Source organism: Phascolarctos cinereus, unplaced genomic scaffold (genome assembly GCF_003287225.1).
Source record: "Phascolarctos cinereus isolate Bilbo 61053 unplaced genomic scaffold, phaCin_HiC Scaffold_4;HRSCAF=312, whole genome shotgun sequence".
NCBI lineage: Eukaryota > Metazoa > Chordata > Mammalia > Diprotodontia > Phascolarctidae > Phascolarctos > Phascolarctos cinereus.
This window is the reverse complement of record NW_027555847.1, coordinates 447901793-448190150: the sequence shown is the minus strand read 5'-3', so window position 1 is coordinate 448190150 and position 288358 is coordinate 447901793. Positions and strand designations below refer to the sequence as shown.

The 288358-nt window shown below is 38.3% G+C and overlaps 4 protein-coding genes, 2 long non-coding RNA genes and 2 pseudogenes across 8 annotated transcripts; 2 read left to right on the top strand and 6 right to left on the bottom strand.

Annotated features, from left to right (window-relative positions):
- The first annotated feature begins 11031 nt into the window (after positions 1-11031).
- LOC110214761 (small ribosomal subunit protein uS8 pseudogene) lies at positions 11032-11473 on the top strand (annotated as a pseudogene).
- Positions 11474-35245: 23772 nt separating this feature from the next.
- LOC110214674 (methyltransferase-like protein 22) lies at positions 35246-36775 on the bottom strand (annotated as a pseudogene).
- Positions 36776-107279: 70504 nt separating this feature from the next.
- On the bottom strand, positions 107280-115457 carry LOC110214690 (uncharacterized). Its single transcript, XR_013486205.1, has 3 exons — positions 114838-115457; positions 111402-111483; positions 107280-111288 (listed from the first exon to the last, which is right to left on the bottom strand). It is a non-coding gene; the product is annotated as an uncharacterized LOC110214690 (long non-coding RNA).
- LOC110214689 (uncharacterized) lies at positions 109265-239065 on the top strand. Of its 3 annotated transcripts, none has more exons than XR_013486202.1 (6): positions 109265-109395; positions 159564-159762; positions 166502-166670; positions 181541-181681; positions 235079-235174; positions 237895-239065. It is a non-coding gene; the product is annotated as an uncharacterized LOC110214689 (long non-coding RNA). The 3 variants fall into 3 exon arrangements; XR_013486203.1 differs by lacking the exon at positions 109265-109395 and adding an exon at positions 152791-153064; XR_013486204.1 differs by lacking the exons at positions 235079-235174; positions 237895-239065 and adding an exon at positions 192294-193839.
- Positions 126939-133296, bottom strand: LOC110214686 (myelin P2 protein). The gene is made up of 4 exons (XM_020995718.2): positions 133079-133296; positions 129690-129862; positions 129346-129447; positions 126939-127155 (listed from the first exon to the last, which is right to left on the bottom strand). The coding sequence occupies exons 1-4, from the start codon at positions 133149-133151 to the stop codon at positions 127105-127107; spliced, it is 399 nt and encodes a 132-aa protein (XP_020851377.2). The 5' UTR covers positions 133152-133296; the 3' UTR covers positions 126939-127104.
- Positions 156881-165184, bottom strand: LOC110214688 (fatty acid-binding protein 9-like). The gene is made up of 4 exons (XM_020995720.2): positions 164902-165184; positions 158887-159059; positions 157623-157724; positions 156881-157049 (listed from the first exon to the last, which is right to left on the bottom strand). Exons 1-4 carry the CDS (start codon positions 164972-164974, stop codon positions 156999-157001), a joined length of 399 nt encoding a protein of 132 aa, XP_020851379.1. The 5' UTR covers positions 164975-165184; the 3' UTR covers positions 156881-156998.
- On the bottom strand, positions 170056-177416 carry LOC110214687 (fatty acid-binding protein, adipocyte). Its single transcript, XM_020995719.2, has 4 exons — positions 177263-177416; positions 172276-172448; positions 170833-170934; positions 170056-170348 (listed from the first exon to the last, which is right to left on the bottom strand). The coding sequence occupies exons 1-4, from the start codon at positions 177333-177335 to the stop codon at positions 170298-170300; spliced, it is 399 nt and encodes a 132-aa protein (XP_020851378.1). The 5' UTR covers positions 177336-177416; the 3' UTR covers positions 170056-170297.
- A 1457-nt stretch (positions 239066-240522) lies between the features above and the next one.
- LOC110214750 (fatty acid-binding protein 12-like) lies at positions 240523-252652 on the bottom strand. Its single transcript, XM_020995792.2, has 4 exons — positions 252580-252652; positions 242232-242404; positions 241145-241246; positions 240523-240717 (listed from the first exon to the last, which is right to left on the bottom strand). The coding sequence occupies exons 1-4, from the start codon at positions 252650-252652 to the stop codon at positions 240667-240669; spliced, it is 399 nt and encodes a 132-aa protein (XP_020851451.1). The 3' UTR covers positions 240523-240666.
- Between the last annotated feature and the right edge of the window lie 35706 nt (positions 252653-288358).

Genomic DNA, 288358 nt, shown 5'->3' with positions numbered 1-288358 from the left:
TAGGTGGCACAGTGGATAGGGCACTGGCCCTGGAATCAGGAGGACCTGAGTTCAAATCTGGCCTCAGACATTTGATACTGAACTAGCTGTGTGACCCTAGGCAAGTCCCATAACACCATTGCCTAGCCAAAAAAAAAAAAAGATTTGAACAGAATTTCTTGACTCTTAGTCCCATAGCCTTTCCTTAATTACACTAAACTATCTGGGCATTTCAGCCACTAAAAAAGCATGCTCGGTAGTCATTTTGCCATCCTCTCATTTTTTTTTTTCCCTTCTTGGGAGTTCGGACCTCACTTTCCAAAGTGCAACTATATCTACCCTTTCTTAACACATCTTTCTGCTTTCAAGCCCTTTGGGACTTCTATGTAGAAATACCTTTTTCAGTGCCACAAGTTTGCATCAGGCCCAGCATCCTGGATCTTGTGCTGTGGTCATTAAGGCACAGGTAGGTAATGCAAGAAAGCTTGCAGTTTATTACAATCTTCTTGTCATTTCGTCGTGCTCTCTGTACTTTCTTTTTCCTTTTAAATACAAGCCGGAGGCATTCTCTTGGTTCGTCAGTGAGAGTATGCAGTGAAAACCAATGCTCAGCACAATAGCCGGGAACATCTTCTACAATGGGGCTTAAGGAAATGTCTCATTTTGAGGGACTCATTTTTTTCCCTACATTTATTTATTTTATTTTTAATTTATGGAATAAAACAAGCATTTCCATAACATAGCATAATAAAAAAAGATTGATTGCACACAAAACCGCAAATCTTGCTGTTCCTTCTATTTGTCAGGTACTTCTCTGGATGCAGATAGTATCTTTCTTCATATGTCCTTTACAATTAATTTAGATATTTATAAGGGTCAAAATGACTTATTCACTCAAAGTTGACTTAGTGATTTATTTGTTATCTAATACCATCTTCAGGAAAGATAATATAGGGTAACCAAATGTTTTAGTGCAGTTTAAAGCCTTAGTAGCCTTAAGCTATTTAAGTTTACTTAAGCTGTTAAAGCTTAAAACTGGACTGAGACTTTTGGAACACCTTGTATATGCCAGCGCTTTAAAATATGAAAACGCTAGTCAAAAATAAAAGTACCATTATTAATATCACAATCATCAAGAACAAATGTGTATTGATTCTGTGTTGTGGGCTGGGCACTCAGATAGCTGGGTACAAGATACAGTCTTGCCTTAATGATTTATGGTGAATAGGGTACGTGGAGATGGTCTAATTCAGCCTTGTAGTTTTACAGAAGAAGAAAATTGAAGTGTAGAGAAGGGAAGTGACTTTTCCATACATGTGGTAAATAATAAACTCAGCATTCAAAACCCAATCAATCACCAAGGATTTCTTCCTACACACAAAATTTAAAAACCACAACAAAAAACATTTATTAACTGCCTACTACATATCAGGGACTTGGTTATAGCAGTAGGCAAGAGGTGACAAGGATATGAAGACAAAAAAAATAAAACAATCTTGCTCGGAAGAGCTTATATTCTATTGGAGGAGATGGCCTATCTTTATATACATGGACCAAAGCATAGTGGTGGGAGGAATCATCTGTGAGGAAGAGAGAAGGCCAGTTTGACTGTACCACAAAGTGAATGAAAGGGAGTAATAGTAGGGCGGAGAGGTAGATTGGAGCGAGGTTGTGAGGGACTTTAAATAGCAAAACATTTTATTTTATTTTTGGTCCTACTGATAATAGTGAACCAGTAGAGTTTTTGAGAAGGAAAGTGATCTGGTCAGAATTATGCCTTAGGAAAATCCCTTTGGCAGCTGTATGGAGAATGAACTAGAGAGGAGAAAGAGTTAAGGCAGAGGGAAATCCATCAGAAGGCTGCTAATATAATCCAGGTGAAAAGTGATGAGGTCCTGACCTAGGTTGGTGGCTATGTAAGTAAAGGAAATGGAATAGTCCCCTGACTCCAAGCCCATATGCCATGCTGCCTTATAGACTAGTTGTGAACATGGTCCAGTCATCTAACCTGTCTGAGACTCAGTTTCCTCATCTGTAAAAGTAATACTTGTCGTAAATGCCTAATATTGCTGTGAGGCTTCAGTAAGATAAATAAGAAATGAAAACCAATGCTCAGCACAATAGCAGGGTATATCTTCTACAGTGGGGCTTGAGGAAATGTGTAATTTGAAGGGACTTCTTTGTTAATTAAGACCATCTTCCAAAAAATAATATAAGGTATCACCAAAGTTTAATTTTACATAAAGATAATTTATGTAAATATACATTTACATGAATAAGTGCATTTATTTGTATTACATTAGATATACAATTTTGCAAACCTTCAAGTGCTAGGTAAAAATTATTCTTGAACTGACATGGCTGTGGTTTTACTTGATTTAAACCTAATTTTAGCATCAGTTTTTTAAATTATCAAGTAGACTTTTCAAATAGTTGGAAGTAACTTGCTGCCTTAGTTGGGCTGTCCATGGATAACGTTAACATCACATTTTCTGCATCAGTAAAAATTGAGCTTTAATGAACACAGTGATTCTATGGAATTATTATGAAGCGATATTCAATTGTGTTTTTGCATTAGAAGCATAGCTTTCATATTGTATATAAGTTTATCATTTATAAAGCTTTCTGGGCATCAGAAATGGTTTTCCTTGAAATTAATTTAACTTTTATGTTCTCTCAATTTCCTCAAGCATTCTTAACAAATCCTTGTTTTTTTTTTTTTTTTAACTAAAGGCTTTAGAGTCATAATTATGATTGCTGTTTACTTAGGACTTGAAGTTTGCAAAGTACTTTGCATACGTTAGTTCACTCTAGCCTCACAGCAACCCTATCTTTCTAAGTATTACAGGCATCATTATACCCATTTTTCTCAGATGAGGAATATGAGTCTCAGAGAGTTTTAGCCACTTGTTCACGGTCACAGAATGTCAGAGGCAGGATTTGAACCCCAATATGTCTTTTTTTTTTTTTGATGAGGCAATTGGGATTAAGTGACTTTACCAGGGTCCCACAGCTAGTGAGTGTTATGTGTCGGAGGCCAGATTTGAACTCAGGTCCTCCTGACTCCAGGGCCAGTACTCTATCCACTGTACCACCTAGCTGCCCCCCCCCAATATTTCTTATTCCATATATAGCACTCATTCCATTCTTCCAGGCTACCTCTGAATACATCATCTTTCTAAAGGAAATTTTATGAAATGTGCTTGAAAAAGGCAATTAATTAATGCTGCCAAAGATGTGAACCACCATTTCAAAAGAATGTATATACACGCAAGCTTATTGAATTCAAACTGATTTTTTTATCTCTATGATGCCAGCTAGTCAATCTGATAAATTTTCAACCAACTACTTTAATATACATTTATATAAAAATCTTTTAAAAATCTACACTATAGACTCAAATAGTGTCAAATAAAAATAAGTCTATAACGGATCTTAAGGTCACCCATTCCAAACCGTGGCAACAATACTAGAGGACCAAAATGATATAAATAAGCCAAGTTCATGGCGGACACCTACTTGATAAGCATTGTCCATTGTATCAGTCTAGTCACTATGTGCCTCGCATATTTATCTGCATCTTTTTTTCTCACTTGTCAACTATTTTATCTGCATCCCCTTAAAATTCTATTCAGGTCATGGGGAAAGGTCCACAATATCAATAATAATGGCTCTAGCCCTGTTAATATCAGCTCCAGATGGTCAAGGTCCTCTTCTCTCTAGCCACAATACCTGTCAGTAGTTCATGCATTTTTTAATATTACTCATGGGTAGGCTGTACAGCAATCTCCCCAGATAATTGTCTTTAGTACGCTCAGGTTCATTTTCTTAGAAAAAAAGTTTTTTTCTCCAAATATAACCTTTGCTATTTTCTTCCTTATGACTTTGGACATATAACTTTAACTCTCTGGTTATATAATTTCACTTTTATAAAATGAGGAAGTTGGACTAGAATTCTACATAGGTAGGTTGGTAAAGCAGAAAAACAAAACGACAACAGCAAAAAAAGCACTGGGTTTGGAGTCAGAAGACCTAAGTTAAAATCCAGCCTCTTTCACTACCTGTGTGACCCTGGGCAACTTAACCTCTGTAAGCCTCAGTTTCCTTAATTTTAAAATTAAAGTATTGAACTAAACAGCTGAAAAAAGTCTCTTCTAGCTTTAAATCTGGTATCTCAACAAATCTGGTGATAATAATGCTTGTATTGCATGGTGGGATTGTAAAATGATTGAAAAGGATAGAATAATATAAGGCTACCTCAATGCATTGCTTTAAAGAAAGCATTTTGGAAACTTTAAGGTGATAATAAACAGAAATATTTTTAAGTAAAATTATATCCAAATTAAATGCTTCTGGAGGTAAATTCTGCACTGTTTCTTTTATGAAGTAATAATTGGCAGTCATCCTAGAGAAGCACGAAAAGTCTCCATAGGGAAAGACCTAGTTGCAGGTTTAAGGAAACTTGACCATATGCCTTGGAGAGTACTGGGTCTTCATCCATCACTTTAATTCCTTGCTGGGGCTTTCTTTTCAGGTGCTGGGGGTCAGAATCGTGACCCAGCACCAACTCTAACTGGAGATGGGAACCAGCTTTCTCTCCAGTTTGCCTTAGGCATTCTGTCTCCCACACAGGGAAGAATTATGACAAGGAATTCTTTCAAGCTAATGAAGTGCTAGCTGCCAAAATCTTTTGATCCCAGAGGGGAACGTCTGCCCTGAGAGAATGTAAAAGTTTAAACAGATGGATTCTAAAAATGAATGAAGAAATTGTTTCATTATTTAACTTAAACTGCCAACAATTTCCCTCCAATCTTCCTTTACTTGGGTTTTTTAACCCTAGTCTATACTCACTGGTCTAGGAGAGCTGTCAGGGTATCTGACATTAAGGACGTTAAGCAAATTGTGATTTGGTCTATTTGTTGTACAGTCATTTCAGTCATATCTGACTCTTTGTGACATCATTTTGGTTTTTTTTTTTGGTTTTTTTTTTTTCTGCAAAGATACTGAAGTGGTTTGCCACTTCCTTCTCTAGCTCATTTTACAGGTGAGGAAACTGGGGCAAACAGGATTAAGTGATTTGCCCAGTGTTACATAGCTGGTGCATGTGCAAAGCCAGATTTGAACTCAGGTTTTCCTGACTCCAGGTGCCCTATCCACTGTGCCACCTAGCTTACCAATTTGATTCAACAAACTTTTTAAAGGCACCCATTTTCTTCATCTTTAGGAAATAGTGAAAAAAGTTCTATTATGAAAGAGACAAGAATGAATATAAGCATACATGTAGATGTAGATGAGTTCCATAAAATTTTGAGAGAGATGGAAAAGTGAGCACATGGGTTAGTAGTTGTGAATATTCTCTCATTCCACTTCTCTAAGTATTAACAAGATTCAAGATTCTTTCCATACTTTTGTTAGCATCTTCTCTTTCATATATTTGTGAACTGATCCCTCAATACCATTAAATTTCAAACTGAGAAAAAAAGAATTTAAAAAAAAATCTGAATATTTAGGGTAAAAGTTATTTTAGAATATAAATTATCCACTTAAATATTTCAATTCTTCATTTTCTCTGACCTATAAAGAGATAGACTTGAGGAATTAATGTTGACAGTAGATGTTAAACAAGTAGTTGAGACTGGGAAATAAACAGCGGAGGGCTTTCTGTGGGAAATTGCTATGAAAGAATTTTCTTACTGAAAATGAACAGCAGCTGAGTAAAATAGCAAAAAATAGCAGCTGAGTAAAGTGAAATTTCTTTAAAAATAACTCTTGGAGGGGACTGAGTTTCTCAGAGGTTGGGTAATCACTCCTGAATACCTTGTTTGAACCTGTTCTATTTTAGCTAAGGGTATAGAACATGTTTTTGTTTTTCCTTATCGATGTAATAATCAGTCTCCACTGATTTCTAGTGGGAGTGGGAACTATTCGGCTCTCCTTTAAGTCTTGCCTGCTCAATGACAGAGACAAAAACATTTCCTCACTTGCACACTATTTTTACAGATGAGCCAAGATGAAAGAAAAACTGCTGCTAGCACTACTTCTGCTTTTTCTCCTCAAAGAATGACACATTATCGTATTTCTAAATCATAAAGGAAGGATAATTGAGTGTCCAGTGGAACCACTAAGCTTTTACTTTGGACAAGAGGCAGACTTTGTCTGATTCTCCTTTGTCTGATTTTTAAAAAAAAATTTAAATAAATATTTTGTGACCACAAAAAAAGCTGCTATAAATATTATTGTACATATGAGTCTTTTTTCCTTTTTTATTTTCTTTTTGGGATATAGACCTAGTGGTGGTATTGCTGGGTCAAAAGGTATGCAAATTTTTATAGCCCTTTGGGCAGAGTTCCAAACTGCTCTCCAGAATGGCTGGATCAGTTCACAACTCCATCAACAATGCATTAGTGTTCCCATTTTCCCACATCTTCTCCGACATTTGTCACTTTCCTTTTGAAAATTTTTTCCTATTAAGTTTATTTATTTTTGGTTTTCAACATGAACCTAGGTCATCCTGACTCAATGCCCAGTATCCTAGCCACTTTGTCATGTTGCTCTATAATTTCAAGCAACCGTAAATTTCACTGTGACTTTTAAAAAATATTTCTATTGGCATTTAAGATGTTGCAAATAGAATGAAATCATTTCACGCCTCTCTCCTTCATGAAAGAAAAAATGAGAAAAGTATTTATTAATCAGTATGTGCAAAGCATTGTGCTAAGCACTGAGGTTATAAATAGAAAAGACAGTCCCTGCTCTCAAGGAGCTCACTCTGGTGAGCATGGAAGACTACAAATCTAAGTTAGATGGAAAGGTCCCACTGTTTTTAGAGAGCAGAAGCAAAATAGATGGTAATACTTTTTTCTTTAATGTCATTTCCACTAACAAAGTCTTATCTGTTTCTGATGTTGAACTATTTGATGATGCCAAAGAACTTGTGAACAAGAACTTTCTCTTCTGAATTTTCAGTATCTGCAGGCAAAATTAGTAGGCTTCATCTCCACTGGTTTGGCTTCCCATGTTGGTGGCTGTGGGCACTAAGCAGGAAGCATTGCTTTTCCAAATACTTTTGACTTCAAGGTTCTGAGCAGTCTCCGTCAGTATCTGAGGAGAGATGGTGTGGGTGGTTTGAACTGCTTGGCATATGCTGCCTCCTCCCTACCTCCCTCAGAAGACTTGATGCTTCAGGGAAGATGGCTTATCTGTCTTGTGGGTGGTTGTTGGTGGGAATGACTGGGCTCTTCCACACAAAAGATGCCTCTCCAGAGGAGGGCTGTGAGGGCTGGTTTGGAAGCAGGAATGCTTCCTGGGAGTGCCGCCACTAACAGGGCTTTTATGCTTATCTGCCAGTTAGACAGCAGCTGTTGCTGGTGGTAAGGAGGAGGAAGGTATGTCTCTTTTCCACAATGATTTCTCCTTTCAAAGCAACTCTGTTGATTATGGATTCTTTATCACGTCATTCTTTTTACTGAGTGATGGTATTGACATTGGAAATTGAGCCATTTTTTTTAAAAGAGAGAGATATAATGTTGATAATTTTTCTGCCAAAAATATTTGGGGTGGGGGAGGAGAATTCAGATAACTTACTTTGAAAACTTTAGTATGAATTCTCTCCATTGGTTTCTAGTCCCCTCTAAAGAGTGTTAACTTTTTTAATCATTATATGCACACTTAAATCCTTCATTGTGCTTAGGATCGGCATTGCTGTGTGAGCTTCTTCCCACAATTCAGGTCACCATCTAGTCATGTCTCATTTGTAGGTCTTATTCAATGTACCATCATGGTGTGGAGATGAATCTGAGTTCTCAAAGGTTATCCCAACAGAGCCCAAGCTCTGCCAGGTCCTACCAAGCTGGAAAGACTTTTAAATATGGCCACAGTAATAGGAAAAGCTTTAAGCATGGTCTCAGAATAGCTATGTTTTCTAGATGGAAGACGTAAATATAGAGAAGCTCATTACCAGTGGGCTAGACACTGGGTTAAGCTACTGGCAATTCATTTGTTGGCCATGGCAACCTGAGAAACAAAGAAAGATATAATGTGGCTTTCAGTCATGTGTGACCCCTTTCTGTCTCATCATTATCCCAGATATGCAATGCAAGATAGTTTCCCTCTAATTTTATTCATTAATTTAACTTCATATTCATCTCAAAAGATTCTGAGTATCAGAAAATGGACAGACATAATATCATAGAATCATGGATTTAGAGCCTGAAGGGCACTTAGAAGTGTTCTAATCTAACCCCAAGTGTGGGAGCCCACAGCCACAGCTACCTATGTTGCTTTGATCTGAGTTTGAAAGTAGGGTTAGCATTCAACCTGAAGTGAAGCAAATTGCCAGCTGTCACTGGTTATCTCATATGATGTTTCCTGTTCCTGTTCTAGATGGAATTCTTGCTGCCTCTCATTCCTCTCTCCCCACCCCCACCCGTACCAGCTTGTGAACCTTTGACTATACTTTTCCTGTTCAGTCCCTGGATTTGGTGCCTTGATGCATTTGGACTTTCTGACCTTGGCTTTATTCATTCTTTGACTCTATTGACTCTTTTATCTCTTCTAGCTTTGAATTTGGCCATCATGATCCTTTATGATTTGTTTAGATATGGATGAGACATAAGCCTATTAATTTCCAACACAGGCCAGCTCTTCCAGCCATGGCCCCATCAGCCAGGGAAGGACTCAACCAGTTAATTCCCTCTACAATGTCTCTGAAAAATGAACAGCCAGCTTTTACTTGAAGACTTCCAATGACAGGAAATCAATGATCTCCCAAGGCATCCCTTGCCTTTCAGGGATGTTGTAATTATTAGGACATTCATATTGAATAAAAACCTATTCCCCTGTAATATCCATCATTGTCCATAGTTCTTCCACTGAGGCTAACTAGATCAAATCTAATCTGTCTTCTGTATGACCATCATTCAAATACTTGAAGATAGTTATCATGTCTTCCTTTAATCTTCGCTTCTTGAGACTAAACATCCTCAAGTTCCAGCAACAGATAATCACACAATATTTCTTTTCCTGTTGGATAATGAGAATTTTCTAATAAAACATCAAATTGAAATATGAGTCTACAAAGAAATACAGTAGTAGCTTAATTCTTTCTGTTGTATTTGAAAGGATAGTAGCAATGTATCCTATGGGTACTCAAGAGTAGGTAGAGTAAGCAATTGCTACATGATTTAAGATTGAGAGGCTTTGGGTAGGACCCTTTTGCTGAAAAAAATCTCTCCTAATGCCTGCCCTAGTAGCTGAAATTCAACCAAGATTCATGCATTTGAATATTCTAGTTTTGGGGTTTTAAATGACTTCAGAAAACATTTATTAAATACCTACTTTCTGCTAGCCAGGAGTGGGGAATCTGTGGCCTTGAGGCCACATGTAGCCCTCCAGGTCCTCCAGTATTGCCCTTTGACTGAATCCAAACTTCACAGAACAAATTTGGTACGCTCACGTGTATGTGTGTGTGCGTGTGCGAGTGTGTGTGTGTGTGTGTGTGTGTGTGTGTGTGTGTGTAAAGATACAATACTGAAAAAGTATTAAAAAAAAAGATAGAAACTGGAAGGAGTTCTGAATTTGAATTAATGGAGTCCCAGTTTTAATTCTACTTTTGACAATTACTGCATGTTCATGGGCAAGTCACTTCTTGAGTCTTATCTCACTTATCTGTAATTTGTTTTTGTTCAATCATTTTTCAGTTGAGTCTCGCTCTTCATGACCCCATTTGGGATTTTCTTGGCAAAGATACTGCAGTGATTTTCTATTTCCTTCTCCAGATCATTTTACAGATGAGGAAACTGAGGCAAATAGGGTTAAGTGACTTGCCCAGGGTCACACAGCTAGGAAGTGTCTAAGGTAAGATTTGAACTCAGGAAGATGAGTCTTCCTGACTCTGGGCCTGATACTCTGTCCACCTAGCCACCTAGCCACCCTCACACCTCTCTCCCTCCTTCTATAAAATAGGAATTAAAAAAAAAAAAGAAAATCAATACTGTGTTATTTACTTCATGGGATTATTGTATGAATCAAATAAAATAATAAGATCAGAGCTGGAAGGAATTTTAGAGACCAATAAGCCACATATTTCATTTTACAGAAAAAGAAAGGAAGGAAAGAGGAAACAGCATTTTTTTTACAAGTAAGAAAAGATTTTATTTTGGGGTGGTAGGAAAAGAGGAAGATATAAAAGATGGATGGGCCAGAAGAGCTTGTTTGCTGGATGAAACAACATTTATTAAGTACCTGCAAAGTGCCAGGTACGTGCTAAACACTTTACAAATATCTCATTTTCTCTTCACAATAACCTTGGGAGGTATATGTCATTATCCCTATTCCATATTTGAAGAAATTGAGGCAGATAGAGGTTAAGTGACTTGCCAGGGTCATACAGTTAGCAAGTATCTGAGGCTAGATTTAAACTCAGGTCTCTCTAACTCCAGTCCCAGCACTCCACTATGCACTTTTTTTCCCCTAGCAATTTCTAGATGAAGAAACTGAGTCTCAGGGAGGCTAGGAGGTGACCTCTGAATCCAGTTCTTCCTGACTCCAGGGCCACTATTCCCGCCACTACCCCACAATTCTTCTCTTATATGTAAAGTGTTTTGCAAACCTTACAGAACTATATCACTTTTCTTTTCAAATAGCTAAAAATATATAAATGTGGCACATGAAAAATAGAGGTCTAATACTGTGTGAAAAAATTTGATATGGGAGATATCACTTGTAACTTGGGGCAAGGGAGGAGGACCAAGGATGCATTTGTGGAATAAGTCACATCCAGGTTGGACCTTGAAGGAATGTCAGGATTTCAACAGCTGGAGTGTAGACATGGAGAAAGAGCCTAGTCAACAAAGACCCAGAGATGGCAGATGCAGATACCCTTGAATGGGATTATACCTTAATGTGTTACCATTCAATGTCCAATCCAATAAACATTGATTAAGCACCTACTATGTGCCAGGCACTGCGCTAAGTGCTGGAGTTCAGCCATAAGCTTTCATAGGAGTTAAAAGTTATAAAGGGCTGTTTCTGCCATCTTGCAGAGCTGCCACCATGGTGCACATGAAGGTCCTGGCGGATGCTCTCAAAAGCATCAGCAATGGAGATTAGCGAGGAAAACTCCAGGTTCTCATTAGGCCATGCACTAAAGTAATTGTCCGGTTCTTAACTGTGATGATGAAGCATGGTTACATTGGCGAATTTGAGATCACTGATGATCACAGAGCAGGAAAAATTGTTGTGAACCTCATGGGCAGATTAAACAAGTGTAGTGTAATCAGCCCCAGATTTGATGTTTAATTGAAAGATCTGGGAAAGTGGCAGAATAATCTGCTACCATCCCGTCAGTTTGGGTTCATTGTGCTTACAACCTCACCTGGCATCATGGACCATGAGGAAGCAAGAGGAAAACACACAGGAGGAAAAATCTTGGGATTCTTTTTCTAAGGGTGTAAAACATACATACAAATAAAAATGCTCCAATGGAAAAAAAAAAGTTATAAAGGACCTTCAAGATCATGTCGTATAACCCCCTCAATTTATAGACAGAGCAGCTCATTCTTCAGCGAATTAATGTTTTATACAGGCAGTAAGTGGAAGAAGTAAGATTCAAACCCAGGTCTCCTAATTCCAAACTGTTTCTATTATGCCTTGCTGTCTGCTGGCACCTTAGCATGAATTAGTTGAAAACTAGCTAAGAACAAGAAATAGATGATCCCGAGCCAGCTTACAATGTTGCCAATGTACTCTCTATTAATCAGCCCATGTCTGGCACACTTGATCTCAATTCTAGGAACCACATCTGAAGAGGTACTTTGATAAACTGAATCTCTTCCAGACCAGGGTGGCCCAGATGGCAAGGAGACTAGAAATTATGTCATCTGAGAATTCATTGAAGACATTGGGGATATTTATCCTGGAAAACAGAAGATTTAGGAGTAAGGGTAGACATGATCACTGTCTTCAAGTAATAGAAAGGCTGCCACATGGAAGGGGGAGTGGTTTCATTAGGTGGAATGAAGATAAGGAGTTTGAAGTCACAGGAAGACAGATTTGGGCTCAATAAAAATATTTTTAAAAAATCCCACTAGTGGGGGCAGCTAGGTGGCACAGTGGATAGGGTAACGGCCTTGGATTCAGGAGGACCTGAGTTCAAATCCAACCTCAGACACATAACACGTATTAGCTGTGTGACCTTGGGCAAGTCATTTGACCGCATTGCCTAGCCCCTCAGCCCCCCCCCCAAATCCCACTAGTTAACATTTAGAACAGTCCAAAATGGAACATGAGTAGCAGGGTTTCTCATTACTAAAGGTGCTTAAGAGAGGCTGGAAAATCACATGGAGCCAGGTGTGGGGAGAGGCACAAAAGGGGCAGTTTGGAAGACATGAAACACAACTTTCACCCAGTTGGTGATTCCGGATAAGAGAGAAAGATCTCTATGTACTGTCCTTGGTAAATTCTCCAAGATTCTCAGGATTGTCTTTAATGATCACAGGAAATGTATATGACCATATGGTATATGGGATGACTTGTTTGTGTCCTTCAGTTAGTATACTCTTCTTTACATCCCTGTATCTCAACAGCATAAGATAAAATACCAGCTCCCTTGTTTGGCATTTCAAACATTTCATAATCTATTTCCTGCTATTTTTCCAGCTGATTTTGTATGACTCCTCTTCATGCATTCTATACTATAGCCAAATTGCCCTACTTGCCACTTACCATTCACAACATCCCATTTCCTGCCTCCATTACTTTCCACAGGCTGTCTTCATGTCTGGAATGTCCTCTTCCCGCATTTCTTCCTCTTGGAAACCCAAGCTCCTTTTGAGGCTCACCTACAATATCAGCTCCTCCTATAGACTTTTCGTGACTCTTCCCCCACTGCCATTAGTGCTCCCTAACCCTCCAAAAGTACTTTGCATTATTTTATGCACACTATGTATTTTCTTATATGTGTGTGTGTATATGTGTGTGTGCATTGTTTCCCCCAAGAAGAATGTAAGCTCCTTGACAGCAGGCAGTATTTCATCATTTTCTTTATCTGCAGTACCTGTAAGTGCCTGTCAAATAATAGACACTTAATAAATACTTATTGAAATGAATTATTTCTATAATCTAATCTTTAGATTTCTTCATTGGCCATATATGCTAATTATTGAAGTCAGGAATCTCAACTATATAAGTATTTATCAGCTCTTATCCTACTGTGCCATGTACCAGAGGAAGGAATCCATTCCCTGTCCACATCCCTAGGCTATATACTTTTCACTATGTTTGCAAGACACACACAAAAAAAGAGGAAAGTATGCTTTGAATGCTTTGTCAAGTGAATTTCTTAATTCCTAAGTGAAATTCTTAATGCAATCAGATATATACAGTTGAATTCATGCATCTTGCTACATAGGACAACTCACTTGGAAGTAAAGGTTTGATAGCTATTCCTCTAAATCTCTATCTTAAATAACACTCTAATGAAAGAATATTTTATAAAATATCATCTCTGAAATCAAATCAACATATATAAATATATACACATATATTAATGCAATATACACAGTAAATACAGGGCTATTGTTGTTGTTTGTCCTTCATTCTGGAAGACAACCATGACATCAGGAAGGTGATGCTATGACTTGCAAGTGAATCTTATTTAATTGAGGGAGGGCTGTGCAAAGTTACCAGCCTCAGTTTCTCCCCCAATAATTTGAGGAGGGGAGCAGAACATGAGCAGCTGTGGGAGAGGAAAACAGGAACCTGCAGAATGAATGACAATTATTTTAGAAGGTGTTTAAATACCTCAAAAAGACAAATGTTCTTACAGGCATACGTGGTCTAGAATGAGTTTTAGGAAGTGACAGGGAAGCCTGAGGACTCGAGATGATATTAGAATAATTGTTTGTGAGAGGCAGCACATGGCAAAGATATGAACTCTTGTGAATTAATGGATATATTCCAAGGGAAAAATCTGGATAGTAGATTTCTTGGCAAGATATTCTTAAGGCCAGCTGTTTGCTTACATTCACTGTTAAATGTTCAGCATTAGTGAATATACTATCCAACTTTCCATTGTCTTCACTGAGTTTTTTGGCAGGCTATGATTGATGGGGGAAAGAATAGCAAGTTCAATAAGAATAAGGAAAGGAGAATTTGGGGTAGAGGAGGTTGTACTAAGGAAGGAGAATTGTACAGTCTGAGATCTTGGAATGAGAGTAGTTCTGAGTGATGGTAAAGATCTAAGAGGTGGCTATCAGTGGTTAAGTGGAACTGTAGAGATCCAGGAATTTTGATGCTACTGTTTAAAAGAGTCATTCACAGGAACTCTAGACCCCGAGTCACAGCTGAGTGTTTGCTAAAGCACGATTCATTTCATAAAATGGTTGTGGTAAGCAAAGGCAACAGATCTAGGGGTTTAAGGAATTGCAAGCAGAATATGAATCAATAGGCCTCCACAGAGTCTCCCTTGGGGAAAGATCCAATGAAAATGCTCTTTCAGGGTTGGCTGGCATACTTGCATACACTCTATGCATGTCTGTAATGATATGGAATCCAGAAAAGCTAACATGCTCTTGGGTTGCACTGATAGAGAGAAGTTGCTTCCAGGAGTAAGGAGATGATAGCACCATATTATTTTGCCCTGCTTGGACCACATATGGAGTATTAGATTTGGTTTTGGGTGCCACTCTTTAAAGATGTAGATAAACTAGAGAGTGTTCACAGGAGAGTAAACAGGAACATAGAAGGTCTTGAGATGCCATATGAAGAGGTTGAAGGAAATGAATATTCTTAGCTTGCAGAAGGCATGACTTGGTGGGGTGATTGTAAACTATCTTCAAGTATTTGAAGGGTTGTCATGTTGAAGACTTGTTCTGTTTGACCTCAGAGAACAAACCCGGGAGCAATAGGTAGAATCTGATAAAAGCAAATTTAGTCTAGAGTTCAGAAAAAAAAAATTCCTAATAATTACCCTTATCTAAATATGAAATTGCTGCCCCCCCCATGCTGGCAGCTCTCTCCTCATCTCAAGCTTCTAACTTCCCTGGCTTCCTTCAAGTCTCCACTAAAGTCTGATCTTCTGCAAGAAACCTTTCCCAATCCCTCCAAATGTTGGTGCCTTTCCTCTGCTGATCATCTCCAATTTATCTTGTTTATGTCTTGTTTGTACATAGTTGTATGCTGTTTCCCCATTAGGCTATAACCTCTTTGAGAGCAGTGCCTGGCACACAGTAGGAGCTTAATAAATACTTTTTGACTGCCTCAAGAGGTAGCAGAGTTTCTCCCCTTGAAGGACTTCAAAGACAGTCTGGATGATTGCTTATCAGATATGTTGTATTGAGAATTCCTTTAATAGCTTTTCAGGGCTGTTCATCCACCTTTGGTGTCCACCTTCATCCCACTCTCATCTTTGGCTCCAAGAAGCTGTGACATGCTCAGTGGCCACACCCGAGTGAATGGGTTTGGCAGATGGGCTAACCCAGGATGAGGGTAACTGATAGAGCTCAAATCTGTCAGTGAATTAGAAGAATGCTTGCCCCAAGCATGTGAAGACTTTCCCTAACAGAATAAATGGATGAAAATAATGTGTTCCTACAGCCAGGCACTGTGCAATGTGTAGAGCTCCGTCAGTCATAGATGTCAAGGCCATCCGCTGCATCCTAGGCCATTGCTGGTCGTCTTGACTTTAGTTCTGTCACTGGACTTTGATGACTCTGGAAGAGAGAGTGAGGCTGATGATTTTGAAACACTCTGCCTGACTTAAATCCAATACATGCTCAAGTCATCATCTGTGATATCATTGGTCCTCTTTGAAAATGAAGTAAACAACATTTTCTAGCATAGATGTCTATTCTAGAAGATGACTGTGATCCTTTCCAACTCAAAAATTCTGTGCTTCTGAGGTATGGCATCACATCAGGGCCCAATGTGCCACATAATTACTTCCTATTTCACCAACATGCCTCAGAATTTGCTCACTTGTGCTCCCTACTAGTGTGTGTGTGTGTGTGTGTGCGTGTTTGTGTTTGTGTTTGTGTGTGTGTGTATGTGTGTTTAACTTCCCTTGCTGGACTGTGTTCTCCATTCACTGCAGTTTAGATGAGAAAGAAGATGCAACCAATTTCCTTCTTCCCTTACCCTACTTCCTGCAAATATCAGACAATTTTTCTTTAGTGCTGTTGGTTTTCAGAGGATTTACAAGGAAATATATACAGGAGAAGTTTTCAAGTTACTGAGTGTTGTGTTTTAATCTTGGTGTTACATGCCAAATACAGGAAATAAAGTTGGGTTTTTTTTCCTAGTTCCCTCTTTCCTTACTTACTGATTCCTTCCAGGCTGGTCCCATCCGTCATGTTAGTTCAGTTCTAGTTCTCTAAGTTAGATCTGGATGGCAGGACAATTGAGTATCCATCCTTACTAAATCTGCTGCCCCAAGCCTTAACTCTATGGGTGGGAGCCCAAGGTCCCCAGCATGTGCTTTTCCTTCTTCTGTACCTCAAGTACCCTTTCAAACTTGACAATGCCTATGTTACTCTGGACAGGGGGTAGGAAACCTATGGCCTCAAGGCCACATGTGGCCTTCTAGGTCCTTGGGTGCAGCCTTTTGACCGTGTCCAACTTTTACAGAACAAAGCCCTTTATTAAGAGTATTTGTCCTGTAAAATCTGGGCCACACTTGAGGACCGAGAGGGCTGCATGTGGCCTTGAGGCTGCAAGTTCCCCATACCTGCCTGGACTTATTGGTCACTGACCTAGGAAAAACTGTTTCTGCACTCTATCTCCTTGGATAAAAAAGTCTCTTCTCCATATTCGCATTATTTTTCCTCTCAAGCCACCCCTCCTCCTAACTTCCCTGTTACTGTCAAGAAGCACCATCGACCTTCTAGTCTCCTGGACTTACAACCTCAATGTTACCTTGGACTCCTTACTCTCTCTCACCCTCCATATCCAATTAGTTGCCAAGTCTCATAATACCCCTGTGACAGCTCTTACACATGCCTCTCTCTCCTCTGACATTGCCACCATCATGGTGCAGGCCCTCGTCACCTCATACCTGGACTATTTCTAACAGTCTGCTAGTTGGTCTTCCTACCTCTGTCAGCTGTCAAATTGACCTTCCTAAAATACAAGTCTGACCATGTTACCCCCCTATTCAGTCAGCTCTAGAGGCTCCCTCCTGACTCCAGAATCACACATTCTGGCCTCTTCCTATGCCTTATACTGCCTTCCTTGTTACCATGTGATTCAGTGGCACTGGTCCACCTACTGTCCCTCAGACATGTCACTCTACCTCCTGACCCTGAGCATTGTCGATGGGTGTCCTCCATGCCTGGAACTCTCTTCTTCCACCTCCTGGTTTACCTGACTTCCTTCAAGTGTCTCTCCTTAAGTCCCCCCTTCTATAAGAAGACTTTCCCAGTCCTCTTTAAAGCCCCTTAGTGCCCCCCCCCATTGATCTATCTTGTCTATAACTTGCTTGCACATATTTGTTTGCATTTTGTCTCCCTGGTTAGACTGTAAGCTCCTCGAGAACAGGGACTGTTTTTTGCTTTTCTATATGTCCCCAGTACATAGTACTGTGCTTGGCACACAGTAGGTGCTTAATAAATATGCTGGTTAATGGACTTCCCCGGGACTCCATGCATGCCTTTTACTTCATAGGATCAGAGATCTAAAGCTGGAAAGGACCTCACAGGCCATCCAGTCCAATGATGCAATTTTACAAATGAGGAAACTGACACCCAAGGAGGTTAAATGACTTGCCCAAGGTCACACAGGTGGCAGAGGCAGAATTAGAATTCAGATTCTCTGATTCTGAATCTAGCACACTTTCCATTGTATCATGATGCCTCTCTATTTTCAGTACACAACTTCTACTCCCAACTATTTCTCAACTCAAGGGGTTCTAACATTTCTGGGGCAATGGGGAGGGGGGCTATTCCTGGAATCCAGGCATGCAATAGTTAAAAAAAATCCCACAAAACCTGGACAGATAGTGTATATTAATAAAACATCAGAACATCTCCTTTCTTTCCCTCTTTTCCCCCATAATGGCAGAGTATGTCATAGCATGGCATGCCAGAACAATTGCTTTCTCCTAAGTTAAGTAATAGCTTCCAAAGCACACACCACCAAGAAAAGTTGCTGAGATAAGCTAATTCTTCTAGCCACTCCTGATCTAGTCCTCATAAAACCCAAGCAATAATGCTGTAAGTGGAAGTGACTTCAGGAAAATGAGTGGTAATTGCAACATAGAGGAGTCTGGTCATCAGCTATTTTCTATAGCCTCTGAGGAAGACATAAGAGGAAATATTATTAAGTTCTTTTAGTGGCGGCTTAGTCTAGACACAAGGAAGAACCCATGATATGAATGGAACCATGGAATCATGTCTTTCTTTCTGGAAATCTTTGAGACTGGAATATCAGTCTTTACTAGTTGATCTGCTATTTAATCAAGAAGCAGAGAGCTGGACTAACTAATTTCAAGTGGTTTCTTCCAAAATCATCAAACGTGAGACAAAAAGCAACTTTAGAAATCAAGTCCAACATCCTTATTTTACAGATGAGGGTACTGAGGCTCTGTAAGGTTATGTGACTTGTCTGATGTCAAACATCTAGTGACAGATCCCAGAATGAACACTAACTCCCTGTCCAGGACTCTTCCTCCTATGCCAGCATTTACTGAGTGTGTGAATGCCGTGGGTATATAACAGCACTTGCTTACCCTTCAGGTAATGCAAGGGTTAAATAGGAACTATCCTTTGTATTTCTAGAAAGTTAAATATAATTTTTGTATGTTTGGTTTCTAAAAATACATTTGAAATAGATCTCTTTATCCATTTGCATCTCAATTGTTCTCCTAAGACAACATTTTTATACATTGACAACTTCTGGAAATCATAACTTCTTGAAAGGGTGGCTCTCTTTATATGTCCCTTCCCCTTCTTTTGACACTGGGGTGGATCTGATTATTTTAGCTTCTGGAGAAAGGAAGGAAACAAGCATTTATTAAGCACCAGCTATGTGCCAAGTACTTCACAAACGTCCCATTTGAGAGATAGTTGCTATTAGTATTCTTATTTTACAGTTGATGTAACTGAGGAAGGCAAAGGTTAAATCACTTGCCCAGGGTCACATAGCTAGTGTCTGAAGTAGGATTTGAACTTCCGTCTTCTGCCCAGTAGTACTTTGTCCACGGAGACACTTAACACTGAGACACTGAGGATTTTGTAATTGTCCCGTAGAGCTGATCTTCCCAGTTTTCTTTCACGGTACTTCCCTTCACGTACTTTATGTACATGGGAGAGTAACATTTGTCAAACTGGACTTCAGCTGTTCCCCGAACTCAACATCTCTTCTCTGTTGTGTGGTTACACAAGTTGCCCATCATACCTCTGGTACTTGTCTTCCTCAGTTTAACTTCCCTGTATTCCAACTCTTGGTCTTCCCTCTCTACTCAAAACACCTTGTATCTGCTTAGCTGTGAATACCATATCCCTCCAGGAGAATATAAGCTCCCTGAGGGCAGGGACTTTTTTTTTTTTTTGGAGGGGAAAAGGATTTTTGAATCTCTAGCACAGTGCCTTGCGCATTGTAGGCACTTAATGGTTACATAAGCCGAGTAGGTCAGGGGAGCTCTGATCTAGTTTGCGTACATATTTGTTAAAAAAAAAAAACACTTGCAATTAGTCATCTAAGAAGTATTTACTGGGATTCAAAGACAAAAAAGAAACAGCCTATACTCTTAAGGAGCTTATTCATTTATATTTGAGAGAAGTCTATTTGCCACCCTTTTTTTCACACTGCTAAAAGCACTCAGGATAGTAATTATTTGATTGTGTTCTTTTTTTCTTTCTTTAAAAATCATAAACTTTCAAGCATTCACAACTCTAAAATTAATACATAGATTTTGAGAGGGGGAGAGGAAGAATGAATTCCTTTTATTTCATCAAAACAAGGACTCAAAGGGAAAGGGGGGAAAGCCCGCTCTAGAAGCTGCTGCTAATGACCCCAGAAGGTACATAACACTTCACTGGTTTCTCGGACAGATGTGGTCTACTCAAGTTTGAGAGACTTGGACAAAATGATGCTTGAGTAATAATTTCTCTTATCATAAGGAAATGCCTCACCCATGAAGCAGTTCAAAGAATTGCTAAAGGTTTTGAGGAATGGAGATGGGTCTATATTCTAGGTATCTGGAAACTGCCCATAGTAGGTACAACATAGAGCCAATAATGACAATGCCAGCCTTCATTTTATATCCCTATAAGATCCTTTTGCAAAATCAAGCTGACACTCAAAACCGCAGGTGATGTGCTATGGCCTTCCCATCAGTTCTCCCCAGCCCTCACAAGATGAAAACAAAATACCCACCAATTCACTTTTGCTATAAGAAAAAAACAAAGCAAAACAACCCAATAGTTATTTTCTACCTGTGAGAATCAAGGTGAATTGAAAGTTTAACTATTAATCAGTTTGATGTGTTGTTGCAATTTTTACTTTCATTTGAGCCAGCCTTCATGAGGAATGTGTGGAATTTCCCTTCTCTTAGTGGAAAGGCCATACTAGGAATCTCAGCCATGCTGCTTGGAGAGATAGGTGTGAATATGAGATACGAAAAAAGACAAGCAGAGATAAAGTCTAGAGAGAGTAGGCATTTGCCTTTTACCACCTTGAGGCATCTATAGAATGCTTCTGGGATCTGTAAGATCCCTGAGGACTGGGAAGAGCAGCTGCACAGTGATAACAATGTAGAAGGCACATTTTATGGAGAGTACACCATGGGATGCCCTCCCATTGACAGAGGTGATAAGAACAGATCTGGGTTAGCAGGTAAAGAATGTTTCAGATCACTGCATTTTTAGCGGTAGTGAGCTAGCCTCATTTCCAGGAAGCCTTGGCCCCAGTTCAAGACTTGACCCTGACACATATTGTTTGGGTGACCTGGGGAAGTCATTTAACCCCTCAGTGTTAAGGCAGCTTTTTAAAACTATAAACTAGAGAGCAGTGGACAATCTGCATAAGGTTTACCTCATGGAGAGTTCCCTATATAATCATACAAGAGAAAACAAACAAACAAACCTCAAAACATTGTTTAAAAGGCAGTGGAACATAACAATGACTAACATTCCTAGTTGCAAACTAGAAATTTTGAAAAGTTTGCAAAGCACAATACAATTCTCTCCTCCACATTGCGACTTTCCCCATTGCAGTTTCAACATATTGAAATTCATTTAAATATTGATTGGCGTGAGAAATTAAATGGGGGTTAGCTAGGTGGCGCAGTGGATAGAGCACCAGCCCTGAAGTCAGGAGGACCTGAATTCAGATCCGGCCTCAGACCAAACACTTAACACGTACTAGCTGTGTGACCCTGGGCAAGTCACTTAACCCCAATTGACTAAAAAAAAAAAAATGGGAATTTTTGGGGAGTTTTGTGGAAGCTGCAGATGACACCAAAAAAGTTTAGAAACTCCAAAATGCATAAAATATATATATAATATCAACATATTTCATCTTTTAATACCATGATAATTCAGACCTCTCTGGTACAAGGGAAGGCCAAAAAATTTTACATAGATTTTCCAGATTATGAGGGCACTGAACCCCTCCCAAATCCTTGTGATGTAGAAGCGACAACTACGTATACATTGTTTTATTTGAGCCTTATAACAACTCTATGAGTTTTGTAGCTCCATTTTGTAGATGAGGAAACAGATTCAGAGAGGTCCCATGATCACACACACGATTAGCTTCTTCCAGAGGTGGAATTTGAACCCATTTTCACCTGATTCCATGTCTGCCCTGCTGACCAGTTTATCACTGTCTTAGTGACAGAATATAGTGGAAGATTGCTGGGTCTCAGATAGGGCTGAGCTGGTAAATATTTAACACTTTTCTCTCCCCCACTCCCCACCCCCCCAAAACAGGACCATGACATATTTTGAAGTTTGATCTGCATTATCAACACCTTCTTAAGCTTAGCAAGACGATCAACAAAACAGCAAACCAAGGGCTTATTGAGAGCACTCGCCAATTTCTGAGGTGTAAATGCTCACGTTGGACATTGAACAATCAGCTGTTTGGTCTGGCTCCAGAACACCCATGGCCTTGGAGTAAGGGCAGACCTAGGCTCAAATCTCAACTTCAACTTCTGCTAGCCAAGTGACCCCAGACGACTCATTTAACCTTACTAAGTTTTAGTTTCCTCATCTCTAAAATAGGAATAATGATACTTTTACTACCTACCTCAGGTTGCTGTGGAGAAAATATTCTGCAAACTTCAAACTGTGATACAAATGTAGGTTATAAATCAGTTGGTCAATAAACATTTACTCAATGCCTACTATGTGCCAGGCACTGTGTTAAGCACTGGGAATATAAAAAGAGGCAAAAAAAGTCTTTGCCCTCAAATAGTTCACTCTAATCTAATAAGGGAAATCACAAGTAAACAAATATGTACCGACAAGCTATATACAAGCTAAATAGGAAGCTACTAAGAAAGGGAAGGCACTAGAATTAAGAGGGGTTGGGAAAAGCTTCCAGTAAAAATGCGATTTTAGTTGGGACTTAAAGGAAGCCTGAGAAGTCAATAGTCGGAGCTGAGGAGAAAGGCATGGAGACAGCTAGAGGAGTATCTTGCTTGTGGAATAGCAAGGAGAGGACTGTGTCACAGAATTGAAGAGAATATGCCAGAGAGTAAGGTATAAGCAGACTGGAAAAATTATAATTAATAATCATAATGAGACAGTTAATAATAGTGATAGAGTTCCTGGTCTCAGAATCAGAAAGGCCTGGATTCAAGGCCTTACTCTGTCACACACTGGCTATGTAACCCTGGGCATGTCACTCAATATTTCAGTGCTCTGGGAAACTCTCCCAAACTACACATTTCAGAGTTTTCTACTTGCATCAGAAGAGGGAGTTCTTAAACTGGGAGTCCCCTCTATCAATGAAATCACAGGGCCAGTCCTTAGTCCTATGTAGGTGTACAGATGAGAGATGGAATGTTGGGTACAGAAAATAGAAAGTGGCCCAGTTTGACTGGAACATGGAATGTGTGATGAAGAACAATGAGAAACAAGCCTGGAAAGGTAGGCTGCACACAAACTATGAAGAGCTTTAAAAGTGAAACACAGTAATTTATATTTTATCTAAGATCTGAGATAGGCTCATAGAGCTTCTGAACCAGGCAAATGATGGAGGCATCTCTTGCTAATTCCCTTCCCCCACCCCATTTTTCAGTGAATATATTTTCCAACACCCAATTGTAAAAGGTAGGACAATTACTTCTCTACTGCTGTGGTTCTTGCTGTTCTGTAAGGCACAACATATGTGTATATATGTACGTGTATATACACAGATATATACATATATATGTATATATGTATGTGTGTGTGTGTATACATACACACACACACACACATACACACACACACACACTATGCACACACTATGGTTTATCAAAAAGGGTATAGTCCAAGAAAAGGCTGAGGAGTTTCAAGAAGAAATCTGTGAGTGCTTCACAACAGGTGGGGCTGTCAGCATCTGCTTTCTTTCTTTCTTTTTTGATTTTTTAAAAACTATATTTTTGGTGACCCTGGGCAAGTCACTTAACCCCAATTGCCTAAAAAAAAATTTGCCCAATTACATGTAAAGACAATTTTAACACTCATTTTTATATAAAATTTTGAGTTCCAAATTTTCTTCTTCTCCTACTTTCCCCTCTCTAAGATGGTAAGAAATTTGATATAGGTTTTATATATACATATATGCAATTATGTTAAACATATTTCCATATTAATCATTTTGTGAAAGAAGAAACAGAGAAAAGGAAACCCCCCCACACACACACACACAAAAAGTGAAAATAGTATGGTTCAATCTGTATTCAGACTCCATCAGTTCTTTCTCTGGGATGTGAATAGCATTTTCTATCATAAGTCTTTCGGACTTGTCTTGGATGAATGTATTGCTGAGAAGAGCTAAGTCAATCGTAGTTGATCGTCACACAATATTGCTGATCCTGTATACAGAGAGTTTTCCAGGGTCTTCTTACTTCACTTTCTATCAGCAACATCTGCTTTCAGAGGAAGACACTTATGTTCTATAAGTCTATGTCTATACATTTGATGTGGTGAAGTAGAAAGGAGCTGGAGTCATAGGAGCTGGGTGTTGTGAAGAAATCCGTTGTAAGCCTTAAAACACCATAGAAATGTCACAGGTATGTCAGATAGCAGAAGGACCACACATCCTACGATGCCTGGGCCCAGAGCACAAATGTTTATTGGAGGATAAGGATTACATTAATTATGAGGCTGTGTGCTGACACACTTGGCTATTCCATATTCTTTTCAGAATATAGAGAAGGAATGATGATATCTTCCAGGTTCATGACCACATGGAACAATGGAAGCTTCATAGAAGACTAGCAGTGATATAAGATTGTAAATTTAAATTTTATTTTTTTTTATATTGGATTCCACACAAATAATAGTCTTGACCAGAGAAGAATAAGCAGACAAAACATCTTGGTTATGGAAAAAGATTGACAACTCTTTTCCTTTTCTAGTGGATTAAGGTAAATAGAAGTTAAGTGACGGATCAGAGAGGCGGAGCCAATATGGTGGAGTGAAAGCAGTGACTTGCTTGAGCTGTCCCCCAAACCCTCCAAATGCCTATAAAAAAATGGCTCTAAACAAATTCTAAAGCAGCAGAATCCACAAAAAGACATAGTGAAGCAAATTTCCAGCCCAAGACAACCTGAATGATTGATCAGAAAGGTATATCACTCCAGGTGGTGAGAGGAGTGCAGTGTGGCATGGGCATGCAGGCCGCAGTGAACCTGGAACAGGCCTCAGAGGACTGAGTCTCCGGCAGCTGTGGCGGCTTCCAGACCTTTCAACCCACAAACATCAAAGACAACTTAGAAAGTCAGTGGGAAAAGTCTGTTTCTGTGGTGAGAGAGGCGCTAGGTCTCAGAGCCAGTTCCAGAATGCAAAGCGCCGGGGCAGTGGCTGTGTCCTGAGCTTCCGGCCCACAGACTGAGGGGGAATCGAGTGCCTGATCAGAGGGGGATTGCAAGGATCTCTTTGCCAGTGCTGAGGCAAGAATCTCTTGCTTTGCACATGCTTGGATCTGGGTCACAGTTCTGGGCGGCAGTCCTGGGTCAAGGAGGAGCGCTGGCGAGGTGGAGCTTGTAGTGGCAGTGAAGAGAAACTCTCCTCACAGTTCCAGGACAGAAAGGAATGCTTGTGGTCATTAATAGACCAGAGCACAGGCCAAGAAAGGAGTAAACACCTCGCCCCTTATCATACCACCTTGGAAGAACTGAAAATTTACAAATCCCTACAAGTATCTCTGAAAACAGCTATATAAACCCCGAAGCTTGAGACAATACATTCTCCACATTGGAAGCAGACTCTTACCTTAACAAAGAGTTTAAAACTCAAGTAATTGGCTAGGATCATGAGCAAGCAGCGCAAAAAGAGTCAGACTATATTATCTTACTTTGGTGACAAAGAAGATCAAAACATACAACCAGAAGAAGACAACAAAGTCAAAGCTCCTACATCCAAAGCCTCCAAGAAAAATATGAATCAGTCCCAGGCCTTGGAAGAGTTCAAGAGCGATGTTGAGAAGCAAGTAAGAGAAGTAGAGGAAAAACTGGGAAGAGAAATGAGAGTGATGCAAGAAAATCATGAAAAAAGTCAATAGCTTGCTAAAGGAGACCCAAAAAAATACTGAAGAAAATAACACCTTAAAAAATAGCCTAACCCAAATGGCAAAAGAGGTCCAAAAAGCCAATGAGGAGAAGAATGCCCTAAAAAGAAAAATTGGCCAAATGGAAAAGGAAGTCCAAAAGCTTACTGAAGAAAATACTTCCTTAAAAATTAGAATAGAGCATTTGGAAGCTAGTGAAATCAAGACATTGTAAAACAAATCCAAAAGAATGAAAAAATATAAGACAATGTGAAATATCTCATTGGAAAAACAACTGACCTGGAAAATAGATCCAGGAGAGAGAATTTAAAAATTATTGGACTATCTGAAAGCCATGATCAAAAAAAGAGCCTAGACATCATCTTTCAAGAAATTATCAAGGAAAACTGTCCTGATATTTTAGAACCAGAGGGCAAAATAGAAATTGAAAGAATCCACCCATCTCCTCCTGAAAGAAATCCCCAAAGAAAAACTCTTAGGAATATTGTAGCCAAATTCCAGAGTTCCCAGGTCAAGGAGAAAATATTACAAGCTGCCAGAAAGAAACAATTCAAGTATTGTGGAAACACAATCAGGATAACACAAGATTTAGCAGCTTCTACATTAAAGGACCGCAGGGCATGGAATATAATATTCCAGAGGGCAAAGGAGATAGGATTACAACCAAGAATCACCTACCCAGAAAAACTGAGTATAATCCTTCAGGGGAAAAAAATGGTAATTCAGTGAAATAGAGGACTTTCAAACATTCTTTTTATTTTGTTTTTGTTTTTGTTTTTTTGTTTGTTTTTAGGCAATTGGGGTTAGGTGACTTGCCCAGGGTCACACAGCTAGAAAGTGTCAAGTGTTTGGTCTGAGGCCAGCTTTGAACTCACGTCCTCCTGACTTTAGGGGCCAGTGCTCTATCCACTACGCCACTTAGCTGCCCCCCAAGCATTCTTGATGAAAAGACCAGAGCTGAATAGAAAATTTGACTTTCAAACACAAGACTCAAGTGGAACATGAAGAAGTAAACAGAAAAGAGAAATCATAAGAGACTTATTAAGGTTAAACTGTTTACATTCCTGCATGGAAAGATGATATTTATAACTCATGAGACCTTTGTCAGTATTAGGCTAGTCGGAGGAAAAAAAGCATATGTACGTATATATAGATAGAGAGATAGATAGAGGGCACAGGGTGAGTTGAAGATTAAGGGGTCATATCTGGAGAATAAAATTAAGGGATGAGAGAGGATTATACTCAGAGAAGAAGAAAAGGAGAGGTAGAATGGGGTAAATTATCTCACAAAAAAACAGAAAAGAAAAGGCCCTTACAGTGGAGGGGAAACGGGAAGGTAAGAGGGAATGAGTGAATCTTATTCTCATAGGATTTGGCTTAAGGAGGGAGTAACATACACATTCAATTGGGTATGGAAATCTGCCTTACCCTACAGGAAAATGGGGGGGGGACAAGAGAGCAGGGGGATGATAGAGAGGAGGGCAGATTGGGAAAGGGGGTGATCAGAAGCAAATACTTCTGAGGAGGAACAGGGTCAAAAGAAAGAATAGAATAAATGGGGGGGCAGGATTAGATTAAGGGAAATAGAGTTAGTTTTTCACAACATGTCTACTATGGAAGTGTTTTGCATAACTGTACATGTATAACCTATATTGAGTTGCTTGCCTTTTCAGTGAGGGTGGGTGGGGAGGGAGGAAGGGAGAAAATTTGGAGCCCAAAGTTTTAAAAACACATGTTTAAAATAAAATGTTTTCACATGCAACTGGGAAATAAGAAATACAGGAAATGGGGTACAGAAGTCTATCCTGCCCTGCAGGAAAATAGAAGGGGAAGGGGATAAGAGAAGGGGTGGGGAGAGATAGAAAAGAGGACAGACTAGGGGAAGGGGTGTTCAGAATGTATGCCACCTTGGGGTGCGTGGAGGGGTGAGATGGGGTGAAAATTTGGAAGTCAAAATCTTGTGGAAGTGAATGTTGAAAACTAAAAATAAATAAATTTTTATATATATATATATATATATGTATGTATGTATGTATATATATATATATGTGTATATATATATATATATATGTATATATATATATATATATATGTATATATATATATATATATATATATATATATATGTATGTATAAAAGAAGTTAAGTGACTTGCCTAGGGTCAAATAGCCAGTAACTAACTGTCTGAGGCTGAATTTGAACTCAGATCTTTTTTTTCCCTTCCCTTTTTAGGCAATTGGGGTTAAGTGACTTGCCCAAGGTCACACAGCTAGTAAGTGTCAAGTATTTGGTCTGAGGCCAGATTTGAAATCAGGTCCTCCTGACTTCAGGGCCAGTGCCCTATCCACTGCACTACCTAGCTGCTGGAGAACTCAGATCTTCTTGACTCCAGGTCCAGCACTTTAACCTCTGAGCTATCTAGTTGCTTCCTGACAATGTCTAGGAGTGGTTAATAGTGACTGAGGCAAGCTAAACCAGAAGCTTTATGGAGATAGCAGTGATTGGGAAGTAGACAATTGAATCAAGCCTAAACCTATCCAGGAGTATCAAGCTGATAAAATTTTGCACATCCTTTCCCTGTTGGAGCCATTCATCTTGGAGGAACTAATTTCTCTAACAACTTTAGGGAAATGAAATTGTACTCCTTTGTACACGTGGTTGGTATTATTTTTCTTCCTTTATTCATTGTTCTGACTAAATGTACTACAGTTCAGTGCTTACTTTCCTGGATCTTTGGCATTAGAACAAATGAATCTCTAGAACTGAGCTCATTTAAATTTATAGGGAAGAAATTTAGCTAGAAGAATAAGATCTCCTTGAATTTCCCCACAATTGGAATGTCAGGCCATAAGGGTCCAGAAATGGTTGAATATGAGCCATAAATATCTGTAAGGATGGATGGAAGGGAGGAAAGACTGAAGGTGGAAAGATCTGTAAGGAGGCTATTGTGATAGCCTAGTCAGGTGTTAATGACTAAGCTGGTAGCAGTGGGAATAGAGAAGATGGATATATGAGATATTTTGAAAATCAAATGAATAAGACTTGCTTAAAAGAGTGAACTGAAGGAGAAAGAAGATTCATCAACAATAAGTTTTTATTAAGTATCTATTATGTGCCAGGTACAATGCTAGGTGCTGTGGATATAAGTACAAAGAATTAAAGAATTCCTACTTACAATGGGTTTACATTCAAATAGAGGAGACAAAAATACATATAAAATATATACAGCATAAATATAAAGTCGACAAGTGCAAATATACAAAAGAGTTAAATTTGCTGTAGTTTGGGAGGGAGGACACTAGCAATTGGGAATTAGGAAAGACTTCATAAGGGTTAATGCCTCTCCTTCCCTCCCACCCCTTCCATCCCGCCTCCCATGCTCTATCACTGTGTATATTTATTTTGCATATGTCCCAGATTTACTTATATAATGTGTTTACTCTAGCCCTCTCTTTAGGCAAGACCTGTTCTCAGGTACCATCAGATACCTCAGGACCTTGAAGACTCTCTATTTTTTTTGGGGGGGTCCCATGACTAGCATTCTGTTCCCCTTAATCATTTAACCACTGTTGGCTTTTACAAAGAGATATTTACTTCGAAGATATAGCAAAAATAAGCACATAAACCCCAATAGTTCAGGGGTATAATCCCCTATATTACCTTGGGAGATGAGGCACTAGGCTCAACTTAGCTCATTTTATGCATAGCATTGGGCCCAATAATCCCAAGGTGGTGGCATCTTTGCCAGTTATGTCCTCTTCTCAGTTTGTGCTGGGCAGGGAAATCTAAGATCCTTCCAAGGCATTGATGTTGCACTGGCTGAGAATCATGGCCTGAGCTCTGAATCCCAGATTCTTGTGACTCCTCCTGACCCTTCAAAACTCCCCAAATCAAATATTCTGTGGGCAAAGGAAACATTGAGATCCCCCAGAAGTGATTGAGGCAAAGAGACAGAAACTGAAACTCACAGGCCTTTTTGAATCCCTCTCCAGTCAAAGATCTTCTTCAAAGTGTGGTCAGTCAGCTAGAACCAGTTACAGAATGTGAATACATGTTCCATAGCCTTTCTCTCCAAGGCACCTCCCTTACTCAACCTGATGATTCTCCCATCTCCCTCGTGGTCCTCCACATGGAGAGATGCCATGTCCTCACTAGTGTCTTCTATGTTGAGATGGCAGCTGATATCTTCTCTTCCTATCTTCCCTATATCTGTGAATATATTGTACCCCCTTAGTAGAATGTAAGCTGCCAGAGGGCAGAGACTGTCTCACTTTTCCATTTATATCCACATTCTCTAGTACAGTGTTTGGCATATATTAGGCACCAAATAAATGTCAGTTGACTAAGTGATGCAAAGGTCTGTCCTTGGCTGTTCTGTTCAACATTTTTCTTAGCATTAGCTAGAACTCCAGACATATTTATGCCTTGCTTCCTTGTTTTACATTCTGCCTCAGGATCAGACACTCCAGGCCTAGCCCTGGGCACTGCAGTCCTGATTGGTGAGAATTCAACATATCTAGGCACTCCCTAGCCCACCCTAATTCTCCCGGTTTGTATTTATGCTAGAAATTTCCCCCTCCCTCCCTCCCTCCCTCCCTCCCTTTTCCACTTCTTTCTCTGGGAATAGTAATAAAATCAAGACTACAATTTTTGGAAAGGACATGCCAATGAATTGTCCTATGATTTCATTCATCATTTCTATGACTTCCCTGCTTAAAACACCACTCCCTCTTTATTGTATGTGTTATTTTTCCTTATGAGAACCTAAAACTCCTTCAGGACAGGGACTGACTTGTTTTTTATACTTAGCACTTGGCACAGGGCCTGGCACGCAGTAAATACTTAATAAATGTGTTTTCATTCATTCATTCATCTTGGATAAAATTTATAGATGACACAAAGCTAGGGTATGGAGATCGCTTATGTATTGGGTGAGAGAATTGAGATCCCTAATAATTACTTTTACTATTTTTCTTGTTCAGTTGGTTCAGTAGTGCCTGACTCTTGGTAACATGATTTTGGGGTTTTCTTGGCAAAAATACTGGAGTGCTCTTTCCTCTTATAGCTCATTTTACAGATGAGAAAACTGAGGCAAAGAGAGTTAAGTGAGTTGCCCAGGGTCACACAGCTAGTAAGTATATTAGGCCAGATTTGAACTTACAAAGATCTGTCTTTCTGGTACCACGCTTGGTACTCTATCCACTGGGTCACCTTGAGACAACTCTTTTGTGCTCCTTTTCTATTTTCTTTTTCTTTTTTCCCCCCATTAAAAATCTTTCTACAGACCTCAACCAGGGATGCCCACTGGTCTCTGCCATTCTCACCAGTGCCATTCTTGCCATGACTTCTCTAGCCCTTCTCCACCCTCCATTTTTTTCTTTTCTTTCTGAAGACCTCGACTGGTGTGTTACAGGACACTGAAAGATGTTGGTACTGTTCCCTTCAGAGTGCCCACTGCTCTCACTGACAACAACTCAGATGATCTCATAAGAAAAAGAAGGGATGCACTGGGAGGGAGTTGGAGAAGACTGAGGGAAATTATCTCACAATAAAGAGGTTCAAAAGGAAGTGATTTTTGCAATGGGGGAGGGGAGCAGGAAATGCTTGAACCTCACTGTCATATGAACTGGTTCAAAGATAGAATATACATACATTCATGCACACATGCCTACATATGTATGTCAGACTGGACAGATGGGCTAGAGCTAAGAACATTCGATTTGAGAAGGATGATTGTGACTGCCGACATTCAGATTCAAAACATCAGTTACGCAAGTGGAGAATGATGATAAGGTTTGATAAGTACTTCCTCTGAAAAAGACCCGCATGTTCTAGTTGACTGCAAGGCCATTTTAAGCCAATAATGGCAATTGGCAGCCAACAAAATACTTATACAAAAAAAATGCTTATACAAACTTGGACTGAATTAATAAAAGTATAATGTCTAGCCCAGGGGATGCAATAGTCCCTATTGACCTCTGCCCTAGTGAGACTTGTGTGGGACACTGATAACCTATAGTTCATTCGGAAGAAGGAAACAGTATGGTTAAGGGCCTGGGAACTATGAGGAAGAGTTAAAGGAACAGGGTCTATTTAGCTTTATCAAATGAAGGTTCATTGGTGGGATGGGGATAAGGAGTTTGGAGAGGGGGGTTTATAAAATGGAAGGCTTTTTATGTGGCCGTGGGACTGAAGTTCAGTCTGAGTGGCCTCAGAGGATACAACTAGGACCAATGGGTAGCAGCTAAAGGGAGAGAGATTTCAGCAGAAAGAAGACAATTTTAAAAATGTTTATTCTTTTTTCTTCTCTCTCTCTCTCTCTCTCTCTCTTCTCTCTCATTTTTTCTTCAGAAAGAGCTATCAAAATGTAATAGTTGGTGCTGTTAGATAATAAGTCCCTCATTACTATAAATGTTCATGTGGAAAGTGGGTATCTATCTGTCAGGGACACTGTGAAGAGATCTCTGTGCTAGTTAGATGAGAGGTTAAACTACATGACCTTTCCAACTTAAAAAAAACTACAGTCAGCTGTTGCAGGCTACGTTTCCACACTATCTTATCTTTACTGCCTTCTCTGTAGATAATAGAGTTTGGAGGCCGAACACGTGAGGTGAAACTCCTTCTGCCAATGCACTTGGACACCAAAGCACAGTGAGGCTAAGCGGCTTTCCCAGAATTACACAGACACTAGGTGTCAAAAGTGGGACTCAAGCCTGCATCTTCCTGATTTTGAGCTGATTTTTCTATCTGCACTATACTGCGTGTCAGAGATAATGAAGGGAAAGAAAAACTCAGGGTCAAGCACGTTCTTCTATTGTCATTAAAATAAACAAACCAATGTGTCTCCCCCCCCCCCCCCCGCCCCATTTGCTTATTTATTGCGTGGTGATTTCAGCTTGCCTCTCTCAAGGCCGTCCAAACTAGAAGGATGCACTCAGTCAGCAGGTTGCCTTACTGACGCTCAAGCACCATCTAGTGGCAGAAACAGTAATTGTTAAGACTTCCACAAAGCTGGAATCTGGGAGAGGAAAGGAATACACCGGAGCACATTGTGCCACTAGGCTTATCGTTTTGAGCACTCCACTACGCTGAAAAGTGGGATACATCTGTGCTGTACTTCGGAAATACTTGCTACATGAGTATGCAGGTTTCCTTATACATGTAGGCCGTAGGATGCTAATCCCAGAAGGCACAGCCTGTGCGTCACCCCGGTTTGATGTGGTGAAGTAACTTTCCAATCTGTCCAGGACAAGCCAGACTAGATGGAGAGAGTGAGAGGAGGGTGGAGAGTGAGCTTCTGGGTGTCAGCATTGGGGCATAGCCAGGAAAGTCATTGGTGGCATCTAGGACACACTGGTAAATACAGTTATCCCTTCCACATCTCAACTTTCCTTCTTGTGGTTTTGCATAAGAAATTAAATGGAAATTTGGGGGGAGTTTTGTGGAAGCTGAAGATGATATATGAAGGCCAGCTTACAACACAGAGCCTCTGACCAAATATTTAACCCAAATTTCGCAATACGATACTGTAAACACCCCAGAAAAGAAAAAGAAAAAAAATTCAGACTTCTTCTCTGGTATGAAGGGAGAGCCAAAAATTTTTATATGGACTTTCCAGATCATGGCGGGGTGGGGGGGGGAAGGGAATAGGACACCGTGCCCCTAACCCCCACGATGTGGAAAGGATAACTGTATTAGGGGAGTCTGACATATGTCAAGGATAGTTGATTTGTTAGTAGGACAAGTGTGGCTATCATACTATTGGAATAGAATAGGATTATAATGAAACAGTATTGTATATCTAAAGCTGGAGGGGACCTTGGAAGTCATCTAGTTCAATCCCCTCATTTTACAGATGAGAAACTGAGGCAAGAGAGGTTAAATGACTTGCCCTAGGTCACACAGCTAGAAAGTAGTAGAATCGAGTCATCACAACTGTATCAGCATACAACAGAGTAAACAGTAAGGTCTCAGAGATCCAAGAAGGTCTCAAGATGGTCTCAAATTCAAGAGCAATCCAAAGCCAAAGAAAGTCATCCGAGGTCAGAGAGTCTGTCCGAGTATAAGAGCATAAGTGTATAAGAGTCTCAAGGAGATGTGGTAAGCCATTTCTTGTCACAGCTTTTCTATAGTTCTCATTTGGTTTCTTGGAGGTGGTCTAGAACATGGAGGTGGGAAAAAGCAATTTTGGCCACTGGGCTAAGGTATAGAGGGATGGAGCTGAAGCTCAAATATATATGTATACATTATTCACTAAGGCTCTTTTTCACTTGGGGAGACCTAAGGCCATCCAAGAAGAAGACTTCAGTGGATCAGTGACCTCACAGATGTGGGCCATCCCTCTAATAGAGCAACTTATTTACATCACTGCATCCTTTGAGATTCAAGTCCATGTTCTCCTCTAAATCATCTACTGTAGGTCCATACAATGTAATAGTGCATTATCCTAACGATTTCTGCCCAATTTTCTCTCCTTCCAGCTCAGAGGTAAATAACAGTACCCTTAAATCTTTCTGCAACTTCTACATCTTAATATTAATTCTGCTTTCTGGAGTAAGCAGAATAAGCTTCTTTTATGTGATAACCCTTTGGATATTTTTTTGGCGGGGGAGGCAGTTGGGGTTAAGTGACTTGCCCAGGGTCACACAGCTAGTAAGTGCCTTTGGAGCCCAAACAGAAGAAGGTTAAGCTGTTCCCCTTATGACAGCCTTTCCAATCTTTGAAGAAAACTATTATGGCTCCCCTGAGTCTTCTCTTCTCCAGGCTAAATGTTCTCACTTCCTCAACTGATCCTCATTTGGCATGATTTTGTGGCCCTTCAGCACCCTGGTTTTTCAGGAGGTACTTCTTCTGTGGTCTTGAGCAAATCCCTTAGCTTCTTTAGACCTCATTTTCCTCACCTGTAAAGTTGAAGGGTTTAGATTATATGACCAATATAAGGTCCTTTCCAATTCCAAAGCTATGATCCCATAAATCCCAATTCAGTCAGTCAGTAAACATTTATTAAGCATCTCCTATGTGCCAAGTGTCAGCACTGTAACAAGTGTTGGAATTAACCTACTTCTTTATCTTCTCTCCTGCCAGCTGTAAGGCCTAGCAAAGTGTGTAGAACAATGCAATGCTGCTCCAAGACCAGAATAATACAATGTTATTATTATTGGAGTGTGTACACCCTATGTCTAAGGAAGACATTGGACAATAAATCAGTGTTTCTTAACTGGCTTTCTCTTCACAACTCAGTAAGCTACTAGATGCAACCTCTCATTTTCCTCAACATTTTTAGCATCTGTACCTGATTGTACACCCACCGTGGCTTCTTTGAATTATCTATTCTTTATAAACTACCTATTCTTTGAATTATCTATCTTTAATTCTTCTCAGAGCACAAATGCATCCTCATGGGATAGGAACAAAATGCCCATCACCGTTCTGGTTGCCCTCTTTTCTGAGCTCTCTAGCCTATTGACATTCTTTCTCCTTTTGGTAGCTTTCGATTTTATTGAAAATGCAGTTTAGAAAGAATTGCAGTAAACCGACTTAGGGGACTATTTTTAGCCTTGTTCACATGAGAGATCAACTTATTGGAGCAGCAACAATCTTCCAGAGTTCCAACTGCTCTATATGTTCATAAACAAGGAACTGGGGGAAAGTAGCTTCAATTGGCTCTACAATAAACTCATTTTGCCATCTTTCAGTTTCTCTAGATCATTTAGGGAAAATTGAAAATGATTGTAAGCTTCACGTGTAATGTCCAAATGTCTAAGTGTGAAGTTTAGTCTTTTCTCTATTGATAAGCAGATTGTACAAGCATTTTTCAAATTGTGAGTAATTCTGTAGAGTGTTTTAAATAAAGCATCTGTGAGGTTGTCATCATAAAAAAATCAGCTGCCATTATGATAGTAGTATGAGCATATAAGTCAGAAATTTCTTTTTCAGACCAGCTGAAAGGAACTTGAGGATCAGTGCATAAGTCATCTTTCAGCCAATCCAGTTTTTTAACCTTAATCACACCTCCTCCTGTTGCAGTTAGGTTCCTGTTTAGGGCAACATTCCCTTTGCACATAGCCAGGAGATCTTCACCTACATCTGTGCAGTAAACAGCCTTAGCAACCGTTGCTGTGATGATGCTGGCAATCCCAGTGCTGGCCCCAACCTCAAGCACAGTGCAACATTTGAACAGGTCACATTGGAACAAGATGTAGTCAGCTAGAAGGAAAGCTCCTCGCCACACCTGTTTGCCAACATCTTCCAGAGGGGTGGCCGTGGTATACTCTATTTTAACCATATTGTGGTGGATATTTTCTTGCTCTTCTTCACTCAAATTTTCTGCTCCTTGGGTTAGAATTTTAGGATCTTTCTTTCTTTCTTTCTTTCTTTCTTTCTTTCTTTCTTTCTTTCTTTCTTTCTTTCTTTCTTTCTTTCTCTTTCTCTCTCTCTCTCTCTCTCTCTCTCTCTCTCTCTCTCTCTCTCTCTCTCTTTCTCTCTTTCTCTCTTTCTCTCTTTCTTTCTTTCGCTAGGCGATGGGGTTAAGCAACTTGCCCAGGATCACACAGCTAGTAAGTGTTATATGTCTGAGGTGGGATTTGAACTCAGGTCCTCCTTACTTCAGGGCCAGTGCTCTATCCACTGCGCCACCTAGCTGCCCCATTATCTTATTTCTTGGTGGCTCTTTTTGCTTTGTCTCGGAGAAAACCTGTGGTCTTCTTACCACTTCCAAGTGACCGTCATTATCTAACAGAGCTTCTATTCTCATACAAGGGTGAGTCTGAGTTTCATTCCTGTTCAGAAAATCTGTACCATTGTTATTCTTGCCTCAGGATTCCTGAATACTTCTGGCATCATGTAGAGTATTTTCTATTTGAATGTCTTTTTGTTTTTTATGCTTAACTTCAGTATCTTTCCAAGAATCTTTTTTCCACAGAAGTTTAAATTGAGACAGAAAAACAGGTTGGCCAACAGCATTCAGATGCACCACGAGGTTCCTTTTGTTTGGGATATTTAGATGCACGTCAGACAGCACAGTGTCACTTTTAAATGTAATTTCTTCCATAGCTTCCTCCTTTTGTGGGTCCACCATTGTGCAGTGTTGCTATTAATTTGTACAAGAGCATCTGGCTGCCAGGGCAATGCTGAGTCTGAGGGGACCCACCTACCCTCAAGACCATTAGTTGGGGGAAGTCTGAGCCCCCTCCTCCCCTGCCGCTGTGTTTGGTGCACAGCCATGGCCTCCTATTGATATTCTTAAACTGTATTGAACCCTGTCTTCCAGATGGAGTCTGGCCTTGGCAGAGCTCAGAGGAGCTATCACCTCCTCATTCCTGAAATCTGTCTCTTTTGCTTTTCTCTCAGGCTTTGGTGGGGTGCTGGAATTTAACCATCATCTGCCAATCAATCTAGCATTCAAAAAGTATTTATTCATTATTTACTATGTGCCAAGCCCTGTATTGAGCCCAGGGGATACATACAGTGAGAAAGCAAAAATGGACTCTGCCTTCATTCTAAAGGGAGTGATCACATGGCCCAAATAGAAAGCACTAAAACCTGAGGGAACCAGAAAGGGCTCCTGCAGAGCTTGGTACTTGAGCCACATCTTGAGGAAAGCCAAGGATTTTAAGAGATGGAGGGGAGGAAGGAGAGAATTCCAGGCCTAGGGACAGTCAGTGCAAAGGCCCAGAGATAGGAGATGGAGTGTTTTGTGTTGGAACATCAGTTAGAATGGTACAGAGGTGAGAAGAACCATACAGTATGTGGAAGGGAGATATGTCTAAGAAGACTGTTTGATCCTATAGGAATAGGGAGCCATTGGAGTTGATTTTGTAAGAGGTGATGCAGTCAGACCTATGCTTTAGGAAAATCTTTGGCAGCTATGTCCAGGACAGATTGGAGTGGAGAGAGACTTGAGGTAGGGAGTCCAATTAGAAGATGATTGATTACACTTTGGAGGAAATATGAGACATAAAAACATCATGAAACTGATAAATTAGGTATGATTATTCACATTCCAAAAGCAATTTACCAGTGTTTACATTAAGTAATGCTTTTCCTAATGGTTTTCAAATGTGATACCATTTTCTAAAACTTGATATAGCCCCCTCCCCAATTTTCAGAAATAGACCTGTTTTGCAAAGTAAGACACATCCACACAAATCTGATACTCTAGTCCTATAAACTAGAAAGAGAATTTCAGTCACAGAGGACAGTCAGTGCAAAAACCCATAAATGAGAGATAGAATGTTTTGTGTGAGCATTAGATGAGGCAGAGACTGTCTTCTGTCTTTTTTTGTATCTCTAGCACTTAACACAGTGCCTGGCATAAAGTAGATATATAATAAATATTGATTGATTGATTGATTGATAAACATCACATCTGTATCATTCTCACTTCCACTTATTGCCATAGAAGGCAATGAGGAACTATTTATCTGTAGTGAATTCAGTGGAAGCTGGAGAGGAATGTTCTCTTCTTCATAATCCCATCCTTGGGAGGGCCTGAGGTTGAGACTGTGTACAGAATGAAGTTGCTGCAGGTTCTACAGTGCTGACTGAAGCCTTCTAGAGATTTCACTTGGAATGTTCCCCACAGGTAGTGGGGGTGTGTATGGCACAGAATCAAAAGGCAAGCAGGGAGAAGTCAGGGGGCAGACATCCAGGTCTTGAATTCAAAGAGCCAAAGGCGATAGAGGTATTTGAAGCTGGTGCCAATGTTGGTAACATGGGAGTTTAAAGGGCCAGAGGTAGCAGCAGTATCTAAAATAGAAACTAGGCCCTAAATATAAGGAAGTTCCAGGCCTAGGGAGGCAAGGTCCAGGGTCTCAGAATCAAGGATTTGGCATAGAGTAAGCAAGAAGGAGAAGTGTCATGGTACAGTGGCTACAGAGCTGTCCTCAGAGTAAAGAAGACCTGGGTTCATTCAAGTCCTGCCTTAGACATGTTCTAGTTGTGGACAATATAAGTCACTTAATTTCTCATTGCCCCAGGGGATTCTCTAAGGCTTTCAGAATAGATACCAGTATGTATTGGCAGAGGGAGTTCCTCTCCTGGAATTCTTTACACTAATGCAAGCACAGATTAGAAAGGAAGGAAGAGAGGAAGGAAGGAAGGAAGGAAGGAAGGAAGGAAGGAAGGAAGGAAGGAAGGAAGGAAGGAAGGAGAAGAAAGGAAGGATGGAAGGAAGGAGAGAGAGAGAAAGGGAGTGAAGGAGAAAAGAGAGAGAGAGAGAGAAAGAGAGAGAGAGAGAGAGAGAGAGAGAGAGAGAGAAGAGAGAGAGAGAGAGAGAGAGAGAGAAACAATGTTTTGGTCACAACACTGCTTCCTGTCTCTGGCCCATTAATTCCACAACTCGTGTTCTGATATGTTATCTCGGCTTTTCTGCAGGACATTTCCGACCTCTATGTGTACTGGAAATACCTGGCTGCAGCCTTCCCTGCTCTCTCCAAATGAGGTTTCAAACAATGCCATGGTCTGTGTTTACTCACAGCCTCATGGCTGCCAAATAGATATTCCCAAAGCACAGGTGGCCAGGGCACTGAGAGGTTAAAGGCCTTCCTCAGGATCACCCAGCCAGGATGTGTCTGAGAAAGGACTCGAATCCACTTCTTCCTAACTCCAAGGATAGCTCTCTACCCACCATACCATGCCTCCTCTCCTGTTGCTTACCTCATATCAATTCCTTGATTCTGGGACCCCAGGCCTTAATTTCCTGACTTCCACCTTATAGCAAGCCTCTGGGACTTCCTCATGTTCCTGTTTAGGGCCTGGCTTCCAAAGACACTGCTTGTGCCTCCCTCTGTACCCTTTATTTTCTAAACAAACTGACCTACTTGTCATTCCTCATCCCACCTCTGTGCCCTTACATGAACTGGCCTCCATGCCTGGAAGGCATTCCCTCCTCACCTTTGCCTTTTAGAATCCTTAGTTTCATTCACTGATTAGCCCATGAGCTTCCTCCTACTTGAGACCATCCTCCTAGTTACTAGTGCCCTCCCTCCACCCATCATATTACTTTGCATATATTTCAAAATTTTTTTTGTGTGTATAGGTAGTTCTCCATTCAATGTCTAGAACAGCGGATGTCAGTATCTCTGTCCCTCAGGACATCTAGCTCCCTTCAAAGTCCAGCTCAAACCTTACCACTTATATGAGACCTTTCTTGATGGCCCTGGCCTATAGTAGGCCCTTAATTAATGCTTTCTGAATGGGTTCTGAGCCCAGAGATGCCATGGGAAAAAGTTCATAGCACATACTAGAGAAATAGCTTAATTGTGATTCGTGCTAGAAGATAGAACTATATTTAAGAGAAAGTGGGGTTTACTTCAATGGATGTTGGGAAAAGGATCCTATGGCAAGTAGGCCTAAATGAAAGTGGGGGATGGTGGGGATGCATGGGACACAGTCTCATATAATAACCCCAAAGCTTTTTTACTACTGAGCCATTCAGAAAGGTGGCTGAATCTTCCTCCCCTTGTGGTTCCAGTTCTTAATCAGGAACACACTGGGATACCTGGAGCTGACTCCAGCACTTAGTTCACTTTTCATTTGCAAGCTAGGGGAATGCAAAAATCATTCATTTTAATGACCCAATGGCGTAAAAAAAATATAACTGCTGGGTGCCTTCAGGGTTCGTGAGCCAAGAAGAAAGGGTAATGGTTCAGAGGCTGCAGCCAGAGCAATTTATGAATTGCAATGGAATTATAAAGCTGGGTGATAATTACTTGTAAACAGGGGTTCTTTTTGCTTGTATAGCAGCTTTCATCCAGGGGTGTGAAAGCATGCTCATCTTTGTTTTATATGGAGGAGCAATGCAGCCCTTAGGAAATGAGTGACAGAATCAGAGAAGTATCAATGAAGAGTTGGAAGTGCCTCACAATTCATGTTTATGAGGATTAGAAGGTCGACTTGGGGAAGAGAAGAAACAGGGAGAGAAGAGAGTTGCCTTCAAATACTCAAAGGATTGTTGTGAGGAAGAGGTTAGACTCATTCTGCTTGGCCTGTCAAAGGACAGAATTAGGAGCAATGGGTGGAAATTTTAAAAAGAAAAATGTAAACATGACAACCATTTTGGAAGGCAATGGGTAATTATGCAAAATGACTAAAATGTTCATATCCTTTGACTCAGAGAATTCATATACAGCTTATACCCAAGGGAGGCCATTGATAAAAAGAATGTACTCATATGCAACAAAAGGAGCAGCCAGATGATGCAGTGGACAGAGTGCAGGGCCTCAGGAAGACCTGAGTTCAAATACAACCTCAGACACTTATTAGCTGTATTACCTTGGGCAAGTCACTTAACCCTGTTAGTCTCAATTTCCTCACCTGTAAAATGAGCTGGAGAAGGAAATGGCAAACCACTCCAGTATCTTTGCCAAGAACACCCCAGATGGAGACACAAAGGGTTGGAAATGACTGAACAACAAAATAAATACCAAAATATTTACAGCCTCTTGTGATAGCAATGAATTTGAGACCAAAATAGGTGCGCATTAATCAGGGAATAGGTAAATGAATTGTGGTACATGAATGTAATGTAATATTACTATGCTATACAAAATGACAAATGTAATGAATACAGAAACATGATTTTTTCTCTTTTTTGTTGTTACAATTTATTATATAGGATGGCTCTGTGAGAGGGAATGAGAGGGAAATTACGGTGCTGTAAAAAAGAGACAGCAAAACTTCTTTTTAAAAAGTTAATGCTTTTCAAAGATCCTCCAATTATACAAATCATAGAATCATACATTTAGAGCTGGTAGAGACCTCAGAGCCTATTGAGTCCAACCTCCTTATTTTGTAGATGAAGAAATATAGGCCCAATGAGGAAAAGTGACTTTACAAAGTCATACAAGTAGAATTAGCAGAGTCAAGATTTCAATCCAAGCCCTCTGATTGAAAGCCTAGTTCTCTTCCCATAAAAAATAAGACATTTGAGACATGTTATACTGATTAATTCCTCAGGACTTGGTGATTAATTTTAAGTGAAAACCAAACAGAAGGGAAGAGTCAAAGGTGGTATCAAAATTTTGAAGCTGGAAAACTATTTGAATGGCGTACCAATGGCAGAAATGGTAGAGTCAGAAGGAGGAGGGTCTGCATATGTTTGTCAGCTGTTTATAAGAATACACTCATGTTATTTACCACATCATACCACATAGATGCTTATCTTATTTTTAAAAAACAACTTAATAGGGAAGGGAGTAAGCATTTATGTAGTGCCTACTGTGTTCCGAGTGTTGTACTAAACACTTTACAAATATTCTCTCTTTGATTCTCATAACAACCTTGTGAAGTAGATGCTGTAATTGCCCCCATTTTACTATTGAGGAAATGAAGACAAACAGAGGTAGAATGACTTGCCCAGAGTCACATAGTTAGCATGTATCTGAGGCTGAATTTGAACTCAGGGCTTCCTGACTCCAGACTCTCTATCTATTGTGCCATCTACTCAATCCCAAAATGGAAGCTCACAACAAAATGAAATCCATCGTGCTGAGTTGATAAACTATATTACGATGGTAATAGAACTTATTGCATGCACCACATTATCTGTTATGCTAAATTGACAATCTTTGACCCTGGGCAAGTCACTTAACCCCAATTGTCTAGCCAAAAAAAAAAATTGACAAACTTCTTAGTATTTTATTAAGGTACTTAAACCTACTCTCACTACAGTTGGGTTTTTTAAAAACCACTTAACATTTACAAAATTGTGGTACTATTTTTATTAGGTTCCTATCTTCTTTTATGTCACTGATGAAGTATTTGTCTCTTATTTTTCTCATAAGCTCTGTGTTTTTTTTGTGGTTTGACTGTGATTTTTAGGAACACACTTTCATGTTGTAGAAGAACTAACTGTAGTAGATGTTTAATTGAACCAATATGTATACATAGACATACATTCTCCTACGTCAGTATTTCCATTCCCTTCCCACACTCCCACTTCCCCAAAGCCTTTGCCTTTCCAGCAACATTCTATGTATCAATTGGCCCAGCTAAATCTCACTTTTGATGCTCAAATCTAAAAATGCCACTGGCTCTTGGGCTAGTGAATTTTCCTGGGGGTCAACAAACCTGAGCAATTACTATTATTCTACATGTCTAGGTAATCTGGCCTTTCTGTGTTACACATTTTTTTCCTATCTTCAAAATGAAATTCCTCTCCATCCCCTTTTAAGAGTCAAAGAATGACAGGTTTGAGTACTTTGTGCATTCAAAATGTTGTCAAATTGCTAAATATTATGCTGGGAAAGCAACGCTTTGAGAGTAGTCAAAGGTAGTAAAAGGAATTAATTTGTACATCTAGGTAGACCTGGAGTCAGGAAGACCTGACTTCAAATTCCACTTCTGACACATTAACTGTGAGGTCCTGGGCTTTGTAAGCCTTAAAGCCCTATAAATTATTATTAATAATTCTTAGATGCTATACAAACTCCTCCGTTTGGCATTTCAAGCCCTTTCCAGTCTAGTTTTATCCTTCCTTTCTAGCTTTATTATACATTTCCTCCCCTTTACACACTCTCTGTTGCAGGTAAACTGGACTTCCTGCTGTTTTTCACATGTACCATTCTGTCTCTGGGTCTTCCCTTGTGCCTGGAACACCTTTCCTCCTCACCTTTAACTCTCAGAATCCTTAGCTCCCTTTAGCTCATCTCAGATATCTCCTACTACATGAGACCTTCCTTGGTCTACCCCACTGCTAGTACCTCTTCCAAAAAAAAAATTACCTATTTTCTGTGCATTTTGTGGGGGTCTCATATGTGGACCTATGATCTGTGTTGTTTCCCTGATAGCGCAGAAGTTCTCTGCGTGCAGAGCCTGCTTCTTTTTTGCCTAACACAGCATGTAGGACACTGTGGGTTCTGAATAAAAATTTGTTGTTTGTTTTCTGGATTTGGAAGATCTTCCTTGTCTTTAGCGGCCAAGCTGCCTGGTTCTGTCCACCGGCGCCAAAAACAAGTCAAATCCTTCTTGATTTAACAGCCCTTTAAACATTGAAAACAGTAATCTTGTCCCCTCAGCCGTTTCTTCTTCTTTGCATTCACACTGTATAGTAGTAAAGTTACAGTAAGTGTGTATGCTTACTGTTTTCTTCTGTCCAACGCACTAACTTTGTGGTGGAAAAATAAATCAACTTCTGCTACAAAGAGCCACAATTTCATTCCATAAATCTATTAGAAGGTGGGCTGCCAGGAAACATGCCAGATCCTGTATGTACATGGATATAAAGGGAATTTAATCTTGCCATCAAGAAGCATTCCATTGGGAATTTCTAGGTTTCAAAAGACCTCAGCTCTGGAGAGCTGGGACTGTTTTCTTAATTACCTTTGCAAATGAGCAAATATTTTCCATTCCTATTCTAAAAGGAAAGTAATGTACTAGCAAATATTTATTCTTGCCCCTGTTCCCCGTCCCATCCCTACCCCCCAAGCCAGGATATGAAAATGCAACAGCTATCAGCAATTTCAGCCATCAATGTGGTTTTCTGGTTATAGAAACGAATGGCTGTCTGATTTTTTTTCCCTCAAATTTTTGATCCAGGCTAGCTTGGCTGAATGTGCTGAGGCATCTCAGGCGCTGTGCCATGTCAGATAGGAAAATGGTGTGATGATGACAGTGCTTCCTGGGTGGTGAATGGAGGATTCTAGGCACGGGGTGATGATCATTCAACAGAGCCCGGGCTTGCTCTGCAGTAGCAGAGAATTGCTTTGTTAGCCAATGGGAAGGCTGGGAAATGACCTGATCCAAACAAAAGCTGGCTCTGACCGAACAGCACTCCTGCCTACCCGGTAAGAAGCGATTAGGCAAAGCAGGACTCGGCCAGCTGACTCTTCACCCTCACAAAGCCCATGCTGTGCTCTCTTGGCATAGTTCTCCCACATGGATGAATAACCGAGAGGGACAGATGCCAATCTGAAGCTCAGCAAATAGCTTTTAGAAGAGGACATTCACAAGTGCGTGTAACCAGAGCCAGATCTTTTGTACAATAGTGTGACATAAAAAAGAGCTGTGGGACACATGTTTAGGGCAGTGGGTTTCATAACTCATGCTCTGTCCATTTTAAATCTGAAGCCTCTGCTCATTGTGGTTTCACATAGCAGGGAATGTACTGGCTCTCCGACATGTGCTGTCCTTTGGGAAGCCCACAAATCAGTCTGTGGAGGGCCTGTCCCCATGCTCTGGTGATGTGCTTTAGAGAGCAGCATGATGGATGGAGAAGCAGAAGTCCCCCTGCTATCTAAGTCCATGGTCTTTGGAAGTCTCCTGAATTCATTTGGAGTATAGAGGCTATCCATTGGTGATCCCTCACTATCCCCATGTGACCAGCATACTTCACAATAGATATCAAATACAGCTTGTCTATCCATACTAGGAAATGGAGGCCCTTAATGCAAAAGGAAATTAATCTTCTACACCTGGGCTTATTTTCAGATTGAGGAAATACTTCCTCTGCTGTCGTTGCTGAAACTGAAACAGCGCAAAGATGTGTTGGGGCAGTAGGACAGAGGTTCCCATGTAGGATATTAAAAATGCTGATTGCTAGCTTGCCTATTCTGCCTATGCTCCATCCTAGAATATTCCCCCAATAGCTGCACTTTCTCTTGGCTCCATGTAAATCTATTGAGGGGTTCTCTCTAAATGTTTATGCAAGGCAGCTTTAAGTGATCCTTTCCAGGGACTCAGTGTACTCTGGAATTCTGGGGTGGGAAGTAAGCAATTTGATGCCTTCATTCTGTAAGGACAAGGCTCCATAATTATGGTAGTTTTTGCCTTAATGCTTAAGTTTATATACATATATATACATATATTATATATATATATATAACATATATAATATCTTTATGTGTGTATGTATATCTACATGTATAGCATACATATATACAGCTACATCTCTGGGTATATATATATTTAATATAGCTATTATATATGTTTTCTTCTTATGGAGAAAGTCACATGACTATTGCCTTAGGTACACATTACTCAATGGACTTTGATTATAAAGGAAAAGGGGAGGGATATTAATGTAAGGCTATGAAATGCAGCAGAAATGCGATAATGGATTGTTTGCTTCCCTAAGAACTCCTCTGTTATTAGGATAGAGATCATAATTAGGTGACTAATTAAAAGCTTGAGAATGTATATGAGAAGCAAACTTGTGGTTCAGAGAAATAATTAAATGGGGGTGCTTTACCACCCTGGAGAAAGCATTCTTAGTATAGGGACTAAATTCATAGATCCATTAAAAGATCATATTTCTCTCCAAGTCTATTGTATAAGTACATTATGGTTTAGATATTCTTATTAATGTGAAAAAAAGCTAGCTATCTAGCTAGTCAGGAAACCTGGGTTCAAATCTTACCTCTGATGATTACTACCAAGGTTGCCTTGATCAATTCCCTTGATTTCCTCTCCCTGAGTCTCATCTATAAAATGAAAGATTTGTGTAAGGTGGCTTTTGAGGTCCCTAACCTATTTTAAAAGGTGCAAAAAATGCTTATTATCCTTTGGTTCATTTGAATACTAAGAAACAATTTGGCATGAAGCAATAAATGAAAAATGAGTCCAGATAATATGTCTAGAGGTTTTTTTTTTAAAAAAAAACCATTTAAATATTCTAGAGTCTCTTACTTCTTAGATACCAATGGAATAATTAGACAGGACATGGTATAAGATGAATAGCTTAGGGCAAAATATTGACTTGAAACAAGGTAGGTAAAGGACAGATATTTTGAAATCGTATTTAGAGCCCACTGAAAGCCCCTAGATTTGTGACAGTGATTATAAAGGAAATAATAGGAAATGAATCAGCCCTAACAGATGGAGTTTGATAACTACAGCAAAATGCTGATCACCTTGTTCCTCATCTGGAGCAAGAGGGCAAGTTTCTTTCAATTGCAAAAGAATGCCTTGGGCATTCCCCAGTGGTTTAGCAAGAGGGATGAACAATAGATTCCCAAGCTTCTTCCCTCCCATGCCCTGTCCCTCTCTCTGTGCTTCAGAGTTCATCAGTGGTTGGTGAGTACTTCAAGGTGGTAAGGAGGGAGTGTTACCTTAAACCAGCTACTGAAAGTAAAAGGTAGTTTTTCCCCACAAGCCCAATAACCACAAATATGTCCTCAAACAGGAACTGTATAGACAATTGGATCATAGGTTTGGAATTAGAAGACATCTTAGAGGTTATTGCTTTTATTTTCCTCATGAGGAAACGGGGGCCCAGAGATGTTACAAATTTTCTTGATAAAAACCTTTTGACCAAGTTCAAGTTTTATAGAACAAATCCTTTCATTGAGGGGATTTGTTCTGTGAAGTTTGGATTCAGTCAAAGGGCCACATTTGAGGACCTAGAGGGCCATATGTGGCTTCAAGACTGTAGGTTCCCCACCCCTGTGCTAGAGAACTTGCCTAAGGTAATACAAGTAGTCAGAAGCAGAGCTAAGTCTTCTGACTCAAAATCCAGTGTTCCTTTGCTGGCAGCCAAGTAGTCCTCTTTAGGACAGGGATCTCATTCTCTTTTGGATGGGTGTGAGCTCACAATAAGCCTGGACAAAAGGGTGAATGTGAGGGGGCTCATGAGAATTTTCTGGGGAAAACTGGAAACATATGTTGCTAGTGAAGAAGAGATTCAAGCATGGTATATGTGTGCATATATAAGTCTGTTAACTTACATATCATAAATTATAATATAGGCACACTGTCTCATACATATTTATGGCATATATACAAAGTAGATAGCATACAAGGTAGCAAGGGTAGAGATAGGAAAGACCTCGCTCACAAGGTGGATGCTTTCGTAGAATCTTGAAGAAAGTGCAGGATTCCAAGAGGTGGGAAGTGAGGAAGGAGAGAGCATTCCTTGTAGGGGAGGGGAGGAAAACAGCCAGTGCAAAGGCATGGAGATGAGATATGAAGCATGAGGTGTGAAGTAGGCCTGGACCTGAGACTACCAGGAGATGAGTGACATGTAAGCAAACTAAAATGATAGGAAGAGGACCCATTGTGAAGAGTTTTATATGCCAAACAAAGAGAGAACTTAATATTTCATCCTGGAGGTAATAGGGAGACCCTGGAGATTTTAGGCAGTAGGCTGCCTTTAGTGTTCTTTCTTCTCATGTTATGTTCTCTTTATCTGTGTGACTACAAACTCTAAGGATAGACCCTGGGATATTTACTTCTAAACTCATGTAGCTTCAATATTTGTCAATGTTTGTTTAATTGGATGGAGCAAAAAGTGAGTGATCCTCTCCTGCTCCCTTGTCTGCCTCTTTTTTCCCTTTAAGAAATAAAACAAGCATTTCCATAACATGGTAGAATAATGAAACAAAAAGAAGCAAACAAATTTTCTTGCAATAGATACAAAGACAGACATTACAAGAAAATTTGTCTACCTCTTTTTGAAGACCAGTCCCTTCCCCCCTTAGCCGTCTGTAGCCATTGGGATTTAAAAATCTGATAAGCAGAAGAGACTAAGATTGAGTGGTATTTAAAATAGCTTTCAGAACAGTACCAGCTCAGTGGAAAGAGTGCTGAATGTGGAGTCAGAGGCCTTGTGTCCAAATGTTGGTACCTGTGTGATTTTGGACAAATCGCTTCTCCTTTCTGGGCCTCAATTTTCTCATCTATAAAATTAGGGAGGATGGACTAAACTGCTTCTGAGGTCCCTTCCACCTCTAAATCTATGATCTCTATATGCTTTGCTGCTTAGAATGATTACTTCTTTTTCCTTTACAAACTGTGGACTTAGCCTGCTAAGACAGATAATTAAGATATTACAATCTTAAATCAAAACAATTTCAGATAAAGATTGAAATGGTGCCATATTTCAACTATGGATTTACATGCCACTGGCTATTTCTCTGTGTTAGCTGCTTGGCTGATCTTAGGCCTTTATCCAAGACAGATAATCTCTAAGGCTCTAGCTTGAAATCCATGGTTTAATAATGACTTGGGGAAAGAGCAGACTTTTGGTTTGGATTAGCTGGCATGCCATTAAATTTTCTTTTCTTTTTTTTTTTATAAATTTTATTAATATCTATTATCATTACATAAATTAAAATTTCCCATGTATTCCTTTCTCCATCCTCTCTCAGGGAACTGTCCTATGAGAGAGAGAGAGAGAGAGAGAGAGAGAGAGAGAGAGAGAGAGAGAGGAAAAAATATAAGCAAAGCTGATCATTACATCCCCCAAAATCTGACTACATAAGTAATGTTCCGCAATCATAGACCTATCACCTCTGAAAAAGAATAGGAGGAGCTTTTTTATCATGTATGTTCTTCATAATTTTCCAACATTATTTTTAAAATTATTTTGTGGATTTCATCCTTTCCGTTTATACTGTAGTCATCATTGTGGATATTGGTTCCTTAGCTCTGCTTACTTTGTTCCTCATCAATTCACGTCCATCTTTCCATGCTTATTTATGAGCCTATTTATGAACTCTCTGGATCAAAGGGTATGGACATTTTAATTACTTTATTTGTGAGATTCCAAATTGCTTTCCAAAATAGTTGTATTAATTCTTCACAGCTCCGCCAACCATGCATTTAGTTCTCCCACCTTTCCACAACCATCATTTGTCATCTTTGCTGATTTGCTAAGGTAAAACCTATACAAAGAAAGGTAAAAGACTCGCTGTCCTGAAGGAGTTCATCATTTAAAGCAACAATTTTGTAACAAGTTGCAATTTTGCAACAAGCAAACAAATGCATACAAACCATCTATATACAGGATAAACAGGAAATAACTAACAGAGGGAAGGCATTAGAATTAAAGTAACTTTATGGCTTCTCATTTATTCTCTGCCACTTCTTTCTCCCTCAATTCTGGCAGGCTAATTAGTGAATAGGAACATAGTAAAGGTTCTGATGTTGGAGTAGATAAGAGCACAGTGTGAATGAGTTACTTAAGTACTGATTTCCAATGTGTTAAATTTATCAAGCATGTGAATGCAATGTGTTTCCAAAAGCATAATCAGTGATTTAGTGTGACTCACAAATCGGCAGGGCAAAGCAGAGACAAATCTGATGCAAGATTAAATCTCAATGACCGTGAATGATGTAGATCTATGAGTAAGCAATGAGACAAATAATTAATCTTAACTATAGTATTTGTGTGCATGTATAGATCTGTTAACTTACATATCGTAAGTTATATACCTTTTAGGTCGCCAGTTTTTTTTTTCTAGACACCATGGGGGGAAAGTCACAAATAGCATGCTTCTCAAATTTACTGATGGCATGAAGCTTGGAGGGACGACTGACACAATAAATCGAAGAATTAGTATCTAAAATATCTTGAAAAGCTAAAATAATGATCTGAATCTAATTATATGAAATTTAATGGGATAAATATAACTAGTAGGGAGCAGCTAGGGGGTGAAGTGGTTAGAGTACTGGACTTACAGTCAGAAAGACTCATGTTCCTGAGTTCAAATGTGGCCTCAGATACTTACTAGCTGTGTGACCCTGAGCAAGTCACTTAGCCTTGTTTCCCTTTGTTTCCTCATCTGTAAAATGAGCTGGAGAAGGAAATGGCAAACCACTCCAGTATCTTTGCCAAGAAAACCCCAAACACAGTCATGAAGAGTAGGGCACTACTGAAAAATTACTGAACTGATAACTATTAGAGCAAAGAATGATTAGGAGAGTCTTTGATCAATTTGAAGGATTTTCAACTCCTCAACCTGATGAGTTTACAGGATATGCACCATTTGGAGAAATCACTTTGTGAAATGTGAGTGTGTCCACTGTTGATATAATAATTGGGTTGTGGAGACTGGAGCTGCCTGCTGATAATGGCTGATTAAGAATCAATCACTTATCCCTTTGGGCAAACTGTGAAACCAAGTCTAGCCCATCCTGTCTTTATCTTCGAGACTACCCCTTCTCCTTTTCCCTGGCACCTTCTTCCAGAGTGCATCAAGTGGTGAAAAGGCAGAGAGGAGTTCTCCTTTTCCCTCTGACCAAGAGCAGTACAACCCTGAATTACAGTAGAAGCATAAACTGTGTTCCCCTTTCACTTTCTAATTTATCATGAATACATTTATCTATCTCTATATGGTATTCCTCCAGTAGAATACAAACTCCATGAGGGCAGGGACTATTTTAATTTTTGTCTTTGTATCCCCAAGGCAAAGTAGAATACCTTACATTTAGTAGGTATGTCACAAAAGCATTTTAGATTAGAATTAATTTTATTAATGAACCTTAATTATTATGAAAAAAGAAGCGTAAGTCACTTGTCCTGCAAAAAAATTTATGAATACCTTTCATGACCCCTAGCTCCTCTGTGGATTTCCTGATACAGGGCAGTCCTTGGAGTAAGAAGAGAAATAACCCACAGAGTTCCTGTGTAGGGGCCCACTTGGAATAAAAAGCCAGTGAGTTACTGAGAAAGTGATGGTCTGAAGGTCTAGTGAAAATGGGTTTGTGTGTTCAGCATCCTCAGCATATCTTTACCTTAAGGGGAAGGGGGAGGGAGGGAGTGGGAAGAAATCTAAATACAGATCATGCTACAAGTCTTGGGGAGACTTGTAGGGTTCTATGAGAAAGAACCCATTAGAATGAGTATAATTGTCTTAGTAGCAACCACTAATTGTCATTGATTCTTTTCCAGGGGAGCAGATGGGCTGTTTCAGGGCTTTATGTTTCTGTAGCTGTCTGTGTACTCCAGGAAGGCCTTGGCATCTTTTGATATTTTCTATGGGATGAAATAAAGCTGTTCCACGCCTGATGTGCAGTTGGCATCTAAAAAGTGCCTATATGGGATCTGGGCCCCCTTTTGCCTATATTTGAGAAAACCTAGTCATAAGTTATACCATGGTATTTTTAGAGATTAGTTCAGGTGGGACAATCAAGCTAAAAAGAGGAAAATGATCCTCTTGGGGTCAGACCCCCATGACTGAATCTAATTCATGTGAATCCAAAGCCTTTATAAGGCCCTGAGCTATGAGTTCTATTACATCCTAAACTTGAATTAAAATTTTTTTTTTCTTCAGAAGTAATGGATGGATAGACAAGTGAAAAATGCTTAGGAATTTTAGTTGACTTCAAGATCAATTATGAGTCAATAGTATAATGCAACAGACAAAAAACTACCAACATTTTCTGTTGAATTAATAAAAGCATAGTGCCCAGAAAAAGGGAAATGAAGGCCCCACTGGATTTTCTTCTAGTCAGACCTTATCTGGCATACTATTTTCATTTCCTGGGACCACATATTATATTAGAAAGGACATTGATAAGCTGGTGCATATTCAGAAAAGGCCAATAAATACTTTGATAGAGCTAGAGACCATACCATACAAGGAGCTAGTGAAAGAACTGAGGATGAATAGAAAATATTGTTAACACAATTGCAGTCTTCAAGTATTTTAAGGGCTATTATATGGACTGTGGGTATATTCTAGATGGCCCCAGATGCCGAAACTTCAAGAAATGTGTACAGATTGAAAGAAGACAGACTTTGATTTGATTAAAGGACAAATTGCATAGTTATAAAAAATTGAAATGGACTGCTTTGATGTGAGTTACCTGTCACTGGCAGTCTTCCTTTGGAAGCTAGATGGCCATTGCAGAGAGTGTTGCATATGGGATTCCTTTTGAATTACTGGTTGGACTGGAAGACCTCTGAGGTTCCATCCAATTCTGAGGTATTTTTATAAGATTCTAGGAGTCAAGAGACCAGGGTTGGAATCTCAGCTCTGAAACTTATTGTGTGACCACAGGCAAATCATTGACCCACTCAGCCTCTGTTAAAGGTGGATAGTAATACATGCATTAGGTTCATAATAACTTCACAAAGCTGTTGTGAAGATTCATATGCCTTAGAGTTCTACAGAAATGGGATTACTATATTTTATAAATCTATGCCTTCTTATTTTTGAATCTCCAGCTTTTGGAAATCAGCTAACCATTCCCATCCCCCATCTTGTCAACCTGAAATATTCCTTCCCAGCCAGGGCACCTCAACCCCAGAAACACTGGACACTGAAACCCCACTGCTAGTTCAGACAGAGCCATTCCAATCTCACCAAGCTTCTGCATCTGCCACTAAATTGAAGCCAGAGGCTAGAGAGTGACCGCCAGAAGGGAGTCAAAACCACACAGATGAGTCCTGGCTTCACTCACTATAATGAAGAAGAACTGACCATCATGATGCAGTTCCTTATACAAATCATTACTGCCTAGTATGAACATGGTTTAACCATTTAACAATGGCTAAATTCACAGCAATTATGAAATTGCACATACAGAACTGGTAGGAGGTATTTGCCAAAGTCTCTTATTCTACTACTATAAAAAAGTTGTAGTTACAGCAAATTTCTCAGGTAAAGGTTTGATAACCAAGATATACAGAATATCCCCAAAGTCTTAGTACCTATTATTCTTTGTTACCCTTCCCTATTTCTTACCTTCTTACTTCTTACAAGAATACTTTCAAGGTCACCCTGAAGAACTTTAGTATCAGTTGTGAGACACAGTAGATGCGGTACAGGATGATCTAGTATGGCATGCCCACTTTTGCTCTATGAGCAAAGCAGGATCATGGAAGCACAAAGTAAACATGAGGTGTACACATATAGAGACATCTCCACCCCAAATGTTCAAACAGACTGTGCCTGACCTGGGGTAGAGCCTTCCACACTTGGATTGGATTGATCAACTGCAGCTGGACACACTGTACTTTGACCCCAACATCATGATGTTCAGTCCCCTTCAGGTATGAAAGGTGAACAACAACCCTTCTCCACTTGGTCTGAAAAAGAAAAACAGAAATAGCAAAATAGGTTTTGAGGCTATTAAATACAAGATGCTAAAATGTAATGGAAAAACACAGCATTCTGGTGAGTAAAGAACTTGCTAGGCTCGTTTACCATGCTCACAGAGTCCGCTTGAACTGTTTTCCTATGAGCTCTGCTCTGTTGGGTCGACACAACATCTTGATGATTAAACAGATGGCTGAACTGATCCACAGTGCTCAAAGATAGCCAACCAGCTGAAGTCTGGAGTTCTTAGGCTCAGCTGAATTAATTACTTTCCAAATTATACTCTGTATATACCTTGTGTATACCTAATTACTTACATGTTGTCTCCCCCACAAGAATGTAAGCTTTCTGCAGGTGGGGAATGTTTTTGCTATTCCTTGTATCCCCAGCACTCAACACAGTGTCCAACAATAGTAAGTTCTTGAGGGCTTGCTGACTGCCTGCCTTAAGAGTAACTGTTGCCTGGGGCCGCTAGGTGGCACAGTGAATAGCGCACCGTCCCTGAAGTCAGGAGGACCTGAGTTCAAATCCAACCTCAAACCAAACACTTGACACTTGCTACTGTGTGACCCTGGGCAAGTCACTTAACCCCAATTCCCTAAAACAAACAAACAAAAAAGTAATTGTTGGCTAAATTAAGAGGGTTAACACTTCTCCAATAAGGGTGATTTTGAGTTGAAAAATATTGCAAATACTACATTAGTTCAAATTGAAAAGAGAAGAAGATTTTCCCAGGTAGAGAACAATGGGAACCAGCAGACAAGTAAAATAAAGTACTCAGTGCAAAGGAAATTAAAAACGATAGAAGAAACATAATAAATGCCTACCAACAAGACCAGAATTCAATATAACTGAAGAATTTTTTAAACGATTATTTAAACTGTATACATAAGCAAGATAGACAATGGGAAATGGCAGATTCATCAGAGACATAAGAAGGATGTAGCACATTACCAAAGATGACTTGTGTAGAAGTGGTATAAAAGAAAAGGAGGTGAGCAAGGGATAACAGAAACAGTCTGCCTACTGTACTGGACCCCCTAAATTTTACGAACTAAAGGAAGGCCTTCAGTACATTAGATAAATCCTCTGGTGGAGGATTTGTGGAAGGTTTCGATCTGTACTATTGGAGGGAGTACCCGCATTGAGACCATTTATCCATTTGAAGTAGTGAATATTTAGAATAATATTTAGAATATTTAGAGTTAGAAGAGAACATCTAGCCCAGAGGTTCTTAATCTTTTGAGGGTCATAGATTCCTTTGGCATTCTGGTGAAGCCTAGAGGCTCCTCCAAATAATGTTTTTAAATATAAGAAATAAAATACATACAATTATAAAAGAAACTAACTATATTGAAATGAAGTTATCAAAATATATTTTAAAAGTTTATATTAATAATCTGAGCCTAGCGTTGGCCTAGCAAGGGTGGGCACATGTGTCCTCAAGGCCATAGGTGACCTTTTAAGTCCTTGGGTGTGGCCTTTTGACTGAGTCCAAGTTTCACAGAAGAAATCCTTTTGTTAAGGGGTGTTTGTTCTGTGAAGTCTGGATTCAGTCCAAGGGCCATGTGTGGCCTCGAGGCCACAGTTTCCCCACCCTTGGCTAGACTATTTAGTCTAATCCCCTTCTTTCATGAAACTTTTCTTAACATCACAAAGCTGGATAGTAGCAAAGTCAAGGCTAGAACTCAGGCCTTCTGACTTAGTCACGTTTTATTCCATCACACGACATTCATAGACCTATAATATTGTGTTCTATTAATCTCCAACTTGACAATTACAGTTCAAGTTACCTCAAGATAAAAAGGAGATTGTCAAAAAGTGACTGTTCATAATTGAAAAAAAACAAACTCTAAGTATTGATTAATGAGGAAAAGGATTAATCATATGACATGATTTGATTAAATAAAAAATTTAAACTACCTATACATATTAATTAGGAGAGAATTTTGCTTTGGGAATAACACAGTCTCAGTAGTATGGTAGATATGTAAACATTGGAGTGGGTATGTCCAAGGAACATAAATGCCATGATCTCATTAGGAACTAAGTTCCTCAGAAACTGATTCATGAAATCATCAGGTGACAGTGTTATTCCACTACAGACTTTAGTTAGATAAATATGTTTTTCACACATTTAATTTTAAAGCTGCAATGAAGGTCTCAGGAAGGGCTGACACAGACTGGAGCCCAACATAGTAATTCAAGTTAAGAATTCAAGTTAAAAAGTGCTAATTAAATACTTATCAATTGTCAAGTACTGGTCTAAGTGCTGGGGATAAAAATGAAAAGACAGACAATTCTTGCCATCAAAGATTTTACATTCTAACAGGGGAAGACAACACAAAAAAGAAAGATGAAAAACAGGAGAGAGAAGGTATGATAAAGAATTCCGGAGAGGTAGGAGCAGGTCAGGGAGAGGAGTAAAAAGGAAGCATGGCAGCTAGGTGGCACAGTGGGTACAGGGCTGGGGTTGGAGTCTGGAAGCCTCATCTTCCTGACATTTATTAGCTCTGTGACCCTGTGCAAGTCACCCAACCCTGTTTGTCTCAGCTTCTTCATCTGTAAAATAAACTGGAGAAGTAAATGGCAAATCACTCCAGTATCTTTGCTGAGAAAACCCCAAATGGGATCACAAAGAGTCAGACACAGCTGAAAATGACTCAAAAATAACAACAACCACGAAATGGTGAGCCTGGGCACTTCCTCAAAATGGAGGTTCAGGAAGGAACTCATCAGGGGGAGGAGGGAGCAGAAAGAGTACAGGGATCTTCCAGGGTGAGAAGGCAGCTGGAGAACGAATGGTAGAGAAGTCCAGAGCATCAGGAGAGGAGCAAAGGAAAGATGGAGTCAGAAAAATAGAGGAAAAGAAAACATGAGCCATATCTACATCATCAGGTCCCCTAAGAAAAGAGATTCCTTATTGCCTCAGATGTTCTTCTCCAGAAATGATTTTGTATTTATTTTCTACATGTTTATATTAAACATATCTTAGGGGTGTGTGTGTGGGGGGGGGGTTGCTTCCTAAGCCATTTCACATAGTGACAGAATATCATCACAGATGATGAGGCTTTAATGCATAAGTAATACGTCCTGATCTCTTTATCTCTCCCTCCCAGTACGATGAAAGCTCCTGGAGAGCTTTGACTGTTTTGATTTTGTTTTTCTATCCCTAGCTCTTAGCATAGCATCTGACCCATGGTGGGTGCTTTCAAGGCCATGCCCCATCTGCAGGCTCCTCCTGGAACATCCATTTTTCCTGCAGCCTTCTCACCCTAAAACATCCTATGCTATGCTGGTCCCCTTCTCTCATGACTGCATTCCTACTGGAACCTCCATTTTGTGGAAGGGCCCAAGTCAGCCAACTCTCCATCACACCTTTGCTGTGTTTCTGAGTTTCTAGACTTTAAAAACCTCTCACCCTTATGGGTAACTTCGCCATCACCCCTCTTTCTAGTTCTTTTGTCCTTTTGTCCTTTTGCGTGCTTCCCTCATTAGATTGTAAGCTCTTTGAAGGCAGAAGGGTGTCTTTCTTTTTGCTTGTAGTCTTATCCCCAGCACTCAGCATGGTGCCTAGCATACAGTATGCACTTAATAAACACTTGTCAAATTTAACCTAAATAGATGTAGGAGACTTTCCCTTTCGGTTTTGGGAGGAAGGCTTGCTACAAGAAAGACTTACTATAGGAGGAAAGCCTCCTAGGAGACTTTCTACAATATTTGTTAGTTCCTCTGCTGAGACACTTGAGCCTTCCTTGCTTCTTCAGTTGGCAAGTTTTTAACATCCTTTCCATTGGCTAGTTTGCAATGCTGTGTGGAAAAGCCAGCATATGGAGCTTAGAGAGTATTTGAGATTTACAAGGTAGGTGATGATTTGATCTCATGTTAGTAAACTAATAATATTTAAACTTTTGAGTATGTGAATCTATACACTGACAATTTTCTAAGAAACAATGACCACGCAAAACATGGAAACTGCTATTGAAACTGTCTCCAAGTTAGGGAAATTACATTTAGGGGATTGTGAGACCTGTAAAACATAATCCAACCCATGCCTTTTCATTTCCTACTGGATTTTCAGTTTTGCTCAGTTGAGTGTGCCAAAATTAAAATGCCCCCAATGAGATCTGACAGGGAAATTCTGCCAGTTTGGCCGTTGGAGCTGATGACAAGGCATTGATTTGCTACAGATTTTAATGTTAGAGCAACTGCTGTTTATTTCATCTGTTTCTCGAAGGCACTTTCTGTGAAAACATCCTGTCTGCAACCCTGGGGACATTTGGTTCAACTTGCATTTGTTAAAGAACTGTCAGCTACCCCTTATTTGAGCTGACAAAAAAATTAGGATTCTGACCATGAAACTTTCTTAATTACCTCCTTTTTGCTTTTCCATGCCTTCCATGGAATGACCTTCAGCCTGAAAAGTTCAACCAGAAAGTCATTGTTAATTACTGCCATTGCTTTTCCTCACTGATCTGTAATACACAGAAAGGACCAGATGTAACCCAGTCAAATGCATTACAGATTTGCTACCTGCTTCTTTTAAAGGGCACCTCTGTCAATTTCACTGCCATTACCATCCCTTCATGCTCATTAAAACCCCAACTTTTATAGCTTTCTGGAGGCTTTTTTTTTCTTGTTATACAATGTGAGTAAGGAATAATAACCTTTAAACTCTATTACCACATTCTTAACAAGTATTACAAAGAAGGGAAAATAAGGTAAGAAGCAAAGGCTGACACAAGGTTATTTTAATACTTAGCTAATTCTTTGACCCAATATAAGCTGGCTCCTAAAAACCTCTTTCTTAATGTCTTAGCAATGTCAAGCATGTGCTGGCATGATCTAAAATGCTTAAGTGGATGAACTTGAAGAGTGTGTTGGCAGTTTGCAGAGTGTATTTAAAAGAAAGGAAGAAAAAGAAATAAAGGAAAAAAGAAAGGAGGGAAGAAAGGAAAGAAGGAAAAATGAAGAAAGGAAGGAAAGAATGAAAGAAAAAAGGAAGAAAAGGAAGGAAAAAAGAAAGGAAAAAGGTAGGAAGAAAGGAAAGAAGGAAGGAAAGAATGAAAGAAAGGAAAGAAAGAAGGAAAACTCTCTTTTTTAACTGTTACAATCTCTGGCTTAACTCAGGGTCATGGTCAAACTAAGCCTTCAGAGCGTAAGGGAAATTTTTCTTGTTGCAAGCTAATGGTGGAGAAAAATAATATATTATATTGAATATCGAAATAATCTCTTCTACCCTATCAAATTGAAATCCTCTACTATTCTAAGATTCTTTTTTTTGCAAGAGCTTTTTCCAAACATTTTCCAAACACACTCCAGTTCCAATATCCGCTTATTACACAGAGACTGAAATTATAATGAAGGCACCAATACTTAGAAAATGGAGGTAGATTACCAATTCTCTCACCCTTTTGAATTTCTAGCCACTTTGGAGAAGAGATTTACTGCTACTGTTGAGTCCCTCAGGCAGAACTTGCAATAATACTTAGGTAAGTCAGACTAAGCCACATCAGATATAAACCCAAGAGAGTATATGTACCTACATGTTTTTCTGCAGGTACAATTCAAGGGATGTTTTATCACATTACTGTTTATGAATATGCATGTCTTAACACCAACAATTCTGCTTTCCATATCATGTAGATATTTATTTTGTGGTAAGTTTTTGTGAGTATTTTGGCGAATGTTCAAACCCTTGGTTGAATGGCATAGACCAGAGGTGGGCAACCTGCAGCCTTAAGGCCACACATGGCCTTCTAGATCCTTAAGTGTGGCCTTTTGACTGAATCCAAATTTTACAGCATGGGATTCAGTCAAAAGGCTGCACTTAAGGATCTACAAGGCCAAGTGTGGCCTTAAGGCCATAGGTTCCCCACTCCTGGCATAGACAGAGGATGCAACTTACAAATGAGGGGATGGGAAGTCTTCTAAACTTTGGCACTAAACTAGTGCACACAGATACCTTGTCCTGCCTTTGCCCTCAACTGCTAACCTGATGATTAATGCGCATTTTGTAGGTTTTAGGTTGCTAATTTCTTAATGAGGTCAATTTCTTATTTCTTGACTAGTACAGAGGGAAGAGCACATCAAAAATGCTAGGTGGATTCTCTCCTGTTTACTTTCTTTCTCATTGTTCTTTCCACTTAGAACTTGTTTGAATAGACCTGTATCTCCTTCATTCTGCATCATGATTGAAGTTATTTAGCGTTTGCTGAGAATGAATCTGTTTATTCTTCTTGCTCAAATTAACTCCATAATTAGAAATTAGGAATCTTTGAATTTTAGATGTAGGAAGGGACTATAGAAATCATTTGATGATAGGATAATAGACTCATCCATGAGAGACAAAGTGACTTGCTAAGGATCATAACCTTAGCAGTGGTGCTCAGGTAGGTCACTATAATTCCAATCCAACTTTGCTTTCACTCTGCCTCATTAATTTGTAGAACCAATTTAAGAAAAAAACACTAACTACATCTAAATGTAAATAATACATTTATATCATGTTTTGCTGTTTATAAAGAGCTTTCCTTCCAACAACCTTGTAAGATCAGTAGTAACAAGTATTATTCCTATTTTACTGAGGAGGAAACTGAACCTCAGAGATATTCAGTTATCTGATTATATGGTAACATGGCTAGTTAGTGACCCATTATTAGCAAGTGTTATGGAAATGAGAGCAAGACCACTTGGAAGCTGGCTTACTGGTCTTGGCAGTTTAGAGATATTCAGGGAATAAGATTATCATGCTTTGCAATGGAGCAATTCTGTACTCTCTAAGTTTGTTTTCTTTTGTTCTTTTCTCCGTGGATGATATGAAAGTCCTCTAGAAAAACAAACAAACAAATAGTCTCCTCAGTTGCACTAAGGGAAGAGAAAGGAGCTATTCACAGACTGGTGGTTATAGTAAAGAGAGCCACAGAAAGGTTACTTGGTAGTTCAATAGGGTTGACAAAGAGTAGTGAGTGAGTGGGTAAAACAGAAAACACAGAGAATCTTGAGGGTATGGACACAAGGACTTAGTCCCTTTTTCAGGAATTCTGTTTTTCCAAAGGGGCTACTTGAGAGAGATCTCTAGATGAGGATTAAAAAAAATGATGCCTTTCTTGCCTCTTTGGAGGATGAAAGTGAGTTCATGTACCTGTGGGCTGGCATTGCTTCACAGCTGGCACTGGCCTAGTGATGAGAGACAATTCTAACAGAAGCAATGGGGTATAGGAGATAGAATGCTAAATTGAGAGTCAAAGGATTTGAGTTTGAATCTCAACTCACTGCTCTGTGATCTAGAGGCAAATCACTGAAACTCTTCAAGCCTCAATTTCCTCATCCAGTTTCAGTCTCTACGCAATGAGAGATATTGGAACTGGAGTGTGATTGGACAATGTGAAGCTCTTGCAAAAAAGAATCTCAGAAGAGGATTTCAATTTGATAAGGTGGAAGAGACCATTTCCAATATTTCCTTCCTTTGGAATATAATGTGTTATTTTTCTCCACCATTAGCTTGTAAAATTTCCCTCACACTCGGAAAATTTAGTTTGACCATGACCTGAGTTAAGCAAGTGATTGTAACAATTGGAAAAGAGAGCTTTCTTTCCTTCCTTCTTTCCTTCCTTCCTTTTCCCTTTCCTCCTTTCCTTCTTTCCTTCCTTCCTTCCTTCCTTCCTTCCTTCCTTCCTTCCTTCCTTCCTTCCTTCCTTCCTTCTCTCCTGCCTTTTTCCTTTCTTCATCTACCCATTATCTAGTTCTGCCTTCTTAAACCAAGCAGAACACACCTAATCCCTCTTCCAAAGATTTAGTAGTACAGTGGAAATAGAACTGGATTTGAAGTCAGAAGATCTGGGTTTGAATCCTACCTCTGCCAGGTTGTAACCTATGTGACTCAAGGCAAGTCACTTAACCTCACCGAGCCTTAGTTTCCTTACCTATAAAATGGAAAGGTGGGCTATGTAGTCTCTAAAGTCCCTTTTAGCTCTAAGCCTATGATCTCATGAGTTAGACAACAACCCTTCAAATCTCTGAAAACAGATATTATGTCTTATCTAAGTCTTCTCTTCTCCTATCCCTTCAATACCTCTTCATATAGTACTGTGTATGTGAAACTTAGGCTCTGTCCTCACAGTTGAAAAGTACTGTGCCAATACAAGGTCATATTGGTTCTTTTGGCTGTCTTTAGTTTACTTATAGTCCCACTTGTTTGATCATATCAATTATGTAGAAATCGGCTGTTGAGACAGGTTTGTATCCCATAACCAATTGTTCCACTGATCCAGTTCTGCCAAACACATGTTGTTTTAATCAGTAAACACAGCTAAAGAAACAAAAGTGCAAGTCAGCTTTTGATTTTAAGGTAAGATGTTTGAAGGTGATTTAAGGTTGCCATATTTTTGGTGATGTAATAAAAATAATAACAGCTCCCATTTATATATCACTTCAAAGTTGACAAAGCATTTTCCTTATTTACAATAACTATTTGAAGGAGGTAGTAATTAGAATAGAATCTGTGGGACTCATTAATAGGTAAAGTGCCCACACAGGGAAAAACTGGCAGAAACCTTTTTAGTGAAAAATGCATTTTCTTGCAATACTTCAACTTTGTTACTTTTTCAGGGGCGATTATTTCATTGCTATAGGCATCCTTTCCTCTGCCTCCCCAGTCCTCTCCTCTCCCCCCAACACTAACGAAGAACTCAAGCCCTCCACAACTCTGTAGATTGTCCTTGAGAGTTATTGTGTCTGAAAAATTCATCATTCTGGGACTAATGTGGTAGTGAGCATCTTCAAACTTCCCTTAGCTGGTCCTTAGGCCACAGAAATACAATCTATCATTGGGCCTGCATTCAAAGCCTTTCAGGTTGGTGTGATCAGCCTAGCAGAGCTTATACTCTGCTGACAGTGTTACTTCCGAGCCACAATGAGGCATCAGAGCAGGGTTAGGAGATTATCTTTTAAGTACCTAAATAACACCTACAACATTTCCTTAGACATTAGTTGTTTCATCTTGCTTCAGGTCATTACAAAGCACAGTAATCAGATTTTAATAACTATATTTGAGAATAAAATAACCAACTTACTATTTATATATATGTGTGTGAGCTATTGTAATTTTTATTATATCACCATAATTTAAAAGAAATTTCGTTGAGATGTCCTATATCTCCCTGTCATTACGTTATGATAGTCAATCAACTGGCATTTATTAAGTGACTACTATCTATCTGCCAGGCATCATACTAGGTGCTGAGGATACAAAAAAAGACCAAAAAAGCCCTCTTAAAATAAAAAAAACTCAACCAGGCTCTCAGAGAGCTTATCTACTAATGGGGAGATAATATGTAAAGAGCAAAGTGCACACAAGACATGCACAGCATGAACTAGAGATAAAAACAGAGAGGAAAGCATTAGTTTAGGCTTAGTATTATTGATGGATATCCCATAACAATGCTTGCATACTTCATTATTTTCTGTAAGTAGCCAAATAAAGTCAGATGGACACCAGATTTAATTTGGATAAATATATACTTATTTAGAATATAGCAAGCAGTGAATTATATACTCTAGAGGTAAGCAAACTATGACTCCCTCCCCCCCCCCCCGCCAGATCTAGCCTGCCACCTGATTTTGTATGGCCAATGAGCTAAGAATAATTAATAAATTTAATTAATTTAAAGTAAATGTTTTAAATAATTTTAAATGTAAATTTAAATGTAAAAATGTAAAAACCATTCTAGGAGAAAGATGGGTATAGGTTGTGAACCAAATTGTGGGCTAGAGTTTGCCAACCCTTGCAAAAAACTAGGGTAATTTTAGACAGTTGAATCTAATCTTTGATTGATATATTGGAAAACGTGGTTTAAAGAAAACTCTGCTTTGCTCCAAGTCAGAAAGGCTGACCCCACACATAATTTGAAAAACAAACTTATTTTTGTTTAATTAGGAACACTGATTAACATAGGTGTCAGTTAATTTAACTATCAACCTTAAAGTTTTAAATACAACCTAAAGGATTGAAAAGGCATAGGAAACTGAAAAAAAAAATGAGACAAGCACATTTCTATTGTGTGACAGTCACTCTTTTTTAGAACTTGGAAGAGCTGTTTGGTACAAGTCATGATAGATTGCATTTACAGCAGACTTAAGAGTTTTATGAAGTATTTAATTACACAATTTTATTTTAATTTCACAATAACCCTGGGCAGGGGTATTGCATTTATTATTATCCCCATCTTAAAGATGAGGAAACTGAGGCTCAGAGTGCTTAGTTGCTTGCCCATGGTCACATAGCTAGGAAATGTCAGCCCCTCTAAGCCTGACGTTCTTTTCACTGTTCCGTGTAACCTCTCAGAGGAATCCACGTTCACCTATATGAACTCTTGTCTTTCATCCACATTCTTGCTTTCAGCCTTTAGGAGAGTCATTGCAACAGCCAGCCCATTCTTTGTGCAGCTTGAGCAAGAAGGATATACCTGTTCTTTCTTGTCTCAGTTATACCACACCTTCCTTTTAGACAAGAATGGTTGGTTCACCCACAGCCTTGTGTGTGTGTGTGTTTGGAGGGGTTGAGGGAGAGTGCTCCTACCCCACCCCAACTCAACTCCGGGAATCTTTTGGGTAGTATAAGGTAAAGGAGATCTTAACTTTAGGGGATACTTTAAAGTTGGTGGTTAGAATTAACTGACATCCATGTTAATCAGTATCATTAATAATTAAATTATTTGAAACTTAAATTGTGTATAGCGGCACTGTTTCTGACCTGTAGAGAGATGGGATTTACTGAGTATACAATTTCATCCAAAGCATCTTTTTGGAGCCCTTGCCCCAGGCCTTTGCTCCCTGACAGGAGTGGGAGGGGTGCTCAATGACTCTCTTCTTTGTGCTGTTCATCTAGAAAGACATAAGGGAGCAAGAGAAGATTGTACCAGGCAAAAATACAAATAAATGGTAATGAAGAAGCTACTGTATGTGGTAGCAATAGAACAATGATGAATTATATGGTTGAAGGCAATATGACCTTGTGTCTGAGCACAAGTCTAGAAGCCAGACTCTGAATTCCAACTACAGATTCATGGGTGACCTGTGGAAACCATTTGATCTTTTGATGTCAGTTTCCTAGCCTACAAAAGAGGCAATGAAATGGACAGAAATATTATGTGGAATACACTATTAATGACTTAAAGGACCTTGAAAATATATAGATCTATAAAATTTTACATTCTGTATGCTGGTTATATATGCCATTTGGATTTTTGTTCTTGGGTGAGAGTTGGAGAAGAACCTAATTTCTTCAGGAAACCATGAAGCCACATGCCAGAGGAACCTGTGGGGGAAAATAGATCATTTTTCAAAGTTTCTATCCTATACCACTTAAAAATTTGTTATTAGCCCTCTCAACTTCTAGAAATTATTTTGTATTGTTTTCATTTATTTATTTAGTTGTATACATGTTAGATCTCTCCCCAACCCACCCCCAGCAGAATTTAAATTCCTTGAGGACAAGAACTGTGTGTGTATGTATGTATATATATGTGTGTATATATCTGCATATATATATATACACACACACATATACATACATACACACACAGCATGCCTTATATAGTAGGTTGCTTAATAAATGGTATATAGAATTGAATTGAACTGAATTAAGATATCAGGCACTCCAGTAAGACAACCTAATAGATAGTTCCATCCAGAACAGAAAGATAGTGATAGCTCCAACAGAAATAGGAAAATTTCAAAGAGGGGAGGGTTGGGAGGAAAGATAACACCCATTAAAGGTATGATTGTAAAAGGAGGCAGGTAGGTAGAATGTTTAAGTACTGTAATGGTACCCGGGGAATAATAAAAGATAGAGTAAGTAAATCTTTCAGCGCATTGGCTAGGTCCTCTATTGAAGATTTGCAGAAGGACTCAAACAAAGTCTTACAAGGTAATTTGAATAGGTTGCAATCTGTACCAATGGAGGGGGTCCTGACAATGTTGAGATCATGCATCCATTGAAATATTAAAGTCCAAAACCATAATCAACTTTTCACTGGCTTTTTAGAACACTGAATTAGAGTTTTTAAACTGAGAGTGACCTTAAATAATATGCATTCTAATTTTCCTCCACAGCTTTAAGCATCTGACTGCAAAGAACCTTTAGCACATGTCCAAAATGGAACTATGTTTTTTTTTACTGCAAGTCCTTCCTTTCTCCAAACTTTTCTGTTTCCCCTGAGGGTACCACCATCCTTCTAGCTAGGCTCCTGACCTCAGCATCATTCTTCACTCTTCCCTTTCTCTTCAATCCCATACAGAATCAGTTGCCAAGTCTTGTTGATTCTACCTCCGCAATATCTCTCCCATATGTCTCCTCTCCACTCATACAACTACAACTTTAGTGCAAGGCTTCATCATCTCTCTTTTACTATTGAAAAGGCCTCCTAATTATCTTCTCTGCTTCTCCTCTCTCCCCTCTTCACCCATTCTTCACAAAGTTGCCAAAATCATAACCCTATTCTCATACCACACATCAGCAATGACTCTTTAGGGCCACTAGATTAAATGCAAAATCCTCAGCTTAGCATTTAAAGTCCTCCATAGTCTATGCCTCAGCTACCTTTTCAGTCTTATGCCATATTATTCTGTTCTGTGCATTCTGTGCTTTAATCAAGCTAGCCTACTATTTCCCATTCACAATAAGTTCACTTACTGTACCCTCATTCTCATACTTCTGAATTCTTCTGCCTTTATGCAGAACATGGGGGTTTTGTCTTCTCTAGCTGTCTTCAAAGATCAGCTCAGGTGCCACCTCCTCTACAAGACTTTCTCTGATCTCCTCAAATATTATTGTTTTCTCCTTCATATAATTACTGTGTATTTACATATTCACATGCATGGTCTATTCACACATACCAACACCCCACTGAATATAAGACTCTCGAAGGCAAGAACTATTTTATATTTCTCTTTGTCTCCCAAGTGTCTACAGTAGTGCCTTGTAGATGGTAGAGTATTACAGTTTAGAGCCAATGGCCTTCACATGTATCTGTATGGGTTTGGGGTGTGTACCCTAATCAACAACCACACCAAAGTCCCACCCCTTAGCCTGCTCCTTGGACTGATTATCTTATTTATTCCCATTCTAGTTTTAAGGCAAAAGGCATATTCTTATATTTCCTCATTAATTACTAAAATTACAGCTTACATTAATTAATCAATTCTCTCCAAGCCCCCATGCCAGTTTATTAAATAATATTTATTAAGCAGGAGAAATTTCTTTTCACATAAGCTTTTGCTCACCTTTTTTTTTTGTCTTTTAACCCTCCCACCAATAACCTAGGCTTAAATAAATATCAAGGTTATTGGCATATAACTTATTAACAGTGTACTCACACATTCAAATAAATCTATGATCTCAGCAATTTATGTGTTCCTTTCAGCAATGCAAATTGAATCCATTCATTCCTGCCCATCCTGTGTAGCTCTTATCCAAGTCCTCTCATTATTTTTGTTATTTGTTTTTCATAGTATAACAAACAATAAAACAATGAACTAAATATTTATGATAAATCAACTATAAGAAAAGTCACAGCCAGAGTCACTTTTAAACACCACCACTATTGCTGCCTTCTCTTTGGTTCTGGAAATGCAGTCTTACCATTCATCTCTCTTATGATGGCAACTAGTTTCTTCAGAATTCTCTTTACTGATTGTTCATAAGAGTTAAATTCAGTATCTAATAAAAAGAAATTATCTAAGTCCTTTATCTTTTTGCTTCACCCCATCTCTCCCTCCAGAAAATTAAGTTACTTAACCTTTAAGTGCTTTGGTAGCTCTTTAAGACTATAAGTTGCCAAGAAGATGTCTGTCTGCATCTGTGCAGGGAATTTCCTTATCCAGGAGTTCCTACTAATGAAATCATAGTCTCAGTTTACCTCCTATGCCTAACTATACAGCAGGTTCTATAAAAAAACAACAACTACAACAACAATAATAAAACAAAACTAGGGCAATAAGTGGACTACAAATTTAATATGATTAGAGAATGTGATATGGCATCCAAAAATTAGGCTAGATATTTTTTAAAGTATAGTGTTTCTAAGGAAGGAGGTAATGTCTTCAATTGTTTCAGTTGTGTCCTACTCTTTGTGACCCCATTTGGGATTTTCCTGGGAAAGATGTGGAAGTGTTTTACAATGTCCTTCTCCAGATCATTTTAAAGATAAGGAAACTGAGATATACAGGATTAAGTGACTTGCCCAGGGTCACACAGCTAGTAAGTATCTGAGGCTGGATTTGAACTCAGGAAGATGAGTCTTCCTGACTCCAGGTTCAGCATATTATCTATTGAGCTACCTGGCTACACACACACACACACACACACACACACACACACACACACACACACATCTATGTGTATTTATTAATTGTATTTCAGTGTAATTGCTTTTCTTTGTAATCCTACATATTTTATTTTGTGGCACATTATTCTGAGGCTTCACCAGACTGCTAAAAGCCCACAAGGCAAAAGAAACGGAGGATGCTTGACCTAGATGGTGTCTGAAAAGGAAAAGTTTAAGAATTAAGTCACTGCCCATGTCACCCTCACCTTCCAACCCCACTCCCCTGGGACAACATAGTTATTTTCATCCCTCACTAGTTGGAATCATACAGAACCCAGCCACCATAACATGGCTCTTGAAGTTAGTGTATTTGAACTCTCATTATGTCTATGACAGGTAGCTTCCTATTTAAGAATAACAGGCTACAGTTTGCATTTTATTTCTTCTTCTTACATCTGAATGAGAAGCTATTTATTAACCACATTTTACCTTACATCATTTGAGAAAATAAGAAGGACATCATGTTTCCATTAAAGCCTAAGATGCTCAACCATAAGTAGATTGCTACTCCTTACATGGCATTGTAGTTCTTTGAGGACAAAAGGTGAGTTAATGTGTTCTTCCTTTCCTCTGCCGGTCTAAAAGCAACCATATTAAAATATAGTTCACCAGCATTACTCATGCAGACATAGGCAGGTTTCATTACGTTTCCTGAATTTCACTAAAAGCCTGATATAATTACATCAGCCTAGTGGCTTGTTAAGAATATCCAGCAAACTGATCATGGAATCAGAAATGAGATTTTCTGGTTCACTGTTCTTTTCTCTAGACTATACTGGTTTAAGAAGATTGGAAGGTGTGGAGAACATAGTCTGGACTTTGAAAATGGCTGAATTTAAAATCGAGGAATTGAATGAATGAAAGAAAAAAGTGTTTATTAAGTATTTACTATGTGTAATTATTAAGCATTTTTGCTAATTGCCAGGGAAATAAATACAAAAGAGAAAACAGTTCCTGTCCTCAAGGAGCTTACATTTCTGTTCCTGTCAGTCACCTATCACCATCAGGTCTCCCAGGTTCTTTATCAGTATTATCCTGACTCCTCACTCCCCTTCACCTCATATTTCTAATTAGCTGCCGAAACTTGACATTTCTGCCTATACAAGAACTCTTTCATCTGACCTCTCATCTCCCCTTAAACATTTACTACCTTAGTTCAGACTCTCATTATCTTTTTCCTACATTATTGCCACAGACTCTTAATTTGGTCTCCCTGCTTTGAGTATCTCACCACTACAATCCATCCTAATGTTGCTACCAAAGTAATTTTCCTAAAGTGAAGAGCTAATCTTACAACTTCCCTATTTCCCCAATTTCCCCTTGCCTCTAAGATTAATAAAACAAACAAAACCCTCTTGTTTAGCTTTTAAAGCCCCACACAAACCAGCCTCAACCTGTCTTCCCTTCCCTCATTCTGATCTAGCCCAATTGGCCTTCCATCTGTTTCTCATTCACAGCATCCCATCTCTTCTCTGTGAGCCTTCGAGTTGGCTGTCTTCCATGTTTTACCTGTGACCTGGAGAGTCACTGTCATCCTCTAAGAGGCAGCTGAAGGATCATTTTTTGCATGAAGCCTCTCCTGATCCCTCCTATTGATTGTGCCCTTCCTTCTAACCTATCTTGATTTTCATGTACTTATTTGTATTTATGCTGTATAATTTAAAAGTGCTACTTGCAAGTAGCAATTTTTTCACTCTTTATACTGGTCTCCTCATTGCACATTACTGTTGTCATTCAATCATGTCATACTCTTCACGACCCAGTGACCCATTCTGTCCATGGGATTTTCTTGGCAAAGATATTGGACTGGTCTGCCATTTACTTCTCCAGTGGAGTAAGGCAAACAGAGGTTAAGTACTTGCCCAGGGCCACACAGCTGGTAAGTGTCTGAGGGCAGATTTGAATTCAGGAAGAGTCTTCCTGACTCTAGCCCTGACACATCCACTGTGCCACCTAGCTGCCTCCTTCCTGGCACATGGTAGATGTGTAATAAATGTTTTTTGACTGATGGATACATTCGAATGGGTATTTATAAGCAGTGGCCAAAGAGGGATATTTTGGTTCAGAAAGTTACAAGAATGGTGAGTGGAGCCATAGAAGAGTAGATTGAAACGCCCCTGCCAGTATCAGTGTCAGTGTTGATTTGATGATGGTTCTTAAGTTGGAAAGCTCATCTTTGTGGCAAGGAAACTGGTGAGAAGATAGCCAGGTGGTAAAGTGAAGGACTGCTAGGATCACTGCATGAGGTGCTCAACTCTCAGAAGACCAAGGCCTGCAGAGAGGGAGACCTGGAGCTGAGCAGAAAGAATGAATTCATCCAGGGCATGCTCACTGGGCCAGGTATCAAGGAAGATAGTAAGAATTTAGCTAGGGAGTGGCAATTGTAATGAGTGCCATTTATAGCTCACACTGCTCCCCAAGGATAGCAACAGGAGTTCTGGGAATTGGAATAATGAGACCTGAGCTCTAATTCTATCTCACACATTTACTATCTACAGGATTTTGAGCAAGTCACTTAACCTCTTTGAGCCTCAGTTTTTCCATCTGTACAATGGAACCAATAATAACTGCAATATCTGAGGCTTTTGTAAGGATTAAATGAAACTGTATATAAAGGACTTTGCAAACCTGAAAGTGTTATATAAATACCAGCATTTTTATAATTGTTGATACTATTACTTCCTGCTTCTAAGCTCCCCAACAGACAGCTGAAATTGGGAATTCAGAGTTGCCTAATTGGACATGTACAGAGGCAGAAAGCCTTTCTTCTAAGCAAAGTAATGTAAAAGAGTGGGGGTATCTTACATTAAAACAGAAAACTCAATTTCAGATAAGCAATCTTTATTTTTTAAAAAAGTGTGTGTGTGTGTGTGTGTGTGTGTGTGTGTGTGTGTGTGTGTGTGTGTTTGATGGATGGAAGTGGGTGGGTAGGTGGGGAAAGAATTTTGGCACTCACCAATAGTTAATGTCTATTAAAGCGTCTAAAAAGAAAATCCTCTTTTTCTAGTACACCAACTAGCAGTGCCTGACTCATCATTGACTAGCTCCCATAATCACTGATTTTAAAATATTTACAGTTTTGGTTTTTTGTTTTGTTTTGTTTCGTTTTCACAAAGTAGAGGTGTAGCACAAAATGTTTATACATTTTTCATTCAAGAACACTTTCTGGGACTCTTGTTGCTTTTGATTTGTTTATCTTTTTGTTTGGAAACCCTAATTGATTCCCACTTTGCCCCACTTCCCACTTTCTGCTATTCTCTATTTATTTCTTTTTAAATTAAAGGACAAATGGGAGCAAACTTTCTGAGTCCTTTTTGTTTGAACATTTGATTTCATTGGCCAAGAAAGCTCAATGTTAGGGTGAAATGGAGCTGAACTTATGACAGGAGATTCAGTGTCTGGGTTTCTTGAAGAGGAACTAAGTGGGCATACTGGCCAGGATGTTTTGCCAATTTCATTAGATGTGCTGGGAGGAGGCCTGGCTGAACAGAGTAAGAGAGAAGAACCCAAGCATCTGTGGGCAGCTCTTCTCTCAGTGTCCTCATTAACAGTCACCAGGAGAAGACACAGGGGTTGGCCATAGGTCCAGCCACTTCTAAACATGCAAATAAAGAAGGCTTGCAGAAAGGCCTACTTTTCTATTGTGGTCACACCTGGAAGCCCTGGGTAGCTTTGGTGTGAATCCTCACATGGATTCCCCACTGGATAAATCTTCTATGCTTATTTATCTGAAATGTTCTTCAACTCGAACTTGGTAGCAATGTGTTTTCATTTTTAAGTATGAATTTTTCTTTTAAGTGAGAAAAATGATGAGAAGAAATAGAAAGGGAAGGACCAATGTTTAGTGGAAAGAGTACTTACTAAATTCAGAGGAGATGGGTTCAATTTCCATGTCTGATTCCAGCCAGTGTGAAATTGGGCAAACCAATTAACCTGCTTTGGATGAAAGGATCTCCACTCCCTGGGTACAGCTGAAAAGACAGAACAAGACCAAGTCATATAGTTTTAAAGATATAGCCTGGTCTGGCCATGAAGCCAGTGTAAAAGGGCTGCTCCCTCTCACGTAGTAGGCGAATACAGGATGTTTTCTCCCATAAGCAGGTCCCTGACATTTCTCACATGGGTGCCTTCATCTTAGGTGATCTGGGCATAAACAAAGCTGGGTTATGTTATTATTACTAGTCATGTAATCTTAGGCAGAAATCACTTCTCTGTGTGTTTTTTTTCTTTCACTTATAAAATAAAGAAGTTGGGCTGTGAATCCTTTTGGCCCTTCCTGAAAAAAAAAAAGTAGGAGTGGGCAAGGCAGGCTTGCCTTGTAAATCCAGCTTACTTTCTTTACTCGTTTATCCATGATCTTGGGGCCGAAGTAATTAGTAAAGTATTATTGCAGTACCTTATTCCAGTATGGCATAGAAGATGTAATAGGTCCTCAGAATCAGAACACTTGTATTCAAATCTCACCACCCATATTGGCTAGGTGCTCCAGGTAAGTCACTTAGCCTCTCACTTCCCTAAGCACCTCTCTAGTAGTATGCTACAGAAAAGGCATTTGCTTGTATTGGTAGATGAAATTTCTTCATCTGGAAATTTGCTTCGTCATTGCAGATCACAGCCCATCTAAAATGTAATGTGTCAGAGAGTTGCCTGAGGCTTATCAATCTGTCTTCTTATACAACAATAATAATAAAAATAATAATAACTGACAAAAATCTATTCAGAAAAGTTCTTTGTATATATTATCTCAATAGATTCTTGTCACAACCCTGTGAATTAGGTTCTATCAGTATTCCTCATTTTACAGATAAGAAAACTGAGGCTGAAAAAACTTTATGGGAGTAGACATTAATGGAAGGAGGGATACAAGGGCCTCTGTGCTTTAGCACAGTGGAAACCATAGTACTTTCATTAGATCTAATAAATGTTATAATCTAGGCCTGCACAAACTGCAGCCTGCCAAAGGATTTTGGATGGCCCATGAAAAATGTAGAGGAAAATATTCTTTGTATGTAGAGGAAATCCTTTGGCATGCCACAAGCAGCCCATGGGCCACAGGTCGTGCAGGCCTGTTATAATCTATCTATCCATAAAAATTGTCAGGTCTCTGCAGTCCAGAAGCTTCAAAGATGGTTAATACTTCCAAAGAGTTATCTTTCAATTATGCTTATAGGAGATTCATAAATAGTCATGTGTAGTTTTTTTTTTAAGGGACAAAGTTAAAAGGGCATACATGGAGATGAATGAATGATACATGCAGTGCATTATCACAGAGGCAAGACAGCTCACCCACCATTAGCTTCCTTTTACTTAGCAACCTCCATAGATGCTGGATTGCATCATGGCTCTCTAGGCTATTGTTGTTCCTAGGTAAAGGCTAGGTAAAAAATGAGGCAAAAATGGCCTCTTTTACCTAGTCAAAAAAAAAAATCAACCTGGGAGAGGAAGACCCTCAGGGTTTCTGACCAAAACTTCATTCTCAAAGAGGACTGTGACATTGGGAAGGTGATATCATGACTTGCAAGTGAATTGGATTTAAGTGAGTGCAAAGTCACCAGCCTTACTCTCTCCTTCAGAGCCATCCCAGTCTTGTGGCAAGATATAGATCAGGATGGCTAGAGATGGCCCAGAATGCAATGGGAGACCTTGGCTTTTGTAAGCTAAAGTCTTTCCCATGTCTCAGTTTGTCTGAGGCAACACCCATTCAGTGATTAAGGCTAGGTAAGAAGTGAGGCAAAAAATGGCCTCTTTTGCTTAATCAAAAAAAAAAATGTAGAAGAAGTAGACCCTGAAGGTTCCTGACCAAAACAGAATCAACTGCTATTTACATTTACTCTGAACCATCAGAACCAAAACAATAACCAAGTGAAGCTTGAGCTAGGACTTATTATTGACCAATCAGTGAGAGTCAGAGAGATCCATGTTTAAGGCATGATCCTCAAAAAAAGAAATCTAGCCCATAAACCCTAAGATACCTTTCAAGGTTTCAGCAATCAAAATTTATATTCCTTTGGGCAGATTACCCACAGGTAAGGGTATGATTCCCTATGTGGACAGAGGGAGATTAGGGAGGAAAAGGAGGGAAGGAGAGAGGGAAGGAAGGAAGAAGGGAGGGAAGGAAGGGAGGAAGGAAAGAAAGAAGAAAAGAAGGAAAGGAGGAAGGAAAGAAGGAAGGGAGGAAAGAAGAAAGGAAGGAAGGAAAGAAGGAACTGCATTGCCCCACTGGAAATGGCTAGGTTAAAAATGAGGCAAAAAATGGCCTCTTTTACCTAGTCAAAAAAAAAAAATCAACCTAGGAGGGGAAGACCCTCAGGGTTTCTGACCAAAACAGAAACAATTGCTATTTACATTCACTCTGAGCACTTAATGACAACTCAACCCATTGAGCTCTAAGCTGATTCCCAAGCAAGATGTGTTACATGTCAAGAACATTGCTGATAAATAATGGGGAGGCTTTGGGCAGAGAGCCTATAATAAACATGAAGGCATTGTCTTTGATTGGTTACATTAAATGTGGCCATGTTAACACCTGCTCATGAATGAAAACCATGACTGAACAATTAACCACTGAACTGATGCATGGTGTAATAAAGAGTTAATGGCCACAGAATATAGAAGTTTATGATGTGATTATTTCAAAATATTCTTCTTGGGAAAAGGAAGCAATGAGAAGTAGAGTTTTTAAAAAATTATTGTTTTGTTCCTAATTACATGTGATTATATTGCAGGGTTATGAAAGTGTAACTTAGGGTCCAGAGCTCCATCTCTAGGCTTATGAAAATGAGATTCGATCTTAAGGGGTCATCCCCCATACTATAATCCTTTAGTATGGATTACTCCCACTCAATGGTTTTTTCTTTTTTCTGGGAAGTTAAGAATATTGCTTCTGTCTAGTTTTCCACAAATGTAGGTAAGAGGGACTTGAGTGCAAGCATTCAAGGTAACAACACATATTAGGTACAAGACAATCCTTATTTCATCCAGATGAAATCAAGTAAACATTAAGGACTCACAGTAGTTACAGGCAATCTAAATCATTGTCTTTCCTGTTCATGAATCATACCTTTCCTACAAGAAATCACGCAGTGGCTGGTTCTAAGTGCTCTCTGCCCTACTACCCACCTGAACTGCTGCAATTATTGCTATTTCAATTGAAATGGCAATGTTTCCTTCTCGTAGTTAAATAGACCAGTAAATTTTAATTGCCTCAAAGAAAAAAAAATATAGATGAACTGGACCACAAGTGAACATTAGCCTGAGACTGAAGATGACAGAATAATCCTCCTTTTAAATTTAGTCCCCGCTCCCTGCTCCAAATTTTGGTGACTGTGGGTGGCATGAGTATTTTTCCTAAGTTGGAAATCCACTGCAAAGACCATTTGCAAGATAAGTGCTCCTTGCAAAACCTAGAACACAACACACACTGGCCAGTCTTCAGTGTTCCTCTCACCTTCCTGGGGGCAAACAGGGATAGTTTAATTTGACATAGCTTAAAGATTTGTTTTTAACAAAGCTGTATGTTCTGGTGGAGAAAGCACTGGATTTTAATTTAGAAGACCTCAGTTCAAATCTAGTCTCAGCCACTTACTACTTGGCTGGCAATGGTTAAATTATTTCACCTCTCTGGGACTCAGTTTGCCATGAATACCTTAAGTGGGTTGGAGCTGATTATATATGAGGTCCTTCTAAAATGCTATGCTCTTATGAATTACCAATTGCTATATGTTAAACCATAGATTGAAAGATGAGAAGAAAGAACTGGAGGTCTTTGCAAAAATTACCCAGGTAGGGACTGGTAGGCTAGGTTTAATTTTCATAGCCAGGAGTCACTAAACATGCTCAATTTTTCAGAATTTATGCATAAGGAGTAGGCTTTAAGATGTCTATGTAGCATAACTTGAAGGACATTGGGAGGAGTGCTCCTTTATAGCCCCTTCCCCTAAAAAACCTCAATTTTATGTGTGAAAGTCAACCATTAGAATTCATTCCTTTGGGTAAATGATCCTCTTACAAGAGCCATCTTTGAAAAAGCCAAAGGAAGGGAAGAAGAAAATGTATTTATTACAACTAGTAAGTATCTAAGGCTGAATTTGAACTCACATCTTCCTGATACCAAGCCCAGTGCTCTAACCACTGCACCACCAAAATATGTGCAAAAAAAAAAAGGATAATACATTGTCCCAAACAAATTAATGAATGAAAGCAAAAAGACTGAGGCAACAAGAGAGCAGTGAGCAATTGGTGTGAAGAAAGAGGTGCTGAAATAAGGAAAAAGGAAAGACTTAAAAAGCAGAAGGCAAACTTGTCCTACCTCTTCTTTTTGCTTAGTATCAAATTTATTTGGGGATGTGTAGGGAGGACTAGGTAGATGGCGTAGTGGATGGATCCCTGGTCCTCAAATCAGAAAGGTAAGATTTCAAATTTGGCCTCAGACACTTACTGTGTGACCTTAGGCAAGTCACTTAATCTCTGTTTGCCCCATCTGTTAAATGGGGAGAAGACTAGCACCTACCTCTCAGGGTTGTTGTAAGGATCAAATGATATAATATTTACAAAATTCCTAGCACGCAGTAGGCTCTATATAAATGTACTGTTATTAAATACAGGTACTGTTCAATTAGTCAATATGCATCATGAATAAAAGGCCCAGAATACCCTCAATAAGCATTAATAGTGACACACTGGCATCTGTAGTCTTCATCAGGTAGGAACATTGTACAAAAAGGTCCAAAGGGGGAAATAGAGATAAGCTTAAGGAATGGAATTATCAGTGAGTCAACTGTTTGAGAGTTTACTATAGGCAAGTGATCATGCTGCAGGCTGTGTGCCCTAATGAAGCTTATAACACAATTCATCAGATAAGGCATGTAATAATGATAATATTTACATAGTGCTTTAAAGATCACGAAGAGCTTTATATACGTAATTTCATTTGAGCTTCAAAGCAATACTGTGATGTAGGTAGTGCAGGTATTATTATCCTTGTTTTATAGATTAGGAAACTTAAGTTCAGATGGATTGTTTGAGGGTGGGAGGAAATGGATTTTTCCTATCACCTTCATTTTATTTGCAATTAATTTTTTTCCCTATTAACAAAGATTTAGGTGTAATTAATTTAATTAAGAATTAGGTTTAATTTTTGTAGCCAGGAGTCACTAAACATGCTCAATTTTGCAGAATTTATGCATAAGGAGTGGGCTTTAAAATGTCTGTGTAGCATAAATTGAAGGACATTGGGAGGAGTGCTCCTTTTTAGCCCCTACCCCTAAAAAAACTTCTCAATTCTGTGTGTGAAAGTCAGCCATTAGAATTCATTCCTTCGGGTAAATGATCCTTTTACAAGAGCCATCCTTTGCTTCTGGGGTTCTACCATTCTGACAGCCAGCTGAGTGATGTGGTGGATAATTACTGGTCCTCAAATCAGGAAGACCTGAGTTCAAATTTCGCCTTATGTAATTACTAGCTTTGTGAGCTTACACAAATCCTTTAATCTCTGTTTGCCTCAGTTTCCTCATTTATAAAATGATGATAATAGCACCTGCTTCCCAGGGTTGTTATAAAGATGAAATGAGATGGTGTTTGTAATGTTCTTCACAAACTTTAAAGCACTAAATAAATGCTAGCTACTTTTATTTTTTCTCTCTTCTACTTCTGCCCCACCATTGAAAAAGAAGAAAAGCCCTTGGCAAAGATACTGTAGTTTGTCATTTCCTTCTCCAGCTCATTTTACAAATGAGGAAACTGAGGCAAAAGGGGTTAAGGTAGTCACCCAGGGTCACACAACTACTAAGTGTCTGAGGGCAGATTTGAACTCATGAAGATGAGTCTTCCTGACCCCAGGCCCATGTCTACTCTATCCACCGCACCACAATAGGTAAGTGTCAAATGAATGATATATTGTTATTAACACATAGTCAGGAAAGGTCATTCTAGGCTGGGAGGGGGTGGGCAGCAGAGTGATCTAGAAAGCAAGTGATGTCTGATTTCGTATTGATTATGAGCCAAACCAAGCCCCAAATGGATGAGAATTCGATTGGTATGCCACTGCCTACCCTAGCTAACTTGTGAAGTAGCCTATTGTGGACTTGAAATTGAAACAAAAAGCTTTTTAATGTGGGCAGCTCTCATGAGATAGCATTGAATTGATTGTGATTTTCTTTTACACAGCAAAGACGTAGATTAGTATCTAATAATGCATCAGCACATTCACAAATGCTGACTCGAGAGCTGTAGGCAACACGTGATATGGCATGGGAGTTATATTATGCACTGCTCAGGGAACATTAATGAAAGCTGAAAAACTGTTGGCTTTAGTTGCCTGTTTTGATGTCAGAAGACTGTTGTAATGCTAAGAAGAAAGTGAATTGGAATTGGGGGTGGAGACAAGAGCAAGGAAACTTTGCTATTTAATCTCTGAGGTCTATTTTGCTGAAGACTCCATGTCCCAGCCCCTGAGTGTACCCTAAAGTTCCATCCTAGGCCTTCTATCTCTACATTCTCTCCTTTTGTGACCTCAAAAATTCTCATGGGTTCAGTTACATCTTTATGTATATGACACTCAGGTCTATATATCCAGCACTTTTGTCTTTCCGGAATTTTCATCATGAATTGCCAACTGACTGCTGATATGTTCAATTGGATGTCTCGTGGATATCACAAACTCAGTAGGCCCCAAATGGACTCCTAACCTGTCTCCCTAACCCTCTCCCCCTTCTAATCTTCTCTGTTTCTGTTGAGGTCAACACAATTGCTGTAATTTCTCAGGTTTGTGACCTTTCCATCACCCTTGACTCCTCCCTTTCATTAACTCCCACATCCAGTTAGTTTTCATCTGTTCCCATCTCTTTGCCTCATATGGCCACCACCTCAGTTGAGACTTTCATCATCACCCTTCTGGAGAATCTCAACAGCTTCCCAACTGGACTTCAGGTGTCTAGTCACTCCCCTCTCCAACATACTTTCTACTCTGCTGCCAAAAAGGTCTTCCTAAAGTGTAAGTCTGACCACTTTCTTGCTTGAGAACCTTCAGTGGTTACCTATTGTTTCTAGAATAAAATACAAACCCCTTTGCATTTACCTTGTGTTCAAATACCTGAGAGGGAAGTGATGTTGGGCAGCTTCCTTCTATTTAAAATAATCTCTTTCATTGCTTCCTGACTTTGGGGGCCAGGACCAGGACATTACTCACAATGAGATCATTTTTCTACCTATTTTTTTTAAAAGAAAAACAGAACACTTTTGCAGTCCCTAAATTTGAAAATTGATAATAAAAATCAAAATAAGAGAATGGTTTCCAGGAAGAAATCAAGAATTACATTAGTGGGCAGAATGTGGATTCAGAGAGAAAATTTCAACCATTGCCAATCAGAAAATGTACACTTGAAAAACATTTATTATGAGCATGGCAAAATTGGTAAGCACAATTTTATTCTAAAGATTGGGACATTTGCCACACTAATTCACATAAACAAATCTTACACTTTTTGAACTGCATATCTTAAAGGAACTAGGATAAGTATCTATTGTTAAAAAATAAATAAGCAAGCAAACCTGAAAATACCTCCCTACTTCGTGGGAAAATTATGTAACATTTCCTCTCTTGACTCTTTGCAATCCCTTTCCCCTAGGGTATTAGGACCATGTTTGTGGTGGCCCTAAGCCACATTAACTTTATCCCTAACAGAGATACAATCTTAACTGGGAAATTATCTAAACTATTCTCCATGTCCTTTTAATAGTCACAGTATACGTGCAGTTTATTTATTCCACAACAGATGTGCAGTTAATTTACAAGCATTTTAAGTTCAAAAAATGGCTAAGGACCTACTGTGTGCTTACAGAGGATGCTTTAGGAAGGAATGACTATGTTTTGTATGGGCTGTCCCTATGATTGGCATGTACTCCACCTTCACTTCTTTGAATTTCCAGTTTCTTTCAACATTACTTAAAGGTTACCTTCTAAAGAAATCATTTCCTGATCCTCTCAACCACAGGTGCTTTCCTCCTCAAACAACCTTGCATGTATTTTGTATATACTTATATATGTACATGTTATCTCTCCCAATAAAAAATAAAGTTCCCAAAGGTAGGGATTACTTTGATTTTGCTTTCATTGCTTTAGTGCCTAGGACAGTGTCTGATACATAATAATTGCTTATTAAATTTTCATTGGTGGGTTGATTTAATTGAGGACTATAATTTGAGTCTACATCTCCTCTTGTGACTATCAATGTCCCTTTCTGCAGAAATCTTCATGGCTTTATAATTTTATGTCTCTCATTTGTAGGTGGCACTTGTAAGGGTTGAAGGATAGTGAAGGATAAGATAGAAAATCAGCTAGTGTTTCTCCCTGAAACAAGGATCATCTTTTTAAAAACCAAATTCTTTCAGCCTCTGAAAAATTGATGTTGCAGGGCCCTCAAAGGGCAACAAAGAGGTATATGGTCATCATGAGTAGGCTGCAACATAACAATGAAGAACTGCACCAGAGAAACAGGGTAGTTAGGTGGCATAGTGGATAGTTCAAATCTGGCCTCAGCCACTCTCTAGCTGTGTGACTCTAGGAAAGTCACTTAACTGTTTGCCTCAGTTTCCTCATATGTAGAATAATCTGGAGAAGGAAATAGCAAGCCATTCCGGTATCTTTGCCAAGAAAACACCAAATGAGGTAATGAAGAGTTGGATTTAACTGAAACAACTGAACAACAAAACCAGAGAAATGGTATAAAGAATATCACCAATATGGGGGACACCAGCGTGTATGCTCTATTGCAATGGTTCTCAGACTTTTTGGTCTCAAAAAGTTTACACTTTACACTCTTAAAAATCATTGAGGACCCTGAAGAGCTTTTATTTAGATAGGTTATATCTATCAATATTTACCATATTAGAAATTAAAATGCCTTAATATTATTATGAAAAGTTTTGAACTTGTGGATCCTGAAACTGGTCTTAGGGACCTCTAGGGGTTTACATTCTGAGCACTGCTGCTCTATTGATATTCATGCAATGCCAAAAAATCTAGAGGAAGCCTTTAGGAGGTTGGGTGGATCTCCTATGCAGGAGGACACATACAAGATTATGAACATGTGAATTTGATGTAATTTTCACATTCCTGTCTCAGGACCTTTCTAATTAGAGGGTGGAGCAGAGAGCTCCTCCCCAAATCTCCATTTAAGGAAGGTATCCAGGCCAATCTTCTCTTCATTGCCCACCTGGCTGCACTCCTTTGGACTTCTCCATTCCATCCCCCTGCTTGGTACCTTTCCTTCCCCTCTCTTTCCAGATTCTTTTTGGGTATTGTCTTCCCTCATTAGATTGTAAGCTCCTTGAGGGCAAGGATTGTGTTCCCCCTTTTTTATTTGTATCCTCGATGCTTAACACAGTGGCTGGCACATAATAGATGCTTAATAAATGTTTATTGACTGATCCACTGACTAGCAAATGTAACCCACACTTGAACTGGTGAGAGAATAAGTCACTGAGCTATCAAAGCATCCATTAATTGTATCTGTTTATGTTGTAAAGATCACACATTTTAAATAGAAGCTCCTTCAGGATTTACACATTAAGAATTTTTCTATCTTAAATATAAAACTATAGATCAGAAATGTTTTTGTATTGGCTCAAATAGCTTTGGAAACAAGAGCTATAAATCATGAATAAAAAAATTTTCATTTGTCTAATGCTTTATATTATAGAATCCGATCATAATTAGAACTTTAAGGGATCTCAGAGGTCACTGAGTCCAGTCTTCTCATTTCATAGATGAGGAAATTGAGGCCCAAAGAGATATCTTGGACCTATATATTAAAACAATTAGAAAAAGAAGAGAATCCTCAAAGATTTACTAAGAAGATTACAAACTACCTTTCAAATGATGATCTCAGCTTCTGTTGAATTATTCATGTTGTTATAATCTTCCATTATCAACTAACAAGGGACATATTTTAGAGATGGAAAAGTGTCTGGCTGACAGATTGATATCTCATAGCTAAAATTCCTTTCCTTAAGGGATATAGTCCTCGGAGGGTGTATGGAATATTCAAGGAAGACTAGCACCTCTGGTACGAGGGATTGCTGAGATCTTTTCAGGGCTGCTCATCCACCTTTGGTATCCACCTACCACCCAACTCTCACTTGTAGCTCTAAAAAGCTGTAGCATGCATAGTAGCCACATTCTGGTAACCGACAGGCCTCAAATCCATTGGTGAGTTAGGGGGATATCTACCCCAAGCATGCAAAGACTTCTCCCAGTGGAATGGGCTGATGAGAACAATTTGCTCCAATGGCCATGAAGGCTGCTAAAGCAGGCTCTATGGAGTGCTTAAGGCTTGGTCAGACATTGGAGACTCCAATGTCATCCTGGGCCATCTCCGGTCATCTTGACTTTTGACCTGCCACTGGATTTCAATGACTATGGAAGAGAGTGAGGTTGATGACTTTGAGCATTCCTGTCTCACTTAAATCCAATTTGAGTGCAAGTGAACACAACACTCCTGTGATGTCATTGGTCTCTTGAAAATGAAGGGTGGTCCTTAACTCTGCAGGTTTAGAATCTTATTTTTGTTGATTCACACTAGGAATGACCATGCCCTGATGAATGACCAAACTCATTAGAAACTGGCAAATAGTGATACAACAAAAACAAACCTGAAATAATTTGTCAATTTGCAATGAGAAATATAACTGTCAAGTATTCTGGAATACTTGTGGTCATCTTTGTAGTCTCATCTTAATAGAGTGTCTCCTTGGAAAAAATAAATTCAGTTAGAAGTTGAATAAGGAGTAAGAGTTTTTCATCTTCAGCATGTGATCATGAAGTTAAGATAGCTGGAGGTACCCTTTTCCACTGCCTTGATATTCCTAGGAGACAAACCAGAATATGTAACATTGGCCAGTCCTCCAGAAAACATAGATGAGACACTCATGAATACTTATTCTCCTTTTTTTGAGACTACTTAAAGACCGACACTCCATTTATAAAGTTGGGGATTGTAACATGTGAGACAAGCAGCTTGAGGTAGTTCTGAGGATCTAAGAGAAAACTGCCTCGCAAAGAAATACACAGAGAACTTATTTGAAAGCAGATCAAAAGCATGATTACTGACTGAAGATGAGAATGGTTGAAATAGGGATGGTTCTCCATTAGTTTATTTACATATGATTGTTTTCAGAATTTTCAGGGATACAGCTGCGAAACTGTAAATCACAGGATTATCTAAGGACTATGGGAAAATTTTACTTTACATTTTACCTGAAAGAATTATGGACTTTGAGTTTACCTGAGTTAGAGATGGAATCCTCCTCATAAAGAGGTCTTGATTTTAAGAATGAGAAGCCAGAGATGACTAAATGAAGAGCTATAGAGAGAGGAAATCAGAGATGCCTGAGATGCCAGTACAAGAACACACAGAAAAGCTTATAGGAGAAACTGCTGAGAGAAATCTACCTACAAAATGCAGAAGCTGACAAGAGCTAAGTACCTCTGCAGGTATTTGTGGAGCTGTTGTAACTTCTAGAGGCTTATTGAAGAAAGCATACTCATCCTGCTGATGAGCTAGGTGGGATGACTGCCTGCTGGCACTGTCTACTACCTAGAGAGAGGAGAAACCCCTAAGGGGCTTGACCACAATTGCCCACTATTGACTTTTCTGGCTTGAGAGGGAAAAATTCCTCAGAGTTCAGAGGGCATAGTTGAGGAGCTTTTCAGTTTTCCATTTGAGGGGAATTGCTTGTCACTGAAATAGCTTAACCCTGCTTCAGAGCCCAGCCAAGGGAGCAGACATGGAAAGCTGATGATCCCAGGCTTAGGGTTGCTGTATCACTGAAAGAGCATAATGCTGCTGCTTAATGAAAGAGCTTAAAATTTCTTCAGTGACCCAAGAGCAGCAGACACAGTTTTATCCAGCAGGAGAGGGAGAGATTTAGAAGAGGAGAAGCACAGCACAGACTCTCCCCTAAAAGAGAACACTAACATTTAGACCTGTGGTCTAGAGTTATGAGTTGCCTCATGTTTCCCTAGCCCTGTAGCTTACTTACTTCTATAAGTATATGCCTCCACTCCCTCCTACAGACACTGTATACACTGGTGGGAGAGTATGACACAAGTTTATGGATGGACTGTTATATTTCTATTATTCCTGCTTTTTCTTTCTCTTCAGTAAATGTTATGACAATTAAAATTTTTGCCTTTTCATTTAGTAAATGTTTCACTTTTAAGAGTCAATTGTGACTGATCCTGTATATATGGAAAGCCCCCAGTAGAGGCTCAGAAACTATAGTTGTCAATGTCCTTTGTTTTCAAAGAGGACTAATGACATCATGGGGTGATATCTTCACTTGTGCGTGAATTAAATTTAAGTGAGGCAGATTTGCACAAAATGGTCAGCCTCACTCTCTTTTCCAGAGTCATTTTAGTCCAGTTGTAAGACAAAAGTCGGGATGACTGGTGATAGCCTGGGATATAGTGGATCACCTTGACATCTTGGATGGCTGAATAAGCTCTGAGCATTCCACATGCCTGCTTCAGCTACCTTCATGGCTATTGGAACAAATTGTTCTTATCCAGCCATTCTTCTAGAGGAAGGCTTCACATGCTTGGGATAAACACCTTCTTAACTCATCAATGGGTTTGATGTCTGTTGGTTACCCTCACCCTGGTTTGAGCTTTCTGCCAAGATTGTTTTACAGGCATGTGGAACTGTTTCTTGGAGCCATAGGTGAGAGCTGGGTGAAGGTAAACAGCAAAGATGGATAAGTACCCCTGAAAAGGGATCAGCAAGCCCTCACACCAGAGGTGAGAGTCCTCCCTGAGTACCCCATACACTCTGTGTATTTGCACACTCTAGTGTTACCCCTAGGACCCTGAAGGTGAGTTGTGGTTGAGTATTCCTCCAACCTCTGGGGCCACCATCCCTACCTGAAAGAAGCTCAGCAGTTGGGGTGAGCAAGCCAGACTAGATACAAAGAGAGTGTGCGAAGAGTTGGGATGGGTGCCATGATTGGGCTACACTTCTTAAAAAACAAACTCGCAATATCATGTTAAAATTTCCATATTTATATATAATTTTAATCACTTACATTTTGAATTTTCTGTTTCCTGATGGCATACAGGGAGGCATTTAGTTTCAGTAGCAAGTTAATGTTGAATCATTCCATAGGTTGAATTCTTTTGGGGAAGATTTCCTGTAGAAGGTAAACCACAACTACATTTGTAGATTCCAGATCATTTCTTTCATAAAGGATGACACCATGCTCCGTTGTTCCTAGACTTAAGGGTCCATTTTAGAATGTTAGCCTTCATTCATATTTGATAGTCAAACTGCTCACACAGGCCCATTGAGAATACACAAAAACCAGCTTGGACCACTGTGGAAGAATGTGTAGCTGAAAATATTCTTAGTTGAGAAGCCCGCACAATTCCTTATTGTTCATCCTGCTCATCACGAGACACTCCCTGAGTGCAACACAAGCAACCCATGGGGCAAAGGTGTGTGTTATGATAATGTAAATTGTCTCCGAACACTATCTCTTTCTGGGGCTATTCTACTCAATTCTGACCCAGGGAATGGAAGTAGTTCTTCCTCCCTCCCTTTCTCCATTATATTTTCCTATTACCCCTATCTATTTCACTTCTATCACTAGGCTATGTATAGTATTTGCTTTAGCTGCCTCTCACCCAACTCTGGAGTAGCCCAATTATGCTATATTGACAATATGAGCAGTGGCAATAAATGAGCTTGGGGCTAGAATCAGTCTGATTAGTATAGCTTATGCAGGGTGCAGAGGAATAACTAGGAATTTTTTCATCTGGGCCAAAGGCAGCTGGGGCAGGAGGATACAACTGAAGAAGATGGTATATGCAGTGGACAGTCCAAGCTATGGATATAGTAACTCTGGAAGAGATGGTCTATTGCATCACCTCCTTATTTGTCCTCCACTGGCCTGACTCTGGTCCTTCACACTCTCCCAGATCTAGCTTCTGATTTCCACCCTCAGTGCAATGTGTGTGGTTGGGGAGGGTGGAGGCCAGTAGATGGGAGTCACGGAGATGATATTCTCCAGAACCACTCCAGGAAGGAAGCACTTCTTCACCCACCCACTCAGAAACAAAGCCCAGACCACCCCTTCTGCCTAGTTATAGCAGGCTGTGTAGCAGGATAAGAAAAGCTGGGGTAGTCACAAGGATCCTTTGGGCTAGAACAAGAGTCTGTGCTCCCTCAGCCCATCCTCTCAGTTTACACTTCTACATGCATGCCTGGGGCTGCATAGCCATTAGCAGTTCTGCCCCTGGATTCACACAGCCTTGGTTAGTTACTTAGCTTAGAATTCTGATGGTCTATAAGGAAGGCAGCAAACAACTTTTTAATGGGAATAGCTCATGGGAATCAAGCCCATGTTCTTGTTCTGAGAAAGCCCCTCCTCTGGCAATGAGCCAGGTTTCATTTGGGGGAAAAAAAAATAAAAATAAAAAGAAAGCCAAGCTGTTGAATCAAAGATCCATAATCACAAAGGAAATTACTTAAGATTTTGGCAAGAATTAGGACTTCTTTATCAAATGTGTCCATGTTGATGTTTCCATTTTCAGACAGGAATTCATGTTAAGCTTTCAAGGTATGGTGGGGATCCATTGATTCCCCAGTATTCATATTTAGGAAACCTTTATTAACTCACTATCCTCTGGAGAAGACTGTTTAAGAGAGGTTTGAATTGATCAAATTGATTGAGCTCGCTTTCTCATAAATATGTAGTCCCCTTCCCAAGTTCTATCTTTAGCTTTAAAAATCCACATGGGATAATAACAATTCACATTGTCATTTAGGTATATACAACTCTTTTCTCACCATAACTCATAAATCAATCAACAAACATTTATTTATTATGCTATCACTACGTGTCTGGAATATACTCTCAACTCATTTACACTTCTCAGAATCCTTGTCTTCTTTTAATCCAAGACTTGGGTTGGATACAAACTCCTGTATGAAGTCTTCCCTAATCCCCTCAGTTATTAGTGCCCTCTCTTTCCTCAAATCACCTTCTATTTATTTGACTGTGTACATATTGGAAGACCTAGTAAAATGTCAGATCACTGAGGTCAGGATTATTTCATTTTTGACTCCACATAGCTACCAACTTTGGTAGGCAGTACTTTATACACAACAAACGTTCAATAACTATTTGTTGAACCACATAGAATTGAAAAAAGATATTCTCAGTGGAAGAAAGCTAGAGATGGCCTATTCAGAGAATGCAAGTGAGCAAGACTGCCTGAATGGAGTGAGGAAAGCATATTGGAGAATATTGTTGTATGATGCCAAGAAGGATGGGCCAAGATTATGGAGGGACTTGAAAGCCAGGAGGAAAATGTCTGGCCTTGATATGACACTCTTCCAACTTCTTGGACAGAAGAGGGACATTATGAGAATGCTATTTTAGGAGAGTTAATCTTACAGTAGTGATAATGATAGAGTGGGGAAGACACTGGAGTTAGAGACATCAGGCTAGTCATCCACGAGTAAAATATTGATAGCTTGGGTTGAAGCAATGGTAGTAGGAATGGAAAAGAAAATGTGAGAGATAATTCAAAGGTAAATGGCACTTGATACCAGATGAGATATGAGGGATGAGGAGGGAAGAAAAGACAGATAGGGTTAGACGGAAAGAAGGATAATATGGTGACATGGGGAAGATGATGCAGTGGTTTTTTTTTAAGCAATGGTATTTTCCATTTAAAAAAAATACCTGTTGTAATAATTTAAGAAAGCTTATAGCCGCTCTTGCACAGCTATTACCCAATACCCTGAGGCTAAACTTCCATTCTCTTGATAAATTATACTTAAAACCCCTCTATTTTTGAACCATAACAAATATGAGGGTGGTGCTTTACTCTGCAACTATATTAATCTCGTATTGTTCTCCCTCTCTGGGTATGATGGATGGTAAACAGTCAAATTAAGGTTATAGTTTCTGGCAGGCAACACTAATGAGACTTAAGTGAAATGCGTGACATAAGACATGTTTTCTGAGCCAAAGGGAAGCCCTTCAAGGATTTGTTGACATGCCTTTTAGAGAAATGTGTCATAGTAGATCCTCAAAAAAAATCTGGGGTTGCCTTGGATAATATATTTAAGTCACCAAACTCCATTGGAGTTGTAGAATAGAGAGTTTGCTCTAAAACAAAGGAGAAGATTATTTATGTGTTGATGAAGAATGAAATGGAAATGTTTATTTTTTCTTTTTCCTTTTAGATCTAATATTTTGCTGTTAAAGCTCCTCCATATTATTCAGCTCTAACCTGTCTCCTGAAATCCAGTTCTGAACCATCAGTTGACTGCTGAACATCTCTATTTGAATGTCCCCTCAGCATTTCAAACTCAATGTGGATCATAGCATGATGGAACTCATCAGCTTCCCTCCTAAACTTGCTCCTCCTCCAGGTGTCTCTGTTTCTGTTGAAGGTAACTCCACCCTGCCAGTTACCTCTTTTGTAACCTCAGAATGCTCCTTGACTCTGTCCCCTCCTTCACCTATGCCATATTTAATCATAATCAACTGCTTAGCCTTGCCGGTTCTATTTCCACAATGTCTCTCATGCCCATTTATATGGCCAACATGCTAGTACAGGTTTTTATTACCTCTTTCCTCAGCTATTGTAATAGCTTATGAACTGGTCTCCTTGCCTTCAATCTCTCTCGTTTTCAGCACTTTCTCCATATAAATGCCAATATAATCTTCCTAAATCACAGGAAATGGAGAATTACAAACAACCAAAATTCAGGAAGATAAATCAAACAAGCTATAAATACCTTTCCAAAAGGAAAAAAAGTAAAACTCTGATCTCGATACACTCAAAAGTGAATGGTCAAATATTTAAATAACAAAAACTACTATGCTACATGAACTATTCTTCAAAAAAGAAAAAGAGAAAAGTGCTTCACCAGACCCTTTCTATGAAAGATAAAGCAGAAAAAAATTTATAAAGATAAATATGAACCAATATTATTTCTTTTTTCTTTTTTTGCCTAGGCAATGGGGTTAAGTGACTTGCCCAGGTTCACACAGCTGGTAAGAGTTCTGTGTCTGAGGTCAGATTTGAACTCAGGTCCTCCTGAATCCAAGGCCAGTGCTCTATCCATTGTGCCACCTAGCTGCCCCTGAACCAATATTATTAAGGGGTATGGATGCAAAAATATTAAATACAATGTTAGTAAGGCTGCTAAGGTAATATATTATAAAATTATTCATTATGACTGAGTTAGATTTATACTAGTGATAACAAGGTAGTTTAACACTAGGACACCTATAAGTATAATTTATCATGTTAATAACACAAATAACAAAATCACACGATTAATAGGCATAGAAAAAGCTTTCAACAAAATGAGATAATTAAAGGGCATTTTCATAATATGATCAAAATATCTACCTAAAACTAAGAGTTAACGCTATTTGTAATTGAGAAAGATCAGAAATTTTTCTGATATGTTCAGCTAAAAAGCAAGGATCCCTAATATCATCATTTAACATAGTGCTAGAAATCCTAGCTTTCACAAAGAAATAAGAAAAATTAAGGGAATAGGCAGAGATAAAAGGAGTTAAAAATATCTTAATTTGCCAACAGTATGGTGGTTTGCTTAAAGAACTATAGATGATCAACAACAGCAAAAATTTGAGATGATGGCTCCAGAAAAATAGTAAGTTACAAAATAAAAATGTATATTTCATCAGCTTTTCTGTATATTACTAACAAAACTCAGAAAGAAGACATAAAGAAATTTCATGTAAAATAAGAAAGATGCATGAATTATATGAAAACGAGCCTACTCAGACAATGCAGTACTTACAGAATTAAAAATATAAAATATTTTTACAAAAATAAAAATGCAATTTGAATGAAATAATAAAGGTCTATTGCTGGTCTGCGTCAATAAAATGAAAAATACCCAAATTACTCTACAGATTTAGTTATATATCAATCAAATTATCAAAGAGATACTTCATTAGAAAGGAAGAAAACAACACAATTCATTTGGAGGAAGGAAAGATCAAGAATTTCAATGGATATAGTGGAATGAAAGAGAGGAGGTAGAGTTTAGTGCTACTAGACCTCAAACTATACTACAAAATGGCAATTGTTAAATCTATCTGTTGCTACATTAAAAAAAAAGTATAACTGTAGAACAAACTAGATAAGCATGACCTAGAAAGCTATTTTCACAGCAATCTAGTGTTTGTTTAACGTAAGAATGCAATTCAGTCAGTCAGTCAACAAGCATTTGTTACTTTGCAAAGAACTCCTATGTGACAAGAACTTCTGGAAAACTTGGAAATCAATCAGGTGAAAAGAAAGTTTAAATCAGTATATTACATCATGTAATACAATAAATTCCAAATGTGAAATGACTTAAATGTAAAACTCACAACACAAAAATATTAGAGGAGAATAGCAATCTTACATAGTAAAATATTGGGAAGAATTTGTAAAGAGACATAAGTTATATGAAATCATCAAAAAATACAGAGATTATGTAGTATTAGCAAGCTTTAGCAATGTAAAGTAAATGCAGCTAGAAGCAGAAGAAAAACACAGATTGGGAAAAATCTTTGGATTAAATAGCTCACATGAAGCCTGACATCTAAAATCTGTAGTAAATTGATACAATTCTGTAACATTAAGAACCTTTCTCCTGACAGATGGTTAAATGATATGAACAGTTTTTACAAAAAGAAATATGTAGTATCAATAACAACCTAAAATATTCACAATCATGACTAATCAGAGAAATGCAAATCAAAACAACTATGAAGCATGCTTTCATAATTCTTACTGTAGCAAAGATAGTAAAATATGGGAAAATTATTTGAAGGACCACGAGAAGATAGGTATGTTAGTTCATTAATAATAATAATAGCTGATATTTACATAGTGCTTACTATGTGACATTCACTCTGGCTAAGCACTTTACAATCATCTCATTTGATCCTCACAAAAACCCTGGGAGGTAAGTACTATTATTATTCCCATTTTACAGATGACAAAACTGAGGCAAACAGAGACTGACTGATTTGCCCAGGGTCATACAGCTAGTAATTGTGTGAGGCCAAATTTGAACTCAAATCTTCTAACTTCAGGCCCAGTACTCTATCCACTTTGTCACCTTCCTACTCCTAGTTCAGTGCTGGAGGAGCTGTGAATTGGTTTGACCATTCTGAAAAACAACATGAAATTATGCAGAATAAATTACTAAATTGTTTCTGTCTTTGATCCATAGATTCTGCTACTGGCTGTTGACATTCTGGGGGATATTAAAAGGGAAAAAGTGAGTTCAGGGAACAGATAACAGATAACAAGCCTGGCATGATATAGTAGAGTTTTCTCTGGTGAGGAGGAAGAATTTTGCCCTAGAAATTGACAGATGAATGGGTATTGGAAGCTAATAGCGCAAGAAAGCTAAGTAAATAGTAAGACATTGCTTAGTTTCTCTTGATAAATTCAAGTCATCTGGTCCAGATGAAATCTATCCTCTTACATGGAAAGAATTGTTAGACGGAATTGTGGAGCTACTGTCAGTGACATTTGTAAGATTATGGAAAAAGAGAGAGGTGCCACAGGACTTGAGAAGGACAAGTATTGTCTTGATTTTTCAAAAATGGAAAGAGAATAAAGGCTGAAAACTATAGGCCAGTAAGCTTGATTTTAGTTCCTAGAAAAATTCTAGACACATCATGGAAGAGAAGCCAGATATTGCAGTGGATAGAGCACTGTGCAAGGAGTTGGGAAGATCTGAGTTCAAATTTGACTTCTGACACTTAGTAGCTGTGTGATCCTGGGTAAGTCTTTTAACTTCTGTCTGCCTCCCAGGGTTGTTGATGTTTAGTGAGCATCTAGCAAAGGAAGGTATGGTTATAAAAACCCAGAATGGTTTCATCAAGAACAGGTCATGCCAATCTAACCTTATTTTCTTTCTTCCTTTATTTTATTTTTGATGAGGCAATTGGGGTTAAGTGACTTGCCCAGAATCATGCAGCTAGTGAGTGTTATGTGTCTGAGGCTGGATTTGAACTCAGGTCCTCCTGACTCCAGGGCTGGTGCTCTATCCACTATGCCACCTAGCTGTCCCTTCTTATTTTCTTTTTTGGCTGAATTACTAAATTGATAGGTCAAGAAAATCCTCTGCTAGATGCTCACTGAACATCATCATCATTATTGTCATTATCATCACCATCAATAGTGCTTTAAGGTTTGCAAAGCGCTACATAAATATTATCACATTTAATCCTTAGAACAACCCTGGGTGGAAGGTGCTGTTATCATTGCCTCAGTTTCTTCATTTGTAAAATGAGCTGGAGAAGGAAATGGCAAACCACTCCAGTATCTTTGCCAAGAAAAACCCAGATAGGGTAGCGAAGAGTCAGACATGAGTGAAATAACTAAACAATAATAACAAAAAAGGTATTCAAAAGTGGCAACTGTGATAAAACAGAACAACTCTGATATCAATGTAACTGACTCTGGTTCTAGAGAATTAAATATAACATTCCCTGAGAATTAGGCCATTTATAGCTTTATTCAAATGCAATCGAGTAGTATATACCTTTGACAAATAAAAATATATTTTGCCCTTATTTCTTTAGCCACTTTCAAAATCTCTATTTACTACTGGAGAAGTGAGATATAGTGGAAAGCAAACCAGCCGCTGAGTCAGGAAAACCTAGGTTCAAGTGCACCTCTGACTTAAATCCTATTTCTGTATTTTCATATCTTAAATCCTATTTCCAAAGTTGTAGGAAATAAAGAATCATCTGAGGGGCATTTGAGGTATGGAAGTGGGGAGAAGTAGAAACTCATGGTAGTTGGGATCAAAATTTTCAGTGAAATTTTCTTACTTCTGGTAAGAAGGTAGGGAAGTGGGTGAAGGAGGTAACTTAAGGAAAGAATAGAAAATTTGGGAGACTGTGGGATATTCCATAGGGAGTCAATTAGGGAAAAGAAAAAGACTGATGCAGGATAATGTAGGCCCAGTTGACATTCGAGGGGATACATTTGCAATGGATTTAGTCAACATAGCTGGGCGACATACACTGGCTGTGATTGGCAGCTCATGAATAGAAGTAAAGGAGGCAGATGGTGGAAATAATGCAGGTTTGGGTTATGAAAAGGTGGTGATAGGACTGGGGGTTGGGGGGAGGTCAATGTTAGAGTGGAGGAAACTGTTGAAATCTTAAACGATAGTACAAAAATTTCCAAGGGAGGAAAATGAAGCCAAGCAGGGATGATGGGCAGGGAAAAAAAAGGAAAGAGGAAAACGAAAGGACATTATGGTGAAGATGAAGGTTAGGCTTATCTGTTTAAATATAATTGCTAAAGATTCTGTTTTCATTAAGTGGGAGTCATTTTTCATATATTTGTAGTTCATTATTGAGCTAATAATATACTTTTTATACTCTCTGGGCCTGGTAACATAGACAAGGGTGGGGAACCTGCAGCCCGAGGCCTCATGTGGCCCTCTAGGTTCTCAAGTGCAGCCCTTTGACTGAATCCAAACTTCACAGATCACATTCCCTTAATAAGACGATTTGTTCTGTAAAACTTGGACTCAGTCAAAAAGCCACACCCAAGGACCTAGAAGGCCATATGTGGCCTCAAGGCCTTAGGTTCCCCACCCCTAGTAGGATTTGTTGATCTAGAAATTTCCCTTACAGACCATGTTACTGATAGTTTCCATTAATCCAGCTCAAATTTCTCTTTTAATCATGGAACACTTCAATTGGGTGAAAAATGTGTCTTGAGTCCAGTTATGGTGTCAGAAAAGACATTTTCCAGTCTACATCTTTTCCTTTTGACAGTTTTCCTTATAAGGAAAGAATCAGCTATAGCTGGAAAGATGTTAATTCGTATTAAGAAAGCTAGTGAACTTAGTGGACCACATAGTACATAGGGGAAAATAGAATTTCTGAAATCCTCCTTCTCCCCACTTCCAATGAATTGAGGAAATTAAGTTGAATTAAGTTCAGAATTATGTCAGCGTTGAGCCCATCCAGTACCATCAGGAAGGAAGTGCTAGGAATCCAGCAAGTGGAAAGTTTTAATTCCTAAAAACACAAACTCCCCTGTTTGTTAGATACAGAAAAAATAAAAGTTTGAAAGTCAGTATGTATATCCTGGACAATGCACAATAGGAGATAGGAGGAGGAAAAACAAACTGTAATCAATAATCCAGTTGAAAACATGGAACCATTAAACAAAACTTCTGCTTAGAATTTAAGACTAGAACTTAAGTCAAAGCAAATTAGAAAAGTTGCAGAAATAAGGAAAAAGGGGGTGATTGGAGCAAAAAGTGATGTTTCACAAGCTTTTTTGGAATAGAAAGATGGAATTAAATAATAAAGAAATTAGAATACTGCGTTCTAATGAGCAGTCTCTTTGGCTCAACCTTTTCATAATTAAAGTTGCAAAATTTTTATGGTTATAAAAGTGTTTAATAAAATGCTAGAGTAATATGATTATAGTATACCATTGCTATGGTTCATAAGAGGCCAATAAAAGGGAACATAATCACTATTTCATTCAGTTCTATTTCTCTTAATGTTTCTCTTAATGTTTCTAAAATTATGGACTTAATTATCAAGAATTGTGTTTTCATGATTTAAAAAAATCCAGGAAAGAGGATTGATCTTCTGCTACATGTTATTTCAAGATATACATATATATATATGCATAAATTATATACATACATGGATGATGAAGTTGAAAGCAGTAGTGACATTTCTACTCTTTTTTCTATGCATTTGAATTATATTAATGCTTTTTAAATATGTAACACTATCCATTAGCCCACCCCCCACGTCATCCCAAATAGGGTCTTCCCTTATAACAAATATGTATAGTTAAGTAAAACAAATCAATGCATTGGCCATGTCAGAAAATGCATGTCTGCTTCTGTATCTCTGGTTTATCATCTCTCTGCCAGGAGGAAGGAGCTATGTTTCATCATTAATCTCTTAAAGTCATGGTTGGTTGTTGCTTTGGTTAGAGTTCTGAAGTCTTTCAAAATTATCTCCTTCACATTATTACCATGGACATGATGTTCTCAACATCAATTGAGTTCCTCTCATCTGACTCAACATCAGTTCATACAAATCTTTTCATATTTCTCTGAATCTGTCATAGTCATCATTTCACAGCATAATAAAATCCTAATATATTCATATACCACTAGTTGGTCAGCCATTCTATAGTTGATAGCAATCTATTTTGTTTCCAGACCTGATATATGCACAGACATATGTGTGTACGTGTGTGGGTGTGTTGTTACATGTGTTTGTACACATATGCATGTGTATATATACACCTGTGTGTATACATATATAGACAGCACCTATACCTATATGTATATGGTATGCATACATTTATATATATATATATATATATATATATATAATACAACAGATGCATACACAATGTGCATATATACATGTGTATAAAGTGAACACACTCAACACATGTATATTATGTACGTGCATGTATGTATTACACACATCTATCAGGAGTTTTTGTTGTAGCAAAGAACTGGAAATAAAATAAATTATTATCAACTAGAGAATGGCTGACCAACTAATAGCGTGTAACTATAATGGGACTATATCTAATATGTACGTATGTGTTTTCTTATACATACTGCTTCTTTCCCTCCATCTTTGACCTCCAGGGAGGCCATGCCTAGGAGTAGTATAATTGGATCAAAGGATATGTATAGTTTATTGATTTGAGAAGCATAGTTCAAAGTTGTTTTCCAGAATGGTTGGACCAATTCACAGTTCTACCAATAATGCATTAGTGTGCCTGTCTTTCCAAAGCCCTTTAATAATTATTATTTTCCTCTTTTGTCACTTTTGCCAATCTGATGGGTGTGAGGTAGAACTTTAGAGCTATTTTAATTTGTGTTTCACTTATTATTAGGGATTCGGAATGTTCTTTCATATGGTTATTTACAGTCTGCACTTCTTCATTTGAAAACTGTCTTTTTACCATTCATCTTTTGGGAGAATGACTCTTATTCTTATGTATTTATATCAATTATATTTTAATGATATGACCTCTAATCAATTAATTAACAAGCATTTATTAAGTACCTAATGTGCTTAATCACTTGGCATATGCCACAATAGACTCCAAATAGATAAGCATATTAGGTATTTAATAAATGTGGGTTGATTAATTGATTAAAGGTCATATTATTAAAAAACAAGGAGAAAAACAGCTTATCTATCGCTACTATGCCTGAGGGGGAACTTTTACTTAAATAAAAGCTAAAGATAATCATAATGGATAATATGAACCATTTCAGTCATATTTCTAATACTATCTTTGCTCATAGACCATTAAGTTTTCATTTCAAATTGTATATGGGGGAAGGAAGGCAAAGAAAAATTGGGATTAAGTCCACTTTGTCTTTAGCTTTTATTGACTCATCACAATTTATTTTTAAAAGTGCTTTAAAGCTCCAACAATAAAATTTGGTATCATATTCAGGTTAAGAATTATATAGGAGAAAAAAATGAAAAGGGCAGCTAGGTGACACAATGGATAGGACACTGTGCCTGGAGTCAGGAAGACTCATCTTCATGAGTTCAAATCTTGTCTGAGACACTTTCTAGCCGTGTGATCTGGGCACTTAACAAGTCACTTAACCCTGTTTGCCTCAGTTTCCTCATCTGTAAAATGAGCTGGAGAAGAAGATGGCAAACCACTCCAACATCTTTGCCAAGAAAACCCCAAATAGATTTCACAAAGAGTGGGACGTGACTAAAAATGACTGAGCAATGGTAATAACAAAAATGAAAATGATTTCATCAGAGAGAGATCTGACTAGAAACTCAGGTGAGACTATTGCGTGGAGAGAGTGAAAGATAATGAATAATCAGTCTACAAGCTCCACTGGTATCCACATAATGTCAAAAGCACTTTTAAGAGACTTTTAATAATGTGGTAGAAAAATAAAACTATAGGTTCAATATTTAAATTTGGTAGGCAACAAGAACATTGGGTAGATCTCCCCCAAAGGATTTGCAAAAGGCCATGAACAAGAGTCACATAGCACAGGAGGGCTTGGGTGGGTAGTGACGCATATGTGTTATTTGAGGTAGCACCCATACCACTGAGATCACAGATCTAGAAAGGCATCAAAACATTTGATGGAGAACTGAGAGAAAAGTATTATTTTTTTAAGACAAAAGTAAGATTCTAAAAAATTACTTCTTTGTGTACTTTGTTGACGTTGTTTTTTCAACCTAGAAATACATACTGTGTTTGTATTTCTACACTCAGTTTTGCATTCTAGGTTAAGTGCACTCTTTCCATTCTTATAAATTATGATGTATATTATGTTTGAGGAAGGACTTTAAGGGAAGGCCCGCAGCATTGTCCCTTGAGCAATGGAAAACATGTAGTTGTGCATGTGCATGTGTGTGTATATGTACACTGCACTCTCCCATGTATATATAAAGACAGATATTTTTGTGTGAGAAATTTGCTAGGCAATCCCCTCAAACATCCATGTATCAAGATGTAAAGAAAACAAAACTCCATGACCCCAAGCCACAAGTTTGGCGTAGGCATAGCTATAAGGAATTCCTTCCCATTTTGATCTTGAACAGTCGTTGTGGTTTCACCATAGGAGGTTAAGGCATGTAAACATAGAAAAACACAAACTCCTCTGAACAGCCACCAGAGCCTGAGGAACAACTTTCAGAGGACAAGGTTTTGTTTTAATTTTTGTTTGAATGTTTTTTGCTTTTCTCTTGTATGTATAGCAGCCCCACCCGCAAGTGTTTATTTTTGAAGTCACATCAGCATTTCAGTTATGTCCAGTTGTCCTTGCAGATGTTCTCTTCTGAAGAAGACTGAGTCTACATTTCTGCTGTGCACCCTGAGGGACTTCCATTGCTTGAGCACTGTCTCCCTTACCACATGCTGGGCCACTCTGTTGCTTGAGAATGTTAGGCTTTGGGCCCCTGTGGTTTCCCCCTTCATCAAGTTCCAGAGGTGAATCTTCCTGGGTCGAACAGGATGATGAGCCAACCCTGAGAAAGTCCATAAAAATCATTCCCCCTAGTTCATGGCATGCCCTCTAATTCACAACTGATGTAGGGCTGGCTGTACGACACCTTTCCTTTACTTCAAAACAACTTTCATCTCTAGTTTTCTCTCCATGTTTCATGAAGTCTCTTAAAAAGAGTGATGGTGGAACACTCAGCCACCATATAGAGGAATTTGCAAGGACACTTAGGTGTTTGAGCAAAGAATTCTGAAAGTCACAGAATCTGAGTTTCAAGAGACCTCAGAGGCTGCACCCCACCCAACCTATAACTTTAACAAGAATCCCCTTTACAATATCAATGGATCAATCAGCAAACATGCATTTGTGTAAGCACTTACTATATGACAAGCATTGTGCCTTTAAGCACTAAGGTTACAAATCAAAAAATAAACTACAGTGCAGGCTAGCTCTCAAAAAGCTGACATTCTAATAATGGTGCGAAATTAGACAACATTTATATAAACAGGTATATGTGAGATACATTCAGAACGGTACTAGCTGTTTAAAGGACCAGGGAAAGCTTGTGGAGAAGATGAGTCAATCAATAAACATTTATTAAGTGCCAGCTACGTGCCAGACGTTATGTTAAGTGCTGAGGATACAAAGAAATGTAAAAACTACTGTCCCGGAGCTCAAGAGGCCCACAATCTAATGGGGAGACAACATGAAAACAATTACTTACAAACAAACTGTATACAGGATAAATTGAGATAATCAACAGAGAAAGGTACTAGCATGAAGAGGGATCAGCAAAGACTTGTAAGGTGAGTGTAGCTTCTATGTCTAAGGAACTAGATTCTGATAAAATGTGAATTCCCGCAAAATAGAAATTGTTTCCTTTCCTCCTTCTGCCCTCCCTGTCTTCTTTCTTTCTTTCTTCCTTCCTTCCTTTCTTTTTTCTTTCTTTCTTTCTTTCTTTCTTTCTTTCTTTCTTTCTTTCTTTCTTTCTTTCTTTCTTTCTTTCTTTCTTCCTCCCTTCCTTCCTTCCCTTCCTCTCTTCCTTCCTTCCCTTCCTTCCTTTCTTCCCTTCCTTCCTTCCCTTCCTTTCCTTCCTTCCTTCCTTTTCCTTCCTTCCTTCCTTCCTTCCTTCCTTCCTTCCTTCCTTCCTTCCTTCCTTCCTTCTTTCCTTCCTTCCTTCTTTCTTTCCTTTCTTGCTCTCCAGTCCCTACCATAGTGCCTGACACACACTGGGCATTTAATAAATGTATGTTAATGAATTGAGTTTGGAATCATGCCACATAGGAAATTCAAAGTCTTCCTGCTGCTCACAAGAGGTAGGTGACAGGCATTATTCATAAATTACCTTCTCCAATTAACTAGGCATTCCCATGTCTATCTCTGCAGGAAAGTTATCCATGGCTTGGTTGCTACCATCTAATTAGCTAGGAACAACCACTCTCAGGATTTCTCCTTTCAGGTTTCCAGCAACTATAGAGTGTTCTCATATGTCTCTGCTCCAAGGCAGGCATTAAAGGCTCCTGGGGGGGAGATATTGTGTGGGCACAGGCTTACTTACCCCCAGGATCCCAACTGCTCTGCTACATGCCAACTGTCTTCTGAACAAAACAAGAAAATGAAGTCTGAGAGAATGACCTGAGAGGTAATGTGGTGTAAGTGGACAGGATGTTAGACTTGGAGGCAGGAACACTTAGGTCTGAATTATTTCATAGACACTGAACAGCTGCTGTCTGATCTGAACAAGTCACTTAATCTCTTTGTTCCTCAGTTTCCTCATCTATAAAATGAACAGGTTGGACTCGATAGTTTCTTAGATCCATTTCAGCTCTAAATGTGGCAGCTAGATGATGCAGTGGGTAGACCCCTGGGTCTGGAGTCAGGAGGAACTAAGTTCAAATCCAGCTTCAGACACTTCCTGGTTGTATGACCCTGAGCAAGTTCTTTAACCTCTGTCTGCCTCAGTTTCTTCAACTGTAAAATGGGGATAATAATAGTACCTACCTTACAAGTTTATTGTGTTGGTCAAATGAGACAATATTTGGAAAGTACTTAGCAAAGTACCTGGCACATGGTAGGTATGTAATACTTATTCCATTCTCCTACTGTTCCCCCTAAATCTATATTCCCATGTTCCAATGATTTGGTTTGTCAGCTTGCTTTTACATAACATGAAGGGTAGCTCTTCTAACAAGAGTCCACCCACCTGAATGTCAGACAACCAATCCTCTTGGATTCAACACTTGTCACTTTGAACCATTTCAGGACTACTGTGACCTCTCAGTAAGGTGTAAGTGGGCATATCCACACTTTTCATGCTGTGTTCACATTCTACAATTTCAAGTTAATTGGGGGATCATCAAATTAATAAGGAACTCTTCTGTTTAACCCTCTTTACAATGAAAAGACTTAGAGGGAGATACTGACTTAAGGAAAAACATGGACAAAAGCGACACTCTGTAAGAAAGTGTGGATGGGTTGCAATCTGCAACGGAGGAGAGAATGGCCACATAAAAGAGATCACAGATTTATGGAAATGTCACTGCCAAATCTCTCAAAATGAGGGAGTGAGAGGCAGAGAATAAAGGAGACTGAGAGAGATAGCAGGAAAAACCTTGGGTTTTCCAAGTAGGGTGATAATATCAGGGACTATGGTTGGGGAAAGATAAGAAGAGGAAGAAAAAGGATATATCCCATTTGGCATTACAAATCTCTCAAAATGAGGGAGTGAGAGGCAGAGAATAAAGGAGATTGAGAGAGATAGCAGGAAAAACCTTGGGTTTTCCAAGTAGGGTGATAATATCAGGGACTATGGTTGGGGAAAGATAAGAGGAAGAAAAAGGATATATCCCATTTGGCATTAGGCTTCCAGCATCTGGGGAAAGCATAGAGTGGTCTTGTCTCTTGCTGATTTCCTTGATACACTGAGAAGGCCAATTTCTCACTCACTTCCATTTTCCTGTAGCTACTGTGGGGGAGGGGTTACTGACAGCAGCCACAAACAGAGGCCTCATTTTTTACTAAGGTTTTACAATATTCTAATCACACAGATTGATGTTCAGTGTGGCAAACACTGTAACCTAATTGTACAAAAGTTTCTAAGCCCATACATTGAAATGAAAGATGGCTAGTGCAATGAGCTGCCTCTAATATTATGGATTGTGGTTCTGTACACTCTTTGTCACTACTTTGGAGGAGGAAGGAAATGAGCAGGAAGAATGAAAAAATTAATCTCACTTTTGATGATGAATGTTCATCTGAACGTATTTGAGTATGTTTGAATATGCTGAAATATTTGTTAGATTTCTGGTAAAAAGCTATTCAATGATGTTGGGCATCTGGATACAGCAAGGATACATGTTCCTGGTCATTAAAAGCCATTCCTTTTTTCTATGTGCCTCCCCAGGAATAGGATAACTGAACTGTCCTAAAATGATATTCCTAAAGACTAACCTCGTTTTATTGAGTGGCTCTCATTTCACTATATTATTGGTCCAATTTTCTCCTTCCCATTCAGAATACCATGAGAAACATACCCTCCTAGGCACAAGAGGAAGAAAATACTCCCTCTTTCTGCCTTTCTAATTTTTACTTTTGCCTAGGCTTAGGCCCAGAGGAAGGAATAAATTGATTCCTAGCCATTTTGTCCTACAAAGCCAATACCAGAGTAGCTAAGTGTCATTGTTTTGCAATGTTAGTGCTAGGGCAATCTATGGCTTTGGTTGGGTTGGCAGAAGATTCTATCCATGGGCAGCCACCAACCATGTTATACTTATTTCCTTTGGTTATGCCATCTTTTGTGGTACATCCTTAGAATGAGGTACAAGTATGGTGGTAATGTGAAGATTCATGGTGCTCACCTCTGTGTGTTTGAGTGGGTGGGTTTATATTGGCACAGTGGAATTCCCCTATCTAGTAAGTAATACTGAAATCATATCAAAGATTTCCCTTGTAACTTTTTGACTCCTCTTTCCCACATAACCACAGCACTCAGTAAATGTATGACCTTGTGCCAGGAAATGCATGTGGCCAAATAAATGTCATCACTGAACATTCAAATTACTGGTAATGAACATCTCCTTCAATGAAAGACATGTCACCCATTATTGGCTATCTATGCCAAGGTTTTCAGCTTGGTAGAACCTCCCAGGGCTTGCACTTTGGGACATAGCCTTTAAAAATCCTCAGGGGGAAATAACACCTCAAAAGGCATAGAAGTATGGTTCTACTGGTTGGAGAACTGAAATCATGGCCTTTTGAAGAACATGTGAGATGTGATTCTTTCCCTCAAGGAGCTTATATTCCAAATGAAATTATTTAGATCAACCTATGGCTGGGTGGCACAGTGGATAGATTACCAGGCCTGGTGTCAGGAAGATCTGAGTTCAAATCCAACCTCAGACACCTAGTAGCTATATGACCCTAGGCAAGTCGCTTAACCCTGTTTGACTCTGTTTCCTCACCTGTAAAATAAGTTAGAGAAGAAAATGGCAAACCACTCCAGTTTCTTTGCCAAGAAAATCCCAAATAGGGTCATGAAGAGTCAGACACAACTGAAACGACTGAACCACATCAAAGAGTAAGGGTATATTTCTGAGACTGAGGACCTAGCTAGGTGGCTACTGTCTGGTAATTAAATGTGACAGCTCAACTATGGCTGCTACAGAAAACCCTAGCATATTAGACTACAAATGTTTTAAGATCCATCCAAATTTGATATCTTGGGGTACAGTTCTGGTTGTGGTTCTGCTGACTATAGATATAGTGAGAGAAGACAAAGATTAGACAAAGGTTAGTGTAGGGCAGAGCTGTCAGAATGAACTTTGTACAGGGGACAAGACTTGAAATGAGCCTTGGAAGAGAGCTGAGGACAGGCAGTGTGGAGTGGATAGAATAGGTTTTCTTAGAATCAGGAAAACCTGTGTTCAAGTTTCACCCCTAACATGTAATGTCTGTGTGATGAGGGCAAGTCATTTAACTTCCCAGTGTTATAGGCAACTCTCTAAGACAGTAAGCTGTAGGTGGAAAAAGAACCAACCTGCATTGGTAGGAGCTTCCTCATAGGGAATTTGAATTCTCTGTATCAGTGGACTCACAGTTCTAATTAAAAAGGAAAATCCTCTTTATGAAAAAAAAAAAAAAGAATGGGGCAAATAGCCAGCAGATTAAAAACATGTACATAACAATTAAAATAATGAGGAAAAGGACTTGTGTTACATTGGAGGAGTTGTAAGGTTAAAAGGGCAGCTAGGTGGCACAGTGGATAGAGCACCAGGCCTGGAGTCAGGAAAACTTGAGTTCAAATCTGGCCTCAGACATTTACTAGCTGTGTGACCCTGGACAAATCCACGTAACCTTGTTTTTCTTAGTTTCCCCATCTGCAAAATGAGCTGGAGAAGGAAATGGCAAACCACTCCAGGATCTTTGCCAAGAAAACCCCAAATGAATTCACGAAGAGTCAGACATGACTGGAATGACTAAACAATGTGGGGCTGCAGGAATAAGACGGAAGGATAGCAGCAGGATAGTACAATAGAAGGAGATTAGACTGCGAATAGAGGAACCCAGGTTCAAATCCCAACTGCCCCTCAGTACTGTGGGGCAAATCAGTTAATCTCTACACATCAGTTTCCTCATCTGTAAAATGAGAGAGTCGGAATAGATTGTCTTCAAGGTCCCTTCTGACTTTTGAGTTCCAATCCTAGGAAATAGCTATTGTAGGCTCTCGAGAAGCAGAGTGATCTGGTAAAAACAGTTTTCCGGGCAGATCAGCCTGGCAGTGGCAAAAAGGATGGATGGATATAGGGAAGTAGTCATTGGTGGTTATTATAGTCAGAGAGCTGTGAGGAAACCCATCCTAGGAGAGTGAAACTGTTGAGAAGGGAATGAGATGAGAGAGAGAGAGAGAGAGAGAGAGAGAGAGAGAGAGAGAGAGAGAGAGAGAGAGAGAGAGAGAGAGGTCAGATTGAGTAGAAAAGAAGAGCTGAAGGTAACTCCAAGGTTTCTAGGCTGGGAGGCTGGACCTTCACCCAGAGATCACAGTATAGCATGAATTTGACTCATATTTAAAGCTGAATCCAAAGGCATCTGTTATGTTGCAACAAAACCCTCAGCTTTCAGCAGAATTTGGCTGACAATTATCTTTTAATTTGCTGTGCTTTGTGGCTAGACCCACATGAGAATCTAGTTCTTCATTTTCCGACATCTTGAACATCAGGACATAAGCTATTTCCCACCATGCCCAGCCCAGGGAGGGATCATCCCTTCAAGTCTTTAATTAATGTCAGAAAGAAAGGGGTGAGGCAGTAGGTGAATCTCCTTTTGGGAAACCCAGTGAAACCAAACAATGCTAGAACATGACTTGGCATCAAAGCAAAGAAACATTTTCTTTTCTCTTCTGCTTTCGAGTTCTGATTCAGCTTACCACCACTTCTCATCATAATGCTGCCGAGTCATGGAATTGTGCAACATTTCATATGACTGTACATTGAATACTTACATTTGATTTTTACTTTGTCTGCTTCTAACAGAATCTAATTGAAAGCTAGGTGCATTGCCGCTTGGGTGCTGTACTGAGAATTAGAACAGAGAAATTCTATTTTTAGTTGGGCTGCTAAGTTTCTGTATAGTGTTAGTCCAATGTTCCCATGCTGAAAAACAGTCTGGGATTAAGAAAAGAAAGAAGTCAAAGACTTATTGATTCTCAGATGTCTCACATCTGTGGATCATGAATATTTTCTTTAAGAAGAGGGACACTGGACAAAACAAGCACTAAAAACACCAGGAAAGAAAGAAAGAAAGAAAGAAAGAAAGAAAGAAAGAAAGAAAGAAAGAAAGAAAGAAAGAAAGAAAGAAAGAAAGAAAGAAAGAAAGAAAGAAAGAAAGAAAGAAAGAAAGAAAGGAAGGAAGGAAGGAAGGAAGGAAGAAAGAAAAAAGAAAGAAAAAGAAAGAAAAAAGAAAAAAGAAATAGAAAGAAAAAGAAAAGAAAGAAAGAAAGAAAAGAAAGAAAGAAAGAAAAGAAAGAAAGAAAGAAAAGAAAAGAAAAGAAAGAAAGAAAGAAAGAAAGAAAGAAAGAAAGAAAGAAAGAAAGAAAGAAAGAAAGAAAGAAAAAAACTGGCTATATGTTAACAAACAGGAAATGACTGAGTTTCTGTGGTTATCAATATGGAAGTCATTTCCAAATAAGCTAGCTGTCCAAGTAGTCAGACCTTTGGTGAGTTAAAGGCTAGAATCAATACCAAATTAAGAGAAAGATGAGAAGGCACTGTATGAAATTAAAATAGCTCCCATGAACTAGTCCAACCATTTTGGAAAGCAATTTGGAATATCATATAGAAAGTCACTAAAATAACCACACATTTTGACTCAGAGCACACTGCTAAATATATACTTCAAGGAGGTCAAAGACAGAAAGCAAAACCCCATCTATACCAATGTATTTATAGCAGCACTTTCTTCAGTAGCAATGAATTGGAAATAAAGTAGTTGCTCATTAACTGGGGAATGGCTAACAAATTGTTGCACATGAATGCAACAGGATATTACCAAAGCCATAAAAAAATGATAAATATAATGAATACAGGAGGCAGGAGAAAACTTGAACGAACTAATAATGCAAAGTGCAGTAAGTAGAATAGGAAAGAAATATACACCTGCAACAATGAAAATGGAAGCAACAAGAGCAGAAATGGAAAGTGAGGGCTGTGTAATATCAAGCTTAATGCCAAAAAAGAGATATGACGATTCATCCCCCTCCCCTGTTTGTAGAGCTGGGGAGACTGTGAATGTGGAATGCCACACATACTTTTGGACTGGATTGGTTTTGTTGATTGGGTTTGCTGAACTGCATTCTTTCTGTCCTTAAAATTTCTTTGTTATAAGGGGATAGACTTCTGGTTAGAGGTGAGAGGAGGAATATATTGAGAAATGAAGTATCATTAAAATATATTAATAAACATTTAAAATTAAATTACAAAAAGCTCTAAAGTAGTCTATCAAGTCAGTTTTATTTTTTATTTTTTTTATTTTGAATTAATTTTGAATTATCAACAATCACTTCCATAAGCTTCTGAGTTTTAAAATTTTCTCCCTCTCCTTCCTCACCTCCCTCCTCAAGACAACTCGTGATCTGATCTAGGCTATACATACACATTCTTATTAAACATATTTTCACATTAGTGATGTTGTAGGTAAGAATTAGAACCAATAGGAGGAACTACCAGAAAGAGGAAGCAAAACACAACAGAAGAAAAAAATAGCAAATAGTATGCTTCGATCTGCATTCAAACTCCATGGTTCTTTCTTTGGATGTGGATAGCATTTTCCAGTACGAGGCCTTTGGAGATGTCTTAGATCCTTGTATTGCTGAGAAGGGCTAAGTCTATCAATATGAGTCATTGCACAATGTGGCTGTTACTGTGTACAATGTTCTCACGGTTCTGCTCATTTCACTCAGCATCAGACCATGCAAGTCTTTCCAGGTTTCAGATCAGTTTTTAAAAAGAGCTGTTGTCACTATTTCTTAAATAACCTTTACAGGATCATAGAACTACAACTGGAAGGGGCCCAGGATGTCAAACCCTCTTACTGCACAGATGATGGGCCTAGGGACATTGAATAACTTGCCCCAAATCATACAGGTAGGTAGTTATTAAGCAGTTATATGGTGTAGTGTATAAAGCACCAGGCCTAGAGTCAGGAAGACCTGAGTTCAAATCCAGCCTCAGACACTTACTAGTTGTGTGACTCTGGGCAAGTCACTTAAGCGTGTTAGCCTCAGTTTCCTCATCTGTAAAATAAGCCAGAGGAAAAAAATGGCAAACCACTCCAGTATCTTTGCCAATAAAACCCCAAATATAAGTATGAAGAGTCAACATGATTGAAACAACTGAACAATAACAAAAGATAACCATTATCAGAAACTGGATTTGAAACCAGGTTCTCTAACTCTAGACCCAGTGCTCATTCCACTGTGCTTACTTTAATCTACATGATTCTGTTGCTACAACAAGGAAATTAAGAGAACCAAGAACTAACTACCTTATCTAGCCAACACTTCATCTCCTCAACAATCACTCAATATACAAACCTTTGTTAAGGACCTTTGTATGTGTCCCATCCTCTATTAGGCCCAGGGAATACAAAGACAAGAATCAAATAGTCCCAGGCCTCCAAAAAAACATTCTATGGAAGGAGACAATACCCACACGCACACATCATTCATATGTAGTTATAAATAGATATAGAAATATCTCTATCTATATACACATATATGTATGTATGAAAATACATATGTGCATTTATTACACATATATATTGATGAAAATACATATAATCATATATAATACAAAGTTAATGTAAGACCCAAACAAACTAAATTATCTTCAAAACATTTATTAATATGAGCTTTTTTGCATAACAAGTCCAGATGGCACTCAAAGTTTGCTACATTAGTTCATACCTAATTAAACACACACAAGAATTGCTTAGCCATCCAAGCTTTTCCTAGCTCCCTGTGTCTCCTTGTTTTAAGCCTACAGGAATTCTGTAAACAATTCATAACTCTTTTTTTTTACATATACTCCAATCTACTAAGACCTCAATCTTGAATCTTTATTCAATTTATTACCAAAAAGATACATTCATTTGGAGTATGGGATAAAATTCATTTACTACAGTGAAAATGACATTATATCATCATATAGATTCTCTGGGCCCACTCTTTCAGGCCTAAGCAAGCTACCTCTGCTCCTCAGGGTTCTCCGGAACCTTGAGGGAGGTTGAGTGTCTCTGCCATCTGCTCAAGACCCTGCTTCGTTATATTTTCATCATTGTTGGGAGGGGCAGTGACTAAGAGTCCAGTTCCATCTAACCATTTAGATGGATAGATATTTGCTTCAAAAATATAACTACAGCAACCATCAAAATATTTTCTCCAACACCTCTGGGACATATTCTTTTGTATACCACCTTTGGTTCTCTCTCAGCCTTTTCTTGATGGGAAAAACCAAAGGTCGTCCTAAAGACTATTATTTTCTTCTCATGTCATCAGCCCTGGGCTGGCTGAAACATTCAGCCTGTGCTTCAATTCCCAAATTCCTGGGGCTTGCTCTTCTCATCTTTTGAAGCTCCTAGGGTCAGAGATTCCATTCCTCTCACAGATACCATGAGTAAAAACATCACTGGCATCCCAAGAGCTGGCAAAGAGGAGGTACCTCCATAGTCAGTCACAAAATCTTCTACATATGGTTAACTCACTGGAACCAGTTATAGAATGTCTACACATGTAATCATATGTTGGACAAGGGATAGGAAATATTTTCTAGCAGCACAAAGTGAAAACTAACACCACCAGAATCTCCTAAATTCAAGAAAATAAGCTTTTTATGATACGTTTCATCATATGGTTAGCTCACTGGAACCAGTTATAGAAAGCCTACTCATGTTCCACAATCACCCTAGGGAATTGCTCTTATGCATGATCATAATTCTCCCAAAAGAAGGCTTCCCAAGTTCCCCATGTGAAGACACACAATCCCAAATGCTCTGCACATGTACCAGACACACATTACAAAAATGTCACAGCGTTCATGTCTAAACAGCTTTAGCTAAGCTGCTGCCATTTTGATGGAGTCAGAATTGTCAGTTTCTCCTACCTTATATTCTGCATTTTGTAGTGGAGCAGATGTGACCAAAGTTTGCTTTATTGAGCATTCTTGATCTTATAGTCAAAAGGGTTCAAGGAAAATACCTCATGACATCTCCCTTCGTGACCAGTTTTTGTCTCTGATTCTCCTTCTTATGACTCACCTATACTCCTTGAAATCCAGAGAAACATCTATTTGGAACTTCCATGACCAGGGCCAAGAGAAATTCTCTACTGAGATAAGTGAGGCAGAGATAAGACTGCCAGAAAAAAAAGAAAGGAGGGTCATTGAAGTATTTTTAAATTTACAGAAGAGGACATAAGGAAAACCATAAGTAAACACAGAAAAATAAGACATGTTTGAAAGTTATATGTTGAATTTTTATAAACTTTAAAGGAAAAGTCAGTTGTAGAGATTCATGGTTTTGTATACAAATCCTCTTTTCCTGCTCTACTTTGTGAATGGAAATGCTTATTTTATTTGGTGTTTATTAAATTCAGAATAAAATAATAAAATAAAATTGGGTGAGAAAAAGAGAAATTCTCCCCTGGGAATCCCATGTCCATGTGTTCTCCCAGGCTTGCAGCTATACTCCAGGACTATGAGTCAATCAGTAAAAGTGAAACTCAAAAATACTGCGTCTGCCTTTTTAAAAGTTCCACTAGAGCATGTGATGCCAGCGCAATCTCTGACAACTGCCCTTTGCCATAGTCCCCCAGAGGTTACTTAGCTTCGCATGTCCGTCTGTCTTTGGTACCCAAGACGGAAAACTTCAGGGAAAAACAGATGCCAGCTGTCCATTGAGAAGGTACTCCAGCAAAGCTACAGATAAAATTGGATACAAAAGGTATTACAGGATGTGGTGACTGATTAATTGAATGGGATGAAGGAAAGAGGAGACCCAAAGATAATCTCAAATTATGAGCCTGAGTAATTAGGAAGGTGGTGAGGTTTTAGGAAGATTGGCAGCTAGGTGGCACAGTGGCTAGAGTGCTGGGCTTGGAGTTAGGAAGTTCTGAGATAAAATCCAGCTTCAGAAACTTCCTAGAAGTGTGACCTTGGGCAAGTAACTTAACCTCTGTTTGCCACTGGAGAAGGAAATGGCAAATGACTGTAGTATCTTTACCAAGAAAACCCCAGGATGAGTCGAACACAACTGAAATGCCTGAACAATAATGGAGTTTTAAAGAGATGAGAGGCAGATTTGTGAGGGAAGAATTTGAATTCAATTTTAAGCATGTTGAGACAAAGTCACAGAAGAGGTGGGAGGGGACGAGATCAAGGTTGGTGTAAGGGTAGCTTTAGTAAAGAGGAGGGCCACCTCATTCTCTAAAACTTGAGTGAAGTAAGGCAAAATAGGAGATGAATACACTAAAAGAGTGACAGTAGAAAAGGGTAATGGAAAGATTTCATACCAGATGATTTCCATTACCAAAAAAACCAAACCAAACCAAAACAAAACAAAACAAAAAAACTGAAGGGAAGCCTGTGGGAGACAAGAAGTGAAAGGGGGTGGATTCAACTCTGTTCTGCTCTCCTCTGTTCTACTCTCTATGTGTACTTTTCACCGTCTATTAGAGGTACAGGCAATGAGTAAGAAACCACCTGACAAATATGTCAGGTAACAAGAATTTCCAGTTAGAGAACTTTATTTTTATCCCCAGAATGATTAAGAAGGTGGAGCCTTAAAGAGCTTAACAATAGTACTGATGGCATAGAAAAAAAAATCAAATGTCCCCTATTCAGCATAAATAACAAAAGCGATAATAATAACTATCATCTATCATCATTTCTACTTATACTACACATTTCTCTGAAGGGCCTCCAGGGTTAAAACTGTTAACTATGACTTGTGCTTTTTTTTTTTGTTTTAATCAAGTAATTTTAATACTATGCTTTGTTATTAGTTAACCAGAGAAAGATGTAGATGAGATAGAAAATTCTGTGGTTTCTCAGGGAAAGATGTTTATGAGTATACACACATACATAGTGTAATCATCGTAGAAATACATACAATCCATGAACATAAAAGATACCACAAAAAGCTTATTTTCTTGAATTTAGGGGATTCTGGCAGTGCTAGTTTGCATTTTGTGTTGCTAGAAAATATTTCCCTTCCATCTGTCCAATATGCTACTTCTGCCACACCTAGCTGGGGATGTGTTTACACCAGGCTGGGGAAGAATCGCCCATTCTTCTTTCTGTTGGATGTAAATCAGGATTGTTTTGTCCACCTTGAGCACAGGGCCCTATTCCAATTTGAGTCCCCAAGGTATCATTCCCACACGTATCTGGAAAAGCCATCATCTAAGTCACATTGGTATGGCGTCAGGACATCCGTGTTTTCAAAACTCCTCTCTGCTCCCAGACCCAGAAGTTTGGGATATTGTTTGCCAATTTTCTTGTCCCTTTTGTGCGCTGACCCTTTTCCTAAATATTGAAGAAAACATTTTGGAAATTATACAAAAAACAAAAAAAAATGCATTCCCAAACCTACTCAGTAATTTCCTGCATTGCAAAATAAACTTAACTTTCACCCCAAAACTTTTGGAACTTAATCCAAGTGGGATTTTGTGATGAAATTTGTCATTTATTTCAAAATGGTCTTGAAGAACCACTAGTGGATGAGCTGCCAATGACTTGTATGTTCAGTCTTGTAGGGTCTTTCTGAGCAGGGTATGACTGTGCCAAGGTGCTTTGCCCATGGTTGGTGTGCAGGTCTGCATGGTGGGACATGTTCCTGTAAAGGGAAAGAACGGAAAAGTACATAGTAAACACGTAACGGGCTATCAATGTGAGTCTGTCGTCCTGTGTTAGTGAAAGTTTATGATGGTGGGTAAAATTTGAACTTACTTCCCTTGCTTTTGGTCCCTGGCAAAACAAAGGACTCCATTTTCCCAGTGTAAACAGTCCGCCATAATTGGGATGAGAGTTGCTTTGAGTGGAAAAATACATGGGTAAATGTGATTTTTGAAGTAATGGGACATCTCATGATATAATGAAAGAGTCTTGGATTTGGAGTCAGAGAACCTGAGTTCAAAATCTGTTTCTGCTACTTACTACATGTAGGACAGCCTAAAGTCATGTAACCTTTCTGGATCTCAGTTTTCCCTTCTCCAAAATGAAGGGGTTGGGCTGGAAAGGCCCATCTATGACCTTGCTAGCTTCTCTAGAGATATTTTCCTAATTAAAGGGGCACATAAGGCTATCACAGAACACTTTGTAGGGATATTGATGATGAATAACAACTCAATTAACATTAACCATTTGTTGAATACCCTTGTGTAATATGACCTAGCCAGGGGTTCCCAATCCCTTAGTTGTGATCCTAAATGAAAATATCTTCCATATTAGTTCATCTCTAGCTAGTCACTGATGTAGTGACCTCCCTGCTTAGCTTTGAGGGGTTCCCACTTGCATGCATGGCTGGAATGATTCCATCAGCAATCAACTACTTAATCCAGCATAAAAGCAGAATCACAAAATGTTAGCATTAGAAGGAAACTGAGTGGCTGCCCACTGCAATCTTTAACAGAACAGGAATCTCTCCAACATCCATTAGATTATGAGCTCCTCCAGGGCAGAGATTGGCTTTTGCTTTTCTTTGCATCTAAAGAGCTTAGCATAGAAGGCACTTAATAAATATTTACTGACTTGACTGACTGATATCTCTAAGAAGTTGTCATCTTGCCTCAATTTGCAGAAATCTTTTGACGGGAAACTCACTACCTTTTGAGGCAGCCCCATTATATTTTAGGACAGCTCTAATTGTTAAGAAGCTCTTTCTTTCATGGAGCTGAAATCTGCTTCTCTGTAACTTCTATCTATTTTTACTGTACTAATTTTGCTTTCTGGACAAGGATAGAACAAGTTTAATCTTCCTCCACACGCCACCTTTGAATTCTTAAAGACACCTATTAGGCACTCTCTTCTCCCCTTCATTGTTCTCTTTTTCTAAACCAGGGGTGGGGAACTTGTGGCCTTAAGGCCACATGGTGGCCCTTTAGGTCCTTAAGTGCAGTCAAAAAGACTAGTGATTATTCTGTCAAAAGGCCGCACTTAAGGACCTAGAAGTTTACATGTGGCCCTAAGGTCGCAGATTCCCCATCCCTTAATCTAAATACTTACATTTCCTTCAACTGATTCTCAAATGGCATGTTTTCCAGTGCATTCTCCACACTGATTACTTTCCTCCATATATGCTCTTGTTTGTCAATGTCCTTCCCCAAATGCACCACCCATAAGTAAACACAGTATTCCAGATGTGGGGTGAAGAGGACAGATTAGAGGGCAGCCATTGCCTCTTTCCTCCTGGGCACCATGTCATTTAATGAAATCAAAGATAACAGCACAACTATGTAAATTGTGAAGCATTTTAATGATCAAAAGCCACTCTCTGATATAATGCTCTATCTCTTTACATGAATATTATTCCAACTGATGCTATATGGCTATAAATCCTGGAAAAGCCAATCAAACAATAAGGACTATTAAGGGCTAACGGTGTGCTAGACACTGTGCTATGCACTGGTGACACCAAAAACCGACCAAAGACAGCCTCTGTCCTCAAGAAGCTTCAGTTTAACAGAAGAGGCCACATATGAATAAATGGATCCAGGGCAAATCTAATACAAAGCCACATAGATAGGAGTACAGTGTACGTTGTCATATGTGAGAAAGAGCAAGTAAGCCAGACCACAAACAGAAGAAGAGTCTAGGTTGTGAAGATTTTAAATGTCAAATACAGAAGTTCTTATTTGACTCCAGAGGTAAATAAGGGACCAATGGAGTTTATTGAGTAAGGGATGAAATTCTCAGAAATGTCCTTTAAGACAATCATTTTGACAGCTCTAGACAATAGATTGGAACCGGGACAGATTTGAGGTAGGGACATCAATAAGAAGCCTATTGCAATATTCTAAGAGTGAGATGATGAGAACCTATGTCAGAGCTGTGGCTGTGTGAGCAGAGAGAAGGGAATGTTATCTGAGAGATGTTGAGGAGAAAGAAACAACTGATTGGCTATGTGGGGTGAGGGAGAGGGGAGGGAAGAAAAGGGGAGGGATGTTTGGAGCTGCCACCGTGCTGAGGGGGATAGAAAATTGATCAGAGGGAGTAGAGACATTGCCTTGCCGCTGTGAGGACCTGGTTGAAATTAGTCGGTACAATTATATAACTTTCTCTAGCTACATTGAAACGCCCTGGGCCTCCAAGAAACAAGTTCTTGGCTGAGTCCATGCATCACAGAGACCATTGCCATACTTTGTAGTTTTATTGATAGCTCTAGTTCAAACCTAAAGCCAAATCACATATGGAACTTGAGCTGCCCTTTTATTTTACTGAATGTCATTTCCATTAATCATATCTATTCCTGGACAAAATGGACAGAAAACTTCTTTCAAACCTGAATCTCCTCCTGCATTTTTAGGAACACAGCAGTCAGTGCAATGGTATAGACTTGGGGCAAATGCATTTAGTGGTGGGCCCTAAATGACTAGCAGACCATCCCAGCTTTTCTATTTGTATCAGCAGTTTTTAGCCCAGTGCTTTGCAAATAGCAATCACTTAAGAAATATTTGTTCATCATTCATTCATTCATTCATTCATTCATTCATTCATTCATTCAGACTCAGTCACTAGCATGGGAGTCTTTCTACCAGCTTGTAGGATGATTCTGAAGGTGCCAAGTAGTTTGGTACTTGAGCGCAGCTAGCCCCTGTACCTTGATATTACACTTGACCCTGGGTAAGGGGAGCAAGTCTCCTCACTGTTTTGGTGTCCTCATCCCCAGCCCCCAACCCAGTTAAATCTATGGAAGTGCTATTATGTGCTGAACAGTATAACGTCTGGGCAAGTAGAAAGAATAGAATTTATGAGCTTCTAGAACATTGGGGGAGTGACATCAGTGAAATACAATAGCTAACTACTGAATAATAGCAAATTAATACTATACCACTTAAAAGTTTTCAAAGTGCTTCATAGATATTATTAAGTTCAATCCTTACAATACCAAGAAACCTTTCCCTGCCCCTCTTAATTCCAGGGCTTTCTCTCTGTTGATTATTTCAAATTTAGCCTGTATTCATCTTGATTGAATGTGATTGTTCACTTGTTTTCTCCTCCATTAAACTATGAGCTCCTTGTATCCCTAGCATTTAGCACAGTGCCCAGCACATAGTGGGACCTTAATAAATGTTATTGACTGGTAGTTATCCTGGAAAGTTGGTGTTCTTATTATCCTCATTTTACAGATAGGAAAACTGAAGCTGAGAGAGGGGAAGTGACTTACCCAGAGTCAGAAAGCTAGGAAGTGGCTCAGGCAGGATTGAACCCATGTCTGCCTGATTTCAATTCCAGCTGTCTGTCCTGTCTGCCACCTAGCTGCCTGTCAAATAAGGGAAGCACACTGTCTCCCCCCACCAGTGCAATGGAACCTGGCACCTGGAACAGGAACATGCATGAAAATATAAATCAGATTAGACATTCACAGAATGTCCAGGTTGGAAGGTACTTCAGAGGCCATGTATTCCAACATACACCAGACCAAGAAACCCCACTAAACAAGCCCTGAGGAATGGACAGCCAGCCCTGGCTTGAAGACCTCTGATGAGGTGGAACCCAGCACCTACTTTTGTGGAAATCATGGATTCCTGGACAAAACAGGAGTGATGAGGATGCCCAACGCATCATTAACTTGCCTGAAGGAATCTTGTTGCATGTCCCTGTGCCGTTGGTTTTCTGAAAATTGAATGTCTTTTACTGGTCATTTGTCACAGAGATTGACTCCACATGAGAAGAGTTTCATGAAAGCAAAAGGAGATTAAATTGTGAGCCTTCCAGCTTTAAGCATGACCTCTTACCTTCATGTTGTTAAGTGGAGCAATTTGGCCTCAAAACTGGACAACTTGTTCTCTGTCAACTGGGAACTAAACCAACTGTAATCAGATCATTTACACACGTGACTTTATGACTATTTAACCTGTGTCCTCCAGGGGACCCTAGTACATCTTGCCTTAATGGGAGACGGAAGCTTTGTTCTTGCCATTCACATTTAGCCCTGAAGGTCTCCTGGCATCTTCACTATAGAGTTTTGGTAGGCTGCCACAATATTATGTATTGTTCAAAATAATTTTCCATATTTTTAATGTTGGTTATTTCTTGAGTCTCCTAAAAAAATTCCAGGTCAGGGGGGCAGACATATCTTTATTCATTTATTTGTATTGAATATGCAGAAGAATTTGAGAAGTGAGATTTGGAAAGATTATAAATTTCAAGCTGGATGGGAGCCTCCAAATGCCTCATTTTATAGACAAAGCAACTGAGGCTGAGAAGAGTTAAATAACTTGTTCAGGTACCTTAGAATGCTATAATTCAATTTCTGTTTCATAGTTGAGGAATGAAAGCGTGGTAGGGCTCAAGTGATTTGCCCATGGTTATGAAGCTTGCATGAAGAAGAGCTAGGGATGTTTGTGGTCAGTTGTAGTCATAGAATCACGTGTCCCAAAAGGGGAAGGACCTTAAACGTCATCTGGTCCAACCCCCTCATTTTAGAGATGACACAGTGGAATCCAAGAGAATTTGATTGACTTGCCCTAAATCTCAAAGATTGTAAGAGCACTGAGATTGGAACCTGGTTCCTCTGATGCCAAAGTCAGTGTTCTTTGCATTGCACCATGATAGTACTCGAATAGTGGGGTGGGATGATTTCCTTCAGTCTGAAATTCTATGGTTCTATGAGGTAGAATTTGCTTCCATTTTAAGGAGAGCTATTTTTTTTTTAACTTTGGTTTTTGGTCTGTACCTGTGTTTTCAGCAGTAAAGGGAACTATCAGTAAGGAAACTCCCTCCCCAACCCCAAAATGGCGTTAATTTGCAATTTATCTATAACTTATAGTCGGGGACATGCTGAAGCCAGCTCCTACTGGACAATGAGAGTCAATTGTTAAATTTCAGCATGAGCCCCTGGAAACTGGGAAACAATATAAATCAGAGTTTGATTTATTGTACTGTGGATTGTCCAGATTTAAGAAAGCGATGAATAAATGTTAATAATGAGGATTAAACTTAAAAGCGGGTTTCAAGTTATTTGTTTGAGAGCTGATTGTTAAACATTTATCAGTACACCTTATATGAGGAGTGGAATTTAAAGGTTAAATTATTCACTCAGGATAACACAATTAGTATGTGTCAGAGGTAAGATTTTAACCCAGATCTTTCTTATCCCAAAGTCAGATCTCTATCTGCTATGCTATACTATGCTATGTTATGTATTTGTATCTTGTACTTTATAGAAGGCAGTTAAGTGGTACAGTAGTTACTGGGCCTGGAGTCAGGAAGACTCCTCTTCCTGAGTTCAAAGCCAACCTCAGACACTTACTAGCTATGTGACCCTGGGCAAGTCATTAAACTTGCTTGCCTCAGTTTCCTCATCTGTAAAATGAGCTGGAGAACATCCAAGTTCCAAACTCAGTTCCCTTACTTACAACCTTTGAGATTTAGGGCAAGTCAATCAAATTCTCTTGGATGCAACTGTGTCATCTCTAAAGTGATGAGGTTGGACCAGATGACCTTTAAGATCCTTCCCCCTTTGGGACACATGATTCTATGACTACAGCTGACCACAAATATTCCTAGCTCTTCTACACGCTAGCTTCATAACCATGTGCAAACCACTTGAGCCTCACCAGCCTTTGCTTTCTCAACTATGAAGAGGAAATTGAATTATAGTATCTCCAAGGTGCCTGAACAAGTTACTTAAGTCCTCTAAGCCTCAGTTGCTTTGTCTACAAAATGAGACATTTGGAGTTGATGGCCTTCCAAGTTCCCATCCAGCTTGAAATTTATAATCCTTCCAAATCTCACTTCTCAATTTCTTCTGCCCATTTAGCACAAATAAATCAATAATGTCTGTGCTCCTGTCCTGGAGTTCTCTCCGTCATCTTCATCTCCTGGCTTCCTTCAAGTCCTAACTCAAATCCTACCTTCTGCTAGAAGTCTTTCTCCATCTCTGTTAATTCAAGTGCATTTCCTCTGCTGATTATTTCCAATTTGTCTTGAATGTAGCTTGTTGGTACACAGTTGTGGTACATTGTCTGCTCCATTAGAATACGAACTCCTTGAGACCAGGGACTGGTTTTGACTTTCTTGCTGTCTTCAGATGTTAACACAGTGTCCAGCACAGAGTTCTGTGAGCTTAATAAATGCTTATTGGCTGATTACTTATCACAAGGAAATGGTATTTATCCCATTAAGTATAATAGCAATGGGAAATGATATTAAAGCTAAGGATGGATGAATGATTTGGGGTGAAATCCTTCATAATTTTCAATTATTTATCCCAGGAAGCCGAAGTTCATGCTTTTTTGAGCTCTTCCAATCCTCTGGAGTCCCAGTTTTTCAACTTTCAGGACTTCACTGTACCTGTAGGCTTCCACAGGGACTCAGCTTCACTTAGAATTGCTCCTCTCAGAAGTCTTAAACTCTAGCTTGCCCATAGCTGATCATAATCTCCTGTCTGGCTCTGGCCAAGAGCCTATCACACCCATATTTTAATCCTTGATCCGAGGATACAAATCTCAAGCCCATAAATCTGATTATATCACACCTTGGCTTGAAAATCTTGGGTGCCATGGCTCCTATCACCTACCCATTGAAATTCAGAGTCTTTACAATTCAGTCATTTTATTCCCCTCACCCCTTCCTCAACTAGAATACTAGGAATACGAGGTTCTCACCTTGCCTTCTATGTACTTCTATGTACTTGTTCAAGCTAGAACCAAAGTGTTTCCTCCTTCCCTGAATCATTCAGAGCAGTCTGTTGGACTCCTCCTAAATGCCAATTTAATTTGTATTATAACTTTATTATACATGTCTTTGTTCCTTCCATCCCATCAATAGATTGGAAACTGTCAGGGTAGGAATCTGTCTGTCATCTTCATATCCTCCATCTATTATTGTACTTTGGACATAATAAATGCTTAATAAGAGTCTGTGAAATTGAATTAAAGGGGCAGTTAGGTGGAGCAGTAAATAGAGTGCTAGTCTTGAAGTCAGGAAGGCTCATCTTCCTGACTTCAAATCCAGTCTTAGACACTTGCTAGCTGTGTGACCCTGGGCAAATCATTTAACCCTGTTTGCCTCAGTTGCAAATCATTTCAGTATCTTTGCCAAGAAAACCCCAAATGGGGTCACGAAGAATTGGACATGACTGAAATATGACTTAGCAACAAAAACTGAATTAATTTTTTTTCTCTCAGTTTGAGGTTTGAGTGCTGTCAATCACCAGGGTAAGCCAATACAAAAAGCAGAAGTCACCCTTTGATTTTTAGTTGCTTCCTAGCCTAACACACTTTTTGAGAAAAACCAGTGAAACTTTGGTTTTGCTAAAAATTAGGAAGTGACAAATATCAACTTCTATTAACACGGGAAATTTTTCATGTGTATTTATGATACTGACTGGGCTAAACCAATTGATTCATTGTTTGGATCAGAATGCCAACCTCAGTGGTTCATCTGAGTTTGTAACAATACATTAATTAATTAATTTATTAATAGTGCATAAAATATCTGGGACTTTAAGTACCCCAACAGAGGTCCCTCTCTTTCATATGGCATAGAGGCAGTCAGTCATCTTTTGGCAGGCACATTCTAGTATATAGCGCATTTCTAACATTTCAAAGTCAGTTTATATATTGCCCTGATCACAGACACTCAGGCCAAAGAAATGCAGGCTTTTGTGGCCTGTTAAAATTATAGACAGGGGAAAGATGCAGAAGGGAAATAGGTTAGCTTTTTTTTCTGCTCTAAAAATTTTCATTTATTGTTATGAACCATAAAAAAAGTCAATAAACACAAACATTTCAACATATGAAGAAGAACAAAAAAGGATTATGTAGGAAACTTCTGTTCTAATGTCTTCTGATTATAGCATTGCAAGATCAATGGTATCTTCTAAAGATGTCATCACATTCTCTGGACTCTCTAAGTTTGGTGTGTCCCCAGGATGCATTGATCTGAAATTTCCACCATTTTTCTTGTGGCTGTTTGACATAGTAACATCTGGGGTGCACAGCTTCACTGGTATTACCATAGCGAACATTTCTCTGGTGGCCTCGGGTGGTCATCTGGTGACTGATGGTTGCTAGGCAGTACTGAATATGGCTCCTTGAAACCTGCTTCTGGGCTCATTTGTTAAGGTAATTGTGGCTTCCATCTGTTAGGGTAGTATAACTACAACTTCTCCTTGAAAGTGGCAAGTTAAGGGCATTAAACATCAACTAACGAAATGGTAAGCAATTTTCAACCCCAAATCTGTGTAAGATCCTAGTCCTTAGACATTCCTCCGATCCTCTAGGGTTTAGCATGTACTAAACTAGCCCCAAAATGTCATTGCTCTTCTCTCATATTGCTGTACTCCCATCTTTATTGTGTATTTCTGTCAACAGTAAAATCAAGACTACTTTAGTACACTATTTTGACCAGGGAAAAACCTAACTTGTCTCCCTACATCTAGACAAGGCCGCTTACTAGCTTAAGTGACCAGTCCTAGGGACTAGTAAAGGGATTGTTCTTCTGATTTTACAATCCATTCTAGCTCTATATTGGATTAATAAACAATAGCCACATATGTAAAATTATTCTATACATACTTCTATTTGTCAGTTCTTTCTCTGGATGCAGATACTGTCTTCTTTTCTAAGTCTTTTTTTTTAATTTGTGCATTTATAATAGTCAAAATAACTTACTCATTCAAAGTCATTCTCAAAACAGTATTGCTGTTACTGTATACAGTGTTCTCTAGGTTCTGCTCACTTTGCTCTTCATCATTTCGTGCAAGTCTTTCCATGCCTATCTAAGCTTGTTTTGTTTCATAAATTGAAAATTAAATAAATTGACATAAGTAGTGTATATAAGATGCTTTGCAAAATTTAAAACAATTTGTAATACATGTCAGTGATTCTTCTAAGAAATTTCACAGGTTCTTTATATAAGTTGTAAAATGTAATGGATTTGACTGTCTTTACAGAACCAGGCTTATAAGAAAGGCAAATGGAAAGGTCTAGTGGGGTGCTAGGATCCAAGAGGCTGAGTTCCAGAGAGCTGACTAGCCCACAGCTCTGTGGCCACAGCTGCTGCTTTGAGGAAGTAGCACCCCGGCACATTGCTAACCCCTCATTCTGAGATTTCTGCTCCCACGTCTTTCTACAAGGAAGGGAAGAAGCTGTGTCTGCCTCCTCAGTAAAAAGACACACAGAAACTCCCCAAAACTCATGAAGGCAGGCACTGAAGGGTTGCATATCTGCTGGCAGTCACTGACCTTCAATTCCCAGTGACTCTGCATCTCTCTTAATTGCAGCCTTAGATTTAACTTTCCTGGCAGCCATATCACACTGATAATGCTTAGTTTCTTACAGCTCATTAAGACACTAGATCTTAAATTTTCTCTCTATCCATAAGAATCCATATTCAATGGTATGTTGCAAAGGAACTGTGTTGGAACTGGTCCATTAGCACCAAGGGAGAAAGAATTGGTTGAATCTTGGTTCTGTTACTTGCTACCTGTATGAGCTTAGGAAAATCACGCTGCCTCTCTGAGCCTGCATCCTCAGTGAAGAGGGAGTTGAACTGGAAGATCTTTAAAAGCATTTCTAGCCTTAATTCAGTCTTATCTGAGCTTTTCATCTTCATTAGTTCTTTGCACAGTACTTTGAACATCATAGGTGTTTAACAAATGTTTGTTAAATTCAATTGAAGGGGGCTTTAGAGATTATCATATTCAAATTTCTCAAATTTATGCAAGAAACTGAGGCAGAGACAGGTTAAATGGTTTGTCTGAGGTCATGTAGCAAGTAGAGGGAAAAGCTAGTTAAAGAAGGAGGCAACTCCGTCATCAGAGGGTGGGAAAAGCACTGCCCCTGGAGTCAAAGGACTTGGGTTCAAATTCTCACTCTTCTCCTTGTTAGCTCTATGACCTAGTGCAAGTTAATTAACTTTTCCGGGCCTTGCTGCCCTACTTATAAATTGATAGGAGTTCAACTGTTGTTCAGTCGTTTCATTTGTGACCACTCTTTGTTATGCCATTTGGGGTTTTCTTGTCAAAGATACTGGAGTGGTTTGCCATTTCCTTCTCCAGTTTGTTTTACAGATGAGGAAACTGAGGCAAACAGGGTTAAGTGACAGAGACCAGATTTGAACTCAGGAAGATGAGTTTTCCTAACTCCAGGCCTGGTGCTCTGTTCACTAAGGCGCCTCCTAGCTGCCCAGAGGTGCATTGAAGAAGGAGTTAAAGTAGCCTCTAGCTCTTTAGACCTATGATTGGATGCTTTTTCACTGTGAATCTTCTCTTAAAGTTCAGGGTAGATTTAGGGCTGGAAGGGACCTTCAAGGCCATCTAATTCGACCCTTTCATTTGACAGATGGGAAACTGAAGCCTAGAAAAGATGATTTGCCCAAGGTCCAGAATTTGAACCTAGTTCTTCTCATTTCCTCTGATGCCAAATGCAGTACTCTTTCCATTATACTTTGCTGTTTACTAATAATCACCCACTAATTTGTATATTTTTAAATTTTAAACCAAGAATATTAAGCTTGGATTTGCTTAAAGCCAGTCAAAATTGGATTTCAATGAAGCACAGAACTTGTAACACATAATAAAGTGATAATCTTGAGGCCAGGATTATTTGTTTCTACAGGAGCTAATACCAAAAGCTGTTTTCCTTTCTTCTCCTGCTAGATAAGATGAGACAGAGTTCGAGAGCATGATGAGCTTTGGCCTTGGTATCACAACCCTGGCAACCATAATGCCAGCAGGGATGTTGACTTTTTAATACTAGGACAGATACTACGCGTTCTAGGGTTTCCCACCTCTTCTGTCCTTATTCGCTTGGCCTCTCAGTAAATCTTCCCACGCCCCCTTTTCAGCATGAAATAAAATAAATTTTAGTGCTTGCTATGCATATGCACATAAGAAATAAAATAGATTAATTTATTTTAATAGGACAATATAGTTTGTTAGTTAGTTTTTTTTTTTAACGAATCTTGTCCACAACATCCTGACAAGCTACTCTTGCCCTCCAGATGTACGTGTACCCCAGATTGGGAACCTCTAGCCTATTCATTTCACATAAGACAATTTGTGCTACATTCTTCCAGAATTCCAACCCAGAAAGTTGGGAATTGAAAGGTTTGCATTTTAGTACTGATTTTCTGAGTCATCTTCTCCTTACATACATTTCAGTGAGAAGAAGAGGCTAAAAATCATGCAAATTCCTGCTCCTCTGGAGTACGAGCTTTTCTACCAAGGCTACATTAACTTGGAGACTTTGACAAAGAATGGTCTGTGCCCTAAAATAGGATGTGGTGAAGGCATCTTAGGCAGAGACTCTATTTCTCCCTGAATGTTGACATTACAGCTTCCAATGTAAACCCTCCAACTGGATACATGACAGTGTTAGCAAAAGAGCTAGTTGGAGAAATGACCTCTGGCCATCCATCCTTGTGTACTGTACCTCTTAAGGAAAATGGCGAGCAGTATAACTCCTGTGTGAATGATGTAAAGATGCCTACCCTTTTTAATGTGTTTGTTTGTTTAATTTTCAAAATGGACAATATGTGGGAAAGACACAGTCAAACATTAGTCTCATCGTAAAATTACAAAACTATTTAACTTGATTTCCCAAATCCAACACTAGCATAATTTCTACTCAGCCTGGCTTTGGTGGAATTTATATTTTCTAATTCTGTTTTCCCTATTGGTCTACATTTTGTTATTTTTAAAAACTCATTTTCCCATCTGCTGAGCTATGGCTAGTAGCCAATTTTGATGCCTGTCATTGAAACAGCAAGGATATGTAGTAATGAGCTGCTTCCCTAACAAAGACCTTGATTACGTCTCTCCTCCTGGCTTGAGCTAGGTACTTCTGGTCACTCTGACATTTGATTTCAGGACAAGAACACTTGCTTCCTTTTTGGTCTAATGACCTCTCACTCCACATTATTTGACAGTAAGGATGAAAATGCTACCTATCACATCCCTTATCCCATTTTTTTGATGCAAAAAGATATGTGGCCAGAGGAAGTCATATTAATCATGTCAGTAACAAAGAACTTTAAAAAATAATCAAATTAATAAGGCCTCAAAATAAGAATAACAGCTTATGAGGAGGAAGGGTGGGAATCATCCTTAGTAAAGTTCAGGGCGTTTGGGGCAGGTCAAAGATGTCAAAGAGGTAACGGAAAATGTATGGGGCTGGGAGTCGGGAGACTTCCATTCTAGTTTCCAACACGCCACAAACTAGATTGGTGACCTTGGTCAGGTCCTTCCCTAATCCTCAGTTTCTTCATTCATAAAACAAGAGGACTTAGACCACTGAAAGATTTCTAAGCTCCCATCCAGCTGTAAAATTCTGTGGTTATCAACAGAGCTGGGGAAAATTAAGAAGGTTACTATGTTTAATAGTCTATGGTTTTATTCTCCTAGAGCAGGGGTGGGGAACCTGGGCCCACGAGGCCATACGTGTCCCTCTAGGTCCTCAAGTGCAGCCCTTTGACTGAATTCAAACTTCACAGAACAAATCTTCTGCACCCAAGGACCTAAAAGGCCACTTGTGTCCTCAAGGCAAAGATTCCCTAATTTTGGTTATTAAATAAATAGGCTCTAGAATTAAAGATTTCAGCCATCCAGCTCAAGTACAAATTCTGTTTGTGGTTCTTACTGCTTGAGTTCTCTTGGATGAGTCACTTAACCTTCTGGGGTTTCAGTTTCTTCATCTATAAAATATTGGGGTTAGACCAGATGGCCTACAAGGATCCTTCAAGATCTGATACTACGTTTCTGGGAGGCAGTATGGTAGAATGGATAGAACAGGGAGCTCAAACTCAGAGAAACTTGGGTTGAAGACACTAGCTGTGTAACCCCGGGCAAGTCACTTTGCCTCTCTCAGCCTGAGTGTCCTTATCTACAAAATAGAGATAATTTTTAAAAACTACTTTACCAAGTTGTTGTGAGAATCAAATGAGATAATTTATGTAATTTTTCTTGCAAACCTTAAAGTGTTATATAATCTTTACCTATTATTAACATTTCTCTGTGATCTTGTGATGTGATCTTTTCTTATCTTGGAAGGGCAGTGGATACAATGTAAAGAATGTTGAAACTGGATTAAGGTGAGACTTAGGTTTAAATCCTGACTCTAATCCCTATGAGGCAGAGTTCCTCCATGGGTGAAATTCGTTAATTTGTCAACCTCAGTTTACTTGTTTGGAAAATGGGCATGAGAACATCTATTTCATAGGATTTATGATGAGAATCATACAAGATAACATATGAAAAGTACTTTGCAAACCTTGAAACACTCTAGGCTGTAAATGACAGCTGTTATTATTATTCCTGAGCTTCATTTTAAAAAAATTATCAGTTCTAAGATCTTATGACTTGCTCCTTAGTCTAAGTTCTGATCAATTAGCCTCAATTAATGAAATTAACTCTGAACTTGGAACCATAGAAAAACTGAGGTCCAGTCCTGACTCCACACTTACTAGCTGTATGTCTTTGGGCTATGCACTTAAACTTTCTGAATCTTAGTTTTCCCATATTTCAAATGGAAATATAATACTTCCACCACCTCACAGGCTGTTGAAAGGATCAAATGAAATGAAGTACAACAAAGGTCATTGTCTTTGTCATCATGGTCACTACTGGACATTAAGTAGCTTGCAGTTAAGACTCTGAAGGAAAATGCAGATTAAATAACATTTTTGAAATTTTTACTAAAAACCCATACTAAAGCATGTCGTTTTCAGTTTCTTTTTCTCCTGCTTTATAGCTGCAGTGAACAGATATCTAAAGTCTCTTTTCTTAAAGAGCGAGATATTTCACCTGTATCAGTGACTTTTTCTTGCCCTCATAATCTCTGCTGTTTCATTTTTCCTGTTCTGAAGGGGGGAGAGTGGAGGATTTCCTATGACTTTTGTGTTGAATAAACGAGCCAAAACAATCCATAAGAGAGTAATGACTTTTATTAACGAACAGAATTCCCGAAGTAGGAAATTATGATTACCATTGACCTCTGAAAATGGCATTGTTGCTTTTCACTCTGCCCCTTTAATGAGCTTATTTTGATAGAAACTAAAACCAGACGAGGTTAGTGACGCCCCATGGATACTTGTCTGCCTAATATCCCAGTGATACATAAAAGCAACTGCCACAGAGTTCTGAAATCTTTTTCTGAAATCCATGGATAGGTAGTTCTGATTAGATATGAGGGTCGATTCCTTAGGGCCCCAAGGGTAGGCCATTGGTTGCACTTTTTTGAGGTCAAAGAAGAACAGGATGTCAAGATTTTGAAAGAAGTTATCATTCTTAGAAAAGAGAAATTTATTGCAAAGGATAGGGCCAGAAGGGAAAATAAATGAAAAGGTAAAAAATGCCCATCTGTATATAAAACTAAAGCATAACAAAGAAACTGTTAATACAGTCAGCTAAGGGATCTAACAGAAGTAAACTTGAATTTGGGAAAAAGGAACTATATATTTATTCCTCCATTAAAGTTCACAGAGATCACCTTGGTTTCTCAAAACACAAGGTGTGACACGTCCTAAGAAGCAGCAAGGCTACAAGTTGGCATCTATCACCTGGAGGACCAACCTATGTTAATATTGAGATGCCCAAGGTGAGAAAGGTGGCTCCTAGGCAAGAAGTTCATTTGACCAAAGAAGCTGCCAAGTAATCTACTAAGACTTGGAGGGTACATGGACTACATTGGTGAAGGGAGTAAACACAGTAATGAAATAATGGTACGTTGGAATTTTTTAAGTACTTATGAAAGGCTTTCTGGAATTCTAATGAATTTATTTTTTCACTTTTTTCACTTTCCAAAACAAATCGGTTGGCAAAGAAAGCTGATATTAGGATTAATTAACAACTATTAATTATAGATTATTTAACTTATTTCATTGCATTGGAGAGCTATTTATTTATTTATTGTAATAAACCTCATTTGATTAGGTGACAAAGACCTAGAGTCTCTATATCCAAAGAGACAAATTGCATTTTTTTTAATGCTGTGATTAAACCAGATTCATCTGCTATCTAGACTGTTTTTTGAGATCTGGAAACTAAGGTAGCTCTTTGAAGCCCTGTAAGAGGAACTTGAATCTATAATGGTAACTAGTCTGTAACCAACTGCACGCTCCTAACTGTATGAGCTGAGCTATAGTTTAATTGAAATCTTGATTATTGGCATCATTTCTGATCCATCACAGAGATCATAGGTAAGAGTAAGACTTTCCAAGTATATTAAGTGATGTACTCAACCCTTTGAGCCTAACTAGTGCTACTAGATTAAATGCAATGAACATACCCACACGATGGATTGCTTTGATCTTGATGACCATGGCAGTTTAAATTAGTTACAATCCAGCTTTTAAATACAATTCCACAGTTTAGTCATTTTCCTGATCGGTACAAATGAAAAGAGCAAAAAAGCAGCAGCATCAGGCTTGGCTTATTGATCTAGTCTGGCTTAGATTTCCATCTGAGTGAGGAGACTGAGCGTTCTCATGCTTTCTCATAGATTCTAGTGCAAACAACCCCTTTCATCTTGCATTCCTAGAAGAAAAGAGATAGAGTGAGTCTCCAAAATCCAGACCAAATCACAGACTGTTAATAGTCAAATATAGGTATTTTTAAAACCTAGGTTCAAATTTAAATGTCAATAAAGGGTCATTATGTCTGAAATCAATCATTTAGACTTTTAAAATCTTTGGATGAGTTGAAATTTACCTTTGATTCATTTATTCAATCAATAAATATTTATTGAGCCTCTACTTTATGTAAAATACCATGTTTGATGCCCTGGGTCATACAAATATGAAAAAAAGTTCCTTGCAGGGAGTTTTAAGTCTAGTAGAAAACATAAAACAACAAAATTATCAACAAGAGACAGTAGAATGTGGTAATTGCCATAAAGGAGGTATGAAAAATGCTGTAGGAGTTCAGAAGCAGCAGGATAAAGTAGTAAAATGCTGGATTTGAAGTCAAAGCATCTGGGTTTAAATCCAAGCTCCATTACTTCCGTTATACTGCCTTAGGCAGGTCACTAAACCTCTCTAGACCTCATTTCCCTGGCTTTTTGTTTTTAAAGAGAAGGCTGGGCTAGTTGACCTCTAAGATCCCTTTGAGTCTCAGGTCTATTATCCTATGAATACTATATCATATTTGGTAAAGGTAGGGCACTAGCAAAAAGTTTCATGACATGGGTAGCAACTGAGCTGAGTTGAAAGGTAGGTGGAGTTTCAGTGGATTAACATAATGAGAAGAGTATTCTAGTAGGAAAGAAGGAGGGGATGGGGCCAGATTGTGGAAGGCCTTAAATGATGGGCTAAGGAAAGAATGTGAGGTTTGTTCGTCAGGCAGCTGGGAGATGCTAGATGCCCTAAAACAGTGGACTGACCCAATCAAAGTGTGGTTTGGAAAAATTAGTGTGTCAGCAATGAGACCCAGGGAGAACAGGACCTGCCCAAGATCATGCATCAATCTATCAATTTTGGAGAATCCACATTGGCATGCTATTGAATCCAGAATAGTAGAAGAATTGGTCAAAGGAGAGAGAGAAAGCATAGAGAGAAAAAATGAGATGGAAGAGGCCAAAACCATAGGGAATGTCTACATTTACAAATTGGGAGACAGAAGCAACATTTAAAAGGATACATAAAATGAGTGATTAGAAAAGTAAGAGTCATACAATGCAGCATCATGTAGGTCACAAAGGAGAAGGTGGTTCCCCTTGTCAAATGCTACACAGTGGTCAGGCAGTACTGAGAATAGGCAATCAAGTTTAGGGAGCAGAAAACTGTTGAAAAGGGTTTTTACTAAGCCAACAAATATTGTAAAACAAGTTTTAATGCAACCTAAAGAACAAAAAAGAACACATTAACATTTGATATTTAAGATAATCTCTAATCATAAAAATCACAAAATCTTCCAGTTAGATGGGGCTTTATGAACCACCTTATCTGGTCTGTTTCATCATTCTTCTCTGGTCATTATGACAGGTCTCCAGTGACCTCAACTGGCCAACACTTTGTTAGTCTTTGTAATAGAATATGAAATGTCTTGAAAGTGAAAGAAGCTGTATTTCTCTTTGAATATTCTACAATTCAGACTTTTTATTAATTCAGCATCACCCTCCCCTCAATGGGCCCAAATTAGTGAGGTTTATCTGTGCTCACCTTATTTTGTAATAGGTCAGAGAACCTCAAACTTGGAAGGAAACTTGAGGCTACCTAGTCCGAAGCTTCTTTACTGTGATTCCTCTATTTCTTGTTCTTGAGGATTTGTGGGGACTGTCCTCCGAGAGGATGATCTTAATGGTTTAAGTATTTTAGCTGTGGCCCTGTCTATATGAGCTGTGATTTTGTTAAACAACTCTGTCTTAATATTTGACTTTGTCCTCACCCATTTGTATGAGTCTTTCCCTTCTATATTTCAAAGAATAAAGTGTATTTTGATAAATAAATGACTAAGAAACAACAACACAGCATTGTAAAGAAAGGGCTCATTTTGGAGTCAAGAAAATCAGTTCAAATTCTGCCTTTGACACAAACTCTGTGCAGGTCACCTGACCTCTCTAAGAACCAGGCAATTTTCTAAGATTTAAAGGTTTAGTTGGGCAATGATCTGGGAGAGTGGAGAGAAATTCCACTCCAATAAAATCCCAGATCCTTGATGTCATATGGCTAAAATTCATCATTTTCAATTCTCTCTTTTCAGTATTCAGGAATAAGAAAGCACTCTTACCACCACCATTTTTCCATCCACCAACTTTCTTTTTATTGTAGTCTCTTTGCCATCCCATTTCTGAACTTGATTCAGTGCTCCTCTGTCTAAGGTTATAGTAGTCTGCAGAGACACAATCACATAATTGGGTTGCTTGGAATTGAGCTGAACAAAGAGACAATTTATCCTATACTGAGTCACTGCCACAGGGTAAGTCACCCAAGACATACTGTTCTTGAGCAAAATGAAGACTTCCCTTTGGATGAATTTCGAAGTAATTAGTATGGACAACAGGAAGGAGACATGATCTTGCTACCTCTCCTCCAGTAAATAAAGGACACAGTAGAAAATAGTTAGCCTCTCACCTTTGTTTTCCTGTTATCAGCTGTGGTTTCTTCAAACTCATGGCCCAGCTTAAAAGAGATTTCTGTATTTTTAAAGGTACTCTCAGTCCGGATGGTTATAATATCACCCTTCATGCTGATGATCACAGTGGGCTTGGCCAAATTTCCCAATTTTCTAGTGGCTAAACCCACCCCTGAAAATCAGACAGGTTAGAATTATACTGTCAGAAATAATACTTGCTCTTTCAAAAGACAAGGCTTGTAATCACATTCTCCTATTTTTTTTTGTGAATGTTTCTGTGATGCTACAGGTGTAGATTGGACATAAATCATAATGTCACCAAGGAAGAAATATTCCTGTCAAAATTTTATCTCCTAAAGGGAAATAATTTCTGTGGATTTTTTCCCTATCCCTTCAGCAAAATACAATTTTCAGGAATGAACTGAGTTTCCAGAAACCTAGCACGTGAAGGGAAGACCAGTCGGCTTCAAAACCCTTACAGATAAAAATAAATACAATTCAGTAGAATAGGTACAGAGCAGTCTAAGTTTTAAAAAATTCTAGACTGTGTTCACATTAATTACTGTTCTTCACTGCACCGAGACAGATTTATACCCTCTGTGGGAATTAAAAGCACCCAAAGAGAGAGAAAAAAATGTGAGTGATAAATAAGTCCAGGTAAAGAAACCAGTGTTAAACCCTGTTGCTTGGATTATGTCATTAATTATTTCATTGATTGAACAACCATTTATTATCTACTGTGTACAAAGCACTGTCTCTAATAAAAAATGTAGAATCAGAAGCACTGAGGCACATGGAGATAGATAAAGCTACCCAAATTCAAAAGACAATCACATGGAAGAGAAGTAGATAGAGTGCTAGGTTTAAAATCAGGCAGACATGAGTTCAAATCCAGCGTCCAACACTTAATAGCTGTGTGAACATGAGGATCTCTGAGTCTGAGTTCTTTTGTGTTTAAAATAGGATAATAATACATATATCACCTACTTCACATGATTATTACAAAGATCAAATGAGATAATTTACAAACCTTGAAGAACTATATGTTACTGTTATTATTATTGATAATTATTACTATGTCTCGTGATATCTAGGGTTATATGGAAGGACAATCAAGAAACTAAAAAATGTTCATTCCTACAGCACACCTGGTATAGATTTTTACTGTAACGCTGTTTGGAACACCATATAAATGTATAACTCATTACTAGGTCATAAAAATCTAAAATTGCAAAACAGCAAAGGTGAGAACAACCAGAATGAAGTTCAAAAGGGCCAGTGGCAAGAATTATTTGGCTGGAGGAAGAGAAGGCTTAATATAGGTTAAGGACCCAGAATGTTAGAGCTGGAAGGGTTTTGAGACATCAACTTTTCTAACCCTCTCATCTCACTGATGATGAAATTGAGATTCAGAGCCACTGAGTGACCAGACCAGATCATACAACTAAATCGTAGAAGTTATTAGAATTAATGAGGTTTTTCAGAAGAGAGACTATAATAAGAGAATAGAAGACTAAGGACTGAATTTGGAGAGAATCACACAGTTAAAGGATAAGAAAAAGAATAAGAATGAGAGCAGATACATTCAGAAACGCTAGAGAACCAGAGTTAGAACTTTTTTTCCTGACTATTTTCTTTTTTTTTTTTAATTTTTTTTTGGGGGGCTAGGTAATGGGGTTAAGTGACTTGCCCAGGGTCACACAGCTAGTAAGCGTTATGTGTCTGAGGCCAGATTTGAACTCAGGTCCTCCTGAATCCAAGGCTGGTGCTCTATCCACTGTGCCACTTAGCTGCCCCCTGACTATTTCTTATACCTCTTCAAGTATCTCTTGCTTTCTGAAAGGAAAGAAGGAAGGAAAGAAAAGGAAAAAAATCATTAATTGCATACTTCCTTCATGCTAAATATCTTGCTAAGCACTGATGATTCAAAGATAAAACAAAGACAGTCCCTGAAGACAACATGTAGGAGAGTAAGGGCCAGAGACGGGGCACTTTAGTCCTTTAAAAAGTTACAGGGATAGTTAGTGGGGACATAGTAGAGCTGCGTCTTGGAAAGGTTGAGTGTAAGACTTTTAGGCAAGTAAATCTTGTTTTCTTATTGATTTCTATTATAAAATTGAAGATGCACAGCCACAGAAAAGGTGATGAGTAAGTAGTTTAGAGGTGGCCCATGCCGTGCCAACAAGGTCACTTTCAAATCCCAGTGACTCTATACCAGTTGGAGTTAATAGCTGACCTCTACATGATAACATTTTTAAGCACTCTGAGACTGTTACAGCTGCTATTCATGACCTTGCCATCAGTGCTCATAATCTCTACCTGTATCAACATTTTGCCCCAGACCAATAGAATGGGTGCCCTCAAGACTTACATAATAAAGCAGGTAAAGCAAAAATTTTCTTTCAGTATTTGTAAAGTTATAATGAAGTGAACAGTGACCAATTGGTTTCCATCTCTAGTATGACTGAAATGAAGCAGATAAACTAAATGATCTTTAGGGCCCCTTTCAGCTGTAAATTTATGATCCTATGAAGCAATTGGGTTTGAGGTTAGAAGTAAACAAACAAACAAAAAACCCTCATAGATTATATGTGTTAGCCACTGCATAATGGATAAAAACCTGATCTTTACTTGTTATTTTATCCCAAGTGAGAAATCTATACATAAGCTTACAGGATAGATAGTCTGCCATTGATTTAGTTTTAACATCCACCCTTAAGGAGAAGATAGACATTAGAGTGAATGAAGACAGATTCACTGCTCCTCTAGTATTCTCTACTCCTATGCCTTCATCTCCATTCTTACTTCCTCTTACCTCTTTCTTGTTCCACTTTGGAATTAGCTAACCAAAGGAAGCCTCAATTTGCTGAGACAATGATGTGAAACTCAGTGGAGGGGACAAAGAAAAGTAGTCTTTGCTAGAGGTTGGTAGTAATCCAGAAGAATTCCCCTATGCAAACAGTTTCAGTACTGAATAAGAGACAGTTGACAAACAAAATCAATCTAACTCAGAGAGTTTATCTACGCCTAGATAAACACCAGACTCTTCAGTGTGGGACCATTCTATACTCTGTTTCCATTTTTTCTCTTCTGGAGTATGTTGGTCCCTAGAAATCCAAGCAACAAATGAGAATACAAGATGAGTAGATTGATGAAGTTTCTAAAAGTCTCCCCTTCATTTTAAGAATTTTGAAATTAAAAAAAGAACGAAGAACCAAATCAAGAAACCACTATACTATGGTTTATGCTTTCCACTTCAACTGCCACCACCCCAAACCCCCCTCCCCCCACATATCCAACTTCTCCCAGAGAATGAGGGGGTAGGTGATTTTACTTTCTCAAGAAGGATCTCCTCAAGCAGAAGTTTTTTTGCAAAATTATTCCTCACCTAGAGCTTTCATGTAATCCTCAAAGTTTTCACTGGAGACCAGTTTCCAGGTACCCACAAATCTGTTACACATGATGCTGGATCTGCTGGGCACTGAATGGTGACCTTAGCAAAAGAAAGTCAGTCACGGCTCTCAGTGAGAGGCAGGATGGCGAGAAATGCCGCAGCTTCAATGGCATCTTTTCAAAGATGCTCTGGACATGTGACTACTACCAGCATCCAATGGGGAAAGGCAGTGTCAGGGCCAGGCAATGAAAGGCCTCCACTTCATAGCATTGCTCATTCATTCATTTGGCACAAAAGAGAATCCCACCCACAATCTCATTTTTCTCTAGAAAAGGGTTTGTACTTTTTTTTTTTAATAAAAAAAAGCCATCTAAGTCCTTAAAAAAAAAGGAAATGAAAAGAAAAAAGAAAAAGAGAAACTTGATTGGGTCTACATTTAAATTCTATTATCTAACCCTTAATAGTTTAGAAAAACCATACTATTCCACAAGTCCAATTCAAGACCAGGGCATGCAATTATTAGTGAGGGAGAGGATAAGTGAAAATCTCTTTGGAGGCATCTCAGGGACACCAGATCCCAACTCTCCACATTCAAGAATTTGATACAAAAGAAGAAGGAGAAAGCTAAGTCCCTAAAATATGCTGTGGTAGAGAAAGGTTAGGAAGTACTATAAGGGTTATTCATTAGTGAAGGAGGGAGTTGTTGACATAACTCACATTTTCTAGGCGGGGAGAGTGGGCAGACAATGGGGGCAGTAAGTATCGTATACCAGCTATGTTCCCATATAGGACAAAGAAACAGGCCTAAGACAGGGTAGAGCTCCCACAAAGATTTTCACCCCAGGGGAATAAGTATTCCTCATTTGTGCATTTGATCACATACTTTTCAGCTTCCTACAGGACTTTGCTTCCTCATTTATATTCTCCACAGACTACTAAATCAGGGGTGAAGGGGAAAATGGGTGAGGCTACTGCTAAGTTTTGAGGTGGATGAAGGGGGTCGTGGGGGCTCACATTGGATGGCTTCAATTTCAAATAGGAATCTGGGTTATTTGCCATGAATATGAGGTGGAGGTGGGTCAATGGTTTGGGGATGTCTAAGTTTTTAGTAAGTGGGGATGATAATAATAATAATGACTAGTATTTATATAACCCTTTAAGGTTTGCAAAGGGTTTACAAGAGAGTGTGAACATCAGGTGAAAAGAACAGTATGAACAAAAGTGCAAGGATAAGAGACTGCTCTGCAGGTTCCCCGCCCCTGGATAAGGTATGCTTGCTGAAAGTAAGTTCAAAGCTTAGAAATAGCATGCTATAATGGAAAAAACCCTGAACTTGGAAGTCAAGAGACCTAAGTACAAATTCCATAAACTTCCTGGGCCATAGTTTTCTCATCTGGAAAATGATCGCATTCTTCTTGATGAATTCCAAGCCTTTCATGAACACTTCCCTGACTATACCATTGGGAAGCCTTTGATCTCCTTTCTCACTCTATAGCACTCAAATAGTAGTAATATCTCCTGCCTCACCTTGGACTGAGAATCACTGTTGGCCAGGGCTGTGGAGTACTTTTGAGATCATTTACAGATGAGCAAACAGAGACCTGGAGACTTGCCCATAATCACATAGCTATTGAGTACAGGAGGAAGAAGGAGTTAGGAAGCACCTGTTCCCACACTATTGCCTGGATTGCCTGGCACCAAATGGGCCAACCAGTAGTACCCTCTCACGAAGGCAATTGGGGAACAGACTCTCTTCCTCTTGTGGGATTCAAGTCCAGTTCTTCTGACTTCATGATCACTGCTCTCTCTCTCTCCTGTTACACTATTCTGTCATTAAACTTTAGGTATCAGCATGTTGGATTCATTCATATTTTATACAATCTCATTCTCCTTTTGGTGAAGTAGTTACTTTCACCTACATTAGGGCACTAAAAAAAAACCCAACCTATAAAAGGAATTTTTTTACTGTTCTCCCATTTCGACTTACAATTTCAATGAAAGTTTTTTCCTATGTAGCTGTTAAGCTGTGGGATTTCATTCTGGAAAAGAGTCCAATGGTCTATTATCTAGTTTGTGGTTATTTGTAACATGCCATCTCTCCTATTGTATTATAATGCTCTTGAGAGCAAAAACTTCCTCTCCAATACAACTATTTGGGTGGAGGGAGAGGAGGGGGAGAGAAAGTGAGCTCCTTGTTTCTGGAGATCTCCAGGTGGAGGATAACTAGGATAAGAGGATTTAGACCTGAAGGGGCCATCCCATTCAACTCCTTGTTTTACTACTAGTCAGGAATTTGGGGGACAGGATTCGTGATTAGGGTATGGATGGGATTAGCTGACCTCTGAGGCCTCTTCCAACTTTAAGGCTCTATGAATACTTCTTTGTATCACCTCACAGGACACAGGATAGTGCTTTGAAAACATGACAGTAGGCAGTCAATTCTGTAATTGTTGAATGAATGAAACAATAGGCCAAAGACTGAAATAAACAGCTAATCCTTTATAGTAAATCAAAGAAAAGTTGCTGACTCTCAGTAAAGGCTTCCACAGAGGTTGGCAATGACTGGGCCATAGACCCATAGAAAGTCCCTCAGTGTAACACATAAGCTAGTTAGGCTAAACACCTAGAAATCACATTTGTTCCAGAAAGCAGTACATTTCTCTGAGATGGAGAATACTAAGTCAATTTTACAATTAAGAATCTTAACCATTAAAAAGAGACCTTTTAATTGAAATTCTGTACTTGGAATTATGTTGGCTTCTTGTGAGTGTTTAAAGTTTAAAGCTGTCATAGCCATTCATGGATGTTAGATGGAAAGAAAAAGAAAATAAAGAGAATTTCAAAAATTTATCTTTCTGTACCAAGGGGTAAAAAGCACTCTTCTTATTTCAGTATGGAATAGTAGAGAGAGAGCAAGTCCTGGGAAAATAACTTGGATTCAAGTCCTAACTCAGACATATCTGGCTACGTCACTTAACCTCTCAGTGACTCCATGAAATACAACTTTCTAAGAATGTAAATGGCAGAACAGTTACTGATCTGAATTGATAGAGGGACTTTGCTCACTTTGGAGTTCCCTAAATGAATTAAATCACAGTCCAGACAGAAGAAAAAAAATCTTTACAATCAAGCAGGATCCAAACATTGTGACTCTACCATGGTCATAACACTTGGACTTGGCTATCAAGATTCCTGACTAAACTTCTAATCTCAAGATGTTGCCTATTTCTTTAGTCTGAAAGTATCTTTTTTCTTTAGAGTTCACTCTTTATGGGCTTGGGCTACCCAGTGAGAAATTGAAGGCATTTTCCCAGTGATTCATAGGAAAATAATGAAGGAACAATAGTCTATGGAAACCAACCTTAATCTTGGCTCTAATTTCAAATGGACCATAATAAATTCCAAAATCTCTTTGAAATGTGACATCATGGGAATTCACCTACTTTAAAAGATCAAGTGATCTGAATCTGACTATTCTAATAGTTTGATAATCTAGATTATCCTGGCAAGTGCCAGGAATGTCAAAGTGAGCTTTATAGAGACCTTGAGGGCTAGAGAGTAAGAAAGCACCACATAATCACAAATATTGGTATTTCAAATGTATTCATGATTTTATTCATGCTTCCATCCCCGCCATGGGTTCAGACTGCCACTCATCCATACATTCTTGTAAGAGGGAGCTACTATAATGTATTGGTTGGGGCAGGGGGCATCAGATGGTCAGATCTACACATCAGGAAAATGACTTTGGCAACTAAGTAGAGGAAAAAATGAAATGAGGGGAGGTGGCGGTGCTTGAGGCCAAGGACCAATTAGGAGACTATTACAATAGTCTCAGAGAAAGGTGATAAAGGCCTGAATTAGAACAGTGGCTATGTGAGAGGAGAGAAATGAAAACATCTGATACATGTTATACAGAAATAAACTTCATGATTTGATAACTGCTTAGATATGTGGGAGGAAAGAGAGTGAGTAGTTGAGGATAATAGCCAAGGTTGTGAACCTTGGTAATTGAAAAGATGACAACGTTCTTGGCTGTCATAGGGAAGTTTGGAAGAAGGCTAGGTGCTATTTTGGACCTGTTGAATTTTAGATGCCTGTAAGAGAATCAGTTGAAAATTTCCAATAAGTAAACTGGTGATGGAGAACTGGGGCTAGATATAAAGACCTGGGAATCATCTTCATAGAGATGATAATTGAAATCATGTGAGCTGATGCAGTCACCAACTGAGAGAAAAGATGGGAAGTCCTAGGACAATCCTTGGGGGACATCCACAATTAAGAGCATAATATGGTTGAGGAGTCAGGAAAGGAGGCTGAAAAAGGCAATTGTTGAATTTTCAGTGTAAGTATTTATTTACACCGTAGAAATTGGCAAATGCTAAAAATTGATTTACTGTTTTGTTGATTATGACTTAAGATAATGTTAGTGAAAATGTTAATACTGCAGATAAAACTTAAAAGTGGGTGGTACATACACGTCGGCATTTACCTTCCCCCCACCCGCAAAGAGCCTATCGTTAAACATTCACCAGAACAATGCGATTTTTATGACACATTTTGCACATATATCAATATTAGTGAGCATACTGGAGCCTACTTACACCCACCATATATTTTCACATTGCTTTGTGTGTAGCTTGCATTTTGATTCATTTGAAATTGTGGTGTTTATTATTCACAGCTATATAGTAAAAGCTAAAGAATATTGGCATTAAAAATGTGTCTTGGCAACAGGAATCAGCTTGGCATCATTGCCAGTGCTACACTAATGCACTGTTGGTGGAACTGTGAATTTGTCCAGCCTTTCTGAAAAGCAGAATTATGTACAAAGGGATTATGTGCAAAAAGTCATTTAACTGTTGCTTACCCTACTAGGGTACATACTGGTAGGCCTATACTCCTAAAGAGATAAAAGGAAGAAGGAAATGACTATTGTATACATAAATAATTACAGCAGCTCTTTTTGCAATGACAGAGAGGAAACTTAGGGGGATGTCCATCAGTTGGGGAATAGACGAGCAAGTTATGGCATATAAATATGATGGAACACTACTGTGTTAAAAGAAATAATGGAGTCATCTTCAGAAAAAGCTGAAAAGACTTGTATGAACTGAAGCAGAGTGAAGTGAGCAGAACCAGGGGGAAAATTTCTAAAATAATAACTGTTGTAAAAGCAAACAACTTTGAAAGATTTAGGAACTCTGATAAACACAATATCCAACCAAGATTCCAAAGGCCTCATGAACTCGTGATGAAACATGCTACCCACTTCTTGTCACAAAGGGGATAGACTTAGAGCGCAGAATGGGACATAATATTTTTTGGGATATAACCAACGTGGGAATTTTTTTTATTTGACTATGCGTTTTTGCTATAAGCTCCTCTCCCCCACCCCTGCCATGATAAGAGAATGTGGGAGAGAAAATTGTTTTCTTGTTAAATTAAAAAGAAAACTTTAAGGTAGGCACAGCTTTCTGATTGTGAACTGCCTCATTCTCCTATCCAGTTCTGGACCTTTTGCTGTCTAATTTAAATGTACCAATGTGTTAATTCAATATATTGGCATCAAACTAAGTGTGATAATTGAGGTAAAGTGCAACCTTCATCTAATTGGCCTTTCCTGTATAGTTGCTATGCCAATTTCTTTTTAGCGATCATATATCTCATTGAGGAAGACTTGCTGTATTCCAAGATCTGAAAAAATGAGCACAATGGTGAAGCATGGGAATAGGAGCAAGTAAAGGACCTCGCTTTGCACAGGGCATCCATCTCTTTCCACTTGAATTTTGTGAAGGGTAGCTTCCACGACACTGGTAATCCCCTTTGATGATCATTTGTCCCTTTTTATACCTTTTTTCTCTTAAATTTGGTAATCAAAGGATTATTAAACAAAGTTATTTTGTGTTACATCTACAGAGGATGCTTGTATTATCTTAACATACGCACATATGTTGTTAGAGTCTTTAAGTTGTATTTTGCTCTACTAAGTCAAATGATTCTTTATCACCAACAATAATGCAGGATCTTGTATTCTTCATACTTTTTTGGTGACTAAAGTTTGTTGTATAGAATTATTTCTGAATATTTGCCTGTTGCCTTCTCATTTTTGTTAAGGATATCATTGTTACATGATAGGTCTTTCTCATAGAGATATCATAGAAATGAGAGGATAGCCATTGCATTGTTCATTACTAATGTCATCTCAGTCATTCTTTCTTTGGAAATAAGACTATATGTGATATTTTTTATTCTTTTAGAAATTTCCTTTCTCTGATTTAGGAACAAAATTGATTCCCAATTTCTTTAAAACTGATACCCTGATACCTCCAACATGGATTATACATATATACATACATATGCATACATACATACATACATACATATACATATATACATGGAGAGAGAGAGAGAGAGAGAGAGAGTCAGTCCAGCCATCATTTCCACTTTAATTTTCTGACTACTATAGAGTCCAAATGTGATGGTTTTAATCTCACTGATGATGAAAAGTAATAGCTAGATACTAGATTAGCTATTCTATTGCCCATCTATCTTCCTTTTAATTTCTTCAATAAATGCTTTGGGATAATTTGACTCAGTTAGATTTCATGTGAAGATTTCTACAAGCTCATTTCCCCCTTACTGCTTTTTGCTTTTTTGTGAAGCAACACTGCTTGTAATCTTTTGTCATTATTTCTACGACATTTTATAAGTAGATTTCTACACTAAACTAGTATTGCCTTTGGATCTTATGTCTCTGACAATAGCAGCTATTCATTGGCTGAAGCAAGTTCTAGGTTCTGGACCTCTATGATAGCATTTGTTTTAGGTTGGTTAAACACCTCAAAAATGTCAATTATCAGAGCTAATGTTATTACTTTTATTCATTTCCTATTTTCTGTAATTAATCATTTATTTTAAAAGGTTGGGTTGATCTTGTAGCTGAATGCAACATTTTTTCCCCCTCATAATTATCCTTTATTGTAATTTGGTACAATCATGACCTTTTCTCTAACAAGTCAGTAGTCTAACTTCACACAGATAACTGATTATGAAATGAACCCCACACTGGTAGCCAGTCTTTCATTTTTTCTAAGACATAGTTAATCTAATTTTTTTTGTGATTGTACTCATTGATCACCATATCCAGTACCTTCTGATTCTCTTTTTAAAGAAAGCATCCATGATATACAAGTGCAAGGTTTTTGAGTAGGTTATTAGTATACAACCTCTTTCACTTCTGTCAGGGATGTTGTCACTGTTTTTAGACCTACTACAAAACTGATTTAGCTCATCATATTCTAGGTGTGATTCAATGATTAGAGGAGATGAAACTCATCAACAATGATGTTTCTACTGTAAATGAAACCAGAAGACATAAAACAGTTGCAGCTAAATAGAAGAATGACTCTCAGGTTCCCTTTGAATAAAGGTATTGGTGAAACCCATTTTCCCATTTGCCTAAAGGAAAAAAAACACATTTATTTCATGAGCCCCTTGATTATTTCACCTTGGAGTGTTCATGATGAACATAGGCAAGGCGACCACCATGAATATAAATGCAGCTTTTATGCCAGCACTGTTGTAGAGGATGAATAAGTATAGCTATAACTTGACAAAATCAAAGAATCAAAGAATTTTGAAAGTTAGAATCAACCTCAGCAGCCATCCAGTCTATCTCATACACATAAATAATCTAAAAGTGGTCCTCTGGCTTCTCCTTGAAGACCTTCAATGAATTTCATGCAAATATTTCCAGATTTCTCTCAAACCATTTTCTTCATTATTTCTTAAAGCACAATGATATTCCATTATATTCCTATACCACATTTTGTTCAGCCATTCCACAATGAAAGGAGATGTCCTTAGTTTCCAGTACTTTGTCTCTACAAAAAGAACTTCAATAATTTATTTTTTACTTATAGGTTCTTTTCTGTTTTTTTGAGCTCTTTGGAGTATAGACTGGTTGTGGTTACAATTTAGTAACTTTTGGAGTATATTTCCAAATTGCTTTCTAGAACTGAGAACAATTTAGACTATAACAACAATATTGCAAAACTAAATGACTTTGAAAGTCTTAAGAACTGATGAATGCATGACCAACCATTATTCCAGAGGCTCATTGATGAAGCCTGATCTTCACCTCCTAACAGAGAGATGATGAACAAATACACAGAATGAGACACACATATTTGGACATAGCCAAAGGAAATTTGTTTTGCTTGACCACCCATATTTGTTACAAAGCTTTTTTTTTCTTCTCAGCATGCAGGGAGGTTGGGGGTATGTGTGGAAATACTAGGAAAAAAATTAATTTAATGAAAAAAAGATCTCTGAACTTAGCATCAATCAAAGTGACCCATTCTACTTCCAAACAGCTCTAAATTTTTGGAAATTTTTTTGCTGATATCAGGCCTAAATTTGCTTCTTCGCTGCCCATTACTTCTGGTTCCATCCTCTGGGACCAAATATCACATTTGATCTTGTATCTGCATGACAGCCTTTCAAATACTTGAAAATAAGCTCTCATGTTCCCTCTTAGTCTTCTCCAGGACAACTCTATCCAGTTCCTTCACCCAGTCTTCAAATGGTTTGAGCTCAAAGCCCTTCACCATCCTGGCTATCCTCTTCTGGATACCCTCCAGTTTATCATTATCCTTCTTAAACTATGGTGCCCAGAACTGAACACAAAACTCCAGATGATGTGTGAATGATATAGAGTACAAAGGAGCTATCATTTCCTTATTCCTGGAAGTTATGCCTCTCAACCAGCCTAAGACCAAACTGTATTTTTGGTAGGGAGAAGTGGGAGCTGTCACATCATAGTGTATACTCATATTGAGTTTGCAATTCATTAAAACTCTCAGATCTTTTTTCAGAATAAATGCTAACTATGCCTCTGCCATCTTGTATTTCAAAGTTGAATTTTTGTACCCAAGTATTAGACTTTACATTTATCCTTATTGAATTTAATCTTGAATTCAAATAAATACTTTTGTATGTAAAGATTTTTTTGAAACCTGATTCTACAATCCATTTTGTTAATTACATCTCTCCACTTAATGTCATAAGTAAATTTGGTGAGCATTCCATATGTGTTTTTTTCTCAAATTATTGATAAAAATATTAAATAACACAAGGTCAAGTACAGATCCCTGTGTTACCCTACAGGTGATCTATCAATTAACATTGACCTATTAATGATTACTCTTGAAATCTTCTAAACCAAATGAACTTATATCTAAATAGTTTTCTAACTTTAGAATAATGGCAAGCACAGTGAACAATGGCCAAAAATATACTGGAAAAGATAGTTCAAGAGCATCAACATAATTTCCATAAAAATTGATCTTATATACCATCACAATGTTTGTGCTGTGTATAGTGTTCCATTCAAAAGAGGTAGGGCCAATGATATTATAGAAAAGAAAAAGGGAACGACTAAAAGCCACATAGTGTCATAATGAATTATTCTTCTGTCCCCAGCACTGGTTCCTCTGAGATCCCTTGAGGTTACTGTCATCTTCCATTTCTGTTATCTGCAGTAATCAAATCAATAGTGCCAAGGTATCAAAAGGCATCACTAATTTTCACTAATGGTTAATGTCATGAAAGCTATCACATAGAAAAAGCTCAGTAAATTGTTTATTGGGGTAATGATCACTATCATGACCAAGAGATTAATTTTTTCTAGAACGTACCTGTCCCTGCATGTTTCTTCTTACCTACCTGCCATGTTTCCTGTTGGAAGGATAATAGTATAGATAGATAGATATGTTACATTTTAAGATAGGTGAAAGGTATTTGTTGAGGGTGAGGGAGGCGGGGATGGAAAGAAGAAAATGAAATCAACTCATCTTCTCAGATCTTTAAATGAATATACTGAGAGAAGATGTAAGGATGGAAATAGAAGATGGACAACAATTTTTAAAAATGGAAAAGATCTGCAAGGATTTTTCCATCAAGCTTTTTATCATAATGGTAGCAACAACACTTGAACTCTTCCATCACAGTCCAACAGTGTTGACAATAGAACATATGGCGCAAAAGAACACTTGTTTTAGACTATGTATTCATAGAGGAGATTCACAAGGTATCTGGAGAAGAGAAAATGCCCAGGTGAGCTTGGGGTGCATTACAGGCATGAGTGACAACTAATACAAAAGTGGAAAGAAGGGAGATGAGTTTTTTCATGTATGAGGAACAGAGATAAAGCCAGTCTGCCTTGATAGTATAGGAAGAGGGGAAATGGATAATAACATGGGAGAGGTAGATCAAAACTAGGTTGAGCTTTAAAAGCTCATATAAATGAACTAATATTTTATCGCAGATGCAATAGGAACTTGTTAGTGTTTTATGTGTAGGAAAGTGATACAGTCAGGCTTGTACTTTAGGGAAAATCTTTTTGACAGTTGTGCGGAGAATGGGTTGAACTGAGGAGAGAACTTAAGTAGATAGACAAATTAGGAGGCTACTGCAGCAGGCCAGGTGAGAGACAATGAAGATGGTGACTGTGTGAGTGCAGAGAAGGAGACCTATATATTACAGAGCCTCTGGAAAAGAGTCATAATTCATCAAAGGAGTTTGACCTAATCATCCTCATAGGAAAAACCAAGTGGATGAAGAATGCCTATTATTCAGATTATATCCAAAAGGTGGATGGACTGCTTAAAAGTTTGTCTGTCTGTATATCTTGGACAGACAGTAGAAATAGACGATGAGATTGGGCCTAGAATTAAACAGCAGGAAGAAATGTGGTTTTATTCCTACATGAAATTGCAAAGCTTCTTTAAGGGCTCCAAATTTCTCCCAGAAACAGAGACTCACTTTTATTCATGTGGCTATATGGCTGTGATTCATGAAACAATATGTTTACAGAATTGCATCACACAGAGGGCAATGGAGAGCAGCATGGTGGGTATGAATGAACTATAACACAAAGCAAATAAGGAACTTTCAAGAACAAGGATAAAAATGTCATCAAAGACATGTATGATTACAAAAGAAGATATGTTGATCACATGATAAGCGTGAGGATAACTGATGGATAGCCTGTGAACCCTTCTAGTATCTTCATCCTGTCATTTGAAGGTGATGAAGGCCACTAGAGTGTTAGGTAGATCCCCTGTGATGAATTTGGAGTAGGCCATAAACAAGAGCACCTGGATAAGCTGATATGGATGGGTTACAATCTGCAGTATTGGAGTGAAAACCACACTGATGAAATCTTAGACCCATTTGAGTATTGGGGTATGGAGAGAAGAATGCTTAAAAGGCAAAGGGAGTGGGAGTAAAATCAGATGGCAAAGTGATGCCCAAATACGAGACTGTTTAAGATAACACCTTTGATTCAACTAGTAGAATTCGGCTGAATCTCATTCATTCTAAACTGGAGACTTGTTCTATCTCATTTTCTGTGGAATATTTGACTTGCCTTAAAATGCTTACATTATCTCAACTCATGATTAATGCTTCAGCTGATCAAAAGTAAAAAATGCTACAACTCCCATTTTCACTGAGATGGCTCCATTTGTGATAGTGGTAGCTACAAATAAAGAGATTAGCCTTCTTTGGATGATCTGTAAGGACCACCTTTGTAATACAGACATTCCGAAACTATATAATTTTGATTCTAGTTCCTGGGCAGAGTTTCAACCTAAAAAAATAACGTGAATGCTACCTTCCTCTTCCATCTCCACCTAACAGTTGCAATCAAGTGGGAGTTTTGAAACTAGAGGCAAAGTTTGAACTTGATAAAAGCTCTCCAAATTGGTGTCTTTGCCAGACTGCAATCTAGAGTGACTAAATCAATAATTCCCATGTGACAGAGGAGAACATTAAAGCTAATGATTAACAATGCACTCTCTAAGTAAAATACAATGGAGCAAATGTGTTTTGTGTTTCTGGCCAGAAGTATCTTTCATAATTTAAGCCCTTAGAAGTTAATAAATATAGTTATTGGGGAAATACCCTTAATACCAATTTATGTATGTAAACTGCATCTCCCTGATATTTCCTACCAGCATATATGGAAACACTTCAAATTACTCAGAATTTGCAGTGTTGCCCAGTGCATTGTAGATGATGCAGGTTTTGTAAGCCCAGATACAACCAGGGAACTAGGCATCTGTTTGGCAAATCTGACTAGGCATTGAGTTCAGCTTAGTGGAAGGTAGAGAGCTCTAGGTCAAACCTTCTACTCAGTTGTGAGTCTTTCTGAATTAATCGCTGAATCACAAAAACATGGCACTTGATAGTTTGAAGAGACCTCAGTGGCCGTCTAGCTCGACCTATATACCCAAAAGGAATCCCTTCCTTAAAATACATGTGTCAGCTTCTGCCTGAAGACCTTCAAGGAGGGGGAATCCATCACTACCTATAGAGAAAGACCATTCTGAGCATTATAAAGTTTTTCCTGATGTTGAACCTAAGTTTACCTTTGCAATTTTACTAATTGCTTCTAGTTCTGTCTTCTAGGGCCAAACGGAACAAGGCTGATCCCTCTTTTATGTGAAAGCCCTTCAAATGCTTGAACAAAGCTATCAAGGCTCTTCCTTCCCCCTGTATATACATTTCTCTGTTCCAAGATAAACATCCCCAGTAACTTCACCTAAGCCATAAGTCACCTTATCATCCGCAGGCAATGCCCCCTGCCCCACCTTCCCATGGAAATGAGAGCTCCTCAGCCTCCTTACAACTCGTCCCCAACATTGTATGCCTGAGCATAACGGTCTCACCTTTTTGCTCCCTACACTTACTGCATGTCTGTAGGCTTTTGCTTCCTACTTCTACTTCCTAGAATCTTTAGCTTTCTTCAAAGTTCAGATGTCATATCCTAACACACGGCTGTTCCTGACATCCTCCCAACCTGGAGTTATTATCACTTTCTTCTTCTTAAAATGATTTTATGTTACCTTGTATATACTTTCTCTCTCTGTGTGTCTCTGTCTCTGTCTCTCTGTCTCTGTCTCTGTCTCTGTCTCTCTCTCTGTCTCTCTCTGTCTCTCTCTCTCTCTCTCTCTCTCTCTCTCTCTCACACACACACACACACACACACACCCTTATATTCCAAAAGAAAAGTGTTGTGTACACACTAGAAACTAAAAATATTTTTTGAGTTTACTAAATTGATATCTGGAATAGTCAAACGTACCCTGCTAAAATAGTTTATTGTAGGAAAAGATTCTGACCATAGGATCATTTATTAAGCACATTCTAAGTGTAAGGTACTGGAAATACAAAAAAAAAATAGACCTTGCATGCACAGAGATTACATTTTACTGGGGGAGGAGAGCACTTACAATATTTTCATAGATAAATAAACATGATGTATTGTCAGAAGGAAGAAAACACTAACAAGTTGGGGATCAGGAGAGGCTGGCCAGAGAAGATGGCCTGTGAGTTTAGCCCTGAAGGAGCTAAAGATTTCAAGAAACAGAGGTGAAGACAGAGTGCATTCCAAGCATTAGGTATAACCCACGGAAATGCACAGAGGAATACTGAGTTTAGGAAATAGAAAGTAGACCAATTTGGCTGAAACTTAGAGTGTGTGAAAAGAGCACTGTGAAATATATAAGGAAAGGTATCTTCTACCCAGTTTCAGAGGGTTATTGATCCTACCTGCACAGCATCTCACATCTTCATTCTCACTCTCTCTATGAACGTTTTCATTACCTCTTGCCCAGACTACTTCTAGAGCCTTGTAAGTACCCTTCCTGGTTTCTGACTCATCCCTCTCAAATCCGTTCTCCAAGAAGCTGCCATACTAATATTTCTAAAATGCAGATCTGACCTCCTTACTCAAAAATCTTCAATGTCTCTAGAATAAAATACAAAGTCCTTAGCCTGACATTTAAGACTCCACAACTGGTCTCTCACCTATCTTTTTCATCTTATTTCATCTTATTTCACTTCATACACTCTCCATTTTGGTAAAACTGGCCTAGTAGTTACTCTCTATGAGTATTCCACCTTTATGCCTGAGCATAAGGGTCCCACCTTTTTGCTCCCTACACTTACCGCATGTCTGTAGGCTTTTGCTTCCTACTTCTACTTCCTGGAATCCTTAGCTTTCTTCAAAGTTCAGATGTCATATCCTAACACACGGATTTTCCTGACATCCTCCCAACCTGGAGCTATTATCACTCTCTCCTTCTTAAAATTGCTTTATGTTACCTTGCATATACTTTATATTTACTTCCATGAGAACATACTGAGTTGTCTGAATAAAATGGAAACTCATGAAGGACAGGGACTATTTTTTGCCTTTTTATACTATTCAACTAGCAAGTGCTTTATAACAGCAGGCATTTAATAAATGTCAGTTGAATTGAATTGAATTATGAAGGATTTAAAATGTCAAGCTGAGAAGCTTATTTGTTCAAAAGGTAATAGGAGCCAGAAGAGATTATTACACAGGAGAATGACATGGTAACCCCTGTGCTTTAAGACATTATTTTGGTAGCTCTATGGAAGATGGATTAAATAAAGGAGAGACTGACAGCTAAGACAACCATGAAAGGGCTACCCAAGTGAGAGTGATGATGGCTTGGACTTGGCCTTTGTGAGTGAAGAGGAGAGGGTGGCTGTCTGAGGTATTGTGGAATTTATAAGGTTTGCCCCCTGACTAAATCTAAGGGGTGAGGAAGAAGAAATCAATCAACTGATTAAGGATGAGGCTGAGTTTGGGAGCTTGGATGACTAGAAAAATGGCTATGCCCTCCACAGGAAAGCATGAAGGTGGAGTGGCTTTGTGGAAAAGATTATATAATGAGTTCTATTTTAGATACATTGCTTTGGGTAAACCAGTGGGAAGTCCAATGTGTAGCTGAGTATACGAGAGAAAGTCTAAGGCAAAATATGTAGATTTAAGAGTGACCTGAGTGGAGATGATAATTGCAGTTGAATAGTAGTTGATGAGATTATCAAATAAGACGATATAGACAGAAAATAAAAGAGAGCCTTAGGAGATAGCTATAGTTACATATATAATGATGCAACAAAGGAGATTAAGAAGGAATAGTCAGCCAGGTAGAAGAATAAACAGAAGAGAAGTTCTGCAAAAACCCAGGGATGAGAAAATGTACAGGTTGACCAATCAAATGATGCATAGTAGAAAAGTAGAAAAGGATAAAGATGGAGAAAGGGTCATTGAGTTTGGCAATTAAGGAATTGTTGGTAATTTTGTAGAGAATAGTTTCCATGCTGTGGCAGGATCAGAAGCCAAATCACAAGAAATTTAAAAGCTTGAGAAATGAGGGAACAGAAGCAATAAAAGTGGACAACTTTTTCTAGATGTTCTGCTGTAAAAGAAAAAAAATATAGAATGAAAGTTTGAAGACGTGGCAGGGTCAAATGAAGGTTTTATTTTATTTTATTTTAATTTTTTTTTAAAATGAGGCAGACCTAGATGTATCCTGAGGTAACAGAGAAATAGCTAGTATATAAGAAGGCAATGATAAAGGGAGGATGATTGAAGGCGTGCGTATACACACAACACATCCTCTTTCTTAGAAAACAGTTTTAGTGACATCTATCCTCAAAAACAAGAGAATGTGAAAACTAGTGAATTGTTCATAATAATGCAGTTTCTGAGGGACTTGCAAAGATAGTTACAGATATTTTCATTGTTTAGTAAAGCTTTAAGTAATTTGGCAAACTCATGAAATCTTTGAAGAGCAATTTTGGCTTTACTCAAATTGCAATAGTGATTACATTTCTTCCTTTGCAGTCTCATCCGCTGGGTAATCCATCCTACATGCACTTCCAGTTTAATTTTGCTATTCAGTAAGTCTATCACTAAACATTTAGTAAGCACCTACTATGTTAAAACATTATGGTAAGCATAGCTCTGAAAATGTTCCCCTGCTCAAAACCCTGAGTTTCATATATAATGTCCTTAGAGATAGAAGTGACATTAAAAGCTAACATTGTACAAATGAAGAAACTGAAGGCCAAAGAAGTTAAGTGACTTGTCTAGGGTCTCTAACAGGTAGTGATTGGCAAAACTGGGATTTGTATTGAAATCCTCATATCAGACCCAATATCCTTTTCACACTACATTTCTCTGTATCCCTTTAATGTAAACCTAAAATATATTTGAGTCCCTGACTCATGTGTCTAAATGCATTTAAATTCTTTACTCCTGTGTCCAAGGTCTTTCACGATGTTTTTATCCAGTGTAGCAACTAATGAGTATTCTTCCCTCCCCTTCCCCTTACTCACAAGTAAGGTTCTCCTAGATGTTGGACAGACGGATACTCCCTGGGTCATCACTCCTAAAACTATAGCTCATGAACCCCCACCAATGCATCCAAATATGTTGAAATTCTGTAGCCTGGTACTTAGGGAATTTCTTAATGTTTTCTAGCATTATCTTATACTCTTCACTAACATATATTCTACTTGCCATTTCTCCCCCAAATCCACTGAACTTTTCTTCCATTATACTTATGATTCTATTGTTCACTCCCCCTCAACTACCCTCCACTTTCAGTACTTGATATCTACCTATTGAGATCCTATCCAGCCTTCAGGCCACCTTCAAGTTCTACATCCTTCTTTAAGGATTTTTTCCCTGATTTTCCCAATCAACAATAATCTCTCCCTTCTCTGAATTTCCATATCATCATTAATAATATAATAATAACAACAATGAAAACTTAAAATCGCATGGCATTTTATAGAGGCAGTGTAGTCTAGTAGATGGAGTCTTAGGCTTGAAGCAGGAAGACTTGGGATCAAATTTCAGGTCTGACAGATCTGCGACCCTAGGAAATTTACTTAATCTCTATGTACTTATGTATGACTCCTTAAAATTAAGTCATAGAAAGGTTGTAATCTGCCTTTGTAGGTCTCTTAATCATAGTTAACCTCAAACAACTACACATCAGTCAGATATCGATGTGGATGAGCCAGTTTTCTTATGCACCAAATGACTTGTCAATGGTAAGTGGTCAACTACTGGACTAAGGCTGAAGGTTTGGTTTGTTGTTAGAGCTCTACTGCTATGAGATTTTGCAGTATACCATTTATTTGTTTGTGTTTTTAAGTTGCAATAAGACAAATTTCAGACTTGGATTTGCCCTTCTTTCATTTATCAAAGTAAATAGTACTTTTCTTAATCCTCCAACAAGCCAAGATGTACAAGCAATGTCCCATTTCTTTATCCCAACTCGGTAAGGTATGTCAGCAGATTTTAGGATTTAGAATTAACTATGTGCCCCAAACACATTAACCATATTTTGTCAGTTGTCAGTAGGAAGGTGGGACAAGGATTTGTGATCTTTTGTAAACACAACAAACATTTGATTCTAAGGAATATTGCTGCCCTCCCCAAAATGATAAAAGATTTAAAGTAATTATGTTCTATGAAATGCAATTGGAACTGAAGCAACTCATTGATTGGGGTAGGAATATAATATAGTAGTCAATGGATAGATTTCCTTTGGGTTTTTTATGTTTTCTTTCCCCTTCTACCTTTTTTCTGTTCTTTCTGTATTTCATCCATGAGGAATTTATGAAAACAAGTCAGGAAAAATTTATCAAGTACCTAATGTATGCTAGGCAGTGTGCTAATTGCTTGGGATACAAAGAAAGGCAAAAATACAACAACAATAACAACAAACAATCCTTGCCCTCAAGGAGCTACCAGTCTAATGGAGGAGGCAACCTGTGAATAAGTTCATACAAACAAGATATATATATATATATATATATATATATATATATATATATATAATATATACATATATACATAATATATATATATATATATATAATATATATATATATATATATATATATGATAAATTAGAGAATTTAAAAAAAAAGGGAGAAGTCACTATGATTAAGGAGGACCAGGAAGGACTTCTTGTAGGTAGAACTTCCATTGAAACTAGGAGGAAGCTAGGAAAGCCAAGAAGTGGAAAGAAGGAGGGAAAGAATTCCATGCATGGAGGACAGCCAGTGAAAATTTATAGTTGAGCAATGGAGTGGCATGCATAAGGAACAACAGCAAGGAAGCTTAGTGTCACTAGGAAGAAAAAAAAAAGAGCAGTACCCTTCAGAGAGTGATGTTAGCAGCCAATAGAAGACAATTCAGCTTAATATTAGGAAAACATCTTAATGATTAGACCTGTCTAAAATTGAAATGGATTGACTCAATGTTTAGCAAGTTCCCACTAATCACTCCAGATCCTCAAAGAGGGGCTGGATAGCCACTCCTAAGAGATTTCATGAGGGGACTCCTGCTCAAGTATGGGTTGTACTCGATGATCTCTGAGAGTCCTTCCAGCTCTAAGATTCCAGGAGTCTATGAACAGAACTTCCAAGATTTCATTCACTGATACCCTATGTATTTGGGCTCATATTATTATGGGTAAGTGAAGGAAATTAGTTCCACATTTGATTAATTCCTCTGTAATTATTTGTTTTCAATTAACAAGCATTTATTAAGAACCTACCACATATAAGATATTGTGCTAGGCACTGGATTTTATCCAAAAACTAAATAGCACTGGCAGTGTCCCAAGCTGTTTATGGTCCATCAAATAGCTAAATAATTGTAGACAGAAAGTAACCTAGTCAAGATATATTTTAATAATATTAATGACAGCTGAATTCTAGTATGAAATGAAAGCTTATATCTTCTTCTACGTAACCTGAAATATGCCTCACTGTTATACAAGATGTCTTTACTATAATGACATTTGCTTCCCCTGTGCAGTTTATAGAAATCAATCTGATTACTTTGTCATGTCTTTTACACCAGAGCCTTCTAGTTCCCACCCCCTTTGAAGGTTGAAAAATAAAGTCTTTTTATCACTTGAATCACTATATTTTCTTCTCCAATCATGATTTCCCTTTATAGCTTCCCTCTCAGAATACTGCACAACTCCCCAATTAGAATAACATGTCATTTCCTTCAAGAGGAATCAGCATGATAGATTGGTGGCCCCATGCCAGGAAACCTTTTTTGAGCAAGTCATTATCACTTGAGAAAGAGACATTGTGAAATGTTTGAAGGGAGAACAGTTGTTCTAACCAACAACCTTGATAGAGCCTGTCATTTGAAGTTAAACACAGAGGGAATGAATCAGATTTGACAGTCATAGGCAGAGAGGAGACTGTTGTTAAGTCTTTGAGATCCCTCTGCCACTAAAATCATGAAGACATAGCTTATATATTATTATAGCTGATATATTATAAGTATATAATATATAATTAATATATAATATATAGATATGTAATATAGAATATTACATATAGCAATATTATATGTGATATATAGGTATATAATATATAGGTAACTTATATAGATACACATACGTACATATGTGTGTGCATATATATGTGTGTATGTATATATATATGGGTGTATATATATATATACACCCATATATATTATAGGTGCAATCTTTTTGAGTCAACCTGCAATGGAAGCCACCACATTTCTAGACGCTGATTGGGGAATAGAAGAGGATATACATTTGTAACTATAGACAGCAAGTGCATTATATTTTGTTACAGCCTCTTATGACTTTAAAACCATATTACTTAAAATAAAGGAAGATTTTGAAATTTAAAAACTAGAATTCTCCTTTTCTTGACTAATTTAATTAAAGAAGCATTTATTAAGTACAAATTCATTAGCTAGTTGCCTTCCTCATTTGGAGTGTCATGGTGGTTCCCCAGTAATTTTGAGCATGAAATTTTTGGCTGTCTTCGTTAGCCACTTCACCATCTAAATCAGAGACCATGCGCTGAAGGACTTGACCCTTTAAACCCCAGAATTCCTGCCCTGTTGTCTCTGAGGTCCTGATGGGTGAGCATTTCACACAGTTCACTATATGTAGCTCAGCTCCTTCCATTCTTCACTTTACTTTCCATCCATCTTTTTACCAGATGCCTTCCTGATCAGACAAGAGACTCTCCTTTCAGCTCTAGAATTCTTACAATGGGGTCTCTACTCTCCCAATGGTGAGTGCTTCATGGGGTCCTCTATATCCTGGTCAACTCCAGCCATGCATCCATTTATTCCCTACCCATCTTCTCACTAACCTCACTGACATCACAAACATACTATCTGTGTCATCCTCCAACTCCTAACCCTACCTTTCCAGTTCTGGGGCCATAATGAAATCAACACTGTCATTACTACCAACAAGAGTGTGTTAGTCTACTTTCCTATAGCACCACTCACCATCCCTGAAACTTTCCAAACCTTTTCTGATAAATTTCATTCAATGAGCATTTACAAAGCAAATTAGAGTGACATGGTAGTTTTTCAAGGAGTTTTGAAGACCAAATTCTTGATATCTTCTCACCAGGCACCTTGCCACCCAGACAAAACCACCACTCCACTATACATGTTACCTCCCCCATTTTAGAACATATGCCCTCTAAAGGCAGAGAGTGACTTCATTTTTGTGTCTGTATTCCCACCAGAAAGCACAGTGTTTGGCACCTACTGAGTATTTGAATGCTTTCCCTCATTCATTCATTCTTCAAATGCCTAAATTAATACCTCCATTTTTCCCTTAGGCATGTTCCTTTTTCCTGGTGATTGTCTAAGTCACCTCCACCATTTTCAGAGAGCTCTACAATTACAGTCACCTCCAGACTGCCTATGGGAGACTCTTCACGATTAAAGACACAGTCAGGCTAATTCTCCCCTCTAGGCATAAGAGAAGCTCTGTCAGGAATTAGTAGTAAAGCTTTTACCACCGCTGAAAGAGGGAAACTAGTATAGTTCTTTAAGTACCAAGGATATAGGCTATAATAGTACCTTGAACATAGTAAGCACTTAATAAATGCTTGATGAATTTAAATTAATATTGCTTATTCAGGAGAGATAAGGGCAATAGCCCAAGGCTAGCTGGTGACACAGTTCAGCGGCTAACAAAGACCCAACAGAACTTTATCCTCATATCACATGTAAATTCCCAGTGGAATACCAGGACTTACATCTGACACATTAACCCCAATCCACTTAGGAAGTAGGGGATTGGGAGGAAGGGACAGGAGAGTCAGCATGACTATCTACTCTAGAACTGGGGGTACAAAACCAAACTCTGAACTGAGAGTCTAGATTCCCAAGTTTTAAACTTGGCTCTGCTGTTAACTACATGTATGACACTGGGAAAATTATTTCCAGTAAAATGTAAGCTCTTTGAAGGCAAGGGGTGAATTTGTTTTGTTTGGTTTTACTTTTTGTCCCCAGCACCAAGCACAGTGCCTTAGATATAATAGGTATTTGATAAATGTTCATCAATTTTAATTGAGTTGTTTCATCTTTTTTCTTTCAATTTTCTTGTCTGCAAAAGAGGCAGGTGGTTAAGGTGACTATAAGGTGCCTCTCATTGGTAACATTCTTTGGGTCCATGGAAACAGCATGATATAGTGGAAAGAACTCCAGATTTGGGAACAGAGGATCTGAGCTCAAACCTCAACCTTGTGATATACTAGCTGCATGACCTCAAGCAACTTACTTAACCTCTCTGAGTTGTGATTTCCTCTTTTGTAAGATAAAGATGTTGGACTAGATGACATATTCCATTCCAGGTCTCAGTCTATGATGCCATGAAACCTTACCCACTTCCACTTCCCCTTCCTTCTTTTTGTACCTTAGCCTTCAATTTCACCTGCACGTGATTATACAGCAGCAAACCAATGCTGTTTTCTTTTTTTTTTTGCTTTTATTTCCCTCTCCATTTGAAAAAAGAAAAACAATATAATTTCTCATCAAAAGAGGAAAACCTAGATGATAACTTGTTTACTCTGAAAATGTTAATTCAGTGAATGATCATTTCTTAATGTACAGAGTACTAAATTTGGAATTGAGAAGATCTGTTTGAGTTCCATGTTAAACATTTACTAGCTGTGTGACCTGAGCAAGTAACAACCTCTCTGGGCATGCTGATAAATGTTTCAGAATAGGCTGTCTGAAAAAAGAAACATACTCACAACACACATTTAAGTTTAATCCTCATTATTAATGTTTTCTTTACAACTTTCTTAAGTCTCAACAACCGACAAGACAATAAATAGTGCCCTCATTTGTAATGTCGGAAGTATAAATTATCCCACTGAAAATCTATAGCAGGAGCAGGCTCCAACACCCCCCCACCTCCATGGCTATTTCTTCTGTGAAATGAGATGGTTGGACATGTCGACATTTGACTCCTTTCTAGCCCAAACCTAGGATTCTATGATCCTATTTAAATCTCATTTTTTATCCCATCATTGTCATAGGCCACCCTCCATCTTTTCATGATGTATATTTCAGTTTCACCTGCAGCATCCCAACCCCATCCAACCTCGATACAAGCCTGGGAAATCCCACATCCTTAGCAGCAGGACTTAGTAGGCTTCTGAGGGAGTAGGTTTAGCTGTAACAATCAAATTCTTGTTAAACAATTACAAATTCCGGCCTGCCCCATAATGAAGTGCCTTTCTGTGAAGGCCTGGTTGTCACAGTGGTGACATTTACACTAGCTTCACTATTTTAAATAGTTGAAATTACAGACAAGCAAGACAATGATTGCTTTTAAAATACTCTTTGGTAATAGCTCCGTGGTAGTATATAATGTCCTCACTCTCTTCTCACTGCCAGAGTGAGCGTCTTTCATACCATCGACATTTGGCACAATAAATAGCTAAATTTTCTACACTGGGTCTCAGCATGGCCAGATCCCAGACAGAATCATGAAGCAAGTCAAACTATTCAATACGATTTGTGTCACCTCTCTGTTCTCTTCCTCCTTTTTTCTTTCTTCCTTTCCCTACTCCACCCCTCCCCCCAACATGCAGTGTTCTCAAGGTTCTTCAGATAGAGTGAATTAGTTTAATATATTGCTCCATGGGGTATTTTTATTTTAAGAAAGATAATGCCTTTAAAAAATAAACTTTAGACTGGACCACTCAGACTAAATTTGGGGTTAGAATCCAATAAAGTATTTATGGATCATCAAATGCAACAAAAATAATATTACTGATAACAAAGAACAAAAATGAATGCAATTTCTAAGGTTAAAAAAGACAGAACTTTAAATAAAAGGATAATTCCCCTCGATCTTTGCTTTTACTAGGTAACTGGTCAGGACAGGTTCCCTTCCGGAGTAGGAGCTTTGCTAAAATCTCCAAAGTCAATTTCATGGAGGAAGAGCAGATATGAATAGGTTTATGATCTGCTTCCTTGGAAGAAATTCCTACATTAATGAATCATTACTACATTGGAGTATTGGAATGGGTGGAGAGATGTTGGAGAACACTGGAATCTTTCAAAGGTTCTCAAATCACCACTCATAAGTAGCTGCCTCCTTCACTGAGACATGCACGATGTTGACTCTAACTCCAGCATCTGAATCCCTTCGCAATCTGTCTCCAGCTTGGTTTTTTTAGCCTCATGAGATATCAATCCCTTTCACGCTCTCTATGGATCAGAAAAAACTCATCATGTTATGTTGTCCCTCCTGCATGGCATTTCATCTTCCCTTTGGACAGACTACCTATCCGGCCTGGAATTCATTCCCTCCCCATTTCAGCCTCTTAAATTTCCTAGTTTTCTTAAAAGTTCAGCTCAAAAGCCACCTCCAACATGGAACTATTCCTTTTCCTTCCATCTACTACTGCTCCCTTCCAAAAATTGCTTTGTATCATTTTATTCTATTTTATAAATATTTTCATGTGTATGTTGTCTTCCCCTAGAGAATATGACCTTTGTGAGGGCAAGGGTTATTTTGTTTTTGTCTTTGTATTCCCTGATGCCTATTGATTAATTTATTGAAACCACACTTTATTTGGAAACTGTTTATTGATTAAATTGATGTTGAGTAAATCACTATTCTTATTGCTGGGTAATTGATGCTTCTTTTTTTCCAAGTTCAGGATGCAATTTTTACTTGAAATCTCTTCATACTTTTTCATAGATTCTAGTGCTCACAACCTTATTCATGATGCATACCTGGAAGAAAGGATATTTATTATTATTTGTATATAGAATGGAGTCAAAGGATCTGCGTTTGAATCCTGGGCTCTGATACTATCTGTGTGACTTTGGATAAGCCACCTAACTTCTCTGGGCTTTGGCTTCCCCATCTGTAAAGTGCAGAGGTTGGTCTAAATGACCTGTGACATCCCTTCCATCTTTAAATTTAAAGTAGTTCTAAAGTCATCATTGAATCCCCAACCTAGAAAAAAATGTGTAATTCAGGGCATTCAAAGAAACTAAGAAATTTTCATAGAATCTCAGAATTAGGAAGGGCTTCAGAGGCCCTCCCGTCCAACCTGCATATGAATAACTACTAATAACAAGCTTTTGCTCGAAGACCTCTAATGAAAGGGAACACCTGACCTCCCAAGGTGATATTCCACTTTTAGATCATTCTCATCGTTAGGCTTTCCTGATGCTGCAACTTAGATATTTTTCTCTGCACCTTCTACCTTTTGTGGCTAGTTCAGCCCTCTGTGACCAAAGAGAACGAGATTAAACCCAGCATGACTGTTAAATTATTCTAGCTGTGGCCAAGAAACTTACCACCACCATTTTCCCGTCTACAATTTGTCTTTTGATTGTTGTCTCCTTGCCATACCACTTCTGCACCTGGATCAGGGAGCCATTTTCCAACGTTATGATGCTCTAGAAATCCACAAAGGATTTACTTTTAGAAATCAACTGCTAACTTTATTTAAGAAAATTTGGATCTACTTATAGTTAGGTGTCTATTTAACACATTTAAGGCTAAACTAGTACCAATAAATACAGGTTGGTGAGTCAGGAGGATCCTCTGAGAAGCACAAGGACAAAAATCACACAGGGGCAGAGATCAGGTTGCTGATGCAACCTAGCCCCACGGAGGGAGTATCTTCACTGAGATCTGTTGAAGTACTGAAGGCCATTTACACATTTTTCCATTTCAAAATCTTTACTGTAATACTTCAAGCAATAGTATCATAGGTCTGGGTTTTATTTCTGGAAGCTATCTAGTCAACAAAGATAGTACAGTCTGGTAATCAGAGAGATGGCTTTGGAATCAGGAAGGCCTGGGTTCCAGCCCGACCCCTGACACATACTGGCTGTGTGCCCCTGGGCAAATCACTTAATATTTCAGGATCCCTATTTGTTCTAAGACTAGAATTTGCAGAGCAGCTGACAATCCACAATGGTAGAGAAAGTTTTTCATGTGCATGTCCACAAAAGATCTGTGTATATATACATGCCCAGTGTCTAGGCAGGTAATGTGTGGTGAGGTTTGTTGTTGTTGTTCAGTCGTGTCTGACTCTTCCTGACCCCATTTGGGGGCAAAGATACTGGAGTGGTTTGCCATTTCATTTTCCAGCTCATTTTACAGATGACGAACTGAGGCAAAAAGTGACTTGCCCAGGGTCACACAACTAGTAAGTGTCTGAGGCTAGATTTGAACTCAGGAAGATAAGTCTTCCTGACTTCAAGCTTGGTACTCTATCCGCTGCACCACCTATCTGTTTCTATGTGATAAGGTACTTAAGGATAATGACAGAAAACTAGTTAGGGTTGAATAGAGATGAAAAAAAATCAAATGTTATTTTTTTTTTTGCTATTTTAAATTGTTAAATTGATTAGCTAAAGTGTTAGTTCAATTCATTGCGCTGAAATCATCATCAAAAGAGCAGAAAAATGAATTACAATAAATGCTTGATTCTGTGTGTGTGCAGTCAGTGTAGACAGAGCTTCAAAACTAAGAACTCTTCAGGAAAAGAGAGCTCTCAGACTCCCTTGAACCTGTTTCAGCTCTTTGCCATCTGGAAGCATTAGTGCTCACCTTCACTTTCCGGTTATCTGCTGTGACTTCATCAAACTCCTCACCCAGCTTGAAGGAGATCTCCGTGGTTTTGAATGAGCTCTCTGTTTTGATGGTCATCTCGTTGCCTTTAGCACTGATAGTTACACTGGGCTTGGCTAATCCTCCAACGTTTCTGGTGGCAAAACTCACTCCTACAAGTCAGATGAGAAATCAGATTTGATTCTCCTTTCTGAGAATGCTGAACATAAGACTTCAGTCCAATTCAATAAACCTTCATTAAGTGTCTACTATGTGCCAGGTACTATGTTAAGTGCTAAGGATACAGAAAAGAAGCAAAAAACAGTCCTTGCTCTCAAGGATCTTATGATGTAATGAGGAGTTTATAATCTAATTTCAAATTTACAATCTTTAAGAAATGGCTAAAATTAATCATTTTAAAAGCTTTTTAAAATCTATTTTTCCCATTAGGCATTTTAGTATCCTCCTTTGCCTGATCTTTGCAATTTATGCAGCCAGCTGTATGCTCCCAACTATCAACTACTCCCAGGGAGATTCTTTGGCAGTGTGGGAAGCTGCAATCCATCTCTTAGACTATTGGGTTTTATTTGTAAAATCATTGCTTCAGTATTACTACTCCCAGAGGACTGAAAGAGGGAGGTAATGCAGTTTCTCAAGATTTTCATTTTTTTTTTCAGACTCATACGTGGAAGAAATCTTGCTTCTTAAGATTTTGCTGAGAAGAGGCATAGCATGGAGGGAGAGTGCTGGACCTGGAGTCAGAGACACCCAAGTCTGAATTATTTGTCTAACTAGCTCTATAACTATGGGGGAAAGCACTTCACTACTTTGTAAACTGGGGGTCGTAATACCATGCAGAACTGTTGTGAGGCTGAAGTAAGTAAAGAGTTATGCATACAGGTCAGGGTATCATAAATGTGCATTAATATAGTATTACTAAAAGTTCCATTGGTTATAGTAGAACTATAAGTACTACAAAACACTTTTTTCATGACCCCTCTGCGAGGTAGGCAGTACATATAATTATAGTAGGGGGATACTGGTAAATATAATTGGCTCATCAGAAAAGTGTGTATACTACTTTCAAGTTTAATCTGCATTATTAACATTTTCTCAAATGTTTTCTCAAGTCTAGACAAACAAGCTCTGTTTTATAATAATAATGATTATTATTATCATATATAGCACCTACTATGTGCCAGAAACTGTGCTAAGTGCATGTAACAAAAATAATCACATTTGATCTGCACAACAACTCTACAGGGTACGTGCTATAATTGTCCCCATCTTACAATTGATGAAACTGAGAAAAACAGAGTTTAAGTGACTTGTCCAGGATCACAAAGCTAACAGGTGCCTAAGGTTAGATTTGAACTCAGGTCTTCCTGACTCCCAGCCCAGCACTGCTGATTTGTAGTGTTTACCTATTTCTGAGGTATAAATATTTACACTGAAAATTTAACAATTGGTTTTTAAGAGCTGATTTAAGTTGGTTTCAGCGCACTCCTGGTTATACCCCTTTTGCAAACATGGAAACTAAAGCTTAAGGAGAAAAAACAAAAAACAGAAAACTTCTTCACAATCATCAAAAAAGTGAAATAGGTCACTTTATGAGTTCCCTATCTCAGGAGGTCTTCCAGGGGGAGGCTGGATATCTGCTTGTTAGAGATGGTATAAAGGGGATTCTTAATCAGTCCCAGTTTGAGGTCCCTTCAGAGTCTGGGATCATATGATTCTATATTTGGAAGGGATTAAGTGACTTTCCCTGTTCATACAGACAATGCCAGAGACAGGAAAATGCCAATTAGATTGTAAGCTGCTTGAGGGCAGGGCCTGTCTTTCGAGCCCTTTTTGCATTCCCAGTATTTAGCACAGTGCCTGGCACACAGTAGGCACTTAATGAATGTTTATTGATTGGTTGACTAGAACCTAGCTTTGACTTCCCTTGCTCATATTCCATCCCTACCATATAGCTTCTTTAAATTCTTTGTTCATTGAAGGATCAAGCCTACATAGTGCATCAACATGCTGGAAGCATATTTGGGAAGGAGGGGGCTGAAGAGAGTCCAGACCTATGATTTCATTAGTATGGGAAACCTCCCAATGTGCAAACTGCCTTTGTTGATACAGATAAGCAGCTCATGTGTAATTTACAGTCTCAAGAGTCACCTGGGGCACTGGAGAAGTTAAAGCTAGCGTATGCAAGAGGAGAGACCTACACTCAGCTCTTTCTGCCTCCAAAGCCAACCTTGTATCCATTATGCTACATTTTCTCCCTGTACAGATTCAGGTTAAGAAACATTTGAGCAGAACTTGCATCTTGTCCATATATCCTGTTTAGTTCTTGACACATCTGTTTCTATAATCCAAGAGAATCAATCATGTATTACCTAGTAACACCAGCAAGACGCAAACCAAGTGAGTAGCCCACTGGTTGAAAGTAACTCCACTATTAGGCTGCTCCAGTGGCATTCGGTTCAAGTATCATAGCCAGAATGTTCCCCCATAAAACATAATCGTGCTACATCAGCCTTAACAAATAAGTCAACTCATTAATGCAGAATAATTTTAGTAGTGTTCTGAGCAAATAAGACACTGAAATTTCCAGACCATAGAGCACTACTGGGAGATCAGACCTGAACACAATGACCATACTCCAAAGGAGGTGTGTTATACTCACTGCCTCCATTCACTTCTGGGCTCCTTGCAATTTGCTTCCTACCCCACTATGCTACTAAAATTGGTCTCACAAAATTACTAATGATGTCTTTTATTTTTTTCTGAGGCAATCAGGGTTGTGACTTGCCTAGGGACATATGGCTAGTAAGTGTCTGAGGCTGGATTTGAACTCAGGTCCTCCTGACTCTAGGGCCACCAATAATGACTTAATTGCTAAATTATCTATCATTTCCTTAGTTCCAATCCTTGCCATCTCTGCAGCTTTGGCAGCCCCCTCATCCTGCTGATAGTCCTCTCATCCTGGACATTCTTTCTTACTTGGCCTTCTATGATACCACTCTCTCTTGGCTCTCCTCCTTTCTGTTTGACCATTCCTTCTCACTCTCCTTTCCTGAATTATCAATGCAATCTTCTACTTCTGAAGCAATGATGCTTCTCCAACTCTTTGTGTTGAACTCTCTTCTCTTTCCACATGCTTTCCCTTGATAATTACATCCACTTGCATGAATTCAATGATCATCTCTACATTGTTGATGCCAAGGCTATATCCAACTCTAAATCTTCCTCCTTAACTCTAATCTCCAGTTGCCTACTAGACACTTCCATCTGGATGTTAAATTGACATCTCAAACTCAATATATCTGAAATAGAATTCTTGATAGTCCACCCTAATCTCACCCTTCTTCCATATTTCTCTCCTTTTAGATCACAAAAGGGGGGGGGGAAGGATCTACACACACAAAAATATTTAGAACAGCTTTTTGTGGTGGCAAAGAATTGGAAATTGAGGCGATGCCTTTCAGCCACCTGGGGAATGGCCGAACAAGTTGTGATATATGAATGCAATGGAATACTGCTGGGCTATAAGAAATGACAAACAGATAGATTTCAGAAGAAACCTGGAAAGGCTTGCATGAACTAATGCAAAGCAAAGTGAGCAGAACCAGGACAAGACTATACACAGGATCAGCAACGTTGTGCAAAGATCAACTATTAACGACTTAGTTCTTCTCCTCAGTACAATGATCCAAGACAATTCCAAAGGATTCATGACGGAAAATGCTATCCACATCCAGAGAAAGAACTGAGAAAGTCTGAATGCAGACCAAAACATTCTATTTCACTTTCTTTATTTTTGTTGTAGTTCTTGTCTTTTGGCCCGTTTCTTCTTTCAAAACATGTCTAATATGGAAATATGTTTTACATGACTGCACATACATAACCTATGTTACTTTGCTAATTGTCTTATGAAGTGGGTGGTGAAGAAGGGATGGAGATAATTTGGATAATTTTTTAAAAATGAATGTTAAAAATTGTTCTTACATGTGATTAGAAAAAAATCCTTTTTTCTTTTTTTTTTTGCAAAAAGCATATACTTCTCTCTTTTTGCTGAGGGCACCACCATCCTCCAAGTCCCCTAGATTCATAAGCTTGGAGTCACTTTTGACTCTTTCTTCTCCCTCTTTCCCCATATGCCATCAGTTGCCAAGTTCATTAATTCTTCCTTCAAAATCTTTCTCAAATCCATCCAATTTGCTCTACCACCACAATAATTTATTCTCTTATTACTCCTTACTTAAGCAATTTATATTAGCCTCTACAACATGATTTACATTTGTCCTTTCTCTCTACTTGGACAACCACCTGCTTAGTTAGGAGTCTCATTACCTCATCCCTGGACTAGTGTGACACATCTAGGTCCAATTAGAGTAAATAATGAATCTCCTGAAGTGGTTAAGTATTTGAATTCACAGTATTTAAAGTTATAATTATATAAAATGTGGTCATTGGTTCTAGCCTACTGAAAATATGCAATGGGAATTCAAATGATGCAATCATTTTATGAGACTGGATCTAATTGCGATCTCCTAACTAGTCTTCCTGCTTGCAATGTCTTCATTCACCTATCCATCCTCCACACAGCTAATAGGATAATCTTTGTAAGATTCTTTCTTATTCAGAAGTAATCAACATCTATTTATTGCTTACAATAAAATACAAACTCTTTAGCCTGGTTTGTAAGGTTCTCTATGACATGGCCTTAACCTCTCGTGGAATAGCAAGAATGTTGAAGCTGGAGGCCAAGGCCCTGAATTCAAATCCTGATACTTCCATGTGACCTTGGTCAAATCAGTTAAATTGTCTGAGCTTCAGTTTCCTAATCTGTACAAGAATATAGTTACACTAGATGACTCCTAAGGTTGCTTCTAGCTCTAAGTTAGTAACCATTCTCCTTTTCTAGACTTGCTGTGCCTGCTGCTCATTAGAGGCAGGGTGGTATAAAGGATAGAGATCTGATCTTGGAGGTAGGCAGATCAGGGTTTAAGTCTCCCTCTCACACTTACTGGCTGTAAGATCCTTAGCAGGTCAAGTGACTTAACCTCTCATGGGTTTAGGTAACTCAAAAACTCTCAGTTGACAAGAAGATGCCAACTTGCATTGATAGAGGGAGTTTCCTCATTAAGATCTCCCTCTGGAATCATAGGTACAAACTTCTTCCATATTTTACCTTACTCCCCTTTATGCATGCCATATTGCAGCCAGACTCAAGTAATAGATATTCCCTTAAGTCGATATCCTATTTCCTGTCTTTCTGCACCTGCAAACCACCTGCCCGTGTCTAAAATGCACTCCCTTCTCATCTCCATCTGTCAGAATTCTTTTCCTTCAAGGAGCCTCTCGATGTTCCACCCTCTGTGGAGCCTTTTCTGATCCCCCAGTTGTTAGCTCCTCATCTAAAGAGGGGCTGAATCAAGAGCAGAAGCTTTAGTTATTAATACCTAAGTTTTTGCACATAGAAATGTTATAAAGCCAGCTGAATACAGGCTTTGCTATACACCAAATTTGCAAGGTAGAGAAGGCAAGAAATCATTTGAAGATGAATATTAGAGACAATGTGATTTGCCCAAACAAATAATAGCTGATGCACATGAGGTAATCAAGGATGTTCTCTCCTCTTGCCAGATAACCAAGAGTTTTATATATATACAATAGAAATGTTCATCAGTTTTTTTCTCCCAAATTAGAAAAGGCTGATTCCTTTTGGAAGCTGTCTTCACTATTAACTAAGGAATGTTCGCATAACATCTGAGTATAGATTATTACAATCTATATAATTTTATATAATTTTTCAGCATATAGAAAATATTCCTGCCCCTGCCACACACACTTTAAAGCAACATCATTTAGGGTTGCATATATGTAAAAGGTGGCTTTTTTCAGATCAATATGGCATAACCTAGAAACCCAGAAGAAAGACAAAAGGGAAAAGTCATCATCCGCAACACTGCAAAAAAGAAACCAATAACTCCCATCCCATGCAATGGCACATCTCACCTAGTTCCTTCATGTAGTCATCGAAGTTTTCACTAGAGACAAGTTTCCAGATTCCCAAAAAAGGCTCAAACATCTTGGATAGTTTAGTGGAAACAGAGGCTCAGATTACAAGATGAAGGAATGGCATGAACTGCAAGGCCACCAAGACTGCCTTTTAAAAGATGTCATTACCACGTAACTCCTTTGACATAGCCAATAATAGGACTCCCATTACTACCACTTGACTAATTTTTCTCACCAACAAATTAAGAAATTGAAAATAACATGTAAATTTTAATTTAAGGCAGTTATTATAGCTTCTAGCATCATGGCTTTTACCCAGAGGACAAGGGATAAGTATTACTTTGTTCATAGTGGAGGCAACTTCCGATGGGAATCAGTCTTTTCATATGTGAGTGCTGAGTCAAATCTGGGGGAAGAAACCGATGAATATCTAATAAACATACAATTCTAGGTTTTCTGGCAAGAGAAGAGAACACCCTTGGTGCCTCATGTCCACCAGCTATTATTTGTTTGGACAAGTCATGTTGCCTCTATTTCTTCATCTTCAAATTATTTCTTCCCTTCCCTACCTTACAGGGATGATGTGTAGTCCAGATAATATCTATAAAATGCTTACAGTTTCTTAGTGTGTTATGTAGGGTATTATTATTATTATTATCATCATTATTCATCAAGTTTAATTAGGGGTGAGAAGCAAAGGAAATAATCTCTATTTGCGGACAGATTGTGCTATGAGTCTCAAGAAGAACATGGTGTTTAGGGAATAAATGTCTTTCATGGATAGGAAAACCATCTTTGAAGATTTGGAAATAATGGGAAGATGAACAGTAACAGATTTGAAAGTAGGAAGAGGAATTCATTGAAGGTTTTAGAAAAAAACTTAAGTGAATGAAAGTTAGAGTGATCTAAAAGGAAGACAGTTTTCCTACTAATATCAAAAAGGAATTCTGAAGAACCACCTTAAGTAATTCATCAGTGATGTAGCATTAAGTGTGGGATTTAATTTTCTTGACTCTGAATATTTTTACAGGGTTCCCCCCCAACCCAGTGGTGGAGGTGAAAGGGAAAGAAAATAGATTTTGTTCATTAAAAAAAATTTAAAGAATATAGTAGTTTTAAAATTCTGTGTTGCCCCTTTCCACCTGATTTGGTAACAGTCTTCCGGAAAGTGATTTAAGGAGTACAACTGACTTTCTCTTCTAGTGCCAACTGATTGTAGAAATCTGGAAGAAGTAGTTAATGGTATCTCACAGCAAGCTTATCATTCTTGTGCCTTCTGAATCAATGGCTTATAAGTATGGATGGTATAGTCCACTGAACTTTATTTCAATAAATAAAACAAATTCTACTGGGGGGGCTGATATATTCAACAAGGGAGAAGATCTAACTCCAAATCCATAAAAAAAATTTCTATAAATTAGTGATTTAATTATTAAAAAACATTGGATTTAAGTGAGGCAGAGCTATGCAAAGTCACCAGCCTCACTTTCTCCTCCAGAGACATCTGGGTCCAGTGGCAAGATATAGGTCAGGACAACTGGAGATGGCCCCAGATGCAGTGGGAGACCTTTGCCTTTTTCTTTTCTTCCTCTTACAGGAATGATAGAGAAGGGAGAAAAAAGCTGAAGGGAAGAGAAGAACAGGCAACAGAAAATACAGAGCTTGACAGGCTCTGAATCCATAAGTCTTTTCTATTAAATCACAGAATCTCAGAATAGAAGAATGCTTTCAGAGGCACCATTGTCCAACTGACACCTGGAAAAAACGTAAGTTGGCAAAATGTAAGTGGTCATCCAGAATTTGAAGGACTCCAGTGAAGGGAAACTCACTACCTTCTAAGGCAGCCCAGGTACGAGGGAGAACCAATGAAAATTCAGACCAGAAGCATCAAAGACACAGGTGTCATTAGATCATGAAGTATGTGGAGCAGAGAAAAATGTGAGAGTGGTAAAGTTGGAGGGACCAGGCTATGAAAGGCTTTCAAAGTCAAACAGAAGACTTGATATTTGAGCCTGCTGGTAATAGGGAAACAATGGAATTGATTTAATTTGGGATGACATGGCCAGACCCATGTATAAGGAAGATCAGTTTGACAGGAAAGCATTGTTAAGAAATTTGTCCTTGTGTCAAACTTAGATCTGCCTCTCTTCAAAGTTTGAACATTGCTTCTAGCTCTGCTGTCTAGGGCCAAACAGAGTGACTATAGCTCCTCTTCCATGTGACAGCCCTTCAAATATCTGAAGACAGCTATCACCTCTCCATAACTTCAAGTATTCTCTGTCTCAGACTAACCCCTGTAATATCTTCCATGCATTTTCATATGTCATGGTCTTGAGACCCTTCACCATTGTGACTGGCCTTCTGCAAATGGTCTCCATCTTGTCAATGTGTTTGCAAAATGGGCTTCCAGAATTGGGCACAAGGCTCCTTATGTGATCTGACAAGGGTAAAGTACAAAGGGACTATCAGCTCTCTCTTTCTGAACCCCAGATCTCTCTGTTCAGCCTAAGATCACATTAGCCTTTTGGATTCCATGTCACACTGTTGACACATTTTGAACTTGAAATCTACTCAGAGGTTTATTCAGATGAACAGCTGTCTACCTATGCCCCTGCACCTTGGACTTGTAAAAGTTTACCTTTTTTAACCCAAGTGCAGCATTCTATCCTTTATATTTTATTTTAATAAATTTTGTATAACATTAGACTCTGCCAAGATTTTCTAAGATCCTGACTGTTATCCAGTATATTCATTATATGTTTTAGCTTTGTGTTATCTATCTATGGGCTCTATAAGGATGCCATCTTTGCCTCACTTTAATCCAATTCACACACAAATCAAAATGTCACCTGCAATGTCATTGGTCCTCTACAAAAATAAAGGACAAAACCGCAATGACTAGTTTGTTCTTGTTATTATTAGGCCATCTTGGTAAACACCTTTGCTTTGAACTAATTGTGTCTACTAGCTAACTCTTCGAGAAAGTCAATGGTGGTTGCTCATGAGCAGCAGTTTTAAGAATGTGTGCCCACAGTGTATATTTTAGCCTTCAGGTAGCCATACCCCGATGGACCTCACCTGAAATCTATGAGCATCAATGTGGAAAGGTAACCTAGAGGTGCCAGTGTCCATAATTATCAATTGGGAAACAGCTTGTATTCTTATAAATTTGACTCAATTCTCTAGAAATTTGAAAAATTAGACCATTATCAGGCCTATTAATTTGCATCTCTCTAATCAATAGCTTCTCACACTCTTCTTAACACTTTGGCTTTTGACTTCATCATTCAATTAAAACTATTTTCTCCAGAGTTATCAATATCTCAATATCAATCCAAATCTGATGGCTTTTTCTCAATGCTCATCCTTCTTGGCCTCCCTGCAAACTTTGACATTGATCATCTTCTTTTCCTTGATATTTCCTTCTTTCTAGGTTTTTGTGACACTGCTCTCTCCTAGTTCTCTTCTCACCTGTCTAATCACTCCTCAGTCTTCTTTGCTAGATCTTCATTCAGGTCATGGCTACTAACAGTAGGTGACTCCCCAAGGCTCTGACCTGGGCCCTTTTCTCTTCTCCCTCTATATTATTTCACCTGATGATCTCACCAGCTCCCATGAATTCAGTTATCATCTTTATGCAGATGGCTCTCAGATGTATTTGCCTAATTCTAATTTCTGTTGTGGTCTCTATTTATGCATATTAGACATGTTGTATAGGATTGCCATAGATATTTTAAATTCAACATGTCCAAAACTTAATTCATTATCACTTCTCTTCCAGACTTCCTTATTACTGCTGAGCATACCACCATCCTCCCAGTCACCCAGGATCACAACCTCAGTGTCAACCTTGACCCCTCACTCTCTCTCACTACCTGTCATATCCTATCAGCTATCAATTCTACCTTAGTAACATCTCTTGTAAACCTCCCCTTTTCTCCATTCACATAGCCACCACCTTGATATAAGACCCTATCACCTCACACCTGGATTATTGCAACAACTTTCTGGTTGATTTCTCTGCCTCAAGTCTCTTCCCACTCCAGTCAGCTTAACTGTCAAACTGATCTTCCTTATACACAGGCCTGGCCATGTCATCCCATATTAAATCAACTCCAACGACTCCCTATTACCAGCAGGATCAAATATCAAATCCTCTGTTTAACTTTGAAAGTCCTTCATAGCCTGGCCCCTCCAACTTTACCACTCTTACGTTTTTCTCCCCTCTACATACTTTGTGATCTAATGACACCTGTGTCTTTGATGTTCCTTGTTCGAGACAATCCATCTACTCACTGTGAATTTTCATTAGTTGTCCCTCGTGCCTGAAATTTTCTCATTTCTTGTCTCTACCTTCTGGTTTCCTAGTCTTCTTTTAAGTCTCGCCAAAATCTTACCTTTTGCAAGAAGACTTTCCTAGTTCCCTTTAAGGCTAGTGCCTTCCCCCTGAGATTGTTCTTATTTACCCTGTATATATCTTGTGAGTACATAGTTGTTGGCATTTTATATCCCCCATTGGATTGTAAGCTCCTTGAGGGCAGGAAGTGCTTTTGCCTAACTTTGTGCCCCCAGTTCTTTTTGCATAAGTTCTTAATAAATGCTTGCTGACTTCACTTTATTTTGTCCATGGCATCTAATCTCACAGCTCCTTTCAGATGTCCAATGCCTCTTTCCTCCATATCTTTTCCCTCTGTCAATATCTCTCAGGAAAGGTTTTTATGTAAATGATTTATACTTCAATGTGAATTCTTAATACATTACTGTCTACCTAGGGAACTTTTGTATTTGTATTTTCCTGCTCTCAAATATAATGGAGGGCTTTCCTCACCTTTAGTAAAGGGGGAAAGGAGAGGGAAAAAAGCTTTGGAACTGAGGGGCACAAGTAAAGGCTGAAACTCCTGAAATTACATTAAATAGGAAGATACCCCTTCCATTTACATGGAGTACATTCAGTTCAGTTACATGGCAATACTAAAACACGTATACTACATCTGAGTTATCATAAATTCCAAATTAAAGAAATGTTACTCTATATAAATATGACAGAATAATTCCTTTGAGTTATTGGCTAGTGAAGAAATCGCAAATTAGTTATTTTAAAATAATTATATAATTGTCCTCCCCCATGCAAGTACTTTAATCAACTACAGATTTTCCATGAGAAATTTTATTTTAAAATATCAAGAGAGGTCATAGTTCTTATGCTATTCCACACTGAACAAAGTATCCATGAATGTATTTTAATGTTAAAGATGTTTACTGAATCAATAAAACAGAAAGGAGTAAATAAATGCTTTGCAAATAGAATTTCTCCCAATGTAGTCAGGGAGAACCATATTCATTTAAACAACACACACACAGTTTGGCAGGCTTTGGCTCATTGAGAAGTCAGTTCATACTTTTTCATAGAGTCTAGTGGAAACGACATCTTTCATGACACATTCCTAGAAAGCAAGAAGAGGTGAGGGTCAAACATCAAGGTGAAACAAGGAGGGTGAAGGAGTGGGAAGTTCTTTTCTCCTCTCTCTTTCAATTTAGCAAGAGGGTGGGAGCAACCTATGTATATTTCTTCTTTACTAACATCAGACCCAATTAGATGCTACCTTAGCAGATACAATTGAGTTCAGAGCATGATTGATTGTGGGTCCAAGAGTCCCCTTTTGCTTTCTCCAAAGTGCCCAGGGGCAAACCTGGCAATTAGGTGTTCTATACATAGTAAATGGAACCTGAGGTTATCTGGATCACAGATTTAGAGCTAGAAGGGACTTCAGAGTTCATCTAGCCCAACCCAAAGTGATTCATGAAAGGTCATTTAGGCGGTAACTGGCAGAGGCAAACATCAAACCTAGGCTCTCTCACTCTCCACATGATTCTGTTTCCATAGCACCATAAGAACTTTGCTGTAGTTAGTGATTAGAAGTAACTCACCACCACAATTTTACCATCCACTAGTTTTCTTGTTATTGTGGTTGATTTTCCATTCCATTTCTGCACCTGAACCAGTGCACCATCATTTAAGGTTATGAGACTCTGTAAGTATAAAAAAATTATGATGAGACTCTTTGTGTTGCCAGGAGGGACAGAAGAATTACCCACCATGTTTATTCTCACATGCCTTTCACTTTCAATGGGTTAGTCATTTTTTTCCCTATTATTGTAATATGTGAGACTTCTCAGGGACTATGTAGAAATGTCTCGTGAGGGAAAATTCTTAACCAAAAAAGAAATCAAGGTAATAAAAAAAAGATAAAATAAATCATTTCAATTACATGAAACTGAAAAGTTTTTGCACAAACAAAAGCAATGCAACTGAGATAACAAGGGAAGCACTTCACTGGGAAAAAGTCTTTGTATCAATAATCTCTGAAAAAACTCTGATATCCAAGATACACAGCAAACCAACACAAATATATATGACAAGAAGATATTAATGAATGGATAAGTGGTCAAAGGATATAAATGGCTCTCAAAAGAAGAATTATAAATTATTAACAACCACATAACAGATTATTCCAAATCATTAACAATAAGAGAAATAAATACAAGTCAAAACAACTCTGAGGTTTCACCTCATCCCCAGCAAATTGGGACAGGAGGAGATGACAAAGATGGAAATAGTTGATTTTGGAGAGATTGTGGAAAGGCAGGCACAGTAATGCCCTGATGATAAAACAGCAAATTTTTTCACTAAGGAAAGTAAATTGAAATTAATGGAGAGAGTGACCAAAATGTCTATATTCTTTGACCTGGAGACTCTACTGCTCACCCCAGGAAGGTAAAACATAGAGAGGAAGGTTCTGTATGTGCCAAAATATTTATCACGGAGGGTTTTTTTTTTTGTAGTAGTTGTTGTGGTAAAGAACTGGAAACAAAGCAGATGTCCATCTCTTGGAGAGTGGTTAAATAAATTGTGGTACATAAATGTAATAGAATACTACTGTGCTGAAAGAAATAATGAATGTGAAGATATAGAGAAACATGGGAAGACATGAAGTGGTACAAAGTGAAGCAAACAGAATCAGGAAAATAATATATACAGCAACTACAATCATGTAAATGGAAAGAACAAAAAAGAAAAATGTCTAAACTTGGGCTTGTAGAACAGATCTGAGAACGTAATTGTCTTCATTTCATTGCAGACGTGGGGGATAATGGGTATGGAAAAATAGATCTTAATACTTGGTTGATATGTTGGTTAGTTTTCCTAAAGTGTTTTTTTTCTCTTTCTTTTTTTCTGTGTCATAAAGGATAGCACTCAGGGTATGGGAAAGGGAGGATACTTTGAGGAATGAAGTTGATATAAAACAAAGGATATCAATAATTTTTTTTAAAGAAATGTCCCCTAACATAAAGGGAATGTATATTCCTCACCTTGACTTTTCTGTCATCTGCAGTGACTTCATCAAATTCCTGGCCCAATTTGAAGGAAATCTCAGTATTTTTAAAAGTACTTTCTGATTTAATGGTGATCACATCTCCTTGCACACTGATGACCATACTGGGTTTAGCCATGCCTGCCACTTTTCTGGTGGCAAAACCCACTCCTAAAATGCAGAGAAGAGAATGTTTTGAGTTTTATATTCAATTGTACTAAGAATGGACAACTTTAGTACAACTCCAAGTTAGTTTTCTGCTTAAGGACTTTTTAAAAATTATTTTTTTTATTCCTTTCATTTTTAAGAAAGAATCAAAATGATAGGGAGTTCCTAAAAGGCCTCCCTTATCCTTTGCAAGAAAAATATACTGGGACCATTTGGTGAATGAGGTAATGTTTGAAAAAGCATATCACCTATGTTTTGTTTGGAAAGCTGGAGGCCCAATAGACAGCAGTATATGATCTAAGATCCTCCATCTCAGATCCTGGCTACAGCATGGGGAATAAAGACACTAGTGTATCTCTTTACAGGAACACATTATAAACAAGCACGAGGGTCACTTGTAAGTGATAGATAATATGGTAAAAAATTAAAAAAAAATTAAAAAAATTAAAAGCTCTGTCAGTATCATTTAGACACCAAACTTAGCCAGCTATCTCCAGATATTATGGGAACACATCAGAACAACCTAGCACGAAGCAGGCACTTAATAAATTCTTATTGATTGATTAATTAATACCTGGTTACATCATGAGCGAGCCTTAGCAAGAGAAGCATGACTGAATTCAGAATTCAAGTCTGACTTCTCACTAATAGCGTGCTGTTGGCCAAGAGCTCTTACCTTGTTTTGTGTCATGGCCCCCTTTTTCCCTCTGGTAAAGCCTACGTACCCCTTCTCACAATAATATTTTTAATGCATAAAACAAAATATATACCAGGTTACAAGGGTAACCTGTTATATTGAAATGAAGCTATCAATTTTTTTAAAAATAGTTCATGACCCTAGATTAAGAATCCCTGTGACACACTTTGTCTAAAAAAAAAAGCCTCTATTCACTGTAAAAGAAGTATGATGTCAATCACTCTTTCTTTATTAACCCTTTCTGTTGGTTATCATATTATTACTCAAGCCTCATATTTACATGCTCTTTTCCAAGTTATTCTGTCAGACTTTGTGTCTTGGCTTAATTTTCCCAAAGATATGACATTTCCTACTTATTATTACAGTGAGGTATCCTGGCTTAGTGGATAGAGGGGCCAACTTTGGAGACAGCAAGACCTATTTTCAAGTCCCGCATAGTGGCTGTGTGACCATAGGCTACTTATCCTTTCGGTGTGCTCAGGCACCCTTCTAAAACTCCAACTTACACACAATTGACAGTCAATTTATGTCTGTACAGTAGTGAAAGGAGTTTCTACACCAGGAGTTCCCACTCCAATGAAATCACATTGATTCAGAACCCCACCAAACATCATCAGACGACCACTTACTATGGAGGTTCCGAGTTAATTTAGAAGGTATTATGAGATCCTCAGGGAGAAGAGAGCACATCAGCTATAGGGACAGAGATGACAGTCCATGATTGTGCTGGTATAAGGAATTGGGCATTGGCGGGGGGGGGGGAGGTTTAGAAATTTCCGTTGCTAGTTCAATGTAACACTTCTAATTCAACTTATATCTATCTAACAGAGTTGTCTAGAGCAGTGTTGTCAAACTCAGGTAGGAAAGAGGGCTTAGAAAACCACATACTAACATTATTTACATTTAAATGTATTTTTATCTATTTTGTTAAGTATTTCCCAATTATACTGTAATTTGGTTCAGCTGCACTCAGGAACGTGTTTAATACCTCTGGCCTAGAGCACTGAGAGGTTATATGACTTCCCTGAGGTCATCGAGCTAGTATCAGTACACACCCAGCCTTTATCAGAGACAGGATTTGAACCCAGGTCTTCCAAACTCTGAGGCCAGCCCTCCATCCATTCTGCCACACTGACTCACCACAGTAGATAATATATGCCTATGGGGGAAATTGAATTAACACAAAAAGTTCGACAGCGTAACTATAAAACCTTTAAATAATTATTTTGAGATTCCTAATTCTAGCCAAGAATGTCTGTGTTAGAGTTCGTAGGCTATTAAAAAGTGGGGAGGGAATGCATTTTTCTGAGAAATACCCCTTCTGGGGTTATAAATGGCTTCAATTCAAGTTATTTCAACAACATTTTTTAAGCATGTGCTATGTGTCAAGTTTCTCAACAATTTCTCATTAGCCAACTAGACTGCAGTGATTTTACTGCCTATATACCCCCTCTACTAATGATAATAGCTACCATTTCCATAACATTTTGAAAAGTACTTTACACAGGCACAAAGTGTATGAAATGATAGGGAAGCAAGCATGGTAGTCTCATAAAAAGAGAAAACACAGATGTGGGAGTCCAGCCAGGAGATTCTGGGTCTGCTAAATACGCGACCTTGAACATATTCAAACTCTCTCAATCTCAGCTTTCTCATCTACAAAATGAAAGGGTTGGCCTAGATAATCTTTTGTCTCTCTCAGCATTAATGTGTTATGTTTTTATGCATATATTGAATTTTTTTTTAATGATATAGGACTCTAAACTTTATTTGTTTTACTTCCTTGGAGATCACAAAAAGCATTAGAGATGGTAATAAATGAAATGATGGCAAAGAGGGCAACCCTAGTGGGGCCAGCCCTCGTTTTGCATCTAATTCAGCTGAAAACAAGCTACCTAATGAAAAGGTGGGCAAATGGTGGCTCAGGCAAAATAAAGAAACATTACTGAAGCATAATAAATGCAACAGCATGGTAAGAATATTCTATTCTATAGAATAAGGAAATCTGAGGTTTGACTTGAGTGACCTTGGGTGAATCATATTCTCTCCTCATCTAAAGCTGTTTCCAGGGATCTGCTTCCAGTCTATTCATTATGACTGCTTAAGGATTACAGAGGTAACCTAGCCTAGTGGAAACATGGGAGTCAAGATGACCTGGGTTTACACTTTTCTTCTGATTGTGTGTGGCCCTGGGCAAAGGACTCAACATCCTAGAGTGCAAATCTCTGAGATCATAAATTGTAAAGCAGGTGCCAATCTGCATTGGGAGAGGAAGTTTCTTCATTGGCATTTCTTATGCCAGTGAAATGACAAGTCCAGTCCCCCAAAATGGATTAATTAATGCTAATCAGTTGATTGGAATTGGAGGACAGCTAGGTGGAACCTGGAATAAAGGAAGGCCTGAGTTCAAATCTGGCCTCAGACACTTACTAGCTATGTGACCCTAGGCAAGTCACTTAACCCAGTTTGCCTCAGTTCCCTCATCTGTAAAACGAGCTGGAGAAGGAAATGGCAAACCACTTTAGTATCTTTGCCAAGAAAACCCTAAATGGGGTGACGAAGAGCCAAAAATGACTGAACAACAAGATTTAAGGGCAGGTAGGTAATGCAGTGGGTAGTGCACTAGACTTGGAATTAAGAAGTTCATGCGGACACCAGGCCCTCACACGATCTACCTGAAAAGGAAAGTTAGTTTGTAAGATTATGGTATTGGATAAGAACCAATACGAGATCAGATTATTCTTCTACCTCTTTTCTATAAACCAGAATCTAGTTGTTTCAGAAAACCAGAAAAGGTGCTTTACCTTTTCAGAAGTTTGGGGCTTTTGAAAAGACATAGAATTTTCAACTTTCAAATAAGTGTCAATCAATCAATCAATAAACATTTATTCATTGCTTACTATGTGCCAGGCAATGTGCAAAGTGACATATATTTAAATTTGATTCCCAAGTAAAACATTGCATAGTCCGTCTCCCTACTCTAATACACTACTTCCAGGAAAGTCTTCACTGAGCACACTCTTCAGAGAAAAGGAACTACCTACCCTCATAATCCACAAGGGCTGCTGGGATGCTAATAACCCTATTTCTGACCCAAAGTTATGGGGGATAGGATACACTCTCATTATCTATATTAACAATACACATCCTCTCTCTTTTTAAGAAAAAAAAATTCCATTCAGATTTAATTAATAAAGTAAGTACAGTAATAGTATCTGAAACCTTCTTTAGTTAAATTCTTTGAATTTTCATGGTGTAATTTCAGATAGGTTTGGGTTGGCTGGACTCTGACTTCAAATGGGAAGCCTGGCTTTAGCATCCATAAATCTCCTATAATTCAAGTCAAAAAATATTTCTTTCTTTAAAAAAAAATGGGAGGGGGAGGTAGGAGAGGCAATCAGGGTTAAGTGACTCGCCCAGAGTCACACAGCTAGTAAATGTCTGAGACCAAATTTGAACCCAGGTCCTCTTGACTTCAGGGCCAGTGTCAAAGAACATTTCTAAGTCCTTCCAAGAAGGCAAATGTGATGAGTGACACATTGTCTCCCATAAAGCAGCCATAGTCAGAATAAGCTTGATAGCAAAAACAATCAACATGCAACCTTGGTGAACTACAGCTCTCTAAATAATTTTTAGCTACAGGGAAAAGTCCCATCATTTTACTGATGTCTCACCCTGGAAAAGAAAGCAAGAGTAGAACATGGCATATATTAAGATGATAAATTCAGTATTTACATTTCAAATGCAAACTGCTACACAACATCATACATACTGCAAATGTATTCCTTTGTTTTCATGGGTGGAGAGGCCATAGGCAATGAGTCCAATGAACCAAATGGATCAGGGATAATAAATCAGGAAGATAATTTGCTAACTATTTTAAAGCAAACAAACTATTAGACCCTTTCACTTACGAGGTTTACTTTTCTAACTGAAAACTTTAAAAACAAACATTTAGAATACAGAAGCAAAAGACAATCAACACAAACACATCCTCTGAAGAGGAATGAGTATTTAATTTGCTGACCAGCCTTCCAGTGTGAACAACAGTCATAAACTCCTTTACCCTAGAGAGAAAAAAATCATTCCTTATCCAGGAAGATGCAAGGTTTATCCTTACCCACTTCTTTCATGTATTCATCAAAGTTTTCACTGGAAATAAGCTTCCAAGTTCCTACAAATGCCTCACACATTTTGTGGGACTTCTGAGATTTTGACCTCAAGCAGGGAAAGGAAACAGTGGTTTTCAGGAAAGCAATGTAACACTCTTGAGCCCAGATAACTTCCTTTTAAAGATGTCTAAAACATGTGATACTTGTAAATAACCAATTGGAAACAATGTCTTGGCATTTCCTTTAGGACTCAGCTTTTCCTCCCCCCCCACCCGTGTGTGTGTGTGTGTGTGTGTGTGTGTGTGTGTGTGTGTGTGTGTGTTACAAATTCTTCAACTTTGTTTCCCTTGCTGGCACGTGGTCATTGGCTCTGCAGCCAGAAAAGGGGGGGGGGGGAGTTCAAATCACTAGAAAACATGCAGAAGACAAAATATTTTAAAGTCTTTGTTGAGGAAGAATCAGGCCCTACTAATGGAATTTCCTTGCAATATTTCCATGAATGTATATTTATCTGAGTGTACAATAGCACCCACATCTTGATGTGAACTTTACCACAATTCTTTGGAGTAATTTTTAATAACTGTAATTACCAGTGTATTGCTATGCAATTTGAAGAACAATGGGAACGAATCCTGAAGTTTGTCCTAAAGCAGGTGGGAAAGTTCTTTGGGACTAGATGTTATTTTGTCTTCACGACAACTTTGGGAGGTAGGTGCTATTGTTGTGCCCATTTTGTAGATTGTTACAGAGACAGCTAAGTAAATACAAATTAAATTGCTTTTAAAATTCGTTAATTCCAAGTATTATTTATGGTGGAGGAAGAATGGCATATTTTCCCACTGTTGTGCATCTCATAATAATAATAGCTCACTTTTTTTCAGTCATTTCTCAATTCTTAGTGACCCTATTTGGAGTTTTCTTGGCAAAGATAGTGGAGTGGTTTGCTATTTCCTTTTCCAGCTCATTTTACAGATGAGGAAACTGATGCAAGCAAGGTTAAGTGACTTGCCCAGGGTAACATAACTTCTAAGTATCTGAAACCAGATTTGAACAAAGATGAATCTTCCTGACTTCAGGCCTAGCACTCTATCCACTGCACTACATCCACTAACCCAGCATTTATATATCACCTACTATGTGCCAGTCATTGTGCTAAATGCTTTTCAAATATTGTGTTATTTTATCCTCACAACAACCTTGGGAGGTAAGTGCCATTAATGGGACCATTTTATAATTGAGAAAAATGAGGCAAATAGAAGTTAAGCAACTTGTCCAGGGTCACACGGCTAGTATCTGGGGCAGGATTTGAATTTGGGTCTTCCTAACCCCAGGCCCAGTGCTCAATCCATTGTGTCACCTAGGTGTCCCTGCATCTAGGATTTTTATTAAAATAATGAGTAATGTTTCAACCTTCCCAATATAGTTGCCTTTTAAATGAAGAATGAAAAAGTCTTAAATGACTTGACAATTTTTACAGACCCCTCAAAAGTGTGCCGAAGTCCCTAATATGTTCTTACCCATAGAGATAATTAAATTTATGTGATAAACTACTCATCAGACCCTGAACTGCCCAAGTCATAATTTCCCCTACTAGAAGATCATCCTTTAGTGTATAGTCATTGAAATGGAGTCCAGAAGACTTGGGTTAAAATCCTACCTCTGACACTTAGTAGTAGCTTTATGATCATGAATAAGTAACTAAACTTCTCTAAGCCTCAGTGTCCTCACAAGTAAAATGGGAATAATCCTATCTTAGTACCTTTGTTATAGGGCTCTTGTGTGGCTAAAATTAGATGATGCACTTGAAGCATCTTGCAGACCTTTAAGTGTCTTATAAATGTCAGTTATTATTATTGAAGACCTACATTTTACAAGGAAGGGAATTTTTAGGATATTAAAATTAGAACCAGAAGGAATCTCAGTGGCTATCTAGTCCCTTTCCCTCATTTTAGAACGGAGGAAACTGAGGCCTTAAAGATCACAGAGGTAGAAAGTAACAAAGTCATATTCAAACATGGGTTTTTTGTCCCTGGCCACTGTGCCTCATTGTCTCCTGTTTGGGGACAAGCCCATGGCGAGTTGGCTTAGATCGTTAGTACCACCAGGACTGAGATTCCTGTTTCAATCACTTTGTCACCAATTGGTTTTATAGTATTTCATGGTCAACTTAAACAAGAGACCTTGGCCATTCTGCAAATGTGTTCAGTAGACAAGAAGAAAGAATCAAGTGAAAGAGATCAGAGCAGAGAAAAACTAGCAACTTTGGCACCCAGAGCATGTAACATGTTACATGCTCCCAGAGCAAGGAGCATCAGTTTTGCCCTCAAGTCAACTTTATAATTCATGATGTACGGATGACACTAGTAATGAAGAAAAAAGGCATTGAGTTGTAAGAAGGGTTGGTTTCTTTAGTCATGTATTAAATTTTTTTGCCCTCTAAATTTTGGTGCCCCGAGGCAAAGCCCCCTTTGCCCTGCCATAGTTATGACTCTGGCTCAGAGCAAATCCACTGATAATAGGGTAAAAATTAGTCAAGCAACATTTTGTTAGGTAAATAGCATTTTCTTTATGTCTAAAGGACTACTTATTCAATGCAAGTTTATGAGTGAAGAAACAGCTTGGTCAGGATTCTCTACAAAGTCCAGTGACACTTACTGAATTAATATAAATAGGAGCCTTTTTAGCCTATAGTAAAATGTGTCAGTTTATGGTTGTTAAGAATAAAATGAGTATGTTGGTCTGTAATAGGTTTTGAGGAAGAAATTTAAAGCTAACACCTATATAAAGGAATCATGTATGTTTGGCAATCATTACCACCTGAAAAAGCTCATTAAGTTTCTAAGTATATGTGCAATCTTGTAGAAAGCTACATGTTCTAATAAATTATAAATATGAAGACTAAAAAGAAATATGAAGAGATTTCAATGAAATGATGTAGAGTAAAGAAAGAAGAATCAAAACTGACAACTATGAAGAATAACTAACATCAACAAAATACAATAATAAACAGAAAAAAAGATTGGAAGAGACAGAAGCAAATATAGCGTTCGCTTAATTTATTAGAATCTCTCACCATGTTCATTTTTGTTAACTGACTACAAATTGTTTGAAGCTTATAGTTTTATATGTGATTTAATTTTTTATTTTGTTTATTTGAATTTTATATTTAATGAGTTTATAATAAATTCTATTAAAATTAAAGAAAAGTATAAACTAAGTGTCTCAGTAAATGTTGTTTGTTTGTTTTTTTCCCTTTGACTGGACCTGCACTTTTATGGGTGTAGAGAGTTTCTGGTGAGGAAGACTAAAGCAGGTCTAGTACCACCTTCTTCATAAAGCCATTCCTGCTCCCCACCCCCATTTGTCAGTGCCTTGACTCTCAAAATAACCTTGTTTTCATTTTGCATATATTCATGTTACCCCTATCTCCCCCTCCACCCCCAGATTTCTCTCCTAACTTGCACTCACTTGGAGGTTAGGTGCCTAGAAGGTGACTGCTACCTCAGAATCTCTGAGTGTCTCTGTGAGGCTCTGGCCCTAGTGCCAGAGCCCCACATGCATGCTTTCATCAATAATCAGCTAGTAGACTCAATTAGCTCTTAGCAAAGTCTTTCATTCAAAAGGCATAACAAAAACTGTCTGCCCCAACAGTCCAAGGTTTTATATATTAATATACACTGTGCCCATGGGGAAAGTGGAATCACACTTGTACTACAGTGGTAGCAAGGCACATGTGTAGGCAACAAGTGTGTCAAAGGATAACTCTTGGTTCTGTTGAGCCTGGAAGTCCTGTATTTCTCTGTTGAGTTCTCACAAAATTCACAGCTACATCTGGACTAAATAGCTTGCTCCTCACTATTCTGGGCTTCCAGGATCTGCTCCTTTTTTAAAATCCATAACCATCACTTCTCTCTGCCATGAAGTCTCACACTCCCTGAAAGCGCCTCCTCCTTAAGGGGACTGCTTCTCCAAATCCTCCAGATTCTCCAAATCTTCACCTGGTGTGTTTCTCCATTTCCAACGCAGATGGTTCACCTGCTAGTTGTGATCCTCACTCTAAGGATACCAATGCTGCTACCTCACAGGCCTTCCAGAACCTTCAGGCATTCAGTTCTAAGGAACGTCTTTTTTTAAGTATTTAATCGTTTCCAATCAAAAATTCAAATTTACATGATAACTATTTTAATGTACTTATTTTAAAGTGTTTACATGCATTTGACAGTGACCTCAATGTCTTTTCTGCTCAGCCTTTGATAATACAGAAAGAAAACTTTTCCTTCTGACAGGAGAACATTGCTCTGAACTGAATTCATCTAAGAAATTGGCCTTCAAAGAAAAGAGTACAGAATTCAGGAAGGAGTTAACCTAAACACATGAAGCCTGGTGCTCTTATTTATATCCCACACTAGACTGCAAACAACTTGGGGGTAAGATCTATATCTTATTTATTTTGTATCTACTTCAGCATCTAACACATTGCCTTGAACATTTACAAACATAAAATTAATGTTTGTTGAATATGAATCCCAATAAATGAGGAAGGATGATTGATGAGTACATAATGATTTGGGGACCTGGCTGTAATGTCTGCATAGTATTGATATGCCTGTGTCCCTACCCTAGTTTAGACAAATGGCTCATTCTCATTTAGCCAATTTGGCATTGTACTTTGCTCTACTTCTTGTAGCTCCAGATCATTGTTTCATTCTGACCTTTGCCTATGTTTACTTCTTTTGGAGGAAATGAAGGTATTTTTCTGACAGTTTTGAAATGGAAAAAAGGAAGTATGCCCAATTGCTGAATAATGAGACTAAAATTCTGCTGCCACTTCTAATGAGGAAAATAAGGCTATTTAGAGAGAAATCACTGAGAAGAGTGTTTCCAGAGAATGTATGTAATAGGTCAAGAACAACCAAAAAAAATACTCCCAGAATTGTTCATTGCCATTTAAATTCATATTCAATTTTCAGTCAAATTTCAGTCATATTCAATTTTCAGCATTACTGTTGGAGTATATATTATAATTTAAACCTTAAATCAAAATGGAAATATTAGCATTTGTAAACTTCTTTAATGTTCTAATCATAAATTAGTGAGAGGAATTAGAGTAGGGGTCTTCTTACACTTGATATTCTAGGGATGAGGGAAACAGAAAATAAATGACATTTTATGAGAATTATATGCATATTCACAGCATTATTTGAATGAGCAAATGAGTGAAAAAGCATCTACTGAACATCTACTGTGTGCCAAACTCTGAGCAAAGTAATGGTGATACAAACATAAAAATAAGACAGTCTCTGCCTTCAAGTATCCTCAGAGTGGGGAGACAATATACTCTGGAGCCTGAAGACAAGCCTTCCAGAGCTATGACCCTCTTGGGACTGACCCTGACTTGCCAGACTTCAAAAACCGTGCCTTCTCTCCTTCTGGCTCATCCTACAACATCTCTAAGTGCTGTGTGCTCCTAGCCCTTGCAACAGCCCATCACTCCTATGTCCTGTTCACCCAGGAATATTCCACAAGGCCCACTCTGCTTCTCACCAACCATTTTGTGGAAAGGACCAAGTCAGCCTGTCTTCATTCTCCTCCTGGTCTTTTCTGATATTCTGGACCTCTAACTGAGCACCTTACTTCCTTCCCCTTTCCCCATCCCCACTTCAGTTTCCTTTTATGTATTATCTTCCCCTGTTAGAATGTAAGGTCTGTGAGGACAGGAACACTTTCTTTTTGCTTGTATTCTGGATCTCAAACCGGGAACCTTTCTTCCCATAAAAGGTTCCTAAAAGCTTATGGAGAAAGGGAGAGGGAAGGCACATGCCCCAGGCTTACTACTGTGCCTGGAACATTGTAGATGCTTAATAAATTCCTTCTTCCCTCCCTCCTTTCCTCCCTCTCTTCCTCTCTTCCTTCTTTCCTTCCTTCTCTCCTTCCCTCTCTCCCTCATTCGCTCTCTTCCTCCTGATTAAAAGTTACTTGAGAATAAGAGATCATGAGGTCGTTCATCTTTGAATTCCAAAAATTTAACACAAAATCTTGTATATCTTTGTGATTTCAACAGTGGGAGGGATTGCTCATGTGGAAGACTCACTCAGCTGATGCACCCTGGCAATCTATCTCTAACTATGGTTTTAGAAAGCAGCCTAAGGCACTGAATGTAGACTCCATAGTCATAGAGCTAATAAGTATCAGATGAAGGATTTGAACAGTTTTTACCAACTCCAAAGCTGGTGATCAACCTAATTATACTATGAAATCTTTCATCTTCCCCATAGAAGATTCTTAGCTAACATTTGGTGAAACTTAACTAGTTCCTATGGATTAACCAAAGAATGGTTCTCAGACACTACTGTGCTCTATGTGATGAAAAGCTGAGCTCCCCCTTCCAACACCCCAAAAGAGCTCCAGAATAGGTATATGTACTATCAGAATTTTCATCCATAATAGAATGTTCAAATTGGAAGGGACCTTCAAGATTATCTAGTCCAACCTGGACAATTTTTTTAGGTAATTGGGGTTAAATCACTTGCCCAGGGTCACACAGCTAGTAAGATCTGAAGTGTAATTTGAACTCAGGTCCTCCTGACTGCAGGGCAAGTGCCCTATTCCCTGTGCCACCTAGCTGCCTTGCTAATTTGGCCATTTTAAAGATGAGGATACTAATGCCCAGACAAATGATGACAGAACCTGGACAAAAACAGCAGTCTCCTTGCTTCCAAAAAAGGCTCTTTTGATTAAAACCATAAAAGTCACTTCTGGAAGCATTAGAGAAACTTTTCTGGAAAAGTATTTTACAAAGCAGGTTAAACTCTATAGGAGTGCTTTATGGAGGCAGGAAGGAAATGCAAGAAAGAGAAGTTTTAGATCTAATTCTTCTAGCTATCTATGTTTTGCTAAATAGGAAAAAGAAAGTGGAAGCTTTGGAAAAGCTCTCTCTGCTTCAAGGAGGTTAGGAGTGGTAGCAGAGCTCTGCAGGAAGAATCCAAAAAAGGGACATTTGGGGAGATAATTTGAGAAGAGTATGCATGTGCCCTGAGGCTAAAAAGAGACTCCTACTTGTGACTGGTATTTGGGAAGACACAAAATAAGGAACAGGGGAGGCAGCAATTGTCTACCTGGTGGAAAGAATGTGGGATTTAAGGTAAGAGGAGCTAGGTTTGAATGCTGACTCTGCTTTCTTCTACTTACATCATCTTAGGTAAGAGTCATGCCTTCTCTGGGCCCTCAGTTTCCTCTTCGCTTAAATGAGATAGTAGGGCTAGTTGACCTTTAGGGTTCCTTCCAACTTGAAATATCTGTCCATCTTCTGACTTCAAGGAAAAGCTAATCCTCCATTCTTTTTGCTGCCCTTCTCCTGGACAGTTCCACCCAGTAAATTGTACTGTAGGGAGTAACAGAGTATATAGAGCAAGCAATAGGGGACCATATTTGCTATATGGGTGTTCACTCCCTTCTTTGATGCAAATCTTTGGTCTCTGAATGGAATGTACATCCCTGAAGTTATGATAATCCTGAGGGATCACTGGCATTTAACTTATGTTTGTTGAAATTAAATTTCTTTAATTGAGGCCATGAAAAAGAGCCCAAACATTCAGATGAAGTCAATAAGAACCAGGCTCAGAAATAAATAAATAATTAAATAAATAAGATTACGTAAGGATTTCAGAGTCTGTGGCCCTGATGGGGTGCTTGGGTGCCTATGTTTGGGTGCTTGTGCTTGGACCCCAATTTCTCCCTAGCCTCAGAAACACTGTCCCTGACAGTTTCTCCCCAGCCCAAGGACACTGTGCTTAGCAATTACTCATGAGTGGGCCCCAGCAAGACCCTTATCTCTCTCCCTGGTGCAATTCCAAACAGCACTTGAAGGAATTATTAGTTTGAACTGGCTTTGCACTGGGTCATAAAGACATACTACCGCCCTACCTCATTATCTACATCCTGGGCTCCTCATTAACTGTATTCTAGACTTAAGACATATGTATACTCCTTACATCTGTCTTGTCAAACAAGACATTGATTGGTGGCAGACTGAACAACTCTCAGTTACCCTGAACTCTAGTTAACTTAGTGATATAGCAGGCCTAAAACCACACCTCCATGTGGCCCCCCCTTGTGGGCTTTTCCTAGTGAACTCTGGGTAAAACGCCTGCTCAGTAGGTACAAGAAGTGCATGTTCTTTTAAGAACTGACCACTCCTTAACTACTCCCTAATCCCACCCTGAATCACCGAGTTAGCATATTTGGCACATGTTTTATTGTATTTTATCCTATGTAAACTTTAACTATACCTCTCTAAGGTTGCAGGAATCCTTAAGAATCCTTGCCCGCTGAAAAGCGTAACACTAAACTTTGCCACCTTGACTTAAAGAATGCCTGAGTCTGTGAATTCATTTTGGACGACCCGTCATGTACTTCAGTCTTTGAGGGGTCACAGCCTCTCAACCTCTTAGACCGCAACAACCCTATGACAGAAATGCATGAGTAGAGCAAAGGATGGGGAAAGAAATACCTATTCCTCTTCTCTGGAGAAGACTTGGTGGAGGAAGTAGAATTCATTCAAGGCTGGAACAGTCTCTCAATGTGTCTACTCTTCCACCTTCTTATGAGACACGCAAAACAAAGCATGGCATTGTGTGATTCCAGCAACTGGACCTAACTGCAGGAAAGATGTTTCTTATCTTCAGCTGGATGGCGCTTAAGTTGCTGTCATGATCTTTAGCTGGGAATTATAGGCAATAGTAGGTGTCACAGCGGATAGAACACCAGGCCTAGAGTCAGAAAGACTCCTCTTCCAGTGTCCAAATCCAGCTTCAGACACTTACTAGCTGTGTGACCCTGGGCAAGTCAGTTACCTGTTTGGTTCAGTTTCTCATTTATAAAAATGATCCAGAGAAGGAGATGGCAAACCACTCCAGTATCTTTGCCAAGAAAACCTCAAATGGGATGATGAAGAGTTGGACACAACTGAAAAACAACTCAACAATAGACAATAAATGCATGTGCACAACCAGTTTCCACAGAAATGAGGTTAGAAAGGACTTAGTCCAACTTGTACATACACAGGGGAATTGCCCCCACTGCCTCCCCGTCATCCAGATTCTACCAAAAGACTCCTAAGGAGGCAGGGCTCCCTCATTACCAAGACAGACCATGCTACTACTGCTGTACAGCTCTCGTAGTTCGAAAGATGTTTTCTTTCCTCAAGCTTCTCATAACTTCCATATATGGCTCCTAGTTCTGCAGTCTGGGAATGAGCAAGACAACTCTATGCTTTCTTTCTTACTCTTTCAAATACTGAACAGATATTATGCCCCACCATCCACTCTTTTCTAGGCTAAACAACTAATTATTACTAGTTATTAATTATTAATAGTATGACTTATATAGTCTCCTCACCATCCTAGTTAGCCTATTCTGAATGACTTCTGGGATTTCTAATAGTCTTTTCCCCCAATGCCTCCATGTGAAGATTTTCTGTGTTTTAAATATCACAGACATTTAATAAATGTTTGCTGAATTGATTGTTTCATTAGGATCACATATTTAGACCTGGAAAGCACCTCAGAGATCATTTAGCTCACACTTTACAGATGAAGGCAAAAGAAACCAAGGCCCAGACAAGTGAAATGACTTATCCAAAGTCATATAGGTGTGAGAAGTCACAGAACCCTGTCAAAAATCTATCTTCTACCTTCAAATCTGACTCTTTAAAAGATAAATTTCCAAGACAAGCTCAGAAAATCATTGCAGAACTAGGATTTTAAATCCCTGTACTCAAGCTCTAAATTGAGCGCCTTTTCTATTTCTTTTTTTCTTTCTTTCTTTCTTTCCTTCTTTTTTTTTTTGTCTAGGCAATGGGGTTAAGTTACTTGCCCAGGATCACACAACTAGTGAATATTTTGTGTCTGAGGCTGCATTTGAACTCAAGTCCTCCTGACTCCAGGGCCAGTTCTCTATCCACTGTGCCACCTAGCTGCCCCCACCTTTTCTATTTCTACCACACTAGGTTGCGGGTGACTGAACTTTAATTCAGTGATATTGTTGATGTTTTTCTTTCTTCCTTTTTCTCCATTCCAACAGAACCTCTCAGCTAGTCCAAATCATTGCCATCTTGCACCTGAATCATAGCATGTAAGAACAACCTCCTAGCTAAATTCTCCTCCATCCAAATGACCTCATCTGCCACTTTCAGACACAATTTAAGAACACCAATTTTCATGTCACTCTTTGGCTCAAAAACAGGCATTTGGGGACCTACAGGACACCAAGTTCTAAGTCCTTATATCTTCCTGACTCCCAAAGCTCTTTGTAATCTGGTCCCACCCAATCTATCCAACCTTACTTTTACTACTTTCAACACAAACCCCCAACTCTACTCAAATATCTTCTTCCTGCCCAGCATATCATCATAGGTTCAATAAAAGACCCTCACTCAGGCTAGTCTCCACTGTCTGGAATATTTCCTGCCCTGCGTCTTCTTTATGCCTTTCCATCTTATCATTCAGGGCTCAAGTTAAGCTTCGCTTACTTCCAGAGGGCTCATATAGCAAAGCCCTCATATTATTCCAACAAATCTCCCCTCCTGCCAAACTCTTGTAACTCAATACCTGGATCATTCATCTTGGTCCCTAATCAGACGTTACCTTGCCTTATCATTGAATGATTTTATTTCTTGTCTTGTGGCTCCTGGAGGGTGGGGGTCTTGTTTCATATTTCCTTAGAGGCAAATCCTAACCATTCCAGATGGTAAGTCTTTTGTTCTGATAAGTGTATAATAATAAGATAGTATCTTACTGTGGGTGATAACTGATTTTCAGGAATGTTCTTATCTGCTAGTAAAACATATTGCTGAGCCAAATCAGACATGGCCATCTGCAGCCATGGGAATGCTCTACCCAAGAGCACTTTTTGTATAACATTAGGCATTCTTACTGAGGTTGAGAAATAAACTCAGAGGAAATCCTGGCAGAACATCACTATGAGCCTCCAGAGAACACTCAAGGAAGAAATGGGAATGTTTTACCCAAATTAGAATGCTTACACTGACAAGCACAGGGAGAAACCACCTTCTGATAATACAATGTTACACACAATAAAAGCATACTCTTCTACTGTGCTTTAGAGTTGGCAAAGCATTGGCTTACGTTTTCTTATTTGAGATATAACAACCCTAGGAGGGAGGTAGGTGGTGCATTGGATAGCATGTTGGACCTTGAATCAAGACCTGAGCTCAAATCTCACTTTAGATACTGCTTAGCTATATGTCCCTGGACCTACCTCCCAGGGTTGTTGCAAGGATCAAATGAAATGATACATGGAAAACACTTTGAAAATTTGTATAGAGATAATAGCTATTGTTAATACAATGCTTTAAGGTTTGCAAAGTATGATGTATATATACATATGTATATATATATATATATATATATATATACATACATATATACAGAGATAGCTATATATGTATTTCTATATATATACATATAGATAGATCTCTTTCTATATATAGATACATACACATGTATCTATATATAGTTTATACACATACGCACATATAAACACATATATATGGATGATAATAGCACCTACCTTCCAGGGTTGTTTTGAGCATAAAATTTTAAATATAGATATATACATACACAAACACACACATGTATTTTACTTACATATATGTAAAAAAATACATATGTGTGTGTGTGTGTGTGTGTGTGTAATCTCATTTCATCTTCCAAAGAATCCTGGAAGGTAGGTGCTAATAATATTCCCATATTTCAGATAAGGAAACTGAAAAAAAAAAACAAAACAGGGGTTGAGGGACTTACCCTGTCTTACACAGCTAATAAATATTCAAGACAGGATTAGCACTCAGGTTTTCCTGACTCCCAAGTACAGAGCTCTAGTTTCTACTACCAATATAAATGTTACCTATTTTTAGGTACCTGATACAATATTTATTCCCATTTTAAAAATTGCAAACTGAGTCTGAGAAGTTGCATCTTTCCCATAGTCACACAGCCAGTAAATGTTTGAGGTGCGATCTGAGCCATATTCTTTCAGACTCAAAGTCCAATAGATCCATCCATTATTCCATGCTGCCTCAGAGTATAGGTTGTAATATACCAAAAATAATTTGCATTGACTCAGCTCCTTGAGAACAGAGGAAGATATTATTAAGCTTTGTAGTTCCCACTCAGTCTAGCATAGCACATTGTACATGAGGGGGAAGGTTTAATAAGGGTATGAATTAATTACATAAAGGAGTGTTAACAGTGAGCTTTGATGCACATGCATGGTAAAGAACATAAATAAAAGTTTCTGCCAGTCTAGTAAAACAATCACAGTACTTTGCAATGGAAATATTAGTCAACTCTTGGTGGCCCATGAGTAGATTAACCATTTGTTATGTTTCAGCATCATAATGGTAGATTCATAGCAAGAGTGAATAATAACTGATGGGCAAATTGTGTTCTCCATTGATACTTTCACAGTGTCAAGAGAACACAAGGAAGGCCTAGTGTGACAAGAGTCACACAGGATTAATAGGCATGTGTGGATTGTGATTTGCATTGTTATGAGGAACACCCTCATGGATCAGATTGCAAATCCATTGCAGAATCAAAGTATTAAGAAAGTCATTTTTTTAAACATGAAATAAATTTCTGAAGATATCCCTTTTACCTTCTATTGTATTTTTGTGCATTATAAAAGCTAACATATTTTGTCCCCTAGGTAGAAATTAGGGGCAGGAGGGAGCTTGTGAGCTTGTGTGTACATTGCAGAATGTATTATTTTTAAGTATTGATCCTAAAAACTGACCTGAAGTTCCCATTAAAGAGTTTCTCCTCTGAAGTCTTACCCTGATGGCATAGACAATATAAGATCAAGACATGACTTTGGATTCTAGAAAGCTACGTCAGCAAAATACAAGTTTTGGCAGGTATTACCAAGCTAAAATGATTTCCAAAATGGAACCAGACTGGAGAAAGAAAGTATGTCTGTCTGGTAAGGACCCAACTCTTTAAATCTGGAGTGGCATCACCCAGGCCTTGGTCACCAGGCAAAGAATATTTTTGATTGTAGTAACTCATGATGACGGTCTAATCAAGTAGACAGTTTTTAGCTTTCCTTGGGACAAAGGGTACTCAGATAGAAGATCTCCATATTCTGCATATTCAAGAGTTGCTTAGGTTATGTCCTTCGGATACTACTCTAAGAATATCCTTAGTATTCTTTGGAGACATTTCCTAATTCTTTGTCATTCTAATTCAGAGGATAACCATTAAACTAAAGAATAAAGTCCTCACCTGGGAAAGTCTTCTGAGGTTAAAGATTTTTTCCTGTTCCCTTTCCATCATTGTATCCTAGATTTATATGATGCATTTCTTTCTCCTTCCAAACTTAGCCAAATAAGAAAACAGTGACCTACTATATCCCTAGAGAAGGCCATGTCCTAAAACATTTCTAATCAGTACAAAGTTGACTTTCTCTTTACCCTAGTCCTTCTGGGGCAGTTCTTTAGTTTTCCCCTGAGTTCCCAATCACTTGTGTATACTTTTTCCATTTCTTGCCCTTTCCCCTAGTCATCTTGCCAAATTATGCAAATGTAGTTCCTACTTCCCCACAGATCAACCCCTGACACATTAGAGTTTGTTTCTTTCTCATTGGGAGTTATTTGTGCCTCCCCGTCTCCTCCCCCTTGACTCCTTCCACCACCTTTCACACTAATTCTGATTTACTCAGTCCTACAATGGATAAAATAGTACAAACTTGGCCTGGGAAGAGACTCTCATTTCCCTTATTTGTAATTGCTACTCATGTGTATGTAGACCTTGCCCACATTGAGGTGGTGTACAAATTTCTATCATGTTTAGCAATTTTCTTTGTTAAAAAATGCTGCATACCATGAATGAATCATAATAAATAAGCCAGAGTTCAATAAAGCTATCATCATAGCTGCAAAGATATTAGGAACATGAGACTAGACCTCTGTGGCCCTTTATGAGGGAATTATTAATTTGAATAATTAGATACTGGCCATGTAAAAGACATATGAATGAAAAGGGAAAATGGAAAGGCATCTAAATAGAATAGGAGAAAGCACCTATAGGTACATTATAAGTAACTTCATATGTACTATTCAGGCTTCTCTGCTATTCATAAGATTTTTTACCAAGAATTCTTCTTTTCCTCCAAATAGAAGATTAAGTGTTAGCATTAGCTAATTTAAGGCTACTTCTGTCCTCCCAGCACTGTACCGTCACAAGAACAGAGAGAAATTATAAGGAAATGTGGCATCCCATTTGGGGTACCTTCCCAAACTGACAGTCATAGGTTTGTAGGTTGGCTCCCCAAAGAGCTGACAGCTTGCACAGGTTCAAAGATGAGGTACTCCATAAGGTCCCCACCTGTGAGCCTACATTTAATAAAGACACAATTAGCTCAAAGCAAAGGCATTTACAAAACAGCATAGTAATAATACCAACTACAAAAAATTCCCCCCAAAAGGGTGGGTTGTATTTTCCCCCAAATACACACAGCATCTGTGGGAAGAGTAGACACAAAGCCTGCACACTGAGAGCGAGACACAACTATTGAGAATGTATGTGGTCAAGGCAATTCACGCCTCTGATACTAGAGGGTCCCAATGTCCTTTCCCTCTGCATGAAGCCCTCATGCTGCTCCCCACTAGAGGTGGCATCTCTGCTTGGATGAATTGCTCAGCTGAGCTCCTTGGGTCTGCTCCTTTCTATAGCTGTATGACCAGTTGCCAGAACCAATTCTTTCTTGAATCCATAACTCTTCTCAGTTGCCAGAGGTCACACTCTTTGAAGCTCTTTTTCTGTGACTGTATCTACATAGAGAATCTGTATGTCTGCTCCCTGGATAGATGTGTCCAGGGGTGTGCTGGTAGGTGTTTAACAACTGCTTCTCCCTGCAAAAAAAAAAAGAAAAAAAGAAAAAAACACCAGAAAACATTACCCACAACACATTTTTAGGTTTAACCTGCATTATTAATATTTTCTCCATCATTTTCTTAAGTCTAGACAATCAAGAGGACAATATACCAAGCCCGTTTATAGCATCTGCCTGTTTCTAAAGTACCGAAAATTTAACAGTCTGCTAAGCTGGTTCTAGCTGACTCCATGACACCCTTCAACTCAACTATGCCTTGAACTCTCTCAAACTGTTTAATATAAGATGTGATATCGCTTACTGGACAAGTAGGTGCAAGATGCCATGCTGGGGAATGAAGGAGGAAGAAAAATCCTCTTCCCCCTTTACACCCTCTGGTAGGGGCACAGGAGTCATATTCTGCAAAGCTGCTTTCTGTCTTGAACATCTCAAACTCTTGAACTGTCTTAGGGTTATAAGGCCATCTAGTACATGGCCAATCTTTCCCAACAATGGCCAACTTCCCTTGAAATTCAGTCAGAGAACATTTCATGTTTTATAGAGGGTTGACAGTATACAGAAACATCTATACACTTCATCACCATATAAATGCCTATCTACCTTGGTCATCTGCCCTTTACTTTCTATAATTACATCATTTATCCGAGGGGCTTGGGTTGGGGGGAGGGGGTGGAGGAAGACAACCAAATCCACCAACCCTTGAGAAGCTTAGAATGTTAGAACCTGAAGGGACTTCAAGGATCACAACACAATGGGATTTGGAGGTGGAATGGACATTACAGACAATCTAATCCAAATTCTTCACCCAATATCACACATCTTCAAGAAGCAGTGTGGAATGTTGAAAGAGTACTAAAGTCAGAGGACATTGGTTCAAATCCAAGCTCTTAGACTTACTACATATGAGACCTTCAGCATATTACATTGCCTCTCTGAGTCTTTGTTAGATCATCTATAAAATGAGACTTTAAGAATACACAATCTATATAAAGTCCCTCTGACTCCAGATAATACATACTTATATATTCATTAAACGACTTCCTTTTTAAAATGTCAGTTTGTGCACTTTGTTCCATATTTAATTTTCATCTACCAAGTCATATTTTTAACTTCTCTAAATTATTTTTTATTTCAGTCAGCGCTGCCTCCAGTGGGGTCATTCCTACAACCCACAATGGTACTAGTAGATTAGGTCTTGTCAACATGAACTTTGTAATGACTATAGATATGTTGAAGCTTCCCTTCTTTACAGGGGAGTGGAACATTGGAGTAAAACAACAACCGGCCAATTAGAAGGACTTTTGAAGCCCAGAGATGTTTGACATACTAGTGATCCTTTGAGAGTGAACTCTAGCCAAATTTGGAGATGCCTGTAGCTTCCAGAAACCACAGAGTCAGCTTTGATCAGCTCAAGGGCAACCTTGAGCCGATGATACAGACTCGAGACTTTGTTTGGGACTTTCTAAACATCCTGCTGCCTGGCTTATTGTGTCTACAGATGTCTTCTCCCTTAACCCTTGCTCCTGACCTGAAAGCCTCTAGAAACTATACTTTCTCACCCTTTTTCCACTCCCTTTTGAGCAGCTGAGAACTCTCGCTCCTTCTCTGATCCCTTGCAAGCTTCTCTCGCCACATTCTTCTTCTCAGACAATAAACACTTTGTAATCTGTGATTGGACTCTGTTTCATTTAGGGTCCCTCTTTTGGGGCCTGGGGTCTTCCTTTAACAGTCCTAAATAGTATAGCTATAAGTACTCCAAAGGTTCTACAAATACCCTTATGCATTTGATTATTCTCCTAACACATGAGCCCCCACTGGTTTACTTCTGTCACATGGAGTCTGTGGAGAGGAGAGTGGGCACAAATTTGAAATACAATAGCAGTAAGACACATGCATGGGGACACACAAGGCTCCAGCAACTCATAATCCCAGAATTCCAAGGACTCAATGCTCTTCCTTTCTCTGGAAGGTCTCCACAAAGTTTGCTGCAATTAGTGGCATCAATGATATTATTCCATTCTTAAGTTTAATTGGCTCTTCAAGGGGCATAGAATCTTTCCTGGATGGGTAGCTTGTCTGACCTTGTACTTTGTGGGGTATAATATCTTAAGTGCATGGGTCAATCTGCTGCTAGTCTGGAATGAGCAGGTTGATCAGCTACCTGGCTATGCCAGTCTCTGGTACACTGAGTGGTGTCTGGAAATCAAAATAAAAAAATAAAAGCTTAAGGTTCAGAGTTTTTGTCACAGCAAGTTCTGTAAAAGTCTTATAGGGCAGGCTATAATCTGCTAAAACTTCTTGGCTTAGATCAAACATCATAAAGATTCCATCAGGATTCCTGGGCTTAACTATAACTATAAGTATGCCCCCTCCATGTGCTCATCTTTCCATCTCTCCTAATTCTGAAAATATTTCATCTCCATTCACTTCCATGACTCTGGCAGCTTCCTTCCATAGCTCCTATTGATGAGGTGCTTGCATGCTTATGTTTGGGTGGCTTGTACTTGGACCCCAATTTCTCCCTAGCCTCAGAAACACTATCCCTGACAGTTTCTCCCAAGCCCGAAGACACTCTGCTTAGCAATTACTCATGAGTGGACCCCTGCAAGACCCTTATCTCTTTCCCTGGTGCAGTTCCAAACAGCATCTGAGGGAATTATTAGTTTGAACTGGCTTTGCACTAGGTCATAAAGACATTCTTACCCACTATCCATACTACCACCCTACCTCATTGTCTACATCCTGGGCTCCCCATTAACTATATTCTAGACTTAAGATATATGTATACTCCCTACATCTATATTGTCAAACAAGACACTGATTGGTGGCAGACTGGACAACTCTCAGTTACTTAGTGACGTAGCAGGCCTAAAACCACACCTCCATGTGGCCCCCCCTTGTGGGCTTTTCCTAGTTAACTCTGGGTAAAACGCCTGCTCAGTAGGTACAAGAAGTGCATGTTCTTTTAAGAACTGCCCACTCCTTAACCACTCTCTAATCCCACCCTGAATCCCCTAGTTAGCATATTTGGCACATGTTTTATTGTATTTTATCCTATATAAACTTTAACTGTACCTCTCTAAGGTTGCAGGATCCTTTAAGAATCCTTGCCCACTGAAAAGTGTAACAATAAACTTTATCACCTTGACTTAAAGAATGCCTGAGTCTGTGAATTCATTCCAGATGACCATGCACTTCAATCTTTGAGGGTCACAACCTCTCAACCTCTCATACCGCAACACTATTGTCTTAGAGATGGCATTTCCAGACCTATTCTCTTATTTTGACATGTTTCCTGGAATTCTAACATAACTTAGTTCCCCTCCTCTCCCACCAAGCTGCAATCTTCCAGACTTCTCCACCATGACTCAGAAATCTCTGCAGCCATTCCTCTAGTTGTATGTCTCCTCCCAGAACCTCCACTTAAGGAGGTTACCGAGGCCAGCCAGCTCTTTATTTCCCACAGAACTGCACTCATCCTGACTTTTTCCATTATACTTCTGACAGAAAAAAATCATTAATATAAATACAGAAATTGTTAATACCAAATGTAATGTTAGCTGCCATTCCCTGAATGATCTTAGCAATGTCAGAATATCAGTAGCATTCCCAGTAAGATAGCTTTGATTAGGTTGAGCTGAGTCAGATCTTAAGTCCCATACTGAAATCTTGCCGTGTGGGAGAACCTGGCTCAAGCTGGATCTAGGCCTCTCATGTCCTTGTGCCTTTCCACTGGGATTCATGGCATGAAAGGCAAAATAGCCAGAATGAAATGATTCTCCTAGCTTGGATTGCTGGGGGCGACTGGGCTCTAATGACCAGACCTTGCTACCTCGAGTTACCTCTTCCTCCTACCTTCTCTCTCCTCTCTTCCTAAAACTACAAAAACTTTTTCATGGATCTTTTTGATTGGAAAATCCACCAGACATCCCCTAGAGTGGAAGCTTTGCTACCCTGTTACCTCAATTAAAGACCCTTTATTCCCCAACTCATGCCTTTGATTTATCTCAGGACTCAATACCCCTGTGCTGAGTACCTTCTTTCTCTTCTTTTTAACTTCTTTTTATGTATATTCTTCCCCAGTAGGATGTAAGCTCCTTGAGGGCAAGGACTGTCTTTTTTTTCTTTTGCTTGTATTTGTATTCCCAACTTAGCACAGCACCTGGCACAACACAAGCATTCAATAAATGCTTATTGAATGGCTGACTGCCTGCACAACAGCTCTCTTGCCTTAGCTGCCATGAGCCCCCAGAGTATCCCTGAAGAACTCCATTAAAGACCCAGATATTACATCAACAATAACATTTCTTCCCATCTGTTACTGCCTCCATCCCACCCTCCTCCCTCGATTTTTCAAATTTTCAACCCAAGACCTATCTTATCATGAAATGTTTTCTCTAATTCAAACCAGCCACCCTCTAAACTACCAGCAAAGCTTTCAATTCACCATGCTTCCTCGGTGCCCTTCTGTAGTTTATGAGATGACACTGGTGGAGTAGGGCCCTCAGGAGTTGTTTATTGGTTTTTTTTTCCTTTTTAAATTCAAAGCTCCTTGACAGCAAGGGCTATGCTAATTGAAGGATAAGACAAATCAAGTCTAAAATAAAAGGAGACCTCCCTTTCTTTGCATCCTTTGTCTCTCTCTAGATATAATTCTGTCCTATTGCCCTTCTATTTTTATTAGTTATTTGTAGTAGGATAGAGTACAATATTCAAAAGACTTCTCCTTTTGCAGGACCTCAGGTTATATTCTCAAGAATTCCAGTGTCTGCTGTACTGCTTAATGCAATCCCAAGCATTCACAGGAACACTCTTAACAATGTTGTAGAGTGCAGTGCTCCCCAAGGTAGGAGATAGGACCAGACAAGCTTCCAACATAAGATTCTTTGCTTTTCTCTCTAGTATGCTGCTTTATTCCATCCTCTCTTAATTTTCATTTATTTATCTAGACTTGTTGATTTCATCTATTGTAGGGAACTCCCTCTGCACATCAGCAACTCATCTGTAATTAAAAATCTTACAGAGTTGCCCAGGGGCAAAAAATCATGGCTCTAGTATGTATATATCGACCTGACTTGAACTCAGGGCTTACTGACTCATAGGTTGGACCTTTAGCGACTAATTCTTTCTCACTGTATACTAAAATTTTTAATAGTGAATGGGATGTCCCAGTGAAGACTTCTCAGTGTAATTAAGGTAATGAGTTCAAAAGGTAGGATAGGGTTAAGAATAGATTTCTGTGAGTTATTTTTTATTTAGTGACACATATCAGTAGTTAAAATTTGTCTAGTGGTTAAGTCTTAATTTACTTTTTAATCTTATTCAAATGCATCTTTGCCCCTACAGGAATCTGGCTCCAGAAAACTCTTAAAAGTTTCTTATCTACTCTCCTTATCTCCCTTTGACAGGATTTTACTCAGATGTCTTCCAGTTCCCAGCATTGTCTGTTCAATCCCTAAGACCTTCCAAAACAATTGTAAATTAGAGTCTGGTGTGTGAGATTGGAAGCCAAATTAACAGACAGTTGGGGGAGAAAGGGGGAATTGAGCCTTCAGGGTTATATAAACTGATTTCTACCTCTGCGGGCTGTCTCCTCTCATCAGAGCCATTGGTGAGGACACCCAAATCTCGAGATTTGAAATAATAATTATAGCTATAATAAATTAACTTTCTGTTTCTCCTTGGACACCTCTGTGTTTTGTTTTATTTTTGAGTGGCATCCCACACAACAGGATACCATTGGTATACGTAGAGGAGCAGCTAGGTGACACGATGCCGGACCTGACCTCAAGAATACTCATCTTCATGAGTCAAATCTGACCTCAGATACTTCCTAGCCACGTGACCCTGGGCAAGTCACTTAACCCTGTTTGCCTCAGTTTCCTTATCTGCAAAATTATCTGGAGAAGGAAATGGCAAACCACTACAGCATCTTTGCCAAGAAAATCTCAAAAAAGGGTTCACAAAGAGTCGGACACAACTGAAATGACTGTACAACAAAAATACTTAGAGAGTGGCTTATGTGTCATCACACCCTGGGTTGAGGGATATCATTGGTCCTTTCCTTCCCCTTTGCCTCAGGGACATAATCAGCCCTCTTCTATGCCCGTCTATGTGGACCACTAACTTAATATAACTTATATTAACAAGTATCAACCTAATTAATTATCTTGCTATTGCTCACGGAGGCAAAAGACTAAGTGCATAAACCAGCTTTCCTAATGTAATTAAGGAGTTATGACTAACTTGCAATTGGACTGAATTATGTCAGGAGGACTTAGAAAACAAGTATGTGATATCAAAGAGGCCAGGTCATCCAGAGATCTGGTACAATTTAGAGAAGTCCTTAGGAATAACTAAAGAACACAGAGCTCTTCATTAGGCCAGACACTGTCATTGCTAGACATCAGGCAGTGAACCTCCTGACATGAGATCTAAGAATCTTCTTTGAATCAATTGCTTTTATTAAAATTATTTTTTAATCCCTCCTCTGGTATATGGAGCATATGTTAAAGTTATCATTTTTACTCCCTGATGATTGCCAGCTTGGTTTATCGTGTAAATGAAAGTTGACTAAGTTCAGAAAACTGTCTAAGACAGAGCCTTCTACAATGTATTTCCGTTAAAGTTTTCTTAAGACATATTTGTGTTCCCTGGAGTACAACATCAATCAATTGAACAACTAGTATTACATGTTTTAACTAAGCATTAAGTGCCTATTATGTGCCAGATACTGTGCTAAACACTGGGAATACAAATAACACATGAAACAATCCCTACATTTAAGGCACTTACATTCTATCCACGGTAGCAGAGTGTATTTGTATAAATATGTGGAAAATAATCACAGAACAAATTTTAAAAATACTAAGTAGTTGAAGAGGGAGGGCACTAGCCATTGAGGGGATCAAGACAGGATTTGTATACAACTTGACGCTTAAGGTGTGTCTTGAAGAAAGAGAAGAATGAGGCAGAGATGAGGTGAGAGAGCATTCCAGGCGTGGAGAACAGCCAGGACAAGGGCAAGATGTCTGAGGAACACAGAGAAGGACAATTTGGCTGAACTGGATAGTATAGGAAGAGACGCAATATATAAGGATGGAAAATAGCCTGGGAGGCCAAGCTGTGAAAGGCTTTAAAATCCAAACAGTTATTTTATCCTAGAAGTAATAGAGAACCATGGGAGTTTCTTGAATTAGAGGAGTGAAATGATCAAATCTATAATTAAAGAAAATAATTTAGCACCTAGGTGAAGGTTGGATTAAAAGGAGATTTGAGGCTGAAATACAATTAGGAGGCCATTGTAAGAGTCTAGACAAAAGGGGTTAAACCAGGGGTGGGGAACCTATGGCCAACTAAGAGGGTAGATGTGGAAGTAGAAGGAAGGGGTCACATGTGAGACATATTTCAGAGGATAAAACGGCAAGATTTGGCAACTGATTCAATATATTATGAGATGGGGGAGAATGACTTTGACAGCAATAGAAAAGTTTAGAAGAGGAGTGGGTTTGTGGTGTTAGATAATGAGTTCTTTCTTGGATTTTTTAAGTTTGGGGTGTTGCCAAGGCAGCCTGTTGGAAATGACTAGTTGACACTTGGTGACATTCAAGGGTAATGCTAGGCCCGTATATGTTCATCTATGAGTTATCTGCATAGAGATTATAATTAAACACATGAAAGTGGGTAAAGTCAACAGCAGAGAGAATATGTAGAGTAGAATATGTAGAATAGAAAAGGGTGCAGGATAGAGCCTTTAGGAATACTGAATACCAACTATTAGGGGACACGTTGTGGTTAACAAGTCTACGAAGAAGACTGAGAAAGAGTGGTCAGATAGGTAGTAGGAAATTTAGAAGAGAGCATTGTCATGAAAACTAGAAAGGAGAAAGTATCCGGGAGGAGAGGATGGTCAATAGTGTCAAATGCAGCAGGAAAGGTCAAGACTGAAAAAACCAATTAAGAGATCATTGGTAGTTTTAGAGATACCAGTGTCAGGTGCAAGACATATCCAGTGCAAATGGAAGGTAATCTTAGAAATCGGTGAAAGGAAGGCCTCTTGCAGAGAGTCAGGAGCTGGGGTATTATGTGCTGATGATCAACAAATAGGCCAATGCAGCTGGATCATAGAGTCTATGGAGTTCCCTAACAACCAGGTATCTATATTCCCCATCTGGAAACTAGGACGGCAATTTCTCTTGCTTCCTTACCTCCCAAGGTGGGTGGGGCTTGCAGAGCTTGGAATGGGCCTAATTAGATAATGGGCCAAAATTTAAGGTGAATAAACTCTCTAGAACTAAGCTGCTCTATCACATGAGGTCAGCTACCTTTTCCATACTGTTGCTTCAGTCAAAAAAAGAATCTATTCACCATGAGTAAAGAATGAGCTAGAGAAAGTCTTCATTACAGGGATCCTTAACATGTGGGGTCTATTAACTTGTTTTGCTTTATTTTTAGTATTTTGATATCTGTTTTTAATATAATTGGTTTCCTTCGTAATTCTACGTATTTTATTTTATGCATTTGAAAGTATTATTCTTGGAAGGAGTTATATGTAGTCTAAATAGATAGCAAATATCTGTTTTCCAGAAGGTTAAGAACTCCTGCTCTCTAGAATGAAAAAACACATACGTACATGAATAAATAAATAAAAGAATGAATGAATGAATGACAAAACAAATGAGTGAACTGATGAACAAATGAACAAATGAGATCTCTGTTATTAGTTTCAGTTACTGCTTGATCCTTGCTGACTATTTCCTCTTGGTTGGTGCTGAGCCCATAAGTTATTAGAGATGATCCTACATATTAAGCCACCTCAATGGTATACTACCCTAATAAACAAGTGAGAAGAAGCATTTGCTGGTTTTCTGAATGAGCTTGGTGCAGTAGGGGCCATGTGAAAGCACACAAGTTGAATGAGGAAAAAAACTGATTATCTTGTTTTGATTTCCTATAGTTGTGAGATCAGGCTAAGTCTTCAGGGAAGGACATAGGGTTTACAGGAACATCTGCTATTAGGAATGTGAATTAGAGCCATAACTAGAAATTCCTTCAGGAAAGACAAAGAACAATGCAGTAGCAGAGGAAATAGTTGTTCAGGGCACAGAGGGCAGTCTGACTGCTGGTGCACTTGTCCCAGAAAAGGGGAAAGCCCCATCTCCATAGAAGCCAGCCTGTATCCGAAGAAGAGAGAAGGAAGCCAGGAGAGGGTCAATGGTATCCCACAGAGTGGAGAGGGGAGGTGAATTAATGGTACCCCAATAAGAAATATGTGGGCTCTGGAGTGAGACTGAGTAAACTTGTATCCAGTATTCCTGAGGTTGAACAGAACATGTTTGATCCCTCTTGCACATGCTGTTACTGTTCAGCTGTTTTTCAGTCATGTCTGACATTTTGTGATCCTATTTGAAATTTCCTTGGCAAGAATAACGAGTGGCTTGCCATTTCCTTCTCCAGCTCATTTTATAATTGAGGAAACTGAGGCAAACAGGGCTGAGTGACTTGCTCAGGGTCACACAGATATTAAGTGTCTGAGGCCACATTTGAACAAAGGTCTTTCTGACCCCACTATACCACCCAGCCGCCCCTTGTACACAATAGTCCTTCAAATACTTGCTAACAGCTATTGGGCTTCTCCTGAGTTCTCTCTTTTCTCTTTTTTTCTTTTTTCTTTTCTTTTTCAGCTTCATTGCCTTCCTTCAACCAAGCCTCATATTACATTAATTGAAGACTCTTCACTATTCCAGTTGCCTTCCTCTTAACATTCTCTAGATTATGAACATTCTTCCTAAATTGATGCTCAGAACTGAGCACAATATATCTGATGTGGTCTAAGGCAAGAGTATATTTGGATCATTACTTCCTAATTTGTGGAAGCTATGCTTTTCAAGACAGTCTATTATCTTATTAGCTTTTTTGTCTGCTACTTCCCTCTGTTTACTTGTATTGAACACGCAGCACATAAAAACCTCTTCTCTCTGATAAATTGTTATCTAACCATTATCCCCCATCCCACATTTTTAAATTTTATTTTGAACCTAAATATAAGAATTCACATTTACCTATAATGGATTACTTTTTATTAGGCTCGATCCAATACTTGTTGACTTGACTTGAAATAGGGGGAAAACCAATTACATTTCTATGAAGACACCATTCAGAGTTTCTGAAGACAAGTCATAATCATTTAACAAACTATTTATCATCAGTCTTCTATGTGCAAAGCACTGTGCTGGGGAGAAGAAGAATATTTGCTTCCTTGATGGAGTTTATAATCTAGCAGTAAGGGACCAATAAGTAAGACTGTAAAATACAATGATTATAGATAGCAGGATGCCAAGAACAAAACTAGCTCTCTGCATCAGGAAAACCTGGATTCGAGTCCTGCCACTGACCTAGCCTGACTATATGAAAGCTGGAGAGCAGGCGCTAATCTGCAATGGTAGACGTGGCTTCCTCATTGGAAATTCCCTACAGCTGTGAAATTATAGATAAGGTCTTTGCCCTAGCACCTGGGGAAAAAAAAGTGACCTGGACTAGACTATAATGAGAGCATGTGAGGTACCAAGTACTACAGAAAGTTAGTACCTCGGATCTGGGCTTTGAGGGACTTTACAAGGTGGGCTAGAGCTGACAGAGGAAAAGATGTAGCAAAGTTCATTGTCTCCGTTCAGTTCAACCCAGTAAACATCTATTAAAACACTTACCCTGTCCAAGAAGATATCATGACAGCCACTGAGGATATGAAGTTTTCTTTTGTTGTATTTTGTTTTGTTTTTAAAGATAGTTCTTGTTTCAAATAACATACTTTATGGGGCTTTGGAATGAGGCAGCTAGGTGGCACAGTGGATAGAGTGCTGTGCCTAAAGTCAAGAAGATTCATCTTCAAGAGTTCAAATCTGGCTTCAGACACTCACTAGCTATGTGACTCTGGGCAAGTCACTCATCTCTGCCTCAGTTCCCTCATCTACAAAATGAGTTGGCAAACCACTTCAGTGTCTTTGCCAATAAAACCCCAAATGAGGTCACAAAGAGTCAGATACAACTGAACAAGAATGAGTTAGGGGTTGCAACATGTTATTTATCAAGTCACATGCAAGGTAAGGAATAATAGAAGCAAAGCATAACATCAGACAGAAGTGCTCTTGAAAATTAAGGGACAGCCCTTATATACACGGGGAGGGGAAGGAAGTGGAGAAGAGGATCAGGAAAGCCTTCCTAGAAAAGGTAGCCCCTGCGCTGAAGGAAGAGGATTCCAAGAGGCAGAAACAGAAACAGCATATTTCAGGCAATGAAGGCAATCAGACCCCAGGAACAAAACATTTGGTCCACTTGAAGGGCCAATCATAGTTACCTTTCAGCTGATGTGCATTACCTCATTTAACTTTGTCAGGCTCTCTGGGCCTCAATTGTTGCCTCATTTAACCTCTCCTTTAACCTCAATTGCCTTATCTATAAAATGGGGATAGTAATAATTTACCTGCCTAAAGGGAAGAGGTTGGCCCAGTGCGTTTTCTGATATATGAAAACCTATGACTCTGTGATTCATTCAATGCACCTGTCATTCCTGATGATGCAGGCTGCTTTTCTGGCTTTGCTAATGGTATTCCTTGGGTCTGAGATACCCTCCCATTCTATGTTTGCTCACTGAAGCTTTACCCTTCCTTTGGTACCCAGCCCAAGTCCCACCTGCTCTGTGAAGCCTCCCGACATAGCCACAGCCCTTCAATGACCTCCCTGACACTTCTTGTCTGGGATGCTCATTTGACACTTAGTATTGCTGCCTTGTGCTGTTATTTAACTTTTCTAATGTGTAGCCTAGTCATGGCACTGGCCTACTGACATGGCACCTGAAATCTCCTTCTTTCCGTCTGGCTAGCCCTCACCTCCAGCCTGCCCTCATGCCAGCAGATCTATGACTTTTTCCCCAGAGTTAAGGCCAACCATGGCCTCTAAACTGCTACTCATACTCTGTCTCAAGGTGCTAGAGATAACCTTGGTGTGGATGGGTTACACTCCTACTACTCACTGCTATAGTTCCTGAGCCCCTACCAGTGTGCTTGCCAATTATATAAAATCAGTCACCATGGCACCATTAACTCTTCAACATAAAACATTTATTAAACAAAGGCAAAGCAGAAAAAAAATCAGTTCACTCTTTAGAAAGCAAAAGCAGGAAAAACAATAACCTTTAATGAATATAAAGCAAAGCAGAATAATAACACTTGCTCAATAGAAAGCAAGAGCAGAAATAATTAAAAATATAACAACCTACCCATAAACTATGTTCTCCCTCTTCCACCAATGAATACAGCGAATATAGAAGAGAAATCTGGAAGAGAAGCAGATGAGTATGGAAACCCATGTACCCAGGGTGACTCATGACTCTGGACAACAGGACTTGATATCATAGATCTCTTTAGAAAACAATCTATAGCCATTCCTCTTCACACTCTTCAAATTAAAAGGGATTCTATTCTGTCCAATCACCTCTCAGCAAAGGAAACCCTCTTTTCATGGAAAAAAAGATTAAAAGTAGGTCTTTCTCCCTCACTCTCAAACCAGAGGCCAGTAGAGGGTGACACAGGCAACCTTGAGAAAGATTTGCCCTTTCACAAGTTGTAGGTGGCTCTAGAGAGCGATTAGCCCAGAAGGCTCTCCAGACAAGGATTCAGATCTCCTCCAATGAGCCAATGAGCTCTCAGCAAAGCAATGCCTTTCTTCCCATCAAGGGAATATTGTTATCACTCATGCAATTAGTCCCTGGAAAATCTGCTTGTTGCCAACCATGCCTTTAAACTCATTTGGACTAGGAAAGACTACATTTCTGAGTGAGGTGAGTTCAGGAAGATATTAACAATTGTAAAAATCTATACAGCATAAAATCAATTACATTTTAAAATCAATGCAGTCAAAATCAAATGTAATATTAATTTTATCTTTTCACAGCTAGTTTGCACATATTTGTTTGCATGTTGTCTCCTCCCTTGGATCGTAAACTCCTTGAGAGCAAGGACTAAGCCTTTGCTTTGTTTTGTATCCCCAGTATTTAGCACATAATAGGTGCTTAATAAATGCTTATTGCCTGACTGTTCAATGATCTCATGATCAGTTTGAGCAAGGAGACATGTTCACTCAACATATTAGTCATTGTTGTAGAGTGCCCTGTGTTGAGTCCAAATGGAATTCCAGGAATGAAGTTCTCCAGTGTTCTTGGATGACAAGAGATCAAGCCAGCCCCTCAGAAAAGGAAAACAATTGAAAAAATATCTATTGTCCAGATTACAGCATGCAATTTGGTGGATAGCCCATTGAATCAATCTATAAATATAAATATCTGGGATAGTCACTGTAGATGGATAATGAGCTAGGCCCAGAATTTCACAAGAGAACACAGACAAGAAGGGGCTGGATAGCCATTTGGGAAATTGATTAACACTTCCAATGATGTCAAGTTGCTCACTACTACAAAAGCCCATCCCTATAATACCATATGGCTGTGAATCATGGAACATAGCAATCTCAGGGGAATTAAAATTGCATAAGACCCAAAGGGCAATGAAAAGGCATATGTGTTTAAATAGATTCCAAAATATTACCAAAAGGTAACATGACAAAAGACATAAAGGACTATGCTTGGTGTCAAGAAAATTGAGTTCAATTGTACACAGTAACAACAACATTGTGCGATGATCAGCTTTGATAGACTTGGCTCTCCTCAACAATACAAGCATCTAAGACAGCCCCAAAAGACTCATGATGGAAAATGCTATCCACATCCAGAGACAGAACTATGGAGTCTGAATACAGATGAAAGCATGCTATTTTTACTTTTCTCTCTCATGGCTTTTCCCCTTTGATCTGATTCTTCTTTCACAACATGACTAATGTGGAAATATGTTTAATATGACCATCCATGTATGACATATCAGATTGCAAGCTGTCTTTGGGAGATAGGAGGGAGAAAAAAATTTGGAACTCAAAATCTTATAAAAGTGAATGTTGAAAACTATCTTTACATGTAATTGGAAAAAGTAAAATACTATTAAGCGGGGAAAAAAGGAAAATTGGTTTCAAATCCATCTTAAGACATTAACTAGTTGTAGAACACAGGGCAAATCATTTAGTCTTTCTGAGCCTCAGTTTCCTCATATATAAAATGGGAATAATAACATCTACAGCACTTACTTCATAGGATTGTTGTGAGATTAAATCAGCCTATCAATAAATAGAATTTATATAGTACTTCAAGGTTTGCAAAGCATTTTACATATATTATTTAATTTGATCCTAGCCAGGCATTGTGCTAGGTACTAGAAGAACAAATCTAAAGAATGAAACAATACCTATATGGAAAGAGTTTGCAAACCCTAAAGTGTTGTACAGATATCACATAACTATTATTGCCAACAATGACTTTTACAAGCAGTCACTGCCAGTTTTATAGCTATGTACACAGTAGATAGAGTGCTGAGCCTGGAGTCAGTGGGTTGAAATTCAGCCTAAGACACTAACTAGTTATGCCACCCTGGGCAAGTCACTTAACCTTTATCTGCTTCAGTTTCCTCAACTGAAAAGTGGATATAACAATAGCACCTAACTCACAGGGTTATTGTGAGGATCAAACATAAAGGGCTTAGCACAGTGATTGGTACATAGTAGGGGCTTAATAAATGCTTATTTCCTTCCTCCCCCTCTCCATCCCTGCCACAAAAACAGTATATAAGAAAAACATCATTAAGAACATTAACATCTGGAAAAGTAGGAAGCTGGTCAAGTTATGAGTGTGAAGGATGAGCCCCAGTGCTGCACCATGAAATATTAAAAGAATCAGAGAGTTGTTTAGTTCCTCCCTGGAGGATTCACAGAAAGGGGAAAGAGAGTATCATAGGTTGAAATGGTATGGAAGGAGTGTGTTCTGTACTTCAGAAGAGAAATCCTGCACTGATAAGATCATGAATCCACTGACACCTAAGTATGTCATGCTGTGCTCCTACCTTGGACCTTACTCCTGACTTATTTGCAATAAGGCAGCTGGTCACCTAAATACGAAAATGATTTTCCATTAAGCACTCACTGGAGAAATCAGAATGTAGTTGAGTTATCCTCATACGAGAGGGGAGTGGGTTTCAAAGATATAAATAGAGAACAGGACTTAAGAGAGCCTTCTCTAGTGTCAGTTGGCCATTAAATTCAGCATCTCATTTTGCATGCAAGGTAAGGAGATGGGGCAAGGAGAAAGCAATCTCCTAAATGCTTATTCAAATAATCTTCATCAGTGAGGTTTCCTGCCCACTGGTCCCCCAGGCTGTCTTTTCCCCTTCCTGATACGGAATGATATTTCCCTTGCCTCCACTCAACTTTTTGGCTGCTAAAAATGCTGAATATAAATGCCATTTGACATCTCTTAAAGAATCTTAGTATTTTATCAATGGGGAGCACTCTAGAAATCCGTAGCATACCCAGAACTAGGCTGTTTTTTATCAATGTTTTTGTTGCAGCCACCTAATACTGCTCACTGCCTTTGTGGTAAGAGACTTTTACAAGAACAACGTCTCAGGTTTATGTAGTGATTTAACTGTCAGTCAACAAGCACTTTTTAAGCTCTTAGGTGCTGGGCAGTATGCTACACGTTGGAGAAACGAAGAGGGAAGGCAAGGCAAACAGCATTTAGTAAATACTTACCAGGTGCCAGGCTAAGTGCTTTACAACTAATCTCTCTTTTGATTAACGTTGATTTTATATGATCACAAAGACAAAAGTGTCTTGTCCTCAAGGAACTTGTAATCAAGTACACCCGACAACTTCTACACATATAAGTACCTACATAATACTTCTTTTAAATGAATACAACACAGTTACGGGGGAGAGGGAACTTGGAGAGAGAAATAAGAAAGCATTTTGTTTGAGCTCATTTGAGCCTCACCACAAACCTGTGAGGTTAATATTATAGATATTATTGTTCTCATTTTGCAATCGTGGAAATTGAGGTTCAGAAAGTTTTAAGTGACTTACCCACGGTCACATGACAAGTGCTAAGAGCTAATATTCAACCCCAGGTCTCTCCTGATACAAGTCCAGGATTCCTTTTGCTTGTCCACACTGCCTCCTCCTGGGATGTATCTTGCTCTCCTAAGCAAGAAATCAAGAATGAGTGAGCCCAAGGACTGTTGATAATGAACAAGGAAGATGAAAGAATATTCCCTATTACCAACCCCAAGAGCAAATCAGTTCAGAAAGCAAACAAAAAATAGCTGATTCGGAAACTCCATTTCTTTATTAGAAGTGGCTGTTTTAGGTTTGGGAGCTTGAAATTCACCGGGAGAAGGGAAGAAAGAGTATAGAAAATAAATTAATAAATCAGCTACTCATTTATTTTTCTATACTCTTCCTCCCTCCTCCCTTGCCTTAAAACTACATCATCCATTAGTGAATTTCAGGATCCTGATCAATCAGCTGCTAGGGCATCCAGGTGGCACAGTGGATAGAATGCCATGCCTAGAGTCAGGAAAACTCATCTTCCTGAGTTCAAATCCAGCCTCAGACGCTTACTAGCCCTGTGGCCCTGGGCAAGTCACTTAACCTTGTTTGCTTCAGTTTCCTCATGTGTAAAATGAACTGGAGAAGGAAATGGTAAATCACTCTAGTATCTTTGCCAAGAAAACCTCAAATCAGGTCACAAAGAATAGGACACCACTGAAACAACTGGACAACAAATCAGCCACTGGCTATAATGAGTTTGGATTGAAACTGACCTCAATGTGGACATCTTATTTGACAAAGTTTACTGACACTGATTTCTTCCATCGAACAATAAAGCTATTTCTGTGGGACACTGCTCACATCATGGGTTGTTACTCTTGCCATAGGCAATCTCAAATAAGATTTGCTCTTGCAAATCCCACTAATATGATCAGTCAGTACCTCTGACTGCCAGAGGGATCATTTTCCATGAGCTTTTAAAGGTAAAAAGTCAAAGGATCAAATTAGTTTTCTACTCACCTCTGGCTAATCTAGCCTTTGTTTTCTGTGCTGTTGGGGCTTAGTTTCTCTTTCCTTCAACCACTCAGTGAGCCTTTTGTCACCTGAGTTAGGAAAGAGATTAATGGTTTTGTGATGTGAGAATAGAATCACATCAAATAACTATTTTTATTTAAATATACCGATTCACTCTGCAACCTACAGAACTCTGGAATTCGTCAGCGATAAGGAAGGAGCCCTAGTGTTGGGGAATTATGGGAAAAGCCTTATTTTGCTGGGATCCTGCAATTTAGTATGTTGGGATTCCTGTGACTTGGTGTGTTTATGTTAACGACCTGAAACGATGCTAAATTATTTAGGATTGGAAGCCATGGCCAGTCCTTTGTGTGCAAACAAATACAGAGTTTTCATCCTGCAATGTTTTATATCCTATAAATGGATCAAAAACAAGGTACTGCAGAAAGAATGCTGACCCAGAATCAGAGGCTTTGAGTTTGAATCCAAGGCCACACTTATTACCTGTGGAACCCTGGGCAAAGAATTTAACTACTCTGGGTCTCAGTTCCCATTACTGTAAAATGAAAAGGTTGGACTTGAACTATAAAGTCCCTTTTGGCTCTAAATCTAAGATACTAGAACTCCATGAATCAGTACGGATCTGAGAAACACCAGGCCCTGGCTAGAATCTTGAAATCCTTGAAGCTTAATTAATTAACTGGCAACAATGCCTACGGCCCATCCTCTGCTGTGAAACATTTACTGAAGAAATCAGATTGCAATCAATAGGTCACATTCTCCAGATGTGAGAGTTTTCAAAGGGGTTAATAATAGAGTGCAGAGTTCAAAGCTGGCTCTCCTATTGTTGATAGACTTCTTTTTTAGACTGTCAGCAAACAGGGTGGTGACAAGGGGTAGGGGTGGAGTGAACAGGAGAGAAGCAAAGAAACAGCTCTAGTCTTTCTGGGCTATGACCTGCCGTGGAGGGCAAGACAAAGTCGGTGTTTGTTTTTTCACCTCAGTTTGCTCATCTGCAGAAGTGAGATAGACAGTACAGTAGAAATATTTTATCAATTACAGGCTATTCCAATGAAAAGATAGAATAACCTAAGCAGAAAGTTTGAAGGTTGCTGCAAGACTTGCCTTCTTCTTGAAAATAAGGAATTATTATCTCCAGAACACCTCAATAAAAAAACTAGGGCTACCTGGGAAGTAGGACATGCTAGCACATATTATTTGATCAGATTAGCAGCAGAAACCACAGCAGGGTGTTAATGCAAGAAGAAACAGGTTTGGTCAAGTTTTGCTCTGGCTTCTGGGGCATAGGGTGAGAAGGGCAGGGCCTAGGAAACACACCATCCTGATTTTGCGGGCTGAGAGGTTGAGAGGTTGTGACCCCTCAAAGACTGAAGTACAGGGGTCATCTGGAATGAATTCACAGACTCAGGCATTCTTTAAGCCAAGGTGGCAAAGTTTATTGTTACTCTTTTCAGCGGGCAAGGATTCTTAAAGGATCCTGCAACCTTAGAGAGGTACAGTTAAAGTTTGTATAGGATAAAATGCAATAAAACATGTGCCAAATATGCTAACTAGGGGATTCAGGGTGGGATTAGGGAGTGGTTAAGGAGGGGTCAGTTCTTAAAAGAACATGCACTTCTTGTACCTACTGAGCAGGCGTTTTACCCAGAGTTCACTAGGAAAAGCCCACAAGGGGGGGCCACATGGAGGTGTGGTTTTAGGCCTGCTGCATCACTAAGTCAACCAGAGTTCAGGGTTGTCCAGTCTGCCACCAATCAACGTCTTGTTTGACAAGATAGATATAGGAAGTATACATATGTCTTAAGTCTATAATACAGTTAATGAGGAGCCCAGCATGTAGATAATGAGGTAGGGCGGTAGGATAGTATAGTAGTGGGTAAGAATATCTTTATGACCCAGTGCAAAGCCAGTTTAAACTAATAAATCCTTCAGGTGCTTTTTGGAACTGCACCAGGGAGAGAGATAAGGGTCTTGCTGGGGCCCACTCATGAGTAATTGCTAGGCCCAGCGTCCTTGGGCTGGGGAGAAACTGTCAGGGACAGTGTTTCTGAGGCTGGGGGGAAATTGGGGTCCAAGTACAAGCAGCCAAACACAAGCACCCAAGCACCCCATCACTGAGGGACCTCCAGCAGTCTTAGAGCACTGGGCACCTGGGTTAGGCCAATAGCCTACTTTGTCCCCTCCATCATTTGGTCTAAGTAAGCTGGGCTAGAGCAGCCTAACAGTTCGATATCATGCCTGGGGAAATTGAATAGTTTCTTTTTTATCATTGTGTTCCTATGACAAAAAGAACAAGCATTTATTAAACACTTACTAGGTGCCAGGCACTGTGCTAATCATTTTACAAATATTATCTTATTTGATACAACAATCCTGGAAGGTAGGTGCTATTACTTTCCCCACTTTACTGTTGTAGAAAATGTGACACACAAAGGATATGAACAGGCAGTTCTCAGATAAAGAAATTAAAGCCATCTATAGTCATATGAAAAAATGCTCTAAATCACTGTTGATTATAGAAATGCAAATCAAAACAATACTGAGGTACCACATCACATCTATCAGATTGGCCAAGATGACAAAACAAGAAAATGAGAAATGTTGGAGAAGATGTGGGAAAATTGGAATACTAATACATTGTTGCTGGAGTTGTGAAATGATCCAGCCATTTTGGAGAGCAATTTGGAACTATACCCAAAGGGCTATAAAAATGTGCATACCCTTTGACCCAGCAGTAGCACTCCTAGGGCTATATCCCAAAGAGATCATACAAATGGGAAAAGGACCCACATGTACAAAAATATTTATAGCAGCTCTTTTTGTGGAGGCAAAGAATTGGAAATTGAGAGGATGCCCATCAATTAGGGAATGACTGAGCAAGTTGTGGTATATGAATCTCACGGAATACTATTGTACTGCAAGAAATGATGAACAGACTGACTTCAGAAAAACCTGGAAAGACTTGTGTGATCTGATGCTGAGTGAAGCGAGCAGAACCAGGAGAACATTGTACATAATAACTGCCACGTTGTGCTATGACTAATATTGATAAACTTAACCCTTCCCAGCAATAAAAGGATCTAAGACATCTCCAAAGTCCTCGTGATGGAAAATGCTATCCGCATCCAAAGAAAGATGGAATTTGAATGCAGATCTAAGCATACTATTTGCTATTTTTTTCTTCTGTTGAATTTTGTTTCCTCTTTCGGTTCCTTCTATTGGTTCTAATTCTTATTTACAATATCATTAATGTGAAAATATGTTTAATAGGAATGTATGTGTAGCCTATATCAGATTGCCCACTGTCTTGGGGAGGGAAAGGGGAGGGAGAGGGAGAAAAATTTTAAACTCAAAAAGCATATGGAAGTGATTGTTAAATCAAAATAAATTATTATTTTTTTTAAATGTGACACAGGGGCAGCTAAGTGACACAGTGGATAGAGCACCGACCCTGGATTCAGGAGGACCTGAGTTCAAATCCAGCCTCAGACACATAACACTTACTAGCTGTGTGACCCTGGGCAAGTCACTTAACCCCATTGCCTAGCCAAAAAAGAAAAAAAGCGACACAGTAAAGTTAAGTGATTTATCCAGGGTTAGAGGACTAATAAGTGTCTGAGGCTGGATTTGAGCTCAAGCCTTCCTGACTCTAGGCCCAGAGCTCTATCCACTGAGTCAACTAGTTGCCATAGGCCTGAATATCTCTGATGCCAGAGTTAAAACAAATATTCCACAGCAGAATCATACCTGAGCCCACATCCCACTAATGGTGCATCCTTTCATGGGCTCACAGAATGTCAGTGCTAGAAGGGACCTCAGAGATCTTCTCATTGGATGATCTAGGTTTATAGAGAAGGAAAACAAGTCCCCCCAAGGCAAAGTGACTTTAGGACACAGAGCTAATAATTGACAGAGCCAGGACTCCCTCCTGAATCCTTCAAGTTGAACACTTTCTCTGCTCCATGATGCTGCTTTCCTGAATTATTTCTGTACAAAGGATTGAATGACAGGCTTCTAGTCTCTCACAGAACATGCTGGCATGGAGAGCACCTAAACATTTCTAGACTTGAAAATTTAAAGAAACAGAAGTTGCTTTAATTAATTAATTAATTAATGTTAATCCTTTTAGCTAAGAGAAAAATACATGACAGTTCTACTACTTGTTTTCTACTTGGGGGAAAATCTGGATTATAGCCGTAATTATAATACCAGCTTTGTCAATATCACTACTATCCAGCCATCCACCAGACAACTCAACATAACCAGCATGGACGTTTTGCCATCTGTCCTATTATGGAATGTCTCTTCACCAGGAACTGTGAGTCAGTCCACCCAGACCTTCCAGACCTCTCCTCCACAGGGAACTAATTACTCAATTTGTGGGCTTCTTTAAATTAGATAGACTAAATTAAATTAAATTAGCCTAGATTAAAAGGGGGCCCCAGAAAAAATATTCCTCACCCCCATTGCTTTCTAGCTCTTGTTCAAGGAATAATAATCAAATCAATAGTATCAATGTTATTGGAAGATCACAGTTTACTGATTTGCAGCATAGATTATATTGCCACAACCTCTATAAATGGCTAGATACAAGTTTCTTTCCCTGGCTACCACTCCTTCTGATCTTTTCTATCATCTCATAGAATGTAAGATCCTGGAATATATGGATTGCCTCCCTTTTGTGGCTCATCTTTGTTGTTCAGTTGTTTCAGTCATGAGCCCATTTGGGGTTTTCTTGGTAAAGATACTGGAGTGGTTTGCCATTTCCTTCTCCAGCTCATTTTAAAGATGAGGAAACTGAAGCCAACAGGGTTAAGTTGTTTCCCCCAAGGTCACACAGCTAGTACATGTCTGAATATGAATTTGAATTCAGGTCTTCCTGACTCCAGTCCTGGTGCTCTATCCACTCACTGCATCATCTAGCTGCCCCTAATAGGTGTTTAATATTTTCAAAGCTTGTTGTTATTAGTAACAACAACAATAACCCCCTCAATGCCCAATACATCAGCTGTGTCAGAACAAGCATTAAAAACAACAACAGCAACAATTTCATTCTTAAGCCCAGAGTAGATGACATGAAGCAGAAACTGAATTAGTTACTTAAGTTGGAATGGCTGGTCGGTTCATTGGCTTCTGTCCTTTGTGCTCGAAGAAGACCAAATGACATACTATGTTAGAGTCAGATTACAGTGTATCCGACTATGGCTGACCAGACCAATATGAGCTTGGAATGTTCTACCACAAATAGTCCATGTGAACATCAGGGGTGGATTCTCTAAATGTGCACATCTAGTGTTTCTTTTGAGCTACTTCCACTCTGTTTTGCTTATAAAGCCCAGCACCTTCTTTGATGAGGGCCTGCCATGGTGAGTGGTCCTGTGCCATTGCCTCCCATGTCACACAATCAATTCCAAAGTTCTTCAGAGAGACCTTGAGAGTATCCTTGTATTGCTTCTTTTGACCACCTTATGAGTGCTTGCCTTACATGAGTTCTCTGTAAAATGATCTTTTGGGCAAGTGTATGTTTGGCATTTGAACAATATGGCCAGCTCATTGCAGTTGCACTCTCTGCAGTAAAGTTTGGATGTTTGGCAGTTTAGTTAGAGAAAGACCTTAGCATCTGGCACTTTATCCTGCCAGGTGATTGTCAGAATCTTCCTAAGACAATTCAAATGGAAGCAATTCAGTTTCCTGGCATCGCACTGGTATACTGTCTGGGTTTCACAGGCATACAACAATGAGGTCAGTACAACAGTTCTGTAGACCTTCAGTCTGGTAATCAGTCTAATACTGTTCTCCCATACTTTCCTTCAGAGTTTCCCAAACACTGAGCTAGCTCTGGCAATGCATGTGTCCACCTCATTATCGATATGTGAATCCCTGGCTAGTATAATGCCAGGGTAAGTGAACTTATCCACAGTATTCAAAACTTCTCTATTTGCTGTAATTGGTGGTTCCACATATGGATGGTGTGGTGATGGCTGGTGGAGCATCTGTGTCTTCTTGTTGTTAATTGTCAAGGCCAAAATTAACACAAGTGTCAAAGAATTGATTGATCCATACTTTGCTGCATCTCAGCTTCAGAGGCTGCATTGGAATTAAATTGGAATAGGGAAAGACTGAAGAACCATAAGACTTTCAAAATCCATTCTCAACACAAATATCAGAAATGATACTTCATTTAGTGCCCTCTCTAAACTACCCCCTTAATTCCCATTTGCAGGTTGCTTCATTCTAGGGGATGACTACACTTGGTTCAAGACACTCTGTGGGTCTACACTCCTGAAACTATAATGGTTTGCCATTTGACACGTTTAAGTCAAGGCATTTACTGCAATGACATATGAAGAACAGTGTCAACAAACATCTCATCAACTCAGAGAACACCCTACCACAAATACACCTTCTTGCAAAGAATGGACACATACATAGAATATACGAAGAGAGAGAGGCACCTACATAGCCAACATACATGGCCAAGTCATCTAAGACCAAGTTATCTCATACCTTAAATGCTGAAAGGTTATAGGGCTGCTGGTGCCCCCTTCCTGCTGTCAGAAACCTTGGTCTCTGAGTCTCAGTTAGACACTATTTCACAGCTTGGCTGTAGTCCCCACAGTCTCCAGCTTTAAGTTCAGTTGACGCCCTGGCCTAGGGTCCTGTGATACACTTTTGGAATGGCCAGAACTTAAATATCTGCTGGAATAGAGGTTCTGGGTTTTTGTTCTTTCTGAAAGTAGCTTAGTACTTCTTAGAACTGCTGACAGTTCCTTAGGCCAGGGAGCTGTCATCTCCCTAACAGGATCCCAAGTACTAGGCTTCCAGCTCCTCTGGCTAACTCATTCTATTTACAGCTGAATTACCTAGAAGGCTCAATTCCTTTTCTTTAAAACTCAGTAGTTTCTACAGTTGCAAGCTCTGGACATTAAGATTCATGATTGTACCAGTTCCCACATATGTCTATGGCTTGAAGGGCTCCAGTCTGCTATTCAAAGTCTCTCTCTTGATCATCTCCCAGGAGGCCCTCTGTCCACATTTGTCTTTGACAAGTACCTGGAACAAAATAAAGTAAATCCCTTGCTGGACTGGAGGGAAAGAAAGACAGTGTCATGCTCAGTATTCTCTAGGCCAATCAGGAGTCCTGTTTCTATCCACAGTTGCAGCAATATCCCAAGGATATCATTCTGTAGTGGGTGGCTAAGTGGCACAGGAAATAGAACACTGGGCTTGGAATCAGGAGACTCATCTTCATGAGTTCAAATCCGCCTCAGACACTTCCTAGCTGTGTGACTCCAGGCAAGTCACTTAACCCTGTTTGCCTCAGTTTCCTCATCTGTAAAATAAGCTGGAGAAGAAAATGGCAAATCGCTCCAGTATCTTTGCCAAGAAAACCCCAAATGGGGTCACGAAGAGTCAGGCACAACTTAAATGACTGAACAACAGCAATAAAATCCTTCTGTAATATGGCCACAAGCCTAAGTAAAAGGCAGGTTATGTGTGGGTCCCTGAAGGAACAAAGAAAGATCAGCAATGGATTTGGATTACAAAAAATAGCCTAGAGAAGAAGAAGAGAATTGACGTCTCTTTAAATTAGGGCATTTCAAATGATAGTCATTAAAACAGGGGGAGAAAACAAGGGAGGGCTCTTGAATGGAAGAATAAAGTGATCAGAGACTGGGACAGGTAAGAGTTTGGGAGGAAGTGTGTCTCAGGGAAAGTAAAACTGGTCACAATCAGCTGGGGCTGATGAGGAGCAAAACAGGGTGTAGGGAGAAGTCAAGATATGGTCATTCGCGTTATGGAAGAGGAAGACTGGGGGAAGGTGGAAGGATTTTGAGACAAAAAGAGATAGGTATTAAACTGTTTCAATTTGATGCTACCTAGTTGCTGCTCTCTTAAAAAGAGAGATAACATAATAGGATTTGAGGTGAAAGAGAAATGAATAATAATATGATATTATCATATACTGTATATATTTTTCATCATATTACATATTATATAATGCAATATAATATATATACAATAATAATTAATACAAATAATAAGTGATCAACACAAATCCATAAGATTAAGAGATATTCCCTGATAGGTAGTCTTCAAAAGAAAAAATACAAACTTTCAACAACCATCTTAAAAATTGTTCAGAATCACTAATAACCAGTTAATTTAAATTAAAACAACCCTGAACTATCACTTCAGATCCCCAAATGAGCAAAACTGAGAAAAATTGTTAGAGAGGCTTTTGAAAGACAAGTACATTAATTCACCGCTAGTGAAGCTGTGAATTGGTTTAACTGCTCTGGGAAACAGTTTGGAATTATGTAAGAAAAGTTATTAAAACGTTCCTACCCTTCAATTCAGACAGCTCAATTTTGGTCCCATGCTCCCAAGGAGATTATTGAAACATTTTTTTTAAACGCACAAAAATGTTTTGGGCAATGGTATTTTTGTGATAACAAAACACTAGAAAGAGAACATATATGTATACGTGTATATATTTACATGTGTGTATATATACATATATACTTATGTATATATATACAGAGAGAGCAGAGAACAGCTGAAAAAACTGCTACACAAATTTAATATAATACTACTGATATGATGAATATGATGAATTCCTACAAGTCTTATTTTTCTCTGAAGTGATATAGGGTGAAGAAAGCAGAACCATAAGGACAATATACCCATAAGTACAGCAAACAACAAAACTTGGGTCAAACACAATGGGCAATATTGCTATGTATCATACTATAAAGGTTAAAGTATAAATTCTTCTTTTCTATTAATGATAAGTGAACTATAGCAGTTGAAAATGATATGCACTCTTAATCATAATCACCCTATTAGAAATTTTGCTGTAGGAGGGGTTTCTGGGAAATATCTATTGAAATATTTTCCTTAAAACCCAAAACTTTGATGACACAAGCACAAACATGAGTTGGTGATCACCAACTCATAGATGAAGAGCTGGAAGGGACCTCATTTAGTTGAATTATCTCATTTTATAGATAAGGAACTTGGTCACACAGAGGTTAAGTGTCTTTCCCAAGGGCAAGCAGTAAGGGGCAGATCCAGAATTTGAGCTCAGATTCCACGACTCATATTCAACACTTTTACACAAAAGCAATTCTTTGTTCAACTTGGATTTTAAAAGACATGTACAGAAGATAAGGGCAATACAATGGATGATTATGAAAGCATAGTGTGTTCCTAGAGTAGTGTCAGGGAGAGGGATTTTGGAGAGATAGAGGTGTATTTGGACCTAGAAGAGCCCAGAACCAGCACAAGAAAATTATATGTAGACTCCTCCACTCTGCCCTGGCATAGAAAGATGACCAGAATCTCTCAGAAACGCTGAAGTAGGCAAGCAAAGGTAAGTGAAAGGCTTCCAAAGCTGCAGCAAACAGAGAGGAGCTCCAAGAAGAGCTCAGCATGGGGTTCTCCACAACAGGAGAAAGGAGGAGAAAGGCCCCAGATGGATACCAAAAAGGGGCAGTCTCAGAACCTGCTAGCAAGAGCACAATGTAGAACAGCTGGTGAATCCTCATAGCAGGAGAAGAAAAAAGACTGAGCACCAGTGCAACTTGGAGCACTGGCCACAGCAGAAGAAAAGCACTAAACCAGGTAGCCCGGGCCCAACCTAGAGCACAGACAGCCTGGCCTGAGCCACAAAAGGAGACAGGGACAAACAATTCCTAAAGAAGATGAGGCCTAGTCCTCACCATCATACTCAGGACCAAGCTCAACCTGCCCACAGCATCCAAGAGGAGCAAAGTTTTGACCCAATCATAGGACCCCAAGCCAGATATGGAGCCTGTTTATATGAGCAAATCAAAGAAAATACCAAATGCTAGGAGGAAATATTTCAGATTCAGAGATGCCTACGGGGTATAAACCAAAGAAAAGACTTTATGAAAGTCCCCCCAAAAAGTTCATGGGTGAAAAAAGAATGTCCTGACCACAAGGGTTGCAAAAGTATCTGGAAGAAATACAAAATGGAATATAGCCAGGGAGGAAAAAATGGCAAGGAGACAGTGGGAATTCTTACCCAAGAAATTAATGCCCTGAAAATCAGAATGGGTCAAACACAAAAAGACTCAATGAGACAACAATAGATATTAAAACAAAATCAAAAGATTGAAAAAATGATATAAAGAGGAAAATAATTCTTTAAGCACAAAAATATTTCTAACTGCTCTTTTTTGTAGTAGTGGGGAAAAAAAAACAAAACTAAAGAGGTGTATGCCTTTTGGAAAATAGCTAAACAAATTATGACGTATTCATGTAATGGCATGTTATTGCACAATAAGAAATAACTAAATAGACAATTTTGGAGGAAACTGGAAAAGGTTCTATGATGATGCAGGTGAAATGAGCAGAACTGGGACAATAATCTTTACAATGACAATATTATAAAGAAAAACAACTTTGAAAGGCTTTAGAAATCTGATCCATGAAATTATAAGCTCTATTCCAGAGGACTGAAGATGAAACATACTCTCCACCTCCTGACAGAGAAGAGATGAACCCAGGATGTAGTATGAGATACATTTTTGAACATGTCCAATGTGGGAATTTGTTTTACTGCACTATACATCTATGTTACAAGGGTTTTCTTTTGCTTTTAATTTTTTTTATTGTTCAATGAGAAGGAAAAGTGAGAGAGAAAATAAATCCTTATATAACTTTTAAAACAAACAAACAAAAAGAATAGTGTCAGGAATACTATAGCTTAGAAGGAGATGAGCTGGCAATAAATGCCAAAGACAGCACAAAATGACTTTTTAAATTTACTTTGGAAGCAAAATAAAAATTAAAGTAGGGATAGGACTACTCTTTAAGATAGATGGAATGATGATAACTGATAATGGAGAGGATTACTTATTAACTCATTTTGCTTCTATTTGCTATACCTTTCATTTGTACTGTATATATTTTGTATATCCAAATATATTTGTGTCATCTCCCCCATTAGAATGGGATCTTTATCAAAATAGGGACCGTCTTTTTGCCTTTCTTTTGCCACAGTGGAGCAGAGGATCTCATATATAGTCAGCATTTAAGTAATACTTGTTGAATGACTTTTTTTCTATGGGTAATGGGGAACCACTGAAGATCCTTCAGTAGAAGAATAACATGGTTAGACCTGTGCTTTAAGAAGACAATTCTGGCAGGTTATGCAGAGGATAGAGTGGGAAAGGGAGAGACTCAAACCAGGGATACCAATTAGCAGACAATGCAATGGTCTAGTTGAGAGGTGACTAATGTGGAAAAAATTTTGCCTGATATCACACCTAAAGAAATCAAATGCTTTATAGTTCGGGGAAGTGCCCCAATGGCCCTGGAATTTTCCAGTGCTAAGATTAAACTCTGATGCTACATAGAATAGATGAGAATGTGATTTGTAAAATTTAGAGCTATATAAACTTATTAGTTTTATTAATGTTTATGCTGGACTAGTAAATAAGAGAATCAATCATTAATCAAAGATATAAGACATAGTAGATAAGGCCATAAACACAACATATCTGCATTTCAGCAAGGCATTTGATAAATTTTCTCATGCTAACCGTTAGGATGAGATCGAAAGCTGTAGAATAGATGAGAATAGATCAAAATAAAATGCTTTTTTTGCTTTTTGCTAATTACTTTCTTCAGAGTAGACTTAATAGTTAGGTAAGGCAGGGATCGTGAAGTACTATTGTCTCCATGTTGCAGATGAGGGTATTGAGGCCCCAACAGGTGAATTGGTTTGCCTGCAGTCATATAGAACCTGAGGAAGGCTTGAAATTCACATCTCTTGACTCCAAGGTAATCATTTTGTACACTATTCCATGTTACCATTACAGTTAGGTGGGTTAAAAACTCATTAAATAGCTGGACCCAAGAAGTGATGGCTAACTGATCAATGTCCACCTAGAGAAAGGCCTCTAATGGAATATCCCAAGAATCTGCCTTTGACTGAATAATTTTAAAATTATTATTTTTATTGACAGATCTTGTTTGGATACATCCATCATTTCCCAATATGCAATATTCCCCCAACCAAACATTTCCTTGAAATAATACTTCAGCAAATTCAGCTAATATAGTAATTTTGATTCATGGCATAAATCATTTTCCATTTTTGTAATTTACCGTTTGCTAACAAAAAGGATTAATGTGTATTTTAACTGTAGAAATTTGGAAGCAACATCGTCCATATCTGAGTGGTTTTACTGCATTTTACTATTGTCATTTACATCATTGCATCATTGCATTGTTTATATTATTCTTTTGTTTCTGTATTATTTGTTACGTACTCATTCATACGAGTGTTCCCATATTTCTCTGCATTCTTCATATTCATAATTATTCCTTACTGTGAAATTATATTCCATTATATTCATGTATTTTAATATGGCTATAAATCAATGTAGCCAGAATAAGAACAAAAAAGATAGACTGGAGAAAATACCTTTTCACCAAACATCTGTCATTCAAAATCTCTAAGGAACAGACAAATCTGTAAGATTAAGAGCGATTTCCCAATAAACAAGTAGTTAAAAGAGATGAGTAATCAATTTTCTTTTTAAAATTTTAAACATTTAATTTTTTCCCAAGTCCATGTAAAGACAATATTTAACATTCATTTTTTTAATCTTGAATTCCAAATTCTTCCCTCTCTCATCTCCCCCTCTTCCTGAGATAGCAAGTAATTTGATATGTTATACATATGCAATCATGCAAAACATATTTTCCATATTAGTCATGTTGTGAAAGAAGAAATAGACCCAAAGGAAAAAAAAATGAAAAGTAGTATGCTTCAATCTGTATTCAAACTCCATCAATTCTTTCTCTGGCCATGGATAGCATTTTTCATCATGAGTACTTTGAAATTGTCTTAGATCATTGTATTCCTGAGAATAGCTAAGTCATTCACAGTTGATCATCATGCAATATTTCTTTTATTGTATACAATGTTCTCCTGATTCTGCTTACTTCATTTTGCCTCAGTTGGTGTGAGTCTTTCCAGATTTTTGTGAAATCCTCCTGCTCATCATTTCTTATGGCACTTTTCTTATACCACAACTGTTCAGCCATTTCTGAAATGATGAGTGTCCCTTCAATTTCCAATGAATAATCAATTTTCAAAGGAAGAATGGCAAAGTATCAATGATTTGAAAAGGTGTTGCAAATTACTAGAGAAATTAAAATATTAATAAAACTCTGAAGTGTTATGTCATACTCAACACATTGACAAAGATGGAAAAAGTTGGGAAAAGTCAACAACAGAGGGTCTGTGGGGAAGCAGGCTTATTAATGTACTGTTGGTTGAATTGTCAATTGGCCCATCTGTTTTTGATAAGCATTTGGAATTATGTGGGAAAAGTTACTAAACTATTCTTACTCTTTCACCCAGAAATACCAGTGATGAGTTTATATAATGGCCAAAGGAAAGCTCCCACATGTTTTGAAACTACTACTTAAAATGGAAAGCCAAAAATAAAAGTTTAAAACAATTATATGCACAATAATTGGAAATTGCTCTTAATCTTATAGGTTTGTGTCAATTGTCTATGTGTATCTGAAATGTCTGATGAAAAGACATTTTCCCTAATCCATTTTTTTCTTCTTAGTCTAGCTCATTGATTTCTGTTGGAATAAAAACTTTCATATTTTATATAATAAACAATTTCATATTGTCTCTTATATTCTCCTTTTCCCCATGATGTTATGAATTCTTCCCCTATTCTCAGTTCTTAAAAATATAGCACTGTATCTCTCCACTCTGGGCATTCCATGCCTGCAATGTTCTCTCTTCTCATCTCTACTTCCTGGCTTTTCTGACTTCCTTCAAGTGTCACCTAAAATCCCATCTTCTATAGGAAATTTTTCTCTTAATTCTATTGTCTTCTCCATTATTTCTTCTTTTTCCTGTAAATAGCTTGCTTGTACATATATGTTTGCTTGTTATCTCCCCCAATCAATCCTAAACTTTTTGAAGTAACAGATTATATTTTGCCTTTCTTCATATCCCTTTGCACAGTGCCTGGAACTAATTGGCACTTGATAAATACTTGACTGATTGATTCTCTGAGCCTCAGTTCCTTAATGTATAAAATGACAGAGTTGAACTTGATAACCTCTAATGCTCCTTGTAGGTCAAAATGCATGATCCTATAAAATATCTCACTTCTTCCATGAAGTTTTTCCTGAACTCTTCTAGTGATAAAATACCACATATGGCATTCAGCTTGATACTTTGTAAAGTAGTTATGATATATTAATATATATGCATTACAGTTATCGCTATATAGTGTCTTAACTCAGGATCATGTAGACACTAAATAGAAAAGCCAGCATTCAAACCTAGTGTCCTCTGACTCCCAATCTAGGATGCTTTCCACTGTACCATACTGCCTCTAGGTCAGAGACATCATGCCTAGTCCCAGGAAATCACATATGGATAAAACAGTGGAGGAATGGATGGTTCTGAGGTAGAAATTTTTAAAAGGAATGTTGGTTATACTGGGAGAAGGAAGACAGAAGAGGAGGAAGACAATAACGTAGCACACTTCATCCTGCTCTGGGTTTTTGTGGACCCTGAGACTTCTTTATTTTCTGCCAACATCTGACACTAGGGACTAATGCAGCTCTGGAAAGTTTCATTGATCTTGCTGTTGCCTTTCATGGAATTTGATGCTATTATTACATCCTTCCTGTCTCTGGATACCACTCCCCTCCACCATTTGGTAATGGTAGTAGATTTCTAATCTCGCTGTTCTTGTGGTGAGCCCCAGTTGATGACAGAAAATAATTTAAGGTCATCTGAGGAGCAAGCTATTAACCCACAAAACTATTAACTCCTAGAGAGGTCAGAGTGCTGATAGCAATAGCATGAAGCCTTGCAACTGAAACAAGGCAGACTAGTCCGTTTTCTGTCAGAAGAGGTCAGAAAGTGGTTTGGTTTGGGCCATGACTATTGAGAAGCTTAATCTTTAAAAAATTATCCTGTTTCTATGTTTTTATAGTAAATTGTCTTTTTTTTTTACAATTACCATTTGATTTCATATAATAGATATTAAAACTCATTGGTCTTTTCAGGGAGAGTTCAGAGTTGAAATGGTGATTCAAGGTATTAATTTGGGAAACCAACTTGGAAGAGAACACTACATTTGTTTGTTTAGCATGGGTAATTTCCTGAAATTGAAGAACAAAAAAATTCAGAAGAGTATATCTTTAAGATACCTTTCTATCCTAAATCACATTCAATACCATATTGCCTCATATATTTAGACTCAAATTCACAAATTGTTTGATCAGGGTTGGCCCTAGGCAAAAGTGTTCATTAGGCCAGACTTGTCCTTGACTGCTTTCTATCTCCCATTTTCAAGCCTTTTTCTCTTCTCCACCCTAGGAGCCCCTGTTCCCTTCTCTAACGTCTACCCTGCATGTTATTTGTACAAAGGAATTTGCTATTACCCTGGTACTCAATTTGGGCTGTCTTCCAGTTCTCCTCCTATCTGTCTAATCACTCCCTGTAGGTCTCCTTTGTTAGGTGATCATTCATGTCCTATCTCCAAGTGTGGATGTACCCCTCAGCTTTGTTCTGAGCTCTCTGTTCTCTCTACACCTTCTGTGGTCACATCAGCTCCCATGGGTTTATAATTTTCATCTCTCTACAAGTGACTTTTAGATCTATATAAGCATCTCTAGTGTCTCCTGAATTCCAGTCTTGCATCACTAGATGCCTCTTAGATGTTTCCAACCAGACGTCTGGTAAGTATCTCATACTTAACACAGCCAAAACAGAACTCATCTTTCCTCCAGAATATTCTCTCTTCCTAATTTCGCTATTTCTATTGAAAGCATCCCCAGCCTCGTATCTTAATTCATATTCTCAATACCGTGGTCATCCTTCAGCTCCTCACTTTGCTTCACTCTGTATATTCAGTTGGGGTCTAGGTCTTGTCAATTCTACCTCCATAACATCTTTTATATCCTTCTCCTCTCCACCCTCACAGCCGCCACCCAATTCAAACCCTCATGACTTCTTTCCTGGACTATCAAAATAGTTTTCTTATGGTGCTCCATGTCTCAAGTCTCTCCCCAATCCAGCACCTCCTTTACAAATCTGCCAAAATCATGGCCAAAGCACTGACCATGTTATTCCTCTACTCAACAAGTTCTTGGGGGGCAGCTAAGTGGCACAGTGGATAGAGCAACAGTCCTGGAGTCAGGAGGACCTGAGTTCAAATCCGGCCTCGGACACATAACATTCACTAGCTGCATGACTCTGGGCAAGTCACTTAACTCCATTGCCTAGCAAAAGCCAAAAACAAAAACAAAACAAAACAAACAAACAAAAAACCAAAACCAAGTTCTTGGGATAAACTCTTTTAAAGCCCTTCACAATCTGACTAAAGCTTATCCTTCTAGACTTATTAAATATTACTCCACTTCAGGCACTCTGTCCAAGACAAACATATACAACATTCTATCTCTCATCTCAGTACATTTGTACCAGCTACCCTCACCCTGTGCCAGGAATGCACATTCCCTTCATATCTACCTCAAAGCTAAGCTCATAAGGCTTTTACTGATCCCTTGAGTTTCGAGTGCATTGCTTTCCCCCAAATTTATGTTGACTTACATATTACACATGGTTTTCCTGGATAGATTATGAGTTCCTTGAGGGACTTTCATTTTCATCTTTGTCTCCCAGTGCTTAGTCCAGATGATTGGCACATGGCTGGAACTTAATGCTTATTGATTAGTCGATAACACAATTTGAGAGATATAGCACTCCCTGATAGAAATGGCATCCAATGGGATCTTGACAAGATGAATAATAGTCCAAATCTAAACCATAATTGAATAAGGATAAAAATGAAATTGAACATGTGTGTTCAAAAATCAAATGCATAAGTAGAAGATGAGGTAAATATGGCTAGATAAGAGTTTATACATAGAGAAATCCAGGTTTATAATCAACCACAAGCTTCATATTCATAAACAGGATGGCACAGGAGCCACAAACTCTAACTCGACATTAGGCTATGTTAATGTCAGGTTCCTCATCTGTGAAATGAGGGAGAGTGGTACATTCTTCTCACCTAGACAACTAAGAACAGCAAAATGTTTCAAACAAGGAATGTCTTGACCCTATTGTCTCCTACCCTAGCAAAATGTTGCACCCAGGTCTAGCCCCACATCGTAAGATGTTGATAAGCTGGAACATGACCAAAGAAAGGTAAGCAAGCTGTTGAAAGAACTCGAAATCATGACATGCCAGACAAGGGTGGGCTGAAAGAACGGAGGACGTCTAGCTTAGAGTCAAGGAGGGTTGGTCGTCTAAAGGAAAGAAGGTAACAAGCATTTATTAAGCCTTTACTATGTGCCAGGAGAAGGAAATGGCAAACCACTCCAGGATCTTTGACCAGAAAACCACTAATGGGGTCATGAAGAGTTGGACACACCTGAAACAAATGAACTACGGAAAAAATTGATTCTGAGAGAAATTGTCACACAGCTAAGTACGATCAATCCTCAACATGCCTGTGTTTAATTTTAGGGACTTCAAACATTCCTATGATTTTATTAGTAACCTCATTTTCACTTTCCCTTTGGCAAAGCACATTGGCAGCAGTAAAGTGCAGCAGAGAAAAAAATGAGAGGTTTGATGCACACAAGTTTATCGAGCAGCTAGTATCCTACGAGGTACTTGACTGGTCTAGTTCACATGCATTTGCTGCAAATTTTCACTGTTCACTTTTAAAACTCAAGTTCTGCGCTGCAATTATGCTCCTAAAGTGTAGTGCAAGTCTTTTGGGCTGTAAACCCAAGCATGCAAAGTCAGCGATGAAGCTTAGTGAGAAAATAAAGGTGTTAGATAAACCCCATGCCAGAATGTCAGCATCCACAGTCAATATGAGTTTGATGTTAATGAATCAAAGATTCCTTATCTCCACAAAAAGGAGAAAAATATTTGTGCATCCACTCCAGAAAGTGCTAAAGTAACCTTTCAAGTACCCAGCGAAGGAAGTGAAAAAATGGAAAAGCACCTAAGTTTGTGGGTGAGTAGATGGTGGTCACAGGTGCTCAAGGGCCCTACCTCCCATGCTTCCCACATCTCCTGGTACCCTACTGTCAGGCCAGAGAGAAGCCAAGCTAGGCAGGGCCAACCCAGCCTGCAGGGCCTGGGCCTCACCTCAAGGCATGTGCTTTTCACTAGAGAACAGGTCAACCACAGAGCCAAAAGGGAGAGTAGAGAAGGAAAATTGCCCTTTTCCCTTTTTTACCTCTGGGCTCTTCCATCATCAGCAGCCTCTGCCCTTTCCTCTCCTGTCTCACGTTGCCTCTCTTTCCCCCTGAATTTTATGGGTTATTTCATGGTTACTGTGTTAAGAAAACTGTATTTATGAAGAATTTATGAAGAATGTGTTTCATCAATTTCTAGTGAAAGATTACAGTTTTGGGTAGTCATGGAAACCTAACTCCCCATTTCTCATAGGTTCAATATATCAATGTTCCCATTTTTTTACTTTTGTACCCGTTTTCTGGGAATGTTACCCTGTGACAGTTGAAGATTGACCGTAAGTGTCTGAAACCAGATTCAAACTAAGGTCTTCCTAACTCCAAGTCTAACATTCTTCAGCACCTATCTGCCTCATACTGTATGTGATAAATTGCTAGTCTCATAAATCATTATTAAAACTGAGTGCATGGTGTCAGTGGGATTTGAGCAATTATCAGAAACCTTCTGATCTAATCAAATATTCTGTCCTCCTAATTCCCAAGTGATAAATAGATTATATTCCAAAAATGTATTCAAATCAATTCAATATTCTTTTATTAAGGGCTTACCATAAGCCAGCCATTGTGCTAAGTATTTGGAGATAAAAAGACAAAAGCTAAAGTCCCTGCCCCATAGGAGCTTACATTCTTTTGGGGGGTGAGTCCAGGAAAGAAACAATGGTTAAACAGATAAGCAATGTTTGTGGTAGGGGCAGCTAGGTGATACAGCTGATACAGTGCCAGGCCTGAAGTCAGGAAGACTCATCTTCCTGAGCTCAAATCCACCCTCACTTACTAGCTATGCGACCCTGGGCAAGTCACTTAACCCTGTTTGCCTCAGTTTCCTCATGTGTAGCATGAACTGGAGAAAGAAATATCAAACCACTCCAGTATCTTCAAAATGTATGAAAGATGGTATAGGAGGGCTAGCTTGGGAGTAAAAAATTTGGTAAGTTGGTGCAGTGAATAGAGTGCTGGCCATGGAGTCAGGAGGACCTGAGTTCAAATCCGACCTTAGACACATAACAGTCACCAGCTGTGTGACTCTGAGCAAATCACTTAACCCTAATTGCCTCACTAAAAAAAAAAATGGTAAATTTAGCAAATTGTTCACCATATAGATAATCTGCATGAGGGTAATTTCAGGCTGATGATAAATACAATTTATCCTTTGTGTAGATACAGAAAACACTTTTTGTCAGTCACCAATGCATTGCACGATTTTGATAATGAAGCTAAAACTAAAGGTGATCAACATGGAATGATTTTGCAGCACTGTTATTATTATGTAAACTTAATAAAAAACATCACATGCCATTTAAATGACAATGAAAAACCACAAGTAATTTACATACAATTTCTCAGCCAAATCTACAACCAAATTCTCAAAAAGGAACAGAGGAATATTTGTGGGGCTCTTTAGATTTTTGTTCAATGATAAGAGGGCTAATGCTTTAAATTTGAACCCCACAGTCTAACATAGTATCTTATAGGTACTTGATTTTCAAGTATTGCAAGGCACCCAATAAAGAACTTGTTGACCATGCTGTCATCCATAACAGGCATGAATCATCACTGGCATAGTCAAAATTTTGATACTGATTAAAATGTTTTATTATTACATTCTGTTAAATTGAAGTAGACTCCAATCCTATTAAAGAGTACAGGAAAGAAATCATTCAGGAACTTGGATGCATAATTTAACAGCCCAGCCACTGTCAAGCATTGCTTTAAATAAGCTTTGATAAAAGCTCACGATCCTTTTGCACTCAACGTGAAATGCAAAAAGATTCTGGATGTTGCCTAATGAGTATTTTCTAAATATGAAATTATTTGAACATGTGACATCTCCATCCTTTAGTAATGTACTTTAGAACAACTACGAGGGGGATTGGCCTTTTCAAATCATTGGTCATTGGTACAGAAAGCAGTGGTGAAAGTTAATCTCATTAGCCAACTTGATTTAATTAGATGTACTGTGTGATTTTAACAGCATCTTTTCACATTTTCATAGAAATTAATTGTAACAATAATCATACCTTTTATAGAAGAAAGGAGAAAAAAATAAAGATAGAAGGTACCTCATTAGAGTTGGATCTGACGTAAGTCACACTTGGTATGCAAATGCAGTTTGCCTAAAAATACCATAATAGTAACGTAGGGCAACATTTAAAAAATAGATAAATGCTAAGCTGAAAAAAAAATACAAAATAAGAACACGGATTACTGAAGTTAACAAAACTGGCAATGAAACAAAATGATACTAATGAAAGGGAAAAAATTAAAATAGTACAAACAGCTTTTTAAAAAATGCCACATAGTAATAAAACAAATTCCAGGCAAATATCCTATTATGAAACAAAACAATCTTCCTACACACTTTTTTGCCACTCTAAGAACCCAAGATACTTAATTTGTAATACTCTTCTGCACTTATTACTTTAGAAATTTGCTTTTAATAAAAGATATAATGTTTTACCAAAAGGCTTGCTCAAGCACATATTAATGAAAAAGTACCAAATAAATGCACAAAGCCATCATAACATTTGAAAACTAGGAGGATGAAAACTCAAAGTCTATGAAGCTTACAAAAAAAGACAACAGTGAGCTTTGTTTTTAACTACCACACCATTATCAGCATATGTAATATTCCAATAGCATGTAATAATTGGAAGGATATTATTCACTGATCTTGTTACAAAGTCACTTGTTTCCATTCAATAAAATTCAAAGTATGCTTTAAAAAATGTTTCCAAACTTCAGCTGACTCAGTATTTTTCCCCATGATTAGAAACCATTCAAACAGCAAAATTCCAGGTAATTGTTAGAAACCTGTTTACAATCAAGATGATAAACACCAATGGAAAAAGCTAGACAAAAAAAAGAAAGAAAGAAAGAAAGAAAGAAAGAAAGAAAGAAAGAAAGAAAGAAAGAAAGAAAGAAAGAAAGAAAGAAAGAAAGAAAGAAAGAAAGAAAGAAAGAAAGAAAAAGAGTTTACATAAAATACCTTTGAAAATTTCAACACATTTAAACTTCTAGAGTTCGTATTAGCCTCATAGCATTACTGGTACAGGTAAAATTCATTTATCATGAACTCTTATTTGCTGACTTCCTTAGGAGATCTCTTTGCATATATCTGACAAACCTCTTTCATTTCCTAAGTTCCCTCTCTCAGGCCCTTATCTTCATAGATAACCATGTAGAGATGGAACAATTTTAAAAGTAACTCCCACGTGTCATTGCTGCATAAGCCAAATGATGCAAACACACACACGTGTGATATGTATTAAATGCTAACCCTCCAAACAAAATAGAGTGCATCAGGTTGTAGGCTGTTCCAGGCTTCAGTCCAACTGTGCATTTTCCCTTATTATCCATGGACTACACATTGGCACATTGGAGACAAGAAAAATTAATATGAAATATAATATTACCTTCTCTGTCAAAAGGCAATCCTGACAGTGAGAGAAGTCCCCCTCCCTCTAAACAATCCTAGTAATGTCTTTGAATTCCTGCTCTTGAGGCTCAATTAGGTTGGATGGTGGGCCCCCAGCCTGGAATCTCTTTATCCTATAAATAGAGAATGTCTTGGTCTAGCCACAGCTACCAAATATCCTTGCCTCTTTCATTAAGATTTATGGTGAGTTAGATCATGAAGAGCAAAACAACCAAAATAAAGTGGTCTTTCTTGCTTGGATTGCCAAGGGCAGATGGGGCCTCATGACCAGGCTTTGCTCCTCATATGACACCTCAACCTCTTTTTCTTCCTGAAAGTATAAACACTTTTCTGTAAGTTCACTTGGTTGACATCCATGTACTCAGATACTTGGTTGACCCAGGCTCTTGAGACCTCTTTATCTCAATTAAAGATGCCTTTTTCCTTCACTTATGAGTTTGATTTATTTCAGTACTAACATTAATGGTGGCAACAGTGAGATTCACCAGAGATTATGTATGCCATAGTCCTCGGAGTGAGCTTTTAGACGCCCTGGTACCAACACAGGCCCCTTATGCCCAGTCCCCAAGGCCCCTCCCATTGAACCAGCAAATGCCTAGTCCTGCTTGAATCTAGACTCCCATCATTTTTGGCTGAGTTGCCTCTTTAATCGAGAATACTGGTAAGGACCCATGGAAATCCAGGGTCCATTTATCTGGACCATTAAGGCCAATACTGTTTGCCTGCTTGCAAGTTCTAGGATCTGATCTCAAAACCTGCTAGCCATGGTGAGGGTCCTCTGGTAAAGATAAAATTAATTATTTAAAGATAACCCTCAATAAGGCAGGGCCAAAAATTCAAACACCCTGGATGGGAATCCTTTATTCAGAGGCTGTTAGAAGCCATTAAGAGGGAAATGGAATCCAGGCCTTCAACCTTCAAAGAAAATACTAAAAAACTCAAAATTTAAAAGGAGGATAAATCTAAAACATTTCTCCCCAGAAAAGATGTGAAAGACATGAGTGAGGCACTTGAGAACCTGAATAATCTATATTTCTAAAGTACATAGGTTCCAGAATTTGACCTAAAAAAGAACTTTCTTGTGTACATACCAAATTATTTTTAAGGAAGCCTTTTGTCTATCTTTGTGGAGTGTTAAGTATAATATTTGTATCTATTGTGAAAAATGATTAATTTGTGTTTTAGAGATTCAAAACCACCAGCCTTCTGTCCAAAGTTCTTCAGAAGGACATTATTGATAATGAGATTGCACTGAATCTTCTTATCCTGGTCAAATTCCAACCCAGAAAAAATAAAATAAATAAATAAATGAAATTTAAAAACAAACAAATAAACAAACTCCAACCCAGGCCCGAATTGATTTTATCCTACTCAGGCTTAGCTGGAGAAAGATTTCTTCTGTCTAGATAGCCCAAAGTTTGAGGTAGTGTTTCCTCTGTCCAGATGGCGGGTGATACCAGCCCCTGTTGACCTAGATTAAGTGATTTAAGTCACCTACTCAAGACCTCATTTTAATATAACCCACCTTCCAGTGTTTTGACCAATCAGAGTTGATTGGGATCCCTTGGGAGCACCTGCACTTCCTAGGACATATAACCCTGTACCCCCAAATCCCAAATAGAGCCAATTCTGAACTGGTCCCCATAGACCGGGGCCCAGTTTTGGACCAACTCCCATGCAATGCATGTCAAGCCAGCTTGAGAGAAATTAAACCATGGACACACACACCCTAATTTCATTTGTCTGTCTCTTAGAACTGATTGTAATTTATTGGTGTTTGATAGTATGTGTGTTTGACTGGAGACAGCTAGTAACCCAAACTGAGAGTAGAATCCTTTTCCTGAAGCCACTGTCACATACTTGTGAGTGTTTTCTGTTTGTCCAGTGTCTCAAAGTTGTTGGTCTGTTTCTGTGCTTTTCTGTGAGGTTTTCTGTGCCTGTGTTTGTGAGGTTCCCTGAATCTGTATGATTGCAGTTGTATGTGCAGAGCTTAAAAGGAAAGACTTTGCCAGCAAATCTGTATGTCTGGTTAATCACTCTGGTAAGCTCTAAGTTTTCAAAAAGACCCTTCTTCTCCCTTTATTTACTGAACTGTGGCCAGGTTTGGGAATGTAAGGATTGGATTAACATTCTTTAGAATTGTCTTAAGGGAAATAAGAACACCTCTTCACCAAAATAGCAAGTTCAAGGTTTTACAGCTACAAGAGAAAGGTAGTCTTACTGATGTAAGAAAAAAGTAAGCTTGTAAGAAGTATTAGAAAATCTAATTGTACAAATTAAAGTGAAGTAGGAATCAATTTAGGAATAATTTTTGAATTAGTATGTGTTTTGAACTTAGAAATTTTGCTGTAAATTGTATGAGACTCCTACTCATTTTTATAATAGATTCAGATTATTTTACAGCTAAGGAGGGAGGGGATCTTTAAATATAGCCCCTCTATTCCTGCCTTCCATTAGCTTGTAAACTGGGGAGGTCTAATATGTGTCCTCTATCTTTAATTCTTACAGGGCAGACCACCCACATCTCAATTGAGATAAATTGTTAGCCTCCCACCCACACTAGGCCAACATAGACCCTTGGGAAAGAATTTTGGGCACTCTAGAGACCAAGTTAGAAACTGAACTGAAAGATTTAAGCCTCGGTCAGTTAAAGAATTTTTACACACAATGGGAGCTAAGAATAGCAAGTATTACCTGCACCTATTTGTTAAAAACATTTTCTGTAACCAGTACCCTAGTTGGTAGAGTATGCCTACTGAGCACATCAGATACATTGCTTTATACACTTTCTATGAAGAAAGGAAAGGCAGGAGAAAGGAGAAGAGGGGCAGGAATTAGAGAAAGATCAGCCCCAGCCCCAGTTACTCTTCAGGTGTTCTCTTCATCCTCTTTTCCCACCAGTTTTAGAAGATTGAGTAACTATCTTTCTATTGATAAGGTATCCAGTAGAAACATAACAAATGCTAACTAACTGAAAGTGAGTGAGGAAAGAATTTTTTTTTTAACTCAGAGAAGCATCACCTAGAGGGTAAGTTCTCTTCCTGCTCTTAAGGTTAAAACATTAATTGAAAAATTATCTCAAATCCTAAAAGTTTGTAAATTCAGGTTTAATTGGATTCCAAAACCAAAGTTTGTAAATTATGTTCAATTTAAATCTAGGGAACTGTCTAGCTATGAGATTCTGTTTCCTAACATTGCCCACCCCAATATCTGACATCAGGGTAATGTGTTTAAAACTGCAAACTAAGGTGTCTTTGTCCTTTAAGGCAAACTTTGATCAATGATTCTCCATAGTGGCCTTAAATACAATCAATTTAGAATTTCAGTAACTTATGTTTAAAATGTATGTTACCATTATAAAGGCTGTTTGCATAAGAAATGGTAAAAGGGGGAGCTAGGTGGCAGTGGATAGAGAGAGCATGGGCCCTGGAGTCAGGAGGACCTGAATTCAAATCCCACCTCAGACCAAATACTTGATGCATACTAGCTGTGTGACCCTGGGCAAGTCACTTAACCCCAACTGCTTAAAAATTTTTAAAACTTTTTAAAAAGTTGGTAAAAATTGAAAAGTACAACTCTCCTGATTACTATAAAGTATTAACTCTAGATTCTGAAAAGTAAAAAGTAAACAGAAAAAGAGAAGACAGTAAGTATGATTAATTTGGAAAAATGTTTCAAGTTGATCTTTGAAAGCAACATAAACAGACCCTGATGGTTAACTGGGCAGGCGAGCCTTTTGTAACCTGTTAACAGGACTGGGCGATTCCCCAGAACCCCATGCCTATGCTTCAACAGGAACATAAGCCACTGTGGGCCTCCCAAAAGTTTTTGTAATTACTAGGAACATATTAATGGATTTTTAAAAAAAAACTAATCAAGCAATGCAGTACAATTGTGATAGGTAAATCAATGAAGAAAATTACCTGGGTTGAAATTAACCCAGATTGGGAAAGTAAGATTGTAGTAAATCATGAAGTTTAAAAATAATATGTGCTATTCTGTTCTTGTTGAGTTACAATGCTGTCACTGGGTGGTCCTTCTTCAGAAAAGTTACTTGCAAAACAGAAGGTATTATTTGTTTTAAAGCTTTTGCAAATAAAGGCTTTGAAAATGTTTTCTTACAAAAAAAATAATAATATGTGCTAAACTTATGCAGGAAATATTCAACAGAATGCATACGGTGGTGACTCTAGCTTCAGTCAGTTTGTAGTCGGCTGCGTTTGGTTTGACAGGATGCATTTGCTGTGTAAAGGTGGGTTGGTCACATGACTTCTCTGAGTCCTAGCTTTCTTGTTTCTAAAATAAGGGTAAAAACATTGGTACAATTCTACAGTGTGAAATGTGAAGAAAACACCTTTAAAAACTTTAAGCACTATCTAAATGCTATGATTGTCATTAGCAAATGTCAGAATCATAAAAAAAATAACTAGGAAAGTTCTGGCACTTAATAACTACTTTCCTTAAAAAGGTTCAAATAATAGGAATTATGATTGTCATGAATAAAACTGGTAAAGTGAAGGTTTTCTAGGAATCTGCTCCCAAAGTTCAATACTGTGCCCATTACTTGGATTGTGTGGACATTTTACCTTCCATTCTACAGAGTGGAAAAAGCACCAGCCTTGGGATCAAAAGAAGTAAAGTCCAGTACTAGCTCCCATCCTAACTAGCTTTGTGACCCTGGGCAAGTCACTCAGCATTGGAACAGGGAAAAAATTGAAGATCTTATAGTCAGAAGACCTGCGTTTGACTCCCAGTTCTGCTGCTGAGTAGCTATGAAACCAGGGTCAAATTGCTTTACATCTCTGGGCCTCAGTTTCCTCATGGATAAATAAGTGAAGAAAGCACTTCAGCACTTACTTTGTGCCAAGCACTGTGCTAAGTGCTAGGGATAAAAAGACAAAAATAAAGACAATCTTCATCCTCCAGAAATTTACATTCTCATGGAGGAAACAAGCGGTGTGTTCTGAGCCAGACCAAACCAATTTAAATGTACAGGGATTTTCTGAGCAGTAATGCCGTTCATTGCCTTAAAAGAATCTGAGCTTGGGAAAATTTGAAGATTGGTACTGAAAAGCATGAATCTCAGGTTGAAGCTTTAGATCAGATATGTTTACAGATATTCCATCCGCTAAAAAAACAATCAATTAAATGTTCTTCCTAGTAATATGTTACTAGAAAATATCATTCAGCACGTGAACTTAAATCTTTTATCAGACAAAAAAAAATGATGAAAGCTTTTTAATCATGCTGATTTTTTAGAACCAACTACTTGGCCTAATGAAGAACTAACTATTCATGGACAGTTGGTGAAAAAAATTATATAATGTAAGTGAAATTTTAAAATGATATTGATTGGAATAGAATTTTGTAGATAATATATTGAATCAATGTTCCAATCCCTGTAACTATACAAATAGTGTTACTTTAAATGATTGTGGCTTTAATAATGAATATTTGAAGGTGAACTTCATTTCGTTTTTCACCAATGATGTTAATACAGTTCTGGAAAGAAAGTCTGGAGTTGCTATAAAAGAAAATTTTCCTAAAATCATCATTTGGCACTGTTTAAAAAATGGGTCACAATTACTCCTTGACGATTCCATACCCAAAATAAAACAAGTTAATCATTTGAAATATTTCTGGATATTACATTTGTCACCAATCTAATAAAAATAAAACCAAGTGAAAAGCGTAGTTAAAGAACTTGAAATTGAAATACTCAATTTGTTTGAGTACTGGGACCGAGATGGACAGTGTATAATTTATTGGCCGCTACGGCTGTGTAGTGCCAAGGTCCTCCCTCATACATGCATTTTTCTCATTATTCTTTGTAATTCTGGTTTGGTTAAAAGATTAGCTAATATTAATTTCTTGGAAGACCTTACTTTAATGATTAATATTCTTGAAGAATTTTCATTACTCTTAATTACGTTTTAGTTAAGATCAACTAACATTCAGAAAGCACAAAAATTAATCAAGTGCACCATATGAGCTTGGGAAAATTTAAAGATTGGTACTAGAAAGCATGAATCTCAAGTTGAAGCTTTAGGTCAAATATGTTTATAGATATTCCACTTAATAAAAAATAATCAATTAAATGTTCTTCCTAGAAATATGTTACTAGAAAATATCATTCAGCTCATGAACTTTTATCTTTTATCAAATAGAAAAAAATGGTGAAAGCATTTTTAATCATGCTGATTTTTAGAACCAACTGCTTGGCCTAATGAAGAACTAACTATTCATGGAGAGCTGGTGGGAAAAAATATATATATAATTTAAGTGAAATTTTAAAATGAGGTTGATCTGAATAGTTTTCAGAATTTTGTAGATAATACTAAAGAATCAATGTTCCCATCCCTGTAACTACAAATAGCATTAAGATAGTTAGCCCTATTATAATCAGCAGTGTTGAAGCTGAGTGGTTTTAGTTTAATGAATATAAATTGTACCCAGATGAGAAATAATTTATCAATAAATCTCAATTAGATTTAATGACAACAAATTTATTGGGAAAACAGTAGATTGGAATGTAACTCCATTTATCAAATCATGGTTGGATTGCAACCATAGGTTAGTAATGGATACAAGAATTCAGAAAAATATCAACAAAAGCATTCTGTTGAGAATCAGTTAGCTATATGGAATTTAAAAGAAAGGGTACTGTATATTTGATTATTATTTGTAAAATGTGTTCTACACAAATAATGCAATGAATAAAGCGTGAGGTCTGGAGTCAGGAAGACCTGAGTCCAAATTTGGCTTCATACACCTACTAAATGTGCAACCCTGGGCAAACCATTTAACCTCTGTTTAACCTCAGTTTCCTCAACTATAAAATGGGAATTGTAGTAACATGTACTTCCCAGGGTTGTTTTGAGGATTAAATGAAATAATATTTGTAAAGTGCTTAGCATAGTAACTAGCATGTAGTAGGCCCTTATTAATGTTTATATCCTTTCCCTGTGGCAGAAGTGAAGTGTGATCACTTTCCAGGAGCGACAGAGGGAGGCCGCCAGCCAGAAGCTACTCCAGGATATGGTCTCTGGCATGCACAAGGGCATTTGTTGAAGAGATGGTGGAGGAGATGGTAGTAGAGGAAAGACCTTTATGAGAGGGATAATACCACTTACACTACCTTACCTTACCTTACCAAGCTGCTATGTTTAAAATAACAAATGTGAGCTAGTATTTATACATTTAAAATAATGAATAATAATAATAATTGACATTAATACATGAAGGTTTATAAGCACTTTCCCCATAATAAACCCATGAGGTTAATAGTGATTATTATTACTCCTATTTCATAGATAAGGAAATTGAGGCTCAGAAAGGTAACTGACTTGTGAATGGTTAGGATGTCTGTGAACTGGAATTAAAAACCATGCTTCCTAACTCCAAACTCAGTAATCTTTGTACATACCTTACAGTTTATTTTAACCAAGATTCTTACCTTTAGTTTCAAGGACATTCATCGAACTTCTCTGCATCCACCATTTTAAAATAGTGTTATTGTTACTTTTGTATTTATGCCAGTTGTTATTCCTTAGCACTCCCACTCTATTAAACCTTTGTAAGAACAATAATAAAAAATGGACAAAGTTAATAGCCACAGCAATTACATACGACCTTGTGTACTTCATTCCACATCTAAGGCTCTCATCTCTCTACTGAGAGGGAGAAGATAGGTTTCTCTACTTACGCTCTAGGACCAAGATTTTCTAAACTCACATTTGACCTTATTGTTAACCACTTATCAACCAATATCTTCTGTCCCACTCCTTCTTCTTACAGGCAAATTTTCTTACGGCATTTCTTTGACATTCCTTTGAATCATTTCAGACTCGACTTGGAGCTTTCATTCAGGCTATGTCCTTCCACTCCAACGTCAGAACTCTTGAAACCAATCCAGCTCCTCTCGCAATTCTACCCCAAATTATTAGAAGGAAGGTGACTGTTTTTCCCTCAGCACACCATGGAAAAGGACTCACTCATACCACTGCCTAATGACAGAAATATATTGTATCTTTCTGCAATGTCTGAGTGTTCATTTTTGTGACTATACCTATCCTTCAAAATGGATTTGTTTTCTTTTGTTTTGTTTTCCAATAAATTTTAATTTTGACACGGTGTAACTATAGCTTGTGCCTGTACACCTGAAGGTCTTTTTTAGATTACATGTTCCTAGGGGGCAGAAATACTGTTCCTTAATCTCTCTGGAAATCAAAAGTGATGGAATCTTTCTTTTCTCTTTTCTCAAAAAATAATGGCATCTCCTTCAAGTCATGCACAGCAGCAGATTAGAGTAGTAATTGAAGGAGATTGGATGTAGGAAAGAATAAAAGGGAATGTAAAAGGGAAGCAGTGACACTGAAGAAAGAAGTAGGACTCTGGAAGTTTTGATGTATTTTTGCACAACAGAGACAATATTGAAAATTACCAAAAAAAAAAAAACAGACAAAATTTTCCAAACACATTTTGGGAGAGTCTTTGAGGAGCCCAGTTACTCTGGAATAAGAGAAGGGGAGGGCTGTCAGCCTCAGTATGCATGTGGGGCTGAATCAAGAAATGTTCAAGACAAGGAATACAGGATCAAAAACAGACAGAGATAACCAGTACCTTTAAGGAAAAATAGAGGCTTGTCCTTGAAGCCACCAATGGGGGCTTAGATTAGATTCCAGTCTTGTACAAGGTGTGAGACATTAATAAAAAAATATATATATGCAGAACAATGATTAAAGAGCTATATACATTAATCATGAAAACAATTTGATACTGGCTAAGAAATAGAATGATGGATCAGTGAAATAGATTAGGTGCACAATATACAGTAGTAAATGACCATAGTAATATGGTGTTTGATAAACCCAAAGATTCAGTCTTTTGGGTCAGGAACTCACCATTTGACAAAAGTTGCTGGAAAGCAGTTTGGCATAAACAAGGTGTAAACCAACATCTCACACTGTATACCAAAATACGGTCAAAATGGATAAATGATGTCCTAAGTAAATTAGAGGAGCATGGAAAAATTTACCTGTCACCTGTGGATAAGTGAAGAGTTTATGACTGAAACAAGAGTTAGGATTGCTACTCACTTGTAAAATGAAAGATTTGACTTAGTTGATCTTGAAAGCTGTTTCTGCACATAAAATTCAATTTTTCAAAAAGAATAGAAGAACTGAGGTTCTCTCCTCCTTTGTTACCTTTTATTACTAGTGGTTATGATTTTTTTCCCCTCAAAATATTCTTGGATCTTGTATAACTATCAGTTCATGAATATAATTTTGAAAGTCTTCCTTACTTCCCTTTATATACCTCTAGTATGTTTTCTTACAAGACTGTGTCTCCACTTGTTGAAAAAGAAATCAGCCTTACTTTTCTATTCTGCTTCAGGTTATATTGAATTTTCCTGGCTGACAAAGGACTCCTTTAGAAAACATTCTGATGCTTTCCCCAAGGGTCAGACTAATCAAAGTTGAAATTACTCTAGCATAATGTTTTTTCCATTTGTCCTGAGCTAAAGGAGGTTATAGCAGCCTGGCTTCTGCTTTATTTATAACCATTCAAAATACTTCCTTGACTATAGGGAAATCTGACATGGTAACCAAAGTTGTTAAGTTTTGTTCAGCGTTGAAGTGACATTAATTGTCATGACATTTTGCTTTGGAGTTTTATTGAAATGCCCCCAGAAGTGTGGGTGTCATTGTTTCATGTTTGTGCTTGGCTTGAGACTGAGTTTCTTCATACTTTCTCATATGTTTGAGTACAGGTAATGTCATTCATGGCACTTTCCTAAAAAAAAAGATATTTTAAAAATAAATATGTGTATATATAAATAAATATTCACACTTGAAAAAAAAAACTAGACCTATAATTCAGGAAAGGCAACTCCTTGTCTATAATTTATAGTCTTTACCTGGGGTCACTGAGTCAGTGTGGCAGAGGCAGGACTTGAACCTATTAAGTGGGATCACAGACACACACACACACACACACACACACACACACACACACATACACACTACATTGCTATGTAGAACAGACAACTCTTATTTATTTACTTAACAACCAAAATTATTTTTCTCACCCCTCAAAACTCTATTGTTCATATAAATCTCCCACAAAGGAAAACAGTATTTTTCTTTATTATTTTAGAAAGATATGTTCCATAGAGACTTGATTCATATTTTCACCATATTTGGCACAGAAAAGAACTTACCACCACCATTTTCCCATCCACCAGCTTTCTCTTTATGGTAGTCTCTTTGCCATCCCAAATCTGCACATGAGTCAATGAGCCACTGTCCAAGGGTACAATGCTCTGAAGACAATACAAAATGCTAGCCACTCAGTCCAGAGTATCCTACAGACCTCAAATCCTAGTCATCTGCTATAAATTCTCTAGGGTTTTACGTAGGTTACAATCAAGACATGATAAACTTACTAGATAATTATTTTGAATAAACAAAGGGAATTCTCAAAATTCTTGTATTCCATTAAGGACATTTTGGGGGAGGTAAATTAGGGCAGAGTAATCCTTGATAACTAAGGTAAAGTATAGTTTGATATTTTAAGATATAAGTAGCTTTAAATTTATAACTCCCATCCCCAGAGCTAACATAATGGGGAGAAAATAAGATCTTAGATCCAAAAGGGATATTGGAGACAATCTAGTTCAACTTCATCATTTTACAGATGAAGAGACTGAGGTCCAGACATTCAGTGAATTACATAGCGCTTTACAGACAGTAAGTGACAGAGGCTAGATTTGCATCTAGTTCCTTTAACTCCAATGCCAGTACAATTTCCATTGTACCATTCTGCCTCTCATAGTCACATGTCCCACTTTTCCCCATCACAAAATCATTAAAGTTAAAGTCTTTAGCCTCTTTTGCTCTCCAAATTATGCAATTATGTCAGGCTTGAGAGCTCCCACATTTAAATTCTATTCTTATTGAGATGTTATAATTTCATATTAATTACATGTTAAATAATATTATAGCATGTTATATGATGTACATATATCTCAGAGCATACTGTTCCACAATCTTGTGCCTTCAACCAAGGTTATTTATCAACTCATTCTATTCCGTATAATTCTGGGAATAGACAGCTGCTGCAAAATAGCAGATAAAAGAATATGAATACAATTGTCTTAGAATTAGAATCTGGACCATTTTTAGAACAGTAGTTAGTATTAATAGTTTGTCTTCTTAATTGACTACTTAATTGTCCACTTAATGGACTACTGTGTATTTTTGTTATATTTGTTCAAGAGTCTTTAAGAAGAAAGTTTTTGACCTCACCTTAGTTTTTCGCTCATCTGGTGTGGTTTCTTCAAATGCCTCTCCCAGCTTAAAAGAGATTTCATCATTTTTAAAGATGCTTTTGGTCTTGATGATAATCAAGTCCCCTTTTGCACTGATGGTCAGAACAGGTTTGGCCAGACTGCTCAGCTTCCTGCTAGCTAATCCTATTCCTAGAAACCAAACAAAAGGAGCCATGCCCAGTATTGTTGTTGACTAGTAAGGATTCTCTTGAGCTGCCCAACATCTTATTATCAGAGAGTTATTCTTTAAATGGCTGGATCTCATTGGTTATGCCTAAAGAGCTTTCATCTTTCAGACTGCCAAATATCAAAATGTAGTAGTTCCACTACTCCAGAAGAGGAAATAATGTCTCTGATTGACCTGAGAAAATGTTGTCAGTTAGCTTCCAAACCCCTAAAACCTTCATGAATGTTCTTAGGATGCAAAGACTATGTATGTCACACACATCACTGGCATCCTGAACTTACATGGTTGACTTTTTGAAAGTAAATGTAGAATCCTTCATAAAGACCCTGCTAATACTTCATTGCGACCTGGAAGTGATCTTTTGGTTTCAAAGGATATATGCCAATGAAGCATAAGCTCAGGCAGATCATTCCCAAGCAGAAAAGACTTAGAATATCATCTTGGCAGTGGGATATGTATTCTGATCAAGAACTCATCCAGGTAAGTTTGGAGAGACTCCCTGCCATGAGCTTGGCCACTAGTTCTTGGATCATAGCTCTTTTATCATTAAATTAATAAAAATCCAAAGTGCCCTCAATTTTGCATAATACCTTTCCATTTCTGCAGCGATCATGGTGGAGTACAGAAATGTTGAAAGCTGATCAGAGACTACCAAAATCCTATAATTTTTGGACTATCTACAAATACTAATCTAACTATTAATACTTTAAAATGTGAGTTTTTATTCAATCATAAATAATTTGATACATTACCGGAGGAGATGAACCATCTTCAAAATGACACTCACTATAAATAAAATCAGAAGATGTAAAGAAATTGAAGATAAATGGAAAAATGGCTTTCAGGTTCTCCTCAAGGAAACAAATTAAGGAGTGGGTAGAATAATCACGTGATGAGGATAAAGAAATAGAGGAACTCTACAAAGAACTTAAGAAGACCATTGGCCTCATTTCTAAAATATGTAGAGAATTAACTCAAATTTATAAGAATACAAGTCATTCCCCAACTGATAAACTGTCAAAGGATACGAGTAGGCAGTTTTCAGATCAAGAAATTAAAGCCATCCATAGTCATGAGAAAATGCTCTAAATCACTATTGATTAGAGAGATGCAAATCAAAAAAACTCTGAGGTACCACATCACACCTATCAGACTAGCCAACATGACAAAACAGGAAAGTGATAAATGTTGGAGAAGATATGGGAAAATTGGAACACTAATACATTATTGGTGGAGTTGTAAAATGATCCAACCATTTTGGAGAGCAATTTGGAACTATGCCCAAAGGGCTATAAAAATGTGCATACCCTTTGACCCAGCAATAGAACTTCTAGAGCTGTATCCCAAAGAGATCATACAAATGGGAAAAAGACCCATATGTACAAAAATATTTATAGCAGCTCTTTTTGTGGCAGTAAAGAATTGGAAATTGAGAGGATGCCCATCAATTGGGGAATGGCTGAACAAGTTCTGGTATATGAATGTAATAGAATACTATTGTGCTATAAGAAATGATGAGCAGGCAGACTTCAGAAAAACCTGGAAGGACTTGCATGGATTGATGCTGAGTGAAGTGAGCAGAATCTGGAGAATGTCATACACAGTAACAGCTATGTTGTGCAATGACTAATGTTGATAGACTTAGCCCTTCTCAGCAATGCAAGGATCTAAGACATCTCCAAAGGTCTCATGATGGAAAATGCTATCCACATCTAAAGAAAAAACTATGGAGTTTGAATGCAGATCTAAGCATACTATTTGCTATTTTTTCTTCTGTTTTGTTTTCTCTTTCTTGTAGTTCTTCCTATTGGTTCTAATTCTTCCTTACAACATCACCAATGTGAAAATATGTTTAATGGGAATGTATATATGTAGCCTATATCAGATTGAGTGACATCTTTGGGAGGGAAAGGGGAAGGAGGGAGAGAAAAATTTTAAGCTCAAAAGCTTATGGAAGTAATTGTTGATAAATCAAAATAAATTAATGAAAGTGTCAAAAAAAAAAGAGACCCTTGAAACAAAATCAAAATATACTGTGATAATCAGTGACTTTATTGTGAAAATGGGTGCAGGGGAGAATGGCAAAAAAAAAATGCTGAGAATAAAGTAATGAAAGAGGCCTAAGGCTTGTAGATTATTTAAGAACCTCATATATGTATTTCATGAATACTTTCTTCAAGAAAAAAGTCAGAAAGTATTAGAAGTTTCAAATAGAAAAAAAAATTGCCCCCTCCCATAGAAAATGAAATTGATTATTTTAACAGACAGGGACCAACTAGTTACCGAAGTGGTAAAATTTTCAGAATTAGTTGTCTCTGGTCGGTCAAATCATCTACTGATTAAAGGAAATTTTTGATATTAACACCAAATTAGAAGGATAAATATGAGAAAAATACTGTTCATCTACAACAGCTCTAATTTGACCTATATTAATAAGCTCTGAAAAATGGAAGATGAATAAAAATACATTGACTTAAATTATTTACATTTTAAAGGGAAGTTTGACCTGCATAAATAATTGCCATAGTAAGGAAGCCAACAGAGTCCCGAAACTTCCCAAAGCTGGCAGATTGTTCTCCTTTTCAAGTAGAAAGACACAGAAGCTAAGGAAAACCTTAGTGTACAATTCAAGTTCATTTGCAAAATATTATTGAAGAATACAACAGAAGATTATGAGTGGTAAAAAGAAATGAAAAGGAAAATTAGCATCTAGAATGCTTGGCATGAGACTCAATTAAGCCAAAGCATTCTAAGGTAAAACTAGAAGGAAGAAAACAAATAGATGTGAAACAGAACAGATTTGCCAGCATTCCTATAGTGACCTATTCTTATCAATAATGACAGTGAAACTTATACATTGACAATAACACCTCAATACCTGATGTCCTCTGTGAGGAAGTGGGAATGGAGTTCAAAATAATGAAATTAGGATGTGTCAAACTTAACCAAATACATGAGAAATTCATGCTAAAGACACCACCATCTTAAAAGCATTCAAAGGTGAATTTTCAAGGTCTTAAAGGGGAGAAAACTTCAAAAGAAAATAGCATGGAGAATTCAGGAAACATATCACGTAACAGAGTGTTGAAGAGAGATTTCAGACAGCTGAGCATCTTCTGAATCTCTCTGTCAAAAGCAGAGCAGCTAATAACTTATTGACTTTCTGTAATGATAATTTCATCCTTAAAAATACAGAGGAAGAAGGTCAGGGCAGGGTCAAAATGTCAGAGTAGCAGGAAGCAATATAAAATACTCCCCCCAAAATACTCCTCCAGACAGATCTGCAAAATGCAACAGATATAATCTTGATGAAGAAATCCAGAAAAAGTCACAATTTCTCATTTTTCTAGCCCACGTCAGCAAAGAAAAAGAGCTGGTACAGAGTTTGTAATGTGCATAGCACTGCGACGCTCAGGGGGAAACTATAAACAAGGCAAGAGGAAATTCCAGACTCATACAAGGGTGCTACCACACCTATGCTGGGGCACTAATTGGGAGTCAAGTGCCAAGTGGCAGCTTTTTTTTACTACTCGGATAAAAGATCCAGAGCAGCTTGAGAAGGGAACCTGTGCTTGTTCCCTATCTGTTTCCAGACCTAGACAGTGGGCCTAAAAAGGAGGAAGTCCAAAAGCAAGTGGTAGCAGTGTGGCACAGACCCTGGGAATAGAGTGAGTGAGGTCTTACTGCTAGCATCTAGCCCAGCCTTCAGAAGAATAATCAGGGCACAAATCCCAGACCAAGGAGCAGCCTAAAATTCTATCACTCTGATCCAGCAGAGCTTTTCAAATTAATAGGAGCTGAATCCAGCAGCAGTCAACAGTTGCTCAGACCCAAACTCAGTTCAGAAACCTGCAGAGTTCTGGCCAGGGAGGGTGGCAATCAACTTGCCCTGTAACACACCACTTTAAAAGAACTGAAAGATATTGGCCTCCACCCAATTTCTGCCAGACTGATTTCCAGTTTTCCCAACAATTTTTACCAAATAATGAATTCTTATGCCAAAATCTTAAGTTTTTACATGTAAAACAAAAGGTTACTCTATGTATTTGCTGCTGTAAATTGTATGTCTACTCTCTTCTATTGATCTATCTTTCTATTTCTTAGCCAGTACCAGAGAGTTTTGATAATTACTGCCTTGTAATATAGTTTAAGATCTGGTACTGCTAAACCTCCTTCCTTTACATTTTTTTTTCATTAGTTCCTTTGATATTCTTGACCTTTTGCTTCTCCAAATGAATGTTGTTATTTTTTTCTAATTCAATAAAATAAACTTCTGGTTATTTGATTGGGATGGCATTGAGTATATAAGTTAGTTTAGGTAAAATTGTCATTTTTATTATATTGGCCCTTTCTACCCATGAACAATTATTATTTTTCCAATTATTTAAATCTGATTTTATTTGTATAACTTTTTTTATAATTTTGTTTATATAGTTCATGAGTTTGTTTTAGCAGGTATTTTATACTGTCTAGAGTTATTTTAAATGGGATATCTGTTACTATCTCTTCTTGTAGGGTTTTGTTTGTGATATATTAGAATGCTGATGATTTGTGTGAATTTGTTTTATACTCTGCTACTTTGCTAAAATTGTTATTTCTTTCAACTAACTTTTTAACTGAGTCTTTGGGATCTTCCAAGTTTATCATCACATTGTTTGCAAAAAGAGGTCATTTTATTTCCTCCCTCTATTCTGATTCCTTCTATTTCTTTTTATTCTCTTTTTGCTATGGCTGTATTTTCAATACAATATTGAATAATATTGCCTGAACAAGTTATGGTATATGATTGTGATTGAATACTACTGTGCTATAAGAAATAATGAGCTCGATGATCTTAGAAAAACATGAATAGACTTGCGCAAAATAATGGAGAGTGAAATGAACAGAACCAAGAGAATATTGTGTACAGCAACAGCAATAGTTTTAAGAACAACTTTGAGTAATTAATTAATTTTGACTATTATAAATACCCAAATTAACTGCAAAAGACATATGAAGGCAGATGCTATCTACATCCAGAGAAAGAACTTATAAATAGAAGTATGTATAGAATGATTTACAAGCATTTCCATAACATAGTACAACAAAAAAGATGGTAGAACATGAAAGCACAAATCTACTGTACACAACTTGCTATTTCTTTTAAATATACAACAAAATTATTACATAAATTTCTTTTTTGTCTTCCATTCTCCCCCACCCCCCACCCTAGAGATGGCTACCATAAGGTGCAGATAGCATCTTTCTTCAAATGTCCTTTATAGTTAATTTGGGTATTTATAATAGTCAAAATGACCTAGTCACTGAAAGTCATTCTTAAAACAATATTGCTGTTACTGTATATAATGTTCTCTTGGTTCTGCTCATTTTGCTCTTCATTATTATACGCAGCTCTATGTTTTTCTAAAATGACTGAGTTCATCTTTTGTGTGTGTGTGTGTGTGTGTGTGTGTGTGTGTGTGTGTGTGTGTGAGGCAATCAGGGTAAGTGACTTGCCATGGGTCACACAGCTACTAAGTGTCAAGTGTCTGAGGCCAGATTTGAACTCAGGTCCTCCTGACTCCAGGGCTGGTGCTCTATCTACTACACCACCTACCTGCCCCAAGTTCATCATTTCTGAATGCATAGTAGTATTGTATCACAATCATATATCACACCTTGTTCAGCCGTTCCCCAGTTGATGGGCATCCCTGCAGTTTCCAGTTCTTTGCACCACAAAGAGAACTGCCATAAACATTTTAGAACAATAGGTTCTTTTCCTTTTCCCCTAATTATCTTCAGAAATAGACCAAGTGGTGGTATTGAATTGAATTTAATAATTTTTTTAAAAGAAAGCGCTGAAAGCTTATAGATCCTCAGCCTGTCCCTGGATCATAGAATAGCACAACATTTAATACCCCAAGAAAGTAGCAACAGGACCAGCCCAGACCTTCCCTCCAGAAGTGAGGCAGAGCCCAGCACTAACACATAAGTCTGAAGTCAGAAGTAAGATGGTGGAATAATTAAACAAAAAAAGAAACACACCATAAAGAATTATCCTGGTGGCAAGGAAGCTCAAGACACAAATCTAAAAGGAGAGAATGACCCCAAAATATCTATGAGCAATACCTTAGAGAAAAACACAGCTTGGGCATAAACTTAAGTGGAATTCTCTGGAGAGATGAAGGAAGATTTTTTTAAGAGTTTAAAATGTTTTTGTCAATGAAATGAGAACTGTTGAAGAAAAAATGGAAAAGAAATTAAAACTGTGGAAGAAAGAATTAGCAAGGAAATTAGCAGCTTAGCATAAGACGTACAAAACCCTGTTCAAGCAACAAACTCACAGAAAATAAAAATGAACCAAACAAGCCAATGATTCAATGAAACAACAAGAAATATTAAAATAAAGTCAAAAGAGTGAAAAAATAGAAAAAAATGTAAGGTATCTGATAGCAAAAAGAATTTACCTGAAAAATAGATCAAGGAGAAAAGAATTTAAGAATCATTGTACTACCTAAGTGACATGACCAAAAATAAAAGCCTAGATGTCCTACTTCAAGAAATCTTGAAACTGCACAGATCTCATAGAACCAGAAGGCAAAGTAAAGATAGAAAAAAAAATACGCTAATCACCTCCTAAAAGAAACCCCAAAATGAAAACTCCCAGGAACATCATAGCTCAAAATCTAAACCTTCAAGGTTAAAATAAAACATTGCAAGCAACCTGAAAGACAAAATTCAAGTACCAAGGAACCACAATCAGGATCAAACATAATTTATCAGCCAATGGAAAGCTTGAAATACCATCTTCCAAAAGGTAAAGAATATGAGCTTGCAGCCAAGAATAACTGAGCCAGCAAAACTGAGTTTAATCCCATAGGAGTAAAAATGTATCTTTAGGAAGTTTGGAAGTAGGGAGGGTTTGCAGGGAAAGATAACGAGTTCAGTTTTGGACATTCTGAGTTTAAAATGTCTAGAGGGTGTCCAGTTCAAGATGTCTAATAGATGGTTGCATATGTGAGACTGGATCAAGTATACCTAGAGGACAAATACACTTGAGGTGATGCAATTATGAGAGTGCTAAGGGATCAATATGCAATCTCAAGGAGAGAAAGATATCAAGGATGCAGGGAAATTTTCAGATTTTATTGATAATACCAAATAAGTTCTCACCTACAGAAAATCTTTGTGGGAATTATCTATACACAAATCGAAGGTATGTTCAGTGAGTGTGTAAGTAGGGAACAAGCAGGCTTTTACAAACAATACTGAACAGGGATCACATCTTTACCATTTCCCAGATGACTGAAAGATTTAGAGATTATAAGATCCCATCATACTCATTGTTTACTGATTATAAAAAAAAAACCATTTGATTCAACAAAGCAAACTGCCACAAATGATTCCTTTTTTAATATGATATTTCTTATCCACACATTGAAATAATTCAAGAGTCTTTGAGAAACATAAAAAAATCCTTTTAAAAAACCCTCTTGATCATAACTATTAGGCAAAGAATAAAATAGAAGATGTATGGTTGCCAGCAGGCATTCATAGCTATGATGAAAGAGATCCAGCATACACCCCAAGTGAAGGGGGATTCTCTATGGATAATGAGATCCTATAGATGTTCTATGAGAGTGGCATTGTGCTGGTTGCGTCACTTTGGAATTCTACAGAGTTATGGAACATTTTTGAGCCTCCTGGAAGAGCATAGTAATCACTCAAAAGTGTCTGATCTGACTATTCACACAATAAATCACAAGTGAATGAAGAATATCCATTGCCCAGATTTTGACAAGCATTTGTATAAACAAGTATAGAACCTAGCATGTCCATCAGTATAAATATCCTGGACAAATAGTACAGATAGACAATGAGTTAAGCAGAGGTAGGAGAGCAGATGATATTACCTTCCATAAATTGCAAAGCTCCTTTAGGTGACCCCAAACTCACCATGAAAACAAAGGCCCATCTTTTTAAAGCAACATTCTACTGGTGTTACTGTGTGGCTGCAAGACACAGAGTACAACAGTATCTGAAGAATTAAATATGAATATAGAATGAGAGCACTATAGTGGTGGCTCTTAGTGGGCATAAGCAGGCTGCAATATGTAATAAGTGAAGAACTTGGAAGAACAAGAGCAAAAGATTCTAGTCACATGGAGAGGGCAAAGGATGACATGATGGACAACCAGAGTATTCCACTGTTACCCTCATAATGATGGTAGAGAGCAAGGTAGGCTTCCAGCACACTGGATAGACCCCTTGTGTTTGGTGACCTTTTGAGAAGACGTAAATAACAGTCTCATATAATGAAAAAACATGGAGGAGTTGTGGCCTGCATTGTAGGAGGGGACTCCTAAAACAAGATCACAGATCTGTTTGAGTATTAATCAATGGATTGTTCATTTAGTAAAAGGAAGAAATAACTTACTGGATGGTATTGGTATAGGTGTCAACCCTATGTTAAAAAGTAATGCCATAGCCTGATGTGAATGGATGTCTGCATACCGAGGTATTCATATGCCCAAGGAAAATTCTAAAGAAGTGCTGAAAAACACTCACAGTTGAAAAACAAAGTCTGATGGGAAGTCAGAATGGCTCTTGAAACCAGGGAAGTAAAAAAGTATTCATTCAACCTTGGGATAATTGTACTGGATAATCCACCTCCTAGAACATAAGATATCTTCCTCCTGTTCTCTAGGGAAGACATAATGCTTCTCTCTGGACATCTCAGACGACCATCTAATAACTTTCTGGAATAAAGTCATATTATACTGACACATCCTTTGACTTTGCACGAGCACACTCTGCCCATACAGCCAGACCTAAAACTGAGACATATAGCATTCCAGGAATCACCTAGGATTTCTTTTCTGATATCATCTGACAACCTAATGTCATTCCATACTCTTTCTATGTCCTTGCACTATATTGTAGTATATTCCGACTCAGATCATATCCCAAGTTGAAATGGAGCTTCCTGTATCTAAATCTAGAGAATGGGATAGATTATTCCCTGAAGTTTTAGACCTATAAAAAGAAACATTGAAAATAGTCAATAATTGTGAAATACCTTTCAAGCTTAATTTAGAATCTTATTGAATTTTTTAAATTTAACAAACAATTGCTTGCTCTGTCCAAGGTGCTGTTCCTATCTATATTAATTTAATTTGATTTTTTTGTTGTTGTTCAGTTGTGTCCAACTCCTTGTGATCCCATTTGGGCCTTTCTTGGCAAAGATGCAGAAGTGGTTCACCATTTCCTTCTCAGCTCATTTTACAGATGAGGAAACTGAGGCAAACAGGGTTAAGTGACTTGCCCAGAGAGCCAAACAGTAAGTATTTGAAGCCAGATTAGAATTCAGGAAGATGAGTCTTTTCTGATGCTCTATCTGCTGCACCATCTAGCTGCCCAATTTGATTTTTATTTCAAAATATTTCAGGATGAAAAGGGATTAAGTAGGCAAAAAATTTCTTTAGAAAAATTTCATTTCTTTACATGTTAATATAAATAAATTAGATCTCTTATATCCCGGAAATAATGATGGTTCTAAATTACATATACTGTTCTTGATTAAACTTAATGTATATTAGGAAAAGATGAAAAGCTCTTCCCTTTTAAGATTTGTTTAAGAATTAGAATGCCTCTCCATGCTATTATATGTGTTCACTAAAAACCTGGGCAAAGTCTGTGAGAAAAGATAAGCTGGGGAATTGCTATTACATGGTCCACATTTTGAAACCACATTATCACAAGGTCCGTTTTAAGGTCTAAATTATTTCTGCCTTCTCTGAACTCCAGTGTAATTACTGTCTGCATGGTTAATTTGAAAATTAATCATTCAGTGCCTTGTGAAATCTCTTCTATTATTGTCTCAGCTCTTTAAATCATTTATTGTTATTCAATTTTCTCTTTTCTTTTTTCTCCAGCAAAATTGTTCAGAGCAAGGACCTTCTACTTGTTGGTAATCCCAACAGGGACTAGGACAGTATCTTATACATAATAAATATTCAATAATATGCTTTTGTTATTACTGAGAAATGAGAATTTACAAATTCAAGATGAATCCAAATTTTAAGTATGCATAGCACTATGTTACAGTGGACCCTACCTCCAATAAATTTGATATCAGACACAATAAAACTTGGCTCACCCAGTTGTTTCATATATTCATCAAAATTTTCACAAGAAGTTGATTTCCATGTTCCCAGGAGATGATCAACCATTTAGTTAGAGAACAAGTTGATTCTTAAAAAGGGGGGAAAAGATATTAAACTCTATTATGTCAATAGAATAATCATTATCAAAAGATATGTTCTGATCCATTATGATTCTGCTCTGAATTAGTGTTACCAAGGAGAAAATGGGGCAAACCTCACTGTGTACATATTTGACTTTTCTCATACCAGCTGAAACAGAAGAATTATCTGCAAATAGGAAGTAGTTATTAAAATTTTAGCCAGGGGCAGCTAGGTGGTACAGTGGATAGAGCACTGGCCCTGAATTCAGGAGGACCTGAGTTCAAATCCAGCCTCAGACATATAACACTTACCAGCTGTGTGACCCTGGGCAAGTCATTTAACCCCATTGCTTAGCCAAAAAAAAAATTTTTTTTAAATAAAATAAAATTGTAGCCAGACTAATGTAGAAACAAGTCTTTCCAAGAATAAATGCTGCTTTTTCACAAGTCTCAAGGATCAATATTGTGAATATCACACATTGTCTTGTACTTGCTGATATTGTACAAGGTACAATAGCCAAGGGGCAGGTAGGTGGTGCAGTGGATAGAGCACCGGCCCTGAAGTCAGGAGGACCTGAGTTCAAATCTGGCCTCAGACCAAAATTTGACATTTACTAGCTGTATGACCCTGGGCAAGTCACTTAACCCCAATTGCCTTTTAAAAAAAAAAAGAAAAGAAAAAGAAAGAAAAAGATACAATAGCCAAAAACAGAGAAAGCCAGGGGGAAGTACCAGGGCCATTTAATGCTATCGTAAATGGCCCTATACATACCTAAATAAAATACCCTCTGAAAGCATCAATTGGTAGTCCAGGGTGGGTGGGAGGTTGGGAGGAGAGGGGAGAGAAAGAATCACAAGTCAGAACTATATAGCAGTGTGGGAAAATTCCATGATATGGGGTTAGTAGATACATGGTGACAACATTCTCCAAACCAAAAGTCAGGAAATATTATCTGACAAAGAATATTCTTTTTAAAAAAAAGCTTCATTATAAGCAGTTTCTTTCCCAAATCAGGACTCTTCCAGGAAATCTAGAGCATATGGTCATTGTACCTCCTTCTTACAGGGTGTATTATTTTATTACAGTTTAGCATAATGTGATGTTCTTAATGGTCTTGAGCTACCAAAAAAACAAAAAAGATCATGTTCAGTGTACTCTAAATTGAGGCAGCACCATATTTAAAACCATCCAAAATGGTTCTGATAGCATTTTTATAGTAAAGGGCCAATCTTCATTTTTATAAAAAAAAATTCCCTTAAAAGAACTGCACTCTTCAGCTACGAAAGATAAATGCAATATTATAATTACTGTCTTTGATATGTTTATCAGATTGATTTTTAACATAGCATACTTTGTTTTCCATTTGGAAGGAAATTAGCAAATTCTAATTATCTAATGGAAATTATCTATGAAATATTCATCAACTGATGACATTTAGAAGAATGTTTGCTCTACAGTCATATTGTTGGAGAAGGGAAAGATTCAACTTTGACAATCTACATTTGATTGTTCCAAGGACTGGTGGCAGCTTGTCAAAACTTATGGCTTCTCTTTGTTTTTCTCAAGGTTGTCTGTCTTTAATCCATTTCATTTCTTATTAACACCTCTGCCAGAGGGTAGGCAGAGGGTTGAATAAACTTGAATACTCATTAGCAGCTCTGAAGATTGAATGGAGAAGTATAAAACTATTTATTAAAATTAGTTTATGGATTATCTTCATAATCACTGCATCCCAATTATCCTAAAATAATGGAAGATAACTGTTTGATGTAAAGCCCTCAATGTCTAACTACCCCTCACCATATTCTCAGCAGTTTCATGAAACTCCTTGGGCTTGATCTTGCTAGAAATTATTTTAACACAAAGAAATAGGAGTACTTACCTTATGACAATCTAAGAGCTGCAGGATTTCTGATTCCCCTCCACTGTTAGAAAGCAATCACAAAAGTGGGTAGAATGTAGATGTTTGTGTCTCCCTGAAAGATATCAACTTGATATCATATTAGTAATGTGTTTAAATAGAGAACAGTTCTTGATGCATACAGCAAATATTCTATGAATCTTACTCTACGTGAGTCTATTTTGTGTATTTGCAGTAAGTGAAGAAGTCATGACTGGGGCACTGAGTCAAGGGTCTTTTAATAATCAATAGGACAGTATATATGGTATGGTGCTTTCATGCAGTTTGTTCAACACCAAGCCAATTATAAATATCTTCTTATATCCCCGGGACTTTTTGGTGTCCCATTTTTGCTCCTTGGCCAATATATAGTTTTCTTGTATATGTTAATAAAAGGGATTGAGGGAATACAAGATATGAATGCTTTGTAGAAAGTACATAAACATTATTGGCCTGCATTTGGAAGTGTCATTGGTGACCTTATCTTTTTTCAGTAGATATCTGGTGCCTTCTCTCAAGAAAAGATGAGGCTATGCCTGAGAGGAAGGTGTTAAAGTGCTTTGCTAGCAATTCATGTACCATTGTGAAACATTTGAGTCAATAATAATGGATCTGATACAGACCTACCACTTTCCAGCTTTGCAGAGAAGCTAGAGGTGTAGTCAGTTCCCCTTATACCACTACTATTACTACTACTACTGCTGCTGTTGCTGCTGCTGCTGCTAGTACCTCTATAACTGCTACTATTGCTACTACTACTATTACTTTTAGGACAGCAAGGTAGCAGAGAGTGCAGCTAGGTGCCAAGTGGATAGAGTGCCAGGCCTATAAACACAACCATTTCTGGGCTTTTGTATATCTGAATGAGGCACGTTCTTGTTTTTTTCTTGGTTTCTTAATAAAAATAACTTTTGCAAGCTTCCATCCTCCTGTAGGAGAAGAAAAGTTATTTCTTCCACACCTTCATCAAGATCAAGGTGGAATCAATATTCCCCAAGAGATAAAGTGTGATGGTATCAAAGCTATGAAGACAGAGGAAAGTGAGGAGAGCATTTAACAGAAACCCAGCAGGGATAAGGTCTACACTCCCTCTCATCTTGCATCAACCACCAGATATAAGAAAGTAAACTATAATCTGTGAAAAGCAAAATCAAAGTCCATTATCACTCACTATCCATTACCAGAAGTTATTTCAGTCATACTCTCAAACTAAGTTGAAGGGTTGGAAGTTGAAAGGTTGGAAAAATTTCAAAACCTTTGTGAAGATCTCACTAGCATTTGGCATCAAAACAAAATGAAAACCACACCCAACACTGTTGGCTTTCTTGGAGCTGTTTCAGAAACCACCAGAGATGAGAGTCAGGGCCTAGAGGTCCCAGGCTCTCTCTCTGTAGTTCTGTTGTCATATGAGGGATGGTCATTTGCTCCTTTATTTAGGCAAAATGTAATAGAGGCAAATGCATTCCCTCTGGGCTATATTCCTTTAACTGGTATACTGAAAATGAATGATGACATCGAATAAATTCCTCCAGAAACAATTTGTTCTTCAGCAGGTGTGGGCAATATGGTATTGTGCTAGAATATTTCACTTCATACTGATTTTGTGATAGTGGCTCCCATGGAAGGGATTTTTTTAAAGCTTATTTGAGTATTAGGCTGTGGGGTAATCAACTATAGTAATCCCAATAGGCTGTAAGGATTAAAAATTTTATTTAAGGAAGAACACCAAATACTAAGTAAGTGCTTTTAAAAAATGATAGCCAATATTTAGCTTTGTCAGCAGTTGCTGAGGGACTGGATTTTAGGAAAGGAACATATATATCTATATAGATATAGACATATATATATCTATATAGATATATGTAAAATCTCACATACTATGTTAAAAGGCATAGAATCTTAGATCTAGAGTTAACAAGGAATTTCAGAAACCATCTAAATTCACCCCTTAATTTTCAGATCAGGGCACCTGGGCCCAAGGATATTAAGAGACTTCCTCAAGATCATACAAGAAGTATGTGTCAGAGGCAAACAGTGATGCCATTCAAATGCTATATTCATGTAAAATTAGCTCCTATGCCACTCCATCCAAGAAGACTTCCCTGATTCTCCCTTCTTCTCCCCACCCCTTTCATTAGAATGATCTCTTCTCATTTTATACTCTTGGCCTTACTGATCTCATCCTCTTCTTCTCTATAGGCACTAAATAAATATTTGTTGAATTTAATTATTCCCAACTCTATACATCCAGCCCTAATCTTTCTCCTGAGCTCCTGTTGTCTCTACCCATGTAACCTCAAACTCAGCATGTCCAGAACTGAAGTTTTTACCTTTTTCCCTAAATCTGTCCTTCCCACAAATTCCCTTAATCCTGTTGAATACTGAGCACCAACTAATCCTGTTAAATTAGAGGGTACTATCAAACAACCCAAATCTGAAACTTTAAAGTACTTTTTTTTACTCTTTTCTCTCCCTAATTTCCTATAATATGCAATCAGTTACAAAACCCTGTCAATTTTACCCCCATAACATCTTTCACCTTTGTCTCCTTTCTATTCATGTGGTTATCATACTAGCTCTTGACCTAATCATCTCTTGCCTATGCAACATTGTAAAAGTCTTATTTTGGTAAGTTTCTTTGTTTTTAATTTTTCTTTTTTTAAAAAAGTAATCAAGCATTTATTTTCTTCTCCTCCTCTCCCCTTAAAAATAGAAAAAAAGAAAACAAACCACCTCATAATAAATACGCATAGTCAAATAAAAAAATTCTCATATTGGTCCAAAATTGTGTCCATTTTGCATGTTATTTCATCATCCTCTGTCAAAAGAGGTAATATTCTTCATTATTGCTTTGGAAACATAGCTGATTATTGTGTTGATCAGAATTCTTGAGTTTTTCAAAATCATTTGTTTTTATAATGCTGATGTTATAGTATAAGTTCTTCACCAGGATCTGCTAATTTCATTTTGCATCAATTCATACAAGTCTTCACAGCCTTATCTGAAACTGCTCCTTCTTCATTTCTTTCAGCACAATAGTATTGCATTACCTTAATAGCCATAATTTGTTCAGCTATTCCCCAACTGATGGACACCCCTTTAGTTCCTAGTCCTTTGCCACTACTAAAAGAGCTATTATAAATGGGGTGTGTGTGTGTGTGTGTGTGTGTGTGTGTGTGTGTAGGACTTTTCCTTCTTTTTTTGATCTCTTTGTGGTATAGGTCTAGTAGTGGTATTATTGGGTCAAAGAGTTCATTAACTTTTAAGGCAGAGTTCCAAATTATTTTCCAAAATCTCACAAATTTACAACTCCACCAACAATGAATCAATATGCCAATTTTTTCAGGAGCCCCTCTAATATCTATCATTTTCCCATTCTGTCAACTTTGACAATCTAATGGGTATCAGGTAGAACCTCAGAGTAGCTTTGCATTTCCCTAATTATTAATGATTTGGAATTTTATTTTTTCATTTTTCTTTCTTTTCCTTTCCTTTTCTTTTTTCCTGTCTAGCATTTTTAAAAATAGCTGTTGATAGTTTAGATTTCTTGTCTTATAGTGGCCCCAAAGGGCTATACAATTGCGCATTCCCTTTGACCCAGCCATACCACTACTAGGTCTGTATCCAAAAGAAATCAAAGAAAAGGAAAATGGACCTATTTGTATAAAAATATCTATAGCAGCTCTTTTTGTGGTGGCAAAGAACTGGAAATTGAGGGGATGCCCATCAATTGGGGAAAAGTTGAATGACTGTGATGGAATACTATATTTTATATTATAAGAAATGATGAGCAGGAAGGTTTAGGGAAAAAAACCTGAGAAGTCTTATATGAATTGATACAAAGTGAAGTGAGCAGAACTAGGAGAACACTACACAGTAACAACAATATTGTAACAATGATGAACTATGAAAGACTTAGCTGTTCTGATCAAGACAATGATCCAAGACAAATTCAAAGGGCTCGTGATGAAAAATGCTATCCACCTCCAGAGGGAGAAAGACAACTGAGGAACTCTGAATGCGGATTGAAGCATACTTTTTAAACTTTCTTTATTTTGGGAGGTGTTTTTGGTCTATGTTTTCTTTTATAACATGGCTAATATGGAAATATGTTTTACATGACCTCACATGTATAATCATTATCAAATTGCTTGCCTTCTCAAGGAAGGGAAGGGGCAGGAGGGAAAAAGAATTTGGAACTTTAATTTTTAAAAAATTAATGCTAAATAATTTTTACATATAATTGGGAAATATTTAGTAAAATAAATAAAAATATGTTGAAAAAAAGAGCTACCTCATTATGTCCTTTGATCATTTGTCAATTAAGAAATCATGATAGCATTATAATTGGCCTCCTGGCCTCTAGTATCTCTTTCTCTTTGTGATCAGCAATCCCTTCCTTTCTCAGAACTCTCTCCATAATTCCCTGTTGTAACTTCATTCATTCTTTCATAATCTCAACCCTTTAGTTAACCATTTAAAGGGCCCTCCCACAACGACTTAAATCTTGTAGGCCACATTACTTCTCAGTCTCCTTCAGATAAAATTTCTGCATTTTGCTTTGTTGCCCTATAGATTTCACTAAGCTGTTATAATGCTCATCTATGATAATGGTTGGGAAGATGCTATGACAATTATTGAAATGTTATACAAATGTAAAGACTTCTAGGTATTTTAAGCCCTGTCTTCAAAATATCGGTCAATTTTGCTATCAATTCAATTCAACAAGTATTTATTAGGTAACTAAGTATGCTAGGCACTGGAGATTCAAAAACATATTTGTTTTTGTTTGTTTGTTTGTTAAATAGTTTTGAACATCCAATGGAAAATAATAGCTCATGTTTGAGAAGCCATGTCATATGGTTTCCCAAACAGAATATTCTTACACCAGTGAAATCACAGGTCCACACCAAAAGTAGAGTAACAACAACAATAACAATAATACATATCATGTAGCAGTTTAAGGCTTACAAATCACTTCACGCAGAACCTAGATCTTCCTATCTCCAAATCCAACCCTCCATCTACTACTCAGTGCTATACCTCCTAAACTTTAAGGGATAGAGAAACACCCCACCTCACCCCCACCCCAATACCATAGAATCTGAATAAGGGAAAGAAGATGAACAGGTTTGCTATCAGTACCTTAGTAATTGAATTGCTTGTCCTCAAACAACTTGATTGAAATCTTCAAACATTTAGCGCAGTCACCTTTGGATGAAGGATTAGTCTTATTTTTCTTGGCTCCAATGAGTAGATAGAGTGCTGTGCCTAAAGTCAAGAAGACTCATCTTCAAGAGTTCAAATCTGGCTTCAGACATTCACTAGCTATGTGACTCTGGGCAAGTCACTCATATCTGCCTCAGTTCCATCATCTACAAATGAGTTGGAAAACCACTCCAGTATCTTTGCCAATAAAACCCCAGAACAGAGCATTCTATGAAGCTACACCCATGTCAAGCACCCAGCATTAACCCCAAAATATGATCTGGTAAATCACTAACATCAAAGTGTGAATTATTTTAAATTATCAAATCTCTCAAGAGGCTTTACTTAAAAGGAGAGAGAGAAAAATACCTTATTTTTATTGATCTTTTGCTCTCACATCACTTTCATTAACAGATATATTCTTCCCCAGCTCCCTACCTGGAAAATCATCCCTTATAACAAAGATTTTAAAAGGAAGAGGGAAAGAAAATTCAATTCAGCAAAATCAACTAACACATCAACCATTTCTGACAGTCTATGCAATATTCCATATTTCCCCATTTCTGAAAGAGGAGAAGATGTATTTTTTTCTCCTGTTCTCTGAGAATACTTTACAATCTTAAAAAGACTCAGCAGGGGTAAGAATCCAAAGAAATGCACAATGTAGAACTTCATGTGCTTTGGCACATGGGGTTGGGAGAGTATTTCTGGTCACAGGGCCTTCCTGGGTTCTTCTCAATAGATGCCAGCTTACTCTGCTAGTGTATAAGGTCAACTTAGATTGCCCACCAATTTTTTTCCTTCTGACAAACTGAAAAAACAGATGACTTGTTAGGGTACTATGTTTGTTCTTACTCAGCCATGATCCTAAACTTTCAGTAAGCAGACCTGTCAACTCTAGAAGGGAGGTATTAATCAGGACTTGATATAGTTAAGCAATACCCCTATTCCTCTATTATCACTGAAAATTCCCCCAACAAACTCTACTCAAAACCAAGATGCTAGATTGGGTCCTCCCTCACCAAAGGATTTAGATTTGATATCTGGCAGAATCTGACCTACTTTTAACTTAGGTATTGTTATTCCAGTTATACAGGTGAGGAAGCAGGGAAACACAAAGATGTCAGAAGGTGTTAGCTGAAGCTTTTAGCATAATTCATGAGTTAGGGTTTCAGTGTGGTGAGTTAATTATTGGGTAGTACCACCTCTACCAGTTCCTGGGCCTAGTGGCAGAGGACTACTTATTGAGAGGTTACTTTTGCAATTCAGATTCCTACCTACAACCTTAATTAGCTTAACTGGAAATTGATGCCAAACTGTAGTCATACCTGGGTGTGTCAATATTACTACCCTTCCTACAATGCAAAGTCAGCCTTTTCCAACTTTTTTCAAAAATAGCAATGAAAACAGGGAAAATGGAATTTATGAGTACTTTTTTTCTTGATAATAGAAAAAGATGCACTGACATTCACATTATGCTTGTTCATTAACAATATAGTGATCCTTTCATTGAGTTATATAATTTAAAATGTTTTGCTTATTAACTTTTGAGATCCATTTGGTTAATATTCCAAAGGGCTTCTGCATGTCACTGCATCCCTGCTTACACTGAAGACATTGGAAGGATTTTTTAAATCAATTGGGCAATTCCTCATTTCAAGCTTTAAGAGTGAGTGCAAATGATCATTCAATCAGCAAATAATTAAGTGCCTGCTATTTATTACATCATTGTGCTCAGTCTGTGCAGATTCTAAAGGAAATGCCAAGGAGACTTGCTAGGCCTGGAATCAGAAAGAGCTGTGTTCAAACCTTGTCTCTGACACTTGCTATTTGGGTGACTAGGTTAATCTCTTAGAACCTCAGTTTTCTCATTTGTAAAATGAGAATAATAGTCAAAAAGAATTTATTAAGCACCTACTATGTGCCAAGAATTATATTAAGCACTAGGGACGCAAAGAAAGGTAAAAGACAGTCCCTGCCCTCAAGGAACTCACAATTTAATGGGGAAGACAACATGTAAACAAATAGGTATAAACAAGCTATGTACAAGATAAATAAGATATTATCCACAGAGAAAAGTCAACAGAATTAAAAAGAATTGAGACATGCTTCCCGTAGAGAGTGGGATTTTTGCTGAAACTTGAAGGAAGCCAGGAGGTGGAGATGAGAAAGCAGAGCACTTTAGACACGGGGCACTATAACCATAGTATCTATCCTTCAGGGATTATCATGAGGCTCAGACGAGATCATGCATACAAAGTGCTTTGCAAATTTCAAAGCACTACTTAAATTCCAGTTATTATTATGACCTTCTCCATAAGGGAGAAGCTTCAATCCACTTTGAGGAGACAAAATGTGGACACTTGGAAGAATTAGAGAATAAGTACTGTATGGTACTGACAGTAAGTGCAATTAGAATTCCTAAAAGGACAGTGTAGGTAGATTTATTAGGTGGACCAAGCTTCATGGAGAAAATGGGATTTGAGCTGGTCTTGGAAGGGTAGGGAGCATTTGGAGTAGCAGAGGGGAAGAAGCCAAGAAAAAGCATGGAGGTAGAAATGAGTAGGGTTTACTCACTATAAAATGTAGAAACTGACTCAACTGGCATCTTCAAGTATTTGAAGGTTTATAGAAGAGGCACTTGCTCTGCTTGGTGCCAAAGAGCAGCTAACTGGTACAATGGATAGAGTACTGGGTCTGGAATCAGAAAGACCTGAGTTCAAATTGGATGTCATATACTTTCTAGCTGTGTGACCTTGGGCAAGTCACTTAATCTTACTGTGCCTCAGTCTCCTCATCTATAAAATAAGGATAATAATAGCCTTTCAGGGTTACTGTGAGGATCAAATTAGTTAAAACCCACAAAGTGCATCATAACTCTTAAAGCACTACATAAATATTAGCCATTATTATTACCAGGAATAATAGGTGTAATAAAGAAGCAAATCTAGGCTCTACGTCAAGAAAAACTTCCTAGCAATTAGAGCTGTGCAAAAACAGAGTAGACTGCGGTGGAAGGGAATAGGTTCCCACTTATTAATGGTCTGTAAGTCAAGGCTCGATGACAACTTGTGTGTTACGTTGCGGAGAGGATTCTTTCTGAGGTATGGGTTGAACTAGATGGTTGCTAAGGTAGGTTCTTATGGAGTAGCTAAATGACACAGTGGATAGAGTGCTAAGACTGAAGTCAAAAGGACTCATCTGCCTTAGTTCAAATCTGGCCTCAGACACTTCCTAGTTGTGTGACCCTGGACAAGTCACCTAACACTGTTTGCCTCAGTTCCTCATCTATAAAATGATCTGGAGAAGGAAATGGCAAACCACTCCAGTATCTTTGCCCAAATAAAAAAAACCCTAAATAGGGTCACATAGAATTAGACATGACTGAAGTGACTGAACAATAACAAGGTAGGTTCCCACTGCAATGATCTGTGATAACCTCTCTGAGTAGAGTGTAAAAGAAGTGGGAAATTAGGTGGCATAGGTTCAGACTATGGAAAAGAGGCAGAGGAGTATGACCTCAGTTGGCATAGGAAAAAGAAATCAAATTTAGGTTTCTGAGGTGGGACAACAATATTTATAGTATATTTGAAGGGAGAATATTCAGGAGGTGGTTGTTGTAGTCCAGGAATAATAAGGGCCTGAAAGACAGTGATAGCAGTAATAATGGAGAGGAAGAAATAAATATGAAAGACATTTCACAGGAAGAATTGACAAGATTTAGTGACAGATTGCATATAGTCTTAAAGAAGAAATAGAGGCAATTACAAAAGATTAAAGAGATAACTTTGGTTACATGAAACTGAAAAGCTTCTGGATAGACAAAATTAATGTATCAAGACAAGAAAGGAAGTGGACAAATGGGGAAAAACCTTTGTATCAAATTTTTCCAATGAAGGTTTAGTATCCAAAATATATAAACAATTAATACATATATATGTAAAACTAATAGTCATTCCCCAATAGATATTTGATCAAACGATACCAAGGATTGCAGAGTATTCACAACCACATGAAAAAATGTTCCAAATCACTAACAATGAGAAAAATGCACATCAAAATAACCCTGAGGTTTTACCTCTTACCCTGCTAAAATTGGCAATAGCAAATTTGGGAGGGATTAGGGTATGATAGACACACTAATACATTGTTGGTGGAGCTATGAAGTGACACAATCATTTCAGAAAACAATTGGGAATTAAGCAAATGAACTAAAATGTTCATACCCTTTGAACCAGATACTCCATTACTGGCCTAATACCCCAAGGAAGTCACTGATAAGAAAGTAACCATAAATGCCAAAATATTTAAAGCAGTACTTTTTATGAGAGCAAACAATTAGAAACAAAGTAGCTGCCTGTCAATGAGGGAATGGCTAAACAAATTTGGTACCTCAATCAATAAATATGTATCAAGTACTTAATATATAAGCTAGGTTCTGTGCTAAGTGCTGGGAACCCCCCCAAAATGGCAAAATACAATACCTGCCCTCCAGGAGCTACAGTCTAATGAGGAAGTCAACATATAAACAAATGCACACAGAGCAAGCCATATACAGGATAAAAAGGAAATAATTAACAGAGGGAAGGCACTAGAAGTAAAAGGGTTTATGAAAGGCTTCCTAAAAGAGATGAGATTTTAGTTGGAACTTAAAGGAAGCCATGAAAGTCAATAGAAGGAGTTGAGGAGGGAGAGCATTCCAGGAATGGTGGCAACTAAAGAAAATGTCTGGAGCTAAGAAATGAAGTGTCTAGTTCATGAAACAGCCAGGAGGCCAGTGTCACTGGACCGAAGAGTGTGGGTTGGGGAGTAAGGTATAAGAAGACTGGAAAAGAAGGAGAGGGCTAGGTTAGGAAGGGTTTTGAATGCCAAACAGAGCATTATGTGTTTGATCCTGGAGGTGATAGGGAGCCACTAGAGTTTATTGAGTAGGAAGTGACATGGTCAGACCTAAGCTTTAGGAAAATCACTATGGTAAGTGAATGACGGATGGATTGGAATGGAGAGAGATTTGAGAAAGATGACCCATCAGTAGCATCATGTTTATTACATGAACATAGTGGAATATTACTGTGCTATAAATAATGAGGTAAGAAAGAAACATGGAAAGCTCTACATGAACTGATGTAGAGCTTACATGAGGTAAGTAAAGCCAAGAACACAATATACACAATAATTACAACAATGCAAGTGGAAAGAACAACCACATATGCACAAAAAGAAAAACACAAGTGAATGTAACAAAATTATAAAGATCAAGTGTGACTCAAATGAAGAGATAGCAGACACCCTTCACCCACTTCTTCATGGAGATGAGAGGTCCACAAGTTTTACACATAGCACATGTTTTTAGACTTTTTCAATGTGCTGATCAATTGTACTCGTTTTCTTCCTCTTTGAAAAATACTATTTGTTAAATATGTTGGCTCTCTGGGAAATACTGAAGATAACTATAATGGTGTAAGAAATAGAAGACATCAATCAATCTTCTTTTTTTTAATTAAGTTACTCTCCAACTTTTGCTATGTGTCAAGCACTGCACTAAGTACTGGGCCTACAGAAAGAGGCAAAAGATAGTCCCTGCCCTCCAGGATCTTACAATCTAAAGGGAAAGTCAACCCGCAAACAAATATATACAAAGCAAGCTATATTCAGAATAAATAGGAAATAATTAACAGAGGGGAGGTGCTATAATTAAGAGAGATTGGGAAATGATTCCTGGAAAAGAGAAGACTGCAGATGGGACTTAAAGGAAGCCAGGGAAGTCAGCTCAACAACCTTCAGTATCTCCTTATTGCTTCCAGTATAACATACAAAGTCCTAAGGTTGGTATTTAAAACCCTTCACGATCTGGCTTAACTGACTTAGATTCATATTCATAATCTTTCCAAATAAAAGACCCAAAATTTGTATGTGAATTTTGGTTTCCATTTATTTCTGGTTTGGAGTTTGAACCATCCTTTGAGAAAATAGAATCCCTACATGTCATTTGTCCTTCTTTCGAAGAGAAACAATGACATCACAGGGTGATGTCTTCACTTGTGTAGAAAGTGGATTTAAGTGAGGCAGAGTTACACAAAGTCATCAACCTCACTCTCTCTTCCAGAGGCATTGAAGTCCAGTGGCAAGACAAAAGTCAGGATAACTGGTGATGGCCTGGGATGCCCTGGATGACGTTGGCATCTTCGATGTCTGACCAAGCACTAAGCATTCCATAGCACCTGCTTCAGCCACCTTCATGGCCTTTGGAACAAATCATTCTCATCCACCCATTCTGCCAAGGAAAGTCTTCACATGCTTGGGGTAGATGTCCCCCTAATTCACCAATGGGTTTGAGGCCTATTAGTTACCCTCAACCTAGTTTAACCCATCTATTGACACAGTTTTACCATGGGATGGCTGCCGCACATGCTACAACTTCTTGGAGCCACAGGTGAGAGTTGGGTGAAGATGAACAGCATAGGTGGATAAGCAGCCCTGAAAAGGGCACAGCAAGTCCTCACACCAGAGGTGATAGTCCTCCCTAAAAACTCCATATGCCCTTAATTCCATACATAGTGAAAAACTAAATGCCATTGACTTCATAGGTATATTGTACAGTTTTTTTTTCTTCTCAATGGGGGGAGGGGGCAGAAGAATGGAGAAAATTTGGAACTAAAATTAAAAACCTTTTAAAAATTAAATGCCTTAATAATTACTTCCTTATAATATAGTTTAAGATCTGATATTGCTAAGTCTCCTTCCTTTACATATTTTTTATTCATTCCTTTGATATTCTTGACCTTTTATATTATCTTATAAGGTAGCAATTATCAAAAACTATCAGGTACTGTCTAAGAAATAGAAAGGTAGATCAGTGGAACAGAGCAGACATATAATTTATAGCTGCAAATGAATATAGTAACCTTGTATTTGAAAAGTGTAAACATTTAAGTTGTGAGGATAAAAATTTGGTAAAAATTGTTGGGAAAACTAGTAAGCAATATGGCAGAAATTGGGCACAAAGCAGTTTCATTTACCAAGATAAGGTCAAAATGGATACATGACCTAGATATAAAGAGAGAGATTGCATGAAAATTTGAAGAGCATGGAATATATTACATATCAGACTTATGGATAAGTGAATAATTTATGAATAAACAAGAGATAGAGAGTATTGTGAAGTGTAAAATGGATAGTTTAAATTGCATTAAATTGAGAAGGTTTTGTACAAATAAAACAGATGTTGCCAAGATTAAAACCAAAGCAGAAAATTTGAGAAAAAAAAAGTTATAGACAGTTTCTCAGATAAAGTCTCATATCTCAAATGCATAAAGAACTTTGTAAAATTTATAAGAATATGAGTCATTGCCCAATTGATAAATGGTCAAAAGATACGAACAGTCAGTTTTCTGATGAAGAAATCAAAATAATTCATAACTATATGAAAAAAATGCTCTAAATCATTATCGATTCGAGAAATGCAAATTAAAACAATCTTGAGGTATCATTTTACACCTAGCAGATTGACTAAAATGATTGAAGAGGAAAGCAACAAGTGCTAAGGGGGATGTGGAAAAATTGGGACATAGTCACTGTTGATGGAACTGTAAACTTATCCAACCATTTTGGAGAGCAATCTGGAATTATGTCCAAGGACTTATTAAACTGCCTATACTAGATCCTTTGACCCAGCAATACCACTGCTAGGTCTGTTTCCAAAGATAATTAGGGGAAAAGGAAAAGAACTTATATGTTCTAAAATATTCATAGCAGCTCTCTTTGTGGTGGCAAAGAACTGGAAATTGTGGGGATACCCATCAATTGGGGAATGGCTGAACAAGTTGTAGTATATGATTGTGATGAAATACTACTGTGCTATAAGAAATGAGTCTGAGTATCTTAGAAAAACATGGAGAGACCTGAATGATATAATGAAGAGCAAGATGAGCAGAACCAAGAGAATGTTGTATACAGTAACAGTAATATTGTTTTAAGAACAACTTTGAGTGACTAAGTCATTTTGACTATTATAAATACCCAAATTAACTGCAAAGGACCTATGAAGGAAGACAGTATCTGCATCCAGAGAAAGCACTGATAAAGAGAAGTATGTGTAGAATGATTATGTATATACCCATATTTGTGTCTAATGGTGGCCATCTCTAGGGTGGGAGGGGGGCACAGGGAATGAAGAAAAAAGGTGGGAAATCACATGACAACTTTATTAATATATAAAAAGAATAGTAAGCTGTACATAACAGATTTGCAGTTTCATGCGCAATCATCCTTTTTTTCTATTCTACTATGTTATGGAAATGCCTGTTTTATTTATTAAGTCCAGAATACAACAAATAAAATTTTAAAAAATCAAATGCCTTAAATTTAACAAATGCAAAAAAGTATCAGGAATCAACTTGGACAATAATATTAAGTGGATTTTTTTGTTTGTTTCTAAATTTTGACAGATGTCATACCCAAAAAAGTTATTTATGTTTACAGTTATTTCACACTGCTTCCTTTAATGCTCTCTATGGTTCTGTCAATTTAACCTACTAGTGACTTTCTGAGCTTACCATTCTATCTCCTACCTACATACCTTTGCCAGTATGTCCCTCTGGAATGCACTGACTACTCACTTCAGTTGCACCAGGATCCTGAGCTTCCTTCAAGGGTTAGCTCAAGTACCACCTTTTCTTGATTTTCCCTTCATTTTTAGTGCTATCTTCCTCCTAAGATTATTATGAATATGCTGATCTATGCTGCATATACTAGTAGAATTAAAGTTCCTTGAGGGTAGGGACTGTTTCTCATTTTATCTCGGTATCACCAGTGCCCTGCACACTACTTTGTACATAGTAGGCAAGTGTTAGGTTGGACTGGATTTCTCAAGGATAGACCCTAATTAATGCACCCTTACCAAAAGCCAATAGATCTACTTGATAATGTGTTATATGCAGATTATATTGTAACATTTTCATTTGTTGTACTTTCCATTATAGGAATTCAACAAGAGATAGTGAGAGTGGTGCTCTCCATGTCCTATCTTTCTGTTTCTGGCCATCATTGATTTTGTAAAGCACTTGTTACCATCTACCTGTATTCACAGACCACTATTTACTTCGCAGGACTTACACTGTCCTTTTGTAACCCACTCAACTAAGGCTATACGTTGTTTTGTTTTGTTTTGTTTTGTTTAGTGAGGCAATTGGGGTTAAGTGACTTACCTAGAGGCACGCAGCTAGGAAGTATTGTGTGTCTGAGGCCGGATTTGAACTCAGGTCCTCCTGACTCCAGGGCCAGTGCTCTATCCACTGCAACACCTAGCTTCCCCTAAGGCTATACATTTTGAGACAGAACCTAAATGGCATCCAAAAATGCAACATTTTTCCTTAGGTTGTCTTTACTTATTCATACAGCCATTCTCATCATCTTTCGTTTGAAAAAGCATATATCACATTTTCCAAGAGCTCCTAGGAAAAGCTATAAAAACTTTCTCCTTTCTGGGACTGCTTTGAATAATGGAACACAGGGATGAGACAAAGGGACCCAAATCAGAAAGCACTCATCTCAGGTTTCAAATGATCCAGTGCCTCATTCTAGACACATGGACGAATATGAATCAGAAATGAGAAGTCACTTAGAAACAAAAAGAATCAAATTTTTCCCAGTTGACATCTTGACCAGTTGTTGCATTTCTCTTTTGTGATCAGTCAAAGGCTTGTTTCATCATGACAAATGCATATAGAAAAGTAAATAATGGAAGCAAAAACAATCATCTAAAGGTATCTTTTCATAGGCATACCTTCTAAGGAAGCATACATCATCACCTAGAGCAGGATGTTACAAGCAAGGCCTAGGGCCAAATGACTTCATCTGACTTCTTACCAGTTTCATCAAGTACTCCACATTCATTTTATTGAGGGTGATAGTTTCAGCTCCTTGTCCTCAGCAGTTACCATCAGATACATTGCACCGTCAACGATTGCTTCATGTTTGACTCTGTTCCATGGCTGTCACATTGTAACTATGTTGGGAGGGAACACAGTGAGATAGAACACAAAATGGCATCCAAAGCACCCAATCAAAACTAGATATCACCAATATTTTTCCTTAACTAAATTTGCCCCTACACCTTTTGGTGATTTGGAAGTGAACACGTATTGTGTCAGTGGAACACAAGTTGTAAGATGTCCTGCCACAATGGAAAGACTTATGCAGAGTCCCAACAATGGCTATATAGCTATCATCCAAGGATCAGCCTTGTGATCTTGAAAAGACTCATCACCAGAAGGTTGGCCACCAAGCAGTAAACTTTTTTGGCTACAGTCACACGTGAAACCATATGTTAAAACAGAGAGGTGGTAATCTGTATCTGCTCACATGGATGAAATCACAGCCCTTTTCACTATACTGAAATATCAACATTTTAAGGATGTTAAGTACTAAAAGATTTGAGGATGTTAAAGCCTTTAAGGATTTAAGGCCTATATCATTCTATTGTGCTTACATCAAATCCTGCAGAATTGATATCACAAGATCACAGGCTCTCAAAATAGGAAGGGACACAGAGCTCATCCAATCCTATTGACCCCTGAGCAGAAATCCCCTCTACAATATCCTAGAGAGGTGGTCCTCTAGCCTCTGCTTACAGAACCTTCAAGGTGAATAGTCCGTGACCTTCAAGGCAGCCCATTGTACTCTTGGACGATTCCAACTGGGGAGAAATGGTCCCCTATATCAAGGCATAATCGGTCTCTCTTCAACTTGAATCCATTACTGCCTAGTTCTGCTCTCTAGAGCCAAGCAAATCAAAACTAACATTTCTTCCAAGTAACAACTCCTCAAATAAATGTTTATTAAGTACTTACTGGCAGTGCTATACTAAATGGCATGTGAGAAAATAAAGATTTGAATTATGATTTTTCTGCCCTCTAATAGTTTATAATCCAGTTGCAGAGACAAGACACAACTAAAATAGAAATCAGGAAACATGACACAATTAGATTTCAAAATTGATGTAATGCACACACACACACACACACACACACAGAGCTGTGAGATTATGTGGCAAAAATGATAAGTCCTATGATAATTCAAAGAAGGAGGTGCATATCATAGAATCAGAAATTAACTTATCTCACTGGTATCTGAGCAGAAACAACTCTGACAAGCTGTTCTACATAAAGACCTCCAGTGATGGAAAACTCACCGTTTTATGAGGCAGCTCACATACATTTGAACAGATCTTAATGTTAGCAAATTTTTCCTTACACTGAATCAAAATCTGTCACTCTAATTCCTATCCACTGCTCTTAGTTTTCCCCTTCTAGGGGCAAACTAAACAAATCTTATCCCTTTTCCAAATGATTCAATACTCAAATGGATCTGTGATTTCATCAATTCAGGGTTTTCTTCCAACAATGCAGATTGTCACCCATCCATGCCTGTCCTCCTTTTATGTCTCTCATCCATATCCTTCTGAAATTTTGCTACCCAACATGCTAGAGGCCTTCCTTGCTTTCTCTCTACATGAAGAGGGTACATGTGCAAAACCTTGGCTATCTGTCTTTTGCGCCTGCCTTGTGACAAGCCCACCTTCTCTTTCTGTCATACAATGCCTTATAATATACTTTATTCATGTTCTTCAGACCTCCTTGTTGGTTCCATTGTACTTTGTTCAATTCCATCACAACCATGTCCAAATTATAATCTTTCAAATACTTGAAGACAACTATCACAACCTTTTTTCTTCTATTCTCCAGGCTTAATCTCCCTAGTTTCTTCACCCATTATTTAACATAATTTCAAGTCCTTTTAAAATCCTGATCCTCTTTGTCAACATCCTTCCTAGGAGCATATTATTTAGCAGCTAGAAACAAGGGGGAAGGAATATGAATGAAGAATATGAAGACATTAAGAAACAGAAAGAATGGAATCTTTCCCAACTTACATTTTCCTTGCAACTCAGCTAGTGGTTTCATTTCCTGTTATGATCAGAAATAGCATAAACTGCCTGATACTTAATTCTATGCTTTTCTTTTTGGAACTGAAAGTTTCATTAACTTTTTTGGTTCTCATAAAATACTGTTGACTCCTTTTGAGTCTGAAGTAGAGCTAAAAGTCCATTAAAAGCTTCAAATCTTTTTTACACACATTATTGTCAAGCTACACCTACTTTACCTGCATTTGTGTAGTTGAGTTTTTGAACTGAAGTATAGGACTTTAGATTTTTTTTCTCATTTCATTTCATCTTATTAAATTCAGCCTAGCCTCGACTTTGTCATCTGCTGGGTTGGGTACTCTTCTCAGATTTGACAAGTATACAAAATACGCTTTCATACAAATCACTGACAGAAATGTTGACTAGAAGAAAGCCAAGGATAGATCACTAGCACACTCTATTAAAGATCTCCCTGCAGATTGACATTAATCTACTGATGATTATTCTTTAAATCTGATCGTTCACCTAAGTCTACTGGCCTACAACTCTCTATCTTGTCCACAAGGCTATCAGGAGAGTTTTTGTCTTTCTGAAATCCAGGTACACTACTATGTCCACATCATTCCCAAATTTATTAGTCTAGTAACATTGTCAGGAAAGAAAACAGTACTAGTCAATGTCAACACATTAATAATAGGCACCATAGTATCAAAGACAAAAAGCTGGTCTCAGAATTAGGAACACCTAGGTTCAAGTGCTGCCTCTGACACCTATTGTGTCTGCTCTGACTACTCACCTCCCTGACTTCCTTTAAGTCCCAACTAGAATCCCACCTTCTTCAGAAAGCCTTCCCTAATCCCTCTTAATTCTAGTGCCTTCCCTCTGTTAATGATTTCCTATTTTTCCTACGTATAGCTTGCTTTGTACATATTTGTTTGCATGTTGCTTTCCCCATTAGAGTGTAAACTGCTTGAGGGAAGGGATTTTTTCCCCCTCTTTTTGTATCCCCAGTGCTTACTATGTGCCTGGAACATCATAAGCACTTAATAAATATTTGTTGATTTTTTGAATATGATTCTGAGAAAGTCACTTGATCTCTTAATGCCCTAGGCAATTCTTTAAGTCTATACATTGAAGGACAGTTGCCAATCTGCAAGAGGAAATTTCCTCACTGAGAGTACTACACATTAATAATAACACATCTGTACCTCAGAAAAGGCTTATCTATTAATGGTTATACTTTGGGCCCAATTATCCAGCCAATACCCTACTCTTTACCACCTACCTCTCATATATCTCTCCACCTTGCCCAAAAGATAGCATTGCCAAAAAGTGATTCTGTCAAATTCTTTGCCAAAATCTAAGTATGTCTTAAACATTCCCCTGATTAACTAGTCTGGTTCATACATCCAAATAAAAAAGAAATATGGCCTGATATGACCTGTTCTTGAACTCATTCTAGTTCTTATTGATTATTATTTCACTTTCTAGATGTTCACAAACCATTCCTTTAGTAACGCATCCTAAATTTTTTCCCCAGGAATTGAAGAGGTCCTTTAAGACACAACACTGACAAGGTAGAATTATTCCTGAGTAGCATTCAAAGATATTCACTTGATAGGAGACCACTGTTGGAAAACCTTGCTTAGCCAAAAGCAACCTATCTTCTGCCTCTGGTCGCCTAGGCTCACCACTTTGTCTTAGAACTCCCATTTCCGCATTTTGTCACATACATCTACTCTGTCTATCTGCTCTTTTATTTGTCTTCTTCTGTCCCTAACCAGCTAATATGAGATCTCCTTAAGACACCTGGCTCTGTTAACTGCATCTTCTACCTGTCATCACCAGTTTCTGTTACAAGTCAAATGTCATTCTTTAAACCGTTTGTTAAGGGATGCTGGAGTGTACCTGTTGACCCAAATCTGCCTGGCTGATAAGTTTGTCCAGGTCCTAGACAAAATAACAACAACAACAATCAAATTAACCTTTACCTAGCACTTTAAGGTTTGCAAAGCACTTTACAAGCTTTATCTCATTTTATCCTCAAAGCAACACTGGTAGGTAGATGGCATGATTTTCCCCATTTTACAGATGAGAAAACCAAAGCACAGAGAAATTAAGCGATTTGCCCAGGGTCACATGGCTTATAAGGTCTCAGGCAGGATTAGAATTCGAGTTTCCCGTACCACCAAGCTGCCTCGATACCTAGAGGTATCACCTCAATTAAATAAATAGTTAAGAGCTTGTTTTGTGCACAGCACTGTAATGGACACATGGGAAAGAAAAACAAAAGTAAAATACTTCCTGTTCTCAAAAGGCTTACATTCTGTTGGGGGAGAGAAGTGGAGAGGATAAAATATGTACACCGATACAGTCTAGTTCAAGAAAAACTGAAAGAGTAGCACTAAGTATTCAAGGCATCAGTGAAGGCCCCTTGGAAAGGGAGGCACCTGAAGAAAAACTAAGCTTTTACATGAGGAAGAAGAGCATTCCAGGCATGACAATTTGTCGTGTATTCAAGGGAGGAGATTGAATGCCAAGTTAGAGGAATGTCTAAAAGTCCAATTTGGCTGGAAGGAAGAATGTATGAAAGGAAATGGTATGAAGTTATTAAGTGTCTAATAAGATAATGATTGTAAAGTGCTCTATAAACCTTAAAGTGCTAGATAAATGTTGGCTACTAATGCTATCATGGTAAGGTAGGTGAAAATCAGATTGTAAAGGACTAAAAATATCAGACTAGGATCTTCACACTAGAAAAAGACCAACAGAATTGGCACAGAGGAAATTGAAATCTTTGATAAATGAAGAGATGGCAAGAGATAACCTAGCTGATTTAAATGTATCAAAGTCTCAAGAGTTAAGATTTTAAAAGATAGCAATTATATGCCAGGATATTAAAAGGATTTTACAGTCTAATCATGTGATACTGATAATCTATGAAAAATCATGAAAATCTTAAGAAACACCAACAGACTAGAGATGAGCACATTGCTCAACTTTCAAAAAGGGGAAGCAATTAGGTTTCACAAGCCATAAGCTAATGAACTCAATGTCAACCCTTTTAAAAAGAAAAAAAAATAGAATGAATCATTAAACAGATAATTTGTGAACACTGAAATGGCAATCACTTGGAGCTAAAATGAGTTTACTAAGAATTTGCCAAATTCCCCTTTGTCCCCTGATGGTGCTATCATTAAAACACCCTTTATCTTTGTGAATAAGATGGAGACTATTAGATGGCATGTAAGTATACTTATAATAATAGCTGACAAATAGTGCTTTGGGTTTTGCAAAGATCTCTGTATATTTCATTTCATTTGATGCTCACAACAACTCTGTGAGGTCTCAATTACAGTGTTATTACCATTTTCACAAAACGGGGGAGGGGATTAGAATGGACCTTAGTGGACATCAAGTCTAGCTCCTGAAAAAAAGACCTCAGAGGCCATCAACACCACCCCACACCATCCTGAAAAAAGAATCTCCTCTACAGCATATTTAACATATTTACACTGCCTTTGCTTTGCCTAGAGACCTCCAGGGACTGGAAACTTGTCACATACCAAGAAAACCCCATTATACTTTTGGATACATTTATTTGCTAAAACACAACTAGGTGGCTCAGTGGAAATTTTGCTAGGCCTGGAATCAAGATGATCTGAGTTCAAATCTGGCCTCAGACATTTACTATCTGTATGACCCTGGGTAAGTCATTTAACCATCATTTACTTTGATTCACTGGAGAAGGAAATGGCAAACCACTCCAGTATCTTTGCCAAGAAATCCCCATGGACGGTATTAGAGTGCTGTGGTCCATGGGTCTCAAACAGTCAGACACGACTGAACGACTGAGCAACAACAATTTGCTAAAAAGGTTTTCGCTCACATCATGCCTAAATTTGCCTTTTTACCACTTCCAGTCAATGGTCCTGGTTCTGCCCTCTGAAGCCAAGCAAAATAAGTCATCTTCTTCTTCCTTGTGACAACCCTCCAGATACCTGAAGATAACAGTTATACCTCTTTAAGTATTCTCTTCTCTGGGTTAATCATGCTTAGTTTCTTCAGCTACTTTTCATATGGTCTATTCTCTATGATCTTTCTCTAATCCTCACTGTGAAAATTTTATGTTAACATAAAGCTCCTAACTTGTGAAGCAAAGAGAATGAACTCAGTGGCAAACCCCAGAAAGGAGAGCTGTCATTCCACTCTGGCATCCTGCTCCTTGAGACCTCTCCTGGGACGTATTGCTCTGTCTCTCTACAGTCAAGGACGTTAACCATGCATGGCACATACTCTTTGCCAGGAACTGATCATTCTCTTCGGACTTCTTCTTGCTCTCCATGGGCAGCCAAAATCCCACTGATCTGGATGCTGAGGAAGGAGCAGACAAAGCAGAGTGGTGCTACATCAGCAAAATGTATGTGTATAAATAACCATATATATATATATATATGTATATACATACAATTAGATAATATGGGAGATGTGACTAGACCACAGAACATGTAGAAAAGATCTAGGGGCTTTAGTTAACTGCAAGCTAAATGGGAGCCATTGATGTGCCATTGCAGCCACAAAAATCAATGCAAGCAGGTTACATTAATAGAAAAGAAAGATAATATTTCTTCTCTAATCCTCTCTGATCCGATCACATCTGAGGTGTTGCTCAGTTTGGGGCACCAGTTTTTTTTAAAAGAAACACTTTGACAAAAAGGAGCTCGGGGGAGAGAAGGTTGTCTACAGGAATAGTGGAGGATCTAGAAACCGTGTTATGTGAGGAATAGTTGGAGAAATCGCTGTGTTTAGTTTAGAAAAGAGAAGATTTAGAGATTGAAGCTATAACACCCTGTATCTGTATAGTAATTTATAGTTTTCAGATCATATACATGCATATTATATATATACACATACATACCTACATACACATGTACAGAGAGAGAGAGAGAGAGAGAGAGAGAGAGAGAGAGAGAGAGAGAGAGAGAGAGAGAGTTATTGTTGTCCAATCAGTTTCAGTAGTGTCTGACTCTTCATGACCCCATTTGGGGTTTTTTTGGAAAAAAATATGGAGTACCTTTTTCTTCCCCAGCTCATTTTACAGATGAGGAAACTGATGCAATGAAGATTAAGTGACTTGCCCAGAGTCACACAGCTAGTAAGTATCTGAGCTCACATTTGAACTCAGGTCTTCCTCACTCCAGGTCTGCACTGTGCCACCTAGTTGCCTTTATATATATTACCTCATTTGAATTTGCCTTCTCTCTGTTGATTATCCCCAATTTATCTTACCTGTATCTTATTTGTACCTAGTTGTTTTCACGTTGTCTCTCTCATTAGATTGTGAGCTCCTTGAAAGCAGGTATTATCATCTTTTGCCTTTCTTTATATCCCCAGATATAAAGTACAGTGTACAGTGCCTGGCACATAGTGGACACTTAATAAATGCTTATTAACTGATTGAATGACTGACTGACACAATGGATTCTTCCACTAGATTTGGTCTTAAACGATCTGGCTTTGAATCATGATTCATACTTATCATCTATGTATCCTTTGAGGAGATTATTTTCCCTCCTTGGGCCTCAATTTCCTTATCTGTAAAATGATGTTTTATAAGGTTATCTCTAGCGTCACTTCCATTTTCAAAAGCCTATGATTCTAGGTAAACAGATAAAGTTTTATTATCCCCATTTTGCAAAGGAAGAAACTGAGGCTTTGAGGTGGTAACTTGTCCAACATCACCCAACTAGTTGGTGCCAGAGCCATTGAATATACCATTTTGTTACAGTGAACTCTTGGTTTTCCCTGCCAATAAATGAAGATTATAGATATAGTAGATTTACAGATATTACAGATATAGTAGATATTTAAATTATTAAATATGTTAATTTTTTTAAATAGTAGATACTTAAAAGATCATTTGCATTTAACTCTGAGATATAATCACACACAGACATGGTCGGATACATGCTAAGCTCTTCCTCTCTCTGCTCAGCCCTGACTCCCATCCACATGGCCCACTCTGATGGTGACCTAGGGTTTGACCACACGAAAAGTATAGAAGGCTCTGATTAATGGTGGATAATCAGAAGTTGCCTGTGTGGAAAGAAAAATTTTAAAATGCCAAGTGGAAGTCATTGGGACACAGCAGGTTGGGATTGCAAAAATTTCCCTTTAGGCCAAATGGGGGATTACATGACAGCTGCTCTTATCAAACTGAAAACCAGTTCTTATGACACAGTCTACTAGTTTGCCCTGGTGTCTTTCCCTGAATAAGGAACTCTTTGGAAATAGGAAGGATAATTTAATGCCTGTGACTAACTGGGTCTGATCCTTCTCAAGGGAAGACTAATATAAAGACTTTCCCTCCCCTCACTCCTACTGGTATTAATATCTAAGCCTCATCAGAGGAGAGGAGTAAGTGTCCCCATCCCTCCCACAGGGATATGTAGAGTTTTTTAAATTTTTAGAATCAAACTATTCCTTTTGTGACTTGAGTTTTGAGCCACCCTTGGCTGTAGTGGCCAAGAAGGGATTCTATCCACCCCAACAAGACCTCTTTTCCTTCCAAGAAACTTCTGGGCAGGGCTTTCCTGAGTCTTCCCCATAAACTACCTATTTGTGTCTTTGTATCACAAGAATATTATCTAAATTCTTATAGCAGCAGGTCTAGATTTTTTTCTCCTTAATTCACACTCTTCTCATAGGCAATTCTGACTGGGGCACTGGCTCAGATGGTAATAGGCATGAGACAAGGAAGGACTTGCTCTTTCTGTCTCCCTTGCTATGTGGCTCCATTCTACCATTCAACCTGGCTCCAATCTCTCTTTCGTTTCAACAAGCACTGATTAAGTAGCTGCTTTGTGGGTGGCACTATGCTGCAAAAGCTCCTGGGGTACAAAGGCAAAAATGAAAGTCTCTTCCTCAAAGAGCTGGCAATCTATGAAGTGAAGTCAGAACTCTTGAATTTCTCCTTTTCTATTTTCTCCTCCTTTGTTTTCTACTACCATGCTCTCAAAGGTTAGATGAGCAAATCCTTGACTTACCCTTACCTGAAGCTCACTGGGATTAAGGCTTGCCCTGGTAATATTGCCTTTATTCTACTTGGAAATAAAGGGGGTTGTAGGCTGAGATCTGAGTTAGGTTAAGTAGAAGCTGAGTAACAAATAACAAAGCAGTTAGCATGGGCCAATCAGGAACATCTCCTGATTTGAATGAAAGATTTGTCTGTTAGAGAGGGGCTTTTGGAGGAGTATTTAAGGGCCACCCTACCTGCTCCTCAGAAACTTCTAAGACCTTTAGAAACTTAGTGTCATTTTTCTACCTATTGTCAGGATTGCCTCCAACAGCAATTGTTTCCACCCCAAGTCACGTTCATTCAGAGTCACCAAGCATATCTTCACAAGAGAACAGAAAGACCACAGGAAGCTGTACTCACTAGCCATTTTTCTGTCTGTGTTCACTATGCAGCCTTGGTGGTTATTTCCTATATATCTCAGTAAAGCAGCTGATTGTTTCCAAATCTAGATTCTAAATGTTTCATTATGCCAGACCTAATCCTCTCCTAAGAAAGGGAAAGCCTTAAAATGTGGCCAACATTGTACAATCTCCTAGTTTAGGAAGGGACCAGAGAGGGGAGGAGATAGAGAGAGAAAAGAACAGAACAAAGAATAAGACAGAAACAGGACCAAGTCCAGGCAACAGTGGTGACTCTGGGGATTGGATCCAGACTTTGAACAGTGAATACTCCAAAATGGATTGTGGCACTGCAAGCACAAAGGGTTACATTTTTTTTTCCAGTGGCAACCTGCTAGAGTAGGAGGAGAGAGTACTCCTAATGGACAAACCACCATTCCAAGCACTGTGAGAACTTTCAGAGGAGTGTTTCACCTAGCTCGTATACTCAAGGAGTCTGCAGTTTCAGTTCAGAGCTCTAAGATAATCAAGTAATTGATAAACCAAGTGTTGTATTTGAGTTGGTCATCATTTGTCCTCTTAAACTTTTTCCACTCACAACCCTTTCAGTGCTTCTTAAACTATGGGTTGCTAGTCTAGAATGAGGTCTAGTATGTGAAAATAGGAGGTACCAGCTGTTGAAATTTCTTCTGCCACAGTGTTTCACAAAAATCATAACCAAACAAAGCCCTCAGCCACCAATGGAAAAAACAGAGATGGCCTATATCTGAAGGACTTCCTGATCCTCCCAGAAGCTGAGAGGATGATGTATGTTTCTTTTTTTTTTTTTTAGGATTTTTAAAATGTAAATAGTATTTGTTTCCAACTACATGTAAAGATAATTTTCAACATTCATTTTTTATAAGATTCTGAGTTCCAAATTTTTCTCCCTCACTTCCTTTTCTCCCCTCTCCCCAAAATGGCAAGCAATCTGATATAGGTTATACATGTGCAATCATGTTAAACACATTTCCATATTAGTCATGTTTGTGAAAGAAGAAACGAAACAAAAGAAAAAAGAACATTAAAAAAAAACAAAGAAAGTGAAAATAATATGCTTCAATCTGCATTCAGACTCCATAGTTCTTTCTCTGGATGTGAATGGCATTTTCCATCATGAGTCTTTTGGAATTGTCTTGGATCATTGTATTGTTGAGAAGAGCTAAGTTCATCATAGTTGATCATCACGTGTTTCTTAGGAGCAGGGTATGTGTAAGGCTTTATGAACCAAAAACACGGATCCCAAAGAAAGTATTCCAAAGAATCTCCACTGTATTTCTTTAAAGCTGTGCTGTTTGATATATTTTCTTTGTGCTTATTCTCTGTACTTATTCCTACCTGTGTGTGTCAATAACATTTACTAGGTGCTCACTGTATGCAAAGGACTATACTAGGTACTAAAGAAGTTTTTAAAAAAAATAGTTCTTCCCTTAATCCATTTCTTTCACTAAACTATACATCCTCTGAAAGTGGAGACTAGTGGAATGTAGACTACTGGAGAAGAGGCCTCTTATCCTACGTAGCTTTGTAGCAGTGTGTTCTCAATGACACAAAAACAATGTTAGGGAAAATCGGATGACATACTATTATTAGCTTGTCTAACAATGGGAGAACAGAAACTCAAAACCCAACCTCTAACTTTGCTGACCATCAGGGCTGAAGAACTCTACTGCCAGCCACACCACAGCATAGGAACAGAGATCTTCCAATGACTGAGGACCTGATAATGTTTGCAAGCAGTGCTTTGAAAAGAAAATGAAAATGGACAGCACATAGAAGAAGATGGATTTCCCCCTTGTCCTTGAATCCATTTGTCTCTAATACTGTCAAGGACTAGATTTAGAGTTGTATGCATCTGGACCTTAGAGGCCATCAAGTTGAACTGCCTCATTTTATAGGCAAGAAAACTGAGGCCTAAAGAAGAGACTTCCCCAAGATCACAAAGCTAGTAGTTTTAGAACCTGGATTTGAACAAAACTCTCCCTGACTCCATTTCCTTCTATAGCACTGATATGACATGAAACAAAGCTCTCCTATGAGGCTTAAGGAGCTTTGTGGTGGAAGGTATGGTATTCCTAGTGCTGAGCACAGTGTTTGCTGTAAGTACATTTCCAAGTACACCTTTATTCATACACGTAGCCAGGAATGGATTACAGTTAACAGTAAGAGTCAGTAATTTCATAATTGAAAGGCATCTTATAAGATGCTTAGTCCTAACTAGACCCAAATAGGCTTTGAATAAAGTTAAAAACACATAAAGATTCACAACATCAATATTACAAGGACTTGAAATTTCATCATTCTACCCATGCGAACCAGAATTGTCAATAACATAATTTTAGAAAATCACCCAAGACTCAGAGAGGTTAAATGACTTTCCAGTGTTCATGCAGGTCCTCCCGGCTCAAAATCCAACACTCTGTCCTCTACTACTTCCACCTCTAATTTTACTAAGTTAAGGCCTCTATCTTATATGAATTCTCTTATCAGTGCCAGAAAATCTATTTTGTCCTTCTCAAATTTCTCCAATCTGGCAAATAGCTGGCACTTACACAGGTGCTGTACAATAAAATGACATGATAGCTGAGTTGGAAGAGACCTCAGTAGCCATCCAACCCACAGATGACAAAGAATCCTTTCTATCCAAGATAAGTGGTCATCCAGCCTTTATTTGAAAAGCTTAGCAAGGAAGAACACATCCTACCTCTTGAGGCAACAAGCTACATTTTCGGATAGCACTAATGATTAGGATGGGCAGCTAGGTGGCATGGTGAATAGAGTGCTAGGACTGGAGTCAGGAAGACATCTTCGTGAGTTCAGATCTGGCATCGGACACTTATTAGCTGTGTGATCTTGGACAAGTCACTTAATCCTGCCTGCCTCAGTTACTCATCTGTAAAATAAGTGAAGAAGGAAATTACAAACCATGCTAGTATCTTTGCCAAGAAAACTCCAAATGGAGTCATGAACAGTCATACGTGACTGAAACTACTGAACAATAAGAACTTTTCCTTACATTGAGCCAAAGTCTGTCTCTGCAAATTCTCCCATTGTTCCTATTATACCCTCTGGGAAAAAGCTGAACAAATCTAGTCTCCTTGGCTTTCTTCACACAGCAGTCTTTTGAATATTTCAAGACATATTCATTCCAATATCCATATTCCCCCTAAGGTCTTTCTACTTTTCTAGTTCCTTCAGTCTATACTTATAGGGCATGATCTCTAATCCCTTCATCATCCTGGTTTTCCCCTCAAGTCGCACTTAAGTTTATCAACATTCTTCCTAAGGAGTGGCATCCAGAAAAGTGTTCTGACTGTGGCAGAGGACAGAAACACTGTTACTTCCCTAATTATGGATGCTATCTCTCTTAAAACAGCTAAAATAAATGTTATAGATGTGCCAGGAGTTGTTCTAGGTCTGCATTGTCTCCACAGATGAGGATTTTTTTTCAATTATTTATGTCTCCCTCTACAAAATGTAAAAGTTCTTTTACCTCTTGATGAGGATTTTGTTTTAGCCTTGATTTTGTCTATTTGTTAACATTCAAAACATTTGCCTTGTCCTGAGTTGCCTATTAACATCACATTGAGGATTATTGACTGACCTATGGTCACTTCATATACTTGAGTTGCACCCTGGACATGGCCTTTGGGCAGAGGTTGCATGAAAACAAGAGCTAGAAGGTCAAATTAAGAGAACCCAGTCTGACCCAGTATTCAAAACCACAGACCATACGCATTTAGGAACCAGCAGAGTATACTGATGCATGAAGAGGATCATGCTGAGGTGACCATTGAGGTACCTTCATCTATAAATAGTCTTGGAATAATTTGGTTCAAATGGATGGGTTACAATCTGCATTGCAGGAGAGGATATGTGAGGTCATAGATCCATTAAAGTATCTCAACTGGATCTCAGACCACATTTTCTGCAAATTAATTTTCTTCTTGACTTTTTTGCTGTTTTCTTTTTCATTTCTTTTCACAATAATGGCAGATATTAGTGTGCAAAATTTCACCTCATATCTTCTGCATTGTGTATAAATAAACTTATACACAACGAGGAGATTGCTGGCTAAGACCACTCCTGAATCTTGGAATCCTAGTTGTGGCAGTTATTTTGCATGGGTTAAGCTTCTCTAGAAAATTATAATGATCAAAGTCAATATCTTTGTTTTTATTCATTAGCTACTTTCAGAATTGGGGCAGCCAGCTGGTGCAGTGGATAGAGCACTGGGCTTCGTATCAGTATAACCTGAGTTCAAATCCAGCCTCAGACACTGACTGGCTGTGTGACTCTGGGCAAGTCACTTAGCCTTGTTAACCTCAGTTTCCTCATCTATAAAATCAGCTGGAGAAGGAAAGAACAAACAGTATCTTTGCCAAGAAAACCCCAAATAAGGTCATGAAGAGTCAAACACAACTGAAATGACTGAACAACACTTTCAAAGTTAATAGCTTCTTTGAAAAGGTCAGGCTGGAGCTACACACACACACATACACATACTGCTTTCTGATCTTTAGCTTTTCCTCTAATCTTGTGTTTACTTTCAACAATCAACAAACATACACTTTGATCTATGCATTCACTAACCATTTGTTAACCTGACTGCACATAGACAGAGTGCATTCTGAAGTGACCAAACCAGTTGTTTATTGTCTCTTAAGGAATAGTCTGTTTCATTATTGTTTCTTGTTCTTCAGTGCTTGTCACATTCAGTGTTAGTCTTGAATGAATCAATCAGTCAACAAGCATTTCTAGCCTCTACTACGTGCCAGGCACTGTTCTGGATACTGAAGAAAGTATTCATGATATAGTTATGAGGTTTTTGAATAGCCTGATCCTTTATCTTTTGGCTCTTTCATTTTTTGAGCCTGAACTCTATTTTCCAACATGGTTTTCATTGTTCTTCTCAATCTCATTTTCCTATTAAAGTCATTGAATACCAAAGCATATGTTGACTTTGTTTGGGGGCTGTTTTCAATTTGAACTTTTTATGCTTCTTCATCTCTTCATGTAAACAGATTCATAGGATTTAGAACCAAAAGAAGCCTAACGAGGCCTATGAAGCAATTTAGTCCAACATCTTTATTTGACAAAGAAGCTGAAACTCAGAAATACTGAATGACTGAAGGTGGAAAGTAGCAGAGCTACAATTCCAAACTTCATGAATTCTAGGTGGATTGAGACCCAAAGTTGAAAAACTAATGATTTTGCTGTTGTCTATTAACATAGGGATCTACTTGCTGGAAAAAATAGATTGAGTAGACTAAAGTAATCTTTTGTTTTCATCAACACTATTGACATCATTCTTGCTTATGTGTCAGTTTTTAAAATGCTGTTTTAACAGGATAGAACTTTAGCAGAAACTGAGATGATCATCAAACAGGTTCTTGTTATTGTGGCTTACTAATTGGGGTGTGCCCAGGACTAAACAAATCACATTACATTGATAACACCAAGGTGTAATGCCAATGATGCCATCATTCACTATGAGATTGCATGATAAAGCAAGTAGGAAAACCCTGATTCTACAGGTAGAAGAGTCCCCACAATGACTTCCCCTTCCTACTCAAACTATCTGGCCCTGACCTGGCAAAAGAGGAAAACAAAGAAAATACATCTTTTCATTTAAAACTCCTCCAAAAGGAAGGAGGCAAAAATGACTCAAACAGGAAGGGTAATGCTTACCTCAGGATCAAGTTAGCAATCAACTATTAAACGCCCTACTGTGCTGGAGATACAAAGATAAAAATAAACTAGTCTCTGTCCTCAGGCAGCTAACATTTTACTGGAGAAAACTCTAAAGTGAAGCTTTTGGTTTGGGGACTCAATTTATGAGCCTTGGAATAAGAAATGCTTAAAAATAGAGAGTCTTGGAATGAAAAAATGTTTTAAAAAAGGGTCTTGAAATGAGAAATACTTTTTTCCCTCTCCTCAGATGATGAGTAAAAGCAGCATATAAGGCAGAGAAAATCTCCCTTACATTTGTTAATGCTCTGCTAATGTAGGTAGACATCTTTACATTTGTACCATTGAAAATGGCTATTCTGGCAAGATGTTGTAAAAGTCTAAAATAGATGTACCACACTGTCATGGCTCAAACTGGCAATCAATAAGTGGATTATCTCTTCTTGGCTTTTTAAGTGTGTTTAAGTCTTCTTCAGGTAAGCATACATTTTACCTCCAGCTAGATTATGTGCTCCTTAGGGATAGTTATCTCTTATTTTTTCCATTTAGTTCCTCTGGCCAGGATAAGGTGACAACAAAGCAATGATCTGATACTTATGTGGGCTTGTCAGCTTAACACAGACAAAAGCTATGTTCTGTGGTTATAGATTGGACCAATATCTCTGACAGCAGTCCTGAATTAGTCACAAGGAAGCAGAATGGGAGAATGGGATTTTTTTTTTTGGCTATGTTTACAAATGTTGTTTCCATTGCAACTATGAGCAAATATCAAATGGGAGAGTGTTTTCTAAAAGAGTACCACAGGGATCTATACTGGTCCCTACACTATTCAAAATTTTATCATCCTTTGAAAAAAAAGGCTTGGATGGATAAGGGAGGATCCTATTGGAGCTTGGGAATAGCATTAGGAAGGGACAATGGTCTTTTTTAAAAGGTTCATAAATGAAATGTTTTTAATATGGCAAATAGGCATAGATGGCATGCTTATCCAAGCTATAAATGATAGAAAGCTGGGAGAGATAGTCAGTATATGATAGAAACTTGATCCAAAAGATCTCAGCAAGCTAAAGAACAGCTAGTAAGATAAAAATAAAAAGATAAACAATTAATGCCAGTATAAGGTAGAGTAATTTTATCTAGACAGCCCTTCCTGTGAAAAAGATCCAAGGATTCTAAGTACACATTCAATATGAGGCAACAGTGTGATATAGAAGCCAAAAAAAAAAATGATCTTGGGCTGAATTAAACCAAAGTGCCCAGAGGTAGTGAGACTGGTTGACTCAATAGATAGAATGCTCAGCCTGGAGTCAGGAAGACTTGAGTTCAAATCTAGCCTCAGACACTTACTGTGTGGCCCTGGGTAAGTCACTTAATATCTGCTTGTATCTTTGCAAGAAAACTACATGGACAGTATAGTCAATGGGGTCATAAAGAGTCAGATATGACTGAATGACTGAATAACCCAGAGAAAGGGAGGTGATAGTCCTGCTGTGTTCAAGCCCTACTCAGACCAGATCTCCTGATTAAACATTTCCAATTTATTCAACCATTCCTTAGATGATGACATGATTTCCAGAATCATTTCCATCCTCGTCTTCTTTTGGACAAGCTATAGTTTTTCAATTTATATCTTTTTAAAAAATTTTTTTTTCTTAATTTAAAGGCAGTTGGGGTTAAATGACTTGCCAGGGTCACACAGCTAGTAATGTCAAGTGTTTGGTCTGAGGCCGGAGTGGAACTCAGGTCTTCTTGACTCCAGGGCTGGTGCTTTATCCACTGCACCACCTCTCTGCCCCCAATTTATGTCTTGAAATAGGGAACTTATAACTAAATGTTGTGTTAACAGTGCCCCAATACTTCCCTTTATTCAGAATCTATACTTCTATCAATATAGCCCAAGTTGCATTAGCTTTTTAAGCATATAATAAACTCTACATGTAACTTTCAAAATGATACTTTGTTAGCTTTTTTTTAAGTAGACATATTGTATATGTTAGCTTATATCAAACTCATGTTGATCTAAGGTCCCATAAGTTTCAACATAAAGACCTGGTTCAGTTTAACCCATACATGTGAAATTTATATTTTAAATATAAATGTTAAACATTACATTTATCCTTGACAAATTTCATCTTAGTCTGGTTCCCTCATTTTGATTTCTTAAAATTCTAATTCTGTCATCTATTACATCAGTCATCCCTCTCCATTTTACATTATCTGCAAATTTAATATGTATATCTTCTGTCTCCATTCAAGTTGCTGAGAAAAAATGTTGAAGAGGATGGCATCAAGGATGCCATCCTCTTCCACAACTTCCTCTATGTTGACAATAATTCATTATATAATACTTCACATATGATTATTCATCCAGCTATGACTCTATCTAATTACACTTTCAATCTAGCCATATTTCCCCACGATGTCCATAATGATATCATGAGAACTTTCTTCCAAATGCTTTGGTGAAATCCAGACATATTTGTCTACAGCATTCCCTCGATCTACATTTCTAGTGGACCTATCAAAAAATCAGCACTAATTCAAAGCATTTACTAGTTATAATGTAAAATGCAATGTATAGAAACTCTGTCTTTTTAGTCTTACAATATAGATAATAAAACAGCTTGAAGTAACCAAAAATTCACCTGAAAAAAAAGTTAGTGTTTAAGGATATCACCAAATACAGCACGTAATTGCAATCCATTTGTGAAAGACAATAGATAATACCAATTTTTAATATACATGTAGGAGTTGTTATATAGAAGTGAAAATGGACAGCCTCCATCAGTATCACTTAGAATGATTTTACAGGGGAAACATATAATATTTTTCATAATCACAAAATTATTCCTGTAAGGCATTAGCCTGAAAATATGAGAAAGGGCTCAACCAAACTTTTGAAAATGAATAGCAAATTTTTAATCATATAATTTCCTCTCTGTACCCAGGCTAGATTGGAAGGAATCAGTCTTAGAATCGGTTCATCCTTATCTCAGGTCCAGGCTTTGCCTATAGCCAGCTTAAGGATGGTAGCAGAGAGACAATCAATGGTGGCAAGAGCTACAAAAATAAGATCATGGGATCAAAGATTTCAAGCTAGACAGGACCTTACAAGCCACCTAATTCAACTTCTAATTGTACAGATGAAGAAACTGAGGCCCAGAGAAGTTAAGTGATTTGCGCAAGGTCACAAGGGCAGGAAAAGTCAAAACCAGAATTTGAACCCAGATCCTCTACTTTAACACTTAGTGCTGAGCTCACAAGAGCATTTAAAAATATTTCAAGGAGCATAACTCCTCTAAAATCTTTATTTTTAATTTTAAAGTACTATTCTTACCATTTAACATTTGCCTCATCAATTCAGCCCATGACTTTTGCCAAAACCATCCCCTTGGTTTAGTTTTTGAAAATCTGCCTTTTGTTCAGAGAGTGGGTGGTAGAAATAGACACAGGTGACTCTGTGGGACACTTCCTGCCCCCCATCCCCCACCGAACTCCCATCTCTGGAAACTGT

Coding starts and splice junctions, on each gene's coding strand:
- LOC110214686 (XM_020995718.2), bottom strand. CDS start 133,151: ATGTGTAACAGATTTGTGGGTACCTGGAAACTGGTCTCCAGTGAAAAC. Junction 129,448..129,689: donor CTGATAACAGGAAAACAAAG/GTGAGAGGCTAA, acceptor GTGTCTCTGCAG/ACTACTATAACCTTAGACAG. Junction 127,156..129,345: donor TGGATGGAAAAATGGTGGTG/GTAAGAGTGCTT, acceptor CTTTTCTTCTAG/GAATGCAAGATGAAAGGGGT.
- LOC110214687 (XM_020995719.2), bottom strand. CDS start 177,335: ATGTGTGAGGCATTTGTAGGAACTTGGAAGCTTATTTCCAGTGAAAAC. Junction 172,449..177,262: donor TGAATACATGAAAGAAGTGG/GTAAGGATAAAC, acceptor TCTGCATTTTAG/GAGTGGGTTTTGCCACCAGA. Junction 170,349..170,832: donor TGGATGGTAAAATTGTGGTG/GTGAGTTACTTC, acceptor CTTGCTTTCTAG/GAATGTGTCATGAAAGATGT.
- LOC110214688 (XM_020995720.2), bottom strand. CDS start 164,974: ATGTTTGAGCCTTTTTTGGGAATCTGGAAACTTGTCTCTAGTGAAAAC. Junction 159,060..164,901: donor TGACTACATGAAGGAACTAG/GTGAGATGTGCC, acceptor TCTGACTTGTAG/GAGTGAGTTTTGCCACCAGA. Junction 157,725..158,886: donor CAGATAACCGGAAAGTGAAG/GTGAGCACTAAT, acceptor GTGGATTTCTAG/AGCATCATAACGTTGGAAAA.
- LOC110214750 (XM_020995792.2), bottom strand. CDS start 252,652: ATGGTTGATCATCTCCTGGGAACATGGAAATCAACTTCTTGTGAAAAT. Junction 242,405..252,579: donor TGAATATATGAAACAACTGG/GTGAGCCAAGTT, acceptor TTTGGTTTCTAG/GAATAGGATTAGCTAGCAGG. Junction 240,718..241,144: donor TGGATGGGAAAATGGTGGTG/GTAAGTTCTTTT, acceptor CTTTTTTTTTAG/GAAAGTGCCATGAATGACAT.